At 45.2% G+C, this 235,460-nt stretch overlaps 5 protein-coding genes across 6 annotated transcripts; 4 read left to right on the plus strand and 1 right to left on the minus strand.

Moving 5' to 3' along the window:
• Positions 1-19,543: 19,543 nt before the first annotated feature.
• Positions 19,544-29,155, plus strand: LOC122447794 (short palate, lung and nasal epithelium carcinoma-associated protein 2A-like). Its single transcript, XM_043478394.1, has 8 exons — positions 19,544-19,691; positions 21,461-21,593; positions 22,847-22,951; positions 23,905-24,057; positions 26,340-26,421; positions 27,467-27,530; positions 28,415-28,486; positions 29,053-29,155. Exons 1-7 carry the CDS (start codon positions 19,544-19,546, stop codon positions 28,456-28,458), a joined length of 729 nt encoding a protein of 242 aa, XP_043334329.1. The 3' UTR covers positions 28,459-28,486; positions 29,053-29,155.
• Positions 29,156-46,993: 17,838 nt separating this feature from the next.
• On the plus strand, positions 46,994-125,745 carry LOC122448453 (short palate, lung and nasal epithelium carcinoma-associated protein 2A-like). Its single transcript, XM_043479763.1, has 9 exons — positions 46,994-47,036; positions 47,840-47,991; positions 49,202-49,361; positions 50,745-50,852; positions 52,033-52,182; positions 54,311-54,404; positions 55,386-55,449; positions 56,315-56,393; positions 125,561-125,745. Exons 2-8 carry the CDS (start codon positions 47,853-47,855, stop codon positions 56,350-56,352), a joined length of 753 nt encoding a protein of 250 aa, XP_043335698.1. The 5' UTR covers positions 46,994-47,036; positions 47,840-47,852; the 3' UTR covers positions 56,353-56,393; positions 125,561-125,745.
• Positions 95,409-97,506, minus strand: LOC122448452 (pyruvate dehydrogenase (acetyl-transferring) kinase isozyme 3, mitochondrial-like). The gene is given in 1 exon segment (XM_043479762.1): positions 95,409-97,506. A coding segment is annotated over 1 exon segment (1,227 nt). The 5' UTR covers positions 97,322-97,506; the 3' UTR covers positions 95,409-96,094.
• A 9,437-nt stretch (positions 125,746-135,182) lies between the features above and the next one.
• On the plus strand, positions 135,183-147,892 carry LOC122448923 (short palate, lung and nasal epithelium carcinoma-associated protein 2A-like). Its single transcript, XM_043480581.1, has 7 exons — positions 135,183-135,215; positions 138,881-138,984; positions 141,586-141,693; positions 142,692-142,844; positions 145,160-145,241; positions 146,289-146,352; positions 147,873-147,892. Exons 1-7 carry the CDS (start codon positions 135,183-135,185, stop codon positions 147,890-147,892), a joined length of 564 nt encoding a protein of 187 aa, XP_043336516.1.
• Positions 147,893-158,176: 10,284 nt separating this feature from the next.
• Positions 158,177-167,993, plus strand: LOC122448330 (short palate, lung and nasal epithelium carcinoma-associated protein 2A-like). Of its 2 annotated transcripts, none has more exons than XM_043479575.1 (8): positions 158,177-158,331; positions 159,974-160,103; positions 161,357-161,461; positions 162,471-162,623; positions 165,081-165,162; positions 166,210-166,273; positions 167,160-167,232; positions 167,790-167,993. In XM_043479575.1, exons 1-7 carry the CDS (start codon positions 158,184-158,186, stop codon positions 167,189-167,191), a joined length of 714 nt encoding a protein of 237 aa, XP_043335510.1. In that variant the 5' UTR covers positions 158,177-158,183; the 3' UTR covers positions 167,192-167,232; positions 167,790-167,993. The 2 variants fall into 2 exon arrangements, with proteins under 2 accessions (XP_043335510.1, XP_043335509.1); XM_043479574.1 differs by having other exon boundaries at positions 167,803-167,897.
• Positions 167,994-235,460: the final 67,467 nt, after the last annotated feature.

Below are 235,460 nucleotides of genomic sequence, written 5' to 3' on the forward strand. Positions count from 1 at the left end.
GCCAGGACTTGAGAGTGACTGAGTTGTAGTCGCTTAGTGGTGTCCAGCTCTTTGTGACCCCATGGACTGTAGCCTGCCAGGCTCTTTTGTCCATGAAATTCTCCAGGCAAGAATACTGGATTAGGTTGCCATTTCCTTCTTCAGGGGATCTTCCTGACACAGAAATCGAACACAGGTCTCCTGCATTGCAGGCAGATTCGTTACCAGCTGAGCCACCAGGGAAGCCTGGCAACCTGAAAGATACAGGAGGGACCCACTTTCCAATTTCATTGCTGATAAAATTGAGCTCAGAAGCAGGAGTGTCTGCATCAAAGTTATGTTATAGGCCCAAATGTAGTTTCCACCTTTGCATCATTATAACTAGGTACTGTCCTTTGCAAAGCCATGTTGCAGTACTTTAATTACAAACTTTTTCTTGCAGCCCTTTCTTATTCTTTGAGCTAGTTGTTGCCTTGCTGTTTCTCATTTGTATCAGTTTCTACACATATTTTCTTAATACTTTTCAAATGTGCCGTTCTACATCTGCCATGTCACTTCCTCTCTCAAATCCCTCTTTCTCTGTCTATTAGGACTCTATCCTTGTTCTCCTGTATGAGTCATCTCTTTCTAGGCCATATGCAAAGCTGTTGTTCAGGGACTCCTATTTGCCACTTTCCTGATTTGCATCTGTATGTTTTCTTTGATTCTAGATTTTCCATTTCTTATTCTATTCTAGGTTTATTTTGTTTGCATGAGCAACTCATTAGAGCTTCACTTCTAGAAGCTGATGTGCAATCGATACCTATTGCCTGCTCAGTGGGTTGATGGCTTTGTTGATGGATAAGGAGTATATATTAGTGTGAAGGCAGCGTGGAAAGAACAAGATCTCCTAGCTGTGTGACTTTGATCCATTTCTTAAACTTTTGATCTTTTATTTCCTCATCTGAAATTACAGATATTAGTAGTACCTTCTTTATGGAGTTGTTACAAAGATTAAATGAAATAACATAGTCTCTTATTTAGTACTTGGTGCATAGGAGCTGCTTCATAAGTTGTGTACCACACTAAATGGAGATTGTTTTTCAGCTATCTTTCAGCTATTGAAGACTGATGTCACGTTGTCCCAGGAATCCAGTACTGATGAGGAGGCCCAGGAGAAGACCAAGGAGACTAAGAACTTGTTGGAACAACTCATTTCTGGAATCTTTCAAGCAGTAAATATGCTTATAGGGTGAATTGGTGCTTCATTTGGAGATCTTTATTCCCAGAAAAGAGATATACACTTATCTGGGGACATAAGTTTGACATCAAAGACAGAAAGATGAATAAGCCTTATGTGTTCTTGCAGAGGGCTTCCCTGGTAGCTTAGCTGGTTGAGAATCCATCTCCAATACAGGAGGCCCCAGTACAATTCCTGGTCGAAAGATCTGCTGGAGAAGGGATACGCTACCCACTCTTGCAGTGTTCTTGGGATTCTCTGGTGGCTCAACTGGTACAGAATCCACCTGTAATGCAGGAGACCTTGGCTCTATCGCGGGGTTGGGAAGATCCCCTGTTCTTGCAGAGCAGAAGTGGAGGCCACCTCCACCAGAACATGGGAAAATTAGAGTCAGATTTGCAGGACCTGTTTGGCATCTCATGATTTGGGCCTTTCTCCTGTGATTTCAAGGTCAGGATGAAGGTTCTCTTCACCCCCAACTCTACCTGTTTGATGGTCCTTTTTTTGATGTTTTGATGTTCTTTTCCCAAGGAATAAGACTTATCTTCTCTGAATATAGCTGAGCATAATGGTCTAAATGGTCTCAGGAGAGAGGAAAGTAGAAGTCACACCACATAGGTGACCCTACACATGAAGTCTTGGAGTCAAGCAATTCTGGGTTCTAATTCTGTCTCTACATAAAAAAGAATGAAATAAAGACATTTGCAGCAACAAAAGGATGGATTTAGAGATAATCACACTAAATGAAGTAGGTCAGACAGAGACAAATATCATAGACACCACTAATATATGGAATATAAAATATGATACAAAAGAAGTGTACAAAACACTCATGGACATAAAAAAAAAAGTTTATGGCTCCCAAAAGGGAAAGCAGTGTCAAAGATAAATTTTGAGTTTGGCATAAATATGTATACACTACTGTGTATACAACAGACAACTAACAAGGACCTACTATATAGCACAGGGAACTATACTGAGATATTTTGTAATAATCTATAAGGGAAAAGAACCCGAAATAAAAATACCTCTATATCTATCTATCTATATATCTGTATCTATATCTGAATCACTTTGCTCTACACCTGAACCTAATGAAAGGTGAAAGTGTTAGTCACTTTGCTGTGTCTGACTCTTTGCAACCCCACTGACTGTAACCTACCAGGCTCCTCTGTCCATGAATTCTCTAGGCAGGAATACTGGAGTGGGTTGTCGTTTCCTTCTCCAGGGGATCTTCCCGACCCAGGGATCAAATCCGGGTCTACTGCATTGCAAGCAGATTCTTTAACCTCTGACCCACCATGGAAGCACCACACCTGAACCTAACACAACATTGTAAAGCAACTACATATCAATTAAAAAAAAATTCTGGCTCTGGCATGTATTCACCCTTGGAGTCTTGAGGGAAATCGCAGCTGTCTGATCCTTGGTCTGCCATGCCATCCAGTGGAGAAAATCCAACCCCTAAACAGGGCTCTCATGAGACCAAAGCTGGCAAGGTCCGTGAGGCTCAACTGCTTAGCACAACGCTGGCAGAGAGAAGAGCCCAGTAATGGTAGCCAGGAGAAGTAACAATAGTGAATTTGGTTTTTGCTCAGGGTGAATATCAGTAACCTGCACATCCTGGATATCACTTTAGATGCAACTTCTGAGAACAGCACTGACGTGAAGATCCCCATCACTGTTGATATCACTGTGAAACCATGAGTATGCTTTAAAATCCAAGGTTTGGGAGAGGCAGTGTGGTGCGGCCAATAGGTCTCCAATCTGGAATCAGGCATTTTTCACACCACTTGCCTTAGTCTCCCCATCTGTAAAATAAGGATGCCTTTGCAACTCCTAAATCCTAACCTTTAAAATGTTCTGAGGAACGTTGCCCAGAACCAAATCTCTTTTAAAAAAAGTCCTCCATGAAATATATTTCCAAAATCATAACACTTATCTAATTATAAAACTTGAGAATTGAGACGACATGACCACATAACTCTTAGGCAAAGTTTCCTCTAGCATCATTTTGTATCTCAAGGTTCTCTTTAAATAGCTGTGACCAATAGGGGCCATATAATAGTGCACAGTATGTAATGAAGAGCATGTGAAAATTATATGGAAAATACAATTTCTAAGTACTTTAATTACTTTGAAGATACAAAGAGATAGGAAAATGAAGATGTGTAGAAGAGTCTTACATATTAAACTGCACTATGACGTCATCATTCATTAATTATAAGATCTCAAGATACTTACTAAACTTTTCTTTACAACATGTTTCCTCATTCTGAAAACAGAGATAATGACAGTGCTTTTTTCTCATGGTATTGCTGTTGAGATTAAATGGATTAATCCAGGTAAAATACTTTTTTGGAAATACCTAATGAAGCATTTTGCTTAAGAAATGTTAACTCAAGTTAATTTTGATCATTGGTGATAATTTGACAATTTGATCACTCTGTATAAAATTCACATGAGTCAAACTCTTGTGGCCAGGAGAAGAAACTCCTAATATAAGAATGTTGATTTCACAAAGAATACAGACAATATTGACATTGTCCATTTGTTGTTCAATCACTAAATCCTGTACAACTCCTTGCAACTCCATGGACTGCAGCGCACCAGGCTTCCCCGTCCTTGTCCACAGACATCCTATATAATATTCACATAAGAGAGAGGCTAAAGTGGGCAAAGTGAAGGGACTTCACCTCTGTTCACTGTGAATCTGTTTCCCTGCAGGACTCTGTTGGGTGAGATTGTCCACCTGGACCTCAACTTGGTTCTCAAGTTTGGTGTCAGAGCTGAAAATGATACCGAGACTGGTGTCTCCAAGGTGGTCATGGAAGAATGAAGGAACGATCAACACAACATCTCACTCACCGAGCTGGGAAGGTCAGGTCCACACGTCTCAGCAGAGTGGGGATCTCAGAGGAACTGGGATCCTTAATTTCTGCTATTCTTTACCTGGGAGGGAGCAGAGTTTGGTAAAGAAGAGGTCAGACTCTGGAGTCAAACTAGCTTTGCCACTCCCTTGTGCTTTTGTAATCAATGTAGCCTCTAGAAGCTTCAGTTTTCACATCTGTAAATGGAGGATGGTAATAATACCAAACTCGTAGGCTACTGTGTTGGCTAAATGAGAAAATGCCAGTGTTTAGCATACAGCCTGCAACATAGTAAGCTCTCAGTAATAATAACATCCATGCTGACTTTCTGTCTCTTGTTTCTTTCCCTTACTGAGACAGGATTGTTGACCTCTCCAATCATAACTGTGAATTGGTATATTTCACCTGTTAGCTTTAACTGTTTTTGCTACATGCTTTTTGGAGCTCTGTTGATAGATGCAAGCATATTTACATTAGACGTACATTGGTCTATCTGAAGAACTGATCCTTCTCATATTACATAATGCCCCTAACAATAATAATGATAATAATAATAATTCGCTGTGTTTGCCTTCTTGCCTCTAGTTAGGAGATGGCAAGAGGAGCATTAAATGCCTACCAAGGGCCCTAATTTCAGGTTGCTCCCAAACCATACTCAACCCACTGGGAAATTCCAAAAATGAGATCTTGAAAACTGAATCCTTTCCATTTAATTGCTGATCTCTGGTAACCCACCAAATCTACCTCTTAAACCGTGTGCTTGGTAGAGCATGCTTAGCCCAGGGAAGAGGGTATAAGGAGAAAGGCTGATCCTGGTCCTGGCTGGGAGAGGAGAAACTATCTGGAAGCTGAAGGCTAGGGCAGGTTGGCCTTGGCAGAGTAAAAGTCTGAGCCATGAGCAGACATCAGTCCATTCTGCCTCAACAAGGGATCTGATCACAGATTAACTAAAGACCCCCCCAAAACCAAAGATAAGCTCTTCAGTCTACCATCACTTAGATGACTGAGCTGTAAGTCCAAATGCCTGAGCCCTGCTGGACACTGCCTTGCCCAAAGCCCCAGGGAAACCATCCTGCCTTCCAGGTCTCAGTGTCCATATCTGTGAAATGGCATTCCACTCTGCTGCTCCAAACCCTCTGGGGGCTCTTCTCTCCACTTGGGTGCAATCTCAGGCCCTCCCAGAGCCATCTAGGCTCTACCTGATCTGGATCCACATCTTGCCCACTCTGCCCTCGACCTGGTAGATTTTATCTGAGCCTCAGACAAACTCCTTCCTCTCAAGACCTGTGCACAGGCTGCTCAGGCACCTAGGACACCTTTCCTGCATCCCATTTCCATGTATGCCTCATCACTTAGGGTCTGAAACAAGTTTCCTCCTCTTCTCTGTTTTAATATTCTACTCTCTCCCTTCTGTATACCTGTCACAAGTTGTCATTATATATTCAATCATATGTTTACTTCATTTGTTCCATCAGCCAAAAATGTGTGGAGCACCTGCTCTATGACAGGCAATCACCAATCTTAAACATGGAGAATTTACTGGTGACTGCAGAGAAGAAGCTTGCACTCCTGGACCTTGGTATCTGGAGGGAAAGGCAGGCAGGCATGCATTCAGTCCACAGTAAAGAGCCCACAAGGAAAATGTTTGATTGCAATCATTCCTGGGCAGAACAACACACCTAACAAGGAGCTATGACACAAAGCCCTCCCTTAGGCAAGCAGTCACGAGGGCCTCCCCAAGGAGGTGAGAGTTATGCTGAGAGCTGAAGGTGGGAAGGAGCCAGCCTTAGAAACGTGCTTAATATTGGGTTGGCCAAAAAGTCTTTTCAGTTTTTCCATAAGCTGTTACAGAAAACTCCAAATGAACCTTTTGGACAACCCAATATTTAGGTACCACATTAGGAGCTGCTTGTGCTCTGTTCATCACTGTGTCCCCCATCAGGTTTCGTTCTGGGCACATAGTTGGTGCTCTCTAAATATATGTTGATGAATGAATGGATGACTAGATGGATGGATGGATGGAAGAATGGTTAGATGGACAGAAGAATGAATGGATGGAAGAATGGATGGATGGATGGATAGAAGAATCAATAGATGGATGGATGGATGGATGAGGTCTCTTTGTGATGAGACTCTCATGAGCTATTGGGATGAGCTGTTGGTCAACCATGGAGTTCAAAGTGATGATCACCCTGAGTAGGAGCTCAAGTCACCTGACTTCACAGTGCTCCACCATCTTCTGCCCTCTTCCCACTGCTCTTGCTTGGCTGCTCTGCCAATTTCACCAAGATATTACCAGTTTCCTCTCTTCTCCAGTTTGCTCAACAGGGTTGTGAACTCTGAGGTCAACCTCGTGAAGAGGCGTTGTCTCTGGTAACGCACTACGAGGTGAGTTTTCCATTCCTGGGGTGCAGCCAGGCCTGGTGGGGCAGATATGACTTTCCCTGGGTGGGCTATACTCTCTGGCACCTTCCTTTATGATGGTACAGCTTTCTTTGGGGCAGTCAGTTGCTACCTGCCCCCATTCACTCAGCCTGGCCTGGCGAGGAGGTGAGCAGGGGGGCCTGACATGAGTTGAAATCACTGGGTCCCACACTTGAACCATTTACTATACCCATGGACTGCCAGGAGGCCTTTTAGCTAATATTTTTCTTCATTCAATGCAATTTTAATTCATTTAAATACAAAAACCATACACACCATAGCTCAGATTCATGTGCATCACATAAAAGCCATATATAAGTGTGCCCAAAATTCCAAATATTCTATATTAGTCACTCTGTAAGGAGAGTGGGAATCTGGCTTTATTAAAACAAAATCCTCCATGCTGTTCTGTGATTTACTGAACTTGAGTCATGCTCAAAGTGTGTTCCTCAGACCAACAGCACTGATCTCCCATGGACACTCATCAGAAATGGAGACTCAGATCATGCCCCAGACCAGCTGCTCAGTAATTTGTATTTTAACAACATCCTCAGGGAATTGTAGGCACACAAAAGTGTGAAAAACATAAAACACTTCTTTATGATTCCCAGGGCCCTATTAAACTCTATAATTTCAGGATCCAGAGGTCAAGGTTTCTAAGGGCATAGGGTTCTGGAATGTTAAAAGTCTAGATTCTTCAAGGTTCTAGGATTTTAACATTCTGAGGTTTTAGGATCCTAGTGTCCTCTAGTTCTCAGATTTGGGCCTTCTAGGTTTCCATTGTTCCAGAATCCTAAGGGTCAGAAGTCCTGAGGCCTTAATATTGAGCATCTCTGTGGTGGCAGGCAGGGTGCTCACAGCAGGTAATCACCAGTCCTCTTCCTTCTCCGTCTCTCCTCTCCCTCCTCACCTCCCAACCTCTTTCCTTCCTTCTCTCTCTCCATTTCTCTCTCTGTGTGTCTCTCTTTCCTTCCTTGTGACCCTTAGGTGTGCCCAGTAGTCCGTAGCCTCCTTGAAAGCCTGGATATGGAGTAAGTTAAGAACCATATTGGTAAGTCACAGCCTGGGGAAGCAGTGGGGGGCTCCCTCTGCAGCCTCACAGTGGGGGCGCATGCCGCTCTATGCCTGCAACACTGGCAGGTCTGGTCAGGGGACCCTGGAGAAGCTGAGGACCCTTCATCTTGAGGAAGTCATGAGAGGATGGCCAGAGGGATCCCTGCAGACTGAGGGCCTCTGTGGGCCTCAGAGAGCATCTACTACCCTCCTTTGTCATGCCAGCAGAAACTGATGCCCAGAGTGATGTGAGGAAGAGGACATGCCTGGTCTGGGCTCAAACCCTGGATGTGCTGCTTAACGAGAGTGAGGTGGGGACAACTGCCTCTACCTCTCTGAGCCTCAGTTTCCTCAAAAGTGAAAGGAGAATGTAAATGCTGCCAAGCTGATGAGTGGATTTAAAGAAAAAGCAGAAAGATTGCATTGTTGCAACAGTATACATTGTTTATAAGCATGACCCCTTCCCCTTTGCTCCTAATGAGGAGATGTGGCTTCATCTCTAGTCCTGGGGCGCTTTCCTTGACCTGGGTCTCTGGCAAGACTGTGGTTGCTGGGGCTGTGGGGCAACAGAAATGGAGTGGGTAACAGTGTTAGGGTCCTGGAGGCAGGCCTTCTAAAAATAGCCACAGGTTCAGTTCCTTGGGCAACCTCTCTGTGCTTCCTACATACTATGTCATGAGATCCTTGAAGGCCCTGTGGGTATTGGCAGTATCATCATACCCATTTTACAGATGAACTAACTGAGGCTCAGAGAGATGGAGTGACATGCAAGAAGTCCCATGAATGTCAAGTCAGACCCGCTGGAGGGTGGCAGCCACTTGTGTTTGATTTCTATTCAGTTTTCCAGTGCTGGAGCCTGAGAACTGCTACTAATTTGTTCTTTAGAAGGAAGTTTATGAACTCCAACAGGAAAACTCATAAAACAGATGAGGAAAACAGCTGTGAAGCCTGCTTGCTGGTGAGGTCTGGGCTCTGGGCCCTGGGCTGAGGGAGGATGAACACCGCCCCCTACACACACATACCCATACCCCCACACCTACAGGGGCCTGTGGAGAAGCAGAAGCAAAGCTTGGCTTCTCTTCTTTCTCTAGTAGCAGACTGAGCCCTGATCTCAGTCACAGACCGAGTCCTGACCCTTAATCACACACTCAGACTAAACTTGATTCTGCTCCCTGACTGAGCCCAGAACATAGTCAGACATAGCTTTCACTCAAGTTGTTGACTGAGCCCTGACGCCGGTCATGGATAGAGACCTCTCCTGTATCTGTCTGATCCCTGATCCTGATCATATACTGAGCCCCGAACCCTGAAGCATCATGGCCCCAGATCAGTCTTCTCACATCAGCCGTTGTTGTTAGTGAGAGGGTGGGAGGGTGAGGGGGTGAGAAGGGGTCAGTGCAGGTGCCAGAGAAAGACCCCAAACCACCAGTGCCAGTCCCTCCCTGAGCCTCAGAGCTCCCACCATTTGGGGGGAAGCACTCCGGCAGCTGTACTGTGAATGTAGGAGCAGGTAAGGGCCCAGGATGTCAATACCTCACACTGGGGTCTCCTTCCAGATTGGTTCCCAGAGACTTGAATGAATCTCTGACCCGTCTCCCTCTGGGACTGTCGGTCTTGCCGCCATCCCCCAGGAGTGACAACCAAATCCAGTCAAGGGATGCCTCTCAGATACTCATGCTCACAGTCAGGACATCCTATTCTCATCGCTCTCCACCCCCAGCAATAAAAAGCCATTTCTGCACCTCCTGTGTGGTCCGTTGCATTCCTTCCATTGGGATTTCAGGGAAGGCAAGGCATGGGCAATCAGGGCAGCGGAGACCTGGATCCAAAGCTGGAAGGAAATTTGGGGATTATCCAGCCCCACTTCCTTGTCTTACGAATGGGACCACTGAGGCCAAGGATGGGCAAGAAGGCGACCTGAGGTCACGTAGAGATGGCCTCGCCCTGCTTCTGCTGCACCACCGCCATGATGGAGCGCTGCCTTCACCAGCACACCTGCCCTCATGACCTCCTCACAGCAACCTTCTGTTCTTGTCTCCATTTCACAGATTAGGAAACTGAGGCTCATAAAGGACAAGTGACTCATCTAGGTTACAGGGTGGCAACTGGCAGGACTAGGATTTAAACCCATGGTTATGGGATCCCTTGCTCAGAGAGGTGACATCCCATCTCCCAGTACTCAGACACCTCTCCCCAGCGCCCAGCAGGTCTCGATGTCCTGGCCTTGATCTCTCCCACCCAGAACTGATGAGGTTCCTCTTGGGGCCCTTCTGTCTCCTCAGTGTGCAAGCCCTCAGTTTCCCCTTTGCCTTGAATGTGGTGCACAGCACCCCTTATTCACAGCTGCATCACCGCTGCAGAGGATGGACCCAAGCTATCACCTCAGGGTCCCTGAGCCTCTCCTTTCCAGGAGGCCATCTGACTTTCCTGCCAAGAGGCCCAGGGAACATTTTTCCATGTTGCCAAGGAGTCATCTCAGTGCTGTGTGCAATTCTGTGTGCGAAGAACCACTGTCGTCTTCATGGGAGACTTGGGTTAAAAGAGGCCAGGGTCACACAGAGGCCTGCACCAGCTGCTGCTTCACTCAAGAACCTTCTGTCTAAAGGATGCTTCACAAAGTCAAGTCATCTCAGGAGGCCCTTGAGCCCCTGGGGCAATTGGGGCGCCTTGGACCAGCTCTCCCAAGAGACCTCAGTTCAGGCTGTGCCAGGGCTTCTAACACAGTGTGAGGTGAGAGGTTGGACAGACCTGAGAATGACTTGGCCTCTGCTGTTGCCAGCTGTGTGATCTCAGCCAACTTACTTAACCTCTCAGAACCAGTCCTCTCACCTGCTCAATGGAGTTAACAGCAAAACCTCCCTCGTGTTGACGTGAGAATTAAATGAGTCAATGAGTGGAAAGTGCTTTACCAGAGTCTGACCCTGGTGAGCACAAATGAATGTCAGCCTCGACACAAGAATTACTGTCAAACAGTGTTGAGAAAGCACATATTAAGTCTTTATACACTGTATCTCATTAGATTCTGATTTCTACTGAGTGATTCAGTGAGTGGTTCTTGGAGGGGGTGTGGCAACTGAGTCTCAGAGAGGGAAAGTAAATTCTCCAGGGCAACACAGCCAGTCAGAGGCAAAGCTAGATTTCAGGTGAAGTCAGTCTTCTCCAGAGCTGGTTCTTCCCATGCTGGGCATAGCAAAGGGATGAGCACTTTCCTCTCTGTCTATATTTTGTGACAACTCCCACAACAGCACACAGGGAGGTCTCACAATTCAGGACTTCTCTTGAGCAGTAGCCCACTCGGGTCAGTGCTGAGCCTTTGTCCAGGCTGTTCCACCAGCTGGTCATCATTCCTTCCCTCCCTCCAGCTTCTCAATCCTCCTCTGCCCACCACTCTGCTCAGGAGCTGTCTCCTGGTAAGTGGGGGCCAGTCCTCAATATTGCCCCAACAATGAGACCATACTTTCCAACTGGTAGCTCTACCCAAGCTATCTTGTCATTATTGTCCCATACAGACAGAGGGTTCAGGAAGTTTCAGCTCTCATAAAAACAGTTTACACTTTTTTTTACTAATCTTTTCCCCATTTTTTGGTGAGGAAAATTGACATTCAACACTGTATAAGTTGAAGACAACAGTTTGATTTCTGTGCAATAGGTTAAGCTAATATTCAAGTTCTCATATAGATACAATAAAAAAGAAAAACAGTTTTTCCTTGTGATGAGAACTCTTAGAATTTTCTCTCTTAACAAACTTTCTAAATATCGTACATCACTGCTAGCTATAGGTACCATGTTGTACATAATATCCCTAGTGCTAAAATGTGAAGAATAGAAATAAATACCTACATAAAGAAGCAAGAAAAATCCAAATAAACAACCTACCAATGTGCCTTAAGAGATTAGAAAAAGAAGAATAACTAAGACCTAAGTAACCACTCAAGGAATACAATAAAGATTACAACAGGAATAAATTAAATAAGAAGAGAAAAATAATTGAAAATATTAACCAAACTAATATTGGTGCTTTGAAAATGTAAAAGAAATTGAAAAATCCTGGGCTAGATCTCATGACTCACAAGGGGGCTTTAGGTCTTCACATGTTGCCTGGGTCTGCTTTGTCCTCAAGATAGTATTTATATACAAATATTTTGGCAAAGTTCACTAGAAAAAGAAGCTGTACAAAGGGGATGAGACAAAATATTGTTATAGTGCCTTGGTCTAAGTGTGCCTGAAGTCCTCCTTGACACAAAAATTTCTTGAAGCCAGGGAGAGTCAGCTCCTGCCATTCAAATCGACAGGAAGTCCTGGAAACACATTTGTAGACTCAAGTCTTCCTCCTCCAATCTGATGCCTACTCAAGCGTCACACAACCACAATGGAAACATAATAGATATCAAAGTCACAGGAGAGCTTAGAGGTCATCATTTTAACCTCTTTGCTGGAAAGTCTAGGGAAACTGTGACCCAAGTGAATGACTTGGCACTGAGGGTGCACTTTCGCCATTGGTGCTCACGACAAGCCACATAGTAGGCATGGAAAACCTCATTTTTCAGTTGAGGATACTGAGGTCCAGGGAAGGGAGGTGGCTGGTCTAGGTCTCATAAGCACAGAAACCCAGCATTTGCATCCACAGGGACGGTCAGGTCACACTGAGACCAGCTGGTGGGGCAGGAGAGTCCTTGGACTTGAATATCTGCTTATTCCTTGACGTCTGCTGTTTGAGTTGGTTGTTACGCCTGGTGCATTGGGGCCCATGTCAACACGGAACACCTGGTCCAGGAAGCCCAGATGGGTGCCCACTTGGCATCAGGCTTATAGCACCAGCAGAGACCTCTGGGTCACCTGTGCCCATCTCCCCCGGTCCCCCACCTCCGTCTCAGTAGGAACCGGATGAACTCAGCTAGGACAAAGTACAAGCAGGGCTAGAGGCTTGAGGAGCTAGCCTTCCTCACCATAACTGTGGTCCCACCATCAGAGCACAGAGCAGGGAGAAGGTGGCAGCCCAGGTGCCCCAGCCTGGTGCTGGGACATGGAGGACCCCATCCAGCAGAGCCCTGGATCCGTCAGCAGACCACCCTCCACACTGTCTGAGCCTGGTTTGTACACATCTGAGGTCCCTCTTCCCCTGGTTGTGGGCACAGAGCTGAGGGATGTGAGGAAAATCTTGTGGAGAGAATTGTTCTCACCTCAAGACCTCAACCCAGGGGGTGGGGAGTGATGTAATGAACTCAGACCTGGAGTTGGCCCCAGGCTTCCGCTGCCTCCTTGTAAAACGGGTAAACAACCTGGTACCTGGATCCCTGTGGCAAAATGGAAATTTAAAGGGTACCAAGGGGACGGTGGTCAGACCTCAGTTCTGGATTCGGGCAGACTGCTTTCTAATCCTCTCTTTCCCTGTTGCTGGCTTGAGGCCTGGACAAGGGCCTTCATCTCCCTGAACCTCAGGTCCCTAGTGTGCAAAATGAGACCAAGTATGGGAGTCTCCTCCCAGGTGTGTGGGAGGATGTGGAGGGGTAATGTGTGTAGGCTCCGAATACATGGTTACAACACTGATGACGATATTATTATTATACCTCAGGTGTCCCATCTGTACATGACCCCACTGCACAGGGTTATGAAGAGGATGAAGGGAGGAGATCAAGCATCCAATATGCTTTATGCTTAGTCAATTGAAACCAGATTTCTTATTTTATGCACTATAAAGACCACATGACCTAGATGGGCTCAGACTTCCTGTACACCTGTGTCTATAAATTCTGGCTCCCTGGTGACTGGTTATAAGCTTTGGGAGGTGCAGTTCCTGACTAAGCCTCAGCTTCCTGTCAGGACCATGTTAGAGATTCCAAGAACTCTGATATCATGTACACCTCATTAATTGTAGGGACTGGATGGAGCTTTCTGCAGAGAAGCCCTCCCAGGCGACTCCTGGGCTTGGAGGGCTGGATTGATTAGTGATGTCTGCCCCAGATTCAGGAGGGGAGAGTGGAACGACTGCATGTTCGCCAGATCAGGACCAGGTCATCTCTAATGGCCCCTCCAGCCCGTGATGGGCGCATGGACACCACAAGTTCACGAAGGTTGGGACTCTGGGACCTGCCTAGCGCTGTGGGGTGGAGGAGGGACCCTGATCTGGGTTCCAGGCTTAGCTCAGTTTATAACCTGTTTTGTGACTCTGAGTAAGATGTTCATTTTCTCCAGGGTCTCCATTTCCTCTAACTACAAAGTGAATAGAGGCTTCCTGCTACACATTTGACCCCTTGGTGTTCTGAGAGGTGGTCAGGAATGTCTGGGGGCTACTTGCTACATTCCCACCAGCTGGAGCAACGTGCATAGGGGAGAAACCTCGGGCCAGCCCAGCCCAGCCTGCACCCTTAGCCACTACACATATCTGTGGTCACCTATGGGGCCAGAGAGAAGGGAAGGGTGGGTTCTGATGCAGCAGAAGTGCCCGTGTCTGGGGAGAGGCCGACGTGCACAGAAAGCACTTGAAAACAGAGCGACGTGCTCTCCCTCAGGGAAGTCAGCCATGGGCAGGGTCCCCGATCTGTGTGTTATAATAACAGTGACAAGAACACGTCAGGGAGCATGTGCTCATCAGTTTCACTCACAAGGCATTGTTATGGCACAGGGGACACGTCAGGGAACAAAACAGATGAGATCCCTGCCTAGTGGGGCTCCCTCTCCAATGGACGAGGAAGAAAGCAAATCTTTAGGGACCGCGTGTCCAGATTTATACATGTTGACTGTGTACCCTTCAGACCAGTTCAGTGATGTAGGTACACCCATTTGCCCTATTTACAGGTGTTTAAACTGAGTCTCTAGGAGGAAAAGATCATAAGGCTAGTAAGTGGCAGTGCTCTGATTTGCTTACAGCCTCATCTACTTTCAAGAGCTGCACACACTGCCCCTTGTCTCCCTCCCTATTTTCCAGGGCTCCTGAATGCTGCCTTAGGTCACAACTCACAACTATGTATTGCAGTGATAGCAGTTATGATGATCTCTATTATTCATGGAGCACTTTCCTCATCCAGGGCTGGGTTGGGCTCTCTACTGACATTTCCTCATTTAGTGCCCCCAGCTGCTCTTCTAAGGTAGAGGATAATCTAGTGCTCCTTTTCACGGTTGAAAGCAAAAAATAACAGAGCTCCAAGAGGTTATGACATTTATCTGCTGTCATACCACCAACAAGGAAAAGTTCTGGGATGTATATCCCAGGATGACCTAGAGCAAGCTTTTTGTACTGTTGCAAGTAAAACGCATGGATTACTTGATGGGTACATTTTAATTAATCAGCATTAAAAATGCTTATGCAAGCTATAATGAACGTTTATTGAAAATCTGTTCTGTGTCAGGGCCTGGGCATGAAGTCTGTGGTTTTGGCCCTTATGGCATCAGAGAGGAGGTGGTTGTCACTGTGCCCAAGGAGCTGAAGGGATTCATGCTCAAAGCAAGAGTGTGGGGTGGCCCAGCAGTTGGGAATGTAGCAAGTATCCCTTAGATGTTCCTGACCACCTCTCAGAGCCCCGAGGAGTCAGCCATGTAGCAGGGAACCTCTGTTCATTTTGTAGTTAGAGGCAACAGAGACCTTGGGAGAAAATGAACATGTTACTCAGAGTCACAAAGCAGGTTCTTTACTGGCCAAGACTGGAACCTAGATAAGGGTCTTCATCTCCTTCTCCCAGCACCAGGCAGGTCCCAGAATCCCACCCTCCATGAACGAGTGGTGTTGGTGTGCCCATCGCTGGATAAAGGGCCTCTTGCATATGACCTGGTCCCACAGTGGCACACACGCAGTGCCTCCGCTCTCCCCTCCTGAACTTGTGGCAGACATCACTAATCAATCCTTCCCTCCAAGTTCAGGAGCTGCCTGCGAGGGCTTCTTAACATAAAGCCCCATCCAATCCCTATATTCAATCAGATCGTATTTGAGACCATGGTACTGTCTTCACTAACTCAGCCCCAGAAGGGAAACTTCGGTTTACGAGGAGGCACAGCTGCCAAGAGCTATACACCATCACCCAAGGGAGCCAGGATTCGTGGACACTGGTATACTGGAGACCTGAGCCCATTTTATCTCATTCAGTCTTTACTGCACACAAAAGGAAGAAATGCAGTCAGTGAAGTTGCTCAGTCGTGTCTGACTCTTTGTGATCCCATGGACTGTATACTACCAGGCTCCTCCATCCATGGAATTTTCCAAGCAAGAGTACTGGAGTGGGTTGCCATTTCCTTCTCCAGAGGATCTTCCCGATCTGGAGATCAAACCCAGGTCTCCTGCGTTGCAGGCAGAAGCTTTGCCATCTGAGCTACCAGGGAAGCCCAAGAAATGCAGTAGCCATTGCTTAAGATTAAGCATATTGAGTGCTTTATCTCACTTAGTCTTCTCCATAACCCTCTGGGGTAGGACCACGTATAGATGGGTGACCTGAGTTGGAGGGGAGTGAAGTGGCCTGACAATAGAAACAACTGTCATCATCATTTCGTCATTGGTGTTACTGCGTATCAGGTACTTACTTCATGCTCAGCCCTTCATACACATTATCCCACCACATCCTCACCACACACCTGGAGGAGAATCCCATCTTTAGTCCCATTTCACACACAGGGGACCTGAGGCTCATAGAGATGAAGCTCCTTGTCCAGGCTGCATAGCCAGTAATAGGAGGAGAGGATTCAAACTCAGTTGGCCCAGCACTACAGCCAGGCTATGAGCAGCAGTCCTTCGGTACCATTTTAATTTCTATTTGCCACCTGGATCCAAACGCAGGTTGATTACCTATTTCACCAGCTGAAGCCTGGGGCCAACACCAGGTCTGAGCTCACTACATCACATTCAGTCCCCTGGGCTGTGTTCCTGAGTAGGGACAACTCTCTACACAAGGTTTCTGCACAGCCCTCAGCTCTGTGCCCACAACCAGGAGAAGAGGGGCCTCAGATATTTGCAGAACTGGGCACAGTCTGGGAGGGTGGTCTGCTGAAGGGCCCAAGGCTCTGCTGGACAGGGTTCTCCATGTCCCTGGCTTAAGCTTGGGCACCTGCCCTGTGCTTTGATGGTGGGACCAGAGTCAGGGTGAGGAAGGCTAACTCCTGAAACCTCTGGACATACCCCTACATTCTCCTGGCTGCTATCATGTCCAAGACAGGGTTCCAGGTTTCTACCGAGATGCAGGTGGGCAAATGGAGGAGAGAACCCTGGGTGACTAGCGGGTGCTCCCAACCTAATGCCAAGTGGGCATGCATTTGCACTTCTAGGACCGGGTGTTCCGGGTTGACCAGGGCCCAATGGACCAGGCATTACAACCAGTTCAAACAGCAGAGGTCAAGGAATAAACAGGGTATTCAAGTCCAAGGACTCTCTTGCCCCCACCAGCTGGCCTGAATGTGATGTGTGTGAAATGTCCTTCCCTGGGGACCCAAATTCTGGGCCCTGTTATTGTGAGACCTGGGCCAGTCACCTCCTTTCCCTAAACCTCTGTTTCCTCAACCGGAAAGTTGGTCTTTCTGAACCTCCTCATGGAGTTGTCCTGAGCACCAGTTGGGAAAGAGGAACTGCAGTGCCAAGCCCAGGCCCTGACACTCACCTGCCCCGACTGGGAGCTGGGCATCACGGCCAATGAATGCCACTCACTGCTGCCTGCAGAGGACAAAAAAAGCTGGCTTTGTCCTGGGTGTGGTCCGTGATGAGAAACTACCCAACACCAGTCAGTGTGACTCCAGGAGGCCATGACCAGGTGGATGTGGGTCTTGGGAGGACAGGCGGGTGAGAAAAGGAAAGAGGCAGGAAGCCTGAGGGAACCATATCCCCATGGGGTAGCCAGACTCAGGGAGAATAAAAAAACCTGGGAGCAAGAGTCATACAAATGTGCCACATTGATCTTCAAATGAGAGACCAAGGAAGTTTCGAATCATGGCTCACAGTCACATCAAGTCACACAGGATGTTGGCGGTCATCTGGTCAAATTACCAAGCATCTCTAAGGATGGGACCCTCACCACCTTATCAGGTAGTGGATGGCCTTATCAGATGCCACAGAGATGCTTGGAGCATTCTAGAGCCAGGTCAGGGTCTTGGGACCCATGTGAGAGGAAAACCCTAGAGGAAAGGGTGGTAACAACTTGCCGAGGGCAGAGAACAAGTGGAAAAGTCTATGATAATGATCTGCTGTGACAGAAGCCAGCAAGAAGCTGCGCTTGGGGAAGATGGGGAGGGACCACCTCAGGTGAGCCATCACAGAGGTTGCGAGGTGATGTCGAGAGCCAGGGACAGCTAGGCAGGCGAGTTCTGCAAAAAGGGAATGGTCTGTGTGGAGGTCAAAGTCAGAAAAAGGGCTGACATCTTTCTGGAACAGAAGGAAGACAGTAAGACCATGGAGGGAGAGGTAGATGAGTTTGGGGTGGCAGTGAACCGCACCACAGGGCCACGATAAGGATGCTGTTTTGAAGCTGAGTGCTTCAACCTCTGGCCACTGCACTGAGAGTAGAGAGGTTGGGGGCAAGTGTGCATAGGAATCCTGCATACGTGAGGGCACGTATGGAGGCAGGGTTTGTTCACTCACAGGAGGAACTGTACTGACTAAATAGAGTAAGCAGACAGAGGAAGGTGGTCCTGAACTGAAAACATTGCCCTAAGGCTGGCTCCACTGTAAGGGATTTTATGGAGAGCACTCAGACATAAGAGAAGGTTTGGGAAGAATGACCTCGCTGGTCACTAACCCTGACTCTGTGGGCCACAATTCTAGCCCCATCTTTGTCCCTATTTACTGGGGGACCTCAAGCTGGTTTCCAAATACTGATAGAATTAGTATCAGTAATTTCCCTCTGAGCCTGCATTTCCAAATCCTGATGGACTTAAGCTGGATGATCACTATGGGTCCTTCTAACAGAACATTCTCCACTTCATCCATTCTCAGTCTTTATCCCGACTTGCAATGGCCGCTGTCTTGGCAGCATGAGAACCTGCTCTTAGTCTTGGCACAAAGTCCTCTCCATATCCACTTATTCCAATTCAATCATCCTGGGTGACCTTTGCTTCGGAAGTCTCTCTGTATTCACTCTGGACAGGGGTTATTTTCATTGGAGTCTCCTTGGATGGCTCCAGACACAGGGCTTGTTTCCGGGGGCAGCCTCCCACCACATCACCATCCAGGAGATATAAGGGCCATAACCACCCAGCAGAATTCAGGAGACTGTGCAGGTGAGCAAGGATTTTGTAAGTATTTTTCTCCAAACCTGTGAATGATGGGTTTTCTACCTATTGTCACTCCAGCTAAGGCCTTCAGAAGGCTTTGGGGGCAGGAGGCAGAGGGATTGGTCTAATTTAATTATCTTGACTAGTGTAAACTGAGAAATGGATTCAACCAGAAGTGCCAAACTGACATGAAAAGCTCGCTCATGATGTGGTGCCCGTTTATGTGTTCATGCTTTTATTCAGCAAACTTTATTTTGTTGTATTGAGCAAGGAGCAGGGTTTTTACTATGTGTGGTGAATTCAACAGTGAGATACTTCACAATCCCTCCTCTAAGGGGTGCACAGCCTGATGGGAAAGGCAGCCAAGTCTTCCCTAACTGGTACCCAGGACTTTGGTCATACATTGAAGGCAGCAAGATGATGGAGTGGGGCCCCCTAACCTAGACTCTGGGGAGAGGTCTAGAGTGATCTTCCTAGAGGACATGCTATCTTACTGAATTTGTAGAGTCAGTAGGAAGTGACTCAGGTAAAAAATGAAAAGAAGAGGGAAATGTTCCAGGCAGAGGAACCAGCATGTGGTAAAGAGCTCTGACCTGGAGTCAGGCATGATTTTTCAAATAGTAGCTCTTTCATTCACTAGTTGTTTATCTCTGGGCAAGTTGCTCTAACTTTCTGACCTGGGCTGCCCATCTGTAAGAGAGGAAATAATCCAAGCACTGTTTAGTGTAAGAGTCAGAGGTGCTCATCCAAGATTCCGTTTCCCTGTGGATAATTCTCACTCCTGTTCCTCCCATGACTGTCCAGGTGTCAGGACAAGATGTTTCAGCTTTGGAAACTTGTTCTCTTGTGCGGCCTGCTCGCTGGGACCTCAGCATCTCTTCTTAACAATCGTGGCAACAGTTTTCTGAGGACAGTGAATTCTGGTCTTGAGAGCAGACTTGGCATCTTTGACAGTACATCTGAAAGTGAGTTAACAACCAGGACGGTCAGTGGCACTTAGGAGCTTCCCGCTAAATACTATGCCTGTATTACCAAAGGCTGTAGCAGGGACTCTGTTTATGGGTTGTTTACTAAGAGAGGTGACTAGTTGGTTCCTGGGTCATTGTTTATTATTTTTCTAGAAACACGCCAAGATTAGCTGAATATCACTTTACATCTTCAGTTCAGTTCAGTTCAGTCACTCAGTCGTGTCTGACTCTTTGTGACCCCATGAACTGCAGCACGCCAGGCCTCCCTGTCCATCACCAACTCCTGGAGTTTACACAAACTCATGTCCATTGAGTCGGTGATGCCGTCTTCTATCACGGTAAACTTTTCTAATATGTTCATAGGATAAATTCCTAAAAGTGACATTTCAAAAGTTCAAAACTATGCATATTTTAAATTACAGCAGATATTGACAAATAATAATACCCTATGCTAACATTTTCTCCAATAGCCTATGAGATTACCTTTTTTTCTACTTCCCTGACAGCACTGGTTTGAACAACTGAATTTTTTGCCAGTCTCACAGATGAAAGGTTATAATTCATGTCACTTAGCTTTTCTCTAATTCTGAAAGAATTCATTATTTTTTTCATATTTTCACATTTTCATAATTATGGCTAATTACTTAAATAGTTTATTTATATTTGTAGCATATTCTTTTGCTGGGCCATTCAATTACTTAGTACTTTGTATTAACTAATTGGAAAAGGATTCCTACCTAGCCTAGGTAGCTTTAAAATTACCTACCTTTCTAGTTAATCACATTTTCTTGTAACTCTGATTTCTTGAAAGAACTTGGCTTTCTTTTCAATTTCTGGAAACATTACCAGCACCCTGACAAACATGCTTTATAGGAGAAACTAATTTCTGTATATGACTTCATTTTAAACCTCGCCAGGGCTTGGGCAAATGTCAAAGACATAGGAGGGACCCACTTTACAGTTTCAGTGCTGACAAAACTGGGCTCAGAAGCAGAAGTGTCTGGATTATCTATAGGACCAGACGGAGTTTCCGTCTCTATTTCCATCATTTTAATTAGGTAGATAATGTCCATTGCAGAGCGAAACTGGAGTACTCTGATTACATATCTTTCCCTGTAGCCTTTTGTGTGTTTTTTTGAGCTAGTTGTTGCCTTCCTGTTTCTCATTTGGATTCTTTCCTACAGGTATATTCTGAACTCTTTTCCAATGTGCCATTCTGCATCTGTCATGTCACTTCCTCTATCAAATCCCTCTTATCTCTGAAAGACCCTCTGTTAGGACTCTCTGTCCTCCTGCTCCTGAATGAATCACTGCTTTCTAGGCCTGTTATCCAGGGCTCCTATTTGCCACTTTAATAATTTGGAGCCATGTTTTTTCTTTGATTCTACATTTTCCATTTCTTATTTCGTTCTCAGTTTATTCTGTTTGTATGAGCATCTCCTTAATCTTCACTACTAGAAGCTGACGTGCAATCAATATCTATTGCCTGCTCAGTGGATTGATTGCTTTGTTGAAATGACGAGCATATATTAGCACGAAGGCAGCACACTAGGCACAAGTTCTCCTAGCTGTGTGACCTTGGCCCGTTTCTTAATCTTTTGATCCTTTAATTCCTCATCTGAAAGTGCAGATAATAGTACCATCTACTTTATGGGGGTGTTACAAGATGAAATAAAATAACCTAGGAAAGTAGTCTCATTAGTAACTGGTGCCTAGGAACTGCTTCTTAAGTTGTGTACTACACTAAACGGAGATTGTTTTTGCAGTTATACTTCAGAGGTTGAAGACTGAATTGGAATCCAGATGTTTGGATGAGGTTGTGGAGGAGACCCAGGAATCTGAGAATTTGTTGGAACAACTCATTTCTAGAATTTTTCAAGAAGTGAACAGTGATACAAGGTGAGTTAATGCTTCACGTTGGGGATTTTTGTTCCCAGAAAAGGGAATATGTATCTTTGGGTAGGTAAGTTTAATATAAAAGAAAGAAAGATGAATAAACCTTGTGTGTTCTTGCAGAGCAGAAGTGGTCTGAGGCCAGCTCTACCAGAGCCTGGGAAAATTAGAGTCAGCTCTGCAGGGCCTGTCCAGCATCTCATGGGTCTGGACCTTCTCATTCTGTGATTTCACATTCAGGATGAAGGTTCTCTTCTCCCTCACCTCTATCTGTTTGCTGATGCCTAAAGTCCCTATAAGACTTTTCTTTTCTGAATATAGCTGAGTATAAAAGTCTGAATGGCCTCAGGAGAGAGAAAACTAGAATTCACACCACACAGGTGGCTCCACACATAACGTCTGGGAGTCAGGCAGTTCTGGGTTCAAAATCTGTCTCTGCATAAAAAGAATGAAATAATGCCGTCTGCAACAACCAAAGAATGGACATAGAGGTTATCATACTAAATGAAGTGAGTCAGATGGAGGAAAAACAAATACCATATGATGCCACTTATGTATGGAATCTAAAATATGATACAAAAGATTTTATACAAAACAGACTTGTGGACATAAAAAGCAAACGCATGGTTACCAGAAGGGAAAACAATGTGGAGGATAAATTAGGAGTTTCGCATTAACATATGCTAAGTTGCTTCAGCCACGTCCAACTCCTTACAACCCTATGGACCATAGCCCACCAGGCTCCTCTGTCCATGGGATTGTGCAGGCAAGGATACTGGAATGGGCTGCCATTTCCTACTCCAGACATTAACATATACACACTATTATATATACAATAAACAACCAACAAGGACCTACTATATATATAGCACAGGGAACTATACTCAGTATTTTGTAATAACCTATAATGGAAAAGAATCTGAAATAAAAATACCTTTATAATTATACATATCTATATCTGAACCACTCTGCTGTCTACCTGAAACTAACACAACATTGTAAAGCAACTATACATCAATTAAAAAAAAATTCTGGCTCTGACTCATATTCACCCTTGGCATCTTGAGGGAAATCACAGCTGTCTGATCCTCAGTCTGTCATGCCATCCAATGGAGAGAATCCAACCCCTGAGCAGGGCTCTCATGAGACCAAAGCAGGTAAAGTCCATGAGGCTCAAAACTCAGCACAACGCTGGCAGAGAAGAGCCCAGCAAAGGTGGTCAGCAGGAGTGACAAGGGTGAACTGTGGCTTTTACACAGGGTGAGAATCAGGAACGTCCAGGTCCCGGATATCAAATTTGAAGCGACTTCTGACAACAGCGCTGATGTGACAATCCCCATCACTGCTGACGTCACCGTGAACCTGTGAGTAGCCTTAGAATCTGAGGTTTGGAAGAGGCAGTGAGGTATGGCCAATAGGACTCCAACCTGGTATGAGGCACTTTTCCACCCTGCTGCCTTGGCCTCCCAATCAGTAAAATAAGAAGGCCTTTGCAACTCCTAAATCCTAACCTTTAAATTGTTCTAAGAAACATTGCCCAGAACGAAATCTTTTTTAAAAAATCCTCCATGGGGAAAAAAAACAAATCCTCCATGAAATATATTTCCAAAATCATAAAACTTAATCTAATGATAAAAGTTGAAAATTGAGAAGACATGAACACTTTTAACCCTTTGGCAAAGTTTCCTCCAGCATCATTTTGTCTCTCAAGATTCTCTTTAAGTGGCAGTGACTAGTATGGGTCATATAGTAGTGTACAGGTCATAATGAAGGGCATGTGAAAATTATATGGACATTGTAATTTCTAAGCATTTTAATTACTTTATAAACAGAAAAAGAAAAGAAAACACAGATTGTAGAAGAGTCTATAAATTAAGAGTACTGTGATTTCATCATTGAACTATCATGAGATCTTGGAATAGTTACTTAACCTCTCTATACCAAACATTTCTTCACACTGAAAGTAGAGATAATGATAGTACTTTTCCCTCATGGTACTGCTGTCAAGATTAAAAGGCTTAATCCAGGAGAAATAGTTTTGTGAAATACTAACACAGGGTTTGTACTCAAGAAATGTGAACAATTATTTTTAGTTTATTTATCGGTGTGATACTGTATGGAAATTTCATATTAGCCAAACCCATGTGGCCAGGAGAAGTAATACCTAATGTAAGAATGCAGATTCCATAAAAAATTTACACACTATTGACTTTATCCATAGACATCCCATGCAATGGCCATCTAGAGAGAGAGACTCATGTGGGCAATGTGAAGTGACTTCTCCACCTCTGTTCACTGTGAATCTTATTCCCTGCAGGCCTCTGTTGGGTGACATTGTTGACCTGGGCCTCAAAGTGGACCTCCAAACTAGTGTCAGCATTGAAACTGATGCCGAGACTGGTGACCCCAAGGTGGTCGTGGGAGAATGCACCAACAACCCAGAAAGCATCTCACTCACGGTGTTGCACAGGTCAGGCCCACACATCTCTGCAGAGCAAGGAATTCCAGAGGAGTTGGGGCCCATAATTTCAGCCCTATTCCTTGCCTGGGAAGGAGCAGAGTATGGTAAAAAAAAAAAAAAAAAAGAGAGAGCGAGAGTTCAGACTCTGGAGTCAAGCTAGCTTTGCCACTCACTTGTGTCTTTGTAATCAGTTTAGCCTATAGAAGCTTTAGCTATCATATCTGTATACTAAGGTTGGTAATATTACCTAACTCATAGGCTACTATGTTGACTAAATGAGAAAAATGCTAGTGTTTAGCATACTCAGAGAATATTTGGCCAAGCACATACTAAGCTTTCAGTAATAATAATATCCATCTTGATTTTCTGTCTCTTGGTTCTTCCCATTACTAAGGTGGGAGTGTTGACCTCTCAAACCATTTCTGTGAATTTGTGTATTTCACCGTTCAGCTTTATTTGTTTTTGCTTCGTGGTTTTTGAAGCTCTGTTGCGTGCACATTTGGCATTGTTATACCTACTTGAAGAACTGACCTTTCTCTTATTATATAATGTCCCTCAAAAAATAATAATGATAACAGCAATAATAATATACTGTGTTTACCTTCTCGCCTCTAGTTAGGAGTGGGCAAGAAGAGTAATTTCTGCCATGGGCTCTAACTTCAGACTGCCTTAATCATCTTCCACTCAATGGAAGATTCCCAAAATCAGACGTTGAAAAATTAATTCTCTCCATTTAAGTCACTGATCTCCAGTAACCCACAAACTCTAAATCTTAAACTGTGTGCTTGAAAAAGCTGGTTTAGTCCAGGGGTGAGGGTAGAGAGAAAAACACTGATCCTGTTCCTGGCTGGGAGGGGAGAAATGGTGTGGAAGCTGAAGACTGGGGCAGGTTGGCCTTGGCAGGTATCAAGGCTAAGCAATGAGTAGAGGTCAGTCCATCCTGCTCCAAGAAGGGATCTGATCATCACAGATTGCCTAGAACCCCCCCAAAACCAAAGATAAGCTCTGCAGCCTACCATCACTTGGAAAGACTCAAAGTCCAAATGCCTGAGCCCTACTGGACACTGCCTAGCGTCTAGCGCCAAGGAAATCATCCAGCCTTCTGGGTCTCAGTGACCGTATCTGTGAAATGGCATTCCACTCTGCTGCTCCAAACCCTCAGGGGGCTTTTCTCTCCACTTTGGGTGGAATCTCAGGCCCTCCCAGGGCCATCTAGGCTCTGCCTGATCTGGGTCCACCCTCATATCACTGTGCTCTCCCCCTTGCCCAATCTGCCTTAGACACGCTAGCTTTTGCTCTGAGGCTCAGATAAACTCCTTCCACTCAAGACCTCTGATGGGCTGCTCTGGCACCTATAACACCTATCCCGCATTTCATCTCAATGTACATTTCATTATTCAGGGTCTAAAACAAGGTCCCTCCTATTTTCTCTTTCCAGATCTACTCTCCCTCTTCTGAATACCTGTGACAAGTTGTCATTACATATTCATTCGTATGTTTACTTCATTTATTCTTCCAGCCAAAAATGTGTGGAGCATCTGCTCCATGCGAGGCAGCCGCCATTCTGAGCCCTGAGGAATTTGTTGGTGACTGCAGGCCAGGACCTTGCTCTCGTGGAGCTTATTCTCTTGAGGGGAAGGCAGACAGGCCTTCAGTCCAGCAGTAACGAGCTCACACGGGGAATTTCAGATGGCAAAGATCCCTGAGGAGTGCAGCACACTTAACAGAATGCAATAATGCAAAGTGTTGCAAAATCCTTCCTTAGGCAAGCAGTCAGGGAGGTGGTGAAAAGCATGCTGAGAGCTGAAGGTAGGAAGGAGCCAGCCTTAGGGAAGCTTGTTTAATATGGGGTTGGCCAAAAAATTTATTTGGGGTTTTCCATAAGATGTTACAGGAAACTCAGAACAAGCATTTTGGCCTCTAACATTTAGGTACCATAATAGGAGCTGTTTGTGCTGTGTTCATTACTGTGCCCCAGTTAGGCTTGGTTTCCAGCATAGTTGGTGTTCTGTAAATATGTGCTGACAAATGAATGGATGGCTAGATGGATGGACGCATAAAAGAATGGATGGATAGATGGAAGGATGAGGTCTCAGAATGGTGATAAGACTCTCATGAGCTACTGGGGTGGGCTGCCGGTCAACCATGGGGTTCTAAGTGATGATCCCTCTGGGTAGAAGTTCAAGTCACCTGACATCGAGGTGCTCCACCATCTTCACCCTCCTCCCGCTGCTCCCACTTGACTGCTCTGCCAACTTCGTCGACCTTTATCAATTTCCTCTCTTCTCCAGACGCTTTAGGCTGCTCAGTGATGCTGTGGACCTTGGAGTCAACCTTGTTAGACAGTTGGTGTCCTCTGTAGTGCACAATGAGGTGAGTCCCCCACTCCTGGGGGTGCAGAGTCAGGATGGTGGGGGCAGGTGTGACATTCCATGAGTGGGCTGCACTCTCTGGGCACCTTCCTTTCTGAGGGGCCAACTTCCCTTTGAGCTGTCAGTTGCTACCTCCCCCCTGCCCCACCCTGCTTTATTCAGACTGACCTGGGGAGAAGAGGAGCCCAACATGAGCTGAAATTACTGGGTCCCACATTTGAAACATTTGCCATATCCATGCCACTGCCAATAGGACTTTTAGCTAATATTTTTCTTATTTCAATACAACTTTACTTAATTTATTTAAATACCAAAACTATATATACCATAGGTCAGATTCCTATGTATCATACAAAACTGTATGTACAATGTGCCCTAAATTCCAAAGATTCTAAATTATTCACTCTAGAAGGGGGCTAGGAATCTGGGTTTATTTATTTTTTTTATTCCTTCAGAAGGCCCTGAGATTTACTGAACTGGAGGGTCACTGCTCAAACTGTGGTCGTCAGACCATCAGCACTGACCTTCCCTGGGCATTTTTTAGGATACAGACTCTTAGGTCCCACTCCAGACCTGCTGCTCATTAATTTGCCTTTTAACAAGATCCTTGGGGAATTGTATGCACACAAAATTGTGAGAAACACTTCTCTACGGTTCCCAGGGCCCCATTTGACCCTTGAGGTTTCAGAGTCCAAAGGACAAGGTTTCTAAGAGGACAGGGATCAGGGATGCTTATGGTCTAGATAATTAAGGTACTGGGATTCTAATGTTCTGAGGTTTTTAGGGTTCCAGTGTCCTCTAGATCTCAGATATGGGCATTCTAGGTTTCCTCTGTTCTAGATTCCTAAGGGTCAGAAGTTCTGAGGCCCCAAGTAGTGAGCATCTCTGCAGATGGTGGGCAGGGTGCTCATAGCAGGTAATAACCAGGCCTCTTCCTTCTCCGTCTCTCCTCTCCCTCCTCACCTCCTGACCTCTTTCTTTCCTTCCCTCTTTCCAATTCTCTCTCTGTGTGTCTCTCTCTTTCCCTGGCTCTGTGTGACCCTCAGCTGTGCCCACGAATCCGTGAACTCCTTGAAAGCCTGGATGCAGAGTGTGTTAAGAAACTCATCGGTAAGTCACAGCCTGGGTAAGCAGGGAGGGGGCTCCCTCTGCAGCCTCACTGGGGATGGTATGCCACTTTATGCCTACAGCACCAGCAGTTCTGGTCAGGGGATCCTGGAGAAGCTGAGGACCCTTCATCCTGAGCAAGTCAGGAGAGTGTGGTTGGAGGGGTCCCTGCAGACTGAGGGTCTCTGTCAGCCTTTGAGAGCTTCTGCTGCCCTCCTTCCCACTGGCAGAAACTGCTGCCCAGAATGATGTGAGAAAGAGGACAGGCCAGATCTGGGTTCAAACCCTGGATCTGCTACTTAGCAACTGTGCAGTCCTGGTCACCTGGCTCCGCCTCTCTGAGCCTCAGGTTCCTCCCAGGTGAAAGGAGATTTTAAACACGGCTTAGCTGATGAATGGATTTAAAGAAAAAGCAGCAAGAGCCTAATATCCAGTAGGCACTGGTGATAAATACTGTCCCTTCCCTTTCCCTTCTTATGAGGAGGTGTGGTTTCACCCTCAGCCCATGGTAACTTTCCTTGACCTGAATCTGTAGCATGGCTGGCGTTGCTGGGGCTGTGGGCAACAGACATGGGATGAGTGAAGCATGAGGGTCCTGGAGGCAGTTCTTCTAGAAAATAGCCACAGACCTAGTTCTTTGGGCCATCGCTCTGTGCTTCTTATATACTATCTCACTGGATCCTTGCAATGAACCTGTGGGGATGGGTAGTATTATCATACCCATTTCACAGATGAACTAACTGAGGCTCAGAGAGATGGAGTGATACACAAGAGGTCCCATGGCTGTGAAGTCTGACCTGCTGGAGGGTGGCAGTCACTGGTGTCTGATTTGTATTCAGCTTTCCAGTGCTGGAGCCTGAGAACTGCTACTAATTGTGTTCTTTCAGGTGAGCCTCAGAACACCCAACAGGAAACTGAAGCGCGCAAATGAGGAAAACTGCTGGGATGTCTGCCTGCTGGTGAGGGCTGGGCCCAGGCCCCAGGGCTGAGGGAGACACCCCAGAGGGGACTGTGGAGAAGCAGAAACAAGCTTGGCTTCTCCTCTTTCTCTAGTGGCAGACTGAACCTTGATCTTGGTCACAGACCAAGTCCTGACCCTTAATCACACATGCAGATTGTGCTTGATTCTGCTCGCTGACTGAGCCTGGAACAGTCAGACTGAGCTTTGACTCCAGTCGTTGACTGAGCCCTGACACTGGTCACAGAGAGAGACCAGATCGCATCTCAGTCTGATCCCTGATCCTGATCGTACACTGAGCCCTGAACCCTGGCTCCTCTGGGCCCTGATCAGTCTTTTCACATCGGCCATTGTTGCTAAGGTGAGGGTGGTGGGAGGGTGAGGGGATGGAGGGGGACGGTCAGTGCCAGGTGCCAGAGAAAGAGCCCAAACCACGGGTGCCAGTCCCTCCCCGAGCCTCAGAGCTCGCAGGGTTTGGGGAAAGTACTCCTGCAGCCATGTCTGGCGAACGCAGGAGCAGGTAAGGGTCCCAGGGTGTCCATGCCTCATACCAGGGTCTCCTTCCAGATTGGTTCCCTGAACTTGACTGAATCTCTGTTCCACTTTCCTCTGGGATGGTTGGTGCTGCTGGGACGGACCATCCCCCAGGAGTGACAACTGAGCCCAGTCAAAGGACACCTCTCAGATACACATGCTCACAGTTAGGACATCCTATGCTCGTCACCCTCCACCCCCAGCAATAAAAAGCCTTTTCAGCACCTCCTGTATGGTCTGTTGCATTCCTTCCATTGGGATTTTGGGGGATGTGGGATATGTGCAACCAGGTAAGCAGAGGCCTGGATTCGAAGCTCAAGGGAGCTTGGGGATTATCCAGCCTCACCTCCTTGTCTTACAAACAGGAAGACTGAGGCCCAGAATGGGCAAGAAAGTGACCTGAGATGTCACAGAGACAGCCTCAGTCTGCTTCCGCTACAGCACCACCATGATGGGGGGCTGCCTTCCCCAGCACACCTGACCACATGACCTCCTCACAGCACCCTTCTGCTCTTGTCCCCATTGTACAGATGAGGAAACTGAGGCTCATAGAGGACAAGAGACACATCGAGGTTACAGGGTAGCAAGTGGCAGGACTAGTATTTAAAGCCGTGGCTATGGGGTCACTTGCTCAGGGAGGTGATGTCCCATCTCCCAGTACTCAGCCACCTCTCCCCAGCCCCTGCAGGCCCCGCTGTCCTGGCCTTGGTCTCTTCCACCCAGGACTGCTGAGGTCCTTTTGTGGCCCTTCTTCCTCCCCAACATGCATGCCCTCAGTTTCCCCTTTGCCGTGGAGTGGTGGCTCAGACCATAAAGCGTCTGCCTGCAGTTCTGGAGACCTAGGTTCAATTCCTGGGTCAGGAAGATCCTCTGGAGAAGGAAATGGCAACCCACTCCAGTACTCTTCCCTGGAAAATCCCATGGACAGAGGAGCCTGGTAGGCTACTGTCCACGGGGTTGCAAAGAGTCGGACACGACTGAGCGACTTTACTTACTTATTTACTGCTGCATCAGCTCTGCAGAGGACTGACCCAGGCTATCACCTCAGGGACCTTGGGCCTCTCCTTTCCAGGAGGCCATCTCACTTTCCTGCCAAGAGGCCCAGGACACATTTTCCCATAATGCCAAGGAGTCATCTCAGTGCTGTGTGCAATTCTGTGAGGAAGAACTACTGTCATCCTCACGGGAGACCTGGGTTAATGGAGGCCAGGGTCACACAGTGGCTGCTTCACTCAAGGGCCTTCTGTCTGAAGGCTGCCTCATGAGGTCGAGTCACCCCAGGGAGCCCTTGAACCCCCAGGGCAGCTGGGGGGCCTTGGACCAGCTCTCCTGAACTGAGGACCTCAGTTCAGCCTGTGCCAGGGCTCCTGACAGCCTAAGGTGAGAGGTAGGACAGCTCTGGCCTCTGCTCATTGCTAGCTGTGTGGTCTCAGGCAGCTTACTAGAACCACACTTCTCCTACCTCCCCAATGCACTTAACAGTAAAACCTCCCTGTTGCGCTGTTGTGAAGATTGAATGGGTCAATGTGTAGAAAATGTTTAAACAGAATCTGAGATCTGGTGAGCACATGATGAATGTCAACCTCGACACACTGGAATTACTGTCAAACGGTGTTGAGAAATCCCATGTTCAACCTTTATACACTGTATCTCATTCAATTCTGATTTCTACTGAGTGATGCAGTGAATGGTTCTTGGAGTAGGTGTGACAACTAAGTCTCAGAGAGGTGCAGTGACTTCTCCAGGGCCACACAAGCTGGTCAGAGGCAAAGCGGGATTCTATTTGAAGTCAGCTTTCTCCAGAGCTGGTTTTCCCCCTGCTGGCCATGGCAAAGATGAGAGTTTCCTCTCAGTCTATATTTTGTGACAACCCTAACTCCCACAAACTAAGATCATGGCATCCAGTCCCATCACTTCGTAGAAAATAGATGGGGAAACAGTGGAAACAGTGGCTGACTTTATTTTTTTGGGCTCCAAAATCACTGCAGATGGTGATTGCAGCCATGAAATTAAAAGACGCTTACTCCTTGGAAGGAAAGTTATGACCAACCTAGAAAGCATATAAAAAAGCAGAGACATTACTTTGTCACAAAGGTTCATCTAGTCAAGGCTATGGTTTTTCCAGTAGTCATGTATGGATGTGAGAGTTGGACTATGAAGAAAACTGAGCGCTGAAGAATTGATGCTTTTCAACTGTGGTGTTGGAGAAGACTCTTGAGTCCCTTGGACTGCAAGGAGATCCAACCAGTCCATCCTAAAGGAGATCAGTCCTGGGTGTTCATTGGAAGGACTGATGCTGAAGCTGCAACTCCAATACTTTGGCCACCTGATGTGAAGAGTTGACTCATTTGAAAAGACCCTGATGCTGGGAAAGATTGAGAGCAGGAGTAGAAAGGGACGACAGAGTGTGAGATGGTTGGATGGCATCACCGACTCAGTGGACATGGGTTTGGGTAGACTCTGGGAGTTGGTGATGGATAGGGAGGCCTGGCGTGCTGCGGTTTATGGGGTCACAAAAAGTCAGACCCGACTGAACGACTGAACTGAACCAACTCCCACAACAGCGCACAAGGAGGTCTCACGATTCAGGGCTTCTCTTGAGCAGTAGCCCACTCGGGTCAGTGCTGAGCCTCTGTCCAGGCTGTTCCACCAGCTGGAACATCACTCCTTCTCTCCCTCCTTCTGTTTCAATCCTCAGCCCTCTGACTCTGCTCAGGAGCTGTCTCCTGATAAGTGGGGGCCACTCTTCAATGTTTCCCCAACTAAGAGACCATTTTTCCAGCTGATAGGTCCACCCCAGCTACCTTGTCATCATTGTCTCATACAGACAGAGGGTACAGGAAGTGTCAGCTCTCAAAATAATGGTTTACACATTTTAATAATATTTTTTTCCATTTTTAGTGAGAAATAATTGACACTCATCACTGTATAAGTTGAAGGCATTGGTTTGATTTTTGTGTACTATAAAATGATTATGACAATAGGTTCAGCTAACATTCATCTTCTCATACAGATAAAAAATTCAGATAAAAAGAGAAACATTTTTTCATTGTGATGAGAACTCCTAGGATTTAATCTCAGCAACATTCCTGTATATCATGCATCACTGTCAACCCTAGTCATCATGTTGTACATTACATCCCCAGTATTCATATGTTCAGAATGGTAAGTTTGTATTTTTGACCATTTTCTTCCAGTTTCCTCTCCTCCTACTCTTCACCTCTGGTTATCATATCTGATTTCTTTTTCTATGAGTTTACTTTTGTTTTTAGTTTCCAATTATAAATGAGATCACACAGTATAGGTCTTTTTCTAACTTACTTCATTTAGGATAATGCCTTTAAGATCCAGCCATGTAGTCACAAACAGTAGGATTTCATAATTTTTAATGACTGAACAATATTCTCTCTCTCTCTCTGTGTAAATATATACATATATATACAATATATATTATATATACCATAATTTCTTTATCCATTCATCCATCAATGAATATTTAAGTGTTTCCAAGTGCACTGCTATAATCATAGGGGTGCAGAGATCTTTATGAGTCAGTGGTTTCATTTCTTTTGGAAGTATTTCCAGAAGTATTGATAAAATTGCTGAAATATATGGCTCTGGACTCTTAGTTGGGAGAGTTTTCATTGCTGATTCAATCTCCTTACTAGTAATCAGTTTACTCACATTTTCTATTCCTCTCTGATTCAGTCATGGAAAATTGTATGTTTCTAAGAATTTTTCCATTTCTTTTAGGTTGTCTGGTTTGTTAACATTATAATTGTTCATAGTAGCCTCTCAGGATTCTTTGAATTTCTATAGAATCTCTTATAACATCTCCTTTTTCACTTATAATTTTGTTCATTTGTGTCATTTCTCTTTTTTCCTGGTTAGTCCAGCTAAGAGTTTATCAATTTCATTTACCTTTTCAAAGAACCGACTTACCAGTTTGGTTAATATTTTCTATAATTTTTCTCTTCCCTGTTTCATTTACTCCAGTTCTGATCTTTATTAGGTTCTTTCTTCTGTTAACTTTGAGCTTAGTTTATCTTCACTTTCACGAATAGTTTCATTTTTATTTTTGGTCTGTATATTGGCTTTTTAAAGTGATTTAACTTCCAATTTTGATTTCCTACCTCCTGTATCTTCTGGCTTCTTTTCTACTTTGAGAAGATCTTTCAATATATTTTTTCGGATAGGTTTAGTATTGCTGTGTTCTTTTAGTATTTGCTTCCCTGAGAAACTATTTAGTTCTCTCTTATTCTAAATGACAGTCTTATTGGGTAGAGTATTCTAGGTTGCAAGACTTTGAGTATGTTTATATACATTCCCATGCTGTTTATATATGGGAGTGTCCCTGTGTAGCTTGTGTGAGCTTAATTTTCCTTGGCCCGAGGGACGTTTGGAGGTTGGATGCTTGCTGTCTCTTTCCTCAGCATATGTTGGCCATTGTTCCCTTGACAGGGTGAGTGCCTGGGGAGGTGGGGGCCACAGCTGGTGCCCAATCGCAGGCCCCTCAATGGCATCGGCAGTCCGCACCCACCTCTGGAGACTGAGATGGAAGCAGTGGCTTGCACCTGCCCTTGGAATTCATGTGGCTGGTGCCCTGCTGCCTGAGAGCATACACTCATGGAGAAAGAAGCTCCTAAGCAATCCCACCACCCTCCTCATGGGCCTCCCAACAATGATGCCTCGCCTCATTGAGGCCCAGGCTTCTTCCCATACTCCCTTGGTTGTGGAGAACCACACCCTTGTCCCCTCAGACTGTCTCCAGGCAACTAATCTATGTCCAGCCTCCAGCTGACTTCTGAAGCCCAAATCTCAGCCCCTAGCCCTTGCCCACCCTGACAGAGAAGCATCTCAGGCTGCGGAGTCTGGCAGCAACGACAACCGCCTGTGTGGGTCCCTCTCCAACTGACCCTCCAGAAACCAGCGGCTGTGTTTTCCTCCGAGGCTCCAAGGCTCCCGCTCTGTCCTGGCTGATATCCCGGCCGATGATGGGACTTCCCAGTGTGGAAACCTCTCCTCTTTCACAGCTTCCTCCAGGGAGCACATGTTCCATCCCCACTACTTTCTCTCTCTTTTTTCGCTTTGTCCTACCCAGATATATAGAGATTTTCTTGTCCTTTTTGAACTCATGTCTTCCTCCAGAGATCAGTAGATTTTCTGCAAGAACAGTTCCACATGTAGATGTATTTTGATGAATTTGTGGGAAAAGGTAAGAATTTGTTCTAATCCTCCACCATCTTATTCCACTCCCTGGGAAATGTAATGTTGGATCTTGTTTTTTTAATTTATTTAGCAATTCTAAGTATTTTGAATGGAGAATTTTATCCATTTAAATTGAAAGTAATTATTGATTGGAAAGAACTTACTGTCCCCATTGTGTGAATTGTTTTCTGCTCCTCTGTAGATCCAATGTTCCTTATTTCTTATCCTGCTACCTTTTCTGGGTGTGTTTTAGTGTCTTTTGGTTTCAGTATGCTTTGAATTCTTTCCATGTTCTTTTATGTAGTAACTACAGGGCTTCCTTTTCTAGTTACCGTGAGGATAACACAAAATATTTTATGCTTGAAACATTTTATTTTAAACTGATCACAATATTCAATAGAACTAATAAATTTTATGCTTTTACTTCACCTTTTCCTCACTTTTTAGGTTATTATTTTTATAATTTGCATGTTTTCATATCATAAAACTAGTAACAGATTATTATAGTTATGACTATCTTTCTTCTTTCTTTTCTTAACTTTTAATTAAACTTGTGTGAGTTATGCACCAGTATTGCCATATTGAAATCTAACTATGACTAACTATACTTCCCACACCAGTGGTAACTATACTTACCACACCAGTGAAATTTATGCTACTTTTAATGTTCTTATGCTATTAATCAGCCTACTTTTACTTCCACTCAAAGAACTTCCTTTAGCATTTCTTATAATGCAGGTCTGATGGTAATGAACTCTCTCTGATTCTACTTGTTCCTAAAAATCTTTATCCCTTCTTTGTTTCTAAAGGACTGCTTGTGCTTCACCAGCTATAGAATTCTTGGTTGATAGCTATTTTCTTTCAGTATTTTGAATATCTCATTCTATTCTCTGCTGGTCAGAACAGTTTCTGTTGAGAAATCAACCAACAATCTTACAGGGTCCCCTTGTACACAACTTCTCTTTTTTTCTTTTGCTGCTCTTACAATTCTTTCTTTTTCTTTGACTCTTAAGAAGATAATATAATGTGTCTTGTTGCAGACCTATTCAGATTCAATCTATCTGGGCCTTTTGGACCTCATGGATCTGGATGTGCATTTCTCTACCCAGATTCAGGATGATTTTAGCCATCATTGCTTTAGTTATACTTTCTGTTGTTTTTTCTTTCTGGAATTCCCATAATGAATATTATTTCTTTTCATCCTGTCCCATAAAATTCCCATAGGCTTTCTTACTCTTTTTGTTTTTGCTTGTCTGACTGGGTAATTTTTAATGTCTTATTCTCCAGGCAGATAATTCTTTCTTCTGTGTGGTCAAGTCTATTAATACTTTTGAAACTTTCCATTGAGTTCTTCAGTTCAGTCATTGTAGTTTCAATGCAGGATTTGTTTGCTATTTTTTATGAATGCTATTTCTTGGTTGAACTTCCCATTTTATCCGTGCATTGTTTACCTAATTTTATTATACTTGTCCGTGTTTCCTTGTAGTTCACTAATCTATGGGTGACCTTGACAAACCTAACTGGTCCTTGTCCAAGGGTACCAAGTTCCCTGCCCTTTGCATGTCCCCCAAACCCAGACTCTGCCACATTTGAAGAGTGTTCGGGCAGGCAGGGGCGTTGATACACCCCACATGCACTGAGCAAGGCATTAGAATCCAGAGCAGAGAAACAACTGGCTCAGAGTGGCCCACAGCTGAGGAGAAAAGCCCCCAGCCTGCCAAGGCCACACTCGCAGCCTCTACACAGCCACTCTGGGTATTAATGTCAGTCTCAGCCTCCTCTATTCTGCTGTGACATTGGGTAAGATGAACCCGGCCTGGGCCTGGCACAATGCTGAGTGACTCAACTCTTCAAAGCCTGCAGGGCCTGCGTACAAAGGGCACACAGATGGTGCTTGCATTGCATGGGGCCATTAGTACACTCTGTGGGTATCTGAGTTCCAGGCTGGTTTGTCCATATAATCCCAGAAAGAGAAGCAATCAAGCTTCCCACCCCCTCATCCCTCCTCCTTGGGCATCCCGCTTCTTCCTTCACCTCCAGGGTACAAGGAATCTCTTTGCTAGCATTTTGCTGTTCACCACCCATTCAGCTATCCTGAGAATACTGTCTCATTGTGTACAATCAAAAAGAAGTGCATTCATTCATTCACTCATTCATTCATTCAACACCAGTTAGTGCCTGTATTGCATCTGGTCCTTTGCTTGGTAATGGGGGTTCCCAGAAGAGGGAGGTGCCAGCCCTCAAAGACCTCACAAGCTGGTGGAGCAGAGATGGTAAGAAAAGTAAGGGAGTGCTGTGACCAAGATCATTCCTGACTTTGCCCCCCTTGTTAAATGATTATCAGAACAAAATACCACAGAGAGGATCTTAGAATACAAGGATGGAACTGAATCATCCCTCACAATACAGAGAATCAGAACAGACCACCTTAGAAGGGTAAGAAAGAAGCTTCACATGTCACTCTTCTAGGCCAGTAGAAGACCATGTGGAGAGGCTTCCTCTGAGCCTCCAGGGAGAAAAGAGAACACTGGGGGACAATCAGAGCACCATTGGCATTATGATCAATTTGTGGGATGACCCGATTATGATCTCACAGGGACTGCCAGGGAACCTGCAAGGGCTCACCACTGAGATACTGACTTCAATGACAGAAGGAAAGAGGGGCTTGCAACAACCAACACGTGATACTTGGCAGACCAAGTCCATACCTGCAGTGATCAAGTAGTAATCACAACCAGTGCCTTCACCCATAGGCAGAACTGATCTGGGGTGCAGTCTGAGCAGAGAACTTGGTGGGAAGCATGTCTGTCTGATTCACATCCTCAAACAAGGAGTTTACTGGCCCTAGAGATCAGTTTGTCCATGAACAGTCAGGGAGGGGAGTCCCAGCTCCCTCCCCCAAGAAGAATATCTTGTGGTTCCACCTAACCAGAAGGGCTGGTGGCAGCTATTAGAAACTATGTTTACCAACCACAAAACAAGAAAAAGGCAGGCAGAGCCCATAGTTTGCAAAACAAAGCTAGGGACTGCTCACCCAGGAAACTTGAGGTGTGAGTTGGTTTCAATTAAAACAATAAAGAGAAAGCTTTACCAGCATTAGATCAACTTCCCCCACTGTGCTGGGACAGGAAAGCTAATTGCTGAGTGCAACTTGTAGCCTGTTCAATTACAGAACTTAACCGAAGCACGTGGGAAGCTGTGTAGCCCATTCAACAGTCCTAAGTACTGTAGCCTTTGAAGACAGCACAGCCAGCAACTTTGCTTGTTTGCAGAGCAAAACTGATAGCTTCATGGCACAGAATTTAGCACACTCAAGCTTTCAAAGAATAAGTTCTAGAGGTTGTGGGTCCGGTCCTGCATCATATTGTACTGCATATAACATCACGTCCCTGAACGTGTAGTAAGTCTGGCCAGAGAATCCAGGCAACTGCAGAGCTCATTCTATAGCCTCAGCTAAGGAGGAACTCAAGCCAACAGTTGGATCCAAATGCCTTCAGGCAGAGGCACACCCCCATCCTCTTTCTCAGAACTCAAACCATTGCCTCAGCTCCAAAGAGACCGAATTAGCAGGTTCCCTCTGGCCAAGACATCACCCGCAGACACACCCAGAAAACGAAGTTGAGCTGGTGAAAAACTGTCTCTGCCAAAGCAAATCTGTAAATCTGGAAGAGGAGCCTGATTACTCAAATGTGCGATTTCAGTGTAAGGAATCAAGGATCACACAACATAAGCGAACTATGATACGACCAAAGGAATCTAAGGAGCCCCAGTAACTGACCCTCAAGCAATAGAGAGCTAAGAACTGTCAGACAAACAATGAACTCTCTCAGCTTCTGCTTGTTCAGAACAGTTTTTATCCCTTCTTTGGTTTTGAAGGACAGCTTGTGCTTCACCATTTATTGAAATCTTCAGCACACCAGGCTTCCCTCTCCTTCACCATCACCTGCCAGGCTGCAGTCCCGGGGGTTGCAAAGAGTCAGACACAACTGAGCCATTGAACAACAACAATCACAAGAGAAAGCCCCATAGTTATTACATAAAAGAACACATAAAGAATTTAAATCATACTGAAACAAAAGGATACTAAAACACACAGGAAGAGAGACAGCAGGACAAGAAATAAGAAACAATGAATCCACAAAAAAAAGCACAAATAACAAAATGGCAATAGTAAGTCCTTACCAATAAAAAATTACTTTAAATGGGAATGGATTAAATTATCAAATTAAAATACATAGCATGGCTAAATAAATAAAGAGCAATGTCTAAAAATATACTGCCCACAAGAGATTCACTGACACTAAGTGTCCACATAGATAGAGTGTAAAGGGATAGAAAAAGACATTTCAAGAAAATGTTAACAAATAAATCAACAGCAGGGCTAGCCATACTTAAAATAGACAACATAGACTTTAAATTAAAAATGATAAAAAGAAACAGACTGATTATAGAGTGATAAAGGGGTCAATACACCAGGAATATTTAACAATAGCAAATGTTAGTGTGCTTAATATTAGAACACCTAACTAAATGAAGCAAAAGTAAATAGAGCTACAAGGAGAAATAAACAGCAATATGGTGGTAGTTAGGGACTTTACCATCCCACTCTTGAAACAGGGTAGATCATTAAAGTTAAATGTACACGTGACTTTAACCCCACTTATATTCTTCTGTTCACCTATGTTAAGCTTTGCTTTTAAAAAAAGAAAAAAGATCAACAAAGTTATCTAGTAAGGCTGCTTAAATGATAGATGCCTGAGCCACTTCCTAGATACTTAGGGTTACCAGCTCCCAGACAGGCTGCCCCGGGGTGTCTGGCCAGAAATGGAAACAACTGGACTGGATGGACCAAAGGTACTTTCTAACTTAAGTTCTAAGAGCTTGAGCCTCCACTCCTTCCTCTAGAATCCCACCTCTGCCTAGACATGACCCTCACAACCCTACATGCATATCCTGTTTCATCTTCTCAGCAACCACGCGGGAGGTGCTACTGCCCCGTTTCCCAGCTGAGGAACATGAGGCTCAGAAGGGCAGGATGACCTGCTGAAGGCCACATGATGGGAAGGGGCAGAGCTGAAGCGTGCACCCAGTTCTGCATCCTCTCCCATCAAGGTCGGCTCTTCCAGTCTCTGGGGGCAGCAGAGAGTCCCAGTTGTTGGTCCCAGTGTCCAGCACTCAGGAGGTGCAGGTGAATGCGTGGCTCTAGGCTTGACACTGCACATCCATTTTTGCCACTAATGCTCACCACAACCTTATAAGGTATGGAAGACCCCATTTTCCAATTGAGGAAACTGAGATTCAGGGAAGGGAGGTGACTCGCCCAGGTCTCACAAGGACAGGAACCAGAATTTGGACCCGAGGGGAAGGACCTTTCACCCAGATCACATTGAGGCCAGCTGGTGGGGCAGGATCATCCATGGACTTGAATATCTTGTTTATTCTTCAACTGCTTCTGTTTGAGTTGGTTGTTACGCCTGATGCATTGAGCCCCTGTCAACGGAAACATCCGATCCAGGAAGCCCAGATGGGTGCTCACTTGGCACAGGCTGGGAGCACCGGTGGAGAGTTCCAGGTCATCCAGGGTCCATCACCTCCGGTCCCCCAGCTGCATCTCACAGGGTCTGGATGAACGCCACCAGGACAAAGTATGAGTAGGGCTGGAAGCTTGAGAGGCTAGCCTGCCTCACCCTGATTGTGGTCCCACCATCAGAGCACAGAACAGGAAGAAGGTGGCAGGCCAGGTGCCCAAGCCTGGGCCTGGGACATGGTGGACCCCATCCAGCAGAGCTTTGAACCTGTCAGCAGCCCACCCACTTCGCTGTCTGTACCCAGTTCTGCAAATATCAGAGGTCCCTCTTTCCCTGGTTGTGGGCACAGAGCTGAGGCCTGTGTCAAAATCTTGTGAAGAGACTTTTTCTCACCCCAGAGCCATGGCCCAGGGGTTCCAGAGAGATGTAGTGAACTCAGACACAGTGTTGGCCCCATGCTTCAGCTTCCCCATTGAAAAATGAGTAAAACTGAGTAGATGAGGAAAACATGGTGCCTGGATCCTGGTGGCAAAATGTAAATAAAATACGTACCGAGGGCGTGGTTGTCAGACCCAGCTTTGGGGTCAGGCACACTGGGTTTGAATCCTCTCTTTGCCTGTTGCTGGCTGTGGGACCTGAACAAGGGACTTCATCTCCCTTAACCTCAGGTCCCCCAGTGTGAAAGGGAGCTAACTATGGGACTGTCCTCCCAGGTGTGCTTGAGGACGTGGAGGGATCATGTGTGTAGGCCCCTGATACACAGTTACAACAGTGATGATGATGACTATAATTATTGCTGGTGTCTGGTCACTTCACTCCCCTCCACCTCAATCCCCTATCTGCAATGACCCCACTGCACAGGGTTATGGAGAGGATGAGATGAGGAGATCAAGCATCCAATATGCTTTATGCTTAATTAAAGGCAACTACATTTCTTATATTTGTGTACTATAAAGTCCACATGAGCTAGGATGGGCTCAGACTTCCAGTAGACTTGCATCTGCAAATTCTGACTCCCTTGCTGGCTGGTGTATAGACATGTGTCTAGAAATTCTGATTCCCTTTGTTGGAAAGTGCAGGCTTCACTAAACCTCAGCTTCTAGTTCAGGACCATGTTAGAAACTCTTAAGAACTGTGGTGTCAAGTACACCTCATCGATTGTAGGCACAGGATGGAGCTTTGTGCAGAGAAGCCCTCCCAGGCAACTCCTGGGCTTGGAGGGCGGGATTGATTAGTGATGTCTGCTACAAGTTCAGAGGGAAGAGTGGAACCATTACATGCTTGCCAGGGCAGGGCCAGGTCATCCCTAATGGTCCCTCTGACCCGTGATGGGCATGTGGACACCACATGCTCATGGAGGGTGGGACTCTGGGACCTGCCTAGTGATGTGGGATGGAGGAGGGACCCTGATCTAGGTTCCAGTCTTGGCTCAGTTTATGACCTGCTTTGTGACTCTGAGTAAGATACTCATTTTCTCCAGGGTCTCCATTTGCTCTAATGACAAAATGAACAGAGGTTTCCTCCTACGCAGCTGAACCCTCAGGGCTTTGAGAGGTGGTCAGGAATATCTGCAGACTACTGGCTACATCCCCACTAGCTGGAGTAACATGTGTAGGGGAGAAACCTCGGGCTAGTCAGGCCCACACCTTTGGCCACTACAAATACCTGTGGTCACCTGAACAGGGATGGACCAGAGAGAAGGTAGGGGTGGGTCTCAATGCAACAGAAGTCCCAGTGTCTGGGGAAAGGCAGACGTGCATGGGAAGTACTTGAAAACAGAGCAACGCGCTTTCCCTCAGGGCAGTCACCCGTGGGCAGGGTCCCTGATCTATGTGCTATAATAACTGCATGTCAGGAAACATATGTTCATCAGCGACAATCACAAGGCATTGTTATGACACAGGGGACATGTCAGGGCACAAAACAGATAAGATCCCTGCCTCGTGAGGCTCCCACTCCAGTGGAAGAGGAAGAAAGCATATCTTTAGGGATGTGAGTCCAGGTTTACACATGCTAACTGTGTACCCCTCAGAAGAGTTCAGTGATATAGGTACACCCATTATGCCCACTTTACAGGTGAGTAAGCTGAGTCTCTGAGAGGGAAAGCTCACAAGGCTAGTAAGTGGCAATGCCATGACTTGAGACCAGGCCTATCATATTTTTAAGAGCTGCACACCCTGCCCCTTGTCACCCTCCCCATTTTCCTGGACTCCTAAATGCTGCTTAGGTCACCACTCACTTCTATGTATTGCAATACTAGCTATGATGATGATCACTCTTATTCATGGAGCACCTTCTCCAGCTGGGACTGCCATGGCCTCTCTACTGACATTTCCTTTTTTAGTCCCCCCAGCAGCTCTTCACAGTTAGAGGACACTCTAGTTCTAATTTCATGATTAAAAAAAGAGCTGAGATGTTAGGTCACTTGCCTGCTGTCACACAGCCAACAGGGGAGAAATCTGGGATGCACACCCAAGGCTGAATCTAGCCAAAGCTTCTGTCTTATTATAATGAAATACATGGTTTCTAAATGTGTACATTTTAATTAGTCAGCATTAAAGAAAAACGCTTCTGCAAGCAGTAATAAATATTTGAGTGTCTATTCTATGTCAGGCCCTGGGCATGAAGACAGTGGTCTTGATCCTTACGGTTTCAGAGAATGGGTTGTAATCACTGTGCCCAAAGAGCTGGTGGGATTCATGCTCAAAGCAAGAGTGTGGGGTGCCCCAGCTGGTGGGCATGTAGCAAGTAACCACCAGACGTTCCTGAACACCTCTCAAAGCCCAGAGGGGTCAGTCATCTAGCAGAAAACCTCTGTTCATTCTGCAGTTAGAGGAAACAGAGACCCTGAGAGAAAACAAATATCACACTCAGAGTCACAAAGCAGGTTACTAACAGAGCCAAGACTGGACCCTAGATAGGGGACTCCTTCACATTCCCCCAGCATCAGGCAGATCCCAGAGTTCCACCCTCCATGAACATGTGGTGTTGGTGTGTCCATCGCTGGCTAAAGGGCCTCGTGGATGTGACCTGAGCCAACAGTGGCAAACAAACAGCGCCTCCACTCCCCCCTCCTGAACTTGTGGCAGACATCACTAATCAATCCTTTCCTCCAAGTCCAGGAGCTGCCTGCGAGGACATCTAACCAGAAAGCTTCAACGTGTTCCTGTAATCAATCAGATCGTATTTGGGGCCATAGTACTGTCATTGCTAACTCAGCCCCAGAAGGGAAATTTAGGCTTATGAGGAAGGACATCTGCCAAGGAAGGTGATACACCATCACCCAAGGGAGCCAGAATTTGTGGACACTGGTATACTGGTGACCTGAGACCATTTTATCTCATCCGGCACTCAAAAATAAGAGGTTCATTAGCCATTGATTAAGCATTAAGCATACTGGATCCTTTTTCTTCTCACTTCATCTTCTCCATAACCCTCTGGGGCAGGGCCAAGTGTGGATGGGAGACCTGAGGTGGAGGGGAGTGAAGTGAGCAGACAACAGGAACAACTGTCATCATCATTTCAGCACGGGTGTTACTGCATATCAGGGCTCACCTCATGCTCCACCCTTCATACACACTATCCCACCGCACCCACACCGCACACCTGGAGGAGAATCCCACCTTTAAGCCCATTTCACACACAGGGGTCCTGAGGCTCAGGGAGATGAAGCTCCTTGTCCAGACGGCACAGCCTGTAACAAGAGAAGAGAGAGGATTCGCACACAGCGGGCCCAGCACTGAAGCCGGGGCGTGAGCACCAGCCCTCGCTATGCTTTTCATTTCCTTTCGCCACCAGGATCCAAGCGCAGGGTTGTTTACCCGTTTTACCAGGTGAAGCCCGGGGCCAAAACTGGGTTGAATTCACTACATCACACTCAGGCCCTTGGCCTGTGCTCCTGAGTCGGGAAAACCCTCTTCACAAGATTTTAGCATAGCCCTCGGCTCTGTGCCCACAACCAGGGGACGAGGGACCCCAGTGTTTGCAGTACTGGGCACAGACAGTCTGGGAGGGTGGTCTGCTGATGGGTCCAAGGTTCTGCTGGATGGGTTCCGCAACATCTGAGCCCGAGGCTTCGGCACCCGCTCTGTGCTCTGATGGTGGGATCAGCCAGCGTGAGGAGCACTAGCTCCCCAAGCCTCCAGCCCTGCCCCATTCTGCCCTGGCCACGTTCATGTCCAGGACAGGCTTACAGGTTTCTATGAGAAGCAGGTGGAAGAACAGAGGAGAAAACCCTGGGTGACCCAGAGATCTCCGCTGGGGCTCCCCGTCTGATGTCAGTGAGCACCCATCCGTGCTTCCTGGACCGGGTGTTCCGGGTTGACACAGGCCCATTGCACCGGGCGTTACAACCAGATGAAAGAGCAGAGTTCAAGGAATAAACAGGGTATTAAGCCCAAAGACGCTCCTGCCAAATCAGCTGGCCTCAGTGTGATCTGGGTGAAAGGTCCTTCCCTGGTAACTCAAATGCTGGGCCCTGTCCATGTGAGACCTGTGTGAGTCACGTCTCTTCCCTGAGCCTCAGTTTCCTCAACTGGAGAATGGGGCTTCAAGTCTCCTCACCGGGTTGTCGTGAGCACCAATGGCTAAAGCGGACCTGCAGGGCCAAGCCCAGGGTCAGCCGTTCACCTGGGGCCTTCCTGGGTGCTGGACCCTGCGGCCAAAGAATGCCACTCGCTGCTGCCCCCAGAGGATGGGAGCTGGAACAGCCAACCTCGATGGGAGAAGGCACAGAACTGGGTCACTATCCAGCTCTGCCCGATCCCATCTGTGTGACCTTGAACAAGTCATCCTGCCCTCCTGAACCTCACATTCCTCAGTTGGGAAATGGGGGCAGTAACACCCTCTGCGTGGTTGCTGAGAAGAGGAAACAAGATGAAGCCGCATAAGCATACTGGGTTGTGTGGGTCACGTCTAGGAAAAGCTGAGGTTCCAGAGGATGGCATGGGGGTAACAGCTAATAGAACTCAAGGCAGAAAGTACCTTTGAGCATCTAGTTCAGTTACTTCCGTTTCTTGTCAGCCATCCTGGAGCCCCTGAGCCTAAGTACCTAGGGACGGCCTCAGGCATCTATAGTTTAAAGAAACTTATTAGGTGATTCTGGTTAGTCTTTTTCTTTTTTCCCCTAAGACTATTGCTCAAAGTAGAAAATGTCAACAAAACCAAAAGAGATGAAATGAAAGAGGAAAGTAAGTGGGGTTCAAATCACTTTGAACCCTTGGATGTAGTCTTGGATGAGTCTTTCTCCTTCTCTGGGCCAGCTTCCAAGACTTTTCAGCAAAGAGGTTAAATTGATGAATTCTAAGATCTTCTGAGGCTTTGAAGTCTGTTATGTTTCCAATGTGGTCGTCTGACCCTCGAGTAGTCATCAGAAGGGAGGAAGCAGATGTGAGTCTGCAAGTGTGCTGAGTCAGGACTTAGTGTGGGTTTGAACAGCAGGACCCAAATCACACTGACTTCAGCAAAAAAGATAGGGAGGAAGAAATGTATCTGAACTGGAAAGTCTAGGGCACAGGGGACATCAGGCACCGCTAGATAGAGGCACTCAAAGGATATATTGTCTCATTCCTTTTGTATTTGAGCATCCAACATGAGTGAGTCACCATGAGAACATGGTTCCTTAGAAAGTAGGAACCTGTGTGCCAGCCCCAGACTCACCAACGGGGATCAAACATGAAGATCATTTCACCTCAAAGCTCAGCCATGAGAGGAGGCTGATATCAGTGCAAGCTGGCTTTGTCCTGGGTGTGGTCCATGCTGAGAAATAGCACCAGCCACTGTGACTCCAGGAGGCCATGGCCAGGTGGAGGTGGGGTCTTGGGAGGCAGGGAGGTTGAGAAAAGGAAAGAGGCAGGAAGCCTGAGGGAACCATAGCTCCATATTCCATAGCTCAGAACCAAAGCTCCCCCTGAGCCAGACTCAGGGAGAAAAAAAATCTGGGAAGAAGAGTCATACAAATGTGTAACAATGGTTTTTGTAGAGCCGAATCATGGCTCACAGTTACAACAAGTCGCACAGGATCTTAGCAGCCATGTGGTCATGTTCCTGAGCATTTCTGGTGATGAGACCCTTACCATCTTCCCAGGGAGTGAATGGCTTTATAGGATGCTCCAGAGAGGCTTGGAGCACTCTAGAGCCAGGTCAAGGTTTTGGGGACCCTTGTGAGAGGAAAGCCACAGAACAAGGATGGTATCAAGTTGCTAAGGGCAGAGAACAAGAGGAAAACGTCAGATGATGATAATTTGCTGTGAAAGAAGCCTAGCAGAAGATGAGTCAAGGGGAAAGGGAGGGACCACTTCAGGTGGATGGACAGTCACATAATTTGTGAGGTGATGTTGAGAGCCAGTGACAGCTAGGGAGGAGAGTTCTGAAAAGAGGGACTGGTCTGTGCAGAGTCCCAAGACAGCAAAGAGGCTTGAATCTTTCTAGAACAGAAGGAAGACAGTAGGGGCCGTGGAGGGAGAGGGAGATGATTTGGAGCAGCAGTGAGCAGATGACGCAGGGACCATGATGGGGACTTCGGGTTTACACCGAATGAGACCCCTCTGACTGCTGCATTGAGAGTAGCGGGATTGGGGGCAAGTGTGCAGAGGGAGACCCTATATAAGAAGGTATTTTGCAGGCAGATGTTGTTGTCTCTCAGGGGGAACTCTGCCAATTAAATGAGTAGGCAGACTTCGGAGGATGGTATTGAGCAATGCATCATTACAAACATCTGCCCTGAGGCTGGCTCCACTGTGAGGGATGTGGTGGAGAGCTCACAAAAATCAGAGAAGAGTTGGAAAAAATGGCCTCACTGACCCTGACTCCTTGGGGCATAATTCTAGCACATCTCTGTCCATGTCTTACTGGGTGACCTCAAGCTGGTTGCTCTCCTTCTCTTGAGCTGAGTTTCCAAATGATGACAAAATTAGGCTCAATGATCACTATGGGTCCTCCTATCACAACATTCTCCAATTCATCCTTTCGCAGTCTTTACCCCAAACCCTACCTACAATGGCCACTATCTTGGCAGCTGGAGTTTTCATGAGAACCTGCTTTTAGTCTTGGCACAGAGTCCTCTCCATAACCACCCATTTCAATTCAAGCGTCCTGGGTGACCTTTGCATTGGAAATCTCTCTCTGTTCACTCTAGACAAGGATTATTTTCTTTGGAGTCCCCTTGAATGGCTCTGGACCCAGGGCTTGTTTCCAGGGGCAGCCTCCCACCCATCACCACAATATAAGGGCCATCACCACCCAGCAGAATTCCAGGAGACTCTGCAGGGGAGCAAGGATTTTGTAAGTATTTTCCTCCAAACCTGTGAATGGTGGGCTTCCCCCTTAATGTCACCCCACATGGAGATCTTCAGAAGGCCCTGGGACCAAGAGGCAGAGGGACAGGGCCACATGAATTAGTTAATATTGTCAATATAGCAAATTAAGAAATCAATTATATTAGAAGTTTCAAACTGGTAAGCAATGTGGGGTCATGATGTGGTGCCCATTTATTTGTTCATACTTTTATTCTGCAAATCTTTATTTTGTTACACCGTATTAGGTGCAGGTTTTTTACTATCAGTTGGGAATTCCCAAAGTTACAGTCCCTATCTAAGGAGTTCACAGCCTGGTGAGAAAGGAGGCAAGTCATCACTAATTGTACCAAGGATTCTGATCAGAGAATGAAGGCAACAAGATGGTAGAGTGGGGTCCCCTGACCTAACCCTGAGAAGGGCCTAGAGTGGGCTTTATAGAGGATATGATGTCTTACTGAAGCTGGAGACTCAGCAAGAAGTGACTCATGTTAAAATGCAAAAGAAGAGGGAAATGCTCCAGGCAGAGAAGCCAGAAAATGCAAATGGCCTCTGTGTAAAGAGCATTGACCTGGAGTCAAGCATGACTTTTCAAATACTATCTCTCTACTCAGTGGTTGTGTATCTTTGTGCAAGTTGCTCTAGCTTCCTGACCTGGGCTGCCCGTCTGTAAGAGAGCAGATAGCCAGGTCTATCTTCAAGGACTGTTGAGTGTAGGAGTGACAGGTGCTCATTAAATATCCCGTTTCCCTGTGGGTAATTCTCACTCCTGTTCCTCCCATGACTGTCCAGGTGTCAGGACAAGATGTTTCAGCTTTGGGGACTTGTTCTCTTGTGCGGCCTGCTCGCCGGGACCTCAGCATCTCTTCTTGACAATGATGTCGTGAGAGAGCTGCAATCTGCTCTTAAAAAAGGACTTGAGACTGATGACAGTGCATTTGAATGTGAGTCAGCAAGTGGGATGATCAGGGGTACCTATTTCTCTAATTTTGAAAAAATTCACTCATTTTTTCATCTTTTATTTGTCATTCACATTATTTAAATTAAATATTTTATTTATATTTGCAGCATATTCTTCTGTTGGGTCATTCAATCTTCTTGGTGATTTGTATTACCTAATTGGAAATTAATCCCTACCAAACCTAGGTAGGCTTAAAACTACCCGCCTTTCCAGTTAGTCATATCACTTTTTAATTCTGATTTCTTAAAAGAACTTGGCCTTCTCATTTCCTGGAAACATTACCAGCACACTGACAAACATTCTTTATAGGAGAAACTAACTTCTGAAAATGACTGCCTTGGAACCTTGTCAGGATTTAGGCAACCTTCAAAAATATACTTTCTAGTTTCTCTGCTGATAAAACTGAGCTCAGAAACAGAGGGTCTGAATCCAGGTCACCTAGTAAGTTATAGGACCAGATGTAGCTTCCACCTCTGAATCAATATAGTTAGGTGATACCGTCTGTTGCAGAGCCAAGTAGCACTACTATTACATATCTTTTCCTGTAGCCTTTTGCTTTTCCTTGAGCTAGTTATTGCCTTGTTTCTCATTTGACTTCCTTTCAAAACATATATTCTTAATTGCTTCCAAATGTGCCATTCTACATCTACCACCATGCTATCAAATCCCTTTTTCTCTGAAGGACCCCCATTAGGACACTCTGTCCTTCTTCTCCTGTATGAGTCATTTCTTTCTAGGCCTGCTGTAAGACTGTTCCTGGGAATCCTATTTGCCACTTTCATGAGTTGGAGCCATAATTTTTCTTTGATTCTAGATTTTCCATTTCTTAGTTTATTCCAAATTTATTTCATTTGTTTGAGCATCTTATTAGAACTTCACTATTAGAACCTGATGTTCAATCAGTCTCTATTGCCTACAAAGTGGATTGATTACTCTGTTGATGAATGATGAGTATGTATTAGTATGAAGGCAGCATAGAGGGAACAAGGTCTCCTAGCTGTGAGACTTTAGGCCCATATCTTAACCTTTTGATCTTTTGTTTTCTCGTATGAAAGTGCAGGTAATAGTAACACCAGCTTTATGGAGTTGTAAAGACTGAATGAAGTAACAGAGGCAAACAGTCTCGTTTGGTGCCTGTGCATAAGAGCTCTTCATAAATTGTGTATCACACTAAAAGGAGATTACTTTTGCAGCTGGCCTTGAGAAAGTGAAGGCTGATTTTGAGTCAGTCCGGGATTTCACATGTTTGGAGATAGTCACTGTGAAGGAGGTACTTACCGAGAAGATCCAGGAAGCTGAGGTCTTGGACAAGGACAATACTGAAAATCTTCAACTATTTGTCAGATGTTTACGGTGAGTTGACGTTGAGTTCACACTGAAGCTCTTTGTTCCAAAAGAGAATACCCATCTTTGGGGAGGTGAATTTAAGATCAAAGACAGAAAAGTAAAAAAAAAAAAAAGCCAACAAAAAAACCTTGTACATCCCTGAGAGTGGAACTGGTGTGAGGCCAGTTCTTCTAGAGTTTGGGAAATTTAGAGGCAGGGCTGCAGGACCTATCAAGGCTCTTAAAGATCTAGGCTTGCTTTCTTCTCATATGATTTCAGGTTCAGGATAAAGGTTCTCTTCACCCTCATCTCTACCTGTTTTCTGGTATCTAAAGTCACTTTTCCAAGGAATAAAACTTTTCTTCCCTGAATATAGCTGAGTATAAAAGTCTGAATGACCTCAGGACAGAGGAAACTAGAATTTATACCATATACATGGCCCCATACATGACGTCTGGGAGCCAAGCAGTTTGGGGTTCAAAATCTGACTCTGCTAAAAAAGAATGAAATAATGCTGTTTGTAGCAACAAATGGAAGGATGTAGAGATAATCATACTAAGTGAGTTCAGAGAAAGACAAATATCACATGATATCACTTATATGTGGAATCTAAAAGATGATGCTATGAACTTATACAAAGCAGAAACAGATTGGTAGACATAAAGAAACAACTTTTGGCTATTAACAAAAGGGAAAGCAGTATGGGAGATAAATTAGGAGTTTGGCTTTAACATATATACACTGTATATATGTTAAATATATACTTCATATATATATATAAATATATACTTCATATACACTGTATATGAAGTAGACAACCAATAAGGACCTACTATGTAACACAGGGAACTATGCTCAATATTTTGTAACCACCTATAAGGGGAAAAATATGAAATGAAAAGTATCTCTGTCTCTACCTATATACCTATAGCTATATCTATATCCGTCTATTGGAGAAGGAAAAAGCAACCCACTCAAGTAGTCTTGCCTGGAGAATCAGGAGGAGCCTGGTGGACAGAGGAGCCTGGTGGGCTACAGCCCATAGGGTCGCAAAGAGTCAGACACAACTGAAGTGACTAGCACACACAAGTATCTATCAATCTATACATATCTGAATCACTTGGCTGTACACCTGTAACTAACACAACACTGTAAAGCAACTCTACTTTAATTTTTTAAGGAACCAAATTCTGACTCTGGCACATTTTCACCCTGGAGTCTTGGGGGAATTACAGCTGTCTCCTGCCATGCCATCCAGTGGAGAGAATCCAACCTCTGAATTGGGCTGTCAGGAAGACCAAAGCAGGCAAAGTCAGTCAGGCTCTAATGCTAAGCTTGAGACTGGCATACAGAAGAGCCCAGCAATGGCTGCATGAGGAATGACAAGGGTGAATTGTGGTTTTTGCACAGGTTGACAATCAGGAGCATCAGTATCGGGAATATCACATTCCAAGGGACTCCTGGAGGCACAGGCATTAACCTGAGTATCTCCATCACTGCTGAGGTCACCCTGACCCTGTGAGTATTGGTTAGAATCTGAGGTTTGAGAGATGCAGTGCGGTATGCCAGTAGATCTCCAATCTGGCACCGGGTACTTTTCCATGCTTCCGACTTGGTCTCCCAATCTGTAAAAGAAGACCTTTCCAGGTCTAAGGGCTTCCTTGGTGGCTCCAGATGGTAAAGAATCTGCCTGCAATGTGGAAGACCTGGGTTCAGTCCCTGAGTTGGGAGGATCCTCTCGAGAAGGAAATGGCTACCCACTCCAGCATTCTTGGGCTTCCCTGGTGGCTCAGAGGGTGGATCCCCTGGAAAAGGGAGTGGCTACCAACTCCAGTATTCTTTCCTGGAGAATTCCATGGACAGAGGTGCCTGGTGGGTTATGGTCCATGGGCTCACAAAGAGTCAAACACACCTGAAATCTTAACATTTAAAATGTTCTAAGAAACATGGGCCATAACCAATCTTTTTGTTAAAAAATCCTCCATGAAATATATGTCCAAAATCATCATGCTTATCTAATTATAAAACTTGAAAACTGAAAAGATTTGTTTATAACTCTTTGATAAAGTTTCCTGCAGTATCACTTTGTCTGGCAAGGTTCTCTTTAAATGATAGTGACCAGTACGGGCCACATAGTATTGTACAGTATGTAATGAAGAGCATATGAAAATTATATGGAAACTATAATTTTTAAGTGTTTTAATTACTTTAAAGATACAAAGAGATAAAATGAAGGTGTGTAGAAGAGTCTTTATCAATTAAATGCACTATGGTTTCATCATTTCTTAGCTATGAGATCTTGGGGGATAGTTACTTAACCTCTCTATACCAAGTGTTTCCACATTCTGAAAATAGAGATAGTAATTTTCTGTCATGATAGTGCAGTCATGATGAAATGGATTAATCCAGATAAAATACTTTTGTTTGAAATACCTAACACAGAATTTGTGCTAAAGAAATGTTGACTATTATATTTATTTTAATCATCAGTGTAATACTGCATAGAAATTTCATGTGAGAGAAACCCTTGTGGCCAGGAGAAGAGAAACCTAATATAAGAAAGTAGATGCTGTAAAGAATACAGACAATATTGACATTGTCCACAGACACCCCATAATGTCCTTAGAGAAGGGGACTCTAGTGAGCAACAAGAAGGGATTTCTCCACCTCTGTTAACTGTGAATCTTATTCCCTACAGGCCTCTGTTGGGTGCAGTTGTTGACCTGACCCTCAACTTTGTCCTACAGACAAGTATCAGCTTTAAAATTGATGAATCTGGTACCTTAATGGTGGTCATGGGAGAATGCACCTATACACCAGCCAAGATCTCACTCCCCTTCGTGAACAGGTCAGGCCCAGATATCTCAGCAGAGCGGGACTCCCAAAGGAGCTGGAATCCCTAATTTCAGCCCTATTCCTATATTTGGGAGGGAGCAGAATATGGTGAAAAAGAGCTGAAACTCTGGAGACAAGCTAGCTTTGCCAGTAATTTATGGTCTTATCATCATTTTAGCTCTAGGAGCTCCAGTGTTCATTTTTAAACTGAGGATGGTAGTAATACCTAATTCATAGACTACTGTGTTGACCAAATTAGAAGATGCAAGTGTTTAGCATACAGCCTGGCACTATGCTCTCAGTAATAATAACATCCATGTCGACTTTCTGTCTCCCGGTTCTTCCCCTAACTGAGACAGGAGTGTTGACCTCTCCAGCCATAACTGTGAATTTGCATATTTCACCATTCAGCTTTCTCTGTTTTTGCTTCATGCTTTTTGAAGCTTTGTTGTTAGATGCCTGCACATTTAACATTGCTATGTCTACTTGAAGAACTGACATTTCTCGTTTTACATAATATCCCTCAATAATAATAACAATAATAATTCACTTGTTTACCTTCTTGCCTCTAGTTAGGAGGGGCAAGAGGAGTAGTAAACCCTACCATGGGTCTAATTTCAGATTGTCCTCAAATCATCCTCCACGCGCTGGGGAATTCCCAAAATAAGATCTTGAAAACTGAATCCTCTCCTTTTAAATCAGTGATTTCTGGTAACATACCAAAACTACATCTTATATTGTGTGCTTGGAAGTGCATGTTTAGCCCAGGGAAGAAGGTGGAGGGAGAAAGGCTGACCCTGGTCATGGTTGGGCGAGGAGAAATAGTCTGGATGCCGATTGCTGGGGCAGGTTGGTCTTGGCAAGGAACCAGGTTGAGCCATGAGCAGAGATCAGTCCATCCTGCCTCAACAAGAGATCTGATCACAGGTTGCCTAAAGAACCCCAGAACCAAAAACAGGCTCTGAAGCGTACCATCACTTGAAAAAACTGAGATGTAAGTCCAAATGCCTGAGCCCTGCTGGACAATGCCTCGCCTATAGGGCCAGAGAAATCACCTTGCCTTCTGGGGCTCAGTGACCATATCTGTAAAATGGCATTCCACTCTGCTGCTCCAAACCCCCTGGGGGCTTTGCTGTCCACTTTGGGTACAATCCCAAGCCCTCCTTAGGGCCATCTAGACCACCTGATCTGGATCCACCCTCATATCACTGTGCTCTCCCTCTTGCCACCCTGCCCTAGACACACTAGCTTTTGCTCTGAGCCTCAAACAAACTCCTTCCACCTCGAGACCTGTGCAAGGGGCTGTTCTGGATGTCAAGTACACTTATCTCCCATCCCATCTCAATGTATTTCTCATCACTCAGGTTCTAAAACAAGGTTCCTCCTCTTTGCTCTTATAAGAATCTGCTCTTGCCCTTCTGAATACCTTCCACGAGTTGTCATTATATATTTAATTGTAGGTTTACTTTATTTATTCCCTCAGCCAAAAATGTGCTGAGCATATGCTCCATGCCAGGCAGCCACAATTCTGAGCTCTAGAGAATGTATCGGTGACTTCAGGCAAAGAAGTTGCTCTCCTGGAGCTTATTCTCTTGAGGAAATCACAAAGAGACAAGCATCAGTTCAATAATAAACAGCCCACGAGGTAAATGTCAGATGGCAACCATCCCTGAGCAGAGCAGCACACTTAATGGGGCGCAATGATACAAAGCCCTCCCTCATGCAGCAGTCATGGAGGGCTGCCCTGAAGAGGTGACAGTTATGCTGGGGGCTGGAGGCGGGAAGGAGCCAGCCTTAGCCACACTCGTTTCATATGTAGTTACCAGACTGGGAGCTGCTTGTGCTTTATTTATCCCTGTGTCCCCAGTCTGGCTTGGTTCCTGGCATATATGCTTGTTGCTGTATAAATATGTGCTGAATGAATGGATGGAAGGATAGATGGGTGGATGGATGAGGTCTCATGTCTGTGGTGAGACTCTCATGAGCTGTTAGGGTGAGCTGCTGGTCAGTCATGTGGTTCTAGGTGATGAGCCCCCTGAGCAGAAGCTCAAGTCACCTGACTTCAAGGTGCTCCACCATCGCCCGCCCTCTTCCCACTGCTCCTCCTTGGCTGCTCTGCCAACTTCACTGGTCTTTATCAGTTCCATCTCCAGCCCCACTGGACTGATCAGCAATATCAGAAAGACGGTGACCACACTTGTGAAACTGGTGGAGGACTACATAGTGCAGTACGTGGTGAGTACCCCACTTCTGGCAGCTCAGAGCCAGGCCAGGTGGGGAGCAGGTGTGACATTCCCTGGGTGGGCTGTGCTTTTTGGGCACCTTCCCTTCTGAGGCGCCCCACTTCCTTTGCGCTGTCAGCTGCTGCTCCCCGCCTTCACTCAGCCTGGTGTGGGGAGAAGGGGAGGAGGGATCTGATATTAGCAGAAATCACCGGGTTCCAACTTGAGTCATATACCATACCCATGTACTGCCAGTAGGCCTTTTAGCAATATTCTTCTTTATTGAATACAATTTTATTTAATTGATTTAAATATAAAAAGTACATGTACCCTAAGTAAGATTTCTGTGCATCATATGCAAACCACATGTACTATGTGCCAGAAATGATTCTAAATTAGTCACTCTGGAGTTTGGCTGGGAATCACAGTTTATGGGGGAAAAATTCCTCCCCTGAACTGGAGGGTCACTGCTCAAGTTGTGCTTCTCAGAATAGCAACACTGACCTCATCTGGACACCTGTTAGAAATGCAGACTCTCAGGTCCTACCCCAGATCTGCTGACTCAATAATTTGCATTTTCACAAGATCCGAGGGGATTGTATACACACAAAATCATTGGAAACACTTCTCTATCGTTCTCAGGGCCTCATTTGACTGCTTAAAATTGCAGTGTCCCAAAGGTCAAGGTATCTAAGAGCATAGAATTCTGGAATGTTAAAAGTCTAGATTTTAAGGTTTTAATCTTCTGAAGTTTTAGGATTCTATTGTTCTCTGGCTCTCAGATTTAGGTGGGTTTCCATCATTATAAATTCCTAAGGGTCAGAAGTTCTGAGATCCCGAGTAGTGCAGGTAGTTGGCAGGGTGCTCCCAGTGGATAATGATCAGTCCTCTTTCTCTCCTGTCTCTCCTCTCCCGCCTCCCCATCCCAACTTCGTTCCTGCCTTCCTCTTTCCATCTCTCGCTGTATCTCTCCCTGGTGTCCTGTGACCCTCAGCTGTGCCCGCGAATCCACACCATCATCAGCCCCTTGAATGAGAATTTGGTTAAGAACCTCAACGGTAAGTCACAACCTGGGGAAGTGATGCGGGCTCCCTCTGCAGCCTTCCAAGGCGCAGGCACCCTGCTTTACGCCTACTTGACAGGCAGGACTGTAGCGGACCCTGGAGAAGTTCAGGATCCTTTGTCCTGAGCAAGTCAGGAGAGTGTGGCCGGGGGAACGGTGTCCTTGCAGACTGAGGGCTGCTACTGGCCTCCTTTCTCAAACCTGTGGAACCAGCTGCACAGAATAATTCAAGAAAGAGGACAGGACAGATCTGGGTTCAAATCCTGGATTTCCTCTTAGCAACTGTGGGGTCTTGGTCAACTGGTTCAACCTCTCTGATCCTTGGGTTCCTCAGAAATGAAAGATTGTAAACACTGCCAAGCTGATGAGTGGATTTAAAGAATAACCAGAAAGAGCCTAATATCTCATACTCATTGCTACTGAACACTGCCCCTTCCCCTTCCCTTCTTATGAGGAGTTGTGCCTTCACCCCCAGCCCCTGGGGGCTTTCTTTGTCCTGGGTCTCTGGCATGACAGGAGTTTCTGGGGCTGTGGGGCAACAGAAATGGGATGAGTCACAGTGTCAGGGTCCTGGAGGTGGTCCTTCTAGAAAACGGCCCCAGGCGCATTTACCTGGGCCATACTTCTGTGCTTCATATACACCCTCTCATTGTATTCTTTCAACAACACTGTGGAGTGGGTACTGTTATCATACCCATTTTACAGATGAACAAACTGAGGCTCAGAGAGACAGAATGACGACATGCAAGAGATCCCGTGATTGCTGAGTCTGACCTGCTGGAGGGTGGCAGCCACTGGGATCTAGTTTCTATTCAGCTATATCCAGATCTGGAGAAATGCTACTGATTTTGTTCCTTCAGATATACTTCAGGAAAGCACACAACAAATTGTAAACTGAAGAGGACAGATGAGAAAAACCACTGTGATGCCCGCCTGCTGGTGAGGACCAGACTTAGGGCCCGGGGCTGAGGGAGGATGAGAGACATCCACAGGGATCTGTGGAGAAGGAGAAGCAAGGCTTGGCTTCTCCTCTTTCTCTAGTAGCAGACTGAGCCCTGATCTTGGTCACAGCCTGAGTCCTGACCCTTAATCACACACTCAGATTGTGCTTGATTCTGGTCCTTGACTGAGCCCGGAATGCAGTCAGGTTGAAGTTTGACTTCAGTTGTTGACTGAGCCCTGACACGGGTCACAGATAGAGACCCAACCAGCATCTCAGGCTGATCCCTGATCCTGATCATACACTGAGCCCTGAACCCTGGCTCCTCTGGGCCCTGATCAATCTTTTCACATCGGCCATTGTTGCTAAGGTGAGGGGGTGGGAGGGTGAGGGGAAGAGAGGGGTCAGTGCCAGGTGCCAGAGAAAGACCCCAAACCACAGGTGCCAGTCCCTTCCCAAGCCTCAGAGCTCTCAGGGTTTGTGGAGAAGCACTCTGGCAGCTATGCCTGCTGGATGCAGGAGCTGATAAGGGCCCCGGGGTGTCCATGCCTCATACTGGGGTCTCCTTCCAGATTGGTTCCTGGGACGTGACTGAATCTCTGTACCGTCTTCCTCTGGGATGGTCGGTGCTGCCACCATCCCCCAGGAGGGACAACTGAGTGAGGTCAAGGAAACTCTCAGATACTCCTCCTTGTAATCAGGACACCTTATGCTAATCACTCTCCACCCCCAGCAATAAAAAGGCACTTCTGCACCTTCGGTGTGGCCCGTGGCATTCCTTTCATTGGGATTTCAGGGGAGGTGTGGTATGGGCAATCAGGGCATCAGAGACCTGGATCCGAAGTTGGAATGGACATTAGGGATTATCCAGCCACAACTTCTTGTCTTACAAAGGGAAAACCTGAGGCCCAGGATGGCCAAGAAAGTGACCTGAGGTCACATAGAGACAGCCTCACCCTGCTTCTGCTACACCACCACCAGCACACCTGACCTCATGACCTCCTCACGGCACCCTTCTGCCAGGAGACATGGCTCTTGTCCCCATTGTACAGATGAGGAAACTGAGGCTCACAGAAGACAAGTGATTCATTAAGATTACAGGGTGGCAAGTGGCAAGGCTAGAATTTTAACCCATGTCCCTGGGAACACTTGCTCAGAGAGGTGACACCCTAGCTGTCAGTACTCAGCCACCTCCCCCTGCCCCCAGCAGGTCCCATCACCCTGGCCCTGCTCTCTTCTGAGCAGGACTGATGCGGTCCTCTCGAGTCCGCTCTTCCTCCCTAACATGGAAGCCCTCAATTTCCCCTTGGCCCTGGAGTGGGGAGCAAGGCACCCATTACTCACAGCTGCATCCCATGTGCAGAGGTTTGACCTGGGCTGTCACGTCAGGGTCCCCGGGCTTCTTTCCCGAAGACCATCTGGTTTTCCTGACAAAAGACCCAGAGAAACTTTGTCCATTTTGCCATGGAACCATCCCAGTGCTTTGTGCAATTCTGTAAGGAAAGGACCACTATCGTCCTCATTGAAGACCCAGGTTAGGAGGTCAGGGTCACACAGAGGCCTGCACCAGCAGCTACTTCACCCAAGGGCTTTCTACTTGATGAAGGCTGCCTAACAAGTTTCAACTCACTTCAGGGAGCCCTTGAGCCCCTGGGGCTATATCCAGGGGCCTTCAAGCAGCTCTCCTCAGCTCCGCCGAGCGGACCTTAGTCAGGCTGTGCTGGGGCTAACAAGGCATAGGGTGAAAGGTTGGACAATGGTGAACTTGAGTTACTTGGCCTCTACCCCTTGCTAGCTGTTTAATCTCAAGCAAGTTACTCTTAGAACTACAGTTCTCTCACCTGCCAAATAGAATTAACAGCAAAACTTCCTCAGTACACTGGTGTGAGGTTTAAATGACTGGAAAGTGCTTAACCAGGGTCTGACACTGGTGAGCACAAGTCGGGCTCTACACGAGTCAGGCTCTGGAACTACTGTCAAACAGTGTTGAGAAACCACGTATTACATCTTTACACACTGTATCTCATTAGATTCTCATTTTTACTGAGTGATGCAGTGAGTTGTTCTTGGGGAATGTGTGGCAAGTGAATCTCCAAGAGGAGAGGTGAAATGACTTCTCCAGGGTCACACAGCTGGTCAGAGGCAAAGCTAAGTTGCATGTGAAGTCGGCCTCCTCCAGAGCTGGTTCTTCCCCTGCTAATAGCAAAAGGATGAGAGTTTTCCTCTCTGTCTAGTTTTTGTGACAATCTCAACTCCCACAACTGCACACAAGGAGGTCTCACAATTCAGCACTTCTCTTGAGCAGTAGCCCCCTTCAGTCAGTGCTGAGTGTTTGTCAGGGAATTCTGTCCATTGGAACATAATTGCTTGTCTCCTTGCAACTTCTCAATCCTCCTCAGCCCCACAATTCCACTCAGGAGCTGTCTCCTCGTAAGTGGGGGCCACTCCTTCGTGTTTCCCCAACAAAGAGACCATGTTTTCCAGCTGGTAGGTCTGCCCAAGCTACCTTGTTATCATTGTCCCATACAGACAGAAGGAGCAAGAAGGGTCAGCTCTCATGATTACGGTTGCATTTTTTAAAATAATCTTTTTCCCCCATTTTTAATGGGTGGCAAGAATACACAGAAGACCTATACAAAAAAGATCTTCATCACCCAGATAACCACAGTGGTGTGATCACTCCCCTAGAGCCAGACATCCTGGAATGTGAAGTCATGTGGGCCTTAGGAAGCATCACTAAGAACAAAGCTAGGGAGGTGATGGAATTCCAGTTGAGCTATTTCAAATCCTCAAAGATGATGCTGTGAAAGTGCTGCACTCAATATGCCATCAAATTTGGAAAACACAGCAGTGGTCACAGGACTAGAAAAGGTCAGTTTTCATTCCAATCCCAAAGAAAGGCAATCCCAAAGAATGTTCAAACTACCGCACAATTGCACTCATCTCACACACTATCAAAGTAATGTTCAAAATTCTCCAAGTGGAGCTTCAACAGTACATGAACCAGGAACTTCCAGATGTTCAAGCTGGATTTAGAAAAAGCAGAGGAACCAGAGATCAAATCCCCAATATCCACTGGATCATTGAAAAAGTGAGAGAGTTCAAGGAAAACATCTACTTCTGCTTTATTGACTACACCAAAGCCTTTCACTGTGTGAATCATGACAAACAGTGGAAAATTCTTAAAGAGATGGGAATACCAGACCACCTGACCTGCCTCCTGAGAAATCTGTATGCAGGTCAAAAAGCAACAGTTAGAATGGAACATAGAAAAACAGATTGGTTCTAAATCGGGAAAGGAGCACGTCAAGACTATATATTGTCATCCTGCTTATATGCAGAGTACATTATGTGAAAGGCTGGCTGGATGAAGCACAGGCTGGAATCAAGATTGCCAGGAGAAATAGCAATAACCTCAGATATGCAGATGACACCACCCTATGGCAGAAAGTGAAGAAGAACTAAAGAGCTTCTTGATGAAAGTGAAAGAGGAGAGTGGAAAAGCTGGGTTAAAATTAAACATTCAGAAAACTAAGATCAAGGCATCCGATCCCATTGCTTCATGGCAAATAGATGGGAAAACAATGGAAACAGTGAGAGACTTTATTTTCTAGGGCTCCAAAATTAGTGCAGATGGTAACTGTAGCCATGAAATTAAAAGATGCTTGCTCCTTGGAAGGAAAGCTATAACCAACCTAGACAGCATATTAAAAAGCAGAGACATTACATTGCCAATAAAGGTCCATCTAGTCAAAGCTGTGGTTTTCAGAGTAGTCATGTATGGATGTGAGAGTTGGACTCTAAAGAAAGCTGAACACCGAAAATTGATGCTTTTGAACTGTGGTGTTGGAGAAGACTCTTGAGAATCCCTTGGACTGCAAGGAGATCAAACCAGTCAATCCTAAAGGAAATCAGTCCTGTATATTCATTGGAAGGACTGATGCTGAAGCTGAAACTCCAATACTTTGGCTACCTGATGCGAAGAACTGACTCATTCGAAAAGACCCTGATGCTGGGAAAGATTGAGGGCAGGAGGAGAAGGGGATGACAGAGGATGAGATGGTTGGATGGCATCACCGACTCAATGGACTTGACTTTGAGTAAGCAAGAATTGGTGATAGACAGGGAAGCCTGGCATTTGCAGTCCATGGGGTCACAAAGAGTTGAACATGACTGGGCGACTGAACTGAACTGAACAGGAACAAATAGGAGCTACTTGTTACATTCCCATCCACTGGAGCAATGCCCATAGGGGAGAAACTTTGGGCCAGCCAGGCCCACACTCTAAAGCACTACACCTATGTGTGGTCACCTGAACAGAGAGGGACCAGAGAGAAGGGAGGGGTGGGTCCTAAAGCAGCAGAAGCGCCCAGTGGGAGAGGCAGACGTGCGTGGAAAGTACTTGAAAACAGCATCGTGGTTCTCCCACAGGGGAGTCATCAGTGGGCAGCCGACCTGTGTGCTATAGGAACACCAGCAACACATCAGGGAGCATGTGTTCATCAGCTACGATCACAAGGCATTGCTATGACACAGGGGACACATCAGGGAAAAAAGCAGACAAAATCCCTGCCTCGTGGACCTCCCAGTCTAGTGGAAGAGCAAGGAGAGCACATTTCTAGGGACTGTGTGTCTGGGTTTATACATGTTAACTTGTGTACCCTTCAGACTGATTCAGAGAGGTAGGTATACCCACTGTGCCCACTTTCCAGGTGAGTTAGCTGAGTTATGAGAGGCAAAGCTCCCAAGGCAGAGCTAGGATTTGAACCCAGTCCCATCACACTTTCAAGACCTGCACACACTGCCCCTTGCCACACTCCCTATTTTCCTGGGCTCCTAAAAGCTATGTTTGTTCACCACTCACTACTGTTTATTGCAGTAATAGTAATGATAATGATCGCTATTATTCATGGAGCACCTTATCTAGCCAAGGTTAGCCTGGACTCTCTACTGACATTTCCTCAGTTTGTTCCCTGAGCAGCTCTTCTCAGATAACTGAATGTCCTAGGACAGTCTATTTCTGGCTTCATGTTTGAAAAAAAAAAAGCAAAGCTCAGATAAGTTAGGGCACTTGCCTTCTGTCACACAACCAACAACGGAAAAAGTCTGGGATGCACACCCAAGACTGACTCTAAGAGCAAGCTGATTGTGCTGTTATAAATCAAATGCATGGGTTTCTCAATGTATGTGCTTTAATTAATCAGCAATAAAGAAAAATGCTTCTGCGGGCTGTAATAAATGATTATTGAGCATCTGTGTGTCAGGCCCTGGGGATGATGCCCTGTGGTCCTGGCCCTCATGGCCTCAGACAGTAGACAGTTATCACTGTGCCCAAGGAGCTGGTGGGATGCCTGCAAAGCAAGAGTGCCAGGTGCTTCATCTGGTGGGAATGTCGCAGGTAGCCCCAGATGTTCCTGACCACCTCTCAGAACTCTGAAGTGTCAACTGTCTAGCAGAGAACATCTGTTCATTTTGTAGTTAGAGGAAACGGAGAACCTGGGAGAAAATGAATGTGTCTTGGTAAGAGTGAAAAAAAAAAAACAGGTTATTAACAGAGCCAAGACTGGAACCAGACCAGGGTCTCCTCCTCTCTCCCACACCAGGTAGGTCCCAGGGTCCCACCCTCCATTAACATGTGGTGTCAAGGTGCCCACCACTGGCTGCAGGGACCTTTAGAGATGACTTGGTTCTGCATTGGCAAACATGCAGTCTCCAATCTCTCCTCCTGAACTTGTGGAAGACATCATTATTCAATCCTTCCCTCCAAGCCCAGGAGCTTAATGGGAAGACATTTTGGCACAACACACTGTCCAGGTCCTACAATCAGAGTCCTACTTGAGACTCCCTAACTTGACCCCAGAAGGGAAACTGGGACAGAATGAGGAATCATCTGTGCCAAGAGCTATATATCAGTACCCAAGGGTGCCACAATTTGTGAACATATGTGTACTGTACATCTGAGACCATTTAAGCTCCTTTAGTCTTTACTGAATGCAAAAATAAGAAATGCAGTTGCAATTGGTTTAGCATATTAGCTGCTTATTGGCAGTCTCTCCATTACCCTGTGCAGTGGGTTCATAAACAGATGAGAAACCGGAGGTTGAGGGTGTGAGGTGACCAGACACCAACAGCAATTATAATCATCAACATCACTGTAGTAACCTACTATCGGGACACAGAATATCCCACACTTCCTCACAGCACACCTGGGAGGAGAGGCTCATAGTTAGCCTCATTTTACACTTAGGGGACCGGAGGTTCAAGGAGATGAAGCTCTTTGTGCAGGCCACACAGCCAGCAACAGGCAAAAAGAAGATTCGAACCCCATCTGCCCAACCCCAGAGCTCGGGTATTGTAATTTCCGTTTTGCCACTAGGCATGGAGTTGTGTTGTCATTTTACAATGAGACAGCTTAAGCCTGGGACCAACACCAGGTCTAAGGTCACTACCTCACACTTGGCCCCCTGGGCTGTGCTCCTGAGGCGGGACAACTCTCTGCACAAGATTTTGGCACAGCCCTCAGCTCTGTGCCCACAACCAGAGGAAGAGGGGCCTCAAATGTTTGCAGAACTGTGTGCAGACAACTGGGATGTGAGTCTGCTGACCAGTCCAAGGCTCTGCTGGATGGGGTCCTCCACATCCCAGACCCAGGATTGGGCACCTGCCCTGTGCTCTGATGATGGGACCATGAGGAACACCAGCTCTCCAAGCCTCTGGCTGTACCCCTACTTTATCCTGGCCATGTTCATGTTAAGGACAGGGTTACAGGTCCCTGCTGAGGTGCAGATGGCTGAACGAAGGAGACTGACCTTGACTGACCTGGAGTTCTCTACCAGTGCTCCCACCCTAATGCTACGTGGGCAGCCTTCTGTGCTTCCTGGACCAGGTGTTCCGGGTTGACTTAGGCCCAATGCACCAGGCATTACAACCAACTCAAACAGCAGAGGTCAAGGAATAAACAGGGTATTCAAATGCAAGGACTCTCCTGCCCCACCAGCTGGCCTCAATGTGATCTGAGTGAAAGGTCCTTCCTGGGGAGCCAAATGCTGGGTTCCTGTCCTTGTGAGGCTTGGGCCACTCAGCTTCTTTCCCTGAACACCAGTTCCCTGAATTGGAAAATGGGGTTTTCCAAACCACCTTAAGGTGTTGTCATGAGCACCGATGGTGCTCATTGCTTTCACCAATGGTGAAAGTAGTCCTGCACTGCCAAACCCAGGGCCAGGCATTGGCCTGGACCTGCTGGATTCTGGACACTGGGGCCAAAGAGTGTGACTCGCTGCTGCCCCCAGACACTGAGAGTGGGAACACCCGATCTCGGTGGGAGAGGACGCAGAACTGGGTGCTCTCCAGCTCTGCCCCTTTCCAACTGTGTGGTCTTGAGAAAGTCATCCTCCCCTTCTGAGCCTCACTTTCCTCAGTCAAGAAATAAGTACCGTAACACCCTTGCCTGGTTGCTGATGACGTGACAAAAGATCAAGCAGGATAAGCACCTAGGGTTGTGCGATCATGTCTACGCAGAAGTGGGGTTCCAGACGATAGGGTGGGGATCACACCTCTTAGGACTCAAGGTCAAAAGTACCTTTGAGCCACACTAGTCCAGTTACTTCCAATTCTGGCCAGCCACCCTGGAGTTGCTGACCCTAAGTATCTAGGGAGAAGCTCAGGCATCTACTGTTTAAGCAAACTTAATAGAAAAACTGTAAATAGAACTGCCATATAACCCAGCAATCTCACTGCTGAGCATACACACCAAGGAAACCAGAATTGAAAGAGACATGTGCACCCCAGTGTTCATTGCAACACTGATTACAATAGCTAGGACATGGAAGTAACCTAGATGTCTATAAGCAGATGAATGGATAAGAACATTGTGGTACACATACCCAATGGAATATTACTCAGCTATAATAAAGAATGCATTTGAGTCAGTTCTAATGAGGTGGATGAAACAGAAGCCTATTAAACCACATGAAGTAAGTCAGAAAGAAAAACACAAATAGAGTATATTAATGCATATATGTGGAATTTAGAGGACTTCCCTGGTGGCTCAGATGGTAAAGCGTCTGCCTACAATGAGGGAGACCCAGGTTCGATCCCTGGTTTGGGAAGGTCCTCTGGAGAAGGAAACAGCAACCCACTCCAGCACTCATGCGTGGAAAATCCCATGGATGGAGGAGCATGGTAGGCTACAGTCCATGGGGTCACAAAGAGTCGGACAGGACTGAATTTAGAAGTGGAATTTAGAAAGATGGTAATGATGACCCTATATGCAAGACAGCAAAAGATAAACAGATGCAAAGAACAGACTTTTGGACTCTGTGGGAAAAGGTGAGGGTGGGATGGCTAGAGAGAGTACCACAGAAACATGTATATTACCATATGTGAAATAGATGATCAGTGTAATTTCGATGCATGAAGCAGGGCATTCAAAGCCAGTGCTCTAGGACAACCCAGAGGGATGGGATGAGGAGGGAGGTGGGAGGGGGGTTTAGGACTGTTACACATGTACACCTATGGCTGATTCATGTCAATGTATGGTAAAACCACCACAATATTGTAAAGTAATTAGTCTTCAATTAAAATTAATAAATAAATTTATGAATAGTATTTAATATTTTATTTTAAAAAGCTATTTCCCAAGTAGAAAATTTCAACAAAATGAAAAGATATGAAATGAAAGGGGAAAATAAATTGGGTTCATTTCACATGTAGCTTTGGATGCATCCTTCTTCTCTGGACCATAGGTTCCTCGGGTATCTCAGAAAGGAGGTTAAGTTGAACCCTAAGCTCTCCTGTGGCTTTGATGTCTGTTATGTTTCTGTTATGGTTATTTGAACCTGGAGTTGTCATCTAAAGGGCTGGGGTGATATGAGTATACAAATGTGTTAATCAAGACTTACTATGAGTTTAAAGGGCAAGACCCAACTCACACTGGTTTGAAGAGGAGAGTTCTGGAAAGAGGGAATGGTCTGTGCACAGGGCCAAAGGAGAAATGATGTTGGTATTTTTCTGAAAAGGAAGGAAGACAGTAGGGCCATGAGAGAGGTAGGTGTGTTTGGGGTGGCAGTGAGTAGATGACACAGGGGCCAAGTTGGGGACTCTGGCTAAAGGTGAGAGCTTTAACTTCTGGCAGCTGCATTGAGAGTAGAGGGGTTGGAGGTAAGTGTGCAGAGGGATACCGCATATATGGGGATGTATATGGAGGCAGACTATACTCACTCTCAGGAGAAACTCCACTGACCAAATGGGGCAGATGGGGGAGGGTGGGTCCTGAGCAACCTGTCATTGCACACTTTAAGCTGGTTCCACAGTGAGGGATGTTATAGACTAGAGCACTCAGACAAGGAGAAGGTTTGGGAAGAATGACCTCCCTGGTCACTGACCCTGATGTTTTGGACCATAAGTTCTAGCCCCATCTCTGTGCTTGTCTTAAAGGCTGGTTGCCCTCCCTCTCTGAGCCTGAGTTTCCAAATGCTAATAAAGTTAATCTGGATGATCACTATGGAAACTTCTACCAGAATACTCTCCAATTCATTCATTCTATGTTTTCTCCACAGCCTCCCACCCACATGGCCACCATCTTGGTAGCTGGGGGCTCCATGAGAACCTGCTCTTGGTCTTGGCAAAAGTCCTCTCCATATCCATCCAGTTCAAGTATCCTGGGTGACCTTTGCTTCGGAAGTCTCTCTGTTCACTCTGGACAGGGGTTATTTTCATTGGAGTCTCCTTCAATGGCTCTGGACACAGAACTTGGTTCCAGGGGCAGCCTCCCACCCCATCACCATCAATATAAGGGCCCTCACCACCCAGCAGAATTCCAGGAGAAAGGATTTTGAAGGTAATTTTCTTCAAACCTGTGACTGCTGGGTTTCCCCCTTAATGTCACTCCACATGGAGGTTTACAGAGGCTTTGGGGACAAGAGGCATAGGGATGAAATTGAAAGTGTTAGCCACTCAGTCGTGATCAACTCCTTGCAACTCCATGGCTAGTAGCCCACCAGGCACCTCTGTCCATGGATTTCTCCAGGCAAGAATATGGAGCAATTTGCCGTTTCCTTCTCCAGGGGATATTCCCACCCAGGGATTGAATCCAGGTCCCCTGCATTGCAGTCTTTACCATCTGAGCCACCGTGGAAGCCTTTCAGAAGGCTCTGGGGTTAAGAACCAGAGGGGTAGGGCCACTTGAACTAGCTAATATTTTGAATAGAGCAAATTAAGAAATAGATTCAATTAGGAGAAAGGTCAAGTTGATGATGAATGCAGTGTCATGATGTGGTGCCTAATTGTTCATACTTATATTTGGCGAACTTTATTTTGTTATACTGTTCTAGGTACTTGGTAAACAACTCGCTTGCCAATGCAGGGGCCATAAAAGACATCAGTTTGATCTCTTGGTCAGGAAGATCCCCTGGAGGAGGGCATGGCAACCCCCTCCAGCCTTCTTGGCTGGAGAATCCTATGGTTTGAGAAGCTTAGCAGGCTACAGTCCATGGAGTCACAAAGAGTCACACACAACTCAGTGACTAACACTGACACTGTCCTCGGTGCAGGTTTTTTACTATAAGTTGAAAATTCAACCATGAAATAAGTCGTAATCACTTCTCTAATGAATTCACAGCCTGGTAGGAAAGGCAGGCAAGTTGTTACTAACATCTTAAATCAGAGCGCTGCCCCTTACTAGCCTCATGATCTTTCCCTCTTAGAGATTCAGTTTGCTCACCTGTAAGGTGGACACAGTGGGTGTACCTACATCACTGAACTGGTCTGAAGGGTACACAGTTAGCATGTATAGATCTGGACACGTGGACCCTAAAGATTTGCTTTCTTCCTCGTCCACTGGAGAGGGAGCCCCACTAGGCCAGGATTTCGTCTGTTTTGTTCCCTGACGTGTCCCCTGTGCCATAACAATGCCTTGTGATCACAGCTGATGAACACATGCTCCCTGACATGTTCTTGTCACTGTTATTATAACACACAGATCGGGGCCCTGCCCATGGCTGACTTCCCTCAGGAGAGCATGTTGCTCTGTTTTCAAGTACTTTCTGTGCACGTTGCCCTCTCCCCAGACACGGGCACTTCTGCTGCATCAGAACCCACCCCTCCCTTCCCTCTGGCCCCGCAGGTGACCACAGATATGTGTAGTGGCTAAGGGTGCAGGCTGGGCTGGCCCGAGGTTTCTCCCCTATGCACGTTGCTCCAGCTGGTGGAATTGTAGCAAGTAGCCCCCAGACATTGCTGACCACCTCTCAGAACACCAAGCAATCAACAGTGTAGCAGGAAGCCTCTATTCATTTTGTAGTTAGAGGAAAAGGAGACCCTGGAGAAAATGAACATCTTACTCAGAGTCACAAAACTGAGCCAAGCCTGGAACCCAGATCAGGGTCCCTCCTCCACTCCACAGCACTAGGCAGGTCCCAGAGTCCCAACCTCCGTGAACATGTGGTGTCCATGCACCCGTCACGGGCTGGAGGGGCCATTAGAGATGACTTGGTCCTGATCTGGCGAACATGCAGTTATTCCACTCTTCCCTCTTGAACTTGGGGCAGACATCTCAAATAAATCCAGCCCTCTAAGCCCAGGAGTCGCCTGGGAGGGCTTCTCTGCAGAAAACTCCATCCAGTCCCTACAATTAATGAGGTGTCCTTGACATCATATTTCTTGGAATCTCTAACATGGTCCTGACAGGAAGCTGAGGAACTGTACCTCCCAAAGATTATGCACCAGTCACCAGGGAGCCAGAATTTATAGACACAAGTGTACCAGAAGTCTGAGCCCATCTAGGTCATGTGGTCTTCATAGTGCACACAATAAGAAATCTGGTTTCCATTGACTAAGCATAAAGTATATTGGATGCTTGATCTCCTCCCTTCATCCTCTCCATAAGCCTGTGCAGTGGGGTCAGGTACAGATGGGACACCTGAGGTATAATAATAATATCGTCATCAGTGTTGTAACCATGTATTCGGAGCCTACACACATTATCCCTCCACATCCTCACAGCACACCTGGGAGGAGACTCCCATACTTGGTCTCATTTTGCACACTAGGGACCTGAGGTTCAGGGAGATGAAGGCCCTTGTCCAGGCCTCAAGCCAGCAACAGGGAAAGAGAGGATTAGAAAGCAGTCTGCCCGAATCCAGAACTGAGGTCTGACCACCATCCCCTTGGCACCCTTTTAATTTCCATTTTGCCACGGGGATCCAGGTACCAGGTTGTTTACCTACTTTACAAGGAGGCAGCGGAAGCCTGGGGCCAACTCCAGGTCTGAGTTCATTACATCACTCCCCACCCCCTGGGTTGAGGTCTTGAGGTGAGAACAATTCTCTCCACAAGATTTTCCTCACATCCCTCAGCTCTGTGCCCACAACCAGGGGAAGAGGGACCTCAGATGTGTACAAACCAGGCTCAGACAGTGTGGAGGGTGGTCTGCTGATGGACCCAAGGCTCTGCTGGATGGGGTCCTCCATGTCCCAGCACCAGGCTTGGGCACCTGGGCTGCCACCTTCTCCCTGCTCTGTGCTCTGATGGTGGGACCACAGTTACGGTGAGGAAGGCTAGCTCCTCAAGCCTCCAGCCCTGCTTGTACTCTGTCCTAGCTGAGTTCATCCAGTTCCTACTGAGACGCAGGTGGGGGACCGGAGGAGATGGACACAGGTGACCCAGAGGTCTCTGCTGGTGCTATAAGCCCGATGCCAAGTGGGCACCCATCTGGGCTTCCTGGACCAGGTGTTCCGTGTTGACATGGGCCCAACCACCAGGCGTAACAACCAACTCAAACAGCAGACGTTGAGGAATAAACATATTCAAGTCCAAGGACTCTCCTGCCCCACCAGCTGGCCTCAATGTGACCTGACCGTCCCTGAGGATGCAAGTGCTAGTTTCCTATCCTTGTAAAACCAAGGCCAGTCACCTCTCTTCCCTGACCCTCAATATCCTCAACTGGAAAATGAGGTTTTCATTGCCTACTAAGTGGGTTGTCGTGAGCACCAATGGTGAACATGCACCCGCAGTGCCAAGCCATTCACCCGGGCCGCAGTCTCCCTAGACTTTCCAGCAAAGAGGTTAAAATGATGACCTCTAAGCTCTCCTGTGGCTTTGATGTCTGTTGTGTTTCCAGTGTGGTTGTGTGACCCTTGAGTAGGCATCAGATTGGAGGAGGAAGACATGAGTTTACAAATATGTTTCCAGGACTTCCTGTCGATTTGAATGGTAGGAGCTGACTCACCCTGGCTTCAATAAAAATAAAAAATAAGGAGTGAGACATGTATTTGAACTGGAATTTTTGTGGCAAGGAGGACTTCAGGTACACTTGGATCAAGGCACTATAACAATACATTGTCTCATTCCCTTTGTACAGCTTCTTTTTCTAGTGAGCTTTGCTGAAACATTTGTATATAAATGCTATCTTGAGGACAAAGTAGACCCAGGCAACACGTGGAGACCTAAATCCCCCTTTGTGAGTCATGAGATCTAGCTAAGGGTTTTTTCATTTCCTTTACATTTTCAAAGAACTAATATTAGTTTGGTTAATATTTTCAATTATTTTTCTCTTCTTATTATATTTACTCCTGCTGTAATCTTCACTATACTTTTTTAGTGGTAACTTAGGGCTTAGTTATTCTTCTTTTTCTCATCCTTTAAGGTATAGATGCAGGTTGTTTATTTGGGTTTTTCTTGCTTCTTTACGTAGGTATTTATTTCTATTCTTCCTCACATTTTAGCACTAGGGATACTATGTACAACATGGTAACTATAGCTAGCAGTGATGTATGATATATAAAAACTTTGTTAAGAGAGCAGATTAGAAGAGTTCTCATCACAAGGAAAAACTGTTTTTTCTTTTTGATTGTATCCATATGAGAACTTGAATGATAGCTTAACCTATTGCACAGAAATCAAACTTTTGTCTTCAACTTACACAGTGATGAATATCAACTTTTTTCTCACGAAAAGTGGAAAAAAGATTACTAAAAAAGTGTGAACCTTTTTTATGAGAGCTGACACTTCCTGAACTGTGTGTCTGTATAGGACAATGATGACAAGATAGCCTGAGTAGAGGTACCAGCTGGAAAACATGGTCTCATTGTTGTGGCAACATTGAGGCGTGGCCCCCACTTACTAGGAGACAGCTCCTGAGCAGAGTGGTGGGCAGAGGAGGATTGAGAAACTGGAGGGAGGGAAGGAATGATGACCAGCTGGTGGAACAGCCTGGACAAAGGCTCAGCACTGATCTGAGTGGGCTACTTCTCAAGAGAAGCCCTGAATTGTGAGTCCTCCTTGTGTATTTTGTGGGAGTGGCATTGTCACAAAATATAGACAGAGAGGAAAACTCTCATCCCTTTGCTATGCCAGGAGGGGAAGCGCCAGCTCTGACTTCCAACGGAATCCAGCTTCACCTCTGACCAGCTGTGTGGCCCTGCAGAATTCACTTCACTTCTCTGAGACTCAGTTGCCACACCTCCTCCAAGAACCATTCACTGCATCACTCAGTGGAAATCAGAATTGAGTGAGATACAGTGTATAAAGATTTAATACGGGATTTTTCAGCCTGGTTGACAGTAATTCCAGTGTGTTGAGGCTGACATTCATCTTGTGCTCACCAGAGTCAGACTCTGGTAAAGCACTTTCCACTCATTGACTCATTTCATTCTCACATCAACACGACAAGGGAGGTTTTCCTGTTAACTCCATTGGGCAGGTTTGAGGACTGTGGTTCTGAGAGGTTAAGTAAGTTGGCTGAGATCACACAGCCGGCAACAGCAGAGGCCAGGTCATGCTCAGCTCTGTCCAACCTCTCACCTCACGTGTGTCAGGAGCCCCGGCACAGCCTGAACTGAGGTCTCTTGGGAGAGTTGCTTCAAGGCCCCCCCACCCCAACCTGCCCCAGGGGCTCAAGGGCCTCCTACGGTGACTTGACCTTGTGGGGCATCCTTCAGACAGAAGACCCTTGAGTGAAGCAGCGCTGGTTCGGGCCTCTGTGTGGTCCTGGCCTCTCTTACCCCGAGTCTCCCATGAGGACGACAGTGGTTCTTCCCTCACAGAATTGCACACAGCACTGAGATGGCTCATGGCAAGATGGGCAAATGTTCTCTGGCCCTCTGGGCAGGAAAGTCAGATGGCATCCTGAAAAGGAGAGGCCCAGGGTCCCTGAGGTGATAGCCTGGGTCTGTCCTCTGCAGAGGTGACACGGCTGTGAGTAAAGGGCTCTGTGCTCCAGACTCGAGGGCAAAGGGGAAACTGCGGGCTTGCATGTTGAGAAGGGCCATGAGAGAATCCTCATCAGTCCTGGGTGGAAGAGAACAAGGCCAGGACAGCGGGACCTGCTTGGGGCTGGGGAGAGGTGGCTGAGTACTCAGAGGGACGTCTCCTTTCTGAGCAAGCATCCCGTACCCATGGGTTTAAAAACCTACTCCTGCCAGATGTTACCTTGTAATCTCAATATGTCCCTTGTCCTTATGAGCCTAGGTTTCCTCATCTGTCCAATGGGGACAAGATTGTTGTCTCCTGCAGAAGGGTCCTATGAGGAGGTCTTGAGGTCAGGTGTGCTGGTGAAGGCAGCCCTCCAACATGGCGGTGGTGCAGCAGAAGCAGAGTGAGGCTGTCTCTATGTGACCTCAGGTCACCTTCTTGCCCATACTGGGCCTCAGTGTTCCTATTTTAAGACACGGAAGTGGAGCTGGATAATCCCAAAATTTCCTTCCAGCTATAGATTCAGGTCTCTGCTGCCCTGATGGCCCATACCTTGCCTTCCCTGAAATTCCAGTGGAAGAAATGCAACGGGACTCACAGGAGGTGCAGAAATGGCTTTTTATTGCTGGAGGTGGAGGGTGATGAACATAGGATGTCCTGACTGTGAGGAGAAGTATCTAAGAGGTGTCCTTTGACTGGGCTCAGTTGTCACTCCTGGGGATGGTGGCAGCACCGAGGTCCAGAGGGAGAAGGTACAGAGATTCAGTCACATCCCCGGGAACCAATCTGGAAGGAGACCCTGGTATGAGGCATGGACACCCCGGGGCCCTTACCGGCTCCTATGTTCAGCAAATACGGCTGCAGGGGTACTTCCCCACAAACCCTGAGAGCTCTGAGGCTGGGGGGGTACTGGCAGCTGTGGTTTGGGGTCTTTCTCTGGCACCTGGCACTGACCCCTCCTCATCTCTTCACCATCCCAACCCCTCACCTTAGCAACAATGGCCGAAGTGAAAAGACTGAACAAGGCTCAGAGGAGCCTGGGTTCAGAGCTCAGTACATGATCAGGATCCGGGATCAGACTGAGATACAGGTCAGCGCTCTATCCATGACCAGTGGATAGAGGCTCAGTCAGGACTCATTCAACAATTGGAGTGAAAGCTATGCCTGATTGGGTTCTGGGCTCAGTCAGGGAGAAGAATCAAGTGCAGTCTGAGTGTGTGATTAAGGGTCAGGATTCAGTCTGTGACCAAGATCAGGGCTCAGGCGGCTACTAGAGAAAGAAGAGAAGCCAAGCTTTGCTTCTGCTTCTCCACAGACCCCTGTGTGTGTGTGTGTTGTTGGGGGTGTATATCCTCTTTCAGTCCAGGGCCCAGCACCTGGCCCTCACCAGCAGGCAGGCATCACAGAGATTTTCCTCATCGGTGCTCTTTACTTTGTCTCTGGGATTTCATACAGTTCATCTGAAAGAACAAATCAGTAGCAGTTCTCAGGTTGTAGCACTGGAAGCTGAATAGAAATCAGACACTAAAGGCTGAAACCATCCAGTGGGTCAGACTTGAAAGCCATGGACCTCTTACATGTCACTCCATCTCTCTCAGCCTCAGTTACTTCATCTATAAAATGGGTATGATGACATTACCCATCCCCCTGGGGTCATTCCAAGAATCCAGTGAGATAGTATATAAGAAGCACAGAGTGATGGCCCAGTGAACTGGGTCTGTGGCTATTTTCTAGAAAAACTGCCTCCAGGCCCCTGACACTGTTACTCACCCCACTTCTGTTGCCCCCCAGCCCTCGCAACCCCAGTCTTGCCAGGGACCCAGGTCAAGAAGAGCTTCCAGGGGTTGGAGGTGAAGCCATAGTTCCTCATAAGAAATAAAAGGTGAGGGGCGATGTTGATTAACAATGCCTACTTGATATTAAGCTCTTTCTGCTTTTTCTTTAAATCCACTCATCAGCTCAGCAGTGTCAACAATTTCCTTTCACTTGGGAGGAACCCAAGGCTCAGAGAGGTGGAGCCACTTGACCCCCACCCAACAGTTGCTAAGAAAACATCCAGGATTTGAACCCAGATCTGGCCAGTCCTCTTTCTCACATCATTCTGGGCAGCAGGTTCTGCCAGTGTGACAAAGGAGAGATAGAAGCTCTCAGAGGCCCAAGAGGCCATCGGTCTTCAGGGAGGCCTCCGGCCACACTTTCCTAACTTGCTCACTACAAAGAGTCCTCAACTTCTCCAGCGTGCCCTGACAAGACCTGCTGATGCAAAAGGCATAGAGCAGTGTGCCCTCCCCTGTGAGGATGCATAGGGTGCCCCCTCACCACTTCCCTAGGCTGTGACTTACCGATGTGGTTCTTAACATACTCCGCATTCAGGCTTTCAAGGAAACTGTGGACCAGTGGGCACAGCTGAGGGTCACAAGGAGCCAGGGAAAGAGAGAGAGACACAGAAATGCAGAGAGGGAAGGAAAGAGAGAGGTTGGGAGGTGAGGAGAGAGAGGAGAGACGGAGAAGGAAGAGGACTGGTTATTACCTGCTGTGAGCACCCTGCCCCACACCCACAGAGATGCTCAGTACTGGGGCCCTAGAACTTCTGACCCTTAGGATTCTAGAGCAGTGGAAACCTAGAAGGCCCAAATCTGAGAACCAGAGGACACTGGGATTCTAAAACCTCAGAACATTAGAAATCTAGAATCTTGAAGAATCTAGATTTTTAACATTCCAGAACACTATGCCCTTAGAAATCTTGACATCGGGACTCTGAAACTTTGTAGAGTTAAATGGGGCCCTGGGAATGATAGAGAAACGGTTTTGTGTTTTTCACACTTTTGTGTGCCTACAATTCCCCGAGGATGTTGTTAAAATACAAATTACTGAGCAGCAGGTCTGGGATATGATCTGAGTCTGCATTTCTCATGAGCGTCCATGGGAGGTCAGTGCTGCTGGTATGAGGACCACACTGTGAGCATGACTCAAGTGCAGTAAATCACAGAACAACATGGAGGACTTTTTTTTTTAATAAAACCAGATTCCCAGCCCACTTCCAGAGTTGACTGATATAGAATCTTTGGAATTTTGGGCACATGGTATATAAATGGTTTTTTTCATGTGATGCACATGAATCTGAACTATGGTATGTACAGTATTTTTTTAATTTAAATGAATTAAAATTATGTTGAATGAAGAAAAGTATTAGCTAAAAGGCCTACTGGCAGTCCATGTGTATGGCAAATGGTTTAAGTGTGGGACCCAGTGATTTCGGCTCCAGTCAGGCCCCTGCTCACCTCCTCTCCAGGCCAGGCTAAGTGAAGGGGGGCAGGTAGCAAATGATTGCCCCAAGGAAGTTTGCCCCTCAGAAAAGAAGGTGTCCAGAGAGTACAGTCCAGCCAGGGAAAGTCACACCTGCCCCCACTAGGCCTGGCTCTGCACCCCAGGAGTGGGGGACTCACCTCATAATGCGTTACCAGGGGCAACGCCTCATTCATGAGATTGACTGCAAAGTCCACAACCTCGTTGAGCAGTCCAGTGCGCCTGGAGAAGAGAGGACACTGATAAAGGTCGGTGAAGTTGGCAGAGCAGCCAAGCAAGAGCAGTGGGAAGAGGGCAGAAGAAGGGGAAACACCTTGAAGCCAGGTGACTTGGGCCTCTACCCAGGGGGATCATCACTTAGAACCCCATGGTTGACCAGCAGCTCAACCCAATAACTCATGATAGTCTCATCACAACCCTGAGACCTCACTGATCCAACCATCCATTCTATCCATCCTCCATTCTTCCATCCAACCATCCATCCATTCTCCTATCCATCTATCCATTCTTCTCCCCATCCATCCATCCATTCTTCCATCCATGCGTGCATCTAGTCATCCATTCATTCATTAATACATAGATAGAGAGCACCAACTATGTGCTCAAAGCAAGACTGACTGGTGACACAGTGATGAGCAAAGCACAAGCAACTCCTAATGTGGTACCTGAATACTGGGTAGGATAAAAGTTTTGTTTGGAGTTTCCAGCAAGAGCTTATGGAAAAACCCAAAAGACTTTTTGGCCAATCCAGTATTATCACGTTTTCCTAAGGCTGACTCCTTCCCACCTTCAGTTCTCGGCGTAACTGTCACCTCCTCAGGGCAGCCTTTGTGACTGCTTGCCTAAGGGAGGGCTTCTGTCATAGCACCCTGTTAGGTGTGCTGTTCTGCCCAGGGATGATGGCAATCGAACATTTTCCATGTGGGTTTTTTACTACTGGACTGAATGCTCCCCTGTCTGTCATTCCCTCCAGAGACTAAGCTCCATGAGAACAAGCACCTTGCCAGCAGTCACCAGTACTTTCTCCTGAGCTCAGAATGGTGCCTGCCTGTATGGAGCAGCTGCTCCACACGTTTTTGGCTGAGGGAATAAATGAAGTAAACATACGATTGAATATTTAAAGACAACTTGTGACAAGTATTGAGAAGGCTGAGAGTAGACTCTTATGAGAGAAAAGAAGAGGAAGCTTGTTTTAGACCATAAATGATGAGACAAATATGAAAATGGAATGCAGGAAATGTGTCCTAGATGCCTGAGCAGCCCAAGCACAGGTTCTGAGTGTAAGGAGTTTGTCTAAGGCTCAGAGCAAAAGCTAGTCGGTCTAGGGCAGAGTGGGCAAGGTGTGGATCCAAATCAGGTAGAGCCTAGATGACCCTGGGAGGGTCTGAGATTCCACCTAAAGTGGAGAGAAAAGTCCCCAGAGGGTTTGGAGCAGCAGAGTGGAATGCCATTTACAGATACGGACACTGAGACCCGGAAGGCAGGATGGTTTCCCTGGTGCTATAGGCTAGGCAGTGTCCAGTAGGGCTCAGGCATTTGGACTTACATCTCAGTCTTTCCATGTGCCAGTAGTCTGCAGACCTGTTCTATCTTTTCTTTTGGGGGTCTGTAGGTAAAGCTGTGATCAGATACCTTGTTGGGGAGGATGAACTGACCTCTGCACATGACTCAGTTTCATTCCTTCCCAAGGCCAACCTGCCCCAGCCTTCAGCTTCCAGGCTAATTCTCTCCCAGCCAGGACCAGGATCAGCCTTTCTCCTTCCACCCTCTTCCTGGGACTAAACATCTTTTTTCAAGCACACAGTTTAAGATGTAGATTTGGTGGGTTATCAGAGATCAGTGATTTAAATGGAGAGGGCTCAGTTTTCAAGACGTCATTTTTGGGAATTTTCCAGTGGGAGGAGGAGGATTTGGGGACAATCTGAAATTAGAGCCCATAGTAGATATTTAGTATTCCTCTTGCCCTCTCCTAACAAGAGGCAGGAAAGTAAACACAGTGAATTATTATTATTATTATTATTGAGGGACACTATGTAATACGAGACCAGTCAGTTCTTCAAGTAGACATAACAATGTTAAATGTGCATGCATCTAACAACAGAACTTCAAAAAACATGAAACTAAAACAGATAAAGCTGAAAGGTGAAATACAGCAATTCACAGTTATGGTTGGAGAGATCAACACTCCAGTCTCAGTAAGGGGACAAACAAAGAGACTGAAAGTCAGCATGGATATTATTATTACTGAGAGCTTAGTACGTGCCAGGCTGTATGGTAAACACTTCCATTTTCTCATTTGGCTAACACAGTAGCCTATGAGTTAGGTGTTTTTACCATCTTTCATTTACAGATGTGGAAACTGAAGCATCTAGACGCTAAATTGATTACAAAATCACAAGTTAGTGGCAAAGCTAACTTGATTCCAGAGTCTAACCTCTTCTTTTCGCACTCTGCTCCCTCCCAGGTAAGGAGTAGTGCTGAGATGACGAGTCCCAGCTCCTCCGACGCCCCCTCTCTGCTGAGATGTGTGCACCTGGCCTGCCCAGCACGCTGAGAGAGATGATGTGTTGATCGCTCCTGCATTCTTCCACGACCACGGTGGAGACTTCAGTCTCTTCATCAGTTTCAACGCTGACACTATACTGGAGGACCAAGTTGAGGGCCAAGTCGACAATCTCACCCAACACAGGCCTGCAGGGAAATAGGTTCACAGTGAACAGAGGTGGAGAAGACTCTTCACATTGCCCACTTTAATCTCTCTCTTGTGTGGACATTATATGGGATGTCTATTGACAAGGACAGGCCTGGTGTGCTGTGGTCCATGGGGTCACAAAGAGTTAAATAGGACTTAGGTGATGAACAACAAATGCACAATGTCAATAATACCTGTATTCTTTATGGTATTTACATTCTTACATTAGGAATTTCTTCTCCTGGCCCCAAGGGTTTGGCTCATGTGAAATTTATATAGAGTATCACACCAATGATTAAAATAAAAATGAGTTAACATTTCCTAAGAAAATACTATGTTAGGTATTTCCAAAAAGTTATTTTACCTGGATTAATCCATTTAATCTCTACAGCAATACCATTTCTAAAAGTACTATCACTATCTCTATTTTCAGAATGAGGAAACATGTGGTATAGAGAATTTAAGTAACTATCTCAGGATCTCATAACTAATGAATGATGAAGTCATAGTGCACTTTAATTTATAAAGACTCCTACACGTCCTACATTTCCTATCTCTCTGTATCTTCAAAGTAATTAAAAGACCTAGAAATTATATTTTCCATATAATTTCCACATGCTCTTCATTACATTCTGTACACTGCTATATGGCCTATACTGGTCACTGCCATTTAATGAGAATTTTGAGAGACAAAATGATGCTGGGGTAAACTTTGCCAAAGAGTTATAAGTGATCATGTCTTCTCAATTCTCAAGTTTTATAATTAGAAAAGTGTTAAGATTTTGAAAATGTATTTCATGGGGGGATTTTTTAAAAGAGATTTGGTTATAGGAAAAGTCTGTTAGAGCATTTTAAAGGTTAGGATTCTAGACTTGCAAAGACCTTCTTATTTTATAGATTGAGAGACTAAGGTAGCAGGGTAGAAATTGCCTGATTTCAAATTGGGGATCTATCGGTGCAGCCATACGGTGCACTGCCACTCCCAAACGTCAAGTTCCAAGACATACTCACAGGTTCACGTTGACTTCAGCAGTGATGGGGATTTTCACTATAGCACCTTTGCAATCAGGAGTCTCTTCGAATGTGCCATCCAGGATGTGCAGGTTACTGAGTTTCACCCTGTGCAAAAACCACAATTCACCCTGTCATTCCTCTTGACAGCCATTGCTCGGCTCTTGTCTATGCCAGCGTTGTGCTGAGTATTTGAGCCTCATAGACCTTGCCTTTTGTCTCATGAGAGTCCTGCTCAGGGGTTGGATTCTCTCCCCTGGATGGCATGGCAGACTGACGATCAGACAGCTGTGATTTCCCTCAAGACTCCAAGGGTAAATATGTGCCGGAGTCAGAATTTGTTCTTTTTTATTTGATTGATATCTAGTTGCTTTACAATGTTATGCTAGGTTCAGGTGTGGGGCTTCCACGGTGGCTCAGAGGGTAAAGAATCTGCCTGCCATGCAGGCGACCTGGGTTTGATCCCTGGTTTGGAAAGATCCCTAGAGAAGGAAATGGCAACCCACTCCAGTATTCTTGCCTAGAGATTTCATGGACAGAGGAGCCTGGTGGGCTATAGTCTGTGGGGTCACAAAGAGTCAGACATGACTGACTGACTAACACTTTCACTTTTCATTAGGTTCAGGCATACAACAAAGTGATTCAGATATAGATATATAGAGATATAGATGTATTTTTATTTCAAATTCTTTTCCCTTATAAGTTATTACAAAATATTGAGTATAGTTCCCTGTGCCATATAGTAGGTCCTTGTTGGTTGTCTATTGTATATATAGTAGTGTGTATATATTTATGCCAAACTCCTAATTTAGCCTCCACACTGTTTCCCTTTTGGTAACTGTGAATTTTTTTCGAACATGAGTCTTTTTGTATAAGTTTTTAGTATCATATTTTAGATTCTATGTATTAGTGGTATCTATGATATTTGTCTTTCTCTCTCTGACCTGCTTCATTTAGTATGATTGTCTCTACATTAATTTGGTTATTGCTGCAAACAACATTATTTCATTCCTTTTTATGCAGAGCTAGAATTAGAACCTGAAGCTGCTTGATTCCCAGACTTCACGTGTGGGCCACCTACATGGTGTGAATTCTAGTTTCCTTTCTCCTGAGACCATTCATACTTTTAAATTCAGTTATATTCAGAGAAGAAAAGTCTTATTCTTGGGGAAAGGGAATTTAGGCACCAGCAAACAGGTAGAGGAAGGGTGAAGAGAACTTTCATCCTGACCCTGATATCAGAGAAGAGAAAGTCTAAACCCATGAGATACCTGGACATCCCCCACAGCCCTCTAATTTTCCCAAGCTCTGGTGGAGTTGGCCTCAGACCACTTCTGCTCTGTAAGAACACACAAGTTTATTCATATTCCCTGGCGGCTCAGTTGGTAAAGAATCTGCCTGGAATGTGGGAGACCTGGGTTCAATCCCTGGGTTGGGAAGATCCTCTGGAAGAGGGCATGGCAACCCTCTCCAGTACTCTTGCCTGGAGAATCCCCATGGACAGAGGAGGCTGGCAGGCTACAGGCCATGGGGTTGCAAAAAGTCGACAGGACGAGCGACTAAGCACAGAACAGCACTGCACTCTAAGAGGAACCCTCTGTCTACTTGAGTGACTCAACCAACTATGGGCTTCCCTGGTGGCTGAGCTTGTAAAGAATCCGCCTACAATGAGGGAGATCTGGGTTCAATCCCTGTGTTAGGAAGATCCCCTGGAGAATGGAATGGCAGCACACTCTAGTATTCTGGCCTGGAGAATTCCATGACCTGATTAGTCAATGGGGTCACAAAGAGTTGGACATGACTGAGCAAATTTCACTGTGTAGATCACAACAAACTGTGGAAAATTCTTCAAGAGATGGGAATACCAGACCACCTGACCTGCCCCCTGAGAAATCTGTATGCAGGTCAAGAAAAAACAGAACCAGACATGGAACAACAGACTGGTTCCAAATTGGGACAGGAGTACATCAAGACTGTATACTGTCACCCTGGGTATTTAACTCATATGCAGAGTACATCATTTGAAATGCTGGGCTGGAAGAAGTACAAGTTGGAATCAAGATTGCCGGGAGAAATATCAATAACCACAGATATGCAGATGAGAGCACCCTTATGACAGAAAGCGAAGAAGAACTAAAGAGCTTCTTGATGAAAGTGAAAGAAGAGCGTGAAAAAGCTGGCTTAAAACTCAACATTCAAAAAATTAAAATCATGGTATCTGGTCCCATCACTTCATGGTAAATAGAAGGGGAAACCATGGAAACAGTGACAGACTTCATTTTTTTGGTCTCCAAAATCGCTGCAGATGGTGACTGCAGCCATGAAATTAAAAGACACTTGCACCTTGAAAGAAAAGCTATGACCAACCTAGACAGCATATTAAAAAGCAGAGACATTATTAGTTTGCTGACAAAGGTTCATCTAGTCAAAGCTGTGGCTTTTCCAGTAGTCATGTATGGGTGTGAGAGTTGGACTATAAAGAAAGCTGAGCACTCTTAAGAATTGATAGTTTTGTACTGTGGTGTTGGAGATGACTCTTAAGAGTCCCTTGGACTGCAAGAAGATTAAACCACTCCATCCTAAAGGAAATGAGTCCTGAATATTCATTGGAAGGACTGATGCTGAAGCTGAAACTCCAATACTTTTGCCACCTGAGGCAAAGAACTGACTCCGTGGAAAAGACCCTAAGGCTGGTAGATTGAAGGCACGAGGAAAAGGGGATGACAGAGGATGAAATGGTTAGATGGCATCACTGACTCGATGGACATGAGTCTGAGCAAGTTCCTGGAGTTGGTGATGGACAGGGAAGCCCTGGCATGCTGCAGTCCATGGGGTTGCAAAGAGTCGGATACGACTGAGCGACTAAACAGAACTGAGAGCCTTTCACTTTCACTTTTTGTCTTTGATATTAAACTTATGTCCCCAAAGAGATGTATTCTCTTTTCTGGGAACAAAACTCTCCAAATGAAGCATCAACTCACCCCGTAAGCCTCTCCACTACTTCAAAAATTCCAGAAATGAGTTGTTCCAACAAGTTCTTAGCTTCCTCAGTCTTCTCCGGGTCCTCCTCAGCAGTCTTCAATTACCGCAAGAGAGCTGCAAAAACAATCTCCACTTAGTGTGGTACACAACTTATGAAGCAGCTCCCACGCACCAGGTACTAAATGAGAATATTTGCCTATGTTATTTCATTTAATCTTTGCGACAACTGCATAAAGTAGGTATTATTAATATCTGTACTTTCAGATGAGGAAATTAAAGATCAAGAGTTTTAGGAATTGATCAAAGTCACACAGCTAGGAGACCTTGTTCTTTTTATGCTGACTTCATGCTAATACATACTCATTATTCATCAACAAAGCAATCAACCCACTGAGCAGTCAATAGGTACTGATTGCACATCAGCTTCTAGTAGTGAGCACTAATGAGCTGCTCATACAAGCAAAATAAATGTAGAATAAAACAAGAAATGGAAAATCTAGAATCAGAGAAAATATACAGATTGTCGAATAGGAGTCTCTGAATGACAGCTTTGCATAAGGCCTAGAAAAATATTAACTAATAGAAGAGAACAAGAACAGAGAATCCTAATGGACAGAGGAAAGAGGGGTTTGATAGAGGAAGTGACATGGCAGATATAGAATGGCACATTTGAAAAGTATTAAGAAAATATGTGTAGAAAATAATTCAAATGAGAATCAACAAGGCAACAACTCGCTCAAAGAAGAAGAAAAGGCTGCAAGAAAAAGTACGTAATCAAACTACTGCAACGTGGCTCTGCAATGGACAGTACCTAGTTATAACGATGCAGCGATGGAAACTACATCTGGTCTTAGAACTTACTAGGCGACTCTGATGCAGACACCTCTGCTTCTGGGTTCAGAAGCATTGCTGTTTTACCAGCAATGAAATTGGAAAGTAGATCCCTCCTATATCTATGAGGTTGCCTAAGCCCTGGCAAGGTTTGAAGGTCAGTCCTTTACAGAAGTTAGCTTCTCCTACAAAGAATGTTTAGCAATGTCCTAGTAACATTTCCAAAAAGTGAAAGGACCAAGGTCCTCCAAGAAATTAGAATGACAAGGAAATATGATTCACTAGAAAGGTAGGTAAATTTAAAGCTACCTAGGCTAGGTAAAATTCTTTTCCAGTTGGTTAATACAAATTACTAAGTAAATTGGATAACCCAACAGAAGAATTTGCTACAAATATAAATTAAATATTTAAATTATAATACATAAATGGCTAGGAAATATGAAAAAAAAATGAGTGGATGCTTTCATAATTAGAGAAATGCTGTGATGAATTATAACCTTTCATCTGTGAGACTGGAAAAAATCCCAGTTGTCCAAACCAGTGCTGTCAAGAGAGTAGAAAAAAGATACTCTCACAGATGATTGGAGAAACTATTAACATACGGGATTATTTGTCAATATGTGCTGTAAATTAAAATATGCAAGCCTTTTGAACTTTTGAAATGTCACTTTGAGGATTTTATCCTATGAATATATTAGCAAAGTCTACCATGATATAAGATGTAAAGTGATATTCAGGTAAGTATTGCCTGTTTCTAGAAAAATAATAAACAAATGAACCAGAAATCAGTTAGTCACCTCTCTCAGTAAACCATCCATAAGGAGCAGCCTCTGCTGGCAGCCTTTGGTAATACAGATATAGTATGTAGGAAGCAAGTGCCCAGGTGCCACTGATCATCCATTGTTGACTCTCAAGTGTACTGTCAGGGTTGTCAAGTCCTTCCTCAAGACCAGATTTCAGCTTCTTCAGAACATCCTTGCCAATATTGTCAAGAAGAGACGCTGAGGTCCTGGCGAGCAGGCCGCACAAGAGAACAAGTTTCCAAAGCTGAAATATCTTGTCCTGACATCTGGATAGTCACAGGAAGAACAGGAGTGAGAATTACCCACAGGGAAACAGGATCGTGGATGAGCACCTATGACTCTTACACTCAGCAGTTCTTGAAGATAGATGCAGTTATCTCCTCTCTTACAGACGGGCAACCCAGGTCAAAAAGCTAGAGAAACTTGCCCAGAGATGAACAACCAGTAAATGAAGGACCTACTGTTTGAAAAGTCAAGCTTGACTCCAGGTCAATTCTCTTTACTAGAGGTCCTTTGCACATGCTAACTTCTCTGCATGGAACATTTCCTTCTTTTCATTTTAAGCTGAATCACTTCTTACTGACTTTCCAGCTTCAGTAGGACATCATGTCCTCTTCAACTCTCCTCAAACACTAGGTTAGGTGGACTCACTCCACCATCTTGGTGCCTTTATTCACTGTTAAGAGTCCTGGGTCCCAATTAGTGACAATTTGGCTGCCTTTCCCACCAGGCTGTGAATTCCTTAGAGGGGGGATTGTGATGTATTTCACGATGAGTTGAATCCCCAACTCAAAGTAAAAAACTGCCGCTAGTAAGTACAACAAAATAAAGTTTGACAAATAAAAGTATGAACAAATAAGTGGGCAGCACATCATGACACTGCATTCATCATCAATTTGACATTTCTCCCACTTGAATCTATTTCTTAGTTTGCTCCATTCAAAATATTAGCTAATTCAAGTGGCCCCACCCCTCTGCCTTTTGTCATTAGAGCCGTCTGAAGAGCTTCCCCGGTGCCTCATGGTAAAGACTGCAGTGCGTGCATGAGACCGAGATTTGGTCCATGGGTCAGGAGGATCCCCTGGAGAAGGAAATAGCAAACCAGAGCAGTATTCTTGCCTGGAGAGATCCATGGACAGAGGAGCCTGACAGGCTACAGTCCATGGGGTCGCAAAGAGTCAAACACAACTGAGGGGCTAATTTAATCCAAATGCCTCTTGTCCCAAAGCCTTCTGCAGGCCTCCATGTGGAGTGACATTAAGGGGGAAGCCCACCATTCACAGGTTTGAAGAAAAATACTTACAAAGTCCTTGCTCCTCTGCACAGTCTCCTGGAATTCTGCTGGGTGGTGATGGTACTTATATTGATGGCGATGGGGAGGGAGGCTGCCCCCGAAAACAAACGCTGGGTCCAGAACCATCCAAAGAGACTCCAATGAAAATAAGCCCTGTCCAGAGTGAACAGAGAGACTTCCAAAGGAAAGGTCAGCCAGGATGCTTGAATTGGGTGGCTATGGAGAGGTTTTGTTCCAAGAGTAAGAGCAGGTTCTCATGGAGCCTCCAGCTACCAACATGGTGGTCATGTGGGTGGGGGGCTGGGGCTGAAACTGTGAATGGATGAATTGGAGAATATTCTGGTAGAAGGATCCATAATGATCATCTAGCTTAATTTTATCAGCATTTGCAAACTCAGGCTCAGAGAGGGAAAGCAGCCAGCCTGTAAGAGAGGGACAGAGATGGGGCTAGACTCGCGGCCCATAGTAGAATCAGGGTCAGTGACCAATGAAGTCATTCTCCCCAAACCTTGCCTTGTGTCCGAGTGCTCTCCATAACATCCTTCACAGTGGAACCAACCTCAGGAAAAATATTTGCAATGACAGGTTGCTCAGGACCCACCCTCCCCCATCTGCCCACTCCACTGAGTCAGTAGAGTTTCTCCTGAGAGTGAAAATAGTCTGCCTCTATGTATATCCACATATATGCAGTATCCCTCTGCACAGTTGCCCCCAACCCCTCTGCTCTCAATGCAGCTGCCAGAAGTTAAAGCTCTCACCTTAAACAGAAGTCCCCATCATAGCTCCTGTGTCATCTACTCATTGCCACCCCAAACGCACCTATACCTCTCTCTCTACGGCTCTATTGTCTTCCTTCTTCTCCAGAAAAATATAAAATTCATTGCTGCCTTGGCCCTCTGCACAGACCATTCCCTCTTTACAGAACTCACCTCTTAAAGCCAGTGTGACTTGGGTCCTGCTGTTCAAACTCACAAGTCCTGACTTCACACATTTATAGTTTCACATTAACTCCTCCCTTTAGGTGACAACTCCGGGGTCAACTAACCACATTGGAAACATAACAGACATCAAAGACACAGGAGTGCTTAGAGTTCAACTTAACCTCCTTGCTGGGAAGGTTGGGGCACCTATGGTCCAGAGAAGGAGAAGGACTCAGCCAAAGCTAGATGTGAATTGAACCCAACTTATTTTCCTCTTCCATTTCACATGTTTTAGTTCTGTTGAAGTTTTCTGCCAGGGCAATATATTTCTAAAAGAAAAGATTAAATAAAATTATCAAATAAGTTTGCTTAAGCTATGGATGCCTGAGCTCCTCTCTAGATACTTAGAGTCACGGTCTGTAGGGTGGCTGACCAGAAGTGGAGGTAACTGGACTAGGGTGGCTCAAAGGTACTTTTGACCTTGAGTTCTAAGAGCTCTGATCCCAACACCATCCTCTGGAACCCCACCTCTGCCTAGACATGACTGTACAATACTAGGTGCTTATCTTGCTTCACCTTTTTTTTTTTTCATCTCAGAAGCAACCAGGTGGGGGTGTTACTGTCCTTATTTCTTCACTGAGGAAAGTGAGGCTCAGAAGCGAAGGATGACTTGCTCAGGGTGGAATAGATGGGAAGGGGCAGATCTAGAGAGGGCACCCAGTTCTGCATCCTCTACCATCGAGATCAGCTGTTCCAACTCTCAGCCTCTGGGAGCAGCAGTGAGTCTCACTCTTTGGCCCCAGTAAGTCCAGGGCAGTACCTGGCCATTTGCTTGGCACTGCAGGCTACTTTCACCATTGGTGCTCAAGACAACTCGCTAAATAGGTTTGGAAAGCTCCATTTTCTGGTTGAGGAAACCTCTGGTTGAGGTTCAGGGAAGGAAGGTGACTGGCCGAAGTCTCACAAGGACAGGAACCAGCATTTGCGATCTCAGGGAAGGACCTTTCTCTCAGATCACATTAAGGCCAACTGGTGGGGCAGGAAAGTCCTTGCACTTGAATACCCTGTTTATTCCTTGACCTCTGCTGCTTGAGTTGGTTGTAATGCCTGGTGCATTGGGCTCAGGTCAACCCGGAACACTTGGGCCAGGAAGCACAGATGAGTGCCCATATGGCATTAGGCTGGGAGCACCAGCACAGCTCCAGGTCACTCAGGGTCAGTCTCCTCCCATCACCTACCTGCACCTCAGCAGGAACCTGTAACACTTTAATGTGAGCGTGACCAGGTTAAAGTAGGGGTAGGACCAGAGGCTTGGGTAGCTAGTGTTCCTCATACTCAATATGGTCCCGTCATCAGAGCACAGGGCAGGTGCCCAAGCCTGAGGCTGGGACACGGAGGACCCCATCAAGTCAAGCCTTGGACTCGACTCCCTCGAGCAGACTCACCTCCCAGGCTGTTTATGCCCATTTCTGCAAACGTCCAGGCCCTTACTCCCCTGGTTGTGGGCACAGAGCTGAGGGCTGTGCCAGAATCGTGAAGAGAGTTTTTCTACCTCAGGAACACAGATCAAGGGACCAGTGTGATGTAGTGAGTCCAGACCTGGGGTGGGCCCCAGGCTACTGCTGCCTCTTGTAAAATGCGAGATAACTCCATGTCTAGTAGAAAAATGGAAATTACAATACCCCAGCTCTACTGGAAGTCTGAGCCCATCTAGCTCAATGCTATCTTTATAGCATACAAAATAAGAAATGTAGTTGCCACTGATTAAACATAAAGCATATGGGATGTTTCATCTCCTCACTTCATTCTCTCCGTAACACTGTGCAGTGGGGTCATGTAAAGATAGGAGACCTGAGGTGGAGGGGAGGAAGTGACCAGACACCAGGAACAGCTATAATCATCATCACCACTGTTGTAACTGTGTATCAGGGGCCTACTACACATGTGTGCCCACCGCATCTTCCCAGCACACTTGGGAGGAGAATCCCAAGTGCGGGAGCGCTAAGTCACTTCAGTCGTGTCCAACTCTGGCGGCCCAAGGAGTATAGCCCGCCAGGCTCCCCTTTCCATGGGATTCTCCAGGCAAGAATATTGGAGAGGGTTGCCATGCTGTCCCCAAAGGGATCACCCCAACCCAGGGATCAAACTCAAATCTCCTATGTCTCCTGCACTGCCAGGCAGGTTCTTTACCACTAAGGCCTCCTGGGAAGACTGGAGAGTCCCATGCTTAGTCTCATTTCACCAAGAAGTGACCTGAGACTCAGGGAGATGGGTCTCTTGTCCAGGCTGCATAGCCAGCAACAGGAAATAGAGGATTCAAAGGCAGTCTGCCCGAACCTGGAGCTGAGTTCTGAGCACCACCTCCTCTGTACCCTTTTTGCCATGGGGATCCAGGTATTTTTTAGCCAGCATCCGGATTTTTTGGCCATTTTACAATGGGACAGCTAAGGCCTGGGGCCAATACTGAGTCAGAATTCACTACATCACTCTCCAACCCCTGGGCTGTGATCCTGGGGTCAAAAATTTTCTTCCTAAGTTTTCCCACAGCCCTAACCTCTATCCCCACACCAAGGGGAGGAGGACCTCTGATATTTGCAGAACTGGGCACAGCCAGTGAGGAGGGTGGTCTTTTGATGGGTCCAAGTCTCTGCAGAATGGAGTCCTGCATGTCCCAGCCCCAGCCTAGGGCACCTGGGCTGCCAACATCTCCCTGGGCTGTGCTCTGAAGACGGGACCACAGTCAGGGTGATGAAAGCATATTCCTTAAGCCTGCAGCCCTACCCCTACTTTGTCCTAGCCACACTCATCATTTACCTACTGATGCAGGTTTGGGTTGGAGGACATGGGCCCTGGATGACCTGGAGCTCTCTACCGGTGCTCCCAGCCTGATGCCAACTGGGCACTCATCTGTGCATCTTTGACCAGGTGTTCTGGGTTGACAGGGGCCCAGTGTGTCAGGCATAACCACCAACTCAAACAGCAGAGGTCAAGGAATAAGCAGGGTATTCAAGCCTAGCACTCTCCTGCCCCACCAGCTGGCCTGGATGTAATCTGAGTGAAAGGTTCTTCCCTTTGGACTCAAATGCTGGTCCCTGTCCTTGTGAGACCTGGGCCAATCACCTGCCTTTCTTGAACCTCAGTATCCTTCACTGGAAAAGGGTATTTTCCCTGCCTCCTTAGTGGTTTGTCACGAGCACCAATGCTGAACGTGTACCCTCATTGCCAAGCCCTGAACCAGCCATTTGCTTTCCCTCCTGGGTGCTAGACTGGGGTCAACCACTGTGACTCATGATTGCTTCAGAGGCTGTGAGCTGGAACAGCCAGTCTCGATAGGAGAGGATGCAGAATTGGGAGCACTCTCCAGCTCTGCCTCTTTCTATCTTTTGACCTTGACCAAGTCATCCTCCCCTTCTCAGCATCACACCCCTCAGGACAGGAACACCCCCTGCCTGGTTCCTGCTGAGATGAAGCAAGATGAAGCAGGATTAGCAGATATGGTTGTGAGGGTCATGTCTAGGCAGAGCTGGGGGTCCAGAGGAAGGCGGGGGTGGGATGGGGTGGGGTCAGTCACAGCTCCTAGAACTCAATTTAGAAAGTACCTTTGGGCCATCTAGTCCAGTCATTCCTATTTCTGGCCAGACACTCGGGCCAGACTATCCAGGAACCCCTGACCCTAAATATCTTGGAAGGGGCTCAGGCATCTAAAGTTTAAGCAAACTTATCAGGTAATAAGTTGTTTAGGTTTTTTGGTAAAAGGCTATTACCCAAGTAGATAATTCCAACAATCTAAAATATGTGAAGAGAAAAAGGAAAGTAAGTGGTGTTCAAGTCACATGTGGCCTTAGATGAGTCCTTCTCCTTCTATGGGCCAGTCTCCCTAGAATTTCAAGCAAAGAGGTGAAAATGATGACTTCTCAGCTCTCCTGTGCTTTTGAAGTCTGTTATGTTTACAATATGGTTGAGTGACCCTCGAGTAGATGTCAGAATGGAGGAGGAAGACATGAGTCTACAAATATCTTGTCAGGACTTCCTGTGGATTTGAATGGCAGGATCCGAGTCAAACTGGCTTCAACAAAAATTAAAAAATAGGAAGTGAGTAGAATATTTGAGCTGGAATGTTTGTGGCAGGGAGGACTTCAGGCATTAAAATGATACACTGTCTCATCCCCTTTTATAGCTTCATTTTCTAGTGAACTTTTCCATTTAATTGTGTCTAAATTTCATCTTTGAGGACAAAGCAGACCCAGGAAACATGTGAACACCTAAAGCCCTCTTGTAAGTCGTGAGATCTAGCCCAGGACTTTTCCATTTCTTTTACATTTTCAAAGGACCAATAGTAATTTGATTAATATTTTGGTTAAATCTTCTATTCTTTTTGTCTTCTTTATTTCATTTTTTCGTCCTATAATCATTATTGTGTCTTTCAGTGGTAACTTAGGGCTTAGTTTATTCTTTTTCTAGTCCCTTAAGGTATAGAGTTAGGTCATTTGGGTTTTCTTACTTCTTAATGTAGGCATTTATTGCTCTTCTTCCTCATAATATGGGTTCTAAACAAATGAGTACTAATGATGTAATATATAGCATGTTGACTATAGTTAAAAGTGATGCATGATATACAGGAACATTGTTAAGAGAGCAAATCTTAAGAGTTCTCATCACAAGGAAAAAGTGTCATACTTTTTCATTATTTTTTATTGTATCTATATGAGAAGATGAATTCTAGCTTAACCTATTGTCATAATACACAAAAATAAAACTTGCCTTTAATTTATACAGTAATGAATATCAAATATTTCCCACTAAAAAATGGAAAAAAAAGAGTATTAAAAATGTGTGAACCATAATCATGAGAGCTGACATTCCCTCTGTCTGTATGGGACAATAATGACAAGGTAGCTTGGGAAGACCTACCAGGTGGAAAACATGATCTCTTTTTTGGGAAAACATTGATCAGGGGCTCCCAATTAGCAGAAGATGGCTACTGAGCAGTGTGGTGGGCTAAGGGGATTGAAAAGCTGGAGGGAGAGAAAGAATGATGTTCCAGGTGGTGGAACAGCCTGGACAAAGGCTCAACACTGACCAAAGTGGGCTTCTGCTCAAGAGAAGTCCTGAATCGTGCGCCCTCCTTGTGGACTTGTGTGGGAGTTGGGATTGTCACAAAATACAGACTGAGAAGGAAACACATCCAGCAGGTGATGAACCAGTTCTGGAGGAGGCCAACTTCAGATGGAATCCAGCTTTGCCTCTGACCAGCTGTGTGGCCCTGGAGAACTCACTTACCCTCTCTGAGACTCAGTTGCCACACCCACACCAAGATCCTTCACTGCATCACTCAGTATAAATAAGAATTGAGTGAGATATAATGTATAAAGATTGAATATGGGTTTTCTCAACATTGTTTGACAGTAATTCCAGCGTGTCGAGGCTGACATTCATCTTGTACACACTAGTGTCAGTCTTGGGTTAAGCGTTTTCCACTCATTGTCTCTAATTGTCACAGCATTGCAACAGGGAGGTTTTGCTGTTAACTCCCCTGGGCAGGTGAGAAAAGCGCGGCTCTAGTGAGTTGCCAGATGTCACAAGGCTATTGAAGGGCAGAGGACAGTCAAACTCAACGCTGACCAACCTCTCATCATACGTGTGTCAGGAGCCCCAGCACAGCCTGAACCGAGGTCCCCTGGGAGAGCGCAGGAGAGCTGGTCCAAGGCCTCCAGCTGCCCCAGGGGCTCAAACGCCTCCTGGATGACTTGGCTCTGTGAGGCAGCCTTCATCCGACAGAAGGCCCTTGAGTGAAGCAGCCGCTGGTACAGGCCTCTGTGTGGCCCTGGTCTTGCTTAACCTGAGTCTCCCATGAGGACAACAGTGGTTCTTCCCTCAGAGAATTGCACACAGCACTGAGATGGCTCCTCGGCAAATGGGCAAAGCTTCCCTGGGCCTCTTGGCAGGAAAGTCAGATGCCCTCATGGAAAGGAGAGGCCCAAGGACCCTGAGGGGATAGCCTGGGTGATAGCTCTGCAGAGGTGACCCAGCTGTGAGTAAGGGGTCTCTGCTCCTCATCCCAAGGCAAACGGGAAACTGAGGGGTTGCGTGTTGAGAAGACAGAGGGGCCACAGGAGGAACCCCATCAGCCCTGGGAAGAAGAGACCAAGGCCAGGACAGCGGGACCTGCAGGGGCTGGGGAGAGGTGGCTGAGTATGGGAGACAGGATGTCACCTCTCTGAGCAAGGGATCCCATAGACATGGGTTTAAATCTAGTCCTGCCAGTTGCTATCACATAACTTTGAGGAGTCACTTGTCCTCTTTGAGCCTCAGTTTCCTAATCTGTCCAGTGGGGACAAGAGTGGTGTCTCCTGGCAGAAGGGTGCTGTCAGAAAGTCATGAGGTCAGGTGTGCTGGTGAAGACAACCCTCCATCATGGTGGTGGTGTTGCAGAAGCAGAGTGAGGCTGTCCCTTTGTGACTCGAGTCACTTTCTTGCCCATCCTGGGCCTCATGTTCCCATGCGTAAGAAAATAAGTGGCAGCTGGATAATCCCGAAAGTCCCTTCAACTTTTCCAGTGGAGATCCAGTTCTCCACTGTCCTGATTGCCCGTCCCTCGCCATCCCTGAAATCCTAATGGAAGGAATGCAATGGACCACGCAGGAGGTGCAGAAATGTCTTTTTATTGCTGGGAGTGGAGGGTGATGAGTACAGGGTGTCCTGACTGTGGGGACGAGTATCTGAGGGTGTCCTTTGATTGGGCTCAGTTGTCCCTCCTAATGGATGGTGGCAGCACCGACTGTCCCAGAGGGAGATGGTTCAGTGATTCAGTCAAGATTCAAATCTGGAAGGAGACCTGGTGTGAGTCACAGAGCTGCCAGGGCCCTTACCAGCTCCTGCGTTCACGAGGCACGGCTGCAGGAGTGCTTCCCCCAAACCCTGCAACTCTGAGGCTTGGGGACAGACTGGCACCTGTGGTTTGGGGTCTTTCTCTGGCACCTGGCACTGACCCCTCCTCATCCCCTCACTCTCCCACACCCTCACCTTAGCAACAGTGACTGATATGAAAAGGCTGATCAGGGCCCAGAGGAGCCAGGGTTCAGGGCTCAGCGTATGATCAGGATCAGGGATCAGACTGAGATGCAGGTAACTGCGACCAGCATCAGGGCTCAGTCAACTACTGGAGTCAAAGCTCAGTCTGACTGTTCCAGGCTCAGTCAGGGAGCAGAATCAAGTGTCATCTGGGTGTGTGATTTAGGGTCAGGACTCGGTCCATGACCAAGATCAGGGCTCAGTCTGCTACTAGAGAAAGAAGAAAAGCCAAGCTTGTTTCTGCTTCTCCACAGGCCCCTGTGGGGAATCTCATCTTCCCTCATCCCACGGCACCGAGCACAGTCCTCACCAGCAGGCGGGCTTCGCAGCAGTTTTCCTCATCTGTGCTCTTCACTGTTCCTGTTGGGCTTCCTGAAATTCACCTGAAAGAGGAAATCAGTAGCAGTTTTCAGCCTCCAGCTCTGGAAAGCTGAATAGAAATCAGACACCAGTGGTTCCCAGCATCCAGACCGTCAGACTGACAGGCATGGGACCACTCACATGTCACTCCATGTCTCTGAGCCTCAGTTAGATGACCTGAAACATGCGCATGATGACACTGCCCACCCCCACAGGATTGCTGCAGGGGTCCAGTGAAGTGGTGAACAGGAAGCACGGAACGGTCACCCAAGAACTGGGCCTGTGGCTGTTTCCTAGAAGGACTGCATGCAGGACCCTGACCTGTCACTCACCCCATTTCTGTTGCCCCACAGCCCCAGCAACCTCAGTCGTGCCAGAGACCCAGGTCAAGGAAAGCCCCCAGGGGCTGGAGGTAAACCTGTAGCTCCTCATAAGAGAGCAAAGGGAAGGGATGGTGTTTATCATCAATGCCTACTGGATATTAGGCTCTTTCTGCTTTTTTTCCATTCCTCATCTCGGCCGTGTTTACAATCTCCTTTCACCCGGGATGAACCTGAATCTCAGATAGGTGGAGCCAGTTGACCCCCACCCAACAGTTGTTAAGTAGCACATCCAGGATTTGAACTCAGATCTGGCCTGTCCTCTTTCTCACATCATTCCGGGCAGCGGGTTCTATTGGTTTGACAAAGGAGGGCAGCAGAAGTTCTCAGGGGCCCACAGAGGCCATCAGTCTGTGGGGACTCTTCTATAGCCTGCAGACTTACTCAGGACGAAGGGTCCTCAGCTTCTCCAGGGACCCCTGACCAGACCTGCCAGCGCTGCAGGGATAGAGCAGTGTGCGCCCCCTGAGGCTGCAGAGGGAGCCCCCTCCCTGCTTCCCCAGGCTGTGACTTACGGATGCGGTTCTTAACATGATCAGCATCCAGGCTTTCAGGGAGGCTGCAGATTACTTGGCACACCTGAGGGTGACAAGGAGGGAAAGAGAGACACAGAGGAATGGGGAGAGGGAAGGGAGGAAAGAGGTCGGGAGGTGAGGAGAGAGAGGAGAGACGGAGAAGGAAGAGGACTGATTATTATCTCCTGTGAGCACCCTTCCCCCGACCCAGAGATGCTCAGTACTGGGGGCTTTACAACTTCTGACCCTTAGGATTCTAGAACCGTGGAAAGTTAGAAGACCCAAATCTGAGAGCCAGAAGTCACTAGAATCCTAAAACCTCAGAATATTAGAATCCTAGAACCTTAAAGAATCTAGACTTTTGACAGTTCATAATCTTATGCCCTTAGAAACCTTGGCCTCTGGACTCTGAAACTTTATAGAGTTAAATGGGGCCCTGGGAACTGTAGAGAAATGGTTTTGTATTTTTCACAATTTTAAGTACCTACAATTCCCTGAGGATGTTAAAATGTGAATTATCGAGCAGCAGGTCTGGGGTAGGACCTGAGAGTCTGCATTTCTAAACAGTGTCCATGGTAGGTCAGTGCCGCTGGTCTGAGAGGAGCACGCTTTGAGCATGACTCAAGTTCAGTAAATCACAGAACAACATGGAGGAATTTTTTTTTTTAAATAAAGCCAGATTCCCAGCCCCCTTCCAGAGTGACTATTATAGAATCCTTGGAATTGTGGGCACATGGTACATATGGTATTTTTATATGATACACATGAACCTGATCTATGGTATGTATGCTTTTTGTATTTAAATGAATTAAATTTGTGTTGAATGAGGAAAAATATTATCTAAAAGTTCTGCTGGAAGTCCATGGGTATGGTAAGTGGTTCAAGTGAGGGACCCAGTGATTTCAACTCAAGTTGGGCCCCTGCTCACCTTCTCCTCAGACCAGGGTGAGCGAAGAGGGGCAGGTAGCAACTCACAGCCCAAAGGGAAGTTGACCCCCCAAAAGGGAAGGTGCCCAGAGAGTAGAATCTACTGGGAGAAAGTCACTCCTGCCCCCACCAGGCTTGGCTCTGCACACCCAGCAGTGGGGGACTTACCTCATAGTGTGTTATCGGGGACAACACTTCATTCAGGAGGTTGATCGCAAAGTCCACAACCTCATTGAGTAGACCAGTGTGACTGGAAAAGAGAGGAAATTGATAAAGCTTCAGGAAGTTGGCTGAGCAGCCAAGCAGGAGCAGTGGGAAGAGGGTGGAAGGTGGAACACCTTGAAGTCAGGTGACTTGAGCCTCTACCCAGGGCGATCATCACTTAGAACTCCATGGTTGACCAGCAGCCCACACCAATAGCTCATGAGAGTCTCACCACAACCCTGAGACCTCATTCTTCCATCCATCCTTCCATCCATCCATCCATCCATCTAGTCATCCGTTCATTCATTCATCAACACATATTTAGAGAACATTTACTATGTGCCCAAAACCTAGACGAACTGGGGACACAGTGAAAAACAAAACAAGAGACTCCTAACGTGGTGCCTAGGATATTGGGTAAATATTGGCTAAAAGGTTTATTTGGAGTTTTCTGTAACAGCTTATGGAAAAAACACCAAAGACTTTTTGGCCAACCCCATATTTTTTCTTTTTTTTTTTTTTTCAAGACAACTTTGGGAACACTTTAATTAACAGAATGGAAGTATACAAATGAATTTCAAAATGAAATCAATGCACCCAAGAGGGAGATCTAACATGAGAGTACCTACAGCTCACAATGAGAATCTGGTCAGATGGAAGAAGGCCAGAGTCCAAAGCAGAGAGTGAAGAGGGATGCATAAGAGAGAGGAAGGGCTCTGGGACCGAAATATCAAGACATGCTCATCTGATGTCTTCAAATTCCAGACTCCCCAAGGCCTTAGTTGGTGGTTTGGGACAAACATGGTATTTGGTCACAAAGAGCAGCAGCAGAGATCGGCTGTATCTGGAATGGGGAGGGAGGTGGGACATCTGGGGAGACTGTAGACAGTCTATGATACAGAAGACGGAGGTATGAGGGCACGGGCACTAATAAGGCTCTGTGTCCCCTTACGACAGGCGCCAACCAAACCACAGCAATGTACTATGAAAAATGACTCAAGTTACTACTTTAGTGGAAGATATGAAGTAGCCACAGGAAACTTCCATGGAAAAAAGTCCAGCTTATATGGAGAAAAATACACATTCAAGCACTGGATTATCTATAGCGCCACATTCAGAGTTGGTGGAGGAACGGAGCTCTTTCCGGGTGACTTGCAGAAGGCCACCTTTTCTTCATGGAGAGGACTGAAGCATTCAGTTCTTTACAAAGTTCTGTTAGTCTTCATCTTGTCCCTTGTATTTGGAAGCATCCCGGGGCTCACTGCTGGGATTGCTCCAATCGTCAGCTTCAGCTGTGCTCTTGTAATGGCGCCATGCGGACTTGTTAAAAACCAGAAGTCTCTCAAATGATTCACTTGAAAGGGCCTTTAAATAAATGACAGCATCAGTACCCACGCCTTCCACAGAATAGAGTTTTAGATCTCCTTGAAAATATCTAGCATACAGACGAGAAATTGGCAAGCCATAACCAAATCCAGCCAATGGAGCGGCTCGGGTAGGCTCCAGGCTAGGTCTCGGAGCAGTTGAATACATGTAGTTAAAAAGGCCATCTATTTTTCAGAGTGGAACCCCGCCACCTAGGTCACTTATCTTAATGGATAAGTCTTCTTTACCCAGAGTAACCAGGGTTTTAACAGCTGGGTAGCCCTCTTTTCTATCTTCATATAGTTCAACTGTTGCTCTCATTGAGTTCTTGAACAACTCAAAGAGCATGTGAAAGAGGTGTGAGGGCACATAAACTACCTGAATAGGTTTGTTTGGAGCTTTGGCATTGAATTCTTCAACTTCCAGCTCTGGAGCTACCAGATAATACTGTTCACAAAGCATCTTGGCGGTTTCATACGCATCTTTCACAACATCAGCAACGTTGCAGGTGGGATCAATACTTCCGATGTGTTTCGGATGCGCAGGATTGGTGTCACCGCCAAACAGAAGTGTGTGCTGGTTAATAAGCATGCGGAAAGAGATGCGGTTGGTATAAAATCGGTCCAGAAAATACTGGATGTTACTGCTAATGAATGGATCAAACCCAAACTTCTCCTTGTACTCGATCACTCCTTGGGCCATTGTAGGAACCACATCATTGTGTCTATTTCTGACTTTAATTAGGACTTGTAGAAAGTTATCCAAGACCTGCGGATCTTCAGGGCTCTTATTTTCATATTCTAGAAGTTCAAGAAAACTCTGCATATACCAGCTCTGAACCAATCCCACCGAAGGGCGGTTAAGCAAGTTCTCCGGCAGAAGATTAACTTCTCTCATTGTGTTAGCCAGGCGCACAGGAAGCTCCTTTCGTAGGAACATATATGAAGTTTTCTCACACGCATTATCTCTCCCGAAGTCCAGGAACTGCTTGATAGAGAGCGGCGACGGCGAGAAGCGCCAGTAGCGCTCAATCTGCTTGGGCACCGGCTGCTTCAGCGGGCACCGGAACAGCCGCATCCTCGCCCCGACAGCGCAGAGACCGGCCGAGACGCTTAGGCGGCCGCAAGGGCCGGTGCAGCTGAGCCGCGCGGATTGGGCACGTTAGCCAAGCGCGCAGCCCGGCCTCCGCCTCGGCGCCGCTGGTGCAGCCACCGCAGCACCAGCAGCAACAGCTCCCTGGCTGCCGCCGGTCGCCCGCGGCTTTCCCAGGCCCCGCCCACCCAACCCCATATTAACATGTTTTCCTAAGCCTGGTTCCTTCCCACCTTCAGCTCTCAGCATAACTGTCACCTCCTCCAGGCAGCCCTCGAGAAGTCTTGCCTAAGGGAGGGCTTTGTGTCATAGCACTCTGTTAGGTGTGCTGTTTTGCCCAGGGATGACTGCGATTGAACACTTTCCTTGAGGGCTCTTTACTGCTGGACTGAATCCTTGTCTGTCTGCCCTTCCCTCCAGAGACTAAGCTCCATGAGAGCAAGCTCCTTGCCCTCAGTTACCAGTAAATTCTGCAGAGTTCAGAATGGTGGCTGTGGCATGAAGCAGATGCTCAAGACATTTTTGACTGAAGGAATAAATGAAGTGAACATATGAATGAAAATATAATGATAACTTGTGACAAGTACTCAAAAGGAGGATAGTAGACTCAAGAGAGAGAAGAGGAGGAACCTTGTTTCAGACCCTAAATGATGAGACAAACATGGAAATGGGATGCAGGAAAGGTGTTCTAGATGCCAGAGCAGCCAGTGCACAGGTCTTGAGTGGAAGGTGTTTGTGGAGGCTCAGAGCAAAAGCTAGTGTGTCTAGGGCAGAGTGGGAAAGGGGCGGATCCAGATCAGATAGAGCCCAGATGGCTCTGGGAGGGCCTGAGATTTCATCCAAAATGGAGAGGAAGCCCCTGGAGTGTTCAGAGCAGCAGAGTGGAATGCCATTTTACAGATACGGACACTGAGACCAAGAGGGCAGGATGGTTTCCCTGGGACTCTAGGCTAGACAGGGTCCAGCAGGGCTCAGGCATTTGGATTTACATCTCAGTCTTTCCAAGTGATGGTAGGCTGCAGAGCCTATCTTTAGTTTGAGGGGTGTCTTAGGCAACCTGTGATCAGATCCCTTGTTGAGGCAGGATTCACTGACATCTGCTTATGGCTCTGCCTTGTTCTTTGCCAAGGCCAACCTTCCCCATCCTTCAGCTTCCAGATCACTTTTCCTCTCCCAGCCAGGACCAGGATCAGTCTTTCTCTTTCTGCCCTCTTCCCTGGGCTAAACATGCTCTTTCAAGCACACTGTTTAAGACGTAGATTTGATGGATTATCAGAGATAGTGATTTAAATGGAGAGGATTAAGTTTTCAAGATCTCATTTTGATAAGTTCTCAGTGGGTAGAGGATGATTTGGGGACAATCTGAAATTGGAGCCCATGGTTGGCATTTACTACTCCTTTTGCCATCTCCTTAACTACTGGCAAGAAAGTAAACACAGTGAATTATTATTATTATCATTATTATTGTTGAGGGACATTATGTAATATGAGAAGGGTCAGTTCTTCGAGTAGACATAACAATGTTAAATGTGCAGGCATCTAACAACAGAACTTCAAAAAAGCGTGAAACAAAACACATAAAGTTGAAAGTGAAATACAGCAATTCACAGGTATGGTTGGAGAGGTCAACACTCCTGTCTCAGTAGGGGGAGGAACCAACAGACAGAAAGTCAGCATGGATATTATCATTACCTGAGAGCTTAGTATGTTGCAGCCTATATGCTAAACACTCTCCTTTTCTCTTTTGGCTAACACAGGAGGCTATGAGTTAGGTATTGTTACCATCCTCAGTTTACAGATGTGAAACCTGAAGCAGCTAGAGGCTAAATTGATTACAAAACCACAAGGGAGTGGCAAAGCCAGCTTGACTCCAGAGTCTTCCTCTTGTTTACTTTACTCTGCTCCCTCCCAGGTAAGGAATAGGGCTGAAATTCCAGGTCACCCCCTCTGAGATCCGCTCTCTGCTGAGATGTGTGGACCTGACCTGCCCAGCAAGGTGAGTGAGATGCTGTGTTGATTGTTCTTGCATTCTTCCATGACCACCTGGGAGACACCAGTCTCTTCATCTGTTTCAACGCTGACACAAAACTGGAGGAGCAAGCTGAGAGCCAAATCAACAATCTCACCCAACCCAGGCCTGCGGGGAAATAAATTCAGTGAACAGAAATGGAGAAGTCTCTTCACTTTGCCCTCTTTAGTCTCTCTCTTATGTGAACATTATATGGGATACCTATGAACAAGGACAGGGAAGCTTGGTGTGTTGAAGTCCACAGGGTTGCAAAGAGTCAGACAGGACTTAGTGACTGAACAACACATGGACAATGTCAACATTTCCTGTATTCTTTATGGAATCTATATTCTCACATTAGGAGTTTCTTCTCCTGGCCATAAGGTTTGCCTCGTGAGATTTCTATAGCGTATCACACAAATGATTAAAATAAAAATAAAATCTAACATTTCTTAAGCAAAATGCTACATTCGGTATTTCTAAAATGTATTTTACCTGGATTAATCCATTTAATCTTGACAGCAATACCACGAGAAAAAAAGTACTATTATTATCTCTGTTTTCCAAATGAGGAAACGTGGTATAGAGAAGTTAAGTAACTATCTCATGATCTCATAACTAATGAATGATGAAGTCATAGTCCACTTTAGTTTATAAAAACTCTTCTACACATCCTCATTTTCCTATCTTTGTATCTTCATAGTAATTAAAATACTTAGAAATTGTATTTTCCACATAATTTTCAAATGCTCTTCATTACATACTATACACTGCTATACAGCCCATACTGTTCACTACGTTTTAAAGAGAATCTTGAGAGACAAAATGATGCTGGATGAAACTATGCCAAAGAGTTATAAATCTTCATGTCTTCTCAATTCTCAACTCTTACAATTAGATAAGTGTTTTTATTTTGAAAATATAGTTCAAGGAGGATTTTTTAAAAGAGATTTGTTTATGGGCAAAGTTTCTTGGAACATTTTAAGGGTGAGGATTCTAGAGTTGCAAAGGCCTCCTTATTTTACAAATGGGGAGACTAAGGCAGAGGCAAAGAAAAGTGCCTGATTCCAGATTGGAGATTGATTGAGCATATCGCACTACATCTCCCAAAGCTCAGATTCTAAGCCATACTCACAGTTTCACATTGATGTCAGCAGTGATGGGAGTCCTCACTTTAGCGGTATTTTCAGAAGTCGCTTCTGATGTGATATCCAGGATGTGCAGGTTACTGATTTTCACCCTGTACAGAAACCACAATTCACCCTGTCATTCCTCTTGACAGCCACTTCTGGGCTTCTCTCTCTGCCAGAGCTGTGCTGAGCATTTGAGCCTCATGGACCTCGCCTGCTTTGGTCCTTACGAGAGCCGTGCTCAGGGATTGGATTCTCTCCGTTGGATGGTATGGCAGTCTGAGGATCGGACAGCTATGATTTCCCTCAAGACTTCAAGAGTGAATCTGTGCCAGAGATGAATTTGTTTTTTTTAAATTGATATCTAGTTGCTTTACAATGTTGTGTGTGGTTCAGGTGTGGGGCTTCCACGGTGGCCCAGAGGGTAAAGAATCTGCTTGCAATGAAGGAGACCCAGGTCTGATCCCCGAGTGGGAAGATCCCCTGGAGAAGGAAATGACAACCCACTGCAGCATTCCTGCCCAGAGAAATGTGGACAAGGGAGCCTGGTGGGCTACATACAGTTCGTGGGGTCACAAAGAGTCAGACACGACTGAGTGACTAATACGGTCACTTTTTTTTAGGTTCAGGAGTACAGCAAAGTGATTCAGATATAGATATATATAGATATAGGGGTATTTTTATTTCAGATTCTTTTCCCTTATAGATTATTATAAATATCTCAATATAGTTTCCTGTGCTTTATAGTAGGTCCTTGTTAGTTGTCTATTGGATATAGAGTAGTGTGTATATATTTATGCTAAACTTGTAATTTATTCTCCACACTGCTTTCCTTTTTGTTAACCATGAGTTTTTTTTAATCTCCATGTGTCTGTTTTGTATAAGTTCTTTTCTATCATATTATATTTCCATATATTAGTGGTGTCTATGATATTTGTCTTTGACCTATTTCATTTCGTATGATAGCTCTACATTCATCCATTTGTTGCTGCAAATGTTATTGTTTCATTCTTTTTTATGCAGAGCCAGAATTAGAACCTGGAACTGCTTAACTCCAGACTTCATGTGGGGCCACCTATGTGGTGTGAGTTCTACTTTCTTCTCTCCTGAGACCATTCAGACTTTTATACTCAGCTATATTCCGAGAAGAAAAGACTTATTCCTTGGGAAAAGGACTTTAGGCACCAACAAATAGGTAGCAGTGCGGGTGAAGAGAACCTTCATCCTGACCCTGAAATCACGGAAGGAGAATGCCCAAACTCATGAGATCCAAACGGGCCCTGCTGCCCTGACTCTAATTTTCCCATGCTCTGGTAGAGTTGGCCTTAGACCACTTCTGCTCTGCAAGGACAGTATCTTCCCAACCCAGGGATCAAATCCAGGTCTCCTGAGTTGCAGGTGGATTCTTTACCAGCTGAGCCACCAGGGAAACCCAAGAATGCTGGAATGGGTAGCCTATCCCTTCTCCAGTGGAACTTCACCACCTAGTAATCAAACTGGGGTCTCATGCATTGCAGGCAGATTCTTAACCAGATGAGCTACCAGGGAAGCCCTCTGCAAGAACATACAAGGTTTATTCAACTTTCTGTCTTTCATGTTAAACTTATGTCCCCAAAGAGACATATTCTCTTTTCTGGGAACTAAGATCTCCAAACGAAGCATCGACTCAACCCGTAAGTCTGTACACTACTTGAAAAATTCCAGAAATGAATAGTTCCAATAAGTTCTTAATTTCCTCAGCCTTCTCCTGGGCCTCCTCAGAAGTATTGGATTCCTGGAGCAATGTGAAATCAGTCTTCAATTGCTGAAGGATAATGGCAAAACCAGTATCCATTTAGTGTGGTGCACAACTTAAGAAGCAGCTCCTACACACCGGATACTAAATGAGACAATTTACCTGTTATTTCATGTAATCTTTGCAACAAATCCACAAAGTAGCTATTACTAATATCTGCACTTTAGATGAGAAATTAAAGATCAAAAATTTAAGAAATGGGTCAAAGTCACATAGCTGGGAGACCTTATTATTTCCACACTGCCTTCATGATAACATATACTCTTTACTCATCAACAGAGCAATCAACCCACTGAGCAGACAATAGGTATTGATCGAACATCAGTATCTAGTAGTGAAGCACTAATGAGCTGCTCATACAAACAAAATAAACTTAGGAGAGAATAAGAATTGGAAAATCTAGAATCAAAGACAATATACAGATGTAAATCATGAACGGGGATAATAGGAGTCCCTGAATGACAGCTTTGCATATGGTCTAGAAAGAGAATACTTGTACAAGAGAAGAAGGACAGGGAGTCCTAATGAACAGAGAATAGAGGAATTTGATAGAGGAACTGACATGGCACATGTAGAATTTCACATTTGAAAAGTATTAAGAAAATCTCTGTAGACAATAATTCAAATGAAAAACAACAAGGCAACAGCTAGCTCAAAGAATAAGGAAGGGCTGCAAGAAAGTGTGTGTAATCAAAGTACTGCAACGTGGCTTTGCAATGGACAGTACTTCGTTATAGTGATGCAGAGATGGAAACCACATCTGGGCCTATAACTTATTAGGTAACTTTGATGCAAATGCTTCTGCTTCTGAGCTCTGGTTTATCAGTAGAAATTAGAAAGTGGGTCCCTCTTGCATCTTTCAGGTTGTCAGGCTCCCCTGGTGGCTCAGATGGTAAAGAATCTGCCTCCAGTGCAGGAGACATGTGTTCGATTCCTGTGTCAGGACGATTCCCTGGAGAAGGAAATGGCAAACTGCTCCAGTATTTCGGCCTGGAGAATTGCATGGACAGGGAGCCTGGCAGGCTTACAGGCAATGGGGTCACAAAGAGCTGGACACCACTGAGCGACTATCATTCAGTCACTCTCAAGCCCTGGAAAGTTTTGAAGGACAATCATTTTCAGAAGTTAACTTCTATTAAGAATGTTTAGCAATGTGCTAGTAATGTTTCCAAAAGGTCAAAAGAAAACAAGTTCTTTCAAGAAATCAGAATTACCAGGAAATATTCACTAGAAAGGTAGGTAATTTTAAAACCACCTAGGCTAGGTGGGAATCCTTTTCCAATTAGTTAATAAAAATTACTAAGAAAATTGAATGACGCAACAGAAGAGAATGCTACAAATATAAATCAAATATTTAAGTTAAAATATATAAATGGCTAGTAAAATGTGAAAAATATGAGTGAATTCTTTCAAAATTAGAGAAATGCTGAATCTTAACCTTTCATCTGTGAAACTGGCAAATTTCAGTTGTCCAAACCAGTGCGCTCAAGAGAGTAGAAAAAACAAAAATACTCTCACTCAAAAATACTTCTCAGAGTGGAGAAACTATTAACATAGAGGATTATTTGTCAATATGTGCTGTAATTTAAAATATGCATACCTTTTGAATTTTTTAAATTTCACCTTCAGGAATTTTCCTATGAATATATTAGCAAAGTTTACTATGATATAAGATGTAAATTGATATTCAGTTAAGTAATGCCTGTTTCTAGAAAAATAATAAACAAATGAACCAGGAACCAGTTAGTCACCTCTCTCAGTAAACCACCCATAAGGAGCAACCCCTGCTGGCTGCCTTTGTTAATACAGGCATAGTATTTAGGAAGCAAGCTCCTAGGTGCCACTGATCATCCCCGTTGTTGAGTCACTTTCAAGTGTACTGTCAAGGTTCCCAAGTCCTTTCTCAAGATCAGTTTTCAGCTTCCTCAGACATCGTTGCCAAGATTGTCAAGATTGCAAGAAAGTGACCCGAGGTCACACAGTGACAGCCTCACTCTGTTTCTGCTTACATCACCACCGTGATGGAGGGTTGTCTTCGCCAGAACCCCTGACCTCATGACTTTTTGACAGCACCCTTCTGCCAGGAGACACTGCTCTTGTCCCTATTGGACAGACTAGGAAACTGAGGCTCAGAGAGAACAAGTGACTCCTCAAGGTCACACTGTAGCAACTGGTGGGACTATTTTTAAACCCATGTCTATGGGATCCCTTGTTCAGAGAGGTAACATCCTGGCTCCCATACTCAACCACCTCTCCCCAGCCCCTGCAGGTCCCACTGTCCTGGCCTTGGTCTCTTCTTCCCAGGGCTGATGAGGTTCCTCTTGCGGCCCTTCTGTCTCCTCAACATGCAAGCCCTCAGTTTCCCCTTTGATTTTGAATGGGGAGCAGAGACCCCTTACTCACAGCTGCATCACCTCTGCAGAGGACTGACCCAGGCTATCACCTCAGGGTTCCCTTTCCATGAGGACATCTGACTTTCCTGCCAAGAGACCCAGGGAAGCTTTGCCCATTTGCTGAGGAGCCATCTCAGTGCTGTGTGCAATTCTGTGAGGGAAGAACCACTGTTGTCCTCATGGGAAACTGGTTAAGCAAGACCAGGGCCACACAGAGGCCTGCACCAGCAGCTGCTTCATTCAAGGGCCTTCTGTCTGATGAAAGCTGCCTCACAGAGCCAAGTCATCTAGGAGGCCTTTGAGCCCCTGGGGCAGCTGGGGGCCTTGGACCAGCTTTCCTGAGCTCTCCCAAGAGGACCTCAGTTCAGGCTGTTCCAGGGCTGTTGACAAGGCGGGAGGTGAGAGGTTGGTCAGAGCTGAGCTACACTTGGCCTCTGCCCTTTGTCAGCTGTGTGATCTCAGGCAACTTACTAGAGCCACAGTTCTCTCACCTGCCCAGTGGAGTTAACAGGAAAACCCTGTTGCAATGTTGTGACGATGAAATGAGTCAATGAGTGGAAAATGCTTAACCAGAGTCTGACACTGGTGAGCACAAGATGAATGTCAGCTTCTACGCACTTGAATTACTGTCATACACCTTTGAGGAATCCCATATTCAATCTTTATACACTGTATCTCACTCAATTATGATTTATACTGAATGACACAGTGAATGGATCTTGGCGTAGGTGTGGCAACTGAATCTCAGAGAGGGGAAGTGACATCTCCAGGGCCACACAGCTGGCCAGAGGCAAAGCGAGATTTCATGTGAAGTCAGGCTCCTCCAGTTCTGGTTCTTCCCCTGATGGCCATAGCAAAGGGATGAGAGCTTTCCTCTCAGTCTGTATTTTGCGATAATCCCAAGTCCCACACAAGGCCACACGGAGGGCTCACGATTCAGGACTTCTCTTGAGCAGTAGCCCCCTTGGGTCAAGGCTGAGCCTTTCTCTGAGCTGTTCCACCCACCTGGACATCAATCCTTCTTTCCCTCCAGCTTTTCTGACCTCCTTAGCCCACCACTCTGCTCAGCAGCTATCTCCTGGAAAGTGGGGGCACTGCTCAATGTTTCACCAAGAAAGAGAGAATGTTTTCCAGCTGGTAGGTCTACCCAGGCTACTTTTCATTATTGTCTCATACAGACAGAGGGTTTAGGAAATGTCAACTGTCATGATTATGGCTTATACTTTTTAAAATACTCTTTTTTTCCATTTTTAGTGAGAAATAATTATACAGTGATATTCACCACTGTATAAGTTAAAGGCAAGTTTGATTTCTGTGTATTATGAAATGATTATGACAATGGGGCAAGTTAGCATTCATCTTCTCATATAGATACAATAAAAAAAATAATGAAAAAGAATAATACTTTTTCCTGGTGATGAGAACTCTTAAGATTTGCTCTCTTAACAACACCCCTGTATATCATACATCACTGTTAGCTATAGTCATCATCTTATGCATTACATCGCTATTACTCATATATTTAGAACCTAAAATATGGGAAGAATAGCAATAAATGCCTACATTAAGAAGCAGGAAAAGCCCAAATGAACAACCTAACTCTATACCTTAAGGGACTAGAAAAAGAAGAATAAACTAAGCCCTAAGTTACCACTGAAAGAATACAATACAGATTACAGCAGGAGTAAATGAAATAAAGAAGACAAAAAGAATAGAAAATATTAACCAAAATAGTAATCATACCACTATTAGTCCTTTGAAAATGTAAAAGAACTGAAAAAACTGAAAAATCCTGGGCTAGATCTCATGACTTACAAGTGGGCTTTAGGTGTTCACATGTTTCCTGGGTCTGCTTTGTCTTCAAAGATAGACTTTACACAAAATTACATGGCAAAGCTCACTAGAAAATGAAGCTATAAAAGGGGATGAGACAATGTATCATTTTGGTGCCTTGATCCAAGTAAGCCTGAAGCTCTTCCTGCCACAGAAGTTCCAGTTCAAATACATGTCTCCCTTCCTATTTTTTATTTTTGTTGAAGCCAGTATGACTCCGATCCTGCCATTCAAATCCACAGGAAGTCCTGACAAGGTATTTGTAGACTCATGTCTTCCTCCTCCATTCTGATGTCTACTCGAGAGTCACTCAACCACAATGGAAACATAACAGACATCAAAGGCACAAGAGAGCTTAGAAGTCATCCTTTTCACCTCTTTGCTTCAAAGTCTAGGAAACTGTGGCCCAGAAAAGGAGAAGGAGTCATCTAAAGATGCACCTGACTTGAATGTTACTTATTTTCCTCTTTCCCTTCACATATTTTTGATTTGTTGAAACTATCTACTTGGGCAATAGCCTTTTACCAAAAAACCTAAACAACATTACCTGATAAGTCTGCTTTAAACTTTAGAAGTGTGGGCTCCTTCCTAGATACTTAAGTTTAGGGGTTCCTGAGGAGTCTGTCCCCAGAATGTCTGGCCAAAAATAGGAACGACTGGAGTAGATGGCCCAAAGGTGCTTTCAACCTTGAGTTCTAGGAGCTGTGACTGACCCCACCCCACCCCACCCCAACCTGGACCCCCAGCTCTGCCTAGACATGACCCTCACAACCATATCTGCTAATCCTGCTTCATCTTGCTTCATCTCAGCAGGAACCAGGCAGGGGGTGTTCCTGTCCTGAGGGGTGTGATGCTGAGAAGGGGAGGATGACTTGGTCAAGGTCAAAAGATAGAAAGAGGCAGAGCTGGAGAGTGCTCCCAATTCTGCATCCTCTCCTATTGAGACTGGCTGTTCCAGCTCACAGCCTCTGAAGCAATCATGAGTCACAGTGGTTGACCCCAGTCTAGCACCCAGGAGGGAAAGCAAATGGCTGGTTCAGGGCTTGGCAATGAGGGTACACTTTTAGCATTGGTGCTCGTGACAAACCACTAAGGAGGCAGGGAAAATACCCTTTTCCAGTTAAGGATACTGAGGTTCAAGAAAGGCAGGTGATTGGCCCAGGTCTCACAAGGACAGGGACCAGCATTTGAGTCCAAAGGGAAGAACCTTTCACTCAGAGTACATCGAGGCCAGCTGGTGGGGCAGGAGAGTCCTAGGCTTGAATACCCTGCTTATTCCTTGACCTCTGCTGTTTGAGTTGGTGGTTATGCCTGACACACAGGGCCCCTGTCAACCCGGAACACCCGGTCAAAGATGCACAGATGAGTGCCCAGTTGGCATCAGGCTGGGAGCACCGGTAGAGAGCTCCAGGTCATCCAGGGCCCATGTCCTCCAGTCCCAACCTGCATCAGTAGGTAAATGATGAGTGTGGCTAGGACAAAGTAGGGGTAGGGCTGCAGGCTTGAGGTATGCTTTCATCACCCTGACTGTGGTCCCGTCTTCAGAGCACAGCCCAGGGAGATGTTGGCAGCCCAGGTGCCCTAGGCTGGGGCTGGGACATGCAGGACTCCATTCTGCAGAGACTTGGACCCATCAGAAGACCACCCTCCTCAATGGCTGTGCCCAGTTCTGCAAATATCAGAGGTCCTCCTCCCCTTGGTGTGGGGATAGAGGTTAGGGCTATGGGAAAACTTAGGAAGAAAATTTTTGGCCTTAAGATTCACAGCCCAGAGATTAGAGGGTAATGTAGTGAATTTAGACCCAGTATAGGCCCCAGGCCTTAGCTGTCCCATTGTGAAATGGCTAAAAAATCCGGTACCTGGTCCCCAGGGCAAAAAAGGTACAGAGGAGGTAGTGCTCAGAACTCAGCTCCAGGTTCGGGCAGACTGGCTTTGAATCCTCTATTTCCTGTTGCTGGCTATGCAGCCTGGACAAGGGACCCATCTCCCTGAGTCTCAGGTCACTTCTTGGTGAAATGAGACTAAGCATGGGACTCTCCAGTCTTCCCAGGAGGCATTAGTGGTAAGGAACCTGCCTGGCAGTGCAGGAGACATAGGAGATTTGAGTTTGATCCCTGGGTTGGGGTGATCCCTTTGGGGACAGCATGGCAACCCTCTCCAATATTCTTGCCTGGAGAATCCCATGGAAAGAGGAGCCTGGCGGGCTACAATCCTTGGGTTGCCAGAGTTGGATGTGACTGAAGTGACTTAGTGCTCCCGCACTTGGGATTCTCCTCCCAAGTGTGCTGGGAAGATGCGGTGGGCACACGTGTGTAGTAGGCCCCTGATACACAGTTACAACAGTGGTGATGATGATTATAGCTGTTCCTGGTGTCTGGTCACTTCCTCCCCTCCACCTCAGGTCTCCTATCTTTACATGACCCCACTGCACAGCGTTATGGAGAGAATGAAGTGAGGAGATGAAACATCCCATATGCTTTATGTTTAATCAGTGGCAACTACATTTCTTATTTTGCATGCTATAAAGATAGCATGTGCTAGATGGGCTCTGACTTCTAGTAGACATCTGTCTACAAATTCTGACTCCCATGGTGACTGGTCTATAGTCTTTGGGAAGTGTGGTTCCTCACTAAACCTCATCTTTCCATCCAGGACCGTGTTAGAGTCTCTAAGAACTATGGTCTAGTACACCTCATTGATTGTAGAGACTGGATGGAGCTTTCTGCAGAGAAGCCCTCCCAGGCAATCCTGGGCTTGGAGGGCAGAATTGATTAGTGATGTCTGCCACAAGTTCAGGAGGGGAGAGTGGAAGGACTGGATGCTTGCCAAGGCAGGACCAGGTCATCCCTAATGAGACCTTCCTAGTGCTGTGGGGTGGAGGAAGGGCCCTGATGTGGGTTCCAGTCTTGGTTCAGTTTATAACCTGCTTTGTGACTCGGAGTAAGATGTTCATTATCTCCAGGGTCTCCATTTCTTTAACGACAAATGAACAGAGGTTTCCTGCTACACAGCTCACCACTCAGACATTTCAGAGGTGGTCAGGAACATCTGGGGCTACAGGCTGCATTCCCACCTGCTGGAGCAACGCGTGTAGGGGAGAAGCCTCAAGCAGCCATTCAGGTAACCTGTGGTCACCTGAACAGGGAGGGAGCAGAGAGAAGGGAGGGGTGGGTCTTAATGCAGCAAAACTTCCCAGTGTTTGGGGAGAGGCAGAAGCGCCTGGGAAGTACTTGAAAACAGCAACATGGCTCTCCCTCATGGAAGTCACCCATGGGCAGGGTCCTGATCTGTTGCTATAATAACAGCAACAACAGCACTCAGGGAATATGTTCATCAGTGACGATCACAAGGCATCGTTATGACACAAGGAACAAGTTAGATAGCAAAACAGACAAGATCCCTGCCTCATGGGGCTCCCACTCCAGTAGAAGAGCCAGGACAGCACACTTTTAGGGACTGTGTGTCTGGGTTGATACACGTTAACTTGTGCGTGCTTCAGACTAGCTCAGTGATGTAGGGACCCCCGTTGTGTCCAGTTTACAGGTGAGTAAGCTGAGTCTATGAGAGGCAAAGCTCACAAGACAGAGCTAGGATTTGAACCCAGACCCATCACACTTTCAAGACCTGCACACGCTGCCCCTTGTCACCCTCCTTATTTTCCTGGGCTAACAAATTTGTCTTTGATCATGACTGACTACTGTCAGTAATAGTAATGACAATAGTCACTATTATTCATGGACCACCTTATCCAGTCAAGGTTAGGGTGGGCTCTCTACTGACATTTCCTCTGCTGTTTCCCCAAGCAGCTCTTCTAAGGTAACTAGAATGTCCTAGGACATTCTAATTCTGGTTTCATGTTTAAAACAAATGGACAAACAAAGCTCAAGAAATTAGTGCACTTGCCTGCTGCCTCACAACCAACAGGGGAAAAGTCTGGGATGAACACCCAAGGCTGACTCTAACAGTATTGTGCTGATATAAATAAAATGAATGGAAGTCTAAATGTGTACGCTCTAATTAGTCAGCAATAAAGAAAAATGTATCATCAGGCTATAATATATATTTGTTGAGTGTCAGTATTTGTGGACACTGGCATACTGGAGAGCTGAGCCATTTTATCTCATTCAGGTTTTACTGCACACAAAAATAAGAAATGCAATAGCCATTGATTAAGCATATAGGATGCTTTATCTTCTCACTTGGTCCTCTCAATAATCCTCTGGGGTAGGACCACATATAGATGGGAGACCTGAGGTAGAGGGGATGAAATAGCCTGACAATAGAAACAACTGTCATCATCATTTCATCGTTGGTGTTACTGCATATCAGGGGTCTATCTCAATGTCAGCCCTTCATACACATTATTCTACTGCATCCTCACCACGCTCCTGGAGAAGAATCTCATTTTTAGTCCCATTTCACACACAGGGACCGGAGGCTCAGGGAGATGAAGCTCCTTGTCCAGGCTGTACACCCACTAACAAGAGAAGAGAGAGGATTCGAACACAGCTGGCCCAACATTGGAGGCTGGGGATGAGCACCAGCCCTTCAGTACCCTTTTAATTTCCACTTTGCCACCAGGAGGCAAGCACAGGTCTGTTTACCCATTTTACAATAAGACAGGTGAAACAGGGGCCAGCACCGGGTCCTAGCTCACTACATCACACTCAGCCTCCTGAGCTGTGTTCCTGAGGCGGGTAAAACTTTCTTCACAAGATTTTGACACAGCCACCAGTTCTGTGCCCACAGCCAGAAGAGTGATCTCTGATGTTTGCAGAACTGGACGCAGACAGCCTGAGAGGTTAGTCTGCTGATGGGTCCAAGGCTCTGCTGGATGGGGTCCTCCGCGTCCCAGGTCCAGGCTTGGGCACCTGGGCTGTGCTCTGGTGGGGGGACCACAGTAAGCATGAGAAAAACTAGCTCCCCAAGTTTCTGGCTGTATCCCTACTTTGTCATGGCTGCATTCGTGTCAAGGACAGGGCTATAGGTCCTTGCAGAGAGGCCGATGGACAGACGGAGGAGACTGACCCTGGGTGACCTAGAGCTCTCTACCAGTGCTCCCAGCCTAATGCCAAGTGGACACCCGTCTGGGCTTCCTGGACCGTGTATTCCAGGTTGACATACGCCCACTGCACCAGGCTTTACAACCAACCCAAACAGCAAAGGTCAAGGAATAAACAGGATATTCAAGCCCAAGACTCTCCTGCTCCATCAGCTGGCCTCGTGATCTGGGTGAAAGGTCCTTCCCTGGGTATGCAAGTACTGGTTCCTGTCCTTGTGCGACCTGGGAGAGTCACCCTCCTTCCCTGCACCTCAGTTTCCTCAACTGGAAAGTTCTGCTTCTGTACCTCCTCATGGGATAGTTGTGAGCACCAGTGGTGAAAGAAGACCTGCAATGCCAGGCCCAGGGTCAGGTACTTGCCTGCACTTACTGGGTGCTGGGCACTTTGGCCAATGAGTGTGACTCACTGCGGCCCCCAGAGGCTGAGAGTTGGAACAGCCAATGTCCATGGGAGAGGTTGCAGAATGGGGTGCACTCTCTAGCTCTGCCCCTTCCCATCAGTGTGGCCTTGAGCAAGTCATCCTGCCCCTCTGAGCCTCATGTTCCCCAGCCAGGAAATGGGGCAATAACACCCTTGCCTGGTTCCTGACTAGACGAAACAAGATAAAGCAGGATAAGCATCTAGGTTTGTGAGGGTCATATTTAGGCAGAGTAGTGGTTCCAGGGGATGGCGAAGGTGTCACAGTTTTTAGAACTCAAGGTAGAAAGTACCTTTGAGCCACTAGTCCAGTTCTTCCCATATCTAATCATCCACCCTGAAGCCCCTGACCATAAGTATCTAGGGAGGGGCTCAGGCATCTATACTTTCAAACATACTTAATGCATCATTTTTAAAAAATCTTTTTTTAAGGACTGTTGCCCAAGAAGAAAATTTCAACAAACTTAAAAGATATGAAATGAAAGGGGAAAATAAGTTGGGTTCAAGTCACCTGTAGCTTGGATGAGTCCTTCTCCTTCTCTCAGCTTCAGGTGTCCCAGACTTCCTCAGCAACTTAAGTTGATGAACTCTAAGCTCTCCTGTGGCTTTAATGTCTGTTTTGTTCCCAGTGTGGTTTTGTGACTCTCGAGCAGTCATCAGAAGGAAGGAGACAGACATGAGTCTACAAATATCTTAAGTCATGACTTACTATGGATTTGAATGGAATCCAAATACTTTGGAACTCTCACTGGCTTCACCAAAGATAAAAAGTATGGAGGGATAAATGTATTTGCACTGGAAACTCCAGGGCGCAAAGGACTTCAGGACAAGCTAGATTAAGGCACTAGAAGGCATCCTCATTATGGCTTCATTCTCTGAAGAATTTACTGGGTATTTGTATCTATATAAGTTTTATATCTAAGAACAAAATCAGACCCAGGCAATCTGTGGAGACCCAAAGGTTGCAAGTGACACTGAGAACATGGTTCCTTAGAAAGAAGAACCTTTGAGGTACAACTGTGCCAGCTTCAGGCCCGCCCCCAGGGACCAAGTATATCTGATCCAATTCCAAAGCATCTCTGATGATGGAGCCCTCACCAACTACTCAGGGAGTGGACGGCTTTATAGGATGCTCCAGAGAGGTTTCCACTAAAAAAAATATAGTCACAACCTGAAAGTAAGGAGTTATTTTATCTGGTGGAAATGTTTAGGACATGAGCCTGGAAGACAGCATCTCAGTGGTTCTGAGAAAACGGCTCCAAGGAGGTGGGAGGGGGAGTCAGGCTATATACAAGTTTTCAACAAAGGGAGCAAGCAGTCCGAACATCAAAGATTATTGTGAGGTAAGAAAAATCAGATATCAAGTTGAGGAATTTAGCAATCTATGTATGAGAAGATGCAACCGTTGGGCTCACTGAATTCATTCCTTTCATGTGCATCTCAGCTATCTGGGGCCAAATCCTGTTTCCTTGTCCACCTCAAGGAGTGGCTGGCAGACGGCTGCTTCTTGTATTCCCCTCGAGCTCCTCAGCCATCACTGTGGGTGGTGGCAGAAACGGCTGGATCGCAGGCACTGTGTTCTTTGAGCTGAGCTCAAGGTAGAAGGGAGGGACCACTTCAGGTGCACATTCACGGAGGTTGTGAGGTGATGTTGAGACCACAGACAGCTGGAGAGGAGAGACAGGGAAGAGGGAATGGTCTGTGCAGAGGCCTAAGGCAGCAAAGAGGCTAGCATGTTTATGGAACAGAAGGAAGAGAGCAGGGACCATGGAAAGAGCGGTAGATGGGTTTGGAGGGTCAGTGAGCAGATGAAACAGGGGTCATGATGGGGATGTTGTTTTGAAGCTGAGAGCTTCAACCTCTGGCCACCTCATTGACAGCAGAGGAACTGGTGGCAACTCTACACAAGGATGGCATCACTGACTCGATGGACATGAGTTTGAGTAAAATCTGGGAGTTGGTGATGGACAGGGAGGCCTGGTGTGCTGCGATTCATGGGATCACAAAGAGTCAGACACGACTGAGCAACTGAACTGAACTGAACTGAACTACACAAGGATACTGCATATATGAGGGTATATACGGAGGCAGATTTTGTTCACTCACGGAAGGCACTCTACTGACTAAATGGAGGGGACCACCAGGGGGGAGGGTGGTCCAGAAAATGCATCGTTGCAAATATTTAACCTGAGGCTGATTCCACCGTGAGGGATATTGTGGAGAACACTCAGACACAAGAGAAGGTTTGGAAAAAATGACATCACTGGTCACAGACTCTGACTCCATAAGCCCACAGTACTAGTCCCATCACTGTCCCTGTGTAACTGGGTGACTTCAAACTCGTTGTTTTCCCTCTCTGAGCCTGAGTTTCCAAATAATGACAGAATTACCCTGGCTGATCACTATGGGTCCTTCTACCACAATGTTCTCCAATTCATCCGTTCTCAATCTTGATCCCAGCCCCGCACCTGCATGGCCACCATCTTGGCAGTTGGAGGCTCCATGAGAACCTGCTCTTAGTCTTGGCACAAAGTCCTCTCTCTATCTATCCATTCCAATTCAAGCATCCTGGGTGACCTTTGCTTTGGAAACCTCTGTGTTCACTCTGGACAGGGCTTATTTTCACTGGAGTACCCTTGGATGGCTCTGGATCCAGTGCTTGTTTCCAGGATCAGGCTCCCAGTCCATCATAGAAGGGCCATCACCACCCAGCAGAATTCAGGAGACTGTGCCAAACAGCAAGGATTTTGTAAGTATTTTTCTCCAAGCCTGTGAATGGTGGGCATCCCCCTTAATGTCACTCTTAAATGGAGGCCTTCCAAAGGCTTTGGGGGCAAGAGGCAGAGGGATGGAGTAAATCAGTAAACTACTATTTAATAGAGCAAATTGAAAAGTAGCTTATATGAGGAGAAGTCTCAAACTGATGAACCTTGCAGGGTCATGATGTGGTGTCCATTGATTTGCTCACACTTTTATTCAGCAAACTTAACTTTGTTGTGCTCTACTAGGAGCAGAGTTTTGTTGTTTGGTTTTTTTTTTTTTTTTTGGTTTGTTTTTACTCTGTGTAATGAATTCAACAGTGAAACAAGTCACAATCCCTCTTCTAAGGGGTGCACAGCTTGTTAGGAAAGGCAGCAAAGCCATCACTAATGAGTACCCAGGGGCAGCAAGATCACCATCTCCACTCCACCAGTGGACTCTCTAACCTAGACCCTGGGGAGTCGTCTAGAGTGGGCTTCATAGACATCATGATGTAATAGTAAAGCTGGAGAGTCATTAGGAAGTGACTAAGGTAAAAATGAAAAGAAGAGGGAAATGATCCAGGCAGAGAGGCAAGCATGTGCAACGGACCTTTAGTAAAGAGCAGTGACCTGGAGTCAAGCATGACTTTTCAGATAGTAGCTCCTCCACTCATTGGCTGTGCCGCTCTGGGCAGATTGCTCTAGCTTTCTGACCTGAACTGCCCGTCTGGAAGAGAGGTGATAACCACATCTGTCTTCAAGGTCTGTTGAGTCCTAGGTGCTCATCAAAGGTCCCATTTCCCTATGGGTAATTCTCACTCCTGATCCTCCTATGACTGTCCAGGTGTCAGGACAAGAAGTTCCAGCTTTCAAAACTTGTTCTCTTGTGTGTGGCCTGCTTGTTGGGACCTCAGCATCTCCTCTTGGCAATCTTGGCAGGGATGTTCTGAGGAAGCTGAAATCTGGTCTTGAGAAAGGACTTGACACCTTTGACAGTACACTTGAAAGTGAGTCACTAACAGATGATCTGTGACACCTAGGAGCTTGCCACCTAAATCCTATGCCTGTGTTAGCAAAGGTTGCCAGCAGGGGCTGCTCCTTATGGGTGGTTTACTGGCAGGTGGCTAATTGCTTCATGGTTCATTTATTTATTATTTTTCTAGAAACAAGCAATATTTAACTGTGTATCACTTTTCATCTTATATCTTGGTTAACTTTACTAACATAGTCATAGGATACATTCCTAAAAGTGACATTTCATAAGTTCAAATGGTATGTACATTGTAAATTATAGCAGATGTTGACAAATAATCCCCTATGCTAAAATTTAGTCCAATATAGTGTAAGAGTACCTTTTTCCCTACTTCTTTGACAGCACTGGTACGGAGAACTGAAATGTTTTGACAATCTCACAGATAAATGGGTTATAAATCATTTCAGCATTTGTCTAATTAGGAAGGCATTCACTCATTTTTTTCATATTTTACTATCCACTTATGTAATTTAACTTAAATATCTTATTTAAATTAGTAGCATATTTTTCTGTTGGGTCATTCAATTTTCTTAGTAATTTGCATTAACTAATTGGAGAAGGATTCCTACCTAGCCTGCTGCTGCTGCTAAGTCACTTCAGTCATGTCCGACTCTGTGCGACCCCATAGATGGCAGCCCATCAGGCTCCCCCATCCCTGGGATTCTCCAGGCAAGAACACTGGAGTGGGTTGCCATTTCCTTCTCCAATGTATGAAAGTGAAAAGTGAAAGTGAAGCCGATCAGTCGTGTCCGACTCCTAGCGACCCTATGGACTGCAGCCTACCAGGTTCCTCCGTCCATGGGATTTTCCAGGCAAGAGTACTGGAGTGGGGTGCCATCGCCTTCTCCTTCCTACCTAGCCTAGGTAGCTTTAAAATTACCTACCTTTCTAGTTAATCATATCACCTTGTAATTCAGATTTCTTGAAAGAACTTGGCCTTCTTTTCCATTTTCTGGAAACATTACCAGCACACTGACAAATATGCGAAAATAATTTCTATATGTGACAGCACTTCAAACCTTGCCAGGGCTTAGGCAACCTTAAAGATACAGAAGGGACCCACTTTCCAATATCATTGCTGGTAAAACAGCTCAGAAGCACACGTGTTTGGATTAAGGTCACCTCCTAAGTTATATGACCAGATGTAGCTTCCATCTCTGTTTTCATTGTTATAATTAGGTAGATACTGTCCTTGGCAGAGCCATGTTGCATTGCTATGATTACATATCTTTTCTTGTAGCTTTTTGTTTTCCCTTGAGCTAGCTGTCATCTTGTAGTTTCTCATTTGAATTATTTTCTACACCTATATTCTGAACTCTTTCTGAACTATATTCTGAACTCACGTATTCTACACCTGTATTCTGAACAATATTCTGAACTCATATATTCTACACCTATATTCTGAACTCATTCTACATCTGCCATGTCACTTCCTCTATTAAATCCCTGTTTTCTCTGAAAGAAACCCCATTAAGATTCTCTGTCCTCCCACTCCTGAATGAAGTACTGCTTTCTAGGCCTGCTGCAAGTATACAATAACCAGGGATTCCTACTTGTCTCTTTAATGATTTGGAGTTTATGTTCCCTTTGATTCTAGATTTCCATTTTCTTATTTTTTTCTAAGTTTATTTTGTTTGTGTGAAAAACTCATTGGTGCTTCTCTATTAGAAACTGATGTGCAATCAGTATCTATTGCCTCCTCAGTGGACTGATTGCTTTGTTGATGAATGATGAGTATATATTAGCATGAAGGCAGCGTACAAGGAACAAGGTCTCCTAGCTGTGTAACTTTGGCCCATTTCTTAATCATTTGATCATTTGTTTCCTTATTTGAAAGTACAGATAGTAGTAATAACTACTTTATGGAGGTGTCATAAAGATGAAGTGAAATAACATAGGCAAATAGCCTCATTTAGTACCATGTGCCTAGGAGCTGCTTCTTAAGTTGTGCACCACACTAAATGGAGATTGTTTTTGCAGTTATCTTTCAGAAATTGAAGGCTGTTTTGAAGACTCTCCAGGAAATGAATACTTCAGAGGAGTTCCAGGAGAAGATCCAGGAAGCTAAGAACTTGTTGGAACAACTCATTTCTGGAATTTTTCAAGTAGTGAACAGGCTTATAGGGTGAGTTGATGCTTCATGTTGGAGATCTTTGGACTCAGAAAAGAAAATACATCTCTTTGGGGACATAAGTTTAATATCAAAGAAATAAAGATGAATGAACCTTGTGTGTTCTTGCAGAGCAGAAGTGATCTGAGGCCAACTCTGCCAGAGCCTGGGAAAATTAATCAGGACTGCAGGGCCTGTCTGGTATTTCATGAGTTGGGGCTTTTTCCTTCTATGATTTCAGGGTCAGGATGAAGTTTCTCTTCACCCTTACCTCTACCTATTTGCTTGTGCCTAAAGGCCCTTCCCAAAGGAATAAGATATTTCTTCCCTAAAAAACCTGAGTATAAAAGTCTGAATGGCCTCGGGAGAGAGAAAACTCGAGTTCACACCACATAGGTGGCTCCCCACATGACATCTGGGAGTCAAACAGTTCCGGGTTCAAATTCTTGCTCTGCATAAAACGGAATGAAATGATGTCATTTGCAGCCACACGGATGGATGTAGAGAGAAGCAAGTGAAGTGAATACTAAGTGAAGAAAGTTAGACAGAGAAAGCAAATATCATATTATTTATATGTGGAATCTAAGATATGACACAGATGAACTAATACAAAACTGAAACAGACTCATGGACATAAAAAGCAAATTTATAGTTACCTAATGGAAAAGCAGTGTGGGGGATAAACTAAAAGTTTGGCATTAATATATTCACAGTACTATGGATAAAATACATGGCCATTATGGACTTACTATATAGCACATGGAAATATACTCAATATTTTGTAATAACCCATAAAGCAAAGAATCTAAAATAAAAATACCTCTATATCTATATATGTATCTATGTCTGAATCTCTTTTCAGCCTCCTGAACCTAACACAACCTTATAAAGCAATTATGCATGTGTGTGTGATCTGTCACTCAGTCCTGTCAGACTGCTTTCAACACTCTGGACTGTAGCCTGCCAGGCTCCCCTGTCCATGGACTTCTCCAGACCAGAATACTGGAGTAGGTTGCCATGCCCTCCTCCAAGGCATCTTCTTGACTCAAGGATCAAACCCATATCTCTTTTGTCTCCTGCATTGGCAGATGGGTTCTTTACCACTAGTGCCACTTGGGAAGCCCAAATCAACTATATTTCCATTAACGAAATATAGGTGTAGGAAATAATTCAAATGAGAAACTACAAGATGACAGCTAGCTCAAGGGAAAACAAAAAGCTACAAGAAAAGATATGTAATCATAGCAGTGCAACATGGCTCTGCCAAGGACAGTATCTACCTAATTATAACAATGAAAACAGAGATGGAAGCTACATCTGGTCATATAACTTAGGAGGTGACCTTGGAGTCCTGAGGGAAATCACAGCTGTCTGATCCTCAGTCTGCCATGCCATCCAATGGAGAGAATCCAACCCCTGAGCACGGCTCTCATGAGACCAAAGCAGGCAAGGTCCATGAGGCTCAATGCTCAGCACAACTCTGGCAGAGAGAAGAGCCCAGCAGTGCCTGCCAAGAGGAATGATAAGGGTGAATTGTGGTTTTTGCACAGGGTGAGAATCAGTAAACTGCACATCCTGGATGTCACATTCAAAGTGGCTCCTGATGGCAAAGGTTTTAACGTGAGGATCCCCATCACTGCTGAAGTCAACGTGACCCTGCGAGTGTGAATTAGAATCTGAGGTTTGGGAGATGCAGTGCTGTATGGCCAGTAGATCTCCAATCTGGAATCAGGCACTTTTCCACACTGCTGCTTAGTCTCCCAATCTATAAAATAACGAGGCCTTTGCAACTCCTACATCCTAACCTTTAAAATGTTGTAAGAAATATTGCCCATAATCAAATCTCTTTTTAAAAAAATTCTCCAGGAGCTATCTTTCCAAAATCATAGCACTTATCTAATTATAAAACTTGAGAATTGAGAAGACGTGAACACTTATAACTCTTTGGCAAAGTTTCCTCCAGCATCATTTTGTCTCTCAAGATTCTCTTTAAAAGGCAGTGACCAGTATGGGCCATATAACAGTGTACAGTGTGTAATGAACAGCATGTGAAAATTATATGGAAAATATAATTTCTACATATTTTTATTTTGAAGATACAAAGAGATAGTAAAATGATATATAAATTTTTATGTATATTTATTAAAGTGCACTATGACTTCCTCATTCATTAGTTATGAGATCTTGAGATAGCAATGTAACTTCCTTATATGATGTTTCCTCATTCTGAAAATAGAGATGACAACGGTGCTTTTTTCTCATGGTATTGTTGTTGAGATCAAACAGATTAATCCAGGTAAAATGCTTTTTTTGAAATTCCTAGTGTAGCATTTTGCTTAAGAAATGTTAGCTCATTTTTATTTTAATCCTCAGAGTGATACGCCATAGAAATTTCACATTAGACAAACCCTTGTGGTCAGGAGAAGAAACTCCTAATGTAAGAATATAGCTTCCATAAAGAATACAGACAACGTTGACATCGCCCATTTGTAAGTTCTGTACAACTCTTTGCGACCCCACTGACTGCAGCATGCCAGGCTTCCCTATCCTTGCTCATAGACATCCCATATAATGCTCACACAAGAGAAAGACTAAAGCGGGTAATGTGAAGAGATTTCTCTACCTCTGTTCATTGTGGACCTATTTCTCTGCAAGCCTGTGTTGGGTGAGATTGTTGACTTGGTCCTCAACTTGGTCCTCCAGTGTAGTGTCAGCGTTAAAACTGATGAAGGCACTGGTGTCTCCGAGGTGGTCGTGGAAGAATGCAGGAGCGATCAACACAGCATCTCACTCACTGTTCACACATCTCAGCAGAGCGGTGATCACGGAGGAGTTGGATCCCAAAATTCCAGCCCTATTCCTTACCCAGGAGGGAGCAGAGTATGGTAAAGAATAGATCAGATTCTGGAGTCAAGCTAGCTTTGCCACTAACTTGTGGTTTTAGCCTCTAGAAGCTTCTGTTTTCACTTCTGTAAATGGGGGATGTTAATAATACCTAATTCATAGCCTCCTGTTGTTGGCCAAATGAGAAAATACAAGTGTTTACCATACAGCCTGGCACATACTAAGCTCTCAGGTAATGATAATATGCATGCTGACTTTCTCTCTCTTGGTTTTTCCCCTTACTGAGACAGGAGAGTTGATCTCTTCAACCATAACTGTGAATTGCTGTATTTCACCTTTCAGCTTTACCTGTTATTACTTCATGCTTTTTGAAACTCTCTTGTTAGATGCCTGCACATTTAACATTGTTATGTCTACTCAAAGAACTGACCCTTCTCATATTACATAATGTCCCTCAACAATAATAATAATTCATTTGTTTACCTTCTTGCCTCTAGTTAGGAGGGCCAAGAGGAGTAGTAAATACTTACCATGGGCTATAATTTCAGATTATCTTCAAATTATCCTCTTCCCACTGAGAAATTCCCAAAATGAGATCTTGAAAACTTAAACATCTCCATTTAAATCACTGATCTCTGGTAACCCACCAAATCTACATCTTAAACTCTGTGCTTGAAAGAGCATGTTTAGCCCAGGGAAGGTGGTAGAAGGAGAAAGGCTGATCTTGGTCCTGGCTGGGAGAGGAGAAAAGGTCTGGAAGCTGAAGGCTGGGGAAGATTGCCCTTGGCAAGAAACAAGGCTGAGCCATGAGCAGAGGTCCATGAATCCTGCCTCAAGAAGGGATCGGACCACAGGCTGCCTAGACAACCCCCAAAATAAAGACAGGCTCTGCAGCCTACCATCACTTGGAAAGACTGAGATGTAAGTCCAAGTGCCTGAGCCATGCTGGACGCTGCCTAGCCTATAGCGCCAGGGTATCATCCTGCCTTCTAGGTCTCAGTGTCTGTATCTGTAAAAAGGCATTCCGCTCTGCTGTTCCAAACACTCTAGGGGCTTTTCTGTCCACTTTAGGTGGAATCTCAGGCCCTTTCAGGGCCATCTGGCTCATCTGATCTGGAGCCACACATTTCCCACTCTACCCTAGACCTGCTAGCTTTTGCTATGTGACTCAGACAAACTCCTTCCATTCAAGATCTGTGCACGGGCTGCTCAGGCACCTAGGACACCTTTCCTGCATCCCATTTCCATGTATGTCTCATCGTTTAGGGTCTAAAACAAGGTTCCTCCTCTCCTCTCGCTTAAGATTCTCCTCTTGCCCTTCTGAATACCTGTCACAACTTGTCATTTTATATTCAATTGTGTGTTTGCTTGATATATTCCTTCAGCCAAAAATGTGTGGAGCATCTGCTCCAGACCACAGCCACCTTTCTGAACTCTGGATAAGTTACTGGTGACTGAGGGCAAGGAGCTTGTTCTCGTGGAGCTTAGTCTCTGGAGGGAAAAGCAGACAGGCGAGCATTCAGTCCAGCAGTAAAGAGCCTGCAAGGAATGTTAGACTGCAATCATCCCTGGGCAGAACAGCACACCCAACAGGGCGCTGTGACACAAAGCCCTCCTTTAGGCAAGCAGTCACAAGGGCTGCCCTGAGGAGGTGACAGTTACAACAGCTGAAGGTGGGAAGGAGACAGGCTTAGGAAAACGTGTTAACACTGGGTTGGCCAAAAAGTCTTTGGGGCTTTTCCATAAGCTGTTATAGAAAACTCCAAATGAACCTTTTTGCCAATATTTAGCCAATATCTTAGGTACCGTGTTAGGAGTCACTTGTGCTTTGGTCATCACTGTGTCCACAGACAGCCTTGGTTCCAGGCACATAGTTGGTGTTCTCTAAATATGTGTTGACAAATGAATGAAAGGACGAATAGATGGATGGATGGATGGATGGAAGAAAGGATGGATGGAAGGAGGAGGTCTTAGGGTTGTGATGAGACTCTCATGAGATATTGGTGTGGGCTGCTGGTCAACCATGGGGTTCTAAGTGATGATCACCCTGGGTAGAGGCTCAAGTCACCTGACTTCAAGGTGCTCCACCATCTTCCACCCTCTTCCCACTGCTCCTGCTTATTTGCTTTGCCAACTTCACCGAGCTTTATCAGTTTCCTCTCTTCTCCAGGCACATTGAACTGCTCAGTGAGGTTGTGGGCCTTGAGATCAATCTCACGAATGAAGTGTTATCCCCGGTGATGCACTATGAAGTGAATTCCCCACTCCTGGGGTTGCAGAGGCAGGCCTGGTGGGGGCAGAGGTGACCTTCCCTGTGTAGGCTGTACTCTCTGGACACTTTCCTTTCTGGGGGGCCAACTTCCCTTTGGGCTGTGAGTTGCTAACTGTCCCCCTTTGTTCAGCCTGACCTGGGGAGGAGGTGAGCAGGGGCCCAACATAAGCTGAAATCACTGGGTCCACACTTGAACCATATATAATACCCATGGACTGCCAGTAGGCCTTTTTGCTAATATTTTTCTTTACTAAAAACATACTTAATTCATTTACATAAAAACATACATATAATATTTCAGATGCATATGTATCATGTAGAAAATCATATGTACCATGTACCCAAAATTCCAAAGATTTTATATTAGTCACTCTGGAAGGAGGCTGGGACTCTGGCTTAATTAAAAGAAAAAAAAAAATCCTCCATTTTGCTCTGTGATTTACTGAACTTGAGTCATGCTCAAAGTGTGTTCCTCAGACCAGCAGCATTGACCTCCCATGGACACTCTTTAGAAATGCACACTCTTAGGTCCTACTCCAGACCGGCTGCTCAATAGTTTGCATTTTATCCACCTCCCCAGGGAATTGTAGGCACACAAAAGTGTGAAAAAACACAAAATCACTTCTGTATCATTCCTACAGCCCCATTTAACTCTATAAAGTTTCAGAGTCCAGAGGTCAAGGTTTCTAAGGGCATAGGGCTCTGGAATTCTAAAGTCTAGATTCTTCAAGGTTCTAGGATATTCTGAGGTTTTAGGATTCTTCTGTCCTCTGGTTCTCAGATTTGAGCCTTCTAGGTTTCCACTGTTCTAGGATCCTAAGGGTAAGAAGTTCTGAGACCCCCAGTACTGAGTTTCGCTGTGGGTGGCAGGCAGGATGCTCACAGCGGGAAATAACCAGTCCTCTTCCTTCTCTGTCTCTCGTCTCCCTCCTCATCTCCAGACCGCTTTCCTTCCTTCCCTCTCTCCATTTCTCTCTCTCTCTCTTTCCTTCCTTGTGACCCTCAGGTGTGCCCACTAGTCCGCAGCCTCCTTGGAAGCCTGGATGCAGATTATGTTAAGAACTGCATCGGTAAGGTAAGTCACAGCCTGGGGAAGCGGGGAGGGGGCTCCCTCTGCAGCCTCACAGCGGGGTGCACGACACTCTATGCCTATAGCACCAGCAGGTCTGGTCAGGGGACCCTGGAGAAGCTGCAGACCCTTCATCCTGAGCAAGTCTGGAGAGTGTGGCTGGGGGCGGTCCCTGCAGACCGATGGCCTCTGTGGGCCTCTGAGAGCTTCTGCTGCTCTCCTTTGTCAAACTGGCAGGACCTGCTGCCCGGAATAATGTAAGAAAGAGGACAGGCCAGATCTGGGTTCAAATCCTGGATTAGCTACTTGGCAACTGTGGGGTTGGTGTCAACTGGCTCCACCTCTCTGAGCCTCGGGTTCCTCACAGGTGAAAGGAGATTATAAATGCTGCTGAGCTGATGAGTCAATTTAAAGAAAAAGCAGCAAGAGCCTAATATCCAGTAGGCATTGTTAATAAACACTGACCCTTCCCTTTGCTTTATGAGGAACTGTGGCTTCACCTCCAGGCCCTGGGGGCCTTCTTTGACCTGGGTCTCTGGCATGGCTGGGGTTGCTGGGGCTCTGGGCAACAGATGCAGAGTGAGTGACAGTGTCAGGGACATGAACACAGTTCTTCTAGAAAATAGCCAAAGGCCCTGGTCCTTGGGCGATCACTCTGTGCTTCACGTAACCATTTCATTTGATCCTTGCAGTGATCCTGTGGGTGTGAGTAGTAGCATCATACCCATTTTTCAGAAGAACTAAAGGAAGCACAGAGAGACGGAGTGACATGCAAGAGATCCCCTGGCAGTCAGTTGACTGGCTGGAAGGTGGCAGCCACTGGTGGCTGATTTCTATTCAAATTTCCAGAGCTGGAGTTGAGAACTGCTACTGACTTCTTCTTTCAGATGAAATTCAAGAAACTCAACAGGGAAAGTAAAGAGCACAGATGAGGAAAACTGCTGTGATGCCCGCCTGCTGGTGAGGATTGCACTCAGGGCCCGGGGCAGAGAAAGCATGAGACCCCCCCTACAGAGGGTTGGGTTTCTGCTTCTCTCTCTAGCCGCAGACTGAGCCCTGATCTTGGTCATAGACTGAGTCCTCGCCCTTAATCACACACCCAGACTGTACCTGATTCTGCTCCCTGACAGAGCCAAAAAGAGTCAGACTGAGCTTTGACTCCAGTAGTTGACTGAGCCCTGACAGTGGTCACATCTCAGTGGTCACATCTCAACCACATCTCAGTCTGATCCCTGATCCTGATCATACGCTGAGCCCTGAACCCTGGCTCCTCTGGGCCCTGATCAGTCTTTTCACATAAGCCATTGTTGCTAAGGTGAGGGGGTGGGAGAGTGAGGGGATGAGGAGGGGTCAGTGCCAGGTGCCAGAGAAAGACCCCAAACCACAGCTGCCAGTCCCTCCCCGAGCCTCCGAGCTCACAGGGTTTAGGCGAAGCACTCCTGCAGCCATGTCTGGTGAACGCAGGAGCTGGTAAGGTCCTCAGAGTGTCCATGCCTCACACTGGGGTCTCCTCCAGATTGGTTCCCGGGGACGTGACTGAATCTCTGTACCGTCTCCCTCTGGGATGGTCGGTGCTGCCACCATCCCCCAGGAGTGACAACTGAGCCCAGTCAAAGGACACCTCTCAGACACTCCTCCTTTCAGTCAGGACACACTATGCTCGTCACCCTCCACCCCCAGCAATAAAAAGCCATTTTTGCACCTCCTGTAGGGTCCGTTGCATTCCTTCCATTGAGATTTCAGGGGAGACGAGGTATAGGCAATCAGAGCAGCAGAGTCCTGTATCCAAAGCTGGAAGGGAATTTGGGGATTATCCAGCCCCACCTTCTTGTCTTACAAACAGGAAAACTGAGGACCAGGGTGGCCAAGAAAGTGACCTGAGGTCATGTAGAGACAGCCCCACTCTGCTTCTGCTAACGCCCCTGCCATGCTGGAGAGTTGCCTTTGCCAGCACACCTGACCTCATGACTTCCTGATAGCCCCCTCGGCCAGGAGACACTGCTCTTGTTCTCATTGTACAGATTAGGAAACTGAGGCTCATAGAAGACAAGAGACTCATCAAGTAGCAGGGTAGTGCCAGGGTAGCCACTGGTAGGACTAGGATTTAAACCCACATCTATGGGACTGACTGCTCATGGAGGTGACATCCCATCCCCCAGAACTCAGCCACCTCTCCTCAGGCCTCAGCAGGTCCCCCTGTCCTGGCCTTGGTCTCTTCTCAGGACTGATGAGGTCCTCTCGTGGCCCTTCTGTCTCCTCAACATGCAAGCACTGAGTTTCCCTTCTGGCTTGCAGTGGGGAGCACAGCACCCCTCACTCACAGCTGTGTCACCTTTGCAGATCTATCACCCAGGCTATCACCTCAGTGACCCTGGGCCTCTGCTTTCCAGGAGACCATCTGACTTTCCTGCCAAGAGGCCCGGGGAGCATTTGCCCCTTTTGCCAAGGAGCCATCTCAGTGCTGTGTACAATTCTGTGAGGGAAGAACCACTGTCCTCCTCAGGGGAGACTCGGGTTAACAGAGGCCAGGGCCACACAACAGGCTGCATCATCAAGGGCCTTCTGTCTGCAGGATGCCCCACAAGGTCAAGTAACCCCGGGGGCCCTTTCAGTCCCTGGTGCTGCTTGGGGGCCTTGGACCAGCTCTCCTGAGCTCTCCCAAGAGGACATCAGTTCAGGCTGTGCTGGGGTTGCTGACAGCGTGAGCTGAGAGGTTGGACAGAGCTGAGTTTGACTTGGCCTCTGCCCTTTGCCAGCTGTGGGATCTCAGGCAAATTACTAGAACCACAGTTCTCTCACCTGCCTGATATAGTTAATTACAAAACCTCCCCGTTGATGTTCATGATGATTAAATGAGTCAGTGTGTGTAAAATGCTTAACCAGAGTCTGACACTGGTGAGCACAAGATGAATGTCAGCCTATGCACACTGGAATGACTGTCAAATGGTGCTGAGAAATCCCATATTCAATATGTATACACTGTATATCAATTCTGATTTCTACCGAGTGACGCAGTGAATGGTTCTTGGAGTAGGTGTGGCAACTGAGTCTCAGAGAGGTGAAGTGAATTCTCCAGGGCAACACAGCTGGTCAGAGGCAGAGCTGGATTCCATTTGAAGTCAGTCTCCTCCAGAGCTGTTTTTTTCCCTGCTGGCCATAGCAAAGGGATTAGAATTTTCTTCTCAGTCTGTATTTTGTGACAATCTCAACTCCCACAACAGCACACAAGCAGGTCTCACAATTCAGGGCTTCTCTTGAGCAGTAGCCCACTCGGGTCAGTGCTGAGCCTTTGTCCAGGCTGTTCCACCACCTGGTCATCATTCCTTCCCTCCCTCCAGTTTCTCAATCCTCCTCAGCCCTAAGACTCTGCTCAGGACCTGTCTCCTGGTAAGTGGGGGCCACTGCTCAATGTTTCCCCAACAAATAGACCATGTTTTCCACCTTCTAGGTCTACCCAAGCTACCTTGTCATCATTTTCCCATACAGACAGAGGGTTCAGGAAGTGTCAGCTCTCATGATTACAGTTTATACTTTTTTAATACTCTTTGTTTCAATTTTTTGTGAGAAATAATTGACATTCATCACTGTATATATTAAAGGGAAGTTTGATTTCTGTGTATTAAGAAATGATTTTGACAATAGACTAAGCTAACATTCATCTTTTCATATACATGCAATAAAAAATAATGAAGAACAATAACGCTTTTTCCTTGTGATGAGACTCTTTAAGATTTACTCTCTTAACCAGATTCCTGAATATATGATGTGACATACGTATATCATAAACTGTTAGCTATAGTCATCAAGTAATTCAATACATCCTCAGTACTCATTTGTTTAGAACCTAAAATATGGGAAGAATAGCAATAAATGCCTACATTAAGAAGTAAGAAAACCCAAATGAACAACATACAACTATACCTTAAAGGACTAAAAAGAAGGATAAACTATGTTCAAAGTTACCACTGAAAGAACGCAATAAAGATTACAGCAGGAGTAAATGAAATAAAGAAGACAAAAAGAATACAAATTATTAACCAAAATATTAATCAAACTAGTATTGGTCCTTTGAAAATGTAAAAGAAATTGAAAAATCCTTGGCTAGATCCCATGACTCACAAGGGGGCTTTAGGTCTTCACATGTTTCCTGGGTCTGCTTTGTCCTCAAAGATAGAATTTAGACACAATCATATGGCAAAGTTCACTAGAAAAAGAAGCTATACAAAGGGGATGAGACAATGTATCAGTTTAGTGCCTTGATCCAAGTGTGCCTGAAGCCCTTCTTGCCAGCAATGTTAAAGTTGAAATATGCTTCTCACTTCCTATTTTTCATTTTTGTTGAAGCCAGTTTGACTTGGGTCTTGCCATTCAAATCCACAGGAAATCCTAACAACATATTTGTAGACTCATGTCTTCCTCCTCTATTCTGATATCTACTCGAGAGTCACACAACCACATTGGAAACATAACAGACATCAAGGACACAGGAGAGCTTAGAGTCATCATTTTCACTTCTTGCTTAAAAGTCTAGGGAGACTGTGGCCCAGAGAAGGAGAAGGACTCATCTAAGGCCACACATGACTTGAACCTCACTTATTTTCCTCTTTCTCCTCACATACGTTAGGTTTCTTGAAATTATCTACTTGGGCAATAGTCTTTTACCATAAAGATTAAGCAATATTTTCTGATAAGTTTGCTTAAACTTTAGATGCTGAGCCCCTTCCTAGATACTTAGGGTCAGGGGCACCTGGATAGTCTGGTCCCCTAGTGTCTGGCCAGAGATGGAAACAACTGGAATAGGTGGCCCAAAGGTACTTTAAACTTTGATTTCTAAGAGCTGTGACTGCCCCCATCCCCGCTTCCTCTGGAACCCCGGCTCTGCCTAGACAAGGCTCTCACAACCATATGTGCTTCTTTCTCATGCTTCATCTTGTTTCAGCTCAACAGGAACCAGGCAGGGGGTGTTACTGCCCTCATTTCTTGGCTGAGGGGTGTGATGCTCAGAAAGGAGGGATGAATTGCTCAAGGTTAAAAGATGGGAAGGGGCAGACCTGTAGAGTGCTCCCAGTTCTGCATCCTCTCCCATCGAGATCGGCTGTTCCAGCTCAGAGCCTCTGGAAGAAACCGTGAGTCACAGTCGTTGACCCCAGTCCAGCACCCAGGAGGGGCAAACAAATGGCTGGCCCTGGGCTTGGCATTGAGGGTCCACTTTCACCCTTGGTGCTCATCAAAATCCACTAAGGAGGCAGGGAAAACCCCCTTTTCCAAATGAGGATACTGAGGTTCAGGGAAGGGAGGTGACTCGCCTGGGTGTCACAAGGACAGGGACCAGCATTTGGTCCAAAGGGAAGGATCTTTCACTCAGATCACATCGAGGCCAGCTGGTGGGGCAGGAGAGTCCTAGGCTTGAATACCCTGCTTATTCCTTGACCTCTGCTGTTTGAGTTGGTTGTTACACTTGATGCATTGGGCCCCCGTCAACCCAGAACACCGGGTCCAGGATGCACAGATGGATGCCTGCTTGGAATCAGCTGGGAGCACCAGTAGAGAGCCCCAGGTCATCCAGGGTCCGTCTCCTCTGGTCACCCTCCTACATCAGTAGGAACCTGATGAACAAGGTCAAGACAAAATAGGTGCAGGGCTGGAGGCTTGAGGAGCTAGCTTTCCTCACCCTGACTGTGGTTCTGCCTTCAGAGCACAGAGCAGGGAGAAGGTGGCAGCCCAGGTGCCCATGTCTGGGGCTGGGACATGGAAGATCCCATCCAGCAGAGCCTTGGACTGTCAGCAGTCCACCCTGCCCACTGTCTGTGCCCAGTTCTGCAAGCATCAGGGATCCTCCTTCCCTTGGTGTCGGGACAGCGGTGTGGGCTGTGGAAAATTTTGGTGAAGAGAATTTTTGGCCTTGGGATCACAGCCCAGTGGTTGGAGACAGATGTAGTGAACTCAGATCCGCTGGAGGCCCCAGGCTTTTGCTTTCCCACTGTAAATTGGCTAAAACTACATGGTACCTGGATCCCCATGGCAAAAAAGGCACAGAGGAAGTGGTGCTCAGACCTCAGCTCTAGATTCGGGCAGACTAGGTTCGAATCCCCTCATTTCCTATTGCTGGATATGTGGACTGAACACGGGACTCCTCCCTGAGTCTCAGGTCCCTTCTCTGTGAAATGAGAGTACGTATGGGACTCTGCTTCCCAGGGGGCTTTAGTGGTGAATAACCCACCTGCCAGCACATGAGACATAAGAGATGTGGGTTTGATCCCTGGGTTGGGAAGATCCCCTGGAGGAGGGCATGGCAACCCACTCCACTATTCCTCCCTGGAGAATCCCATGGACGGAAGAGCCTGGCATGCTACACTTCTTAGGGTCGCACAGAGTCAGACACAACTGAAGCCACTCAGCACTCATACACTTGCGATTCTCCTCCGCACTGTGCTGTGAAATGCATCTGGATAATGTGGGCAGGCCCCTGATACATGGCTACAGCAGTGATGATGATATTTTAATTATTCCTGGTGTCTGATCACTTCCTCCGCTCCACCTCTGGCCTCTCATCTGTACATGACCCCACCGCACAGGGTTGTGGAGAGAATGAAGTGAGGAGATGAAACATCCCATGTGCTTTATGCTTTATCAATGGCAACTACGTTTCCTATTTTGTGTGCTATAAAGACTACATGACCTAGATGGTCTCAGATTTCCAGTCGACCTCTATCTACAAATTCTGGCTCCCTTGGTGGCTGGTGTATAGACTTTGGGAGATGCGGTTCTTCACTAAGCCTCAGTTTCCCTTCCAGGACCATGTTAGAGACTCTAAGAACTGTGGTGTCAAATACACCTCATTGATTGTAGGGACTGGATGAGGTTTTCTGCAGAGAAGACGTCCCAGGCAGTCCTGGGCTTGGAGGGCAAGATTGATTGGTGATGTTTGCCACTGTCCAGGAGGGGAAAGTGGAACAACTGCATGTTCACCAGGGCAGGACCAGGTCACCACTAAAGGTCCCTCCACCTGTGATGGGCCCATGGACACCACATGATCATGGAGGCTGGGACTCTGAGACCTGCCTAGTGCTGTGGTAGGGAGGAGAGACCTTGATCTGGGTTCCAGTCTTTCCCAGTTTATAACCTGTTTTGTGACTCTGAGTAAGAGATTCATTATCTCCTGGGTCTCCATTTCCTCTAACTACAAAATGAACAGAGCTTCCCTACTAGACAGCTGACCCCATGGGGCTTTGAGAGATGATCAGGAACAAATGGGGGCTACTGGCTACATTCCCACCAGCTGGAGCAACATGCACAGGGGAGCAAACTTGGGCCAGCCAAGCCCACACTCTAAAGCACAACACATACTTGTGGTCACCTGACAGGGAAGCAGAGAGAAGGGAGGGGTGGGCTTAATGCAGCAAAGTGCCCAGTGTTTGGGGAGAGGCAGACATGCCTGGAAAGTACTTGAAAACAGCAGCATGGCTCTCCTTCAGGGAAGTCACCCAGGGGCAGGGTCGCCGATCTGTGTGTTATAACGATAGCAACAATAACATGTCGCAGAACATGTGTTCATCAGCTAAGATCACAGGCATTGTGATGACACAGGGGACATACCAGGGAACAAACAGAAAAGATCCCTGCCTTGTGGGGCTCCCACTCCAGTGGAACAGCAAGAAGAGCACATTTCTAGGGACTGCGTGTCCAGATTTCTACATGTTAACTTGTGCATGCTTCAGACCAGTTCAGGGATGTAGGGACAACCATTGTGCCCAGTTTACAGGTGAGTAAACTGAGTCTATGAGAGGGAAAGCTCACAAGGCACAGCCAGGGTTTGAACCCAGACCCATCACACTTTCAAGAACTGCACACCCTGCCCCTTGTCATCCTCCCTATTTCCTGGGCACCTAAATGCTGTTTTTGGTCACTACTCAATACTGTTTATTGCAGTAATAGTAATGACATAGATCTCTATTATTCATGAAGCATCTTATCTAGCCAAGGATAGCCTGGGATCTCTATGGACATTTCCTCAGATAACTGAGCAACTATTCTAAGGTAATTAGAATGTCCCAGGACTTTCTAGGTTTCATGTTAAAAAACAAAACCAAAAAAAGGCCTAGAGATGTTAGTGTGCTTGCCTTCTGTCATACAACCAACAAGGGAAAAGTCTGGGATGCACATCCAAGGCTGACTCTAAGAGCAAGCATATTACACTGTTACAAATAAAGTGTATGAGTGTCTAAATGTGTACACTTTAATTAATCAGTGGTAAAGAAAAATGCTTCTGCAGGCTGTAATAGATAATTGCTGAGCATCTATGTGTCAGGTCTTGGGGGTGATGCCCTGTGGTCCTGGCCCTCATGGCCTCAGAGAGTGGGCAGTTATCTCTGTGCCCAAGGAGCGGGTGGGATTCCTGCAAGGCAAGAGCTCCAGTTGTGCCATCTGATGGAAATGTAGCAGGTAGCCCCAGATGTTCCTGATGACCTCTCAGAGCCCCAAAGTGTCAGCTGTCTAGCAGAGAACCAGTGCTCATTTTGCAGTTAGAGGACACAGACCCTGGGAGAAAACAAATGTCTTGCTCAGGCTCACAAAGTAGGTTGTTAACAGAGCCAAGACTGGAACCCAGATCAGGGTCTCCTTCTCCTTCCTCCAGCCCCAGGCAAGTCTCAGGGTCCCACTCTCCTTGGACATGTGGTGTTGATGTACCCAGCACTGGCTGCAGGGACCTAAGAGATGACTTGGTCCTGCACTGGGAAACATGCAGTGTCTCCACTCTCTCATCCTGAACTTGTGGCAGACATCACTAATCAATCCTAGCCCAAGACCTTCCTGGGAGGGTATCTTGGCAGAAAGCTCCATCCAGGCCCTACAATCAATCAGAATTCTCCTGAGGCTCCCTAACCTCCCTACCTGGACTCCAGAGGGGAGTCTGGGGCTGAATGAGGAAACATCTGTGCCAAGGGCTGTATATATCAGCACCCAAGTTTGGCAGAATTTGTGAATATAGGTACCCTGTAGATCTAAGCCCATTCAAGCTCATTTAGTCTTTACAGAAGGCAAAGATAATGAATGCAGTTGCAATTGATTAAGCATATTGGCTGCATAATCTACCCACTACAGCCTCTCCATAACCCTGTGCAGCAGGGTCGTAAACAGATGACAAACCTGAGGTGGAAGGGAGTGAGGTGACCAGACACCAGCAACAACAGTGATCATCAACATCACTGTAGCAACTGTCTATCAGGGGCCTACATACATTATCCCACCACTTCTCACAGCACCCCTGGGAGGAGAGGCCCATAGTTAGTCCCATTTCACACTTAGGGGACCTAAGGCTCAGGAGAAGAAGCTCCTTGTCCAGGCCACACAGCCAGCATTAGGCAAAAAGAGGATTTGAATCCAGTCCGCCCAACCCCAGAGCTGGGGTATTTTGCCACTAGACATGGAGTTGTCTTGCATTTAACAAGAGGCGGCAGTAGCCTGGGGCCAACACCAGGTCTGGACTCACTATATCACACCGGCCCCTTGGGCTGTGTTCCTGAGGCGGAAAAACTCTCTTCACAAGATTCCGGCACAGCCCTCAGCTCTGTGCCCACAACCAGGGGAGTAAGGGCCTGGACGTTTGCAGAACTGGGCATAAACAGCCTGGGAGGTGAGTCTGCTGACCAGTCCAAGGCTCGGCTGGATGGGGTCCTCCATGTCCCAGCCCCAGGCTTGGGCACCTGCCCTGTGCTCTGATGACAGGATCATATTCAGCCTGAGGAACCCTAGCTACCCAAGCCTATGGTCCTACCGCTACTTTGACCTGGTCGCACTCACGTCAAAGTGTTACAGGTTCCTGCTGAGGTGCAGGTAGGTGATGGGAGGAGACTGACCCTGAGTGACCTGGAGCTGTGCTGGTGCTCCCAGCCTAATGCCATATGGGTACCCATCTGTGCTTCCTGGCCCAAGTGTTCCGGGTTGACCTGAGCCCAATGCACCAGGCATTACAACCAACTCAAACAGCAGAGGTCAAGGAATAAACAGGGTATTCAAGTGCAAGGACTCTCCTGCCCCACCAGTTGGCCTCAGTGTGATCTGAGAGAAAGGTCCTTCCCTGAGATTGCAACTGCTGGTTCCTGTCCTTGTGAGACCTATGGCTGTCACCTCCCTTCCCTGGACCTCAGTTACCTCAACCGGAAAATGGAACTTTCCAAACCTCCTTAGGGGGTTGTCATGAGCACCAATGGTGAAAACAGTTCTGCAGTGCCAAGCAAATGGCCAGGTACTGCCCTGGACTTACTGGGGCCAAAGAGTGAGACTCGCTGCTGCTCCCAGAGGCTGAGTTAGAACAGCTGATCTCGAAGGGAGAGGATGAAGAACTGGTTGCCCTCTCCAGATCTGCCCCTTCCCATCTATTCCACCCTGAGCAAGTCATCCTTCGCTTCTGAGCCTCACTTTCCTCAGTGAAGAAATAAGAACAGTAACACCCCCGTCTGGTTGCTTATGAGATGAAACAAGCTGAAGCAGGATAAGCACTTAGTGTTCTGTGGTCACGTCTAGGCAGAGGAGGGGTTCCAGAGGATGGTGTTGGGATCAGAACTCTGAACTCAAGGTCAAAAGTACCTTTGAGCCACCTTAGTCCAGTTACCTCCACCTCTGGTCATCCACCCTGCAGATCCTGACTCTAAGTATCTAGAGAGGAGCTCAGGCATCCATAGTTAAAGCAAACTTATTGATAATTGTATTTAATCTTTGTTTTAAAAATATATTGCCCAAGCAGAATACTTCAACAGACCTAAAACATATGAAATGGAAGAGGAAAATAAGTTGGGTTCATTTCATGTGTATCTTTGGATGTGTCCTTCTCCTTCTCTGGACCATAGGCTGCCCAGCCTTCCCAGCAAGGAGGTTAAGTTGAACTCTAAGCTCTCCCATGCCTTTCCTGTAAGTTATGTTTCCAGTGTGGTTAGTTGACCCTGGAGTTGTCATCTAAAGGGAGGAGTTGATATGAATTTATAAATGTGTGGAGTCAGGACTTACTGTGCGTTTGAATGGCAGGACCCAACTCACACTGGCTTGAAGAGGAGAGTTCTGTAAAGAGGGAATGGTCTGTGCAGAGGGCCAAGGCAGCAATGATGTTGGTATTTTTCTGGAAAAAAAGGAAGAGTACAGCCATGGCGAGAGAGGTAGATGTATTTGCAGTGGCAGTGAGTAGATGACACAGGGGCCATGATGGGGACTTCTGTTTAAGGTGAGAGCTTTAACTTCTGGCAGCATCATTGAGAATAGAGAAGTCGAGGGCAAGTGTGCAGAGGGATACTGCATATATGGGGATATATATGGAGGTAGACTATATTCACTCTCAGGAGAAACTCTACTGACTAAATGGAGTGGGTAGATGGGGAGGGTGGGTCCTGAGCAACCCGTCGTTGCAAACATTTTTCCTGAGGCTGGTTCCACTGGGAGGGATGATATGGAGAGCGTTAAGACACAAGAGAAGGTTTGGGAAGAACGACTTTACTGGTCACTGACCCTGATTCTACTAGCCCTATCTCTGTCCCTCTCTTAGAGGCTGGCTGCTTTCCCTCTCTGAGCCTGAGTTTGCAAATGCTGATAAAATTAAGCTAGATGATCACCATGGATCCTTGTACCAGAATATTCTCCAATTCATCCATTCTCAGTTTTAGTCCCAGCCCCCCACCCACATGGCCACCATGTTGGTAGCTGGAGGCTCCATGAGAACCTGCTCTTAGTCTTGGCACAAAGTCCTCTCCATAGTCATCCAGTTCAAGCATCCTGGCTGACCTTTGCCTTGGAAGTGTCTCTGTTCACTCTGGACAGGGCTTATTTTTATTGGAGTCTCATTGGATGGCTCTGGACGCAGAGCTTGTTTCAGGGGCAGCCTCCCTCCCCATCGCCATCAATATAAGTACCATCACTGCCCAGCAGAATTCCAGGAAACTGTACAGAGGAGCAAGGACTTTGTAAGTATTTTTCTTCAAACCTGTGAATGGTGGGCTTCCCCCTTATTGTCACTCCACATGGAGGCCTACAGAAGGCATTGGGGAAAAGAGGCATAGAGATTAAAATAGCCGCTCACTTGTGTTTGACTCTTGCAACCCCACAGACTGTAGCCCATCAGGTTCCTCTGCCCATGGATTTCTCCAGGCAAGAATACTGCTCTGGTTTGCCATTTCCTTTTCCGGGGGACCTTCCTGACCCACAGATTGAGTCTGGGTCTCATGCACTGCAGTCTTTCCCATGAGGCACCGGGGAAGCCCTTCCAAGTCTCCAAGGACAAGAGGCAGAGGGGTGGGGCCACTTGAATTAGCTAATATTTTGAATGAGGCAAACTAAGAAATAGACTCAATTAGGAGAAATGTCAAACTGATGATGAATGCAGCATCATGATGTGGTGCCCACTTATTTGTTCATACTTTTATTTGTCAAACTTTATTTTGTTGTGCTTACTAGTGACAGTTTTTTTTTACTATGAGTTGGGAATTCAACTCATTGTGAAATAAGTCAAAATCCCTTCTCTAAGGAATTCACAGCCTGGTGGGAAAGGCAGCCAACTTGTCACTAATTGGTACCCAGGACTCTGAACAGTGAATGAAGGCAGCAAGTTGGTGAAGTGAGTCCACCTAACCTAGTGTCTGAGGAGAGTTGAAGAGGACATGATGTCCTACTGAAGCTGGAAAGTCAGTAAGAAGTGATTCACCTAAAAATGAAAAGAAGAGGGAAATGTTCCATGCAGAGTAACCAGCATGTGCAAATGACCTCCAAAGAGAATTGACCTGGAGTCCAGTGTGTCTTTTCAAATTGTAGCTCCGTTATTCACTGGTTGTTTATCTCTGGGCAAGTTTCTCTAGCTTTTTGACCTGGGTTACCTATCTGTAAGAGAGGAGATAACCACAGCTATCGTCAAGGACTGTTGAGTATAAGAGTCATAGGTGCTCATCCACGATGCCATTTCCCTATGGGTAATTCTCACTCCTCCTGTTCTTCCCATGACTATCCAGGTGTCAGGACAAGATGTTTCAGCTTTGGAAACTTGTTCTCTTGTGTGGCCTGCTTGCTGGGACCTCAGCGTCTCTTCTCGACAATCTTGGCAAAGATGTTCTGAGGAAGCTGAAATCTGGTCTTGAGGAAGGACTTGACAACCCTGACAGTACACTTGAAAGTGAGTCAACAACAGGGATGATCAGGGGGACCTAGGAGCTTGCTTCCTAAATACTACGCCTGTATCACCAAAGGCTGCCAGCAGGGACAGCTCCTTATGGGTGGTTTACTGAGAGAGGTGACTGATTCCTGGTTCCTTTGTTTATTATTTTTCTAGAAACAGGCAATACTTACCTGAATATCACTTTACATCTTATATCATGGTAAACTTTGCTAATATATTCATAGGATAAAATCCTCAAATTGACATTTCAAAAGTTTGAAAAGTATGCATATTGTAATTTACAGCACGTATTGACAAATAATCCCCTATGTTAATAGTTTCTCCAATCATTTGTGAGAGTACCCTTTTTCTACTCTCTTGACAGCACTGGTTTGGACAACTGAGATTTTTTCCAGTCTCACAGATAAAGGTTATAATTCATCACAGCATTTCTCTAACTATGAAAGCATTCCCTCATTTTTTCCTATTTATTAGCCATTTATGTATTGTAACTTAAATATTTAATTTATATTTGTTTCATATTCCTCTGTTGGGTCATTCAATTTTCTTAGGAATTTGAATTAACGAACTGGAAAAGCATTTCTAACTAGCCTAGCTAGCTTTAAAATTACCTACCTTTCTTGTGAATCATATTTCCTTGTAATTCTAATTTCTTGAAAGAACTTGGTATTCTTTTCACTTTTTGGAAACATTACTGGGACACTGCTAAACATTCTTTGTAGGAGAAGCTATCTTCTGTAAAGGACTGCCCTTCAAACCTTGCCAGGGCTTAGGCAACCTCATAGATATAGGAGGGACCTACTTTTCAAATCATTGCTGGTAAAACAGCAATGCTTCTGAACACAGAACCAGAGGTGTCTGCATCAGAGTCGCCTAGTAAGTTCTAAGACCAGATGTAGTTTCCTTCGCTGCATCGTTATAACTAGGTACTGTCCATTGCAGAGCCACGTTGCAGTACTTTGATTACATAATTTTTCTTGCAGCCTTTTCTTATTCTTTTTTTTCTTTTTTTTTTTTTTTGCCTTTTCTTCTTCTTTGAGCGAGTTTTTGCCTTGTTGTTTCTCATTTGAATTATTTTCTATACATATTTTCTTAATACTTTTCAAATGTGCCATTCTACACCTGCCATGTCACTTGCTCTATCAAGTCCCTCTTTCCTCTGTCCATTAGGACTCTGTCCTTGTTCTCCTCTATTAGGCAACTCTTTCCTCGGTCTCAATGTAAAGCTGTCATTCAGGGACTCCTGTTTGCCACTTTCATGATTTAGACCTGTATATTTTCTTTGATTCTAGATTTTCCACTTCTTATTTTATTCTACATTTATTTTGTTTGCATAAGCAGCTCATTAGTGCTTCACTACTAGAAGCTGATGTGCAATCTTTACCTATTGCCTGCTCAGTGGATTGACTGCTTTGTTGATGAATAATGAGTATGTATTAGCGTAAAGGCGGCATAAAAAGAACAAGGTCTCCTAGCTGTGTGACTCTGATCAATTTCTTAAACTTTTGATCTTTTATTTCCTCATCTGGAAATGCAGATGTTAGTAATGTCTACTTTATGGAGTTCTTACAGAGATTAAATGAAATAACATAGGCAAATATTCTCAGTTAGTACCTGGTGCGTAGGAGCTGCTTTGTAAATTGTGTACCCCACTAAGAGGAGATTGTTTTTGCAGCTATCTTGCAGCAACTGAAGACTGCTGAGGAGACCCAGGAGAAGATCGAGGAAACTAAGAACTTCTGGGAACAACTCATTTCTGCAATTTTTGAAGTAGTGAACACTCTGACAGGGTGAGTTGTTGCTTCATTTGGAGACTTTTGTTCCCAGAAAAGAGAATACATCTCTTTGGGTACCTAAGTTAAATATCAAAGACAAAAAGTGAAAGTGAAAGTCACTCAGTTCAGTCTAGTCAGTCAGTTGTATCCAATTCTTTTTAACCCGAAGGACTGCAGCATGCCAGGGCTTCCCTGTCCATCACCATCTCCTGGAACTGGCTCACACTCGTCCATCGCGTCAGTGATGTCATCCAACCATCTCATCCTCTGTCGTCCCCTTTTCCTCCTGCCTTCAATCTACCAGCATTATGGTCTTTTCCAAGGAGTCAGTTCTTTGCCTCAGGTGGCCAAAGTATTGGAGTTTCAGCTTCAGCATCAGTCCTTCCAATGAATATTCAGGATTGATTTCCTTTAGGATTCACTGGTTGAATCTTCTTGCAGTCCAAGGGACTCTCAAGAGTCTTCTCCAACACCACAATTTAAAAGCGTCAATTCTTTGGCCTTCAGCTTTCTTTATAGTTCAGCTGTTACATCCATACATGACTACTGGAAAGACCATAGCTTTGACTAGAAGAACATTTATTGGCAAAGTAATGTCTCTGCTTTTTAATATGCTGTCTGGGCTGGTTATAGCTTTTCTTCCAAGGTGCATGCATCTTTTAATTTCATGGCTGCAGTCATCATCTGCAGTGATTTTTGAGACCAAAACAATAAAGTCTGTCACTGTTTCCATTGTTTCTCCATCTATTTGCCATGAAGTGATGAGACCAGATGCCAGGATCTTCATTTTTTGAATGTTTAGTTTTAAGCCAGCTTTTCCTCTCTCCTCTTTAACTTTCATCAAGAAGCTCTTTAGTTCCTCTTTGCTTTCTGCCATAAGGGTTGTGTCATCTGTGTATCTGAGGTTATTGATATTTCTCCCAGCAATCTTGATTCCACCTTATGCTTCATTCACCCTGGCATTTCACATGATGTACTCTGCATATGAGTTAGATAAGCAGGGGGACAATATACACCTTTGAAGTACTCCTTTTCCTATTTGGAACCAGTCTGTTCCATGTCCAGTTCTAACTGTTGCTTCTTGACCTGCATACAGGTTTCTCAGGAGACAGGTAAGGTTGTCTGGTATTCCCTTCTCTTTAAGAATTTTCCACAGTTTGTTGTGATCTACACAGTCACAGTTGCTCAGTCATGTCAAACTCTTTGCAACCTCTTTGGCGATGCAGATCATGGAACTCTCTAGGACAGAATATTGGAGTGAGTTATTATTCCATTCTCCAGGGGATCTTCCTAACACAGGGATCGAACTCGGGTCTCCCACGTTGCAGGTGGATTCTTTACCAGCTGAGCCACCAGGGAATATGAATAAACCTTGTGTGTTCCTACAGAGCAGAAGTGGTCTCAGGCCAACTCCACCAGAGCTTGGAAAAATTAGAGGGCTGCATGGGCTATCCAGGTATCTCATGGGTTTAGGCTTTCTCTTCTGTGATATGAGAGTCAGGATGAAGGTTCTCTTCACCCCCTCCTCTACCTGTTTGCTGTTGCCTAAATTCCTTTTCCCAAAGATAAGACTTTCCTTCTCTGAATATAACTGAGTATAAAAGTTTGGTCTCAGGAGAGAGGAAAATAGAATTCACACCACGTAGGTAGCCCTACACATGACGTCTGGGAGTCAAGCATTCTGGGTTCTAATTCTGGCTCTGCATAAAAAAGAATGAAATAATGCTGTTTGCAGCAATAAGTGGGTGGATGTAGAGATAAGCATACAAAATGAAGTAGTTCAAACAGAGAAAGACAATTATCACAGATACCACTAATACATAGAATCTAAAATATGATACTAAAATCTTATACAAAAAGACTCATTGATAATTAAAAAAAAAACTCATGGTTACCAAAAGGGAATACAGTGTGGACTAATTATTGAGTATGGCATAAATATATGCACACTACTATATATACAATAGACAACCAACAAGGACCTACTATATAGCACAGGGAACTATACTCAATATTTTGTAATAACTTATAAGGGAAAAGAATCTGAAATAAAAATACATCTGTATCTATATATATCTATATCTGAATCACTTTGCTGTAACCTGAACCTAATGAGAAGTGAAAGTAATAGTTGCTCAGTCGTGTCATACTCTTTGCAATGATTCGGACTGTAGCCCACCAGGCTCCTCTGCCCATGAAATCTCTAGGCAAGAATGCTGAAGTGGGTTCCTATTTCCTTCTCCTGGGACCTTCCCAAACCAGGGATCAAACTCGGGTCTCCCGCATTGCAGGCAGATTCTTTACCCTCTGAGTGACCATGGAAGCCCCACAGCTGAACCTAGCATAGCATTTTAAAGCAACTATATATCAATTAAAAAAAAAATTCTGACTCTGACATATATTTACCCTTGGAGTCTTGAGGGAAATCACAGCTGTCTGATCGTCAGTCTGTCAGGCCATCCAATGGAGAGAATCCAACCCCTGAGCAGGACTCTCATGAGACTAAAGCAGGCAAGGTCTATGAGGCTCAACTGCTCAGCACAAGGCTGGCATAGACAAGAGCCCAGCAATGGCTGTCAAGAGGAATAACAAGAGTGAACTGTGGTTTTTGCACAGTGTGAAAATCAGGAATCTGCACGTCCTGGATATCACATTCGAAGAGACTCCTGACTGCAAAGGTGCTATAGTGAAAATCCCCATCACTGCTGAAGTCAACGTGAACCTGTGAGTATGTCTTGGAATTTGAGGTTTGGGGGGTGCAGGGTGGTGTGGCCGGTAGATCTCCAATTTGATATCAGGCACTTTTTCATCCTGCTGCCTTAGTCTCTCAATCGGTAAAATAAGGAGGTCCTTGCAACTCTAGAATCCTAACCTTTAAAATGTTCTAACAAACTTTTCCCATAACCAAATCTCTTTTTTTTAAAAATCCCCCATAAAATATATTTCCAAATTCTTAACACTTATCTAATCATAAAACTTGAGAACTGAGAAGACATGAACACTTACAACTCTTTGGCAAAGTTTCCTCCAGCATCATTTTGTCTCTCAAAATTCTCTTTAAACAGCAGTATGACCCGTATAGCAGTGTACGGTATTTAATGAATAGCATGTGAAAATTATATGAAAAATATATTTCTAAGTATTTTAATTACTTTGAAGAGACAAAGAGATAGGAAATGAGGATGTGTGGGAGTCTTTGTAAATTAAAGTGCACTATGACTTCATCATTCATTAGTTATGAGATCCTGAGAGAGTTACTTAACTTCTCTATACCACGTTTCCTCATTCTGAAAACAGAGATAGTGATAGTACTTTTTTCAAATGGTATTGCTATAGAGATTAAATGGATTAATCCAGGTAAAATACCTTTTTGGAAATACCTAACATAGTATTCTCTTAGGAAATGTTAACTCTTATTTTTGTTTTAATCACTGGTGTGATACTCTATAGAAATGTCACATGAGCCAAACCCTTGTGGCCAGGAGAAGAAGTTCTTAATGTAAGAACGTAAATTCCATAAAGAAAACAGGTAGTATTAACATTGTCCACTTGTCGTTCAGCAACTAAGTCTATCCAACCTTTGTGACCCCATGGACAGCAGCACACCAGGCCTGTCCTTGTCAATAGACATCCCATATAATGTCCACACAAGAGAGAGATTAAAGTGGGCAATGTGAAGAGACTTCTCCACCTCTGTTCACTGTGAACCTATTTCCCTGCAGGCCTGTGTTGGGTGAGATTGTCGACTTGGCCCTCAACTTGGTCCTCCAGTATAGTGTCAGCGTTGAAACTGATAAAGAGACTGAAGTCTCCACCGTGGTCATGGAAGAATGCAGGAGCGATCAACACATCATCTCTCTCAGCGTGCTGGGCAGGCCAGGTGCACACATCTCAGCAGAGAGGGGGTGTCGGAGGAGCTGGGACTCGTCATCTCAGCACTATTCCTTACCTGGGAGGGAGCAGAGTGTGAAAAAAAGAGGTTAGACTCTGGAATCAAGTTAGCTTTGCCACTAACTTGTGATTTTGTAATCAATTTAGCGTCTAGATGCTTCAGTTTTCACATCGGTAAACAAAGGATGGTAAGAATACATAACTCATAGGCTACTGTGTTAGCCAAATGAGAAAATGCAAGTGTTTACCCTACCTCCTGGCACATACTAAGCTCTCAGTAATAATAATATCCATGCTGACTTTCAGTCTCTTTGTTCTTCCCCTTACTGAGACTGGAGTGCTGACCTGTCCAACCATAACTGTAAATTGCTATATTTTGCCTTTCAGCTTTATCTATTTTAGCTTCAAGTTTTTTGAAGCTCTGTCGTTAGATGCATGCTCATTTAGCATTCTTATGTCTACTTGAAGAACTGACCCGTCTCATATTACATAGTGTCCCTCAATAATAATAATAATTCACTGTGTTCATCTTCCTGCCTCTTGTTAGGAGAGGGCAAGAGGAATAGTAAATGCCTGCTATGGGCTCTAATTTCAGACTGTCCCCAAAACCATCCTCTACCCACTGAAAAATTCCAAAAAATGACATCTTGAAAACTGAGTCCTCTCCATTTAAATCACTGATCTCCAGTAACCCACCAAATCTACATCTTAAACTGCGTGCTTGAAAGAACATGTTTAATCCCAGGAAGAGGGTGGAAGGAGAAAGGCTGATCCTGGTCCTGGCTGGGAGAGAACTAGTCTGGAAGCTGAAGGCTGGGGCAGGTTGGCCTTCACAGGTAACAAGGCTGAGTCGTGAGCAGAGGTCAGTTCATCCTGCCCAACAGGTATCTGATCACAGGTTTGCCTGCAGACCCCCAAAACAAAAGATAGGAAAAGTCTGCAGCCTACCGGCACTTGGAAAGACTGAGATGTAAGCTCAAATGTCTGAGCCCTACTGGACACTGCCTAGTCTATAGTGCCAGGGAAACCATCCTGCCTTCCGGGTCTCAGTGTCCATGTCTGTAAAATGACATTCCACTCTGCTGCTTCAAACTCTCAGGGGGCTTTTCTATCCACTTTGGATGCAAACTCAGGCCCTCCCAGGGTCATCTAGCTCTACCTGATTTGTATCCACACCTTGCCCACTCTGCCCTAGACCCACTAGCTTTTGCTCTGAGCCTCAGACAAACTCCTTCCACTCAGAACCTGTGCATGGGCTGCTCAGGCACCTAGGACACCTTTCCTGCATCCCATTTCCATGTATGTCTCATTGTTTAGGGTCTAAAACATTGTTCCTCTCCTCTTCTCCTCCCTCATAGGATTCTACTCTTGCCCTTCTCACTACTTGTCACAAATTGTCATTAAATATTCAATTGTAAGTTTATTTCATTTATTCCTTTAGCCAAAAACGTGTGGAGCAGCTGCTCCATACAGGCAGGCACCATTCTGAGCTCAGGAGAAAGTACTGGTGACTGCTGGCAAGGTGCTTGTTCTCATGGAGCTTAGTCTCTGGAGGGAATGACAGACAGGGAAGCATTCAGTCTAACAGTAAAGAACACTCACGGAAAATGTTCGCTTGCCATCATCCCTGGGCGGAGCAGCACACCTAACAGGTACTATGACAGAAAGCCCTCCCTTAGCAAACAGTTACAAGGACTGCCCTGAGGAGGTGACACTTAGGCAGAGAGCTGAAGGTGGGAAGGAGTCAGTCTTAGGAAAATGCATTAAAACTAAGTTGGCCAAAAAGTCTTTTGGGTTTTCCCATAAGATCTTGCAGAAAACTCCAATCAAAACTTTTGTCCAACCCAGTATTCAGGTACCACATTAGGAGCTGCTTGGGCTTTGCTCATCACTGTGTCACCAGTCAGTCTTGCTTTTGAGCACATAGTTGGTGCTCTCTATCTATGTGTTGATGAATGAATGGATGACTAGATGCACGGATGGATGGAAGCATGGATGGATAGAAGAATGGATGTACGGATGAATGGATGGATGGATAGAAGAATAGATGGATGGGTGGATGGAAGGATGGATGGATGGATGGATAGATCAATGAGGTCTTAGGGTTGTGATGAGACTGTCATGAGCTATTGAGGTGGGCTGCTGGTCAACCATGGGGTTCTAAGTAGTGATCCCCCTGGGTAGAGGCCCAAGTCACCTGGTTTCAAGGTGCTTCACCACCTTCTGCCCTCTTCCCACTGCTCTTGCTTGGCTGCTCCGCCAACTTTACCAAACTTAATCAGTTTCCTCTCTTCTTCAGGCGCATTAGACTGTTCAAGGAGATTTTGGACTTTGCAATCAACCTCGTGAACAAGGTGTTGTCCCTGGTAACACACTACGAGGTGAGTCCCCCAATCCTGGGGTGCAGAGCCAGGCCTGGTGGGGTCAGGTGTGACTTTCCCTGGCTCGGCTGTACTCTCTGGGCACCTTCATTTTTGAGGGGCCAACTTCCTTGGGGCAATCAATTGCTACCTGCCCCACTTCACTCAGCCTGGTCTGGGGAGGAGGTGAGCAGGGGCGTGACCTGAGCTGAAATCACTGGGTCCCACACTTGAACCATTTAAAATACCCATGGACTGCCAGTAGGCCTTGTAGCTAATGTCTGTCTTCATTCAACACAATTTTAATTCATTTAAATAAAAAAAAGACTGTACATACTGTAGTTCAGATTCATATGCATCATATGAAAAAACCATATGTACCATGTGCCTGAAATTCTAAAGATTCTATATTAGTCAACTCTGGTAGGGGGCTGGGACTCTGACTTTATTTTTAAAAAGTCCTCCATGTTGTTCTGTGATTTACTGAACTTGAGTCACGCTCAAAGTGTGTTCCTCAGATTAGCAGCACTGACCTCTCATGGGCACTCATTAGAAATGCATAATAGAGACTCAGATAATACCCCAGATCTGTTGCTCAGTAATCTGCATTTTAATGATATCCTCAGGGAATTGTAGACACACAAAATTGTGGGAAACAAAAAAACACTTCTCTATGGTTCCCAGGGCCCCATTTAACTCTATAAAATTTCAGAGTCCAGTGGTCAAGGCTTCTAAGGGCATAGTGTTCTGCAATGTTAAAAGTCTAGATTCTCCAAGGTTCTAGGATTCTAATGTTCTGAAGTTTTAGGACCCTAGTGCTGTCTGGTTCTCAGATTTGGACCTTATAGGTTTCCACTGTTCTAGAACCCTAAGGGTCAGAAGTTCTGAGGCCCCCAGTACTGCATCTCTGTGGGTGGCAGGCAGGGCGCTCACAGCAGGTAATAACCAGTCCTCTTCCTTCTCCCATCTCTCCTCTCCCTCCTCACCTCCGGACCACTTTCTTTCCTTCCCTCTCTCCATTTCTCTCTCTTGTGTCTCTCTCTTTCCCTGGCTCCTTGTAACCCTCAGGTGTGCCCACGAGTCCACAGTTTCCCTGAAAGCCTGGATGTGGATTATGTTAAGAACCGCATCCGTAAGTCACAGCCTGGGGAAGCGGGGAGGGGGCTCCCTATGCAGCCTAGCAGGGGAGGGCACACTGCTCTATGCCTGCCGCACCGGAGAAGCTGGGGACCCTTCACTGTGAACAAGTCGGAAAAGTGTGGCCGTGCAGTCTGATAGCCTCTGTGGGCCTCTGAGGGCTTCTATTGCCCTCCTTTGTCACACTGGCAGAACCTCCTGCCCAGAATGATGTGACAAAGAGGACGGGCCATATCTGGGTTCAAAACCTGGATGTTCTCTTAGCAACTGTGAGGTCGGAGTCAACTGGCTCTACCTCTCTGAGCCTCGGCTTACTCCCAAGTGAAAGGAGATTGCAAACGCTGCCGAGCTGGTCAGTGAAGATTTAGAGAAAAAGTAGAAAGAGTTTAATATCCAGTAGGCATTTTTAATAAACACAGCCCCTTGCCTTTCACTTTTTAGAAGAGGATATAGCTTCACCTCCAACCTCTGGAGGCTCTTCTTGACCTGGATCTCTGGCAACACTGGGGTTGCTGGGGCTGAGGGGCAACAGAAATGGGGTGAGTAACAGTGTCAGGGTCCGGGAGGCAGTTTTTCTAGAAAATAGCCACAGACCCAGTTCATTGGGCCTTTGCTCAGTGCTTCTTCTATACTATCTCATTGGATCCTTGCAATGACCCTGTGGGGACGGGTTGTGTCATCATACCCATTTTACAGATGATCTAACTGAGGCTTAGAGATGGAGTGACATGGAAGATGTCCCGTGGCTGTCAAGTCTGACCTGCTGGACAGTTTCAGCCATTAGCGTCCGATTTCTATTCAGCTTCTAGTGCTGGAACCTGAGAACTTCTACTGATTTGTTCTTTCAGATGAACTTTATGAAAACCAACAGAAAAAGTAAAGAGCACAGTTGAAAACCTCTGTGACGCGTGCCTGCTGGTGAGGGCTGGGCTCTGGGCCCTGGACTATGGGAGGATAAACACCCCCCCGCACCCCCCCCCAACACACACACACAGGGGCCTGTGGAGAAGCAGAAGCAAAGCTTGGCTTCTCTTCTTTCTCTAGTAGCAGACTGAGCCCTGATCTCAGTCACAGACTGAGTCCTGACCCTTAATCACACATCCAGACTGCACTTGATTCTTCTCCCTGACTGAGTTCAGAACACAGTCAGACATAGCTTTCACTCCACTTGATGACTGAGCCCTGACACTGGTCATGGATAGAGTGGTGACCTGTATCTCAGTCTGATCCCTGATCCTCATCATACACTGAACCCTGAACCCTGGCTCCTCTGGGCTTTGCTTAGTCTTTCCACATTGGTCACTGTTGCTAAAGTGAGGAGGTGGGAGGGTGAGGGGATGCGGAGGGGTCAGTGCCCGGTGCCAGAGAAAGACCCCAAACCACAGGTGCCAGTCCCTGCTAAAGCCTCAGGGCTCGCAGGGTTTGGGGGAAGTACTCCTGCTGCCATGTCTGATGAACGCAGGAGCCAGTAAGGGCCCCGGAGTGTCCATGCCTCACACCGTGGTCTCCTTCCAGATTGGTTCACAGGGACGTGACTGAATCTCTGTACCGTCTCCCTCTGGGACGGTTGGTGCTGCCACCATCCTCCAGGAGTGACAACTGAACCCAGTCAAAGGACATCTCTCACAGTCAGGACATCCTGTGTTCCTTACCCTCCACCCCCAGCAATAAAAAGCCATTTCTGCACCTGCTGTGTGGCCCGTTGCACTCCTTCCACTGGGATTTCAGGGAAGGTGAGGTATGGGCAATTAGGGCGGTGGAGACATGGATCTGTAGCTGGAAGGGAACTTTGGGATTATCCAGCCTCACTTCTGTGTCTTAAAAATAGGATCACTGAGACCCGAAGGGCAAAAAGGTGATCCAAGTTCACTAGAGACAGCCTCATTATGCTTCTGCTAACACCACCGCCATGTTGGAGGGCTGCCTTCAACAGCACACCTCACCTCATGACCTCCTCATAAAACCCTTCTGCAGGAGACAACAATCTTGTCCCCATTGGACAGATGAGGAAACTGAGGCTCATAAGGACAAGTGACATATTGAGGTTACAGGGTAACAACTGGCAGGACTAGGTTTTAAACCCATGGATAAGGGATCTCTTGCTCAGAGAGGAGACATCCCCCTGAGTACTCAGCCACCTCTCCCCAGCCCCAAGCAGGTCCCGCTGTCCTGGCCTTGATCTCTCCCACCCAAGACTGATGAGGTTTCCTCATGGCCCTTCTCAACATGCAAGCCCTCAGCTTCCCCTTTGCCCTGGAGTTTGGAGCACAGAGCCCTCTACTCACAGCCGTGTCACCTCTGCAGAAGACAGACCCAGGCTATCACCTCAGGGACCCTGGGCCTCTCCTTTTCAGGACGCCATCTGACTTTCCTGCCAAGAGGGCCAGGGAACATTTGCCCATCTTGCCATGAGCCATCTCAGTGCTGTGTGCAATTCTGTGAGGGAAGAACCACTGTCGTCCTCATGGGAGACTCGGGGTAAGAGAAGCCCAAACAAGCGCTGCCTCACTCAAGGGCCTTCTGTCTGAAGGATGTCTGACAAGATCAAGTCACCGTAGGAGGCCCTTGAGCCTCTGGGGCAGCTTGGTCGGGAGGGCCTTGGAGCAGCTCTCCCAAGAGACATCAGTTCAGGCTGTGCCGGGGCTCCTGACACACGTGAGGTGAGAGGTTGGACAGAGCTGAGCATGACCTGGCCTCTGCTGTTGCCAGCTGTGTGATCTCAGCCAACTTACTTAACCTCTCAGAACCACAGTCCTCAAACCTGCCCAATGGAGTTAACAGCAAAACCTCCCTCGTTGTGTTGATGTGAGAATTAAATGAGTCAATGAATGGAAAGTGCTTTACCAGAGTCTGAAACTGGTGAGCACAAGATGAATGCCAGCCTCTACACACTGGAGTCACTGCTAAATGGTGTTGAGAAATACTGTATTAAATCTTTATACACTGTATCTCACTCAATTCTGATTTCTACCGAGTGATGCAGTGAATGGTTCTTGAAGTAGGCGTGGCAACTGAGTCTCAGAGAGGTGAAATGACTTCTCCAGGGCAACACAGCCTGTCAGAGACAAAACTGGATTCCATTGGAAGTCAGAGCTGGTGCTTCCTCTGCTGGCCATAGCAAAGGAATGAGAGTTTTCCTCTCTATCTTATTTTGTGACAAGACCAACTCTCACAACAGCGCACAAGCAGGTCTCACAATTCAGGGCTTCTCTTGAGCAGTAGCCCACTCGGGTCAGTGCTGAGCCTTTGTCCAGGCTGTTCCACCACCTGGTCATCATTCCTTCTCTTCCCTCCAGCTTCTCAATCCTCCTCAGCCCTAAGACTCTGCTCAAGAGCTGTCTCCTGGTAAGTAGGAGCCACTCCTCAATGTTGCCCCGACAAAGAGACCATGTTTTCCAACTGGTAGGTCTACCCAAGCTACCTTGTCATCATTGTCCCATACAGACAGAGGGTTCAGGAAGTGTCAGCTCTCACAAAAAAGGTTTACACCTTTTTAGTCATCTTTTTCCCATTTTTTGGTAAGAACAAAATTGACATTCATCACTGTATAAGTTGAAGCCAACAGTTTGATTTCTGTGTACTATGAAGTGATTATGACAATAGGTTAAGCTAACATTCAAGTTCTCATATAGATACAGTAAAAAATGAAGAAAAAAAGAACAACAGTTTTTCCTTGTGATAAGAACTCTTAAAATTTGCCCTCTTAACAAAGTTTCTATATATCATACACCACTGCTAGCTATAGTCATCATGTTGTATATTATATCCCTAGTATTAAAATATGAGGAAGAGTAGCAATAAATGCCTATATAAAGAAGCAAGAAAAACCCCAATAAACAACCTACTTCTACACCTTAAGGGATTAGAAAAAGAAGAATAACTAAGCCCTGGTTACCACTGAAACAGTACAATAAACATTACAGCTAGAGTAAATTAAATAAGAAGAGAAAAATAATTTAAATATTAACCAAACTAATATTGGTCCTTTGAAAATGAAAAAGAAAAAGAAAAAAGAAAGAAAAAAAACCCTTAGCTAGATCTCATGACTCACAAGGGGGCTTTAGGTCTTCACATGTTGCCTCGATCTGATTTGTCCTCAAGATAGCATTTATATACAAATATTTTGGCAAAGCTCACTAGAAGAAGAAGCTGTACAAAGGGGATGAGACAATACATTGTTATAGTGCCTTGATCCAAGTGTACCTGAAGTCCTCCTTGCCACAAAAATTCCTGTTCAAATACATTTCTCGCTTCTTATTTTTTATTTTTATTGAAGCTGGTGTGATTCAGCTCCTACCATTCAAATCGACAGGAAGTCCTGGAAACACATTTGTAAACTCATGTCTTCCTCCTCCATTCTGATGCCTACTCGAGGGTCACACAACCACACTGGGAACATAACAGACATCAAAGCCACAGGAGAGTTTAGAGGTCATCATTTTAACCTCTTTGCTGGAAAGTCTAGGGAGACTGTGGCCCGGGCAAATGGCTTGGCACTGCGGGTGCATGTTCACCATTGGTGCTCACGGCAACCCACATAGTAGGCATGGAAAACCTCATTTTCCAACTAAGGATACTGAGGTTCAGGGAAGGGAGGTGGCTGGCCTAGGTCTCACAAGCACAGAAAACCAGCATTTGCGTCCACAGGAAAGGTCAGGTCATATCGAGGACAGCTGATGAGGCAGGAGAGTCCTTGGACTTGAATATGTTTATTCCTCGACGTCTGCTGTTTGAGTTGGTTGTTACGCCTGGTGGTTGGGCCCATGTCAACACGGAACACCTGGTCCAGGAAGCCCAGATGGGTGCCCACTTGGCATCGGGCTTATAGCACCAGCAGAGACCTCTGGGTCACCTGTGTCCATCTCCTCCGGTCCCCCACCTGTGTCTCAGTAGGAACCGGATGAACTCAGCTAGGAAAAAGTACAAGCAGGGCTAGAGGCTTGAGGAGCTAGCCTTCCTCACCGTAACTGTGGTCCCACCATCAGAGCACAGAGCAGGGGGAGGGTGGCAGCCCAGGTGCCCAAGCCTGGTGCTGGGACATGGAGGACCCCATCCAGCAGAGCCTTGGATCCATCAGCAGACCACCCTCCACACTGTCTGAGCCTGGTTTGTACACATCTGAGGTCCCTCTTCCCCTGGTTGTGGGCACAGAGCTGAGGGATCTGAGGAAAATCTTGTGGAGAGAATTGTTCTCACCTCAAGACCTCAGCCCAGGGGGTGGGGAGTGATGTAATGAACTCAGACCTGGAGTTGGCCCCAGGCTTCCGCTGCCTCCTTGTAAAGTAGGTAAACAACCTGGTACCTGGATCCCCATAGCAAAATGGAAATTAAAAGGGCACCAAGGGGATGGTGGTCAGACCTCAGTTCTGGATTCGGGCAGACTGCTTTCTAATCCTCTCTTTCCCTGTTGCTGGCTTGAGGCCTGGACAAGGGCCTTCATCTCCCTGAACCTCAGGTCCCTAGTGTGCAAAATGAGACCAAGTATGGGAGTCTCCTCCCAGGTGTGCTGTGAGGACGTGGAGGGATAATGTGTATAGGCTTCTAATACACGGTTATAACACTGATGATGATATTATAATTACACCTCAGGTGTCCCATCTGGACCTGACCCCACTGCACAGGGTTATGGAGAGGTTGAAGGGAGATCAAGCATCCAATATGCTTTACCCTTAATCAATGGAAACCAGATTTCTTTTGTGTGTGCTATAAAGACCACATGACCTAGATGGGCTCAGACTTCCTGTACACCTGTGTCTATAAATTCTGGCTCCCTGGTGACTGGTGTATAAGCTTTGCAAGGTGCAGTTCCTCACTAAGCCTCAGCTTCCTGTCAGGACCATGTTAGAGATTCCAAGAACTCTGGTATCAGTACACCTCATTAATTGTAGGGACTGGATGGAGCTTTCTGCAGAGAAGCCCTCCCAGGCGACTCCTGGGCTTGGAGGGCTGGATTGATTAGTGATGTCTGCCCCAGATTCAGGAGGGGAGAGTGGAACGACTGCATGTTCGCCAGATCAGGACCAGGTCATCTCTAATGGCCCCTCCAGCCCGTGACGGGCGCATGGACACCACAAGTTCATGAAGGTTGGGACTTTGGGACCTGCCTAGTGCTGTGGAGTGGAGGAGGGACCCTGATCTGGGTTCCAGGCTTGGCTCAGTTTATAACCTGTTTTGTGACTCTGAGTAAGATGTTCATTTTCTCCAGGGTCTCCATTTCCTCTAACTACAAAATGAATAGAGGCTTCCTGCTACACATTTGACCCCTTGGTGTTCTGAGAGGTGGTCAGGAATGTCTGGGGGCTACTTGCTACATTCCCACCAGCTGGAGCAACGTGCATAGGGGAGAAACCTCGGGCCAGCCCAGCCCACATGCTTAGCTGCTACACATACCTGTGGTCACCTATGGGACCAGAGAGAAAGGAGGGGTGGGTTCTAATGCAGCAGAAGAGCCCCGTGTCTGGGGAGAGCCCGACATGCACAGAAAGTACTTGAAAACAGAGCGACGTGCTCTCCCTCAGGGAAGTCAGCCATGGGCAGGGTCCCCGATCTGTATGTTATAACAGTGACAAAAACACATCAGGGAGCATGTGTTCATCAGCTACGATCACAAGGCATTGTTATGGCACAGGGGACACGTCCGGGAACAAAACAGATGAGATCCCTGCCTAGTGGGGCCTAGTGACGAGATCCCTTCCTCATCCCTCTCTAGTGGATGAGGAAGAAAGCAAATCTTTAGGGACCACGTGTCCAGATTTATATATGTTGACTGTGTACTCTTCAGACCAGTTCAGCGATGTAGGTACACCCATTTGCCCTATTTACAGGTGTTTAAACTGAGTCTCTAGAAGGAAAAGATCATAAGGCTAGTAAGTGGCAGTGCTCTGATTTGCTTACAGCCTCATCTACTTTCAAGAGCTGCACACACTGCCCCTTGTCTCCCTCCCTATTTTCCAGGGCTCCTGAATGCTGCCTTAGGTCACAACTCACAACTATGTATTGCAGTGATAGCAGTTATGATGATCTCTATTATTCATGGAGCACTTTCCTCATCCAGGGCTGGGTTGGGCTCTCTACTGACATTTCCTCATTTAGTGCCCCCAGCAGGTCTTCTAAGGTAGAGGATAATCTGGTGCTCCTTTTCATGGTTGAAAGCAAAAATAACAGAGCTCCAAGAGGTTATGACATTTACCTGCTGTCATACCACCAACAAGGAAAAGTTCTGGGATGTACACCCCAGGATGACCTAAGAGCAAGCTTATTGTACTGTTACAAATAAAATGCATGGATTCCTTGATGGGTACATTTTAATTAATCAGCATTAAAAATGCTTATGCAAGCTATAATGAATATTTATTGAAAATCTGTTCTGTGTCAGGGTCTGGGCATGAAGGCTGTGGTTTTGGCCCTTATGGCATCAGAGAGGAGGTGGTTATCACTGTGCCCGAGGAGCTGATGGGATTCAGGCTCAAAGCAAGAGTGTGGGGTGGCCCAGCAGGTGGGAATGTAGCAAGTATCCCTTAGATGTTCCTGACCACCTCTCAGAGCCCTGAGGAGTCAGCCATGTAGCAGGGAACCTCTGTTCATTTTGTAGTTAGAGGCAACGGAGACCTTGGGAGAAAATGAACATGTTACTCAGAGTCACAAAGCAGGTTATTCACTGGCCAAGACTGGAACCTAGATAAGGGTCTCCATCTCCTTCTCCCAGCACCAGGCAGGTCCCAGAGTCCCACCCTCCATGAACGAGTGGTGTTGGTGTGCCCATCGCTGGATAAAGGGCCTCTTGGATATGACCTGGTCCCACAGTGGCACACACGCAGTGCCTCCGCCCTCCCCTCCTGAACTTGTGGCAGACATCACTAATCAATCCTTCCCTCCAAGTTCAGGAGCTGCCTGCGAGGGCTTCTTAACATAAAGCCCCATCCAATCCCTATATTCAATCAGATCGTATTTGAGACCATGGTACTGTCTTCACTAACTCAGCCCCAGAAGGGAAACTTAGGCTTATGAGGAAGCACAGCTGCCAAGAACTAAATACCATCACCCAAGGGAGCCAGGATTCATGGACACTGGTATACTGGAGACCTGAGCCCATTTTATCTCATTTAGTCTTTACTGCACACAAAAGTAAGAAATGCAGTAGCTTTGCTGAAGCATTAAGCGTATTGAGTGCTTTATCTTCTCACTTAGTCTTCCCCACAACCCTCTGGGGTAGGACCACGTATAGATGGGAGACCTGAGTTGGAGGGGAGTGAAATGGCCTGACAATAGAAACAACTGTCATCATCATTTCATCATTGGTGTTACTGCGTATCAGGTACTTACTTCATGCTCAGCCCTTCATACACATTATCCCACCACATCCTCACCACACACCTGGAGGAGAATCCCATCTTTAGTCCCATTTCACACACAGGGGACCTTAGGCTCATGGAGATGAAGCTCCTCGTCCAGGCTGCATAGCCAGTAATAGGAGGAGAGGATTCAAACTCAGTTGGCCCAGCACTACAGCCAGGCTATGAGCAGCAGTCCTTTGGTACCATTTTAATTTCCATTTGCCACCTGGATCCAAACGCAGGTTGATTACCTATTTCACCAGCTGAAGCCTGGGGCCAACACCAGGTCTGAGCTCACTACATCACATTCAGTCCCCTGGGCTCTGTTCCTGAGTAGGGACAACTCTCTGCATAAGGTTTCTGCACAGCCCTCAGCTCTGTGCCCACAACCAGGAGAAGAGGGGCCTCAAGTATTTGCAGAACTGGGCACAGTCTGGGAGGGTGGTCTGCTGACAGGCCTAAGGCTCTGCTGGACAGGGTTCTCCATGTCCCTGGCTTAAGCTTGGGCACCTGCCCTGTGCTTTGATGGTGGGAACAGAATCAGGGTGAGGAAGGCTAACTCCCGAAACCTCTGGACCTACCCCTACATTCTCCTGGCTGCTATCATGTCCAGGACAGGGTTCCAGGTTTCTACTGAGATGCAGGTGGGCAAATGGAAGAGACTGACCCTGGGTGACTAGCGGGTGCTCCCAACCTAATGCCAAGTAGGCGTGCATTTGCACTCTAGGACCGGGTGTTCCGGGTTGACACGGGCCCAATGCACCATGCATTACAACCAACTCAAACAGCAGAGGTCAAGAAATAAACAGGGTATTGAAGTCCAAGGACTCTTGCCCCACCAGCTGGCCTCAAGGTGATCTGAGTGAAATGTCCTTCCCTGGGACCCAAACACTGGGCCCTGTCCTTGTGAGACCTGGGCCAGTCACCTCCTTTCCCTAAACCTGTTTCCTCACCAGAAAATTGGGCTTTTTGAACCTCCTCATGGAGTTGTCCTGAGCACCAGTTGGGAAAGTGGACCTGCAGTGCCAAGCCCAGGCCCTGACACTCACCTGCCCCTACTGGGAGCTGGGCATTTTGGCTAATGAATGCCACTCATTGCTTCCCCCAGAAGACAAAAAAGAAGCTGGCTTTGTCCTGGGTGTGGTCTGTGATGACAAACTACCCAGCACCAGCCAGTGTGACTCCAGGAGGCCATGGCCAGGTGGATGTGGGTCTTGGGGAGGACAGGCCGGTGAGAAAAGGAAAGAGGCAGGAAGCCTGAGGGAATCACATCCCCAGGGGACAGTGAGACTCAGGAAGAAAAAAAACTTGGGAGCAAGAGTTATACAAATGTGCCACATTGATCTTCAAACGAGAGACTATGGAAATTTTGAATCACAGCTCACAGTCACATCAAGTCACACAGGATGTTAGCAGTCATCTGGTCAAATTACCAAGCATCTCTAAGGATGGGACCCTCACCACCTTATCAGGGAGTGGACAGCCTTATCAGATGCCACAGAGATGCCTGGAGCATTCTAGAGCAAGGTCAGTGTCTTGGGACCCATGTGAGAGGAAAGCCCTAGAGGAAAGGGTGGTAACAACTTGCTGAGGGCAGAGAACAAGGGGAAAAGCCAATGATAATGATCTGCTGTGACAGAAGCCAGCAAGAAACTGTGCTTGGGGAAGATGGGGAGGGACCACCTCAGGTGAGCCATCACAGAGGTTGCGAGGTGATGTCGAGAGCCAGGGTCAGCTAGGCAGGCGAGTTCTGCAAAAAGGGAAAGGTCTGTGCGGAGGTCAAAGGCAGCAAAAGGGTTGGTATCCTTCCGGAACAGAAGGAAGTCAGTAGGGCCATGGAAGGAGAGGTAGATGTGTTTGGGGTGGCAGTGAACAGTACCACAAGGCCTTGATGGGGTTGCTGTTTTGAAGCTGAGTACTTCAACCTCTGGCCACTGCATTGAGAGTAGAAGGGTTGGGGGCAAGTGTGCATAGGAATCCTGCATACGTGAGGGCACGTATGGAGGCAGGGTATGTTCACTCACAGGAGGAACTGTACTGACTAAATGGAGTAGGCAGACAGGGGAGGGTGGTCCTGAACTGAAAACATCTGCCCTAAGGCTGGCTCCACTGTGAGGGATTTTATGGAGAGCACTCAGACATAAGAGAAGGTTTGGGAAGAATGACCTCGCTGGTCACTGACACTGACTCTGTGGGCCACAATTCTAGCCCCATATCTGTCCCTGTCTTTCTGGGGGACCTCAAGCTGATTCCCAAATACTGATAGAATAGTATCATAATTTCCCTCTCAGCCTCTGTTTCCAAATCCTGATAGAATTAAGCTGGATGATCACCATGGGTCCTTCTACCAGAACATTCTCCACTTCATCCATTCTCGGTCTTTATCCCAGCCCCCATTTGCAATGGCCGCTGTCTTGGCAGCATGAGAACCTGCTCTTAGTCTTGGCACAAAGTCCTCTCCGTATCCACCCATTCCAATTCAAGCATCCTGGGTGACCTTTGCTTCGGAAGTCTCTCTGTATTCACTCTGGACAGGGGTTATTTTCATTGGAGTCTCCTTGGATGGCTCTGAACACAGGGCTTGTTTCTGGGGGCAGCCTTCCACCACATCACCATCCAGGAGATATAAGGGCCATAACCACCCAGCAGAACTCAGGAGACTGTTCAGGGGAGCAAGGATTTTGTAAGTATTTTTCTCCAAACCTGTGAACGATGGGCTTTCTACCTATTGTCACCCCACCTAAGGCCTTCAGAAGGCTTTGGGGGCCAGAGGCAGAGGGATCGGTCTAATTCAGTTAGCTTCTATCTTGATCAGAGCAAATTAAGAAATATATGCAATTAGGAAAGGTGCCAAACTGATAAGCAAAGCAGAGTCATGATGTAGTGCCCATTTATTTGTTCATACTTTTATTCAGCAAGCTTTATTTTGTTGTAGTGAGCGAAGAGCAGGTTTTTTACTATGTGTTATAAATTTGATAGTGAGATACGTCACAATCCCTCCTCTAAGGGGTGCATAGCCTGATGGGAAAGGCAGTCAGTCTTCTCTAACTGGTCCCCAGGACTCTGGCCATACAGTGAAGGCAGCGAGATGGTGCAGTGGGGCCCCCTATCCTAGACCCTGGGGAGAGGTCTAGAGTGAGAGGACATGCTATCTTACTGAATTTGGAGTCAGTAGGAAGTGACTCAGGTAAAAATGTAAAGAAGAGGGAAATGTTCCAGGCAGAGAAGCCAGCAAGTGCAAAAGACCCCTAGCAAAGAGCACTGACCTGGAGTCAAGTATGACTTTTCAAATAGTATCTCCTTCTTTCACTGGTTGTTTATCTCTGGGCAAGTTGCTCTAGCTTTCTGACCTGGGTGGTGAGAGAGGAGATAACCACATCTATCTTCAAGGTCTGTTGAGTGTAAGAGTGATAGGTGCTCATCCAAGATCGCATTTCCCTATGGGTAATTCTCACTCCTGATCCTCCCATGACTGCCCAGGTGTCAGGACAAGATGTTTCAGCTTTGGAAACTTGTTCTCTTGTGCGGCCTGCTGGCTGGGACCTCAGCATCTCTTCTTGACAATCGTGGCAACGATGTTCTGAGGAAGCTGAGATCTGCTCTTGAGAGTGGACTTGCCAGCTTTGACAGTACAATTGAAAGTGAGTCAACAATAGTGACGGTCAGTGGCACCTGGGAGAGTGCCTGCTAAATACTATGCCTGTATTACCAAAGACTGTAGCAGGGGCTCTCTTTATGGGTTGTTTACTAAGGTAGGTTGCTAATTGGTTCCTGTTTATTTGGAAATAATGACTAATTGGTCATTGTTTATTATTTTTCTAGACACAAGCAACACTTAACTGAATATCACTTTACATCTTATATCATGGTAAACTTTGCTAATATGTTCTTAGGATAAATTCCTCAAAGTGACATTTCAAAAGTTCAAAAGTATGCATATTTTAAATTACAGTAGATATTGACAAATAATACCCTATGCTAACATTTTCTCCAATAGTCTATGAGATTACCTTTTTTTCCACTTCCCTGACAGCACTGTTTTGGACAACTGAATTTTTTGCCAATCTCACAGATGAAAGGTTATAATTCATGTCACTTAGCTTTTCTCTAATTTTGAAAGAATTCACTCATATTTTTTCATATTTATTAGTCATTTACATATTTAATTTAAATATTTTATTTATACTTGTGGCATAGTCTTTTGCTGGCCATTTAATTTACTTAGTACTCTGTATTAACTATTGGAAAAGGATTCCTACCTAGCCTAGGTAGCTTTAAAATTACCTATCTTTCTAGTTAATCATATGTCCTTGTAATCCTGATTTCTTGGAAGAACTGGGCCTTCTTTTCAATTTCTGGAAACATTACCAGCACCATGACAAACATGCTTTATAGGAGAAACTAATTTCTGTATATGACTGTCTTTCAAACCTTGCCAGGGCTTGGGCAAATGTCAAAGATATAAGAGGGACCCACTTTCCAGTTTCACTGCTGACAAAACTGGGCTCAGAAGCAGAAGTGTCTGGATTATCTATAGGACCAGACGGAGTTTCCGTCTCTGTTTGCATCATTATAATTAGGTACATATTGTCCATTGCAAGTTGGAGTACTCTGAATACATATCTTTTCCTGTAGCCTTTTGTGTGTGTTTTTTTGAGCTAGTTGTTGCTTCCTGTTTCTCATTTGAATTATTTCCTACACATATATTCTGAACTCTTTTCAACTATGCCATTCTGCATCTGCCATGTCACTTCCTCTATCACACCTCTCTTATCTCTGGAAGACCCTCTGTTAGGACTCTCTGTCCTCCTGCTCCTGAATGAATCACTGCTTTCTAGGCCTGTTATCCAGGGCTCCTACTTGCCACTTTAATAATTTGGAGCCATGTTTTTTCTTTGATTCTACATTTTCCATTTCTTATTTCGTTCTCAGTTTATTCTGTTTGTATGAGCATCTCCTTAATCTTCACTACTAGAATCTGATGTGCAATCAATATCTACTGCCTGCTCAGTGGATTGATTGCTTTGTTGAAATGACGAGCATATATTAGCACGAAGGCAGCACACTAGGCACAAGGTCTCCTAGCTGTGTGACCTTGGCCCGTTTCTTAATCTTTTGATCTTTTAATTCCTCATCTGAAAGTGCAGATAATAGTACCATCTACTTTATGGGGGTGTTACAAGATGAAATAAGATAACCTAGGAAAGTAGTCTCATTAGTACCTGGTGCCTAGGAACTGCTTCTTAAGTTGTGTACTACACTAAACAGAGATTGTTTTTGCAGTTATCTTTCAGAATTTGAAGACTGAATTGCAATCCAGGTGTTCAGAAGAGGTTGTGGAGAACCAGGAATCTGAGAATTTGTTGGAACAACTCATTTCTGGAATTTTTCAAGTAGTGAACAGGCTTACAGGGTGAGTTGATGCTTCATGTTGGAAATCTTTGCTCCCAGAAAAGAGAATATGTATATTTGGGTAGGTAAGTTTAATATAAAAGAAAGAAAGATGAACAAACCTTGTGTGTTCTTGCAGAGCAGAAGCGGTCTGAGGCCAGCTCTACCAGAGCCTGGGAAAATTAGAGTCAGCGCTGCAGGGCCTGTCCAGCATCTCATGGGTCTGGACCTTCTCATTCTGTGATTTCAGGGTCAGGATGAAGGTTCTCTTCTCCCTCACCTCTATCTGTTTGCTGATGCCTAAAGTCCCTTTTCTAAGGAATGACTTTTCTTCTCTGAATATAGCTGAGTATAAAAGCCTAAATGACCTCAAGAGAGAGAAGACTAGAATTCACACCACACAGGTGGCTCCACACATAACGTCTGGGAGTCAGGCAGTTCTGGGTTCAAATTCTGACTCTGCATAAAAAGAATTAATTAATCCTGACTGCAGCAACCAAAGGATGGACATAGAGATTATCATACTAAATGAAGTAAGTCAGACGGAGGAAAAACAAATACCATGTGATGCCACTTATGTATGGAATCTAAAATATGATACAAAAGATCTTATACAAAACAGACTTGTGGACATAAAAAGCAAACGCATGGTTACCAGAAGGGAAAACAATGTGGGAGAGAAATTAGGGGTTTCGCATTAACATATGCTAAGTTGCTTCAGTCATGTCCAACTCCTTACAACCTTATGGACCATAGCCCACCAGGCTCCTCTGTCCATGGGATTGTGCAGGCAAGGATACTGGAATGGGCTGCCATTTCCTACTCCAGGCATTAACATATACACACTACTATATATACAATAAACAACCAACAAGGACCTACTATATAGCACAGGGAACTATACTCAATATTCTGTAATAACCTATAAGGTAGAAGAATCTGAAATAAAGATACCTCTATAAATATACATATCTCTACCTGAATCACTAACTAACACAACATCATAAAGCAGCTATATCTCAACTGAAAACAAAAACAAAAAAAAACAAATACTGGCTCTGGCACATGTTCACCCTTGGCATCTTGAGGAAATCACAGCCGTCTGATCCTCAGTCTGCCATGCCTCCAATGGAAAGAATCCAACCCCTGAGCAGGGCTCTCATGAGACCAAAGCAAGTGAAGTCCATGAGGCTCAATGCTCAGCACAACGCTGGCAGAGAAGAGCCAAGCAATGGCTGTCAGGAGTGACAAGGGTGAACTGTGGTTTTTACACAGGGTGAGAATCAGTAATGTCCAAGTCCCGGGTATCACATTCGAGGCGACTTCTAACAACAGTGCTGACGTGAAGATCCCCATCACTGCTGATGTCACCGTGAACCTGTGAGTAGCCTTAGAATCTGAGGGTTGGGAGAGGCAGTGAGGTATGACCAATAGGTCTCCAATCTGGCATTGGGCACTCTTCCACCCTGCTGCCTTGCTCTCCCAATCTGTAAAATAAGGAGGCCTTTGCAACTCCTAAATCCTAACCTTTAAAATGTTCTAAGAAACATGGCCCAGAACCAACTCTCTTTTTTAAAAAGTCCTCCATGAAATATATTTCCAAAATCGTAAAACTTATCTAATCATATAGTTGAAAATTGAGAAGACATGGACATTTATAATTCTTAGGCAAAGTTTCCTCCAGCATCATTTTGTCTCTCAAGATTCTCTTTAAATAGCTATCACCAGTATGGCCATATAGTAGTATACAGTATGTAATGAAAGGCATGTGAAAATTATATAGAAACTATAATTATATTAGAAATTTTACTACTTCATTAATTATACAAATTATATTAGAAACAGTAACTTCTAAGTATTTTAATTACTTTTTAAATACTAAGAGAAAGGAAAATGCAGATATGTAAACGAGTCTTTTTTTTTCTTAGACGAGTCGTTATAAATTAAGTCTACTGCTATTTCATCATTCATTGGATATGAGATCTTGGGATAGTTACTTAACCTCTCTCTATACCAGACATTTCCTCACTCTGAAAATAGAGATAATCATAGTATTTTTCCCTCATGGTACTGCTGTCAAGATTAAATCGCTTAATTCAAGTAAAATACTTTTGTGAAATACTTAACACAGAGTTTGTGCTCAAGAAATGTTAACTATTATTTTTATTTTGTTTATCAGTGTGATACTGTATAAAAATTTCATACGCGCCAAACCCATGGGACCAGGAAAAGTAATACCTAATATAAGAATGTAGATTTCATAAAAAATTTACACACCATTGACTTTATCCATAGACATCCCATGCAATGGCCATCTAGAGAGAGAGACTTGTGGGCAGTATGAAGAGACTTCTTCACCTCTGTTCACTGTGAATCTTATTCCCTGCAGGCCTCTGTTGGGTGAGATTGTCAGCCTGAACCTCACTGTGGACCTCCAAACTAATGTCAGCATTGAAACTGATGCCGAGAGTGGTGACTCCAATGTGGTCGTGGGAGAATGCGCCAACAACCCAGAAAGCATCTCACTCACAGTGCTGCACAGGTCAGGCCCACACATCTCTGCACAGCAAGGAATTCCAGAGGAGCTGGGACCCATAATTTCAGCCCTATTCCTTACCTGGGAGGGAGCAGAGTATGGTTAAAAAAAAAAAAAAGAGAGAGAGAGAGAGTTCAGACTCTGGAGTCAAGCTAGCTTTGCCACTCACTTGTGTCTTTGTAATCAATTTAGCCTATAGAAGCTTTAGCTATCACATCTTTAAACTAAGGTTGGTAACATTACCTAACTCATATGCTACTATGTTGACCAAATGAGAAAATACATAGCATACTCAGAGACTATTTGGCCAAGCACATACTAAGCTTCCAGTAATAGTAATATCTATCCTTATTTTCTGTCTCTTGGGTCTTCCCATTACTAAGACCGGAGTGTTGACCTCTCAAACCATAACTGTGAGTTTGTGTATTTCACCTTTCAGCTTTATTTGTTTTTGCTTCATGGTTTTTGAAGCTCGGTTGCGTGCACATTTAACATTGTTACATCTACTTGAAGAACTGACCCTTCTCTTATTATATCGGGCTTCCCTGGTGGCTCAGAGGTTAAAGCGTCTGCCCACAATGCAGGAGACCTGGGTTCAATCCCTGGGTCGGGAAGATCCCCTGGAGAAGGAACTGGCAACCCACTCCAGTATTCTTGCCTGGAGAATCCCATGGACCAAGGAGCCTGGTGGGCTACAGTTCACAGGGTCGAATGTCCCTCAAATAATAATAATGATAATAACAATAATAATATATTGTGTTTACCTTCTTGCCTCTAGTTAGGGGCAGGCAAGAAGAGTAAACCCTGCTACTGGCTCTAATTTCAGATTGTGCCCTAATCATCTTCCACTCAATGGAAGATTCCCAAAATGAGGCCTTGAAAAATTAATTCTCTCCATTTAAGTCACTGATCTCCAGTAACCCACGAAATCTAGATCTTAAACTGTGTGGTTGAAAAAAGCAGGTTTTGCCCAGGGACGATGGTAGAGAGAAAAAGGCTGACTCTGGTCCTGGCTCGGAGAGGAGGAATGGTCTGGAAGCTGAGACTGGGGCAGGTTGACCTTGGCAGGCATCAAGGCTGAGCCATGAATACAGGTCAGTCCATCCTGCTCCAACAAAGGATCTGATCACAGGTTGCCTAGGGACCCCCCAAAACCCACAGAGAGGCTCTGTAGCCTATCATCACTTGGAAAGACTAATGTAAGTTCAAATGCCTGAGCCCTGCTGGACACTGCCTAGCCTATAGCCCCAGGGAAATCATCCAGCCTTCTGGGTCTCAGTGTCCATATCGGTGAAATGGCATTCCACTCTGCTGCTCCAAATCCTTTTGGGGCTTTTCTCTTCGCCATGGGTGGAATCTCAAGCTCTCCCCAGTGCCACTGAGGCTCTGCCTGATTGGATCAGTGTGCTCTCCCCCTTGCCCTCTCTGTCCTAGACACACTAGCTTTTGCTCTGAGTCTCAGAAAAACTTCCACTCAAGACCCGTGCACAGACTGCTCTGGAACCTAGTTTCAAACACCTTTCCCACATTCCTTCTTATTGTACTTCTCATCCTTCAGAGTCTAAAACAAAATTCCTCCTCTTCTCTCTTGGAAGATCTACTCTCACCCTTCTCAATACCTATCATAAGTTGTCATTATGTATTTAGTTGTATGTTTACTTCATTTCCTCCTTCAGCCAAAAACATGTTGAGCATCTGTTCCAAGCCGCTGCCTTTCTGAGCTCTGGAGAATTTATGGTGACTGCAGGCAAGGACCTTGCTCTTGTGGAGCTTACACTCTTGAGGGGAAGGCAGACAGGCAAGCATTCAGTCCAGTAATAAAGAGCTCACACGGGAAACGTCAGATGGCCAAGATCCCTGAGCAGTGCAGCACACTTAACAGAGTGCTATGATACAAACTGGTACAAAGTCCTACCTTAGGCAAGCAGTCAGGGAGGGCTGCCCTGAGGTGGTGAAAGTTATGCTGAGAGCTGATAGTGGGAAGGAGCAAGCCTTAGGAAAACTTGTTTAATGCGGGGTTAGCCAAAAAATTTATTTGGGTTTTTCCATAAGATGTTACAGAAAGCTCTGATTGATCATTTTTGCCTCTAATACTTAGGTACCATGTTAGGAGCTGTTTGTGGTTTGTTCATCACTGTGTCCTAAGTCAGGCTTGGTTCCCAGCATATAGTTGGTGTTCTGTAAATATGTGCTGACAAATAAATGAATGGATGGCTAGACGGATGGATGGATAAAAGAATGGATGGATGGGTGAATGAGGTCTCAGGATGGTGATAAGACTCTCATGAGCTACTGGGGTGGGCTGCTGGTCAACCATGGGGTTCTAAGTGATGATCCCCTTGGGTAGAGGCTCAAGTCACCTGACCTCGAAGTGCCCCACCATATTCCACCCTCTTTCCCACTGCTCCTTCTTGGCCGCTCTGCCAACTTCACCAGCCTTTATCAATTTCCTCTCTTCTCCAGGCGCTTTGGACTGTTCAACGATGTTGTGGACTTTGGCATCAACCTTGCGAGAAGAGTGGTGTCCTCTGTGGTGCAGGATGAGGTGAGTCCCCCACTCCTGGGGGTGCAGAGCCAGGCCTGGTGGGGGCAGGGGTGACATTCCATGGGTGGGCTGCACTCTCTGGGCACCTTCCTTTCTGAAAGGCTAACTTCTCTATGAGGTGTCAGTTGCTATTTCCCCCCACCCCACCCTGCTTCACTCAGCCTGGCCTGGCGAGGAGAAGAGGGGTCCAACATGAGCTGAAATCACTGGGTCCCACACTTGAACCATTTGCCATACCCATGGACTGCCAATAGGCCTTTTAGCTAACATTTTTCTTATTTCAATACAACTTTATTTAATTTATTTAAATACAAAATCTGTACACACCATAGGTCAGATTCCTATGTATCATATACAAAACCATATGTACCATGTGCCCTAAATGCCAAAGATTCTAAATTAGTCACTATGGAAGGGGGCTTGCAATCTGGGTTTATTTTTTTAAGGAATCCTCCAGGAGGCCCTGATATTCACTGAACTGGAGGGTCACTGTTAAAACTATGGTTGTCAGACCAGCAGCACTGAACTTCCCTGGGCATTTTTTAGAATGCAGACCCTTAGGTCCCATTCCAGACCTGCTGCTCATTAATTTGACTTTTAACGAGATCCTCGGGGAATTGTATGCACACAAAATTGTGAGAAACACTTCTTTACAGTTCCCAGGGCCCCATTTGACCCTTGAGGTTTCAGAGTCCAAAGGACAAGGTTTCTAAGAGCACAGGGATCTAGGATGCTTACAGTCTAGATACTTAAGGTACTGGGATTCTAATGTTCTGAGATTTTTAGGGTTCTAGTGTCCTCTGGTTCTCAGATTTGGACCTTCTAGGTTTCCACAGTCCTAGAATCATAAAGGTAGAAGTTCTAAGGCCCCCAGTACTGAGCATCTCTGTGGGTGGGGAGCAGGGTGCTCACAGCAGGTAATAACCAGTCCTCTTCCTTCTCCATCTCTCCTCTCCCTCCACACCTCCTGACCTCTTTCTTTCCTTCCCTCTTTCCAATTCTCTCTCTATGTCTTTCTCTCTTTCACTGGCTCTGTGTGACCCTCAGCTGTGCCCACGAATCCGTGAACTCCTTGAAAGCCTGGGTGCAGAGTGTGTTAAGAAACTCATCGGTAAGTCACAGCCTGGGGAAGCGAGGAGGGGGCTCCCTCTGCAGCCTCACTGGGGATGGTATGTCGCTCTATGCCTACAGCACCAGCAGTTCTGGTCAGGGGATCCTGGAGAAGCTGAGGACCCTTCATCCTGAGCAAGTCAGGAGAATGTGGTTGGACGGGTCCCTGCAGACTGAGGGTCTCTGTCAGCCTTTGAGAGCTTCTACTGCCCTCCTTTGTCCCACTGGCAGAAACTGCTGCCCAGAATGATGTGAGAAAGAGGATGGGCCAGATCTGGGTTCAGACCCTGGATCTGCTACTTAGCAACTGTGCAATCCTGGTCAACTAGCTCCGCCTCTCTGAGCCTCAGGTTCCTCCCAGGTGAAAGGAGATTGTAAACACAGCTTAGCTGATGAATGGATTTAAAGAAAAAGCAGCAAGAGCCTAATATCCAGTAGGCACTGGTGATAAATACCGTCCCTTCCCTTTCCCTTCTTATAAGGAGGTGTGGTTTCACCCTCAGCCCATGGGAACTTTCCTTGACCTGGGTTTCTAGCATGGCTGGAGTTGCTGGGGCTGTGGGCAACAGAAATGGGATGAGTGAAGCATGAGGGTCCTGGAGGCAGTTCTTCTAGAAAATAGCCACAGACCTAGTTCTTTGGGCCATTGCTCTATGCTTCTTATATACTATCTCACTGGATCCTTGCAATGACCCTGTGGGGATGGGTAGTATTATCATACCCATTTCACAGATGAACTAACTGAGCTCAGAGAGATGGAGTGATACACAACAGGTCCCATGGCTGTCAAGTCTGACCTGCTGGAGGGTGGCAGTCACTGGTGTCTGATTTGTATTCAGCTTTCCAGTGCTGGAGCCTGAGAACTGCTACTAATTGTGTTCTTTCAGGTGAGCCTCAGGACTCCCAGCAGGGAGACTGAAGAGCGCAGATGAAGAAAACTGCTAGGATGCCCGCCTGCTGGTGAGGGCTGGGTCCAGGGCCCTGGGCTGAGGGAGGATAAGACCCCCCAGAGGGGCCTGTGGAGAAGCAGAAACAAACTTGGCTTTTGTTCTTTCTCTAGTGGCAGACTGAGCCCTGATCTCGGTCACAGACCAACTCCTGACTCTTAATCAGACACACAGATTGTGCTTGATTCTGCTCACTGACTGAGCCTGGAACAGTCAGACTGAGCTTTGACTCCAGTCGTTGACTGAGCCCTGACACTGGTCACAGATAGAGACCAGATTGCATCTCAGTCTGATCCCTGATCCTGATCGTACACTGAGCCCTGAACCCTGGCTCCTCTGGGCCCTAATCAGTCTTTTCACATTGGCCATTGTTGCTAAGGTGAGGGTGGTGGGAGGGTGAGGGGATGAGGTGGGGGTCAGTGCCAGGTGCCAGAGAAAGAGCCCAAACCACAGGTGCCATTCCCTCCCCGAGCCTCAGAGCTCGCAGGGTTTAGGGGAAGCACTCCTGTAGCCATGTCTGGTGAATGCAGGAGCGAGTAAGGGTCCCAGGGTGTCCATGCCTCACATCAGGGTCTCCTTCCAGATTGGTTCCCGAGACTTGACTGAATCTCTGTTCCAGTTTCCTCTGGGATGGTCGGTGCTGCTGGGACGGACCATCCCCCAGGAGTGACAACTGAGCCCAGTCAAAGGACACCTCTCAGATACACGTGCTTACAGTTAGGACATCCTATGCTCGTCACCCTTCACCCCCAGCAATAAAAAGCCTTTTCAGCACCTCCTGTATGGTCCGTTGCATTCCTTCCATTGGGATTTTGGGGGATGTGGGATATGTGCAACCAGGTAAGCAGAGACCTGGCTGGATTCGAAGCTCAAGGGAGCTTGGGGATTATCCAGCCTCACCTCCTTGTCTTACAAACAGGAAGACTGAGGCCCAGAATGGGCAAGAAAGTGACCTGAGATGTCACAGAGACAGCCTCAGTCTGCTTCTGCTACAGCACCACCATGATGGAGGGCTGCCTTCCCCAGCACACCTGACCACATGACCTCCTCCCAGCACCCTTCTGCTCTTGTCCCCATTGTACAGATGAGGAAACTGAGGCTCACAGAGGACAAGAGACACATCGAGGTTACAGGGTAGCAAGTGGCAGGACTAGTATTTAAAGCCGTGGCTATGGGGTCACTTGCTCAGGGAGGTGATGTCCCATCTCCCAGTACTCAGCCACCTCTCCCCAGCCCCTGCAGGCCCCGCTGTCCTGGCCTTGGTCTCTTCCACCCAGGACTGCTGAGGTCCTTTTGTGGCCCTTCTTCCTCCCCAACATGCATGCCCTCAGTTTCCCCTTTGCCCTGGAGTGGTGGCTCAGACCATAAAGCGTCTGCCTGCAGTGCTGGAGACCTGGGTTTGATCCCTGAGTCAGGAAGATCCTCTGGAGAAGGAAATGGCAACCCACTCCAGTACTCTTGCCTGGAAAATCCCATGGACAGAGGAGCCTGGTAGGCTACCGAGTCTCAGAGAGTTGAAGGGACTTCTCCAGGGCCACACAAGCTGGTCAGAGGCGAAGCTGGATTCTCTTTGAAGTCAGCCTTCTCCAGAGCTGGTTTTCCCCCTGCTGGCCATAGCAAAGCGATGAGAGTTTTCCTCTCAGTCTATATTTTGTGACAATCCTAACTCCCACAAACTAAGATCATGGCATCCAGTCCCATCACTTCATGGCAAATAGATGGGGAAACAGTGGAAACAGTGGCTGACTTTATTTTGGGGAGCTCCAAAATCACTGCAGATGGTGATTGCAGCCATGAAATTAAAAGACGCTTACTCCTTGGAAGGAAAGTTATGACCAACCTAGAAAGCATATTAAAAAGCAGAGACATTACTTTGTCACAAAGGTCCGTCTAGTCAAGGCTATGATTTTTCCAGTAGTCATGTATGGATGTGAGAGTTGGACTATAAAGAAATCTGAGCACCGAAGAATTGATGCTTTTGAACTGTGGTGTTGGAGAAGACTCTTGAGAGTCCCTTGGACTGCAAGGAGATCCAACCAGTCCATCCTAAAGGAGATCAGTCCTGGGTGTTCATTGGAAGGACTGATGTTGAAGCTGAAACTCCAATACTTTGGCCACCTGATGCAAAAAACTGACTCACTGGAAAAGACCCTGATGCTGGGAAGGATTGAGGGCAGGAGAAGAGGACGACAGAGGATGAGATGGTTGGATGGCATCATCGACTCGATGGACATAGGTTTGGGTGGACTCTGGGAGTTGGTGATGGACAGGGAGGCCTGGCGTGCTGCAGTTCATGGGGCCGCAAAGAGTTGGACACGACTGAGTGACTGAACTGAACTGAACTGATAGATCCAATGTTCCTTATTTCTTATCCTGCTACCATTTCTAGATGTGTTTTAGTGTCTTTTGGTTTCAGTATGCTTTGAATTCTTTCCATGTTCTTTTATGTAATAACTACAGAGCTTCCTCTTCTAGTTACCATGAGAATAACATAAAATATTTTATGCTTGAAAGATTCTATTTTAAACTGATCACAATTCATCTTCAGTAGAATTAATAAATTTTATGCTTTTACTTCACCTTTTCCTCACTTTTTAGGTTATTATTTTTATAATTTACATATTTTCATATCATAAAACCAGTAACAGATTATTATAGTTATGGCTATCTTTCTTCTTTCTTTTCTGAACTTTTAATTACACTTGTGTGAGTTATGCACCAATATAGCCATGTTGAAATCTATGACTATATACTTACCACTACCAGTGAAATTTATGCTACTTTTAATGTTCTTATGCTATTAATTAGCCTACTTCTACTTCCACTCAAAGAACTTCCTTTAGCATTTATAATGCACATCTGATGGTAATGAACTCTCTCTGATTCTACTTGTTCATAAAAATCTTTATCCCTTCTTTGTTTCTAAAGGACTGCTTGTGGTTCACCAGCTATAAAATTCTGGGTTGATAGTTATTTTCTTTCAGTATTTTGAATCTCATTCCATTCTCTGCTGGTCAGAACAGTTTCTGTTGAGAAATCAACCAATAATCTTACAACAATCTTACAACCAATAATCTTAGAATAATCTTACAATAATCTCCCCTTGTATGCAACTTCTTTTTTTCTTTTGCTGCTCTTACAATTCTTTCTTTTTCTTTGACTCTTAAGAAGGTAATAATAATGTGTCTTGTTGCAGACCTATTCAGATTCAATCTATTTGGGGCTTTTTGGACCTCATGGATCTGGATGTGCATTTCTCTACCCAGGTTCGAGATGATTTTAGGCATCATTGCTTTAACTATACTTTCTGTTGTTTTCTCTTTCTGGAATTCCCATAATGAATATTATTCCTTTTCATCTTGTCCCATAAAATTCCCATAGGCTTTCTTTACTCTTTTTGTTTTTGCTTGTCTGACTGGGTAATTTCTAACGTCCTATCCCCCACGTTAGATAATTCTTTCTTCTGTGCAGTCAAGTCTATTAATACTTTTGAAACTTTCCATTGAGTTCTTCAGTTCAGTCATTGTAGTTTCAATGCAGGATTTGTTTGCTATTTTTTACGAATGCTATTTCTTGGTTGAACTTCTCATTTTATCCATGCATTGTTTTCCTAATTTTATTATACTTGTCTATGTTTTCTTGTAGTTCACTAATCTATGGGTGACCTTGACAAACCTAATTGGTCCTTGTCCAAGGGTACCAAATTCCCTGCCCTTTGCATGTCCCCCAAACCCAGACTCTGCCACATTTGAAGAGTGTTCGGGCAGGCAAGGGCGTTGATACACCCCACATGCACTGAGCAAGGCATTAGAATCCAGAGCAGAGAAACAACTGGCTCAGAGTGGCCCACAGCTGAGGAGAAATGCCCTCAGCCTGCCAAGGCCACACTCACAGCCCCTATGATGGTTCAACTGAGCCATTGAACAACAACAGCAACCACAAGACAAGGCCCTGTGGCTATTACAGAAAGGAACACAAAAAGAATCGAAAGCACACAGAAACAAAAAGTTACCAAAACCCACACACACAAAAAGACAGCAGGATAACAAATAAGAAAGAATGAATCCACACAAAAACCCACAAAACAATGAACAAAATGGCAACAGTAAGTCCTTACCAGTCAATAATTGCTTTAAACATAAATGGATTGAATTATCCAAGTAAAATGCATAACATGGCTAAATAAATAAAAAACAAGATCCAAGAACATACTGCTCACAAGAGATTCACTTTAACATTAAGTACACACATAGACTGAGTATAAAAGGGATAGAAAAAGACATTTCAAGAAAATGTTAGCAAATAAATCAACAGCAGGGTTAGCCATACTTAAAACAGACAAAATAGACTTTAAACTAAAAATGGTAAGAAGAAACAAAGAGACTCATTATAAAGTGATTTAGGGGTCAATACACCATGAATATATAACAATAGCAAATGTTAGTGTGCTTAACATTAGAACAGCTAAATATATGAAGCAAAAGGAAACAGAGCAACAAGGAGAAATAAACTGCAGTGCAGTGATAGTTGGGGACTTTACTATCCCACTCTCGAAACTGGGTAGATCATTCAGATAGAGAATCAATAAGGAAACAGAGGATTTGAACAGCACTGTAGGCCAAATGGGGACTTTCCTCGTAACTCAACTAGTAAAGAATCTGCCTGCAATGCAGGAGACAATGTTCGATTCTTGGGTCGGGAAGACTCCCGGTAGAAGGGATAGTCTACCCACTCCAGTATTCTTGGGCTTCCCTAGTGGCTCAGACAGTAAAGAATCCACCTGCAATGTGGGAGACCTGGGTTCAATCCCTGGAGGAGGGCATGGCAACCCACTCTAGTATTCTTGCCTGGAGAATCCACATGGACAGAGGAGCCTGGCGGGCTACAGTCCATGGGATTGCAAAGAATTGGAAATGACTGAGTGACTAAGCACGTAGGCCAAATGGACCTAGCATACATATATAGAACATTCTATTCAACAGCAGCAGAATACATGTTGTTATCAAGCACATATGGAACACTTTCTAGGAAGACTGGAAACAAGTTGAAACAAATTCGAGAAAACTGAAATCATACCAAGTATAATCTCTGAAAACAATGGCATAAAACTAGGAATAAGTAAGAGGAAAAGTGGAAAATTCACAAACACATGGAAATTAAACAACATTTCCATTTCAGCAATTGTTCAATACTTGAACAACCAATAAAATGAATAAAAAAGATAAAATTTCTTGTAGCAAATGAAAATGGAAACACTGTATATCAAAACAGACAGGATGCAGGGAAAGCAATTCTAAAAGGGAAGTTCATAGCAATAAATGCCACGTTAAGAAGCAAGAAAAATCCCAAATAAACCACCTAGCTCTGTGCCTTAAGGAACTAGAAAAAAAAAAGAATAAACTAAGTCCAAAGTTATCAATGAAAGAATACAATAAAGATTACAGCAGGAATAAATGAAATAAAGAGGAGAAAAATAATAGAAAATCTTTAACAAACAAATAGCTGGTCCTTTGAAAATGTAAAAGAAATTGAAAAGCTCTTAGCTAGATCTCATGACCCACAAAGGGGGACTTTAGGTCTTCACATATTGCCTGGTACAGCTTTTGTCCTCAAAGATACAGTTTAGATACAATCACCTGGCAAAGCTCACTAGAAAAAGAAGCTATACTAAAGGCATGAGAGAATGTATTCTCTTAGTGCCTTGATCCAAGTATGCCTGAAGTCCTCCAAGCCCCAAACTTTCCAGTTAAAATACACTTTTCCCTCCCTATTTTTAATTTTTGCTGAAGCCAGTGTGAGTTGGATCCTGCCATTCAAATCCATAGTAAGTCCTGACTTATATTTATAGACTCATATCTGTCTCATCCATTCTGATGCTTACTCAAGGGTCACACAACCACATTGGAAACATAACAGACTTCAAAGCCACAGGAGAGCTTAGAGGTCATCATTTTAACCTCTCTGATGAAAAGTCTAGGGAAATCGTGGCCCAGAGGAGGGTTCAAAGTACGTGTGACTTGAACCCCACTTATTTTTTTCTCTTCACATATGTTAAGTTTTGCTTTTTTAAAACACCGATACAGTATATTAATGCATATATACGGAATTTAGAAAAATGGTAACGATCACCCTATAGGCAAGACAGCAAAAGAGACACAGATGTAAAGAACACACTTCTGGACTCTGTGGGAGAAGGTGAGGGTGGGATGACTTGAGAGAATAGCATTGAAACATATATATTACCACATGTGAAGCTGATGATCTGTCCAAGTTTGATGCATGAAGCAGGGAACTCAAAGCCCATGCACTGGTATAACCCAGAGGGATGGGATGAGGAGGGAGGTAGGAGGGGAGTTCAGGATGGGGGACACTTGTACACCGTGGCTGATTCATGTCAATGTATGGCAAAAACTACCACAATATTGTGAAGTAATTAGCCTCCAATTAAAATAAATAAATTAATTTTTAGAAAAAATTAACAACATTACCTAATAAATTTGCTTAAACTATAAATGCTTGAGCCCCTTCCTAGATACTTAGGGTCACTGGCTCCAGTAGACTGCCCCGGGATGTCTGACCAGAAATGAAAACAACTGGACTAGATGGCAGAAGGTACTTTCTGCCTTGAGTTCTATGAGTTGTGACCCCCCTGCCATTCTCTGAAGCCTCATCTCTGTCTAGACATGACGCTCACAACTCTACGTGCTTATCCTGCTTCATCTTGTTTCACCTTCTCAGCAACCACACAGGGGGTGTTATTACTGCCTCTATTTCCCAGCTGAGGAACATGAGGCTCAGAAGGGCAGGATGACTTGTTCAAGGTCACACAGATGGGAAGGGATAGAGCTGGAGAGTGCACCCAGTTCTGCATCCTCTCCCACTGAGATCAGCTGTTTCAGCTTCCATCATCTGGGGGCAGCAGTGAGTCACACTCTTTGGCCCCACTGTCCAGCACCCTGGAGGGACAGGTGAATGCATGGCCCTAAGTTTGACACTGCAGGCCCATTTTCACCATTGATACTCACCACAACCTTGTAAGGAAGTTTGGAAAATCCCATTTTCCAATAGAGGAAACTGAGGTTCAAGGGAGGGAGTTGACTGGCCCAGGTCTCACAAGGACGGGAAGCCAACACTTGCATCCGAAGAGAAGGTCAGATCACACTGAGGCCAGCTGGTGGGGCAGGAGAGCCCTTGGACTTGAATATCCTGTTTATTTCTCGACCGCTGCTATTTGAGTTGGTGGTTATGCCTGGTGCATTGGGCCCCTGTCAACCCCAAACATCAACCCGGAACACCCGGTCCAGGAAGCCCAGAAGGGTGCCCACTTGGCATCAGGCTGGGAATACCGGTAGAGAGCTCCAGGTCACCGGTGTCCATCTCCTCTGGTCCCCCAGCTTCATCTCAGTGGAAACTTGATGAATGAGGCCAGGGCAGAGTAGGTGAAGGGCTGGAAGCTTGAGGAGTTAGCCTTCCTCACCCTGACTGTGGTCCCACCAACAGAGCAGAGACAAGATAGCAGCCCAGGTGCCCAATCCTGGGGCTGGGACCTGGAGGACCTCATTCAGCAGAGCCTTAGACCCATCAGCAGACCACACTCCCCACTGTCTGTGCCCAGTTCTGCAGACATCCGAGGTCCCTCTTCCCCTTGTTGTGGGCAGAGCTGAGGGCTGTGCCAAAATCTTGTGAAGAGAGTTTTTCTCACCTCAGGAACACAGCCCATGGGTCGAGAGGGATGTAGTCACCTCAGACCTGGTGTTGGCTCCAGGCTTCAGCTGCCCCATTGCAAAATGGGGAAACGACCCAGTGCCTGGATCATGGTGGCAAAATGTAAATAAAAAGCTTACTGAGGGAGTGGTGGTCAGACCCAGCTTTGGGATCAAGCAGAGTGGGTTTGAATCCTCTCTTTGCCTGTTGCTGACTGTGGGACCTGGACAAGGGACTTCATCTCCCTGAAACTCAGGTCCCCTAGTCTGAAATGGAACTAACTATGGAACTTTCTTCCCTGGTTGTCTGTGAGAATGAGGTTAGATAATGTGGGTAGGTCCCTGATACACAGATACAACAGTGATGATGATATTATAATTATTCCTGGTTATCTGATCACTTCACTCCCCTCCACTTCAGATCTCCTATCTTTACATGGCCCCACTGTACAGGGTTATGGAGAGAATGAAGTGAGGAGACTGAACATCCAATATGTTTTATGCTTAATCAACGGCAACTACTTTTCCTGTTTTGTGAGCTATAAAGACCACATGAGCTAGACGGGCTCAGACTTCCAGTAGACCTCTGTCTACAAATTCTGGCTCCCTTGGTAGATTGTGTATAGTCTTTGGGAGGTGTGCTTCCTCACTAAGCCTCAGCTTCCTGTCAGGACAATGTGAGAGACTCTAAGAACTATGGTATCAAGTACACCTCATTGATTGTAGGGGCTGGATGGAGCTTTCTGCAGAGAAGCCCTCCCAGGCAGCTCCTGGGCTTGGAGGGCAGGATTGATTAGTGATGTCTGCCACAAGTTCAGGAGGGGAGACTGGAATGACTACATGTTCGCCAGGGCAGGACCAGGTCATCTCTAATGGTTCCTCCAGCTGGTAATGGGTATGTGAACATCACATGTTCATGGAGGTTGGAACTCTGGGACCTGCCTAGTGTTGTGGGATGAAGGAGGGACTCTGATATGGGTTCCAGTCTTTGCTCAGTTTATAACCTGCTTTGTGAGCAAGATGTTCATTTTCTCTGGGGTCTCCATTTCCTCTAATGACAAAATGAACGGAGGTTCCCTGATACACAGCTGAACCCTCCGGGCTTTGAGAGATGGTCAGGAACATCTAGGGACTACTAGCTACATTCCCACCAGCAGGAGCAATGTTGTGTAGGGGAGAAATCTCAGGCAGCCAAGCCCATACCCTTGCTGCTGCTGCTGCTGCTAAGTCACTTCAGTCATGTCTGACTCTGTGCAACCCCATCGACGGCAGCCCACCAGGCTCCACTGTCCCTGGGATTCTCCAGGCGAGAACACTGGAGTGGGGTGCCATTTCCTTCTCCAATAGGTGAAAGTGAAGTCACTCAGTCATGTCTGACTCTTCGCGACTCCATGGACTGCAGCCTACTAGGCTCCTCCATCCATGGGATTTTCCAGGCAAGAGTACTGGAGTGGGTTGCCATTGCCTTCTCTGCCCACACCCTTGACCTACATATACCTGTGATCACCAGAACAGGGAAGGACCAAAGAGAAGGGAGGGATGGGTCTTAATGCAACAAAAGTGCCCAGTGTCTGAGGAGAGGCCAATGGAGGTCCTTCCCCCATCCCACCCAAGGCTGACTCTAACCAAAGCTTCTGTGTTGTTATAAATAAAATGCATGGATTTCTAAATGCGTACATTTTAATTAATCAGCATTAAAGAAAAATGTTTATGCAAGCTATAATAATCATTTGAGTGTTTATTTTGTGTCAGGCCTTGAGCATGAAGACTGTGGTCCTGGCCCTATGGCTTCAAAAAGGGCGTGGTTATCATTATGCCCAAGGAGCTGGTGTGATTCATGCTCAAAGCAAGAGCGTGGGGTGCCCCAGCTGGTAGGGATGTAGCAAAGAGCCTTTAGATGTTCCTGACCACCTCTCAAAGCCCTGAGGGATCAGCCATCTAGCAGGAAACCTTTGTTCATTTTGCAGTTAGAGAAAACAGAGACCCTAAGGGAAAAGAAACATCTTAGTCAGAGCCACAAAGCAGGTTACTAACAGAGCCAAGACTGGACCCTAGATAAGGGTCTCCTTCTCATTCTCCCAGCACCAGGCAGGTCCCAGAGTCACACCCTCCATGAACATGTGGTGTTGATGTGCCCATTGCTGGCTGGAGGCCCTTTAGATACGACTGAGTCTGAATTAGATATGACCTGGCCAACAGTGGCAAACACGCAGTGCCTCCACTCTCTGCTCCTGAACTTCTGGAGACATCGCTAATCAATCCTTCCCTCCAAGTCCAGGAGCTGCCTGCGAGGGCTTCTTACCAGAAAGCTCCATCCAATCCCTATATTCAATCAGGTCATATTTGAGACCACAGTACTGTCATCACTAACTCGGCCCCGCAAGGGAAACTGAGACTTATGAGGAACCATACCCGCCAAGGGCTATATATCATCACCCAAGGGAGCCAGAATTTGTGGATGCTGGTATACTGGAGGTCTGAGCCCATTTTACCTTATTCAGTCTTTACTGCAGACAAAAATAAGAAATGCAGTAGCCATTGCTTAAGCATTAAGCATATTGAGTGCTTTGTCTTCTCACTTAGTCTTCTCCATAACCCTCTGGGATAAGACCACGTATAGATGGGAGACCTGAGGTGGAGGGAGTGAAGTGACCAGACAATAGAAACAACTGTCATCATCACTTCATCATTGGTGTTACTGCATATTAGGGGCCTACCTCATGCTCAGCCCTTCATACACATCCCACTGCATCCTCACCGCACACCTGGAGGAGAATCCCATCTTTAGGCCCATTTCACACACAGGGGACCTGAGGTTCAGGGAGATGAAGCTCCTTGTCCAGACGGCACAGCCTGTAACAAGAGAAGAGAGAGGATTCGAACACAGCGGGCCCAGCACTGAAGCCGGGGTATGAGCACCAGCCCCTCGGTTCCCTTTTAATTTCCATTTAGTCACCGGGATCCAAGTATGGGTTGTCTCACCATTTTACAATGAGACAGCTGAAGCCTGGGGCCAACACCAGGTCTGAGCTCACTACATCACACTCAGTCCCCTGGACTGTGTTCCTGAGTTGGGAAAACTCTCTTCACAAGATTTCAGCACAGTCCTCAGCTCTGTGCCCACAACCAGGGGAAGAGGGGGCCTTAGATGTTTGCAGAACTGGGCATAGACAGTCTGGGAGGGTGGTCTACTGATGGGTCCAAGACTTTGCTGGATGGGTTCCTCAACATCCAAGCCCCAGTCTTTGGCACCTGCTCTGATGGCAGGACCACAGTCAGCATGAGGAATACTAGCTCCCCAAGCCTCCAGCCCTACCCCTATTCTGCCCTGGCCAAGTTCATGTCCAGGACAGGCTTACAGGTTCCTACTGAAAAACAGGTGGATGAATGGATGTAATCAACCCTGGATGACCCAGAGATCTCTACTGGTGCTTTCAGTCTGATGTCAGTGAGCACCCATCTGTGCTTCCTCAACCGGGTGTTCCGGGTTGACATAGGCCCAATGCACCAGGCATTACAACCAAATCAAACAGCAGAGGTCAAGGAATAAACAGAGTATTCAAGCCCAAAGATGCTCCTGCCAAACCAGCTGCCCTCAATGTGATCTGGGTGAAAGATGTTTCCCTGGTGACTCAAATACTGGGCCTTGTCCTTACGACACCAGAGTGAGTCAATTCTCTTCCCTGAACCTCAGTTTCCTCAACTGGAAAATGAGGCTTCAAATCTCCTCAGGGGGTTGTTGTGAGCCCCAGTGGTGATAGTGGACCTTCAATGCCAAGCCCAGGGCCAGCCATCCGCCTGCCTGTACTGCGCGCTGGACACTGGGGTCAAAGAGTGCGACTCACTGCTGCCCCCAGAGGATGGAAGCTAGAACAGCCAGTCTCAATCGGAGAGGATGCAGAACTGCGTGCACTCTCCAGCTCTGCCCCTTCCCATTTGTGTGACCTTGAGTATCCTGCCCTTCTGAGCCTCACGTTCCTCAGCTGGGAAATGGGGGTGGTAACACCCACTGTGTGGTTTTTGAAAAGATGAAACAAGATGAAGCAAGATAAGTATATGGGTTGTGAGGGTCATGTTTAGGCAGAGCTGAGGTTCCAGAGGATGGCATGGGGGTCACAGCTCATAGAACTCAAGGTAGAAAGTACCTTTAAGCCATCTAGTCCAGACACTTCCATTTCTGTCAGCCACCCTGGAGCCCCTGACTCTAAGTACCTAGGGAGGGGCTCAGGCATCTATAATTTAAGGAAACTTAGTAGGTGGTTTTGGTTAGTCTTTTTTTTTTTTTTTTTCTCTAAGGCTATCACTCAAAGCAGAAGATGTCAACAAAACCAAAAAAAAAAAAAAAGATGAAATGAAAGAGGATAGCAAGTGGGGTTCAAATCACTTTGAACCCTTGGATGTAGTCTTGGATGAGTCTTTCTCCTTCTCTGGGCCACAAACTCCCAAGAATTTTCAGCAAGGAGCTTAAACTGATGAATTCTAAAATCTTCTGAGGCTTTGAAGCCTGTTATGTTTCCAATGTGGTCATGTGACCCTCGAGTAGTCACCAGAAGGGAGGAAGCAGATGTGAGTCTACAAGTGTGCTGAGTCAGGACTTACTGTGGGTTTGAACAACAAGACCCAAATCACACTGGCTTCAACAAATAAGATAGGGAGGGAGAAATGTATTTGAACTGGAAAGTCTAGGGCACAGAGGACATCAGGCACAGCTGGATCCAGGCACTGAAAGGATACAGTGTCTCATTTCCCTTTGTATGGCTTCATTTCTAGTGAACTTTGTCATATAATTGTATCTTAATTGTATCTTTGAGGACAAAAGCAAACCTAGGCAATCTGTGGAGACCCACAACTCAGGTCTCCTGCTTTACAGGTGGATTCTTTACCATCTGAGCTATCAGGGAAGCCCCTTTTGTGGTAGTGAGTTGTTTTCACCAGAATCCTGGGAACATGGTTTCCTGGATTCTGTAAAAGTACCCCTAATGTCAGGGGGTAATTGTAGGTGTTTTCTTCATGAATCTGGTGTATACTGTCTTGTTCTTGCAGGTGTGCATACATGAATGTTGAATGTGCATGTCTTCATATATGTAAGTGTTAATATGCTTGTTCAAGAGTTCCACACACACTGTAGGGAGTAGAGGACAGAGGACCTCAGATAGAAGGGAGACATGGTTTCTCTCCACTTTGGTAGATTTAGTCTAGTATGCACTAGACTGGGGAGTCCCTCAAAGGCTTTAGCAGATGGGGGACATTGATCATGTGGTGAAGTTCTGTCTTCATGTGAATTGGAGCCAGTGAACCTCTAAATGAGTGAGTCACCCTGAGAACATGGTTCCTTAGAAAGCAGGAACTTGTGTGCCAGCCCCAGACCCACCACCAGGGATCAAGCACATCTAGTTTATTTCACCTCAAAACTCAGGCATGAGAGGAGGCTGACATCAGTGCAAGCTGACTTTGTCCTAGATGTGGTCCCTGATGAGAAACAGCACCAGCCACTGTGACTCCAGGAGGCCATGGCCAGATGGAGGTAGGATCTTGGGAGGCAGGGAGGTTGAGACAAGGGAAGAGGCAGGAAGCCTGGGGGAACCATGTCTCCATGTGGCAGCCAGACTCAGGGAGAAAGAAAAGCTGGGAAGAAAAGTCATACAAATGTACAACAATGGTTTTTATAGAGACTAAGGAAGTTCAGAATCACAGCTCAGAGTCACATCAAGTCACACAGGATCTTAGCAGCCATCTGGTCAAGTTCCTGAGCATTTTTGGTGATAGGACCCTTACCACCTTCCTAAAGAGTGGATGGCTTTATAGGATGCTCCAGAGAGGCTTGGAGCACTCTAGAACCAGGTCAGGCTCTTGGGGACCCACGTGAGAGGAAAACCCCAGAACAAATGATGGTAGCAAGTTGCTGAGGGCAGAAAACAAGGGGGGAAAGTCAAATGATGATAATTTACTGTGAAAGAAGCCAAAAAGAAGATGAATCAAGAGGAAAGTGAGGCACCACCTTAGGTGAACAGTCACAGAGTTTTTCAGGTGATGTCGAGAGCCAGTGACAGCTAGGGAGGAGAGTTCTGGGAAGAGGGAATGGTCTGTGCAGAGTCCCAAAGCAGCAAAGAGGCTTGAATCTTTCTAGAACAGAAGAAAGACAGTAGGGGCCATGGAGGGAGAGGTAGATGGTTTGGAGTGGCAGTGAGCAGATGACACAGGGACCATGAGGAGGACTTCGGGTTTACACCGAATGAGACCACTCTGGCTGCTGCATTGAGAGTAGCAGGATTGGGGGCAAGTGTGCAGAGGGAGATGGCAGATTAGGGAGTCCCCCAAATGCTTTAGCAGAAGGTATTATGCACAGATATTGTTGTCTCTCAGGGGGAACTCTACCAATTAAATGATTGGGTAAACTTTGGAGGGTGGTATTGAGCAATGCATTATTACAAACATTTGCCCTGAGGCTGGCTCCACTGTGAAGGATGTGGTGGAGAGCTCACAAAAATCAGAGAAGAGTTGGAAAAACTGACCTCCCTAGTCCCTGACCCTGACTCCATGGGGCATAATTCTAGCACCTTCTCTGTCCATGTCTTACTGCTACCCTTCTCTTGAACTGAGTTTCCAAATGATGACAAAGTTAGACTGGATGATCACTATGGGTCCTCCTACCATAATATTCTACAAATCATCCATTCTCAATCTTTACCCCTGCCCTCCCACCTACAATGGCCACTATCTTGGCAACTGGAGGTTCCAAGAGGACCTGTACTTAGTCTTGGCACAGAGTCCTCTCCATATCCATCCGTTCCAATTCAAGCATCCAGGGTGACCTTTGCTTTGGAAATATCTCTGGACAGGGATTATTTTCTTTGGTATCTCCATGATGGCTTTGGACCTGGGGCTTGTTCTGTGAGCAGCCTCCCACCCCATTGCCATTATATAAGGGCTATCACCATCCAGCAGAATTTCAGGGGACTGTGCAGGGGAACAAGGCTTTTGTAAGTATTTTCCTCTAAACCTGTGGAGGGTGGGCTTCCCCCTTAATGTCACCCCACATGGAGATCTTCAGAAGGCTCTGGAGTCAAGAGGCAGAGGGATGGAACCACTTGAATTAGCTAATATTGTCAATATGGCAAATTGAAAAATCAATTATATTAGAAGTTCCAAACTGGTGAGCAATGTGGGGTCAAGATGTGGTGCCCATTTATTTCTCATGCTTTTATTCTGCAAACTTTAATTTTGTTGTACTGTATTAGGTGGAGGCTTTTTACTAGGAGTTGGGAATTCAACTAGTCACAGCTCCTATTTAAGGAGTTCACAGCCTGGTGAGAAATGAGGCAAGTCATCACTAATTGTACCAAGGATTCTGATCAGAGAATGAAGGCAACAAGATGGTGGAGTGGGGGCCCCTGACTTAGACCCTGGGAAGGGTCCTAGAGTGGGCTTTATAGAGGATATGATGTCTTCCTGAAGCTGGAGACTCAGTAAGAAGTGACTTATGTAAAAATGCAAAGAAGAGGGAAATGTTTCAGGCAGAGAAGCCAGAATATGCAAATGATCTCTATGTAAAGAGCATTGAGCTGGAGTCAAGCGTGACTTTCCAAATAGTATCTCCTCTACCCAGTGGTTGTGTATCTTTGTGCAAGTTGCTCTAGCTTTCTGACCTGGGCTGCCCATCTATAAGAGAGGAGACAGCCACATCTCCCTTCAGGCACTGTTGAGTGTAAGTGACAGGTGTTCATTAAAGATCCCATTTCCCTATGAGTAATTCTCATTCCTGTTCCTCCCATGACAGTCTCGGCGTCAGGACAAGATGTTTCAGCTTTGGAAACTTGTTCTCTTTTGCGGTCTGTTCTCTGGGACTTCAGTGTCTCAGTTTGATGCTGACAAGAATGCTGTGAGCAAGCTAAAATCTGTTCTTGAAGAAGGACTTGTGGCTGATGACAGTATATTTGAATGTAAGTCAGCAAGAGGAGTGATCAGTGGCACCTAGGATCTTGACTCCTGTATACTGTACCTGTATTACCAAAGACTGCCACTAGGGGCTGCTGTTTATGAAAGATATTCTGATAGAGGTGGCTACTGGTTCCCGGTTCGTTTGTTCATTATTTTTCTAGAAATAAGCAGTGCTTAACTAAATATGACTTTATACCTTATATTAACATCATGGCAAACTTTTGTAATATATGCATAAGATAAATTCCTAAAAGTGACATTTCAAAAGCTCAAAACGTATGCACATTTTAAATTATAGGAGATATTGACAAATAATCCCCTATGCTAACATTTTCTCCAATCACGTGTTAGAGTACCATTTCTTCTACTTTCTTGTCAGCCCTGTATGGACAATTGAAATGTTTTGAGTTTCACAAGTGAAAAGTTATAATTCATCTCACTTAGCATTTCACCAATTAAGAAATAATTCACTCTTTTCTCTCTCTTTTTTTTTTTTTTTTTGTATTTTATCATTGTTGTTGTTTAGTTGGTCAGTCATGTCCGACTCTTTGCAACCCTATGGACTGCATCACACTAGGCTCCTCTGTCCTTTACTGTCTCCTGGGAGTTTACTCAAACTCATGCCATCCAACCATCTCATCCTCTGTCGCCCCCTTCACTTCCTGCCCTCAATCTTTCCCAGCATCAGGGGTCTTTTCCAATGAGTTAGCCCTTTGCATCAGATGGCCAAAGTATTGGAGCTTTAGCTTCAGCACCAGTCCTTCCAGTGAATATTCAGGGTTCATTTCCTTTAGGATTGACTTTTTTGATCTCCTTGCTGTCCAAGGGACTCTCAACAGTCTTCTCTAGCACCAAAGTTTGAAAGCATCACTTCTTCAGTGCTCAGCCTTCTTTATGGTCCAATTCTCATATCCGTACATGACTACTGGAAAAACCATAGCTTTGACTATGTGGACCTTTGTCAGCAAAGTGATGTCTCTGTTTTTTAATATGCTGTCTAGGTTGGTCATAGCTTTTCTTCCAAGAAGCAAGCGTCTTTTAATTTCATGACAGCAGTCACTGTCTGCAGTGATTTTGGAGCCCAAGAAAAGAAAGTCTGTCACTATTTCCATTTCCCCCCATCTATTTGCCATGAAGTGATGGGACCAGATGCCATGATCTTTGTTTTTTGAATGTTGAGTTTTAAGCCAGCTTTTTCACTCTTCTCTTTCACCTTCTTTAAGAGGCTCTTCAGTTCCTCTTCACTTCTGCTATTAGGTGGTGTCATCTGCCTATCTGAGGTTATTAATATTTCTCCTGGTAATCTTGATTCCAGCTTGAGCTTAATCCAGCCAAGCATTTCACATGATGTACTCTGCATGTAAGTTAAATAAGCAGGGTGACAATATACACCCTTGATGTACTCTTTTCCCAATTTTGAACAAGTCCATTGTTTCATGTCGGTTTTAACTATTGCTTATTGACCTGCATACAGGTTTCTAAAGAGGCAGTTAAGATGGTCTGATATTCCCATATCTTGAAGAATTTTCCAGAGTTTGCTGTGATCCACACAAGCAAAGACTTTAGTATAGTCAATGAAGCAGAAGCAGAGTTTTTTCTGGAATTCCCTTGCTTTTCTTATGACCCAATGGATGTTTGCAATTTGATCTCTGTTCCCCTGCCTTTTCTAAATTCAGCTTACACATTGGGAAGTTCTTGGTTCATGTATTGTTGATGCTTAGTTTGAAGGATTTTGAGCATTACCTTGCTAGCATGTGAAATGAGTGCAATGATGTGGTAGTTTGAACATTCTTTGGCATTGTCCTTCTTTGGGACTGGAATGAATATTGAGTGCAGCACTTTAAGAGCATCACTTTTTAGGATTTGAAATAGCTCAGCTAGAATTCCATCATCTCTACTAGCTTTGCTTGTAGTAATGCTTCCTAAAGCCCACTTGACTTTGCATTACAGGATGTCTAGCTCTAGGTGAGTGATCACACCATTGTGGTTATCCTGATCATTAAGGCCTTTTTTGTACAGTTCTTCATATTTTATTAGTCATTTACATATTTTAAATTAAGTATTTTATTTATATTAGTAGCATATTCTTCTGTTGGGTCATTCACTTTTTTTAGTTATTTGTATTACCTAATTGGAAATTAACCCCTACCAAGTCAAGTGGGCCTTAGGAAGCATCACTTGGAACAAACCTAGTGGATGTGATGGAATTCCAGTTGAGCTATTTCAAATCCTGAAAGATGATGCTGTGAAAGTGCTGCACTCATGCCAGCAAATTTGGAAAACTCAGCAGTGGCCATAAGACTGGAAAACGTCAGTTTTCATTCCAATCCTAAAGAAAGGCAATGCCAAAGAATGTTCAAACTACCGCACAATGGTGCTCATCTCACACGCTAGTAAAGTAATGCTCAAAATTCTCCAAGCCAGGGTTCAGCAATATATGAACTGTGAAATTCCAGATGTTCAAGCTGGTTTTAGAAAAGGCAGGGGAGCCAGAGATCAAATTGCCAACATCCGATGGATCATCAAAAAAGCAAGAGAGTTCCAGAAAAACATCTATTTCTGCTTTATTGACTATGCCAAAGCCTTTGACTGTGTGGATCACAATAAACGGGGGAAAATTCTGAAAGAGATGGGAATACCAGACCACCTGACCTGCCTCTTGAGAAACCTGTATGCAGGTCAGGAAGCAACAGTTAGAACTGGACATGAAACAACAGACTGGTTCCAAATAGGAAAAGGAGTACATCAAGGCTGTGTATTGTCACCCTGCTTATTTAACTTATATGCAGAGTACATCATGAGAAATGCTGGGCTGGATGAAGCACAAGCTGGAATCAAGGTTGCTGGGAGAAATATCAATAACCTCAGACATGCAGATGACACCACCCTTATGGCAGAAAGTGAAGAAGAACTAAAAAGCTTCTTGATGAAAGTGAAGGACGAGAGTGAAAAAGTTGGCTTAAAGCTCAACATTCAGAAAACTAGGATCATGGCATTCAGTCCCATCTCTTCATGGGAAATAGATGGGGAAACAGTGGCTGACTTTATTTTGGGGGCTCCAAAATCACTGCAGATGGTGATTGCTGCTATGAAATTAAAAGACGCTTACTCCTTGGAAGGAAAGTTATGACCAACCTAGACAGCATATTAAAAAGCAGAGACATCACTTTGCCAACAAAGGTCCATCTAGTCAAAGCTATGGTTTTTCCAGTAGTCATGTATGGATGTGAGCGTTGGATTATAAAGAAAGCTGAGAGCAGAAGAATTGAGGCTTTTGAACTGTGGTGTTAGAGAAGACTCTTGAGAGTTCCTTGGACTGCAAGGAGATCCAACCAGTCCATCCTAAAGGAGATCAGTCCCAGGTGTTCATTGGATGGACTGATGCTGAAGCTGAAACTCCAATACTCTGGCCACCTGATGTGAAGAGCTGCCTCATTTGAAAAGACCCTGATGCTGGGAAAGATTGAGGTTAGGAGGAGAAGGGGATGACAGATGATGAGATGGTTGGATGGCATCACCGACTCAATGGACATGAGTTCAGGTAAACTCCGGGAGTTGGTGATGGACAGGGAGGCCTGGCGTGCTGCAGTTCATGGGGTCGCAAAGAGTCAGACACAACTGAGAGACTGAACTGAACTGAAGCCTAGGTATGGTTAAAACTACCTACCTTCTAGTTAGTCGTATCTCTTTATAATTTTGATTTCTTAAGAGAACTTGGCCTTCTTTTCATTTTTTGGAAGCATAACCAGCAAATTGACATTCTTATAGGAGAAACTAACCTCTGAAAATGACTGTCTTTAAACCTTGCCAGGGCTTAGGCAACCTTCAAAGATACAGAAGGGACTCCGTTTCCAATTTCATTGATGATAAAACCAAGCTCAGAAGCAGAAGTTTGCCAGATGTAGTTTCCATCTCTGTTTGCCTCAATATAATTAGGTAGATACTGTCCATTGCAGAGCCAAATAGCACTACTATGGTTACATACTTTTTGTTATAGCCTTTTGTTTTTCCTTGAGCTAGTTGTTGCCTTGTTTCTCATTTGAATTATTTTCACAATATGTATTCTTATTTCTTTTCACATGTGCCATTCTACATCTGCCATGTCATTTACTCTATCAAATCCCTCTTTTCTCTAAAGACCCCCCATTAGGACACTGTCCTCCTGCTTCTGTATGAATTATAGCTTTCTAGGCCTGTTGCAAAGCTGTCATTCAGAGAATCTTATTTGACACTTTCGTGAGTTGGAGCCATGTTTTTTCCTTGATTCTAGATTTTCCATATCTTAGTCTATTCTAAGTTTATCTCATTAGAGATTCACTATTAGAAGCTGAAGTACAATCAATATACATGGTCTGCAAAGTGGATTGATTGCTTTGTTGAAGCACGATGAGTATATATAAGTATAAAGGCAGCATGAAAGGTAAAATTTCTCCCTAGCTGTGTGACTTTGGCCCGCTCCTTCATCTTTTGGTCCTTCATTTCCTCATCTGAAAGTGCGGATAATATAATACCTGCTTTATGGAGTTGTTATAAAGATTGAATGAAATAACATAGGCAAATAGTCTCATTTAGTATGTGGTGCACAGGAACTGATTCATAAGTTGTGTTCACACTAAATGGAGATTGTTTTTGCAGCTATTGTTAAGGAATCAAAGGTTGATTTCACATTGTTAGAGGAATCCAAGTGTTCAGAGAAGGCCCAGAAGATCGTGGACACTGAGTTTTCTAAATATTTTCAAGTAGCGTACCCATGTTTCTGGTGAGTTCATGCTTTATCTTGGAGTTCTTCCTTCCAAGCAAAAAGAATACATATCCTTGGGGAAGTAAGTTTAAAATCAAAGACGGAAAAGTAAATGAAAAAAAAAGAATGCATACGAAAGAATGAAATAATGCCATTTGCAGCAACAAAAGGATGGATGTAGAGATTTTCATACTAAGTGAAAGAAGTCAGACAAAGACAAATATCATATGATGCCATTTATATGTGGAATCTAAAACATGACACAAATCAAATTATACAAAACGGAGACAGATTCATGGACATAAAAAGCTTATGGTTACCAAAAAGGAAAGTGGTATGGAAGAAAAATCAGGAGTTTGGGATTAATATAAATATAATACTACATATACAATAGACAGCCAACAGGACCTACTATATAGCACAGGGAACTATATTCAGTATTTTGTAATAACCTATAAGGCAAAAGAATCTGAAATAAAATGTATCTCTATCTCTACATCTGTATCTATATTTATGTATGTATATATCTGAATCACTCTGCTATACATGTGAAACTAACAGAACATTGTAGAGCAACTACATTAAAATTTTTTTAAAAAACAAATTCATCTCTGGCACATATTCATCCTTGGAGTTTTGAGGGAAATCACAGCTATCTGATCCTCAGTCTGCCATGCCATCCAATGGAGAGAATCCAAACCCTGAGCACAGCTCTCATGAAGACCAAAGCAGGCAAGGTCTGTGAGGCTCAAATGTTCAGCACAATGCTGACACAGAGAAGAGCCCAGCAATGGCTGCCAAGAGGAATAACAAGAGTGAATTGTGGTTTTTGCACAGGTTAAGAATCAGTATCATCAACGTCGGGCCAATCACAATCGAACCATTTCATAACGGCATTAAAGTGACGATCCCCATCACCATTAGGGTCACCGTGACTCTGTGAGTATGTATTAGAATTTGAGATTTGGGAGAGACAGTGTGGTATGGCTAATAGATCTCCAATCTGGAATCAGGCACTTTTCCACACTGTTGCCTGGTCTCCCAACCTGTAAAATAAGGAGGTTTTGCAACTCCTAAATCCTTACCTTTGAAATGTTATAAGAAACATTGGTGACAACCAATTCTTTTTTAAATCCCCCATGAAATATATTTCCAAAATCATAACACTTATCTAATATAAAACTTGAAAATTGAGAAGACATGAACATTTATAACTCTGGCAAAATTTTCTCCAGCATTATTTTGTGTTCCAAGATTCTCTTTAAATAGCAGTGACAAGTATGGATCATATAGTAATGTACAGTATGTAGTAAAAGGTATGTGAATATCATATGGAAAACAGAATTTTTAAGCATTTTAATTACTCTCTATATACAAAGAGATAGGAAAATGAGGATGTGTAGAAGAGTTTTTATAAATTAAGTAGGAATTTTTATAAATTTCATTAAGTATAAATGAATTTATAATCATTCATTATAAATTAATGATTTAATTATTCATTAGCTATGAGATCTTGGAATAGCTATTTAACCTCTCTATAACAAGTGTTTCTATGTTCTGAAAATAGATATAGTAATAGACTTTTCCTTCTTGGTATTGCTGTCATGATTAAATGGGTTAATCCAGGTAAAATACTTTTTAAAAATACCTAACACAGAATTTGTGCTCAAGAAATGTTAACTATTATTTTTATTTTAATCATCAGTGTTATATGAAATTTGAAATGAGCCCAACCCATGTGGCCAGGAGAAGAAACTCCTAATGTAAGAATATCAATTCCATAAAGAATACAGACAATATTAACATTGCCCATAGACATCCTATGTAATGTCCACAGAGAAAGGGACTCAGGGGCAATGTGAAGCGACTTCTCCACCTCTGTTCACTGTAAATCTTATTCCCTGCAGGCCTCTGTTGGGCACGGTTATTGACCTGACCCTCAACTTGGTCATCCAGAGAATTATCACCATTGAAACTGTTGTTGTCATTGGAGGATGTACCCACATACCAGCCAGGATCATACTCCCCTCACTGAACAGGTCAGATCCATTGATCTCAAAAGAGTGGGGATCCCAGAGGAGTTGGGAACCATAAATTCAGCCCTATTCCTTACCTGGGAGGGAGCAGAATATGGTAAAGAAGAGGTCAGACCCTGGAGTCAAATTAGCTTTGCCACTAATTTGTGGTTTTGTAATCATTTTAGCTCTAGGAGCTCAAGTTTTCATGTCTTTAAACTGAGGATGATAGTAATATCTAATTCATAGACTACTGTGTTAACCAAATGAGCAAATGCAAGTGGTTTAGTATATAGTCTGGCATATACTAAGCTATCAGTAATAATAATATCCATGCTGACTTTTTGTCTCTTGGTTCTTCCCCTTTCTCAGACAGGAGTGTTGACCTCACCAATCATAACTGAATTTGCACATTTCACCTTTCTGCTTTATCTGTTTTTGCTTTATGCTTTTTGAGTCTCTGTTGTTAAGTACATGCACATTTAGCATTGTTATGTCTCCTTGAGGACCTGACCTTTTTCTTATTATATAATGTCTCTCAATAATAATAATAATTCACTGTGTTTAACTTCTTGCCTCCAGTTAGGAGATGGCAAGAGAAGTAGCAAATGCTTACCATGGGCTCTAATTTCCGATTGTCCCCAAATCATCCTCCACCCACTGAGAAATTCCCAAAATGAATCCTCACCATTTAAATCACTGATCCCTGGCAACTCACAAAATCTACGTCTGAAACTGTGTGCTTGAAAGAGCAGGTTTAGCCCAGGGAAGAGGGTGGAAGGAGAAAGGCTGACCCTGGTCACAGCTGGGAGAGGACAAGTGGTCTGGAAGCTGAAGGCTGGGGCAGGTTGCTCTTGGTAGGGAACAAGGCTGAGCCATGAGCAGATGTCAATCCATCCTGCACCAACAAGGGATCTGATCACAGGTTGCCTAAAGATGCCTAGAACCAAAGAAAGCTCATGCAGCCTACCATCACTTGGAAAGACTGAGATGTAAATCCAAATGCCTGAGCCCTGCTGGACACTGCCTAGCCTATAGCCCCAGGGAAACCATCCTGCCTTCTGGGTCTCAGTGTCCGTATCTGTAAAACGGCATTCCACTCTTCTGCTCCAAACCCTGTTGGGGCTTCTCTCTCCACTTTGGGTAAAATCCCAAGCCCTCCCCAGCGCCATCTAGGCTCTGCCTGATCGGTCCACCCTCATATCACTGTGCTCTCCACCTTGCCCACCCTTCCCTAGACAAACTAGCTTTTGCTCTGTGCTTCAGATAAACTCCGTCTACCTCGAGACCTGTGTGTGTGTTGCTCTGGCTCCTAGAACACCTATCCCCCATCCCACATCAATGAATCTCTCATCATTCAGGGTCTAAAACAAAGTTCCTCCTCTTCTCTCTTGTAAGAATCTGCTCTTGCCCTTCTGAATACCTGCCGCCAATTGTCATTATATATTTAATTGTAGGTTTATTTCATTTATTCCTTCAGTCAAAAATGTGTTGAACATCTCCTCCATGCTAGGCAGCCACCATTCTGAGCTCTGGAGAATGTATTGGTGACTGTCGGCAAGGAAGTTGTTCTCATGGAGCTTATTCTCTTAAGGGAATGACAAAAAGACACAAGCATTCAGTCCAACAATAAACAGCCCACAAGGAAAATGTCAGATGGCAATCATCCCTGGCAGAGCAGCACACTTAACAAGGGACTATGACACAAAGCCCTCCATAGCAGCAGTCAGGGAGGGCTGCCCTGAGGAGGTGACAATTATGCTGGGGGCTGAAGATGGGAAGGAGCCAGCCTTAGGAAAACTTGTTTCATATTTGGTACCAGGTTGGAAGCTGCTTGTGTTTTGCTCATCCCTGTGTTCACAGTCTGGCTTGGTTCCTGGCACATAGTTGGTGTTGTATAAATATGTGTTGAATGAATGAGTGAAAGGATGGATAGATGAACAGATGAATAGAGAGATGATGTATCAGGTCTCAAGATTCTGATGAGATTCTCTTGAGCTCTTGGGTTGAGCTACTAGTCAGCCATGGGGTTCTAAGTGCAGATGCCCCGGGGTAGAGGCTCAAGTCACCAGACTTTAAGGTGTTCTACTATCTCCCACCCTCTTCCCACTGCTCCGGCTTGGCTGCTCTGACAGCTTCACTGATCTTTATCGGTTTCTTCTCTAGCCCCTTTGGATCACTCAAGGAAATCAACAACATCACTGTCACATTTGTGAATGAGGTGGAGACCTTCGTAATGCAGTACATGGTGAGTCCTCCTCTCCTGGGGACCCAGAGCCAGGCCTGGTGGGGGGCAGGTGTGACATTCCTAGGCAGGCTATACTCTCTGGACACCTTCATTTCTGAGGGACCTACTTCACTTTGGGCTGTCAACTGCTGCCTCCCCTCCTGGCCTGTGGAGGAGGTGAGCAGGGGCCTGACATTAGCTAAATTCACTGGGTCCCACACTTAAACAATTTGCCATATGCATGCATGGCCAGTAGGCGTTTTAGCAACATTCTTCTTTATTTAACACAATTTCATGTAATTTATTTAAATAAAAAAACTATACATACTATAAGTAAATTTACTGTGCATCATGTACACCCTCATATGTACCATGTACCAGAAAATCCTAAAGATTCTAAATTAGTCACTCTGGAAGGGAACTGGGAATCTCAGGTTGTAGAAAAGAAATCCTCCAGGTGGCTCTGTGATTTACTGAACTGGAGGATTACTGTTCAAACTGTGATCCTCAGACCAGCAGCACTGACCTCATCTGGGCACATGTTATAAATGCAAACTCTTGGGTGCTACCCTAGTCCAGCTGACCCAAGAATTTGCATTTTGATGAGATTTCCTGGGGATTGTACACACACAAAATCATGGGAAACACTGCTCTATGGTTCCCAGGGCGTCATTTAAAATTCTAGTGTTCCAAAGGTCAAGGTTTCTAGAGCATGGAGTTCTGGGATATTCACCATCTAGATTCTTAAGGCCCTAGGATATTAATGTTCTGAGATATTAGGATTCTAGTGTCCTCTGGTTTTCAGATTTGGGTCTTCTAAGTTTCCATTGCTCTAGAATCCTAAGATTCAAAAATTCTAAGGTCCCAAGTAGTGAGCATCTCTTCAGGTGGCAGGTAGGATGTTCCCTGTGGATAATGATCGGTCCTCTTCCTCTCCCATCTCTCCTCCCATTCCTCCCTGTCCCAACCTCTTTCCTGCCTTCCTCTCTCCATCTCTTACTGTGTCTCTCTCTACCTGATTCCTTGTGGCCCTCAGGTGTGCCCACGAATCTACACCATCATCAACTCCCTGGATGTGAGTTTTATTAAGGAAGTCATCGGTAAGTCACAGCCTGGGAAAGAGGTGAGGGGGCTCCCTCTGCAGAATTCCAAGGGGCAGGCACCCTGCTCTATGCCTACCCCACCTGCAGATCCGGTCAGGAGACCCTGGAGAAGCTCAGGACCCATTCATTGTCCTGAGCAAGTCTGGAGAGTGTGGCCGGAGAGGTCCCTGCAGACTGAGGGGTCTCTACCGCCCTCCTCTGTCAGGCCAGCCGAACCTGCTGCCCAGAATGATGTGAGAAAGAAGACAGGCCAGATCTGGGTTCAAATCCTGGATCTGCTCTTAGCAACTGTGGGATAGTGGTCAACTGACTCCGCCTCTCTGAGCCTCAGCTTCCTCCCAGGTGAAAGGAGATTGTAATCACTGCTGAGCTGATGAGTGGATTTAAAGAAAAATCAGAAAGAGCCTAATATTCAGTGCATGGGAGCAAAGTCACTTCAGTTATGTCGAACTCTCTGTGACCCCACAGACTGTAGCCCACCAGGCTCCACTGTCCATGGGATTCTCCAGGCAAGAATACTGGAGTGGGTTGCCGTGCCCTCCTCCAGGGGATCTTCCCGACCCAGGGATTGAACCCGGGTCTCTTACATTTCCTGCACAGGCAGGCAGGTTCTTTACCACTAGTGCCCAGTAGGCATTGCTAATAAACACGGCCCCTTCCTGTTCCCCTCTTATGAGGAGCTGTAGCTTCATCCCCAGTCCCTGGGGGCTTTCCTTGACTTGGGTCTCTGGCATGACTGGGGTTGCTGGGTCTGTGGGGCAACACAAATGGGTGAGTGACAGTGTCAGAGTCCTAGAAGTGGTCCTTCTAGAAAATAGCCACAGACCCAGTTCCTTGGGTGATCCCTCTGTGCTTCCTATATACTGTCTCACTGGATCCTTGCGATGACCCTGTGGGGATGGGTAATATCATCATACCCATTTACAGATGCACTAACTGAGGCTCAGAGAGATGGAGTGACATGCAAGAGGTCCCGTGGCTGTCAAGTCTGACCTGCTGAAGGGTGGTAGCTGCTGGTGTCTGATTTCTATTCAGCTTCCAGTGCTAGGAGCTTCCCTTGTGGATCAGCTAGTAAAGAATCTTCCTGCAATGCAGGAGACCTGGGTTTGATTTCTGGGTTGGAAAGATCCCCTGGAGAAGGGAATGGCTACCCACTCCAGTATTCTGGTCTGGAGAATTCCATGGACTGTATAGTCCATAGGGTCGCAAAGAGTCGGACAGGACTGAGAGACTTTCACTTTCACTTCACTTCCAGTGCTAGAGCCTGAGAACTGCTACTCATTTTTTTCCTTCAGGTGAACTTCAGAAAACCCAAGTGGAAGTCAAAACTGAAGAGCGCAGATGAAGAAAATTGCTGCGATGCCCACCTGTTGGTGAGGGCCAGGGTCCAGGCCCGGGGCTGAGGGAAGATGAACACCCCCCAACAGGGGCTTGTGGAGAAGTAGAAGCAAAGCTTGGCTTCTCTTCTTTCTCTAGTAGCAGAATGAGCCCTGATCAGGTCACACCGAGTCCTGATCCTTAATCACACACCCAGACTGCACTTGATACTGCTCCCTGACTAAGCCTGGAATAGTCAGACTGAAGTTTAACCCCTGTGTTGACTGAGCCCTGATGCTGGTCACAGATAGAGACCCGACCTGTATCTCAGTCTGATCCCTGATCCTGAGCATACACTGAGCCCTGAACCCTAGCTCTTCATGGGCCCTGATCAATCTTTTCACATTGACCATTGTTGCTAAGGTGAGGGGGTGGGAGGGTGAGGGGATGGGGAGTGTTCAGTGCCAGGTGCCAGAGAAAGAGCCCAAACCACAGGTGCCAGTCCCTCCCTGAGCCTCTGGGCTCGCAGGGTTTGGGAGGAAGCACTCCTGTAGCTGTGCCTGGTGAATGCAGGAGCCAGTAAGGACCCAGGGTGTCCATGCCTCACACTGGGGTCTTCTTCCAGATTGGTTCCCAGGGACGTGACTGAATCTCTGTACCATCTCCCTCTGGGACGGTTGGTGCTGCCACCATCCCCCAGGAGTGACAACTGAGCCCAGTCAAAGGACACCTCTCACAGTCAGGACATCCTGTGTTCCTCGCCCTCCACCCCCAGCAATAAAAAGCCATTTCTGCATCTCCTATGTGGCCTGTTGCATTCCTTCCATTGAGATTTTGGGGGAGGTGAGGTATGAGCATTAGGGGCAGGAGAGACCTGGATCCAAAGGTGGAAGGGACATTTGGGATTATCCAGCTGCAACTTCTTATCTCACAAAGGGAAAACCTGAGGCCCAGGATGGGCAAGAAAGTGACCCGAGGTCACATGGAGACGGCCTCTCTGTGCTTCTGCTACACCACCACCTTGATGGAGGGCTGCCTTCACCAGCACATCCGACCTCATGACCTCCTCACAGCATCCATCTGCCAGGAGACATGGCTCTTGTCCCCACTGGATGGATGAGGAAACTGAGGCTCATAGAGGACAAGTGATTCATCAAGTGGCAGGACTCTGATGTAAACCCGTAGTCCTGGGACCACTTGCTCAGAGAGGTGACACTCTGGGTCCCAGTACTCAGCCACCTCTCCCCTGCCCCCAGCAGGTCCCATCATCCTGGCCCTGCTCTCTTGTAAGCAGGACTGATGAGGTCTTCTCAGGCCCTCTCTTCCTTCCCAACACACAAGCCCTCAGTTTCCCCTTTGCCCTGGAAGAAGGAGGACCACGCACCTTACTCACTGCTGCATCACCTCTTTGGAGGAATGATCCAGGCTATCCCTCAGGATCCCGCAGCCTCTCTTATCCAGGGGGGCATCTGAGCATCTGACTTTCCTGCCAAAAGGCCAGGGAACCTTTGCTCATTTGGCCAAGCAGCCATCTCAGTGTTTTGTGCAATTCTGTGAGGGAAGAACCACCATCATCCTCGTGTGAGACTAAGGATGAGAGGCCAGGGTCACACAGAGGCCTGCAAGAGCGGTTACTTCACCCAAGAGCTTCTACCCGATGAAGGCTACCTCACAAGGTCAAATCACCTCAGGGGGGCCCTTGAGCCCCTGGGGCTGCCTACGGGAGACTTCAACCATCTCTCCTTAGCTCTGCCAAGTGGACCTTAGTTCAGGCTGTGCCAGGACTGCTGACAAGGTGTAGGGTGAGGGGTTGGACAGAGCTGAACTTGGCTACCTGGCCTCTGCCCCTTGCTAGCTGTGTAATCTCAAGCCAAGTTACTCTTGAAACCACAGTTCTCTCACCTGCCAAACAGAATTAACAGTAAAACCTCCCTCATTGTGCTGTTGTGAGTTTTAAATGAGTCAATGAGTGGAAAGTGCTTTACCAGGATCTGACACTGTCAGATCAGCACAAGTCAGGCTCTGCCCACTGGAATTACTGTCAGTGTTGAGAAACCACATATTAAGTCTTTATACACTGTATCTCATTAAATTCTGATATCTACTGAGTAATGCAGTGAATGGTTCTTGGGGTAACTGAGTCTCAGAGAGGTGAAGCAATGCCACACAGCTGGTCCGAGGCAAAGCTGGATTCCATTTGAAGTCAGTCTCCTCCAGAGCTGGTTCTTCCCCTGCTGGCCATGGAAGACAGATCAGAGTTTTCCTCTCTGACTCTGTTTTGTGACTATCTCAACTTCCACAAAAAATATACAAGAAGGTCTCAAAATTCAAGACTTCTTTTGGGCAGCCACCCACTTGACTCAGTGCATGCTGTTCCATCTACCATTCCTTCTCTCTCTCCAACTTCTCAATCCTCTTCAGCCCCATAGCTATGCTTAGGAGCTGTCTCCCAGCTAAATGGGGGCCACTCCTCAATGTTTCCCAAAATAAGAGGCCATGTTTTGCAACTGGGAGGTCTAAACAAGCTACCTTGTCGTTATTGTCCAATACAGACAGAGGGTTCGGGAAGCGTCAGCTCTCATTATTATAGTTTATACTTTTTAAATCCTTTTTTCCATTTTTATTGAGAAATAATTGGCATTCAACTGAAATAAGTTGAAGGCCATAGCTTGATTTATGTGTATTATGAAAGGACTATGACAATAAGTTCAGCTAACATTCATCTTCTCATACAGATACAATAAAAAGAAAAGAAGAAAAAAAGAAAAAACTATTTCCTTGTGATGAGAACTCTTAGGATTTGCTCTCTTAACTTTCCTGTGTATCATACATCACTGTTAGGTATAGTCACCATGTTGTATAATACATTCCTAGAGCTCATTGATTTTAGAATTGGAAGTTCCTATCTTTTGGCCATCTTCCTCCAATTGCCTCTCCCTCACCCTCCTCCTTTGATATTCATAAGTCTGATCTGTTTTTCTATGAGTTTGGTGGGTTTTTTTTTTTAGATGCCACACATAAGCGAGATCACATAGTATAGGTCTTTCCCTGTCTAACTTATTTCACTTATCATAATTCCTTCAAGGTCCAGCCATGTTGTCACAAATAGTAGGATTTCCTCGTTTTTAATGACTAAATAATATTCCATTGTGTATATATACTATAACATTTATTTATTCATCTACCAATGAACACAAGTGTTTCTGTGTGTTGGCTATTATAAATAATGCTGTTATAAACATAGGGGAGCAGACATCTTTTCGAGTTAGTGATTTAATTTCTTTTGGATATATTCCCAGAAGTAGAATTGCTGGATCACGTAATAGTTCCATTTTTTATTTTTTGAGGAATTTCCATACTGTTTTCCACAGTGGCTACACCAGTTTATATTCTTACCAACAAATGCACATGGGTTCCCCTTTCTCCACAACCTCATTTATTATCTTGTCATTTTGATGATGGTCATTCGAACAGACATTAAATGATATCTCCTTGTGGCTTTAACTTGCATTTCCCTAGTTACAAGTGATGTTGAGCATCTTTTCATGTAACTATTGGTCTTTCATATATCTTCTTTGGAGAAATATCTATTCAAGTCCTTTTCTCATTTTTCATTTTTTGTTTTGTTTCTTGTGTTGTTGTTTTTCTTTTTTTCTTCTCATTATAAAAGCCATCATTTGAAAAAAAAAGATCCATCTTTAGTACTTCCTAAAAATATTTTATCATTAAATACCACATATTTATCCTCAGTATGGAATAACTAGTATAAGAGCACAATTTTTATCGTCTATATTTGAGTTTGCTTAGACAACCATTTTGGGCAGTATACCAGTCAATTGGATTTTTCATTCATGTGTGCATGTATACATTCAGTAAGTATTTACTGAGTATCTGTTGTGTGCTAAGAAACTCCTAGTAATTATAAATACAACAGTGAACAAAATAGCTCATGTCGCTGCTTTTTCTTTTATTGCTATTAAGTTGTTTGCATTCTTTATATATTTAGGATATTAACCCCTTATCAGGTATATTATGGTTTGTAAATATTTTTTTAATAGCATGCCTTGTCTTTTCCTTTTACTGTTTTTTTTTTTTTTTTTTTTGGCTGTTGTTGTTATGCAGAGATTTTTACTTTAATGTAGTTGCCTTGTTTATTTTTTAGTTTGTTGCCTTGCGTTTTAGGTATCACATCCAAAGGTCATTACCAAGAACCATGTCAAGAAACGTTATTTCTATGTTTTCTTTATCCCTCCTTTGCTCCTGAAGGACAGCTTTGCCAGGTATAGAATTCTTGGGTGACAGTTCTTTTTTCAGTATTTTGAATGTCATCTCATTCTCTCTTGGTCAGAATAGTTTCTTTTAGGAAATCCACCAGTCACCTCATGGGATTCCCTTGTATGTAACTTCTGGTTTTTCTCTTGCTGCTCTTAAAATTTTTTGTCTTTGAATTTTGAGGATATAATTATAATGTGTCTTCATATAGATCTATTCAGATTCCATCTGTTTAGAGTTCTTTGGATCTCATGGGTCTGGATGTCCATTTCTCTCCCGAGGTTTAGGAGTTTTAGCTATTATGGCTTTAAATATACTTTCTGTCCTTTTTCTCCTCTCCTCTGGAATGCCCATAATGAAAATACTATTTCTTTTCATTGTGTCCCATAATTTCCATGAAAGTGAAAGTTGATCAGTCATATCCGATTCTTTGTGAACTCATGGACTATACAGTCCATGGAATTCTCCAGGCCAGAATACTGAAATGGGTAGCCTTTTCCTTCTCCAGGGGATCTTCCCAACACAGGGATCAATAATTTCTTCACTCTTTTTCCTTTTTGCTGTTCTAACTGGCTTATTTCTAATGTCTTATCCTCCTGATTGCTGATTCTTTCTTCCTTATGGTTAAATCTACTTTTGAAACTTTTCATTGACTTTTTTCAATTTAATTATTGTATTTTCAACTCTGAGATTTCTGTTTGTTTTTTTTTTTTATGGTTGCAATTTCCTTATTGAACTTCTCATTTTATTCAGGCATTGGTTTCCTAATTTCATTTAGTTGTCTGTGTTTTCTTACAGTTTGCTAAACTTCCTTAGACTCATTAAAAAAAGGCCCTGATGCTGGAAAAGATTGAAGGCAGGAGGGGAAAGGGATGACCAAGGATGAGATGATTGGATAGCACCACCGACTCAGTGGACATGAGTTTGAGCAAACTCCGGGAGATGGTGAAGGACAAGGAAGCCTGGCATGCAGCAGTCCACAGGGTCGCAAAAAGTCAAACACAACTGAGTGACTGAACAACAAAACATCTTTAAGAAGATTATTCTGAATTCTTTGTCTGACAATTCACAGATCTTCATTTCTTGAGGGTCATTTATAGAACCGTATTAGTTTCCTTTGATGGCATCATAGTTCACTGGTTTTCTGTGTGTGATCCTTGATTCCTGACATTGGAATCTGCACATTTGAGTCCTCTTCCAGACTTTATAGGTTTGCTTTGGCAGAGACAGTTCTTCACCAGTCAGCTCAGTTGTTTGTTTGTTTGTTTGTTTTGGGGGGGTGGTTGTCTGCTGGTGATGTCCTTGGGCATAATAATGGTTGGGGTGAGGCAACTGTTTGAGCTCTGAGAATGGGGATGGGGAGGTGTGCCTCTGCATGAAGACAGCTGGATAGGACTTCTGGCTTATTTCCTACCTTGGTGAGGCTGTAGGATGGGCTCTAAGGTTGCCTGGATTCTCTGGCCAGACTTACTAGATGGTTAAGACTCGATACTATTTGTAGTACGAGATGCAGCAGGACAGGACCCAATATCTATACAGCTTGTTGTTGGTAAGCCTGCATGTGCACTGAATTCCCTGGTCAGGTGAGGCCATCAGGAACTGTGCTCTCTTCCAATGCCTCTGTACTTGGGAGTGTTGAATGGGTGACACAACTTCCTGTGTGCTCTGGGTAGGTTCCCTAGCTAAACTGGCTGAAGGCTGTGTTCAGCAATGAAGTGAGTGAGTGTGTGAGTGAAGTTGCTCAGTTGTGTCCAACTCTTTGCAACCCCATGGACTGTAGCCTGGCAGGCTCCTCCATCCATGGGATTTTCCAGACAAGATTACTGGAGTGGGTTACCATTTCCTTCTGCAGGGGATCTTCCCAACCCAGGGATAGAACCCAGGTCTCCCATACTGCAGGCAGACTCTTTATCGCCTGAGCCACCAGGGAAGCCCCTATCAAAGGGGCTATCAATTAGGTTCCCTGCCCAGGTACAGTAGGAGAAGCAGCTCTAAAGCTGGTAAAGCTTTTTGTTTGTTGCCTAAAGTCAAACCAATCCACACCCCCAAGTTTCCTGAGTGAACAGAGTCACTACCTTTCCTTTGCAAACTCTGGGCTCTGCCTGCCCTTCTCTAGGTTCCAGCTGCACAGCACAAGTTCCAGGAGGTGCCATCAGCCCTTCTGGACAGATGGGGCCAGAAGACACTCTCCTCAGCGAGTGGAGCTAGGACTCCCTTCCCTGCCTGTGCATGGACAAACTGAGCTCTGGGGCCAGCAAAACTCCTTGTCTGAGGATTTGAATCAAGCAGAACTGCTCCTGGCCAAGTTCCCTCATCAGAGTGCACCCCCAACTTGGTTCTGCAGATGGACAAAACCACTGGTTATGGTGACTACTTGGATGCTGCAAGTATGAACTTGGTCTGCCAGGATCCATGTGCTGTTTTTGCCAGCCCCTTCCCCTTTTCCCAGGTGACTCGGTGGTAAAGAAACTGCCTGCCAATGAAGGAGACACAGGAGATGTGGGTTCAGTCTCTGGGTTGGGAAGATCCCCTGGAGAAAGAAATGACAACCCACTCCAGTATTCTTGCCTAGAGAATCCCATGGATGGAGGAGCCTGGCAGGCTGCAGTCAATGGGGTTGCAAAGAGTCAGACACGACTGAGCGACTTCACTCACTCATTCACTCACTTCATTGCTGAACAGAGGAATCTGGTGGGCTACAGTCCACAGGGTGACAAAGATTCGGTCACGATTGAGCATGCAATACTTCCTCCCCCTTCTCCAGCAGTCAATTTCTCAGTGATTGAGCCTTCATAGATTCCCTGGCAGTCCCCATGCTATGAAATAAGAATGAAGGCATCCCCCAAATCGACCCCAAGGCTGAGAAGGCTCTGGTTGTCCCCGCAGGGTTCTCTTTTCCCTTTGGAGGCTCAGAGGAGACCTCTCCACGTGGTGCTGTGCTGGCCTATAGGAGGGCAATGTGGAGCTCCTTCTTACCCTTCTAAGACAGTCTGTCCTGATTCTCCATGTTGTGGAGGGTGTTTCGGCCTCACTAGGATCCTCTCAGTGGTGTCTTGTTCTTGAATCGTTGTTAGTTGTTCTTGTGACAGAAGCAAAGTCAGAAGTGAACTATGTCTCCATTTGGTGACATCACTCTCTCACTGTCCTTATTCATCTCTGCCCCACAAGCCTGTGAGCTCCTTGAGGGCCAGTACCTCTGTCTTCTCAGCAATCCCAGTGTCCAGTAAAGAACCAGATGTAATACAGGCACTAACCAGTGTTCAATGAATCCATGAGTGAATGAACCTCTTTTTGACCGTACACAATCAGACATCATCTCCAAGACAGCTAAGTGGGTGGTGAACAGGAAAATTTTAGCAACTCAGGATTTGGGGGATGTGGGAGACTTGTCATTATTTTCCAGTAGCCAGGGCCAGATACCAGGCACTCAAGGACATGAGTGATGGGTTATGGCCAATTGTGTTGGCCCTAGTTGAGTGATGGAGAAGACTGTGGTGTTGGAGAAGACTCTTGAGGGTCCCTTGGACTGCAAGGAGACCAAACCAGTCAATCCTAAAGGAAATCAGTTCTGAATATTCATTGGAAGGACTGATGCTGAAGCTGAAGCTCCAAAACTTTGGCCCTGTGATATGAAGAACCAACTCGTTGGAAAAGACCCTGATGCTGGGAAAGACTGAAGGTGGGAGGAGAAGGGAACAACAGAGGATGAGATGGTTGATGGCATCACCAACTCGATGGACATGAGTTTGAGCAAGCTTAGGGAGTTGGTGATGGACAAGGGAGCCTGGTGTGCTGCAGTCCATGGGGTTGCAAAGAGTTGGACACAACTGAGCAACTGAACGAAACTGACTAGGTGAGTAAAGCCAGGACATGGAGTGGTGGGGCCAAGGCCACTGGGCCCCAGAGATAACAGATGTGGCCAATGCAGGGGAAAGGGGGTGGGTGGAGAAGTGAGAGAATGTTCTACTACTGTGACTCTGGCACCCCCAGGACCAGCTCTGGCTCCCTGCCCAGACCTCAAAGAGGAGTGAAGTTTTCCTAGAGGCAGTGATACCCCATGAGGGAGGATTCAGGGGAGAGGAGGATACTTTGAGAGGGTGAGAGGCTGTCTGCCATAGGGGAATATATAGGAAGAAAGACAGCAAAACCTGAGTAGCCTCTGAGTCATCCACAAACTCAAGTGCCAAACTCCAGTGCAGGCTGTTTTGGAGACTTAATTCAGTTAAGTAAATGCTGGATCTTTCCAATGTTTGTCCAATTCCCTCAGGAGAATATCTGAGGATCAGAATTATTAGCTCTATGCCTTGGAACATTTTATGGCTCCAAGAACACGTCACAAATTTATTTGCCAAACCGGATCTTTCTATTTACACTAAGATGGGAGAGTATATACTTTTCCCCATATATTTGACAGCAGATGGACACTTTTATTTTAGATATTTGCTCTTAAGACGTGGGTAGAATAAACCTCATCACAGTAGAAAAGTCAAGGTACCAAATTAGGAGACTTCATTGTTACTACAATTCAATACTATTTTTTGAATGTTGAAAAAAGACAAAAACGTTGAGAAATATTTGTGCTTTACAGCTGGGTGAAAATACAGATCTTAGAATTGTGCTTAGCCAGAATCATAATGATGCCAAAAACTGAATGTAGGTGGTAAAAACTGAAAAGGATGCTGAAATGTTCATGCAAGAAATAAAATGGATTTTCAGAAGAAAGATGATTGACTACCTAACTAAGCCATGCTCTCTGCTGGGCATTTCAGGGTGACTTAAGCTGTTCCTCTCAAAGCCAGCATGGTCTGTGGTAAGAGTCTTCTGGACTTCAGAAGACTTCAGTCTGTTTCAAAATCACATGTCATGAAGTGTCTAGAAAATTCTGCTCCCTACTTGTGAGAGAATGAGAATGAAGAGACAAATAAAGTATTTAAATTAATTTTTGCAAATTCCCTGGAAAGGGACTTGGGAGCCCCCAGACCACTTTGAGAACCACCAAGTTAGGCACTCGGTGGCGATAGTGGTAAAGACCCCTCCAGTGAATGGAGGAGACATAAGAGATGCGGGTTCAATCCCTGGGTCCGGAAGATCCCTGGAGAAGGAAATGGCAACCCACTCCAGTATTCCTGCTTGGAGAAACCCATGGACACGGTATCCTGGAGGGCTAGAGTCCATAGAGTAGCAAAGAGTTGGACACTACTGAAGCAACTTAGCAGCCAGGTTAGGCACTAGGGAGCCATGGAAGGTTTCTGAGCAGAGAAGAGACCATCTCAGCTCTTAGTTTGAGGAAGTTTCCTCTGCTAGGTGGATTAAAAGGTGACAAAGGCTGTGGCTGGTCCAGGTCCAACCCAGGGCAGGAGCCGTTGGGGTAGACGGCAGGGCTGCAGACAGACTTCCCTCTCAGGGAAGGGGTGCTTATGACAGAGGGACAGCCAGAGAAGGCCTTCCTGTGACTCATTCATGCTGAGCCTTTGCCATCCTGGGGCCCCAGACTAGGCTCCAGGGCCAGGGCTTATGGCTCAGGGGCCTACATTGTGATCTCCCCCACTTAGGAGGGAGCCAGTGTTGCAGGAAGGAGCAAGACCACACCTTTGGTTCCAGAAGAGGGAGCAAAGCCATTCCCTTTGGCTCTTATCCAAGGCTGCAGGCAAAGTCAACACTTGTCCTCATTGTCCTACAAACACTATCCATCCATCTGAGCCTCTGCAGACGTGGCCACCAATGGGAGCAAACTAGGCTGACAATGGTACCCATGGATTAAATGTCATACCTTCATCAAAACTTCCAGAATGTCCTACCACATGATCCAGCAGTCACACTCTATGGTGCCCAATAAAAGGCCCATACTAAACCTACATGTGGATGTTTATAGCAGTTTTATTTGCAATCATCAAAATTTGGAAGCAACCAAGATGTCTTTCAGCGTGTGTGAAAGTCACTCAGTCATGTCTGACTCTTTGCAAACCCATGGAATTCTCATGGGTTATACTATACCCATGTATAGTCCATGGAATTCTCCAGGCCAGAATACTGGAGATGGTAGCCGTTCCCTTCTCCATGGGATCTTCCAAACCCAGGGATCAAATCCAGGTATCCTGCATTGCAGGTGGATTCTTTATCATCAGAACCACCAGGGAAGCCCCTGTTTTCAGTAGGTGAATAAATAAATAAACTATGGTACATCCAGACAATGAAATATTATTCAGCCCTGAGAAGAAATGAACTATGGAATCGTGAAAAGACACAGAGGAATCTTCAATGCATATGATGACATGAAAGAAGCCTACAAAAAGGTTACATATTATATGATTCCAACTATGTGATATGCTGGAAGAGGAAAACTAAGGAGATAGTAAAAGGATCAGTGGTTACTAGAGGTTAGGAGGGAGAGAGAGATGAATTAGCAGAGCATAGACGGGTTTGGGCACTTCCCTAGTACCTCAGCTGGTTAAAAATCCACCTGCAATGTAAGAGACACTGGTTCAATTCCTGGGTCAGGAAGATCCCCTGAAGAAGGGGTAGGCTACCCACTCCAGTATTCTTGGGCTTCCCTGGTAGCTCAGATGGTAAAGAATCCACCTGCAATGCAGCAGACCTGGGTTCATTCCCTGGGTCAGGAATATCCCTTGGAGGAAGGCGTGGCAACCCACTCCAGTATTCTGGCCTGGAGAATCCCCATGGACAGAGAAGCCTGGCGGGCTACAGTCCATGGGGTCACAAAGAGCTGGACATGACTGAATGACTAAGCACAGCACAGCGCAGAGGGTTTTTAGCACAGCGAAATTGTCTGTATATTATAGTGGCAGAGAAGCATTCTTACCCATTTGTCAAAACCTACAGAGGGTGTAAGACCAAGACGGAACCCTCATGTAAATTTTGAGTGATGATGATGTAGGTTCATCATTATGACAAATGTCCCACTCTGGTAGAGGATATCAATTACAGGTGAGGCTGTGGGGGTGGAGGGGAAGGAAGTATATAAGAGCTCTCTGCCCTTTCTGTTCAGTATTGCTGAGAACATAAAATTGCTCTAAAAATAAAGTCTATTAAAAATTAAAACTTCCAGGGTAGAGGATCCAAGTCTGGCATTGTGCTTCCCCTAGAACCTGACCACTGCCTCCCCTTTCAGCCTCCTCACCTGGGCTTCCTGATTCACGTTCTGTAACAAAGAATTGTGCAGTGATGTTCTGGTGGGTGGCCGTGCTGAAACATCTACTGGGAGCTCTGCTTTCCAAAGACCCAAGTCAGAATGGCATTCCGGCTCTAACATGTATCAGTAGGTAGAAAATGTACTAGATGAAACTGAATCATGCTTAAGTGCTCTGGGGTCTGCCTCCTGGCTGTGAATCTTGACTCTTCCAGAGGCTAGAGGCACATTGCTCAGCTTCTCAGATCACAATCTCTTTGCCTATAATGTGAGTAATAGAGCATCAACACCTCACAGGGTTTGGAGAGGATGAAATAAGGTGTGGTGTACACAGTACAAAGTACAGGTCTGGGAAGAGAGCAAAATTAGATACAACCTCTAAGACCTGACAATAAGTGGAAGAAGTTCATGTACTCAGACCTAGGGTTGAACAGAGGGACAAATGTCTAGCCTTGGAATAAGAGAGAAACTAATTTCTAGCAAGGAAATCTAAAACAGTTTCTTACTTATGGTGAAATTAAGCAAGATTTTAGTTAGGAGGTTGGGATTAACATATACACTCTACTATATATAAAATAGATAATCAACAAAGATCTACTGTATAGCACAGGGAAGTATACACACAAAAAAATACATTGTAGAATAAGGGGGAAGAATCTGAAAAAGAATTTATAGGACTTCCCTGGTGGTTCAGTGGTTAAGAATCTGCCTGCCAGTGCAGGGGACACAGGTTCAATCCCTGGTCTGGGAAGATTCCACATGACACGGGGCAACAAAGTCCACATGCCACAACTAATGAGCCTGCAATCTAGAGCCCGCATGCCACGACTACTGAGGTTATGCTCTGCAATGAGAGAAAGCTTACACACAGAAATGAAGACCCAAGGTAGCCAAAAATAAATAAATAAATACATAATTTTAAAAAGAATATATATGTGTATGTATATATGTATGTGAGGCTTCCCTGTTGGCTCAGACAGTAAAGAAACTGCCTACAACATGAGAAACCCAGGTTCAATCCCTAGGTCGGGAAGATCCCCTGGAGGAGGGCATGGCTACTCATTCCAGTATTCTTTCTTAGAGAAGTTCATGGACAGAGGACCCTGGCAGGCTACAGTCCATGGAGTCACAAAGAGTCTGACACGTCTGAGCGACTAACACTTTCACTTTCATGTACGTACGTATGTATAACTAAATCACTTTGCTGGACACCTGAAACCTAAACAACATTGTTAAACAACTACAGAATACTTCAATAAATAAATAAAGCAAGATTGCAAGGATTGAATCATTCATTCTTTATGGATCATTTGTTATCTTCCAGGCAGGCCACAGGAACAGCTTGAATAAAGGCCCTGAGGCAGGAGGGACATGCCAGGGAAACAACAGGTAAGCAGCAGAGAACTTCAGGTGCATTTGGGGATGGTTGGTGGAGATCAGCGTGACAAGGGCCCCTTGGCTGAGATTCCGTGAGACTGTCTGATCTTTGCCCAGAATGGTTACATGACTTAATGTGGGAGATGAGGAAGCAGATCCCTAAGTTCTCCCTTCCAGAGGACCTGCCACAAAGAGGATAGTTGGCTGATCGTGTCTCTCCATCTCTGTCTACATCTATCTCACAGGACAAAGACTAGCGGGAAATGAATCAAAGTATTAGCAGGGCTTAGCTCTAAATAGAGACACTGTCTTCCATATTTCTATATTTTAAATATTTCTTTAAAAACATGGATTCTCTAAACAACCTGAAATACACATTTTAACACAAGTTCAAAACTAAGGCTTGAAGGAGGTGGTGCCAGCATTTGGAACAAATGATGGAGCGCGTTTGTCCTCGGGGCCTTAAGGAGTAAGCCTTCCTTCTCTGTGCAACAGAGAGCTGTTACCCCTACCCAAAAAGGAGGCTTCAGCTCTGCTCTAAGAAGAGGAATTTGTGATGTGATGTCAAGGTGATAAGCTTTTGCATAAGGAAGAACTGGATTTAAGTCTTGACTCTGCAGTAGACTAGCTCTGTGATCTTGAGCAAAATTTTTCCTCTCTTGAGTCTTAGTTTCCTCATCTGTAAAATGGGACTAATGAAAGTTTTTATATTATAAGGATTCAAGGAGGATTCCACAAACATTTGTGAAAATTGTCAGTGTCAGCTACTGTTATTACAGATGGGGAGACTGAAGCCCAGGAAAGGCACGGGAGCTGCCCACTGTCAAACAGCAAGGAATGGGCAGAGCCAGTCTAGAGCACAAGATTCCTTGGATGCATTAAGGAGTACAAGCTCGCTCCGTTCACTGAATAACAGGCCAACGAATCTGAGAGACAAAGTGCTAAAACAAGGAAAATAACTCTATTCAGAAAGCAGCTGACCAAGAAGATAGCAAGCTAGTGCCTCAAAATAACCATCTTGTAAGGGTCTGGACGCCAGCTGCTTTTGTATAGTCAGAGGAAAAGCTATGAGCAACTAGAGTCAACAGATAGACTAGAGAGGGAGTGGCAGTGGGGAAGTGAAGTGGAATAGTCTTCAACCTTGAAAAACATCTCCAAAGGAATGGCCAGCCTTTGGAAAAGGTGTGTTAATCTCTTCAGTTCACAGGTGGGTAGGGACAAATTCTCTCTCTATGAGCTGAACAAAGGCACTTTAGTTATCAGAAGGATAGGGTCCTCTGAGGCAAGCTATTACGTATGATTATAATAATTTTTATATAACAATTTTATGATAACAATGATTTTAATTTTGTAATAACAATGATTATAATAACAAATAACAATTTGGCCACCTGATTCAAAGAACTGACTCATTGGAAAAGCCCCTGATGCTGGGAAAGATTGAAGGTGGGAGGAGAAGGGGACGACAGAGGATGAGATGCTTGGATAGCATCACCGACTCAATGGACATGAGTGTGAGTAAGCTCCAGGAATTGGTGATGGACAAGGAAACCTGAGGTGCTGCAGTCCATGGGGTTGCAAAGAGTTGGACAAGACTGAGCAACTGAACTGAACTGATAATAACAAGAGCAATGAAAAGCAAGTCAAAGAAATAGTTTCCAACATGGAGTCAGAATTGTCTTCCTCCCTGCAGCAGATGGAAGCAAGAGTACCCTCTCCCTTGCCTCCACTCAGAGACTTCCTCCCTCACAGTCCCTGGGTCCACCTCACTCATGATACAGATGAGGAAAATGGCTCAAAGCAGGACAGGAATGTGAATGAATCATGAACAGTCTCCCAGCCCTCTTGGTTGCTCTCCATGTTCCCCACACCTCTGCATATGGTGACATTCATGATGTACAGTTCCAAATATATTATTGACACATCCATTAAATTGCTTAAGTGACTCACTAATCCCCTTAATCCCCTGGGGCCTTCCATGCAGGAAAGTTTACTTTGGAGGTATTGGATGGACATGGTGAGGTCAAGGGCTTCTCATCAGTTTTCCAGAAGTCCATCACTCAGTGCCACGTCTTCCCCAGCAATAGGGTCACTCATCATCTATAAAGTCTGCCCCACTGCAGAATCCACTGGGAACCAACTGACGGAGACCCAGGGCAGCTCTGCAGCACACCAGAGGCATCCAGGTGAGCCCAACGCAATGACACTCCCCAGCCTGCCTTTTCATCAGATGTCAAACCAGACTAAAGCCTCTGATAAATGCTACCAGTTACTGTTGTGATTGGTTGTAGCACAGATCACACAAAAAAATAGTCGCTGAAACAATGAAAAGTGCAGAGGTAGATCGTTACACTGACTTGGGGGATCCTTCCAGCTCTTCCTTCTGCTACCCCATAGGCCGGGGCTTTCATCTTTATGATAATGAAACAGCTGTTGAGCTCCAGCCATCATGTTTGATATTCAATCAGGAAAAAATGGGACAGGAAAACAAAAGCTGGATCAACCACCTTGAAAGAATTTTTTCGAAGCCCTCTAACATGGAAGAGCAAAACCTGACTCCATGCTGGATCTGTTTCTTTTACTTTAACCTTTGCTTTTCATTGCTTTTGTTAGTATAATCACTGAAAGGATGCTAGCTGTAAGCATACATAATGACTTGCCTCAGGGAACCTGCCACTCTGACTTAAGTGCCTCTATTCAGCTCACAGGGAGACTTTCTGACCCTGCCTGCCTGTGAATGGCTACAGAAAAGAAGAAATTAATACATCCTCTCCCGATGCTGGCCAAGCCAAGAGATATTTTTGCAAGACTAATGGCCTTTTTGTTTTATTTCCTCATCTCCTCCCCTTCTCTGTTCTATAAAAGAAACTGGCATCCAGACCCTGATAAGATGGTTTTGGGGGACACTAGTCAGTCATCTTCTCGGTCTGCTGGCTTTCGAAATAAAGTCACTATTCCTTGTCTCAGTATCTTGTCTCCCAATTTATTGGCCTGTCCTGCAGCTAACAAAGCAAGCTTGTATTCAGTAACAAATAGACAAAACTATAGATCTCATAGCTTCACTTTAAAAACTTACAAATCAGGCATCATAAGGAAAACTTACAAGTTTACAAGTAACAGTTGGAATAAATTAAATGTGCTTGCTTAGATAACTAAGGCTTTACTACTTGTGGGAAAGACTTTCAAGATTTGTGTTTGTCCTCGATAAAATCTTAAGGAGGCTATGAATTAGATTTTGTCTGAGGGGGACTTTTCTGTAACTTGAGTTTAAAAAGGCCACTTTTCCTCTTTTTTGTCCCTTTGGTTTTAGGTTCTATTTGATTGGGCTAATTAGGCTCAGTCTAAGGTCCTTGTGGACTGTATTTACATTTCTGATTTATAGAGATTAGAAAAATAAAGACAATTGCTTTTAATTCCCCAAAGAATTGGTTTGTCACCTAAATAATATTAAAAATTTATTTGCTCAACTATATTTTCTTTAATTCACTTTTCAATGAGAAGATTACCAACTAAACTGAAATTTGAGAGTTTTATGTTCTTCAAATTTAGGTTTTAATTTATCATGCCTTCAAAATCTTGCATAAGGTAATTCAACAAGGCTCTCTTTCTGAGTGCACAAGTTAAACCCAGAGCAAAATCACTAATTTTGTTTTATTAGCCCCTGAGTATTAGTTGCCAGTTTTTACTTTATATTGTATGCCTCAGGTAATGCTATTGGTTTCCTTTAGTATGTTTAATTAATATTTCCTGTGTGCCCTGTCTTATGCAGGTGAAATATTTCCCAGTGAAACATGTCTAGCTCACAAAATAATTAAGCAAGAGAGATGTAACCATTTTATATAAAGTTCAGTTAAATACACCACTTTTTACAACATTTATCTCAATTCTATCAACCTTTATACCTTCAACTTTAGTTTTCATTAGGATCCAATCAACAAGTCTTGGGTTTACAAGTTCTAGGAGCTGTCCTTTCTTTTATTTCTTAACTGTTTTATCTATTTTGTATAAAAGGGTCTGGTGTCCTCTGAGAGGGGTTGAGCCAAGGGACTCAGGTACTTTTGTCAATCTTTTAATTTGATTAATTGGCCTAATCATTGCCCCAAGTAATCATTGGTCAGATATCTCAGTGTAAATTTTTCTAGCCCTTTAAATATGTATGTATATATATGCGTGTGTGCATATGTATATACGTATATGTGCTATGCTTAGTCACTCAGTGGTGTCCAACTCTTTGCGACACCATAGACTATAGCCCTCCAAGTTCCTCTGTCCATAGGTATTGGAGTGGGTTGCTGTGCCCTCCTCCATGGGATCTTCCCAACCCAGGGATCAAACCCAGGTCTCCTGCATTGCAGGTGTATTCCTTTCCATCTGAGCCATCAGGGAAGCCCATAGGGGCTCTTTAATGTTGGGGGACAGTAGGGGATCCCTTTGGCCCATTCAACCTTAGGTAGTATAGTATCAAATAAATTTTTTTTAAAACCTTCTGTTTTAATCTCATAAATGTCCTTTAAATTTAACCCATTTAAAAATAACCATCCAAAGATTTCTTTATCCATTTAGGTAAGTCCCCTTAAAATTCCTACCTTGTTGGGAAAAACTCTCTAGACTTTTCCTTCTTTTTTTTTCTTATTTTCCTATTAATCAACCAATTAATATTATTATTCTAATATTTTTATTAGCATCTGTAAGACCACCAAGGGGAAGAGGAAACACAAGTCTTCCTAAACTGATTTTTGTTGTTTGTTTTAAACTGAGGAAGTTCTTCAGTTAACAATTAGGTATATATTTTTTTCTGCCTCTTAATCTAATAATTTCCTCATAGGTACCAATAAAAGAGTTGCTTATAATGACAGCTGTCTAGAAATTTATCAATTTAGAGTTTTTCTAGTTTAAAGGATCCATCGTCTGGCCATTAGTGAGATATATTTTAATAGTGTAGAGATGGAATAGCTTTCCCCACAAGAAAGTGTGAATGAGGCTGCCTATACAAGATCTAGAAAGTTTACTCCCCAAAATAGTCTAAGGAAGTAAAGACCAACATTGTACAGGCTGATGCAATGAAATTTAAGATGTCCAAAAGCCCCTGAGAGTTGGTACTGTCAGAAAAATCACTGTTCATAATCCCAGTGTATATGATTGACTGCCAAATGCACACTGTAAGTGTATCTTTTGGATGGGAAAGACCACGTTTTCAACTCATACACTTTAGCTGAAGAAAATCAGAACATTTACATTTCAAAGGCACAGGAAGAGAAATGCAGGTTCCCGCAGAGGGCTTTTGTTTGTGGTTTTTTTTTTTTGTTTTTTTTGGTTTTTTTTTTGAGATCAGATATTTGAAAGGGGGTTTATATCAAGATAGCTTTTCTAACCACTGCTTATGCAACAAGAGCCCCCTTATTCATGTTCAGGGCAAGATTTACTTTAATTTTCAATTAAGTGGGTACTTGTAAGTATGAAATTGATACGTATGGTACCTGAATCTGGCTAGTATGTTAGTTATAGGCTGGCTTTCTGATGCCACTCATTTTTCTCTTTGAAAGAATCTGTCTCCCATTTTAAACTTGGATTGGTCAGGGATAAAATTTTCTAGTGAAATTGTGTGGTGGGCCAGTATGCTGCTTGTGAGCTTAACTCCTCTAGGTTTTTACCCTGGAGTCATTTTAGCTCCTTCTATGTGCCTCAGGGTAGTATTTATGTCTCCCTTTGGTAGTATTAAATATAAGACCATGGTGGATGCTTGGATCACAAAGAGGTCAGTTCTTATTTGTGTCTCCAGCAGAAGTGAAAGTGAAAGTAGCTCAATAGTGTCCAACTCTTTGCGACCCCATGGACTGTATAGTCCAAGGAATTCTCCAGGTCAGAATAATGGAGTGGGTAGACATTCCCTTCTCCAAGGGATCTTTCCAACCCAGGGATCAAACCCAGGTCTCCTGCACTGCAGGCAGATTCTTTAACAGCTGAGCCACTAGGGAAGCCCAAATCTCCTGCAGAGCAAGTTGTTAATTAAAATGAGTGGGTTTCCCTATAGGGACAGCTGCACTTGCCTCTAGCACTCTTGCAAGTTTCTCAGTCACCTAAGAAAGCCCTTGCTGGCCAGGAGGAGAGTCCCTTTCTTTGGAGCTGACAGCTCTTGTGTAATATCTTCACTTCTAGCTCTACAAATTCTTGTTAAGGTAGCCAATCTGAAGAAAGACAGCAGGTCAGTCTCCTCCCTAAACTCTCAGCTCTGACAGCTCAGTATCTTTGTAACTGAGCAAATCCCAGTATTTTCAACCAGACTTGACTAATACCTTTCAACTGTGGGAGTTCACCCTTTCCATAGTGTCTTTTGACTGGGTACCCCCAGCATCTTTTAACTAGGGGTGGTCCCTCCCAATATCTTTCCACTAGGGAACCAGGTACTTGTCAGATATCACCAATTAAAAATCAGGATCATCAACCAACAAATGGGAGATCCAAGAACCAGGAGAAAGTTTCACTCAAATTCATCCGGACTCTTCAAGGAAGGCAAATAAGAGCAAGAAGGCTCTGCTGGTACCAAGCTCCAGTTCCTCATAGAGTTCAGGTGAAGGAGAGAAGTCTGGTCTTAGTCCATTCATAATTGGTCACCAAAACTTTCAACTGAAAAGAATGCACAACCTAAAAGTTAAGAATTATGTTTTATTTGGCTGACTTCCTGAGGACTTCAAGCACAGGGGGCAGTCTCTCAGATAGGTATGAGGGACTACTCTGAAGACGTAAGGGAAGAGCCAGAATCTACAAGAGCTTTGCAACAAAAGTCAGGTAGTTGAAACATCAACCTGAAATCATTGAAAGATTTAAAAAAAAAAAAAAAAAGATTACTGCCAAGTAAAAAGAACCAGATATCTCAAGCTAAAGAAGTTAGTGCTTTTCTATATAGGGGAGAAGATGCAAGGGTCTGAGCTCGTTGATATGATTCCTTTGGTACGCACCTCAGGTATCCATGGCCAGTATCCTGTTCTTTCCTATGCTGAGTCCTCTCAGGGACAAGGGGCACCACTTGGGATGCTGTGGGCTTGGCTGTGGGGCAGCCTGCTTGTCTCCATCCTGAGTTCCCTCGAGGCTCACCTTTGGTGGTGGCTGTAGTGGCTTGATTGCTGCAACATCCTGTTTACTGATAAGGCAGGCAACATTTTTCATTCACAGTATTAAACTTTCTCATTAGCCCTCCCTGGTCCTGACTGTGCCTTTGAAAGATTCACAGACTGACAAAGTGTGAAGGGGGGGCGGGGGGACCCTGAATGCTGGAGGTCTGCACTAAGTCCTTATAACAGCTCAGTCCTAAGAGAAGACATTGACATTAATGAGCAAGAAATGGGAACTTGGAGAGCAGAGAACACTTGACGGTTTTTCTCTCTTTCTTTACAGAATATTTTTCAAAAAATTGAAGTATAATTTATTTGTAATGTTTCAAGTGTACAGCAAAGTGATTGAGTTTTACACACACACACACACACACATAGTTGTTGCTGTTGTTGTTTCGTTGCTAAGTTGTTTCCAACTCTTTGTGACCCCATGGATTGTAGCCCACCAGGCTCCTCTGTCCATGGAACTTCCAAGCAAGAATACTGGAGTGGGTAGCCATTCCCTTCTCCAGGGAATCGTCCTGACCCAGGGATTGAACCCAGGTCTCCTGCATTGCAGGCTGATTCTTTACCATCTGAGTCACCAGCGGAGCCCACAAAGGAGTGTAGGGAATGTTAATCCCTGCCAAATGTAATTCACATCAAGTCAGGGAGTATTAGAAGTTAGCTTTTGAAAAGCCCATCTAGTTACAGATACTACAGATTAGTAACAGTTAAAACTCAGATAGATCAACTTTCTCAGGCCTGTTCATGTTATTTCTCTAGACCAGTTCGCTATTTCTCTAGACCATATTCCTTGTTATCAGGAGAGGAAAAGCCTCATTTCTGATTTTGTTCCTACACTCTCGTAACTACAACTTTATACAGCCTCTCACAGGGGCAGTCAGAGCTCCACTAGGGGAGGCTGTGTCCCTGCAGGAAGAGTTGTATGTCTCGATCTCTTGGGCATAAAATATGGGTTGTGAGGCCTTGGGCTGGACCTTCCATTTCTTGCTCAGTACTATGAGGAAAAACATGTCTCCTCTCCAAGCCTCAGTGGTCCCATTTGTTAAATGGGTCCAGTAAGTTCTGTGACCATCCTGGACCCAAGCTCTGGGGAGATTCTCTCAGAGAACCCTCTCTGCCCTGCTTACCCACAGGTGCCCGTTCCAAGATGCAGAAGGTCTCCAGCCTCTTCATTCTCCTCTGTGGGCTGCTTGCTCTATCCTCTGCTCAAGAAGTCCTGTCTGAAGTTTCTTCCCAGATCAACGATGGTGAGACTGTCCAGCCTTGGGTCATGCCTGGTTGCCTCAGGCCCACAGGCCTCTTCTAGAGATCCAGGTCATTAACTAATGTCAGTTAAGTTCTGATTAGCCTAGTGCCTGGGACATAGTTAACTCCAATAATCATTAACAGCTCTGATCATCACTGCATTACTCTGTTTAACCCTCTTCCCCCAAGGTTTCTCCCTTTCCTATCTCCTTGCTTCATCTATTAAAACCTCTGCCCACCTCTCCTACTACCGCATGCTCACTCCCTCCCTTCTGCCACAGTAGCCTCCTCAGCACATTAAGCACACCGCAGGACCTTTGCACATGCTATTCCTTCTGACTGGAACACTCCTCCCCGTTCAGCACAGTTCCCTCCCTTTCTTCAGGTCTCTGCTAAAATTTTGAATTTGCATTAAGACCTTCCTCCATCTCTCTGCATATATTAGCACCCTCACCCAGGACTCTCAATCCCTCACTCTGCCTTTTATTTTCCCTCATAGACAGAAATAGCATTCAGTGGAATTCAGTATATTGAAAAAATTTTCTATTCTCCCTGGGAATTAATCCCTGTTCAGAGACTCCCAGCATCTCACTCATCACCCAAAACATCCCAGGTTCACCCGCACAGAACTCCAGGCTCCTCACCAACCAAAAATCTGAAAAGTTAAGCACAGGAGCCCCAGGACCAGGCCTCAGCTACAGCTGATGTTTTTTCTGACCAGCCGGTGCCATGCCAAACTGGTTGCGAAATATTTTAAAATCAACCCCCTTACAGCATTTATTTGCCCCCGCCTCCTACATGTCTCTTCATTCATGGCTCTGCCATCTCTCCCTTCACTCTCACTGAAATGCCAGCTCCACCAGGGCAGAGAGTTCTGCCTGTTCTCCCTGTGGCAGCCCCATCCCTGACTGCTGTGGCTCCTACAAATGTTTACTGAGTGACGGTGTCTGGAACTTGGTCCAGCACTGAACGGCCAGAAAGACTAGGTGAATGAAGAGGAAGCTCCTCATATGGGACTTACTCAGAGGTCAAGGTTGCATCTGAGACACTTTGACCTCTAAATGTCTAATTGGGTTGGGGGTGGGGTGGGGGGCATGTTTTTCAGTCTTGACTCAAGAACTCCTCAGCATGGGCTTTCTCCCAAGCCTGCAGAAAATCAGCCTTCAAGAGTCATTGCAGAATGTCTTCCACCTACCAGCAGATGTGCTGGGCATCAACAGTGACATCTATGTTGTGTGAGTGTGCCCCAGTTACCACCCCCAGGCCCAGGCTCTCCTGGTTTGTCAGTTTGTTAGAGCTCACCCCACGTTCCCTGACTTCACAGAGGCCTTCCTTCAGTTAGCAGCCCTTCCAGCATCTTCGGCCTTAGATCCACTACGGTAAGTCCCCTAGATAAAAGGAGCTCCTTTCAGAGAGCATGTTCATAAATCCAATGTGTCTGTAAGTCCAACAAATTTAGCCTTGGTAACTAACACCATTGGCTATATAGTACTGTACTAGAATAGGTTTATCATATTTTCACACAAATAATGCATTAAAAATCCAAAAATATAAAGAAAACATTTTAAGTCTTATAGCACAGTACCTTGAAAAGTACAGTCATACAGTACAACAACTGGCACAATGGAGCTGGAACTGAGTGAACAGGGCAAGAAGAGCTGCTGGCTGGACGAGGTGGGAGATGGCAGAGCTGAAGGATGGTCAGCAATGGGAGACAGAGGGCAAGCTGCAGTTTCACTCACACCTTCTGTGAGTGGACACGCAAACGCATGTTGCATCTTTGAAAGTTCACAACTTAAAGATTCGTACTTTGGGGATGTACTATAGTTGGAAGAAATCCCCACAGTGGGGGTTGTCGAGGGGGCAGCAGGAGTTGAGGAGGTGCTGCGGACAGATTTCAATCTCTCCATCTGCTAGGAGGGCAACAGTTCTCTTCCCTTCTCTCTTCCTCTTCCCGTCCCTTCTCAACTCTTGTTCCCTGTTAAATAGGGAATGATAGCATTTATCCCAAGAGAACTGCTGTGAATATTACATGAAATAATACATGTAAAATGCTTGCACAGTTCCCCATCCTTAGTAAGACCCCAATTGGCAGTAACAATAACAACCTCTACAATAATGGATTTCCCTTGTTGCTCAGATAGTAAAGAATCTGCCTGCAATGCAGGAGACCTCCGTTCAATCCCTGGGTCAGGAAGATACCCTGGAGAAAAGGAATGGCAACCCACTCCAGTATTCCTGCCTGGAAAATCCCATAGACAAAGGAAACTGGCAGGCTACAGCGCATGGGGTCTCAAAGAGTCGGACACAACTGAGCAACTAACACCTTCTCTTTCACTTTTTCTACAATAATAATGTGGTAGCATGATAATCAACATTATCTGACCACCAGAGTGAAAAAGACCCAGCTCCTGTTCCCAATACATCCAACATAACTGCTAATTCCCACCCACCCTCATCCCACCCCACCTGGTCCTTCCCCGACCTAGCTCATCTTAGTTAATGAAAACTCTACTCATGAAGTTTGCTCTGGCCAAAGCTCCTAATGTGGTCCTAGCCTCCTCTCTTTCCCTCAGAGCCGCATCCTGTCAGAAAATCTGGGCCGCCCTACCTCCAAAACACATCCAGGCATCTGCCCATTTTGCCCACCTCCTCTGATCTGAGAGACCCTCTTCTTCCACTTTAAGCCCCTCCCTTCCATTCTGTTCCACCAGTATCCAGAAAAATCTAAGGAGTAAGACAGACTCTGTAACTCCCTTACTGAGACCCTCCAACGTCTTCTCTTTGTTCTCAAAACCAAACCCAAAGTCCTTATCACTGGCCCACAAGCCTCTATGATGCCTGGCCCTGACTCTCTCACTTCTCCTATAATTCTCCCCTCACCCACTGCCCACCAACCACACTGAGTCTGTTGCTGTTCCTCAAACATGCCAGCCACGTTTCAGCCTCAGGACCTTTGCATTTACTCTGTCTTCAGCCTAGCTATTTCTTCCCCTGGTTATCCTTGTGACTTGTTTATTTCCAGGCAAGAATACTGGAGTGGGTAGCCATTTCCTTCTCCAGAGGATCTTTCAGGCCCAGGGATCAAACCCAAGACTCCTACATTGGCAGGCGAATTTTTTATTGCTGAGCCACCAGGGAAGCGCCCCTCCTTATGACCTGTACCCTACTTTATTCGTGATTCTGGCCATATGTCACCGCCAATGAAATGGTTTCCCTGACTACCCTATCTAAAACTCCATTCTTCCCAATGGCATCCCTTTTTGCCTGATCCTATAGGGCCTTTTCACAGTACCTATCACCTGGGTTTATTTACTGGGTTTATTGCTTTACACATACACACCCTCTCTAGGCATGTGCTACATATGGCTTTCAGTCTTTTCCTTACTATTTATCCACTCTTTTATTCCAGCCTGCTTGCGTGTGTGTGTGCGCGTACTAAGTCGCTCAGTCATGTCTCACTCTTTGCGACTTAGCACGCACACACGCACACTGTAGCCCACCAGGCTCCTCTGTCCATGGGATTCTCTAGGCAAGAATACTGGAGTGGGTTGCCATTCCCTCCTCCAGGGGATCTTCCCAACCCAGAGATCAAACCCATGTCTCTTTACGTCTCCTGCATTGGCAGGTGGGTTCTTTACCACTAGCGCCATCTGGGAAGCCCTCCAAACTGCTTAGTGCTGACCAAAGGACTGGACCGGATCATCCTGAGATGCATTAGGACAAGAGTCTCTTCCTGCTCAGGGCTATGTTCCCAGTGCTCATACCATGCAGTAGCTATGCAATTCCATGATTAATGAGTGAGCAACCATATTTGCATACCTTCAGCTTCTGCTCTGCAGAGGACCTGCCTTCACACAAAGTGAGGTCCACCCACAGCTGAAGTCTGCAACCTTCCCCTGTTGTGCTATTTCTTCACCCAGGGTAGAACTAGAAGACCCCCGCCTCCTTCAGGTCTTCCTCCAGGACTCCGTCAACAACAAGGAAGCCGAATTACTGGTAGCGTTGGCATTTTCTGCACATGCAAAGTAAGTAATGGCTGCGTCTCATGTGCAGCTCCGTTTACTTTTGTGCAGTGTGCGGCAGGGGGCGGGGGGAGGGCGTCCAGCACAGTCTCAGAAAGGCTTATTGTGTGGTTGGGATAAAACAGCCCCTCCCCCCCCAGGCCTGGGTCACCCTATGTGTAGAATCAGGAGTCTGCAGAATACTTGAATGCTTCCATCCTGGGGCCCCTCTAAGGAAAGGAGGAAGGTTGAGTGAGTTTCTTTTTCCCTGCTTCATTCAAAGGCCCCCCCACTCATTGATTTGGACTTCATGAGCCAACTCAGTTCTGACTGAATAGGATTTAAGGTGAGAACTCAGGAATCTGCTCTAGACTCCTACACTCCTTGGCACTAACACGTACAGATGCCTAGGGATATGCTTTTTAGTCTGCATGGTATATTTTTAGAGAGGATGGGCGTTCTTCAGCTCATCACAGCCTTCACTCATCTTCCTACAAAGACAAGCCCTGGTCTATTTCATTCATTTCCATTTCAAACCTGACCCCTGACGCAGTAGATTTTGAGACCTCTTAAAGAGTACTTTCCAAGGTCACGGTTCCTTGGTTTGATAGGATGCCAAACTCAGAATCAATTTTTTCATTTCTAACTGTCCTCTGAGCCATAGTAGTATCATAGTAGTATCTGGATGCTGCTGGCTGGATACATGACTTCAAGAAAGCCATTCCTGTTCTCCAGTCGTGAGTCACATCTTTTGAAAAATGAGGAAAGGGTTGTAGTAGGGTGATTTTTAGGATCTTGTGCAAACATGGGGACCCTCATTCTAGAAATAAATGGAAATGTAGAAAGCTCTGAAATTCTCTCCCACCATCCTTAACTCTTCCCTCCCACAGGCTTCCAGGTCTTAATCCCCTCATATTTCAAGTGAGGACAAATATGAAAGTCCAGCTTCGTTTGGAGAAGGATGTAAATGGCATATACCGGCTCACCTTCGGGCACTGCAGGCTCATTCCTGAGAGTGTGCGGATCCAATCTGGAAGTCTGTGAGTTTTTCATCTTTTTCCAGCCAGGTGTAATGAAGCCCACAATGAGGCTTCAACTGAAAGATGTCACCAGCAGCTGTACCCTCCAAAATCAGCCTTTTGTGTAAATCAGTTCAGTTCAGTCACTCAGTCGTGTCCGACTCTTTGTGACCCCATGGACTACATTTTATAAATAGAACTTCACAGTAATTTAGAATTGTGTAGTTTGTAAAATTAGTAATTTCATTTACATGAAAATGGTTCCATGAATAGTACTGAGGACAAAGAAAACAGAATCACTTGATCATTGGTTGGCATTTAGGTTATTTCTGAATTTTTTACTGTCATAAATAATCCTGAGACTTTGGGGAAATTTTTTCCAAAAATAGAATTTCAAATGGGATCATTTCCTTATTGTAGATAGCTAAAAATATTGAAAAAGTATAAACATTTTTATGACTTTAAAATCTGAAGGCATATAATAGTTTAAAGACATTCCAAATAACTTACCAAATACTTCACCATCAGAACTAAATTAAGTGATTTGTTTCTAGCCAGTGTTGGTCAGTTTCACTTCATATTCAAACAGCACCAATTATGCTATTTTCAGAACTTTTCTCTTTAGAAGCTAGAAAATATCATGGATGCAATTCTCTTCTTTTCTTTATTTTTTTTTTCCTTTTCTTTCTTTCTTTTTTTTTTTTTTTTGGAGGCGGAAGGGGGCAGGCTACCAGTAGAGCCAGGATTTCATCAGTCTTTTATTAGTCTGTGCTGTGACATTTCTTCTTCTGAGTAACTATCTTCAGAGGTTTGCTCTTTTATTAACTAGAGTTTTAGTGTTTTCCTATACATTTATAATCTCTTTTTTACAATCTTCTTTAGTAAGATTTTTTTAAAACTTAGGCTGACATCCACAATTAACTGAATCCAATGATCATCCCCAATCTGTTTTATACCCTGTCTTTTTTCACTCCTGCGTTCTTTATTTTGATTCATCTCCCAGTTTTCTCACTGTTTCCAGAGAGAACTGAGTGTGGAATCCTTTCTGAGCCCATACAGATCTGGCAATGTTCCCCGGTCATGTTCAAACATAAGTGAGACCCAAGCTAAACACAGCCTCCCTGGCTCTCAGTCACCTCCTCTTCACTTCAGTTCAGTTCAGTTCAGTCGCTCAGTTGTGTCCAGCTCTTTGCAATCTCATGGACTGTAGCACGCCAGGCCTCCCTGTCCATCACCAACTCCCAGAGCTTACTCAAACTCATGTCCATTGAGTTGGTGATGCCATCCAACCATCTCATATTCTGTCATCCCCTTTTCCTCCCACCTTCAATCTTTCCCAGCATCAGGATCTTTTCAAATGAGTCAGTTCTTCGCATCAGGTGGCCAAAGTATTGGAGTTTCAGCTTCAAAATGAGTCCTTCCAATGAATATTCAGGACTGATTTCCTTTAGAATGGACTGGTTGGATCTCCTTACACTCCAAGGGACTCTCAAGAATCTTCTCCAACACCACAGTTCCAAAGCATCAATTCTTCGGTGCTCAGCTTTCTTTATAGTCCAACTCTCACATGCATACATGACTATTGGAAAAACCATAGCTTTGACTAGACAGACCCTTGTTGGCAAAGTAATGTCTCTGCTTTTCTCTGAAGATGACTCCCATGTCTTTTGATGTGTTGAAGAAAACAAGTCCCTTCTCTGTGGGAAATCTAAGATGTCAGGCTGGCAGGGGTAGATCAATTGATTTATATGCAAGATTTTTATAGAATAAAGACACATGGAATTTATATTTACATGTAATTATATATGGGCTTCCCAGGTGGTTCAGTGGTAAAGAATCTGCCTGACAATGCAGGAGACACAGGAGACTTGGGTTCAATCCCTGGATCGGGAAGTTCCCCTGGAAAAGGAAATGGCAACCCACTCCAGTATACTTGCCGAGAAAAATCCCATGGACAGAGCAGCCTGGTGGGTTGCAGTCCATGGGGTTGAAAAGAGTCAGACTCGATTGAGCACGCAGGCATGCCATCTCCCCATGATTATATATATTTACATATATATAAATTTATATATAATTTATAGAATACAGGCACAAACCTGTTGCCTGAGAATTAGACAGATTTTCCCTCACCTGTAAGGATTAAAGACTGAGTCAGAAACACGAAGATACCCTGTCACTGTTATTTCCTGTTTCTTTCTCATCTCTCCCAACTGAAGACTATTAAAATATTCCTTTGGTGAATGCACAACTTTCTGGCCAAGGGGACATGTTCTACTGGGGTGTTAGATAATCAGAGAAACAGGAGTTTGCCAGAGCAAACTCAGAGTTGGCTGGAAAACTTCGGAAGGGCTTTCTGGAGGAAATGGCTGGACCTAAAAGGGTGACAGGATTTGAAGAAGGCATCTCTGGAGAAAAAAATAAAATAGTCACAGATAGGGGGATGAAGGGCAGCAATGATGAGGTCAGGGTGATTTAAATGGGAAGATTCATTTTGAGGATCCCTAAGAAGTAGGTCAAGGCAGAAGGACAAGGCTGAGTCATGAAATGCTCTGTGTGTGTGTGTTAGCCATTCAGTCATGTCCAATTCTTTGGTGACTCCATGGACTATAGCCCACCAGGCTCCTCTGTCCATGGAATTTTCCAGGCAAGGATACTGAAGTGGGTTGCCATTTTCTTCTCCAGGGGATCTTCCTGACCCAGGGATCAAACCGGGGTCTTCTGTCTTGCAGGCAGATGCTTTACCGTCTGAGCTACTAGGGAAGCCCCATAAAGTGCTCTGGAAACAAGCAATAGACTTGAAGCAATTTGGGGTCCATTGAGCAAAGAAGTGTAGTGAAAAAGGGAGAGTTTGGGAGAAATTAATCCATTCTACCCACTTTTTTCATTCTTCATTTAGAACCAGTCGGATACCAAATTTTGTTTGGGAATATGTGGAGATAACTATAAAAAACCTGATCATCAATAATTTGGGAGCAAAAGTAAGTCTACAAAATCCAATTGCTTCAGTACAGCATGTAGGATCTTAGTTCTCCGACCAGAAATTAAACTTTGCCTGTATTGGAAGTGCTTTCCAGGTGACGACAGTGATAAAGAACCTGCCTGCCAATGAAGGAGACATAAAAGACATAGGTCAGATTCCTGGGTTGGGAAGATCCCCTGGAGAAGAGCACAGTGACCCACTCCAGTATTCTTGCCTGGAGAATCCCATGGACAGAAGAGACTTGCAGGCTGCAGTCCGTAGGGTCGCAAAGAGTCGGACACGACTGAAGCGACTTGGCATGCACACACATATTGGAAGTGCAGTCTTAACACTAGACCACCAGAGGAGTCCAGGATTAGCTATTCTTAAACTGGAAGGAAATCTCCCAGAAAGGAAAGTTAGAGAAAGAGGAAATGGGAGAAAAAAGCTTCCATTCTGCATCCAGGCATGGAGAAAGTGCTTTACAGATATTTAATTCTTCAGGTCAAAACTAGCATCTGTGTGATGGGAGGTGAATTGATAAGCCTCTCCAAGACTCAATTTCCTTATCAGTAAAATCAGTAGAAGGTAATTATAAAATTGAGAGCTAACGTTCATTAAGCTCACAGAAACTGTGCTAAGGATCTTACGTGAATCCCATCCTTCAAACCATCTCATACTTTAGGTTACAATATTATTTCCATTTTCCAGATTGAAAAAAAAGTCCCAGAGAAGAATGACTTACCCAAGTCATAGAGCTGCCAAATGACTCAGCTGACATATGATGCCAGGGCAGTCTCTCCCCCAAAGCCCTTAATCTGATTTTCCCCTCAGATGGGTTGGCTTAGAAGGACTTGCCTTGATTACTCCCATTCAGGCTCCACTGTGTAGCACCTTCCTCCTGACTCTTGCATATTTCCTTATCTTTCAGGTATGCCCCTTCATCAATTCATGGCTCTATAACCTGAACCCACAGGTGGCTAATGAGCTGATGAGTAAGTGATGGCGATGGGAAGGGACAGGAATACTCCAGGAGAAAGCTCCAACCCTCCTTCACACTTCATCTCTGCCCTTACCTCACCTCACGATTCTCTCAGATTGAAACTCCCTTCATCTTTTGAACCAGAATGGCCCCTAAAAATAACAATTCTAATGACCTCAACTGCCATTAATTGAGGGAGTCCTGTGCACACCAAGCCCAGGGGTAACCACCCTGCGTGCCCTAGCTGTTAAGCCTCCACTACTAGCTAAGACCTGCTGATTTCAATTCTATTCTGGTCCCAAAAGCCTAGAGAAGCTGAAGTATGAATGGAGGTTTCTGTGGGAGACAAAAGCTGTCCAATTCCTCCTAAATTTAGATGTTGCTTTATAAGCAGAAAATAGTTTCAGCTCAGGCAAAACCTGCCTCCTTCCAACAGTCACTATTCTAACCAGCCGAAGTTCCCACATCTGCAAGAACTCAAAGCAACAAATCCAAGATTGAATCTCAGCCGCTGAGGCCCCAGTGGGAATCTGAAAACCAATGGACTTGCTGGGTTGAAAAGACTCTTCCTACCTTCACTAAATATTCACTAGTTCTACCAAGTACTAGATGCTGCAGTTTCTCTCCCAGTAAGCAATTTTCTGGCCTCTGCTCACATCCCTCCATTGACAGGGTACACCCAGATTATGCAATAGGAAGCTTAAGGCAGTTAAATCTGGTTGAGCTTTAAGGCAGAGGTCCCCAACCTCTATCAGTCCATAGCCTGTTAGGAATTGGCCCACAAAGCAGCTTCATCTGCCACTCCCCATAGCTCCCCATCACTCCCATTACTGCCCGAACCATCTTCTCCCAATCCCCATCTATGGAAAAATTGTCTTCCACGAAACCAGTCCCTAGTGCCAAGAAAGTTGGGGACCACTGCTTTAAAGTTCCCAAAGCTTAGTCCCCAGCTTCCCAAAGTAAATGTGAGTGGAGGAGTTCAATCTCACCCTGATGATTCTGGGCCACCACAATAGGGAGATGGCAGGGCAAATGGAGACTCTGACTGCTATAATGCTAGCTTCCTCTACTGTCTCACTCTTCAGTGATTTGCTTGGGAAGGATAGTTGTTCCCAATATATAGATGAGGAAAAGAAGGCCCAGAACTGTCAGTGAAGTGGTCAGAGACAGCTAGTGACCTCTAGTGACAGCCTCCTGTCTTCAAGCCTTTGGCTCACTCCCCCACCCTGCCCACCCCCCGTTAAAGCAGAGGGAATTCCCTGATCTGCCTTCACTCCCACTGTTCTGAGCTATCTGTTTTGCATTCTAGATTGGCTGCTGCAGCAGAATGGGTACCAAGCCACCATTGAAATAGCTTCAAAGTGAAGAAGCCATGTTTGTACCAGTCTGGTAAGACATCAGAGCATAATCCACTCCTTAGTGATGATGCTTGGCCTCTAGAGCCGTTATGTCATTCATTCATAAAATTTCAATTGAAGGATCTACTATGTGCTAGATGGGGCTTCCCTGGTAGCTCACATGGTAAGGCGTCTGCCTGCAGTGCAGGAGACCCGGGTTCGATCCCTGGGTCCGGAAGATCCCCTGGAGAAGGAAATGGCAACCCACTCCAGTATTCTTGCCTGGAGAATTTCATAGACAGAGGATCCTGGTGGGCTGCAGTTCATGGGGCTGCAGAGTTGGACACGACTGAGTGACTAACACACACACACATGTGCTGGATATGAGGGATACAGCCACGAACAACACAAGACTCTTCTCTTCTGACCTTGTATCCTAGTTGAGTGCACTAACAATGAACTAGGAAATAAATACACAGTCAACTAAATTCCAGAGAATGGTGAGTACGGTGAAGAAAACCAAACAGGAGGAAAGTGACTGGGGTGGATGCAGGGAAGAGCACATCAAATTAAGAGAACATAAGCAGGCAGAAGTCCCTTTGAGGAGATCTTTCAGCTGAGCCCTGAATTATAAAGCAGGAGCTGTGCCAAACCCTGGGAAAGAACATCACTGGCAGGAGGATGAACATGTGCAAAACTCCTGAGGCAGGAAGATTTCCTTTTTGAAGCAAAGAAAGAAGAGCAATGTGACTGCAGTCACATTGGCTTTCCAATAGGCTCAGCTATTGGAAGCATCTTTACAAGGATGATGTTTGATGGAGAAAAGAAGGAGGTTCCTGTAAAAGGAGATGCCATTATTCATGTGTCATGTACTTTTTGCAGTTATTCTGTGCTGATACACTCTGCTCAGTGTCACAATCTCAGGTCTCTCAAAAAGAGACATATTTCCCACTCTCTTCCTTACTTTACTTTCCATCATAACATTCTTTACTATCTGATTTCCTACTATACTACCTGTTTACTTTCTGTCTTCTCCACTAGAATGTAGACTTCATGAAGACAAGGCTTTATTTTTTTCCCTGTTTTATCCCAGGTGCCAGATTACAAAGACTCACACATGGCTTATAACCTCAAGAGCCCCCAGCCTACTGAAGGATAAGACAAATAAACAGAAAATTTTGTGTGCAGTAAAGTGTTCTGTGGAAGTAGAGAAGCAAGATCAAGGGGGGCTTCACAGAGGAGGCAGGATTTAAACTGGGTGATGAGGGATGATTAAGAGTTTTCTTGTGGGAAAAGATATTAAAAGCAAAGGATAGGGACTTTCTTAGTAGTCCAGTGGTTAAGAATCCACCTGTCAATGCAGGCGACACAGATTCAATCCCCGGTTCAGGAAGATCCCACATGCCATGGGGTAACTAAACCTGTGTGCCCCAACTACTAAAGCCTGAGCACTCTACAGCCCATGCTTTGCAACAAGAGAAGCCTGTGCTTCTCATTGCCACCCCAATGAGAAGCCTGTGCACCACATCTAGACAGCAGCCCCCACTTGCTGCAACTAGAGAAAGCCCTTGCACAGCAATGAAGAGCCTGTGTGCTGCAATGAAGACCCAGCACAGCCAAAAATAAATAAATAAACAAATTAATAATAATAAAGCAAAAGATACACAGCATATGCAAACACACAGGGGTAAGAAAGCATCTGATGCTCTCTCCAATAGGGAGAACTTTAGGGTGCCTGGACATAGGACTCATGGGGGATGGAGGCATCCTCCTCCAAGGGGTAATGATGTTTGTAATGAACTATTCACATGCTTTCTGGAGACAAGGTGTATGTGATGAATTAAGCCACCAAGTAGTAGATGTCATCCATGACAGAAGACTTAAGAAACTGAATAGTCAACATCACAATTGGATCTATGTCCCTGGGTTGATTAGCTTAGTTACAGAATAGTCTATTAATAAGCCAGTGTGGTTCAACAGAAATGTAACACACAAAACACATGCATAATTTTAAGTGCCCTAGTAATGCCATTTTCTAAGGAAAAAGAAATAGATTATATTAATTTTAGTAATAAATTTTATTTAGCCAATATATCTAAAATATTACCATGTCAACATATAATCAATATAAAATATTAATGAAATGTTTTACATTCTATATTTTGTACCAAATCTTTGATAACTATTGTGTATTTTATACTTACAGCACATTTCAATATTAAGTGCTTAATATGCACATGTGGCTAGTGGCTGCCATATTAGACATGCAGCTCTAACTAAGCTAGTTTGCTGCCAGTTGCAAACTTTTGAAAGGCCTATAGCATCTCATTTTATCCCCATCAATATATCTAGGCATCCCATTCTGTTTGGGACAGAAGTCCCAAACTTTGTCCCCTATATTTTATTTAGCCCACTGACATAGAAAACATTGAGTTAGCCAAAAAGTTCATTCAGGCTTCTCTATAACAGTTGCAGAAAAACCCAAACCAACTTTTTAGCCAACCCAGTGTTTTATAAATGTGAATGAGTTGCCAATATTAAACGCAAGAAATATGTCTTTTGATCAACCAAAGCATCTGGCAATACTTTACATCTTTCTGTCATGAAGTAGGCCAAAGTGAGGAGCAAGATTCACCTTAGTTGAAGAGAGTCCAGAAAACAGCAAGAATTTGTTATTCAGTGATAGGCAGAGCATGCGCGTCAGGATAGGAATATAGTTCAGCACCATGGATAGCGGACAGTTGTACCAATGTGAAGGAAGGTGGGGGAAGGGGAAAGACTCAGCACTGGCTTACAACCTCCTTAGAAAGGGTATGAAGTTAACTAATATCTTGGTTATTTCATACAGAGTCAGGTTCTGGCTGGTCTCCCTGGAATGTCCTCCAAGCTCCAGGCCATCACCTATGTAGATGTTCATGTTGATTATTCAGCTGCTGCCTGGAATTTCATTACCTGCCCTGGACCCAAAGACTCACTACTACTCTTGGTATAGAGACTATTTCCCTATAAATCTCACCAGAATCCATATATTGATTCACTATAATTTTCCCACAATAAATTTTTTGCAGCTCTGACCTGTGGACTGTCCAGCTTCCATAGCACCGTGTGAGCAGGGACAACAATAACCAGAGATGGCAGTGGGTCTGGTTATGTCAACAAAAGTTCACAAGATGGAAGAAGATGGCTGGGTTGATTTAGCCTTTATCTCAGAAATGCCAGAACACATCAATACAGAGTTTCCCAAAAGCTAAGAACCAAGTCTTCCTGTCTGATCTGAAGTGTTTTCTAAACTGATTCTGTGACCTTGGGTAGCTCGCTGCTCTGGGCCACAGTCTCCTCCCAGAGACCTCCCAGAGGATGAGAGTGTCGATCTCATCCTCTAAGTGCTCTCAAACTAGAACAGTCTACAAGTTTTGTGCTTTATGAAAGAAAAATTGTCTGTTCTAGTATCCCCATTTTTATTTCACCCATCACCAGACTCAAAAGACATACAGCTATTCACTACCTCTACTTCTTCACCTTCTTCCACTGTTCAGCTTTGGATAATCTGGTTTCTTCCCCTAACTCCTCAAAATAACTTGCCCTAGGCCGTCTATGAACTTCTTTGTGTCCAGCGCCAAAGAACCCTTATCCAGTGTTCATGTTTCTCAATTCATTAGCAGTTAGCACTTTGGATGACAACCTAACCTACCCCCTTCCTGCTCTGCCCCCTTTTTTTCTTCCTCATCACTACCTTGATTCATACCTGGCACTCTTCTGTGCATTTTAAAATATTACATCACTTACTCTTCTAAATAAACCATGTCGGTTATTAAGATTTTGCCTCTTGCTTCCAAATCTATCATTCTGTACTCTGCTTTACCATGCTGGTCTGGGACCCTGCAAGCTGCGTGTCTTCTTTGCTGGTTTGCTCCTTGTTAGGGTCTGCCAACAGAGGCTACTAGAGGGAGATTACAAAGCTGGAGGAAGAGAAAAGAAAATTCCTATCTCTTGTTTATTCCTTTTCCTCTGAGCATCACCTGGCAATGGTTCTTCACTCAGCTAGGGGAAGTCAGATTGAGTTTACAGGTTTTTATTTAATGTTCCTAAAACCAGCCTTATCAAAACCCTTTTCTGAATACTGCACCAGCCAATAGGAGTCCCTTCCTCAGAGCTTTACTTCCAAGTTCCACAGGGTTATTCCTCAATTCATCCTACCACTTCTACTGCCACTAGACCCACTACTAGGTTCAGATCTCAGCATGCTCTAGGGGGACAAAAATAAAAGATAAAACAACTTTTACACTTAATTGCAATTTTTGACAATTTATTTAAGCAGATATGGAGAATGTTGTAGCAAGTGACTCTAAATACATTAGACCAAGGAAGATAGAATATAGCAATGGGTAGTACTTAATTAATTGATGGGTACATTTATGAAAAGTTCTGAATTTAGTGCTAGTACCAGACAATTGAAAATGACTTTAATAGTTTATTATGTTGGTTACTGGAAATTGAACTCAACAATGGCTGTCATCCAATGTGGTTGAGATGCTAGAACTTCCCAGGCTTTAAAGTTTTACTTAATGAAGGCTTTACTTAAAAAGTCTCCCAAAGGTTTGGGAGATAGGACTGTTGGAGTGGATTTATCTTTTGCAAATACATGCACCTCCCCCAACACCATTATCTCCTGAGGGGGCCCAAAGAACATCTCTTCACTAGAAAATTGAAAAATAGTTTACATTAGGAGAAGAGCATCAGTATCCTTGAAGAGCTCTATGATGGCTTTCTGTTTCTTGGGAAATGTGACCATTGAGAAGGCCTCCCTAAAAAAATGGTTAATGGGACTTCCCTGGTGGTCCAGTGGTTAAGACTCCATGCTTCCACTGCAGGGGGCACAGATTTGATCCCTGGTTGGAGAATTAAAATCCCATATGCCATGTGGTGCTGCCAAAAGAGAGAGAGAGAAGGATTCCTTTATTTCAATTGGGATGATGAGATATAAAAAAAACAGAGCAAGAGCAGAGTTTAATTGGCAGAAACAAGATGGCAAGCTCATTTTAATGAATAGCAAGGATAAATTGGTCATTGGACTACTTGGCAGTTGCTAATTGATCAGTCTCCCTAAAAAGGAACTAGTCCATCTACTAAATGTTAATTGATCAGGGGACTCTGCAAGTTTGGTATGCAGAAACCTGACTCGGGTTGCCAAAAGGGAGAATCAGAGCCTCTCATCCAGTTTCCAGTTATAAGTTAGTTCAGAATCAGGAAGATGCTGATGGAAAGGAAGGCAAAGGATCCTGCAATATGGCCACAGTGTATACCATAAATCTTCCTTCAAGTCTCTCCCAGATTGGCCCATGGACATTTATCACAATCATGGTGTGCTATGGAAAAAATACCCCAAACTTTTGGGAATGTGAGATACTGGCTGCGAATTTATGTAATTTTCTGGGAACCCAACTTTCCAGGTCCACTAGTTAAAATGGGCTTCTGTTTTTCAAGTGATAAATGGGATTTTGGTACAAGTTTGATTCAGAGTGGACCCAATAATTATGGGGACCAATTCTGTGATTATTTCCCCAGTTCATTCATGTATAATTGGAAGAGATATAATTAGCAACTGACAGAATCCCCAGATGGCTCTCTGATCTATAGAGTGAGAATTGTTTTAGGAGACAATGGCAAGCAGAAACTCCTGGAGTTTTCTCTTGTCACAGGATAATAAACCAAAAGCAGTTGGAGGGGTTGAAGAGACAAAGGTTATAATTTAGATTTGAGAGACAAAAGGATGCTGATACTTGTAACATGCAGGATCAATTTACAGAAGAGGGAGGCGAGAGAGAGTGCAAGCTCAAGCTCTTGAGAAATTGGCTTATGTAATTATGGAGGTTGGTTAAGCAAGACCAAAACCAGTAGGTAAAGCTACCAGGAAGGGAAAAGCCAGAACTGAAGCTGCATCCCACAAGAAATCTTCCTTCTCTTTTTCCTTCTGTTCCTCCTCCTTGTTCTTCTTATTCTCTGTCTCCTTCTATCTCTCTCCCTCCCCCTCAGCATTGCTTTAAAGGTCTTCCAACTGATTGAATTTGTCTTACCTAAATCATCCAAGATAACCTCATTTACATAACATCATCTCATTATGGACTTTAATTACATCTGGAAACTCCCTTCAAAGAAACACTTAGATTTGTACCTGATTAAATAACTGGGGACTGTAGCCTAGCCAAACTGACACATTGAAAAAGAAAATCATATTATTATCCCATCCCCACCTAACAGACTGCTCACTGTCCACAGCCCCTGGCACCTGGGATCCACTATTGCCCTGGGAAACATTTTTTGACCCTATACCAAGCTGTAGGAACCATCAGAATCAGCTTGCTTTTACTTGTCAATGCTATCAACACACCTTCACAGTTTTGCTTTGGGTCAGTGAGCATCTTGCTCTCTACCATAATTTAGTTTGCAGGACTTCCCTGGTGGTCCAGTGGTTAAGAATCTGCCTGTCAGTGGAGGGGACATGGGTTCAATCCCTGGTCCAGGAAGATTTCAAATCCTGCAGGGCAACTAATCCCATGCACCACAACTACTGAAGGCCACTTGCCCTAGAGCGTTTGCTTTGCAACAAGAGAAGCCAACACAATAAGAAGGCCATGCACCACAACTAAAGAGCAGCCCCCAATCAATGCAATTAGAGAAAGGCCACACACAGCAACAAAGACCCAGCACAGCCAAAAATAAGTAAATAATAAAAGTGCACAATTTTAAAATAATAATAATATGGCTTGCAAAAATATTGATTATCTTGACATCAAAGAACTTTACATACATCCAATACACTGTTAACATTATGCTTGTTAGATGTGGTGAGCAGAAATTAGCAAGAAATTTAAATGCATTATCAAAATACTCAAGAGCAAAAAGAAGAGACAAAATTTCATGAAAACCCAAGACCCCACCACTGTGATGAAACTTGAAAGGACAATGGTTTGGAGCATGTCAGGGTGTCCCTCCAAGATAAATAAAAAATTGTTGTGCCCTTGCAATGCCTATTCTTACAAAAAGACACAAAGCTTCATGAGCCATTTTGATTTTTAAGATAATATATAATACAACTAAGGCTTCGCAAGTGGTGCCAGAGGTCAAGAACCTGCCAATGCAGGGGACACAAGAGACTCAGGTTCAATCCCCAGGTTGGGACGAGCCTCTGGAGAATGAAATGGCAACCCACTTCAGTATTCCTGCCTGGAAAATCCTATTGACAGGGATGGGGAATACATGTAACTCCACGGCTGATTCATGTCAATGTATGACAAAACCCACTGCAATGCTGTGAAGTAATTAGCCTCCAACTAATAAAAATAAATGAAAAAAAATTTTTTTTAATAAAATTAAAAAAATTTTAAAAATTAAAAAAAAGAAAATCCTATTGACAGAGGAGCCTCGTGGACTACTATCCACGGGGTCACAAAGAATTGGACATGACTGAGCACCCACACACACGCATACATACCACAGTTAAAAGTGCTTTTCTGATTGCATGTACTAACTCATAAGGTACCAGATTTGAGTAGGAATCAGAGCAAGAAAAGTCTCTCCACCAAGCAGTTCAAGCTTGTCTACCACTTTGCCCTTATGACCAAGACAGAGCCAATTATCCTTTTAAAGTATCTTTAGCAAACAAGGGTGTTGTATTGATGTTCTGGCAAACTTTAATAAGAGAAACACAGCACAGAATTTTGAAGAAAACTCCAGCGTTTTGGAGAAAAGTACTATCCTATTGTGCAGATAACTGTTTTGATTTTGAAAAACAGCTCCTGTCTTGAAACTGAGTCCTGGTAGAGATGACCATCTAACTATGAGATATCAAATGACTGTGTAACCTGAGATGCCCTTTCTAGAGTACGTGTAGTCTGATCTATCAGGTTTTGATATTGGGCATGTACAGCAATAATCCTTGTCCAGTTGGAAACAGTGTATAAGAGACTGAGCCTGAGCAGGTCCTAAAGTCACAAGTAATTTATACATTTGACTGCTTGCAAAGGAAAAAACATGCTATTATTTTCATTTACATTATGCCCAATACTCTCTGAATATTAAACACTAATTCTGATAAACCCTTAATGTACCTCCATTCCAGGGGGAAGGAAGAACACCATCCAGCCAGGTTATGGCAGGTTGAGAAGAATCAGTCATTTCTACTCACTGTAATAAGCACATCTTCTTGATATGGGTTTGCCTTTCTGTCCCTAGTGATTCAGCCATCATCACTATCTGTGGTCTGACAGAATGCCTATTTACCCTTATGGTATCCCAAACAACGTTGGTTCTTTTTTTTTTTTTAATGTTACAGAAAAAGCTTTCCACATTGGTTAGGACTGAGAAGGGAAAGACCATTGTTTCAACAATAAAACAACAGTTACGTGAAATCCACACTTTTTCTTAAAGTCATTGAAATGAACTAAATTCAAAATGAACAAACCCTGCATAGATGATCAAAGAATAGTGGCCTCTATAATATCTTGGGTCAATTGTCTAGCTTAGATAAATATTCGAGTGGAGTGAAACCCAAGTGTGCCCTAGGTGGAGATACTTTGCTAAGAAGAGAGACCAGCACTCGGTGGCTGAGGACAGAGGCTGGTTGGCATCTACTCTCTGAGTCATCTCAACCAGTTGGTTGGTTGTGACTCTTCTGCAATGAATGCTGTCTGGTGGGCACTGGTGCAACACAAAGATTCACACCTGTTAGTAACCCTCCTACGTTGTTGGTGGGACTGTAAATTAGTGCAGCCACTATAGAAAATAGCATGGAGCTTCCTTTAAAAAAGAATTGCCATATGATCCAGCAATCCCACTCTTGGGCGTATATCCAGAGAAAACTCTAAATCAGAAAGATACAAGCACAGAAATGTTCATAGCAGCCCTATAAACAATAGCCAAGACATGGAAGTAATCTGTGTCCATCAACAAATGAACATCTAAAGAAGATGTGATATATATATATATATATATATACACAATGGAATAGCAATCAGCCGTATAAAGAAAAATGAAGTAATGCCATTTGCAGTAACACAGGCAGAAGTGGAGATTATTATACTAAGTGAAATAAGTCAAAGACAAATATCATATGACATATTATATTATATTATTAATATTATACGTGGAATCTAAAATATCATACAAATGAATTTGTTTACAAAACAGAAACAGACTCACAACACAGAAAACAAATTTTTGTTTACCAAAGGGGAAAGTTGGTGGGGAGAAATAAATTAGGAGTTTGGGATTAGCATATACAAACTACTATATATAAAATAGACAAACAACACAGTCCTGCTATAGGGCACAGGGAACTATATTCAACATCCTGTAATAAACAATAATGGGAAAAATATGAAGAGGAATATAAGACTTCCTCAGCAGTCAAGTGGTTAAGAGTCAGCCTGCAAATGCAGGGGACACAGGTTATATCTCTGGTCCTGGAAGGTTATGCATGCCACGGAGCAGCCAAGCCCATGCTCCACAACAAGAGAAGCCACCGTCTGAGAAGCCCATGCACCACAACTGGAGAAAGCCCATGCTCAGCAACAAAGATCCAGCACAGCCAAAAATCATAAACAAATGTTTATTAAAAAGAAAAGATACGTGTGTAATGATCTATATATATATATATATATATATATATATAACTGAATCATTTTGCTACATACCAGAAACTAACACAACATTGTAAATCAACTCTACTTCAATTTTTAAAA

The sequence above is a fragment of the Cervus canadensis genome, chromosome 10 (genome assembly GCF_019320065.1).
Source record: "Cervus canadensis isolate Bull #8, Minnesota chromosome 10, ASM1932006v1, whole genome shotgun sequence".
Taxonomy (NCBI): domain Eukaryota; kingdom Metazoa; phylum Chordata; class Mammalia; order Artiodactyla; family Cervidae; genus Cervus; species Cervus canadensis.

Bases quoted from the DNA above. Each gene is read 5' to 3' on its own strand.
- LOC122447794 (XM_043478394.1), top strand. From the start codon at position 19,544: ATGTTTCAGCTTTGGAAACTTGTTCTCTTGTGCGGCCTGCTCGCTGGG. The intron at 22,952-23,904 runs GTGAGTAGCCTT...TATTCCCTGCAG, and splicing joins GCTGACGTCACCGTGAACCT to GCCTCTGTTGGGTGACATTG. The intron at 26,422-27,466 runs GTGAGTCCCCCA...TGTGACCCTCAG, and splicing joins CCTCTGTAGTGCACAATGAG to CTGTGCCCACGAATCCGTGA.
- LOC122448453 (XM_043479763.1), top strand. From the start codon at position 47,853: ATGTTTCAGCTTTGGGGACTTGTTCTCTTGTGCGGCCTGCTCGCCGGG. The intron at 47,992-49,201 runs GTGAGTCAGCAA...TTACTTTTGCAG, and splicing joins TGATGACAGTGCATTTGAAT to CTGGCCTTGAGAAAGTGAAG. The intron at 54,405-55,385 runs GTGAGTACCCCA...TGTGACCCTCAG, and splicing joins ACTACATAGTGCAGTACGTG to CTGTGCCCGCGAATCCACAC.
- LOC122448923 (XM_043480581.1), top strand. From the start codon at position 135,183: ATGGCGAGAGAGGTAGATGTATTTGCAGTGGCA. The intron at 135,216-138,880 runs GTGAGTAGATGA...GCTATCTTGCAG, and splicing joins TAGATGTATTTGCAGTGGCA to CAACTGAAGACTGCTGAGGA. The intron at 142,845-145,159 runs GCCAGGTGCACA...TCTCTTCTTCAG, and splicing joins TCTCTCAGCGTGCTGGGCAG to GCGCATTAGACTGTTCAAGG.
- LOC122448330 (XM_043479575.1), top strand. From the start codon at position 158,184: ATGTTTCAGCTTTGGAAACTTGTTCTCTTGTGCGGCCTGCTGGCTGGG. The intron at 158,332-159,973 runs GTGAGTCAACAA...TTGTTTTTGCAG, and splicing joins CTTTGACAGTACAATTGAAA to TTATCTTTCAGAATTTGAAG. The intron at 165,163-166,209 runs GTGAGTCCCCCA...TGTGACCCTCAG, and splicing joins CCTCTGTGGTGCAGGATGAG to CTGTGCCCACGAATCCGTGA.